The 261,127-nt window shown below is 33.9% G+C and overlaps 1 protein-coding gene across 2 annotated transcripts; it reads left to right on the plus strand.

The window, feature by feature from the left end:
* Positions 1–39,613: 39,613 nt before the first annotated feature.
* Positions 39,614–238,076, plus strand: LOC145277561 (synaptic vesicle 2-related protein-like). Of its 2 annotated transcripts, none has more exons than XM_080129039.1 (16): positions 39,614–40,220; positions 145,068–145,153; positions 160,703–160,801; positions 166,690–166,761; positions 176,289–176,413; positions 193,891–193,954; positions 198,246–198,371; positions 203,423–203,554; positions 203,958–204,040; positions 210,013–210,089; positions 212,392–212,505; positions 224,352–224,463; positions 227,522–227,603; positions 231,584–231,673; positions 233,588–233,701; positions 237,837–238,076. In XM_080129039.1, exons 1-16 carry the CDS (start codon positions 40,070–40,072, stop codon positions 237,870–237,872), a joined length of 1,563 nt encoding a protein of 520 aa, XP_079985165.1. In that variant the 5' UTR covers positions 39,614–40,069; the 3' UTR covers positions 237,873–238,076. The 2 variants fall into 2 exon arrangements, with proteins under 2 accessions (XP_079985165.1, XP_079985174.1); XM_080129048.1 differs by lacking the exon at positions 39,614–40,220 and adding an exon at positions 126,985–127,244.
* The last annotated feature ends 23,051 nt before the right edge of the window (positions 238,077–261,127 follow it).

A 261,127-nucleotide genomic window follows, 5' to 3' on the forward strand; every position in this document is an offset into this window, starting at 1 on the left:
TGGATAACAGAAAGAATGTTTCAAGGCGAAATATTTTTTAAGATAAAAATATTTATGTTAGAAATTAACAGGAATGTTAGTTTTCATAACTAACACAAACTTACAAGAAGTGAAGTGGTTATAAAAAAAAAAGTTTCTGCATTTATGCATATTTTACGACCGGGCAAAACCGGGTTGCCTGCTAGTCAAAGAAAAATCTGTTTTTGAAGAATTGTATAATATATTGATTGGTCCTTTAAAATATGTTTTGTACCTCTGCATCGCAGAGAATGTGTGGACAGAAGAATGCGAAAGAAGAGAAGAGAATAGAAAGAAAACAGAAGAAAAGAAGACTAGACAGAGTCAGTGGAGTGAGTTTTTTTTTTCTTATATATGGTCAACACTTATCAAGGCTAAGAGACTACTCGAGGACAAGGGTTAAAGGGTATATAGTAGTCAATGGGAAGACAAATGTAATCGTTAGTAGCGGAGATTTGGTAAATTGGATCACTTAAGGGGAACGGTTCATCAAGAACTTGTTGAACTCAGATGGTACGTTCAATGCCGTATCCAAAACCTGCCTCGGAATTAATCCTTAAAAATCCCTAAAATAACAGTCGTTCAAAGAAAAAAAACAGAATTTGAAGCTGCCCTGACGAAACCCGCTCAAAAACGATGCCGTAGCAATCGAAAAAGAAAGCAAATAAAAGGAAAGAATTAAAATAAAACTAACCCCATCTTGATGCCACTTTGCTGCCAACGAGTTGATGAGTTCGTGATATATTGTTTTTTTCATTTAATATTTTTATTCTTTCTTTTTAATGTCGGCTCTGTTTTAATAAAGTGTTGCCACACGGTTGACATAATTTTCAACACAACCATTTTTACAAAAATCAAACTTGTGTCTGTTATTCATTTTCTCTTTTGACACGTTTATAACTCTTGCCTGATGCCAGCAGAAAGACGTATCAACTCGTCACATAGAAACTTCTTATATCGACTACATGCTTAAATACTAAGAGAACCATCGTGTGTACAATTGTAAATAAAGACTTTGGTTTATGATAGCACATCCACTTGGTGGGTTCGCATACACTAGATGACTGATCACATATTTTCTTTCTGAACTCTTACTTCTTACCATCTTTTGTATCTTGGTGATATTTTGAGCACTCGTAAGTGTCCTAATTGGTTGCCGCGACCAGTACCACCTTGGGAAGAGGCTTTCGTCATTATAACCAGAGATCACGATCAGGAAACAATCGACGCAAGGAAATCTGACCATGGCAGAAAGAAACACAACAAAGTGGACCGGAACAACCAATCACACGTGATTCAGGTAGGTGACCGTTATTTTATTTAGTGACCTTTCTTTCGTTTAATTTTCGGTTATTGTAGGTGTTTTTTTTTTATCTGACCTATTTCCCAATTATATCAACCACTCACCATTCTGAGTATAGCACAAGAAAATACATCCGGTTGTGAGACCTCAATTTGTGAGCTTTCTGGGGTGATCTTTTAACTCGTACTACTAGATTCACTCTGGCTGAAACAAGTATCTGTACGGGCACCTATCTATGAGTTCGATTAGAAACCATCATTCACAGACTATATATTTATGAAATATATGCTTACAAATTAATCAATAAAGTAATCGTATAAAAATGCCATTAAACATAATCAGCAATAGCTTGATAAATGTTTAAAATATTAATCAAACTTTTAAAATGATTTACAAGTAATTTATAAAACTCGCTATGTCTGTCTGTCTGTCTGTCTGTCTGTCTGTCTCCATATTTTCAAACTCTATCGCTTCCGAAACTAAAAGTCGCGGATCAGCGTTGGGGGCTTCAAATGATTGGTGTTTTTTTTTAACGTTTTTTTATGGGTCTTTTGCTGGTTAAAATAGTTTTTAAGGGGTCAAAAGGTGTCAAAGTTGAAAAATAAATCGTTACACATTTTGTACATTCATCCTAGTTTATGTTTAATCAGTCCATATGCGTGTCACTTTGGTACAGTGGTAACGTCACCAGCTTTGAATGCTACAGTTTTGTTTTCGGTTTCGATTCTAACTGATGGCACCCATATTTTTTTTTCTTTTTTACTTTTGAAATCACGGCTCTATAATAATATATACGAAATTTGGACAAATTAAAATATCATATTTAAGCGTATTTTACGACCGGGAAAGCCGGTTTTATATATATATATATATATATATATATATATATATATATATATATATATATATATATATATGAGCAAACAGTTAATGAAACATGTTAAAAAACACTTTGAAAAAGAGTTAAAAACATATTTAATCTGAAAAGGAAACACTTGATAAGTGGATAGTCCTTAATCCGCGGAGTTTCGAAGAAATACTTTCCTTCTCATCAGAGGATAGGAATTAGCAAAATGCGGGATCGGATTTTGCATACAAAGTATTTGATGAAACTACAAGTAAGTCAAAGATCTTACTTGATAACAAAAAGTGAAGCAGAGGGAATATGGTGAAGAAAAAGGTGACTTCACGTGAATGGATAGTCTGGTGAAAGGTAAATAATCGAATGACGGTAAAATCCAAAAATATAACTCCAAGAAAGTTAATTGAATTTCCATTTGCACAAGCAAAATCCAAGGAAATCATGTAATTGGAAGATGGTGCAAAATAATCCAAAAGGCCGAAATCCATGGAATACTTCACAAATATGTACAAAGAAAAGAAAAGGGGAAAATTCCAATAATATTAATAAAAGAAAAATAAGATATGCTTTTCACACGACTGCCGAGACATAATAAGAAAGATCAGGGAAGAAGAAGAGAGAAAAAAATTAAATGGTGATAGAATTAAATATAAGATAGAAAAGCAAATGTCAAAATGACCCAAACAAAAAAGATGTTAAAAGGCGCGAAAAAAATATAGGGCAAAAAAATAGGTCAACTGAAATGTACAGGTTGTTACTTAAGAAAATATCAGCAAGAGTTGTTAAAAGACACTAAATGGAATAAATAAATAAATTAATTAATAAATTAATAAATAAATAAAAATAAATAATGAATAAATAAATAATAAAATATAAAAATAAAAATAGGTAATCCTCCCATAACAGACACTAATATTTCGTCTTCAAGTTATCCTTCTTCCCATCCCCCATCTGATATATTTACTAATCCAATATACCACTCGAGCAGCCCCTCCATTTACAACGAGCAATAATAATAATAATAATAATAATAATAATAATAATAATAATAATAATAATGAGAATAATAATATTTCTCCTAACAGCCATCTTAACACTAACAACACTCATTATCCCCTCCAAAATAGTCCTCATACAATCATTGTCCCACAATTTGTTGAACACTATGAACAAAATTCAAACTATTTAACTCATACTAATCAGCAAATTAATATTAATATCAGACCTCGGGCTTTTAATAAAGTGCATACATATATTGGCGCTACTTCAACATTAATTAAGAAAAGAATATCAAACCACATTTCTTCTTTTAACAACCATAATTCTAATAATAAACAAGGAACTTCTCTAACCAATTTAATTAAAAAACTTAATGCTGGTTTGGGCATACATACATACACACATACATACATACATACATACATACATACATACATACATACGTACACATATATATGGAAAAAATAAATTAATTAATAAATAAATAAAAAATAAATAATAAATCAATAAATAATAAAATATAAAAATATAAAAAATTTTAAGGGGAGAGGATGACCGGTATCTGCAAATTCAGGATAAAGCAAGTAAATGCATATAGTAAAATATAAGTAAATATACATGCAGGATATAGATGTGTGGGTAGATAGGAATATTTAAAGACTAAGACGGAAATTGTAGATCAAAAACCGGCCAATCAAAGAAGAAATAAAGAAATAAAATAAAGGATTATTAAGTTATAAAGTATTAAGAAAGTATGTAGAAAAAACGATAAAGTTAAAGAAGAATTATATATCTATCTGAAAGATTAAAGTATAACTATGTAATTTCAAAATTACCATAATTAAATGTGGACTTATGTTTACAAAAAGAGATCAGTTCGTTTTTAGAATTTATTATATTGTTACTTTGAGGGGAAGTAATTATAGTTATAGCTTCGGTTGTGCCGAGGCGACATGACGTAGAGCCTGGAGTATAAGACTTAACTTTTTTATGATAGTCCATTTGATTGAGAAGGAGGTAACGAGTTAAAAAAGAAGATCCATCCCGATATGACAGGAGAAGTGATTAAGGATCTATTTATCGACATAGTTATTGAGAAATACATCCTAAAAAAATACAAAAGAGTGACTCTAAAATTTTACGGTCCTGAGAATGAACTCGTTATTAGAGTTATTAACAAAAATAACTCTTTTCCATCTGTAAACCTCCCCCTCCTCTCTTTTCTCACCTTTCTCCACGTACAAATCCTATTGCCAATAAATCACGTCGTCACACGATTTCTGACAACAAATTCATAATGGAGGAAAATGCTAGGATGTTCTGAAAAAGCATGATAGAACCTTCGTTGTTTCTTTGGCGAGCTTGGGTTCTTGTGACCTCCAACGAAAATCACAAAAAAAGAATGGTCGTTGACTACAGTGATACCATAAATAGATTTACGGAACTGGATGCTTATCCTCTGCCTAACATCACTAAAATCGTTGACGACATAGCGCGGTATAGTATCTTTACTACACTCGAACTGAAATCTGCCTCTCACCAAATATCGATAATTCACATTGATCGGAAATACACAGCTTTTGAAATAAGTGGTAAACTTTGCCAATTCACTTGCCTCCCTTTTGGCGTTACTGATGGAATGTGTGCGTTCCAAAGATGTATCGATGATATTATAGATAAGGAAAACGCAACAGATACGTTAATTGTGTACGTAGACAACGTGGAAGACAATATGTGGAAGACACGAAAAAGAGCATGACCACAATCTTCAAAGATTCTATGATATAGCGAAAAGATATGACATTACCCTGAATGAAAGCCAGAGCATTATTTCAGCTAATACAATCACTCTACTTGGATACACTATACAAAACAACCAAATTGCTACCGACTATCAAAGACTGAAATCACTTCTCGAAATGCTACCACCTCTAAATTTCGCATCTCAAAAAGGAGTAGTCAGAATGTTTTCGTACTATATCAAGTTTATTCAAAACTTCTCCGACAAGATACTATTGCTCAATCATAACAAGGAATTTCCACTGCCTCTATCTGTTTTGAACTCTTTTCAAACTTTGAAAAAGAAACTTTAAAAACGCTACTCTAATAACAGTTGACCCAAATAAAGAATTTGAAGTAGAGACGGATGCAAGTAATTACTGCATAGCTGCTACATTAAACCAACAAGGTCGACCTGTTGCATTCTTTCACGGATGCTGAATCCGAAAGAAATCAAGCATCATGCTGTCGATCATTGAAGCTCTTCGAAAGTGGCACCACTTCTTGGCAGAAACTCCAAAGTCATTACGGATAAAAAAAAAATCCATTAGTTTTATGTTCAACAATAGTAGAAAATTGAAAACTAAAAATGACAAAATATGTCGATGGCGCGTTGAACTGTCACAGTTCAAATTCAGCATTGTCTACCATCCGGGAACGGAAAAATGCAGCTGCTGAAACATCTCAGCTCTCACTCACACTTTGCAAGACCTACGTGATTTGCATATTCGTTTATGCCATCCTGGTGTTACACAGCTCTGCCATTTTATCAGAACGAGGAATCTCCCGCTCTCTTTAGACCAGATAAAAAGCGTAACTACCTGCTCCTCCTGCCATTATCTGAAGCCCAAATTTGTCAGTAATAAAAAGGGAACACTCATAAAGGCCATATTGGCGATTGAACATCGATTTTAAAGGCTCATTACCAACTTCCTTACTAATAATCGATGAGTATTCTCGCTTTTCCTTATAAGGACACGGCAAGCAAAACAATCATCCATTGTCTAAACCAACTATTTTCTATTTTTGGGATGCCTGATATGATACATACTGACCAGGTTGCTGACTTCCTTGCGCGAGAAATTAGAGACTTTTTACATGGAAAAAGGATTGCTACCTCTAACTGATGAAGGCGCGATCGATGAGGAGGAGAAGAACCCTTTGCCCGCCCCTGAAGAAACCAGCACCTCCCAAGCAGTTAATGCAAAAGACCTTAATCCCTACGAATCAGTACGAAAATCGTCCAGAGTACAAAGACTCCCAAGTAAATTTAAGGATTTCATAACTTGATGCTGGACAGACAACCTTTACTGATCCCCTTCATACTCCCCCCCCCTTCCATAACAATTCTTGAAGGGGGAATGTTATGATTTTAAATTACCTTTGTCCACTTGCCGCTTTGGCTTTATCCCTTCCAAAGACCACTAGCGGTAATAAAATGACTTAGGTTATCCCTCTTGATCGGAGAAAGCCCTTCCGTCATTAAAACGCTGTATGAGAATCACAGCACATGTATTCTTTGTTAGTTAATTAATAAATAATATCAACGGTTTACCAGTTTCTTTTCAGTTCATCACATCAATTATCTACAAATTTTCCATTTCGTTTCTCGGTCAATAAAGTACGATATCCATCGTCTTTAAACGAATATCAGCGTCTGTCATTCTTCTTTGCTACCGCCGTTATCTTTTTGCCTTTGTGTTTACTTTGTCAATTGTGTTACGGCGGGTCGAGGGACGGTATGCAGATGAGCCAATCGACCGTACAACTATAAGGTAGACATATCCAAAAAGAGAACAGCAATAGCAAAAGAAGAACGCCAGACATTGAAATCTATTTAAAGACGACGGTTCGTCTTTTATTTACAACTAATGCCCGGATGTTTAGGGGTGTGTGTATAGGGGGGGGGGGAGAACTTCTTAAAAAATCGGAAAAACGCAAACAAAAAACAAAACAGCCAACGAACGTAAAACTTTTTTTTTTAAATCGGAAAAACAAACCCCCTCCCCCAAAAAAGGACGGCGTTGCCCGGGTTTTTTTGGAGGTCTGTATGTAAGGGGGGGGGGCAAAGAATAAGCGAATAATTAACACTGTTTAAACTTTTTTTTTTAAATCGGAAAAAACAAAACAAATAAAACAGTGAACGGACGTAAAACTTCTTTAAAACAATCGGATAAACAAAAACCAAAAAAAAAAAAAAAAAAAAAAACAGCTAAAAGCGAAAAAAATGGTATAAATAACCTCGTTTCAAAATTAAATGTTTAAAAATCGAGAGAAAAAAGTATATCTGATAACTAGGATAAAACCTGAAATCTTTAGATAACGACGCAGTCACTTAACCCATCGCGTAGATGAAAATATGTCGGTTTTTATAAGATTAAAAAACGAATTCAGTGTACAACGTCTTTTGCGCGTAACGACGCAGGCGTAAACCAATCTTGTCCTGAAGACACCATTTTTTTCACCCCTCCTTGTAAAAAAGAGAGCCGTTAAGGATGAAGGAATGAATGTTTTTGCACAATTTTTCGATATTTGTCGTCCAAGATGTGGAGCTTCAAAATGATACCGAACTCGTGAAAATCCGTGGCCAGTGTCGAAAGTTTTTGGCAGACGTACAAACACACATACACACACACACACACACACACACACATTTTTTCTTTTATATATTAGATAATAATAATAATAATAATAATAATAATAATAATAATAATAATAATAATAATAATAATAATAATAATGATAATAATAAATGTACGTGGAAAATTCGAAATGCCTGGAGATTGTGGTCAGTCCAAGTAAAACGATTAACCTCTGGAACGGGGCAGCTTGAGGTCAGTAGGCACTGGAGGAGGTAACCAAACTACAGTGGGTACTGGAACAGGTTTGCTGGACGTCAGTAGACACTGGGGGTAACCAGATGATAGTGGGTACTGAAACCAGACTGCTGGACGTCAGTAGGCACTAGAGGAGGTAACCAGATGAGAGTGGGTACTGGAACAGGACTGCTGGATGTCAGTAGACACTGGTATGGGTAGCCTGACGTCGACCGGCACTGGAACGAGTAGCCTAACGGGTAAAAGCAGTGGAACGCTGCTGAGGGCTGCGGGAGTTGCTGATGTTGCTGGATCAGGCTGCAGGAGGTGTTGGAAGGCTGCAGGAGGTGCTGGAAGGCTACAAGAGGCACTGAGGGCTGCAGGAGGCGCTAGAGATCGCAAGAGTGAGCCAGAGTCCGCTGGTTGTAGAAGGGAAGTTTCAGGAAGCAGGCAGGCAGTAAGTAGTTGTTTAGAAGTAGTTTGTTGTTCGCATAAGTAGTTTGTTGTTCGCATAAGTGGTGTGCAAAAAGGCTGGTTGAACTACTGTTACTGTTGAGACCCTTCGGCTGCTAGGCTCGTCGACTTGTCAAGGAGCGTCCAAGTCGCATTCGGGAGGCTTCCTACTCCTTAGCCGCGTTAAAGGTTTTTTTTTTTTTGCCGCAGATTTGCTGTATTCATGAAAGAGTGTTGTTACAGAAGACGTCGCTCTTAGTAAAAAAATTTTAAAAAAACGAAAAAAAAAAAATGAATAGAATTAATTCATTACCGAATCTGTCACAATCAAAAGAGTTTCAAATGTACATTGATTGTGTTTATGTTCGATTCGGTTTAGAATCAAAAGTCTAATCCGTGTTAAATAGAGAAGTAGTCAACCATCTCAGTAAAAACAACCTTCTTAGTAACGTGAATTATGGTTTCCGTTCTGCTAAATCTACATTAGACGTGCTTACAGTTTTAGGATTAACGAATCTCTCAACAGAGGCTTCTTCTCTAGGGCAATCGCTCTTGACATATCAAAGGCCTTTGATAAGGTATGACATAAAGGACTATTTCACAAGATTTCCAGCTATACCATAGCTGGAAATGTCTTCTCTATTATTAAATTATTTCTCTCTGATAGGTTCATAAGAGTAGTGTTTGATGGACAGAAATCAGAAGCTCTCAGTATTAATGCTGTAGTCCCTCAGGGGCTCATCCTGGGCCCAACTCTCTTCCTGATCTACATAAAATGATCTTCCAAATCACATCCTTACATCATTCGTAGACATTTATGCTGATGACGCTACAATATATGGTAGCACATCAAAAACTGTAAACGACCAAGTTCTCTCTGATTTTCTCTCCTCTGATCTTGAGCATGTGTGTGTGTGTGTGTGCAGTCAGCACCAACCCTATTCAGGGTATAACCAGCTTCCTCCGAAGGAGGAAGTTTCATGGGAGTATGAAATTCACAAGTGGTCCCCAGTCGCATGTATATCCCCGTTAGGGGAGATGACGATGTTAGGTTTTTGTAACTTTTTGCAGGAAGGTGTTGACATCCTCCTACATACAGCACCTGGTATTCTCAAATTGGTAACCCATTTTAGTAATGACCAGGCTCAACGTTGCTTAACTTCAGTGTTGTTTGCATAAGTGGTTTGTTGTTCGCATAATCATGAGGGTTTGTTGTTCGTATGATCTTGAGCATGTGGTACAATGGGGAAAGAAGTGGTTGGTTACTTTTAATGCATCTAAAACTAAGCTTCTATCTACATCATCTATGCTCTTATGCCAATCTGGCAACGGTTGAAATGAATGGCTCTCGTCTTGGGGAGACTTCATGTTTTGACAAGCTTGTGGGCTTGACCTTTACTCCTGACATGAAATGGAACACGTATATCAAATCCATTGCCAAGGTTGCTGGAAAAATCATGAGATCCTTCTACCGCTCCAGTGGATATTTCACTTCTGATGCAATTCTCTACGTACGGCTCAGGTACGGCCAACGATAAGAATACTGTTGCTACATCTGGGCAGGAGCTGCTAGAAGCAGCTTATCCTGCCTTGACAGAGTTCAAAATAGACTTTGTAGCTTAGTGGAGGATGCCCTTTTCTCTTCCCTGCAACCTCTTTCCCACAGAAGAGACGTTGCAAGCTTGTCTCTGCTTTATCATTATGTTCATGGCAAGTGCTCAGCTGAGTTTCAATCTATAGTACCCCCTCGCCAAACTTTCACGAAAAGCACTCGTCTAGCCAGAACCACTATCAATAATTTCCCACACTCTTTTTCTGTACCTAAACCTAAATGCAGATTCCATAAACAAAGCTTCTTTCTTAGAACTGCACGCCTGTGGAACTCTCTTCCGATTGCCTGCTTTCCAGCTGATTACAATCTGATTGTCTTCAAGTCCAATGTAAACAAGTTCTTGATGAACCGTCCCCCTAAGTAATCCAAGTTACAAAATTCCCACTACTTATGTTTACTACGCTATAATTACATTGACTAATGTATACCCATTAATCATTATTCTCGAGTGGCCTCCGGGCCTTGATAAGTAATGATTGCTGTGTAAAAAAAAAAAAATATTTGAAAAAAAAATTAAATTGTATGTTTTTTTTCCGTTTGCGGATAAAACGAAAAAAATCAACATAACAGACACCCACGCGAAAACGCCTACACGCATAGACGCACGTGAGTTGCACGTGCTAGTTGCTGACTTTTTGGTACGAGACGCCGCCATTATGTGTTTTCTTTATTCGAGTGAAAAATGCCGGTGTTCTGAAACACACCGCGACAGTTGTGTGGTTGACTGGCATCTTCACACCTTCGCAACCGTATTAATCACATACAGCTTAATTTTGTCTAAACTATGTTTTAGTAAAAATATATCTATATATCTATAAAAGTGAAAAATGTGTGTGTATGTGTGTGTGTATGTGTGTGTGTGTGTGCGTGCGTGCGTGTGTACATTTCCCTACCAAATAACTCTGTCAATTTTCGGTCTACAGACTCGAGATTTGACATAAGGAGTATTGAGATTTGGAGAAATATTTTTAATCGGTTTTCGGCCAGAAATTTGACTGTCAAAGGGTCAAACTTCAACGATTTGACCTTTGAAAACTCTACCTAACTCCTCCGCCAATTTTGGGTCTAAACACTTGAAATTTTAAATGTAGGTTACTTGGACATGGATCAAAAATGACCTTTGCGGTCTCTACCAAATTACTCAGCCAATTTTTGGTCTAAACATTTGAAATTTTACATAAAGTGTATTCAGACATAGGGCAAGCTTTTAAATCAGTTTTGGCCTGAAAATTTGTCTGCCAAGGGGTCGAACCTCAAAAGATTTTACCGTTGCGGTCACTAGCAAACTATTAATAACTAAATAAATATATATATATATCTATATCTATATATATATATATATATATTTGTCATCCACATACGGTACTGTTTCGTTGTATCACAACTCATCAGTGCAGCTAGATATACACCTTTCCCCAGCCGTGGATCGAACCTACAACCGTCGCATTGACAATTGACAGCTCTAACCATCGGACCACGAATCAGTGCCGTAAATATTTCTCCTCGAGTGTGTATTAAAATCAAAATCACGTCTGTCGCAGACAGTGCTTGAACCACCATTTGTTTACAAACAAATAAAGAGTGGGCTTCACTTAATTGCTCAAATATGGGTGTGGGGAAGCAGACAGAGGGAGACATACAGAGAGACATGGAAGGACATCCACACTCAGATGTTTCATCCTAGTACGACTCTTCAGTGTGGTCAGACAAAGCAAGTATATCCACTCTGAAACTCGAAAATCTATCGTCTGGTAACTTTCAACGTCTCATTCATTTTCGCATCTTTTTTTAATTATCTTCTTTCTTGTTTTTTTTTATTATCATTATTCCCTTTTTCCATCTTATTCCAAGTATCTTACAACCCTCGTTCACCTTCTCTTCTTCCTATCAATTTCTCATTACTTCTTTCCCTTTCACATTTTCATTCTACTTTTTTCTTTTATAATCCACATAAACTTCCTTCTTTTTTCAGAACGTTCTCCTTGTGGAAAGCTTTTGCTGATTGAGCCCGCAATTTCATTATCCAATAAAAATAGCAAATGCCACTGTGTGTTTATATTAAGGAATTCAACTTGATTATATGAAAACTATTGGCAAAAGGGAGATAATCCTCACTTTCGAGAACAGCAGGCTAATTACAGTGTCCTTGATGAAATTCTTGACATTATTAAATGTTTGTCTATTTTCAGACTGCAGACTTATCTTCTGCTGTAATTAAGATATACTGTATTCCAATTGGCCAAGTTCCAATCTTTAGACAATTTTTGCGGAAAGTACCGATGGAAATACAGGGTGGTCAAAAAGTCAGGTAACATGTTAAAGGTAGAAAAAACAATATCATCCATTATAATCTCTATTCGTTTAATATTATTTGTTTAAATATTTGAGTGTAATATATAAACTACCCCTCCTGATTTCTGGCTTTGGGGTTATGTAAAGGATAGCGTTTATGGCAAGAAGCCTGATACAATAGCGTCTTTAAAGTTATTTATTGAAGAGGAGATTGCGCGGATATCAGCTGACATGATTACACGTGTTACACAATCAGTGGTTAATCGCTTCCAGCGATTGATAGAGAGAAATGGACGACAATTAACAAAATAAACATATTTCATGTTTGTTTCATTTTATATTTCAATGTATGGTACTTAAATATACGTGTATTGCTAATATCGTTTTTCTTTAAAATGTTACCTGACTTTTTGACCACCCTGTAGTTTGGAAAATTCAATATAGTGAAGCTGTCTAGGATTCATAATCAAGGATCACAGGAACTTTCTTATAATGATTTTAAGAAGATTTTTTTTATTTCATATTTTTGGTGGTTCGTTTTTTATAAGATCTGTGTTTAATCTCGTCAAGGTCACCATTTATTAGTGCTTGTCTTCACAGAGAATATTAAAACCAACTTCTATATTATTTGTAAGTAATGAAAACGGTTGCATGAAATGAAAAACAAATCCTTTTTTATAATGAAAGGGTTTACTCAATTATTTACACCGATTGTCCGAGTGTGAAAAAGGAAAGTTAGAAATACCAAGCTATAAGCAGAATGACGTCACAGTAAGGAAAATGAAGACTATAAAAAGGAGAGAGCACATTCAAGAAGATGATCACGTGAGAGACGTCACAGCCGTAATGAGAAGTCATGTGTGGCAGGAGAAGGAGGAAGTAAATAAATGCTGTACAACAAAAAAAGCGAGTTTGTTCTTTTCTATTCTGTGAGACTGAGGCCACAATGTGTTGGGTGTACTACATCACAGAAAGTCCTTTGGATTGCTGAAAGTTTGTGAGTGAAGACAGTCAGTGCTTGGGCGTCCAATGAATAGGGTCAGAAGAGAGAAAGAAGACGTCGGTCCTCAAGGCTTCCAGAAATTACTTTGATGACTGAACGTGGTTCCCAAAGGGCTTGAAGAAGTCCTTCTTGGGACTCATGAATTAAATGAGCCATGCAAGATGATTGTATCCAAATCAGCTAATAGGGACATTTCTCCAAGAGAGAAAATAAGTCATTATATATGACTGCTGAAAGATTTATAACATTAGAAACACGGATAGGGTTTTTTATCCTCAGTCACCAAAATCGACACAGATTAGTCCATTCCTGTAATGATCCCATCCCTGATGATTTTGCGGTGGGAGTTTAGTTCTGTGCAGTTCTAGGAAGTCTACCCTCCCAGGCCTTGCCTTCTCCCTTTGAAAAGGAGCTAGTTTATTGGTAATTGCTTGAGTCGCCCTTACCGGGAAATGCCGACGGGGCTGTTCAGGCAAGCTAAAATGTGTAAGGAAGAGGTCTTAACACCATTTTACTTTTCTCAAATGCTGACTGACACTCGGTAGTTCATTCCCAACGTTAATCCTTTTGCAAAAGCTTGTTCAAAGATGCCCACAGTTCATATATTCTTGGAATGAAGCAGGTCAGAGTGCTCCTCCTCAGGGGCGCTGACTTCTCAATCACACTTTTTAACCCTGGTGTCTTTAGTTCTTGCAGTGGAAGAGAACGAAAAACCTCTATAGAATTGGAAACATCAGTCGATGTAAAAAATGCAGATATTCCTAACATGCACCGATTCACTCTGTGCATTTAACACTGGGAAATGGAAAATGCGGGTATTTTCAAGTGCAAATAACAAAAAATATATGAGACAACAAATATGCAACAAATGTTACAAAAACCTAGGTAGGTTGAGTTTTTGTCTGTTTTAACTTATTTTAAAACGTTTTATACTTTAATACACAGCTAATATCAACTCTGTTAACTTAGAACGAGAAAAAAAAACATGTCTGACATTCAACAATCACATGGAGTCTCGATAATCGCTCAAAAATCGAAAATCAAACAGAATCCCAACTAATAACTGTCATCAATCATGCAAAAAAATGCAATTGTTTAACCGAAGTGAATATTTCTATTATCCGTATTTTTGTTTAATTTTAGATTTTTAAGCGATTATCAAGACTGCATGTGATTGTCTAATGACAACTATTTTTTTTTTCATCCTAACGTAACAAAGTTGACACTAGCAGTATATGAGACTACATGGTATAGCCCTGTTAAAGGGTTACAAAAAAAACAGAACACCAAAATAAAATAACATGTATTGCAAAGCATACAATAGGTAGGTTGTTCGTCGTAGGTGACAAACGACTTAGGTTGGTCCATCAGACATCAACTGACACCTTAGAGCCTTCTGGTATTTATTGAGATTGGGGTAAGCCTATAGGTCAGTCGTTGGCGTGAGACCGACCCACGTGTTACAGTAAATGTCTTGGAAATGGTGACATACTGTGACAATTAGCCAGCCAATAGTATCTGTCGGTTAGACGTCTTTTTGTCTAGGTGAAGATTAAAGGCATACCTGGGATGTTGAGTGTGGCTGGCTCCTTCACTCAGGACTATTTCTTTGCTTTAGCGGCATTCTAGCTGGAATCATCTTCGTCTTCGGGCCCGTTTCGTTAATTAAGGTAGACACAGGTTGCAATATATATGAGAAATCATCTTACCTATTTATTTTACAAACAAAATATTACAATATATTACAAAACAATTTACAGATCTTACAATTAACTTAACACAATAAGCTCCTTAAAATTAACTAACCTTACCTAGTGCTGAGAGAGGTGTTGCCCCTCTCCTCTCATTTACAGAGGGGCAGAAAACACATGCTCACCTCATGGCTATCCGGACAAAAGAGATCGAGAAAAGGGAGGGAATCGTGGGATTGCCTTCTGGCTGCTTATTTCGGTGTATCCCTCCACTTACAGCCAAATAACCCCCTAAGCAGAAATAGTGCCACATTGGAATAGTCTATTAGTAGGTAACATAGGTTAGTTCTGCCACAACACCCCCCCCTCACACACCTCCAACTGATAATTCCTGGGGTGGACCATGAATAGCCTGGTGGTTTTCCTTTTCCTTCCCAAACGTTGTGGTTCTGGTGTGATTTGGGGAGGCTCAATATGAAACATGTCGTAGACGGTTTCAGTAGGCTCTAGTTCTTCATGAGGCAACTATTCTAGGTCCTCAGTCAAACATGTACGTATTTGATTCACATGCCTTTTGTGTATGAATTTTGGTCCCTGGATTATGTAGATTACATTTTCGATCCTTTGTATTACCTTTCCCAGTTCCCAAAATCAAACATTATTTTTCAAATGCTTGAAGTACACTTCATCTCCAAGATTGTATTCTTTTAGTGGTGCCCTAAAGGTTCTCCTATGTGTGGTTTGTCTTGGTAGCAACTTCTCAAATATTGATCTGATTTTTATGGCCAAACTTCAACTCTACTGGTGATTTGCCTGCTGGAGTGTTAGGGTTTGCTGTAATCCTCTATACTTGAAGAAACTGCTGTAAAACTTTTTTCTGTGGTTGATCCATAAGCCTTCCTTAAAGTGCTTGTAAGGCTTGGCCTTACTTCGGATGATATTGTGGACTTGTAAAATGTTTTACCTGATATTTCTTGCAAAATTTTTAGAACTCTGAAAAAGTGAATTACTAACCAATCAACAACACCAAAACGAGCAAAAAGCTCATGTAAGAAATTAATGGTTGCCGCTGTGGTGGTTTTCCTGCATCTTAGCACCTCTGTCCATTCAGAAAAATTATCCACCACCATCACGTAATAGAATTCACTCAGTAGTCCCGCAAAGTCTATATGTATCCTGGATCACGGTTGTTCAGACTTTGGCCAGGGTTTGTGGATAATCGGTGGTGCCTTTGCAGCCATGGCACAACCTTTACATGTTTTAACCATATTAGTTATATCTTGGCCCATGAAATGCCAGTAAACAATGCTATGCATCAGGTATTTCATTCTGCTGATGCAAAGATGATCCATATGGAAATTTTTTAATATTCTCTTTTGCAGCACTTTTGGATTGATGACTCTCTTACTAGTAATTAGTAGAACGTTGTCACAGACAGGGTTCATGTTAAAAGTAAATTCTTCTTGTTCCAATATGCACTGTGTGCTTTTTATAAATTCATCATTTACCGTTTCAGTCTTAATTTCTTGAAAAGTCACTGGTAATTCCCAAATTGTATTACGAATCATCATCTTTATCTCACTATTTATCTGCAATGCAATGATTAATGAGTCCTCAAGAGATTCCTTTTGAGTTAGGATTAGCTTACACAGCCCATCTGCATGCACAATATGCTTTGACACTAAGAATTTCAGTTTAAAATCATAATTTAATAAACTGATTCCCCATCTTAATAAACAGTTAGCCGTAAATGTGGATAGCCCTTTTTTTTACCCAAAAACTGTTAGAAGAGGCCTATGGTCTGTTTGCAGAATTCGCATTTGTTTTTCTTGATTTTGAATCGAAAATCCTGTATCTTTACTGCTGGCTATAATAATATCGTCCAGATATGCAATGGCAAAGTCAAGGCCGCCTAGCATTGTGTCTATAACCTGTTGAAAAATGGCAGGTGCGACTTTGACTCCAAACGCTAATCCTTCATATCTGTAAAGACCTCGATGGATATTTATGCAGAGTAATTTTGCACTCTCATTTTCAACTGGAATCTGTAGATATGTGGAATCTGTAGATATGTGGAATCTGTAGATATGTGGAATCTGTAGATATGTGGAATTTGTAGATATGTGGAATTTGTAGATATGTGGAATTTGTAGATATGTGGAATCTGTAGATATGTGGAATATGTAGATATGTGGAATCTGTAGATATGTGGAATCTGTAGATATGTGGAATATGTAGATATGTGGAATATGTAGATATGTGGAATCTGTAGATATGTGGAATTTGTAGATATGTGGAATCTGTAGATATGTGGAATCTGTAGATATGTGGAATCTGTAGATATGTGGAATCTGTAGATATATGGAATCTGTAGATATGTGGAATATGTAGATACGTGGAATATGTAGATACGTGGAATCTGTAGATATGTGGAATCTGTAGATATGTGGAATCTGTAGATATGTGGAATATGTAGATATGTTGAATCTGTAGATATGTGGAATCTGTAGATATGTGGAATCTGTAGATATGTGGAATATGTAGATATGTGGAATATGTAGATATGTGGAATCTGTAGATATGTGGAATCTGTAGATATGTGGAATCTGTAGATATGTGGAATATGTAGATATGTGGAATATGTAGATATGTGGAATCTGTAGATATGTGGAATATGTAGATATGTGGAATCTGTAGATATGTGGAATCTGTAGATATGTGGAATATGTAGATATGTGAAATCTGTAGATATGTGGAATATGTAGATATGTGGAATCTGTAGATATGTGGAATATGTAGATATGTGGAATCTGTAGATATGTGGAATATGTAGATATGTGGAATCTGTAGATATGTGGAATATGTAGATATGTGGAATCTGTAGATATGTGGAATTTGTAGATATGTGGAATATGTAGATATGTGGAATCTGTAGATATGTGGAATTTGTAGATATGTGGAATCTGTAGATATGTGGAATCTGTAGATATGTGGAATCTGTAGATATGTGTCGCTTAAATTGAATTTTGAGAAAATCTGACCACCGTTTAGTCTTATAAAACTTCCTCCGGAAAAGTGGCTGGTTACTTTTAATGCATCTAAAACCAAGCTTCTATCTTTACATCATCAACGCTCTGTTGTCCAGCTGCCATCAATCGAAATGAATGGCTCTCGTCTTGGAGAGGCTTCATGTTTTGACAAGCTTCTGAGCTTGACCTTTACTCCCAATCTGAAAGGGAACACATATATATCAAATCCATTGCCAAATTCGCTGGAAAAATAGTGGGATCCTTCTACCAGTCCAGTAGATATCTCACTCCTGATGCAATTCTCTACCTATATAAAAGCCAGATTCGGCCAACGATGGAATACTGTTGCCACATCTGGGCAGGAGCTATTAGAAGCAGCTTATCCTGTCTTGAAAGAGTTTAAAATAGACTTCGTAGCTTAGTGAGGGATGCCCTTTTCTCTTCCCTTCAACATCTTTCCCACAGAAGAGACGTAGCGAGCCTGTCTCTGCTTTATCATTATTTTCATGGCAGGTGATCATCTGAACTTCAATCTATGGTCCCCCCTCGCCAGACTTTCACAAAAAAACACTCGTCTAGCCAGAACCACTATCAATAATTTCCCACATTCTTTATCTGTGCCTAAACCTAAATGTAGATTCCATGAAAAAAACTTCTTTCTTAGAAATGCACGCCAGTGAAATTCTCTTCCAATTGCCTGCTTTCAAGCTGACTACAATCTGATTGTCTTCAAGTCCAATGTGAACAAGTTCTTATTGAACCGTCCCCCCTAAGTAATCCAAGTTACAAAATTCCCACAAATGTTTACTATGCTAAAATCACAATTACTAATGTATACCCATTAACCTTTATCCTCGAGTGGCCTCTGGGCCTTGATAAGTGGTGACCCCCCTCCCACCATGTAAAAAAAAAATTTTTTAAACTAAGCAGGGGATAGTGGAAGCCCTCCAAAGACGCATTCAGCCCCATCGAAAAATCTGCCGTAACATGGATTTTCACATAGACCATGGGGCCAACCCACTGACTTTATTCTATTTTCAATAGAATTCCCACATTTTCTAATCTGTCGAGCGCCTGGTCAATTATTTCCAGCGATGCAAATGGCACGTTGCGTTTTCTTTTGAAAACTAGTTGTACAGTCTGCTTTAATTTTAATTCGGTGGCCATTTTTGTACATTTTCCAAGACCCTGTACGAATACTTCCATAAATTCATTTTTCAAATTTGCAATTAACGTCTCCGTTTCTGCTGGCATTAATTCTGCTTTTCTGCAGAATTTAGATATTGGCAGATCCCCAAAATTAAATTCATGCATCCAGTCCGACTCGAGTAGGTTAATGGTATTCCTTAATACATAAAATTTATTTTGTCTTTCCCAATAATGTGACGTTCGCTAAAAATTCACCTTGAAAGTTAATTTGCATACCATTAACGGCCTTTGCTCTTTTGTGTGTTCTCAGCGTTGTGAGTTTATTCAACTTCTTCCTGGCATTTAAATTTACTATGGAAAGGTCTAGAACCTGAATCAAGTTGTATTTTTATTTGCTCATCATGAATTTTATTGTCACATATTTTCACAATCCTTCTTTGTTATTTTCAGTCTCTGCCAAACACACTCGGGTTTTGTATTTAATTTTATTTCTGCAATAAGTATGTTTGTGTCCTATTTTTTATACATATTAAACATTTTCTTGATAAATATGGGCAGTCCTTAACCCAATGCAAATTACAACATCAATTACACAGAGTCGGGCTTTTCTTTCTTCAAATTCTGTTTTTAGCTATGTGTGTCATTTTTCCCTTACTTGTGTTTGATTTTTACGTGTTTTTAAAAATTGCCTTTCTGCTTTTTTATTAGCCGACTGCAGCTTCAATATCCATGGAATCATTTTTAATAATTTCTATTTTCTGGCAGTCTTCTGTTAACTTTTGTAGGATTAGGTTTGGTTCATTTTCTAATTTTGTTAGGACACGTCTCCTAATTTTCACATCTCGATCAGAAGTCAATCTGTCGTTTGCGTGACACTGCTGTCCGAACTTTCACTTTCTGGTCACCACTTGACGCGTCTTCTCTCCACTCCAAAACGAACTTCTGCAACTTTAGCTTTTCTCTCTCCGAATCCGACTTTTCTCTTCTACAAATACAACTTCTCTGCTCGCAATCTAACTTCAGAATGCCTTCCTTCCCCAAATCACTCCTCTTTTATCTCCAATCAGGAGCATCTCATTTGCATACCTCATGGTCACCCTGTAGGCATATAAAGAAACAGGGCAGCCATTTTTGTTTCTTTCTTCTTCATTATGAACACGAGGTAAGCCACACAAAAACGCGGTCGGTCGTTCTTGTTTCTTTTTTCTTCATTTACACCACACAATCCTTGTGCAAATACTAAATATTTAAAATTGTCTGCATTAAAGCCTGCAAGTTAGGATCTATCGCAATGCTTATTTACCATGGCTGAGTACATTGCGAAATCATCTTTGTTATTCTTCTGCAAATTCAAAGTTTTGTAAGAAGTTCAACCGTCTCAGCAAAAGATAATTCCGACGTTTTACATGGTAAAATAAAATCCACAAACTTATCATGCTTGGCCATCTCTAGTTTCCGTAATAATAAACAAACCTTTTTCTGGTCCGACCACTAGTTGCAGTTGATACTAAAAAAAACCTTTATACCGACGGAAATGAGCTTCAAATTTACCTTCTTTAGGTTCATAGCAAAACGTGTCAATCGCATTCCATATAAAATCTTGTGACAATGCGGTAATATTATCGGTGGACGTATTATTTTTTATGACTTGAGAAAGCAGCTCTTTTATGTGCTATTGATTTTCATATTGTTTGGCCTCTAACCTCATTAGTTGTTCATGCTGTCTTTCATCTGAACGCTTCTGGAGTTCAAATAATTGTTGTTGATGTTTTCTTTCATCTGAACGCTTCTGGGGTTCAAATAATTGTTGTTGATTTTGTCTTTAATCTGAACGCTTCTGGAGTTCAAATAATTGTTGTTGATGTTGTCTTTCATCTGAACGCTTCTGGAGTTCAAATAATTGTTGTTGATGTTGTCTTTTATCTGGACGCTTCTGGAGTTCAAATAATTGCTGTTGATGTTGTCTTTCATCTGAACGCTTCTGGAGTTCAAATAATTATTGTTGATGTTGTCTTCCATCTGTACGCTTCTGGAGTTCAAATAATTGTTGTTGATGTTGTCTTTCATCTGAACGCTTCTGGAGTTCAAATAATTATTGTTGATGTTGTCTTTCATCTGGACGCTTCTGGAGTTCAAATAATTATTGTTGATGTTGTCTTTCATTTGAACGCTTCTGGAGTTCAAATAATTGTTGTTGTTGTTGTTGTTGTTGTTGTTGTTGTTGTTGTTGTTGCCTTTCTCTGTGCACTGTTGTTGTTCAATCTGGAGTTTTAATAATTGTTTCGATGTACTTTGTAAGAAGTCCATTTTTGTATGATGGATGAAATACCGAATTTACGGGAATTGAAAAAACCGCGTTCACATTAACCAGGTTTTAGTATTTTAGCACAACTGGGGGAAATAGAACAGTATTTAGTTTCCTTTAATAACTTTTCAAATGACCGTTGAACATACAGTTTTAAATTCCTTGGAAAGAATATTTCTTCCAAAAAGAATGTCCTTTTCATTGACGAGGAAAAATATATATGTTAACAGAAATATTCAATATTTTTTCAAAGTAATGTCTTTTCCAATAGAACAGAAAAAATGTTGATCGTGACGAAAAAGTCGAAAACCATATGTATTTTTTTTTTTTAGTAAGCCAAGAAAAGTTTGCTGACACACTTATTTAATGACGTGATAAAAAGAAACCATAAATAATTCCTATTTCTCTTTATTTCGTATTTATGGGTGCGTCAAGATGTCGTGATAGTCCCGAGCAAAGAGAATGAAAAAAAAATGAAAATATTCTTACTTTCTACGAGTTTGCAATTCAAACTTTTCAACTTTCAATGGTTTCCACAAGTTCTTATCTTTCTTCTTTCTTGAGTGTTTTCTAAACACTTGCTTAGTTTGAGTCAGCTTTCTGCCGTGAGTTCTTTTGAATTCTGGGGGTATTTTAAATTCGAGTGACCTCTGTGAGTTCTAAATCCGACGTCGCCACTGTTATAGCTCTGTTAAAGGGTTACAAAGAAAAACAGAACGCTCGAATTACGTAACAACATGTATTGCAAAGCACACAATAAGTGGTTGTACGTCTTGGGTGACGAACGACCTAGGTTGGTCCATCAGATATCGACTGGCTATTTATTTGTTTCCCAGGAAACAAAATGTGACACAAGGTCGGTTTAATGCGAGATATAACCAGCTCCCCTCAAGAGGGGATTCTGCAAAAATAAAATTGCCTTGGTATAGAAAGGTTTCGCCCCTCCATTGACTGAAGACAATTAATTTGAACGCAGCATCTAAGCAGACACCACACTTCAACCACCCGTCCAGTACGAGTACTGGGTGTTGGCTGGTTATTTATTTGTTTCTTACGAAACAAAATGTGACACAAGGTCGGTTTAATGTGGGAGATAACCAGCTTCCCTCAAAAGGGGATTCTGCAAAAATAGAATTGTCTCAGTATAAAAAGGTTTCCCCCTCCATTAACTGAGGACAATTAATTTGAGTGCAGCATCTGCGCAGACACCACACTTCAGTGACCATCCCATTACAAGTACCGGATGTCGACTGACATCTTACAGCTTAATCTTCCAGCATTTATTGAGATTGGAATAGTCTATTAGTAGGTAAAATAGCTTAGTTCTGCCACGACACTACAAGACGCTTTAAAATAATAACTTAGAATACAAAAAAACATCTAGGTAGAAGAGTAACTCACCTTGCCTTTGGTAACATTTATTTGTTGCATATTTGTCTTTTTATCCATTTATTGTTCTTTTAAACATACCCGAAAATGCTATTTAAAACTTTAGAAAAAAAGACTAACAGACGAATGGACCAATTTAATGACAAACTAATCAAGATGTGTGGAACAGTGACAAACAATTTAGAAACTATTTCTTTGTGTGGAGAGTTATTACACTGGGCTAATTTTGATCATATATTGAACAATCAGGTGACACAGCATAGTAACACTCTAGCAAACCTTTTACAACTTTTTGCTGACAGCAGGGGACAGATTCTTTATTGCCAGCGATGAGAGAATATTTCCCTTCTTCCACTTGGTAGCCTACAAGCAAGGGGATAGCCAAAAAGTGAGCAAGGAGCGAAATTCAAACTTTCGTAGCAAAACTTTAAAAAAATATGTTTCATTCGTTTCGTTTCGTTTTTATATTACAATTACGGCAATTTAAAAATTGCAATTAATGCTCACTGAATGTTCTTATGACGTAAAATTTAAATATTTTGATTGATTTATGAAAATTTTTTATATAATTACTTTGTCAAATTACTCAACCTGATTAATGAATGCAATTTTTGGGTTGCCTTAATTATAACTTTTCATGTTTCATAGTTTCTGTTAAGCTTTGGTACCTTTTGCCACATTCTGGTTGTAATTAAATTATTATAGACGTATGAAGCAAAACAAAAAATGAACTCAAAACGTTTTATTTCGTTTTTTAACAAAACAAAAAAAATGAAAATATATTAGTAAATATTTTGAATGGAAAAAACCAAAACGAATCCAACCCTGCAAAGTTCTCCTATAGGTAGGTAAACTTTAAGGTGTCATTGTGAAATGGTAGGCAAAATCGATTTGCAAGTGGTAAATAATTTCCACATCAGCAGGCAAATTATTTACGGAAAGGCAAATGCCTGCCTATCTCTGGCTGCCCTACTGGCACTTTAAATTAGGGAAATCAATTTTGTTCGACTTCTCCAAGAGGAAGGTCCAAAAAGTATGGTTGCCTACAATCACTCACATGGTGAAGAAAAGAGAAAGGGAAGGCTGTTCTGTGTGATTTTTCTTGTTTCCGATCCGTATTTTAATGCAACTTTACAATTTTAACACTTTACGCAGATGATTCTCTCGTGGTTTCTATGATCCTTTTATAGTGATTGCTGGCAGTTCTGAAGCCGACTTTAGTTTCAAAACATCTATTATGTTGAAAGCAATTGAAGTAGTAGTTTCTGAGTGCAATGGCGGCAGTACATTCAGGGGTGTCCCGGTGATGTGAAAATGAAAACTGTAAGGGAGTATAGTGGGGTTCCTGACCATGTAACTGATGAAAATACTCTGCACATTTTGATTGAAAAAATGATAGAACAACAAACACAAACTTTAAAATGTAATTTCTATATTAGAACTAATATTGTCATTTCTATTATTAGTGCAAGATGAGTCATTTAAATATTGCAATTATATTCATATATGAACTAATAAACATAATAACACTGAATAAGGTTAATTATTAGCTAGCCACGATTAGACAGTGTCACTCACGTGATAAAGAGAAGAGAAAGAGAAGACAAAGACCCACATAGGCTGTTTCGCATGATCTTTCTCGTTTCCAATACTTCTAATGCAACTTGACAGTTTTAACACTTTATGCAGACGATCTTTCTACTCTATGGCAGCATCAGTACTCTAATGAATAATAAAAAAAAAGATTGAATTAATAAACAATCATGTTGTGACAGTCAGGTCAAATCCGAGGTCAGCTGATTGAATTGCTATTAAGCATCAAATTAGAATAAAGAATAGAAAAATATTTTTCTAAACCAAAAATAATTCTTCAATGTTAAGCAAAGCAAAGGCAAGAAGCTAAAATTGCGTTTCTCGTTTCAACATTGGCATCATGACTGAAGGTCGGATCAGGAAGCTTTCAAGTCATCCTTTGAGGTTGTAGGAATCTCAAAATTAAATATTTCTTAAGTAAAACAATGGCTTTCTTCTTCTCTTAACATGCATTGCTGTATAAATAGTTTCATAAATAACATTATTAACTTTGATCCAAATTATAATTTTAAATATTTATTTAAAACTATAATTTTAAATATTTATTAAAAATTATAATTTAAAATATTTATTCAAAATTATAATTTTAAATATTTATTTAAAATCAATTTATAATTTCTTTAACTTTTAACAATGTCTTTTGTTTCGTTTCCATTGAAATGCCCACATCTGTTAAGAAGTATTCGACCAGCAAGCATCTTTTCTATGCAGATATTATAATCTATAACTATATGATGTATAGCTATATAATCTATGGATTTATAATCCATGGATTTATAATCTATGGCTATAGAGACGTTGGCAACCTTCATGTGGTTCCTCTTCTAATTACCCAATATCCTACTAAAAAGAAATCTTAACAGAAAGATATCAGTTAAATGAATGCCAAATAAAATGGTCATGCCTGATGTTTAGCGGCAGCAACAAAAACAACAACAACAATGACGACAACGATGACTACCACCACCACTACCACCACCACCACCACCACCACCACCACCACCACCACAACAACAACAGCAACTGCTGTGACAACTCAGTTTTCAATTTTGACTCTGAACTTAATTTCTAAGCTTGGCGCTGATTAGTACAGGCAATCAACTTCTATTTTGGCTAAACAAAGATTCTACATATATGAATACTTTTCCTTTCCTTATAAACAAGAAATTCATCTTCCTTTTTCATATATTAAATCTTTTTCTTCTTTACTAATCGTTCACCTTCACCTTCCCATGATGGTTGCCGTTGGGACGCTACAGATGACCTGTCAATCAGTCCTCTCTATCCTTCCCTATCCTTTGTACATTTGACAGCCTTGCTCAGTTCCAATCCTGTCCATTCTGTAATGTTGCCATCCCATCTCTTCTACTTTCCTCTTTTTTTCCTCCTCTGACTGTTCCTTGGAGCACTGTCTTGGCAAGCCTCTCTCCTCTTGTTACGTTGCTGAACATTTTAGTTTGCGCCTCCTGATTATGGTGAGAAGATCTTCATAGGGACCAATGGTTTGCCTTATTCTGTTTTTGACTTCCTCATTGGTTGTGTGGTCTTTGTAAGAAATGCCAAGCAGTCTTCTGAAGCATCTCATTTCTAAGTCCAGAATCCTCTTCTCTAATTTTGCAGTAAGGGTTCATGTTTCGCAATACAATAATGGTGCCTAAACAAGTGTCCTGCTATCATAACTAAAAAAGGCAGACTGATCATTATTGGCATTGCTAGATACTATTGACTTTATTCCTAAACAAAACTATTTGTTACATTAAAATCCAAGCAATTTTTTTAATTAAAAAAAAAAAAAACAAAAAAAAAAAAAACGAAGAATAGTTAATAGTGATGAGACGATTCCAATATTTTTACCGATTCCGTACTAAATTACTGATTCCGATTCTTTATAACTATCTAAATATTTAACTGTAGAGTTGTTATTTTTTTCCTGGTTACCAATAATTCTCTTCTTTAATTTTGCTACTCGTGATTGTGTTCTTTAACTTAGGCTCTTCTCTTTTATTTCTCCTTTTTATTTATACAGGATGAGTCACGGGAAACGGACTTTTTTTTTTTAAAGAAAAGCAATTCAAAATCAATGACTAAAACAAAATTTAAGGTAAAATGATAAAAAAATAAAAACAAACTAAACGGCATCTTAAGCAGGTTTAAAGACTAGCTTCCTCACTCCCTATCCCTTACTCAAGGGGAGCAAGGAGCGGTCTAAAAACATTCATTTCCTGTGACTCAACCTTTTCCTGTGACTCACCTGTATGTTAATAAAGGCGACTGAAGAGGTCTCTAGTTGCTAAACACTAGAAGACCAAAACATGTTCATGACTGTGTAGCAACAGATTACTGCTTATGTAAAGACTTTTATGGCTAAACAAAGATTCTACATATATGAACACTTTTCCTTTCCTTATAAACAGGAAATTCATCTTGAAAATGTAACTTGCTCTGCTTCCATATTGATCACTCTTGTATTAACCTCGTTATATTTCACTGGTTAACCTACCTTTGAAAAACAGCTACCTCAAACAATATATATATATATATATATATATTAGTGTTGGGCGATTAATCGGAATCGGGAATCGGAAAGATCGTAGCTTTTTGGGGTATCGGAATCGGTGTCTGAATCGACAAAAATTTGAACCTATTTTCCGATGCCAAAACCGATTCCTTAAATTATCTGTTTTTTTATTTGATTTTGGTTTAAGAAACATCTTCCACTGCTTGTATTAATCATAAAATAATAAATATTTATTGATTTAAACTTCCAGTAAGACTAAGATCTCCCCCTCACAAGTGTGTTTTTACGTTTGAGAAAATATAAGCACATTTAAGATGGTAATCGGGACGAAATAGCAATTTTATAGTTAAATATTTTGACATTTATAAAGAATCGGAATCGGAATCGGTAATTGTATCGGAATCTGGAAAAATATTGGAATCGTCCCATCACTGATATATATATGTATATACGTAAAATATGTAGTAAAAAAAAAGGAATTACATTATTAGTTAAATAAATCAAGAGCGAAAATAGTGCACAATATCTTGTTGTTTGAGTCATTGATACTCCTGTGTTTGGTATCCAATAAAGGCATGCATTGATCAATCAATGGCTGACATTGGACGCTGAATAGATGATCTAAAAACAACTTTGGATGAGAAGAATGTCTGGTGAGAGTAAATCAAAATGGTCCATCTTAGAACAAAAAGAATAATAAAAAAAAAAGAATGTATTACTCATCAAACATAATATCTTCTTTAATATGTTATTATTAGGGCTGTGACAACAGCATATTCTTTTCATTGTTTTGACTCTTCAGTATATATCCATTAATATATGTTTTTATATAGACGGATGTGGTTCTCGGTTGATTAAGTGTGTCTAACTGTGTCGAATATATATCCGAGAGTCAAAAGAATGAAAAGAATATTCTGTCATCGCAGCCCTAATTGTTATGTAAGTAAATTATGAATATATGCTTGCCGCAATCTTTCATTTTCTATCATCGTGAGCTGCAGACTATAATTTGCATCTTACTAAGTAATATATTTGAAGAAGAAATAATAACGACAGATAAAATACTAACATTAGTGACTTTGCGAATAATTTGAACCACACTTAAATCTTAAAACTTACTTTAGATCAAGATTTAAAAAGTGTATGCGTGTATGTGTCTGTATACTTACTTATATCTATATATCTATAAAAGTGAACGTGTCTGTGTGTGTGTCTGTGTGCATTTCCCTAGCAATAACTCTGTCAATTTTCAAGTCTACAGACTCGAAATTTGATATACATGTTACTGAGATTTGGGAGAATCTATGTGATCGGTTTTCTGCCAGAAATTTGGCTGTTAAGGGGTCAAAGTTCAACGATTTGACATTTGAGAACTCTACCAAACTCCTTCGACAATTTGGGGTCTAGACACTTGAAATTTTAGATATAGGTTCCCTGGACATGGATCTAACTTAATAACTTGATTTGAGACGAAAACAATAAATTTTAAGGGGTCATAATAGGGGTAAAAAAATTTTTAATTTACCGCTTTTCTTTTTTTCTTTTTTTGCTTAACATACATCTCCAAACACTCAGGCAACGCCGGGCTGAAATGCTAGTATATATATATATATATATATATATATATATATATATAAACTAGCAGGGAGACCTAGCATTGCCCAGGATTGAATAATGATCAAAGAATGTTTTACACTTCCATATTTTTATTGTCATCGAAATTTCTGAAATCGCCCATTTTTCAATCAAATGAATTGATTGCTTGTTCTAGTTGCTGACTCATCGTGGTGCGTCAGGAGGAAGCTTCACATGCCTCCCCACAGTGACTTAGTCCACAATAGATTGTAGTCTACATTGCACTGTAGAGAACCTACTGTTGATTTTATAAAAGATTTTTTTAATATATATAACGGCTTTAATTAAACTTTAAAATGTAAAAGTCAAGTATCATGCTTCAGTTGTGTTCCAAATAAAAACATTCATTTTAAACGCGCCCTTGTTACATCAAAGAACCTACTGTTGATTTTATATGCCTGACCTTAGTGCTTGTGCAATGATAATGGCCTGAATTTAAGTTTAAGGTAAAAAGTTCAAGTATCATTAATTCAAACGTGCCCCTGTCATATCAAAGAACCTACTGTTAATTTTATATATCGAGACTTTTGGCTTGTGTGGTAATAAAACTTCTGAAATGTACTTGTGATGTTAGGCTGTGTAAGGTGTTAACTTTGTTCAAAATGACCTGTACTTCTTCTATCAGATTGTTTCGATTATTGATTACCGATACTTCTTGAATACATTTCAATGCAAAACCTAATTTAAGAACACTGCCAAGCACATAAAGTACCTTCGTATGAAATTTCATTAAAATCGCCCAGCCGTTTTGGAGTCCATAGGGAACTCCCTCCAATACACACACACACACACACACACACACACACACACACACACACACACAAGATTCCTTTTATATAATAGTAGAGACATTTGACATTTTTTATATATACATAAACAAATCTAAATCTTGTACTCTATGAATAAAATCTCTAGCCACCTAAGATTCATATTTAACTTCTTCATTTCTAATATCTCTAGGATATCATCTAAGAAACACATACCCAACCAAAATGAGAACTACTATCAGAATGCACTGAAAAATTTGGGATAAACTGATAAAATTCGATCCCAAAATAATACCAACTTCTCTACTACTACTACTACTACTACTACTACTGCTGCTGCTGCTGCTGCTAATAATAATAATAATAATAATAATAATAATAATAAATTGTACAACCATAAGCCGGCAACAGTACTTGAAAACGAGAATCACAAAATCACATGGGACATGGACATACAAACTGATAAACCCATCCAAGCAAGAAGACCGGATGTGATAATAATTAACAAGAAAGAAAAGTCCTGTCAAATCGTAGACTTTGCTGTCCCAGCCGACCACTGGGTGAATATCAAAGAAAAGGAGAAACGGAGCAAATACACAGAGCTAGCCAGAGAGCTGAAAGGGATATGGAAGATGAAGAAAATCAAAATAATACCTATAATAGTAGGATCACTAGGAACAATTCCGAAAAACTTTGAAAAAAGAATGGGAGAAATTGGAATCAGAGGAATGACTGGGAAAATACAACGAACAACAATAATGAAAACAGCTGAAATATTAAGGAATACCCTTGAATGTGGAGACCAACGCACATATGCAACAAGCGCAGACCAGACGAGCTGCTTCAGAGGATGCCACATGGAACTAAGAACACTGAAGCCGCATATCTATAAATTCTTTAACCTCCTCCCCATTACCACATAACTGACCCCCCCCCCCAAAAAAAAAGTGAGAACAAACAACCAAGTAGAGTCAAGGAGGAAAGAAAGACAGAGGAGAGGTACTGACCAGATCTCTGCTGAATAAGTGATAAAAGAACTGGGACCTTGGGAGGCTTATTGTCACTCAAATTCTAGTGAAGACCAATAGCCGCTGCCAACGAGAAATCAATAGCAAGTAGCTGTTGCGATAATGCAAATTTATTTGCAAATGTTATCGAAAGAGGTGGAGAATGCTGGAAATCTGGGGAGACTTGTTGTTACTCAACTTCCAGGGAACACCACAGGCTGGTTTCAAGGAATCATCTTTTATAACCTGTGTGAAAGCTTCTTGTGAGCCAATAATAATAATAATTATGACATCAGAAATAAACTTAATACAATACCCATAAAATGGTACTGATGATTAACTCAAACAAACAAACCACAACTGCAACAATTAAACCATGATACTTGACTTTTGAATTTTAAACTTTAATTGAAGCCATTATATATACAAAATAATTGTATAAAATCAACATTAGGTTCTCTACAGTGCAATGTAGACTACAATATATTTTAGACTAAGTCACTGTGGGGAGGCATGTGAAGCATTGAGTCCCCAACCAACCAATCAATCAACCAATCAACCAATAAATCAACCAATCAACCAATCAATCAACCAATCAACCAATCAATCAACCAATCAATCAATCAATCAATCTCAATCAATCAATCAACCAATCAATCAACCAATCAATCGATCAATCAATCAACCAATCAACCAATCAATCAACCAATCAATCAATCAATCAATCAATTTGATTGAAAAACGGGCGATTTCACCGATTTCAATGACCATACAAATATTAGAGAGTGAAACATTCGTTCATCATCACTCAATCCCGGGCAACGTCGGGTCTTGCTGATAGTTTTGTAATAAAAACCATACAAAAAGACAAATAAAGCTATTAGGTTGATGCAAAAATAATGTTGTTTTTTTTTTTACTTGAAGCTGAACGTCAAAAAAGCGACATAATTTTTGCACCAACCTAATATATAAATTTCAATTAAACAGGTCTTGATAACCATATTTAAAAATTCCAGATCCCAACCTTATACTATTGAATTACTTGCTGCTTATGGGTGTCTGGCGTGAACACAAACCTAATGTAACGTAAAACAGTTAGAAAGGGGTACTTGACACCTAGACTTATGGGGGATGTTTAATTGCTGACCCAGACTCAAGGAGCGATTTCCACACACACACACACAAAAAAAAAAAAAAAGCTTGAGAAGCCGCCAGCAAGAATAATAGAACTAAAGTGTGATCTACGTTTTCTACCTGTACCAAGCATATATATTTGAGGGAAATAAGACTGTTAAAAGTCAATTTCAACCAAATGAAGCATTCGTAAAGCAAATTAATATATATCTTTTTTTTTTAATCCTTACTTTTTTGATTATCGTGAAGCTATTGGTCTTCACTAGAATTTGAGTGACAATAAGCCTCCCAAGGTCCCAGTTCTCTTCGCATTTATCCAGCAATTTGGACACCTCTGATAGAGAGAGAGAAAACCTTGAATAACAACATAGGTTTAACATTAACAAAAACCAACTAAGAATTATCCTAGTGACATATGGCCGAGTGGTCCTAGACGTTGTATCAAAGTTTACAGTTACCCAAAGGTGCTAAGTTAAATTCTGAACGAAGGCAGTAAAAAGTAACATTCAAAACAGAGAATCAGCAACTATGTCCCAGAGCCTAGCTGGAGTCCGAACACGGTACCCCCGTAATAATAATAAAGGGTTGGGTTCGAGACTCCAAACAAACGGTTCCCCAGTTCGATACAAAACACCTGATGAAGGCCGGAGGGCAAAACGGCCGAAACATTGTGACAATAACAACCAAGATGAGGAAGTCAGTCCGACAATCTCAATCAATGAAAACACCTCATCTCAAAAAAATAAAATACAGACAATTACTATCGTGAGTACTATTTTCATTTTGGCTGTTATATTCACACCGTTTTGGTCGATGCAACCGTCAAGCGTTTTAGGTGTGTTGTTTCCGAATTGTGGAATATTCTGTTCAAACATAAATACTGCAGTGACATCATCAGACACGTTGTCAAATGAAAACTGAAAACGAGAAGTATAAAAGATCAATAATTATTAAAACGATTTCGAAACTTGTTTTTATTTATTTATTTATTAAAGAATATACCTCAATGCTGAAAAGTAAATAAAAGAAAAAACTGTATGTTTTACGGGAATGTTTCTATAAAAGTACACTTTGTAATGATCAATCAAATGTATGTATCACTAAACTTAAAACAAATTCTTTGAAAAGTTTACCCGAATAGGCATCTGTTGAATATTTGTGTAATCGAAGTGGCCTAAGTAGCTGACAATAAATTATCATATAAAGATCTTTTGATTGAAAGCTATAATGATCAATGAAATAGGGTGAAAATTGAATTTACTTTATTATATAGAACACATAGGGCACTTGAATTTTTTTTTTCTGTGTATTTCACCAAATAACATCCACACTTTTCACACTTTAATTATATAAGAAATCATTGTTCTCGGAATTTGTAGGAGATTATTGTTTGGACATTTCCTATTTTGCTAACTTCCTTAGCGCTTTGAAAATATAAACTCTTGAATTCATAAACATACCTCAATCCATAATTCACATTTACCCTGTTAGATATGTAGGGGACTAGGATATATAAATACCCCAATCCCGTTACAAAAGAATAATGAAACGAATGAGGAATTGAAGGAAACAAAGACTCAATTAATGGATAAGATAAACGTCGTTTATTTGCTGTTGAAAGAAATGAACGTTTTAGTTATAACATGTCCACGCGTATGTAACCAATGTTCGTTGCAGGACTGGTGTTGTAGCAAGAAAAGGAAATGTGTTTTCATCTCAAGTTCTAGTCACTATTGTTTGTTCGCGCGTGGGAAGAGAAATAAATGTTGTAGGAAAATTGAGAATGGTAGTCCAGCGTGTGTATGCATTGATAAGGAATGAACTTTTGTAGGGTAGTATAATTAAACAAAGCGTACTTATCTTTTCAGACGACGGGGTGGTAAGTGGGCGGCCGGTCGTGCTACTTCGGTGATATGTGTCCAGGCTTTTAACTTGAGAGCGGCGACTACATTTATCAACAACTAGCAGCGCGGCGTCTTCGCCTCCTGTGTTTTTCTTCTTCTTCTTTTTCTTTGGTTTGTGTGAAATAGGCATTATTAAAATTGAAGGCGTCTTGGCCCATAACGTGAGGGCGGAGTTGGCTTCAGTTCACTGGTGCCTTATTTCTTCTTCTTCTTCTTCTTCTTCTTCTTCTTCTTCATCTCTTTAGGTCGGGTGGGAGAATCTCCCCGTGCATTCACTGACGCAGCCCGGCGAATCTCTTTTTTCTTTTCTTTTTCTTCTTCATTTCTTTAGGTCGGGTGGAAGAATGTCCGTGAGTATACTGACGCGGCTGGGCGAATCTCTCTCTCTTTTCTTTCTGGTTCCCTCATTTTATAGTCGTAAACCGGCTCCCAGCGGCTGTGATATTTTAGGCCTTTATTTTCAGCGGGGAGCTCTGCCATTGGTTGATAATTCTTTTATGGTTTCTTATTTTTCTTTTTCCAAACGGAAACGATGCGTGGAGCCATGTGCAAACGACGATTTTTTATTTTGTCTCTTATGCTGGAGACGTTAGCATCCGGTTGGCATGTTCCCACAGATATTTTATGTTTTGTTGTCCTCAATAAATTGAATAAGAATTAATTGCTTATTTGTTGGAATTTAACTTCTCATTTTTTTTTTTTTTTTTTTTTGCCTTCAATCTATTTATGTTAAATGTCATGCCACTAGGGTCATAACAATATTCTTCCAACTATATTAAATCCAATAGTATTTGAACCGGGCAGCCATTCCCATAGTCTGTGATAGTGTTGAATACTGACTCTTAGTGCAGTAAAGGGATTACATAAACTTAGTATAATGGAAATAAAATTTTTTATTACATTTTTAACGTCTGTCTTCATTAATCTGTGTCCAGAACACACGCACGGAGAGAGAGAAAGAGAGAGAGAGAGAGAGAGAGGGAGGGAGGGAGAGAGAGCAGATATCTATACCTGATCTAACCTTACGCTCAGAGAGAAAAGAAACCCATTCTATTTTCTTCTTTTTTTTTTAACATATACAACCTGATTGTCACTTGACATTCAAATATGTCTGTTTTGTCTCTTGGAAATCGTTTCAGACTAGACATGAAGCCACTTAATGTAAGAGCTAAACGATAATGCTTCAAGGTTGAAAACTAGCCATCAATAAGTGTTAGATGAATAGGTTCTATCCCAGAAAACATAATTCTTCCTTTTTGTCAGAAACGTTACTCGACAAAAAATGTGAGGACTAAAGGACAAAATAAGAGAAGCCAAAAGTAAATGTGTTTACTTTCCACTCTCCTTAAATTTGTGTGTTTGTGCACTCTGTGACTTTATGTTCATATCCTACTGTCAATAATTTTCCCCACTCTTTATCTGTGCCTAAATCCAAACGTAGATTCCATGAGCAAAGCTTCTTTCTTAGAACTGCACGCCAGTGGAACTCTCTGCCGCTTGCCTGTTTCCCACCTGACTACAACTTGGACGTCTTCAAGTCCAATATAAACAAACTCCTGACAAATCGCCCCCTTAAGTAAGACACTCTATCAAAACCCCCAATACTAATGATTACTACAATACTATCTCATTGATTACTGTACACACAATAACCCTTATCCCTGAGTGGCCTTCGGGCCTTGATAAGTGGTGACCCCGATGTAAAAAAAAAAAAATCCTGTCTTAAAAGTTAATTTGATCTAGGCTAGTTTGATACTTTGAGCGCTCACCTCAATGTATATGTTACATAACAACATTATTCAGTGTGTCAATCATGCACTGATATTTTTTTTCAATTTATTTTGTCATCAATTTTTTTTTATTTATTGTAAAAATTCAATTCCAAGTCAGCTTCAGTAAGCTCTTTACTATTTATGTGAAAGAGGTTGAAGATATATGAAATTGAATCATTTCCGCTCTAATGTTTTTTATATAACAACACTTCCCCATTGCACCAACCGAGAAGGATCAACATCAATCCCTAGGAGAGTATTTGATGTGATTTATGGATATATTCGTTACTGTAACATGGCAATTAAGTAGAAACCATTGATTTGCCTTGAAATTCAATATTAAACATTTCGAATTTCGCTCAGGTGCACAAAAAATAAATGCAATTTCTTGCCATATTTCAAGGAAGGTAATTTAGTATCATTTATTTAAAGATTGGTCTGCAGGAGTTAAATCATATGAAGAGGAAACTTCTCCTGTCGAGTTTGTAGAAAGGGAGTTGGAAGCAACTCATGTTTTGTGATACTCATACGTCTTGGGTACATACAAATTGCAATGAAATTACAGGTGATGATGATGATGATGATGAGGATGAGGATGAGGATGAGGAGGAGGAGGAGGGGGATGTCCAGAAGCTTTATTACAATGCTGTTGATGATGATGTTATGTTAGGTCATAAGCATCATTCATTCATTTTGTATGAGTCAGATGATTAGTATTGGCAGTCGTTTTCCCGGTATCTTTTTAGTTAGAATTCTTTCTAGAAAAGCATTAGATATTTACGGGAGGGGGGGGGGGGGTCACGTAAAAGTTGCTAGTATCTCTAAGTGAAAGTGTTTCTATGAGACAAACTGGATTCGAACTCAGCACACCCAGACTGTTATTCCATTGCATTCCTGTTGATGATTTTGTTTGTTTGTTTGTTTGTTTGCAGAGCATCCGTATTCACAGGTGGATAAGTTGTGTAATTCAAACCCCGCGAGGATATTAAATCCGTACATGACGCCATATTTGAATCAATAGTCAATTCATTTTAACATTACTTATCCTTTTCAATCCAAGGGGGGAAAAAAGAACTATATTTTTTTGTAAGAAATACATGTAAATCTGATAATTTGTTCGGTATATTTATGCCATTCAATGAAACACGTGGAAGATGCAGCAATAAAACAATATGAATATGAATTAAGTAAATACTTCTGTGACTTCAGAACGTTTAATAAAATTATATATATATATATATATATATATATATATATATATATATATATATATATATATATAGATAGATAGATAGATAGATAGATAGATAGATAGATAGATAGAGATATATTTCTGTGGAAATATACCTTATTTCCTTATAATATATACCAATCCTTATTTAAGAAGCTCAATGTAATTACAGAGCAATATAGTGAATTAATGACAAAAGTCTACATTCCAAAGTTCATAATGTTGACCATCTTATTATTTATTTCTTTTAATTCATCTTGTAGAATTAAAGGAATAAATTATATATATATATATATATATATATATATATATATATATATATATATATATATATATATATATATATATGCTCGCTGGCCGCTCAGTGTTGGCCAGTCGTACAATATGCTTAAACATAATATTTTACTTTATGCAGATTACGTATGTATTATTATATAATCCATCCTCTATTGATTATTATATATTACGAGAAATAATAAAATGGACTAACTTGGAAAAAAAAAAAAATAATAATAATAATAATGATAATGTCGTCCATCAAATTCCGTCCGTGTTTGTATATAATATCATGTCAGCTAATATTTGGGCTTGACGAAGAATGCCCTGGAAAAGTCAGTTCTGATTAATGCTTAGTTTTAAAATATGCAAACAAAGAAATGATTTGTGGCGATTTTAAATGGTACCTCTTCTTTTATTTTAAATTGAAATCATTAATAAAAAAAAAAAAAATAAATAAAAAGGTGAGGTACACCTGAGCTTGAACAGGGGTCATTCTACCATTGAGCTATATCTGTAGATGACAATAAATCTGGGGTTTTTTTTAAAGAAAAAATGATTTGCTGAGATTTTATTATTTCCCTTGTCCGGTGTAACATAAAATACTCCCCTGTAGAAATTCTTCTTTTTTATCTATCAGAGAGAAAGACTATTTTTAAGATCGGATTTTTTCGATTTTTAATACTTATCGGATGAATATCTGTACAAAACATATCTAAGAACACTGCCAGACATATAAATTTTCCTTGTGTGAAATTTGCAAACAACAGGCTCAGCTATTTTGGAACCTATGAGGAAAGAACACACACACACACAAAAGGACTTTTAGATTTATATATATATATATATATATATATATATATATATATATATATGAAATAAAATGGAGGTGGAAGGACTTGGATACTCAACGGCGCATAAATCGGGCGAAACGTTGAGTATCCAGGTCCTTCCACCGCCATTTTATTTCATATCGTCGGATTTAATCCAGCTCAACAATCATATATCTATATATATATATATATATATATATATATATATATATATATATATATATATATATATATATATGATTGTTGAGCTGGATTAAATTATATATATATAAAATCTCGCATTGTTCTTGGCTTTTAATTTTACCTTATAATTTTCTTCATCAATGCTTCAAGCAAACTACAATCTACTTATATATATATATATATATATATATATATATATATATATATATATATATATATATATTGTTTTTGAATACTTTTTTATTTATTAAATACATTTATTTTATTTTTTTTTTAATAATCAAAAAAAAATATTTTTATTTAGAAACAGTAATTTGTAATCTTTACTCATTTACTCATTGTCCCAAGGGTGGTAACTCTGTTCTACTAAAGTAGTTGAAAAAAAAAAAAAATTTTTCTTACAATTACTCAAATGTTTTGTTAAAGATCGTTACACTTTACATTTTTTTTTTTTTGTTATTAATGTTGTAAAACTTTGTTACATTAAATGAAGTAGTTGAACCAAAAAAAACAAAAACAGTTTTTCTAAACATTCTTAGTAAAATAGAATTTCCTCCCTTAGAACAATGAGTTAAGATTCTAAATTGCCAACATTACTTTAGTCCAGGAGGATTTCTGCTGTGGCTGTGGACAGAACAAGCATCGCACCTTAATCCTGGCGCAATAGCTTTTTAAAATGTAAATCATATAATTTCCCGATTTCTGTGTGTGTGTGTGTGTGTGTGTGTGTGTGTGTGTGTGTGTGTGAAAGTGCGTGTTGGTTGGTTGGTTGGTTGTTTTTGTTTTACGGCATATAAACCCTTTTCGGGTTATTTAATGCCGAATCCAAAGATTTTGAAGAAAATTCTTTTAATAGAATATATTTGTTGTTTTCAAGTCTGTTTCTATTTAACTAATAGTTGGGACCCTAACAGGTACTACCACTCCGGGTCAGAGTGGACCTGGGAGCAATGGTAATTAAAGGGTGGCTCCACACTCCCCAAAGCCCGCAAGCTGGGGCCTCACCACTGGATATAGTTTAAGGTCATATCCAGGACCATGAAAATGCGTGTGTGAGTATGTAAATGTGTGCGTGCGCGCACGCGCGTGTGTGTGTGTATGTGTGTGTTTCCGTAGGGGTTAATATCGGTATTTAATTGCTTCCTCACGAGAGTAATATGTGACACAAGGTCGTTTTTAATGTGATGTGGGGAAAACCAGCTCCCAAAAAAGGGGCACTCTGGCAAAAATAAAAAATTGCCTTAGTATATAGAAGAGTTGACTTTATATTGGCTAAGGACAAATTAACTTGAGTGTAGCATACTCGGATCGCAGGGGGTAATACTGGTATTTTTTTTTCGCTTCCTCACGAAAGCAAAATGTCACACAAGGTCGTTTTTAATATGGGAGAAAACCAGCTCACCAAAAAAGAGCACTCTGGAAAGTAGGCAAAAATAAGAATTCTCTTAATATAGAAGGGTTTATCCTACATTTATTAAGGACAAAATAAACTTTAGTGCAGCAACAGAATAGATACTACACTGTCCGAAGGCCAGGAGGTAGATATTTCAAATTACCCGCTCTGAGTTTCAATTTATAGATATCTCGTAATGAGCATGGATTAAAAATGTTAAGATTGAGTTATTTCCCTTCCGTAGTCTGCAGCAACAGGTGTAACGAAGAATAACAATACTAAAAAATGAAGTCGATGAATAAATAATCTATCCGGTGTGAAAACACACCAATGAAATATTGTACTTTTTTTTTCTTTTTAATATTACAACTTGAATAATTAATAAATAAAATGTCCTGAATGATGTTTAAAGCGACTGTAAATATGTTTTATTGCTTTAGCTTAAAAAATAACAAAAAAAAAAAAACAAATAAAAAACACGGCGTAAAAATACAACGAAACTAAGGAAAATATAATATCGATAAAAGTTAAGATCAGAGTGAATGAATTCATTTGTTTCTTTTGTTATCATTTCGGGGTCAATTGAATTCATACACACATTATTTTCTTCTTCTTCTTTTTAATGTTTGTTGTCGTTAAATGACTGGTTTTGTTGTTGTTGCTTATTGTGTAGGAGGAGGATTGCGACTCTGTGTGTCTGTGTGTTGGTCGTTCCTGCTCAACAACTTACGAGCACCTGTAAAAATACAATCACTAACATATCAACAGCCTTGCGTAAAAGCCAGTGTCGAACCGACGTTGGCTCTCACCTTCCTTCCTTTCGTCACACAGCTTATCAACCTGTGAATATGGAATGATTTTAATTCAATTAACTACTGATTTCTCTTTAATTTCCTTTAAAAGCTAATTCTTAGCTCACCTTATGGTGAGTGTTTAAAAAACAAACCCGGGTGGGTCTCTCCTACTCGCTTCAGTTTTATTCCTTCGTCGCGTGAGCTAAGTTTTAGCTATTTATCCGGCTGGACATCGTCATTGTTGTTGTCAGTGTCCACTCCACTACTTCCTCTGTCGGACTCCAATCCAACCTTCTTTCTTCCCAACTTTAACATTTATCAACAGCACAATGTTTTCCCGATTGCTTAAATTTCGAAAAGGCGACAATTACGAAGACTTGAGCGGAGATGTGAAAATTCCGATTGAAAAAAAGAGCGTGAAGGAATTACACACCGCGACATCACCGATTTCGAAGAATCTCGGCGATGACAGCTACACAGGTAAGGACACAATATACATTTCAGTTTGGAAGGGATCTTAAAAATAAAAGTAAATTTTGAACAAATAATTAACAGAAGAAAGGGGGGGGCAGAATGATAACCAACGCTGACATCGGGTTCTGCTTCAGCTTTTCATTCCAAAGACCAACATATGTTCAGATTTAGTTTGAGTATATCATTGGAATCTCTCGTCTTTCACATTTTTTAAAACTTAATCTGTGTTCTTTACATTTTAGTTTCGGTGCTTCTACAGAATTTGAACCGAACCAAACTAACTACTGCTGAACTAAATCTAAAACTTGGGTTAGAGTTAATGGGGAGGGGTATATATATATATATATATATATATATATATATATATATATATATATATATAACAGCTCGGTTCAAATTCTGTAGAAATAACCTAATTCTTTCTTTAGGCTTGTTTTACTTTAATCTATTTCAAGTAAAATTTTTAGTATTTTATAAAATCCACGGTCGTCAATTGGTGGCTTTATTTCTTACAGGTTCTATTTACCCGGGCAACGTCGGATAAATACGTATTACCGAGTAGAGAGCTTAAAGAGAGAGAAAATCAAAATGTAGCTATAAATTTACAATATATATATATATATATATATATATATATATATATATATATATATATATATATATATATATAAGATACTTATGCACTTATGTTGTTGTGCTGAAATAATTATTTAGAAAACCGTTCTTTACAGGGGGAGGGGAGGGTGTTTTGTAATTATGTACTTCCACCTAACAATTTAATAAAAAAGATATAGTAAAACTTGAATATAAGTTGAAAACGCTATTTAAAAAAAAAATAGTACGGTAACATAAATGCATAAGCACAGAAATGAAATAAGGTTAAAAGAAATTATTTTAGTTTTCTCCTATTTCGTTTTTTATGCCAATGTAAATATTTGACACTCATGGAGAATAGGGACCGTACTATTTATAGATGGGATTTTCAATTTAAATTCAATTTTTACGGTTTGGGCCAAGAACAAAGTGTAGTGTCTGTTCTGGTACTACACTTCACCTTTTCTGTCCTCGGTCAGTGGAAGAGAAATCCTTCATGATCGAGACAATTTTTTTATTTTTTTCCTATCAAGAGTGCCCCTTTTTGGGGGGAGCTGGATTTTTCCCACATCAAAAACCTACTTTATGTCTAACTCTGCCCTCGTGGGGAGGCAAGTAAATAAGAAATTGTTAGGTGAAAGTACAGAATAGTTTTTTTTAAGTCCCCACCCCCTCACCATGGTAAAAATGATTTCTAAATAATAACGTTATTATTTCATCACGGCCCGTATTTCTGCATAAGTATCAATCAAATATTTGATTAATAGTAAATAAAGTGTGTGTTTATCAAAGTTATATAGACAAGAATCACACACACACATAAATAGCCACGATCGTGTTTAATAATTTTATTGCTAGGGAGATCAAGTATGTGCAATGAAAACAAATTTAAAAGAAAAAAAAAGTAGAACTTCTTAAATAATAAGCGTTTTACAGCAGCAAGATATGGCTCGAAAAATGAGGGTAATGCCTGGGAGATAGCATCCTTGGACCAAACCGAACAATATGCCAATCTAAAAAAGTCCCTTGGCAGCCAGAATGATACGAAGGCTAGTTTGAAAAAGGCGACAATCTTTTTTTATTATTCGAATTAGGTTATTCAAACTATTTTTAAAAAAGAAAGAAAAAATTTCTGTTGAAATTGACATGGCCAGAAGTTTTATTATTATTTATTATTTTATTTTTTTGTTGTTTAACGTCTCTTTACGTTTTATTATCTGTGGGCTAGGTCAATAAGAACAATATAATTGCTATGCCTAACCAATTTATATGAACGAGTTATTAAAGCAAGGCAAAAAAAAAAATGGTTAAACATTTTTTTTTACATAAACTTTAAAAAGATTTAATTTGAAATTTATCAATTTTTAAAGTACACTTTTATTAAGTTTACAAAATAAAATTTCTTCAAATTTTAAATGGAATCTAAAAATTACTTGGATTTATTTTATGTTGTGTATATATTATTGCACTTTTTAAAATCAAATTTGTCTATTATTTAGCAGTTAATGATATATATATATATATATATATATATATATATATATATATATATATATATATATATATATATAGATATAATGTTCAGCTTTAATTTTTTATAAAAAGTACAACAAAATGCACATAAAAAAATAAATCCAAGGTAATTTTTAGATTCAATTTAAATTAAATTTTTATACTACTTTGTAAAGTGTATCAACGTTAACTTTGGGAAATTGATTTCAAATTAAATCTTGTATTTTATTTTTAAAGTTTATAAAAAAAAAACATTTCTTTTAACCATTTTCATGCCTTTCAAGAAATGTTTTTCTAACTTGTACCTCATTTTGTATGATTATATTTAAAGTTTTTAAATCTAAATTAAAATAAAATGAATATGCTTTTGCATGCCTGTAACAAACTGAAATTATTTGTAGTTTCAATTTTCTACTTGGGTGAAAAAGTATTTTTTTTTTGTAATAAAAAATGATATATCAAACAAAAGAAAAAAAAGCATATATAATGAAATAATTTTCTACTTGGGTGAAAAAGTTATTTTTTTTTGTGTAATAAAAAATAGTGAAAATTTTATATCAAACAAAAAAAAGAACGAAAATAATATATAATTTTATATTAAATAAAAAAAGAAAGAAAAGCATATATAATTTTATATCAAATAAAAAAATAAAAGCATATATAATTTTATATAAAAAAAATAAAAGCATATATAATTTTATATAAAAAAAAGGAAAGCATATATAATTTTATATCAAATAAAAAAAGAAATAAAAGCATATATAATTTTATATCAAACAAAAAAAAGAAAGAAAAGCATATATAATTTTATATCAAATAAAAACAGAAATAAAAGCATATATAATTTTATATCAAACAAAAAAGAAAGAAAAGCATATATAATTTTATATCAAACAAAAAAAGAAAGAAAAGCATATATAATTTTATATCAAACAAAAAAAGAAAGAAAAGCATATATAATTTTATATCAAATAAAAAAGAAAAGCATATATAATTTTATATCAAACAAAAAAGAAAGAAAAGCATATATAATTTTATATCAAATAAAAAAGAAAGAAAAGCATATATAATTTTATATCAAATAAAAAAGAAAAGCATATATAATTTTATATCAAATAAAAAAGAAAAGCATATATAATTTTATATAAAAAAAAAGAAAAGCATACATAATTTTATATAAAAAAAAAGAAAAGCATATAGAATTTTATATAAAAAAAGCATATATAATTTTATATCAAACAAAAAAGAAAGAAAAGCATATATAATTTTATATCAAATAAAAAAGAAAAGTATATATAATTTTATATCAAACAAAAAAAAAAGAAAAGCATATATAATTTTATATCAAACAAAAAAGAAAGAAAAGCATATATAATTTTATATCAAATAAAAAAAAGAAAAGCATATATAATTTTATATCAAATAAAAAAGAAAGAAAAGCATATATAATTTTATATCAAATAAAAAAGAAAAGCATATATAATTTTATATAAAAAGCATATATAATTTTATATCAAATAAAAAAGAAAGAAAAGCATATATAATTTTATATAAAAAAAAGCATATATAATTTTATATCAAATAAAAAAGAAAGAAAAGCATATATAATTTTATATCAAATAAAAAAGAAAAGCATATATAATTTTATATCAAATAAAAAAGAAAAGCATATATAATTTTATATCAAATAATAAAAAAAGAAAAGCATATATAATTTTATATCAAATAAAAAAGAAAAGCATATATAATTTTATATAAAAAAAAGAAAAGCATACATAATTTTATATAAAAAAAAGAAAAGCATATAGAATTTTATATAAAAAAAAGCATATATAATTTTATATCAAATAAAAAAGAAAGAAAAGCATATATAATTTTATATTAAATAAAAAAAGAAACAAAATAATATATAATTTTATATCAAACAAAAAAGAAAGAAAAGCATATATAATTTTATATCAAATAAAAAAGAAAAGTATATATAATTTTATATCAAACAAAAAAGAAAGAAAAGCATATATAATTTTATATCAAATAAAAAAGAAAAGCATATATAATTTCATATCAAATAAAAAAGAAAGAAAAGCATATATAATTTTATATCAAATAAAAAAGAAAAGCATATATAATTTTATATCAAATAAAAAAAAAGAAAAGCATATATAATTTTATATCAAATAAAAAAGAAAGAAAAGCATATATAATTTTATATCAAATAAAAAAGAAAAGCATATATAATTTTATATCAAATAAAAAAGAAAGAAAAGCATATATAATTTTATATCAAATAAAAAAGAAAAGCATATATAATTTTATATAAAAAAAGCATATATAATTTTATATCAAATAAAAAAGAAAGAAAAGCATATATAATTTTATATATAAAAAAAAAGCATATATAATTTTATATCAAATAAAAAAGAAAGAAAAGCATATATAATTTTATATCAAATAAAAAAGAAAAGCATATATAATTTTATATCAAATAAAAAAGAAAAGCATATATAATTTTATATCAAATAAAAAAAAGAAAAGCATATATAATTTTATATCAAATAAAAAAGAAAAGCATATATAATTTTATATCAAATAAAAAAAGAAAAGCATATATAATTTTATATCAAATAAAAAAAAGAAAAGCATATATAATTTTATATCAAATAAAAAAGAAAGAAAAGCATATATAATTTTATATCAAATAAAAAAGAAAAGCATATATAATTTTATATCAAATAAAAAAAAGAAAAGCATATATAATTTTATATCAAATAAAAAAGAAAGAAAAGCATATATAATTTTATATCAAATAAAAAAGAAAAGCATATATAATTTTATATAAAAAAAAGCATATATAATTTTATATCAAATAAAAAAGAAAGAAAAGCATATATAATTTTATATTAAATAAAAAAGAAACTAAATAATATATAATTTTATATCAAACAAAAAAGAAAGAAAAGCATATATAATTTTATATCAAATAAAAAAGAAAAGTATATATAATTTTATATCAAACAAAAAAGAAAGAAAAGCATATATAATTTTATATCAAATAAAAAAGAAAAGCATATATAATTTCATATCAAATAAAAAAGAAAGAAAAGCATATATAATTTTATATCAAATAAAAAAGAAAAGCATATATAATTTTATATCAAATAAAAAAGAAAGAAAAGCATATATAATTTTATATCAAATAAAAAAGAAAAGCATATATAATTTTATATCAAATAAAAAAAAAGAAAAGCATATATAATTTTATATCAAATAAAAAAGAAAAGTATATATAATTTTATATCAAATAAAAAAAAAGAAAAGCATATATAATTTTATATCAAATAAAAAAGAAAAGCATATATAATGTTATATCAAATAAAAAAGAAAGAAAAGCATATATAATTTTATATCAAATAAAAAAGAAAGAAAATAATGTATAATTTTATATCAAATAAAAAAGAAAAGCATATATAATTTTATATCAAATAAAAAAAAAGAAAAGCATATATAATTTTATATCAAATAAAAAAGAAAGAAAAGCATATATAATTTTATATCAAATAAAAAAGAAAGAAAAGTATATATAATTTTATATCAAATAAAAAAGAAAAGCATATATAATTTTATATCAAACAAAAAAGAAAAGCATATATAATTTTATATCAAATAAAAAAGAAAAGCATATATAATTTTATATCAAATAAAAAAGAAAGAAAAGCATATATAATTTTATATCAAATAAAAAAGAAAGAAAAGTATATATAATTTTATATCAAATAAAAAAGAAAAGCATATATAATTTTATATCAAATAAAAAAAAAGAAAAGCATATATAATTTTATATCAAATAAAAAAGAAAGAAAAGCATATATAATTTTATATCAAATAAAAAAAGAAAGAAAATAATGTATAATTTTATATCAAATAAAAAAGAAAAGCATATATAATTTTATATCAAATAAAAAAAAAGAAAAGCATATATAATTTTATATCAAATAAAAAAGAAAGAAAAGCATATATAATTTTATATTAAATAAAAAAAGAAAGAAAATAATATATAATTTTATTTCAAACAAAAGAAAAAAGAAAAGTTTATATAATTTTATATCAAATAAAAAAAGTATAATCAATAAAGCAAAAACAATTTCATAAATAAGTATAATCAATAAAGCAAAAACAATTTCATAAATAAGTATAATCAATAAAACAAAAAACAATTTCATAAATAAGTATAATCAATAAAACAAAACAAAAAAACAATTTCATAAATAAGTATAATCAATAAAACAAAAAAAAACAATTTCATAAGTAACCAATAAAAAAAAATAGATAGACAGGGGCTTCCAGAGTGATACTGAAAGTACTGAATTAAGGAGGCCTTCAAAGCACTACTAAAATCAAGTTTCTAACCCCTCCCCCGAACAGAAATTAATTTTTATGTGAGCACTGAAAAAAAGTAATATTCAAGAGCCATCCGGAGCATTACTGAAAGCACTTAATAAAAGTAGAAAGAGAACTAATAAAACCAAGCTTTTACACCCCTTCCCCCCCCACACACACACACTCCCGCAAAGAAAAAAATATTTTTTAAGTGAGCAGTGGAAAAAAAAAAAATAAAACTCAAGAGGCCTCCATAGTGCTACTAAAAGCACTAATTAAAATTAAGGAAGCCTTAAGAGAACTACTAGAAACAATTTTCTACCCCACCCCCAACAGAAATTATTTTTAAGTGAGCACTAAAAAGAAAATACTCAGGAAACCTCCAGAGCTCTACAGAAAGCACTAAATACAAGTAAGGAGGACTCCAGAGCACTATTAAAATCCTATTTTACCCCATCCTCCCACCCTAAGAAGAGAAATTATTATTATTTTTCTTTTTTTTTTTTATGAAACAAATATAAAACTCAAGAAGCACCCACAATGATATGTAATCACTCGGGCTATGACAACAGCATATTCTTTTCATTGTTTTGACTTGAGAGTATATATCCGACACAGTTAGAAACAGTTAATCAACCGAGAACCACATCACTCTATATAAAAACATATAAGATCTCAATGGATACACCAGAGAGTTAAAACAACGAAAAGAATATGCTGTTGTCATAGCCCTAGTAATCACTAATTAAAATTAAGCAAGCACCCAGTGCACTGCTAAAATTATTTTTTTAAGTACCTTATTTTTTATTTAAAAATAACAGATGCCACACCAAGCGAAATGAGCAAAATATTCCAACTGTCTCTATAGTATAATTGAATCCAAATTTGTTTTTCTGTACGAGTTTTTAAACACTGTTTTTTTTTTAGCCTTAAAAGAAAATAAAGAAAAAAAAACATTATTTTAGTTAGTATTATTAACATTTCAACAATTTAAGATGCATAACCAGCCAGCCATAAGGAAAAGCTCTGCTTATTTTTCATTTACTATTCTACATTTCTTTATACCTGATGTCATCAATCTAAAGAAGAAAAAAACTCTGAGAAATCTTATATATATATATATATATATATATATATATATATATATATATATATATATATATATATATATATATATATACACTTGTGCCCGATATTATTCATACCCCTCGGATCTTTGAGATTTCTATAAGAATATTGCTCAAACCAGAAGGTAGACAATATTAAAGGGATTTCAAACAATTAATCAAGCATAAGCATTTAATTTAAACTCAACAAATAAATAAATTATGCAAGTTTGAAACAGTATACAAAGAAAAACAATAATGGCACTAGTTCAAAATTATTCATACCTCTCTTACTAATAGTCAATAGCATGCCCTTTATTCTTAATAACTGCCTGTAACCGTTTTGGATATTTATCAACAAGGTTTTTACAAGCATCAACACTGATTTTTTTACCATTCTTCAATGCAGTAGTTCTCCAAATCCCTCAAATTTTTAGGTTTCCGCTTTTTAACATTAGTTTTCAATATGTGCCAGAGGTTTTCGATAGGGTTCAGGTCGGGACTCTGGCTAGGCCATTCCAAAATATTAATTTGATTATCCTCAAACCATTTCTTGACTATTTTGGCAGTATGTTTTGGATCATTATCCTGTTGAAGGACCCAGTTTGGTCCTAAATGGAGCTTCTCCGCATCCTGTCTAATGTTTTTCTGGAGTATCTCCAAATATTGCTCCTTCTTCATGGTTCAATCTATCTTGACCAAACTACCTGGACCACTAGCCGAAAAGGAGCCCCAAAACATTAGGCTACCACCACCATGTTTCACCGTGGGTATGGTGTTCTTTGGGTTGTAAGCTTCTCCTTTCTTCGTCCAAACGTAAGAAGCATCCATATGGCCAAACAATTCAATTTTTGTTTCGTCAGTCCACAAAATACTTGAGAAAACGGACTCTGAAGAATTCACATGGGTCCTAGCAAACTTTAGACGTGCTGCAAGGTGTTTTCCGGTGTGCAATGGAGTCCTTCTTGGTCTTCTTCCTTTCAGACCATTTTCATGCAGAGTCCTTTGCAATGTTTGCCTTGATATTTTTATGCCAGAAGACTCCAGATTTTCTAAAATGTCCTTAGTAGTGGTGGTTGGATTTGCATTAACACTGCTTACAATATCCCTGGTGGCTCTAGCAGACAGTTTCCTTTTCCTTCCTCTACCAATCAAGTTGTTTGTTGTGTGGTGGCTCTGGAATTTTTTGATGATGCTCTGTACTGTTGCTGTAGGGACCTCAAATTTCTTGGAAATTGACTTGTAACCTAAACCATCCTTATGTGAATTCACAATTTTAGTCCTAAGATCATTACTAAGCTCTTTTTTCTTCCCCATTCTAATAATTTTTATTCTTTTATTGGTTTTCAGTTGATATCATTTTAATTTCTGAAAAATGCAAAAAACGAAATGAAATTAATCAAAGGTTGTATAAAAGCATTCAAAATAAGAATCAAACAGGAAACAAACAGTCAGAAACTCGATTAATACTGAAAAAATAAGGGGGTATGATTATTTTTGAACATTGCAGATTTTATAAATAGCTGTATATTTCTTTTATTACAAGTATCCCGAGATTTTAAAATGACGAAAATGATCAGAAGAGGTTTATTAAGAATATGTATCAATATGGACGTAAACAATAAATTCTTACAAAGTTACACCTAATAAACTCAATTTTCAAGGAGGGGTATGAATAATATCGGGCACAAGTGTATATATATATATATACATACAGTATATAGGAAATTTATTACTGTGAGTCCAGAATGAGTTTACATATTGTTTCAGCTAGAGGAAGATCCTCAAAAAGAGGAAATATCCAACTAGCATTGACGATATATATATATATATATATATATATTATATATATATATATTGTCCCCTATTTCAATGTGCATTATAGCTTTCAAACTAAAACCTGCTTTTGAATTGAAAGCCATTTTTGATTTCAGAAGAAAAGAAAAAAATCTTTTTCCAAGCAAAATTGCAGTCGCCAGGCTTTGAATTTGTATCAGCCAAGATGAAGAATAGGGTTTTCCATTGGGTAGTCGATCTGTACAAGTGTCGGATTGTAAAAGTCTACAGACGACAAGCCAATTCCTTCTCATGTTGCACATGGAAAAATCATGTGCAGGAATTCTGAAAGATTCAATATTTTTATGGAGCAATTCTGGTTTCTGATTGGTTTCAAGTAGAACGTGGCTCCATTTGATTGGTCAGTTCCTATCGCCAGTGTCTATAATTAGAACCTTCTAACTTTCCGTAATCATATCATTATATTAGAAATATTGCAACACCTGCATATGCTAATCTGCCATAACTTTCCCATGTTGCTGAGGTGCCCTGACTGAGGAATGCTGATAGCACTGTCAAGGCAATTTTTGCTGGGCCAAAGTTTTCCTTCTTTAGAGATGCCAGCTTGATTCTCCTCACCTTCCAACCTTGTGTCACATCTTCCCATAGTGAGAAGGAAGTAACTGTCCTCTTCACATGCTGAAAATATTGATGCATAAACCATTGATGATAGACTTGAGGGTGCATTAAAAAATATTAATTTATTTACGAGGATAAATGGATGTTATGTTAATGAGGTTTAAATGACTTACGAAGACGCATGTTCATAAGTCATTTATTTTCTCATGTAGTGTCCTCAAACGCATGTAGTGTCCTCTTAAAACTGCAAGTGCTCTCTTCCAGTGTCCACTCCCTTTACCAATATTTGCTCAACCACTATATTACAGGGCGTTAAACAAATGTACGAGTTATTTTTTTTAAAATATTTTTAATTGCCTATTTTATGGATTTGAGTCGGAATGTATTATTAGATAGAAACATGATCTTTTGAAATTATCACAGATCTCATTTGGATATCTTTACAAGTATATGGAGGCATAATTTAGTATGAAGTCCTTGAAGCAGAAGGGGATCTGTCTTCGAGTAGTTCTTCTTGGACTTGTGTAAGCAACTCTGTATGATAGGGAGACATACTAGTTGAAAAATGGGATGCTTCAGCTATCTTGGGAATTGGTGTGTCATGTGTAATGTGTTTTTGTCTTGGTATCAGGTGACATATGTGTGTATGATGAATACAGTCTATTTTGCCATTTTTCATTTCTTACTTGCACTACCATGTTATTGGTCTTGAGGACCTCGAAATTACCAATCCAAGACAGGTGAGAGGAATGGGCAATACTTAATTAAGGATGAGGCAACGATACCCTATTTTGATTTCATCTTTATAGGCTATCTTATTGAGTCTTTTGTCAGTTTTGTGGTCTGCCTCATTATTGACAAGGGATACTCATTGATGCATATGATTTGCATTCCGTATGCCATAGAATTAGTGTTCACAATATTCTGGTCTTGGATCATTGGCAAACCTATCATTGGGTGTCGTCTGGTGATAACGTAATATGGAGATGATCCTGTCACCGTATTAACAGTTATGTTCATCGATTAAACTACTAATTCTAGTATGTTGGTCCATGTGCAGTTTTTGTCTTCACAAATCATGTATTTTTTAAGCATGATGTCACCTCTGTTTCCTGAGATAAGTGGCCTTCAGGGGCAATGAAGTTCCTGCTTAATCAATGTCATTTCACAGAATTTTGTCTACATTTTTGCCAGTGAAGTGAGTATTTTGGTCTGAGAACATTATGTGTGGTATTTCCCTATGCTGCAAAAAGATGATTTAGTCCCGAAACTGCATCAATGGCACAATTTCTTGTGCACGGTATTGCTGAAAGATGCCTGTTAAAGATGTCTAAGCAGTATAAAATGGGTAAAATATACTGCTTTCCTTTTGATATTGGCATTATGATAAAGTCAATATATACAACATCTGCCATAATTACCCCTTTTCTGTGTGCATGTTACACATGCCTTTGTATCATTGTTCTTAAACTCGCACCAATAACTTGACAAATGCTGTTGCATGTGACTGAAACCACAGCAGATAAAGCAGTAATGTACTTGATGTAGGTATTTAGTTCAAAGCACGTAATGTACCAACAGCTGCAGCAAATGATTTTTGTCTCTTCTCATGAGAACTAATGTGCTAGGTTTGAGGTAGAATTGGTGCAGTACTTTTGTGAATGTAGGAGTACTTTTGTACTACTTGTAGGAGTATGGTGGTCCATAGGGTCTAGGTTGAATTCCTTGTCGAGTGTGTCTGTTTGAAGAGCTTTGATGATTCTTTCTAGTAGTTTAGTAGAAGGCTGTCTTGTGACAATCACGCACGTCAATGGCAATATCCATTGCACAAATCTAGTGGCAAATAGCTATTTCCTTCACCAATTTTGTGGAAGATTTGGTTTATCTTAGGTATCCTGTATGAGTCAAGGTCAATTAACACCTTATTGAGACTTCTTGAAGTTGGTGACCACTCGTACTATCCCAGTCTTTTTCTGCATGGCAAACGCTGGGTTATTGAAGCTTTTGGGGTCATCACATGGTTCAATACTGCCTCCAGCCGCCATCGACATCAGTCTCCAATGCTTGAACTATTTGATATAGTTTTTGGTCCCGGGATTGGTCATTGGTTGATATGACAATGTTTCTGATAGACATGCTTTGTTTGGCAGCTATATACACGTAGTCACTAAAATTTTTGATTGGGATCGATGATGGTATGTGTCAACCATTTTCTTGTGTAGTTCAGGTTTTTGGTGAGTGATTGACATGGGATGTTAGTTGTAAGTTGTTTATTTTAGCAGCACACCAAGATGGGATTTATATTCAAAGGTTTGAGCATGGGAACCCCAACATTTTTCCCATAGGTTCACATCAGCTATTAGCCTATTTTCTTATTGGCCCTGGCTTCTGCTTGATATGTCAGCACAGACATTGGATTCACCTTTAATATATTCAAGGCTGAATTTATAACATGCTATTTCATCCTACCAGCATTGGATTTTTGCATTGTTAAAACTGTGTTGATTTAAGTATGTTAATGCCTTGCGATCTGTAAAAATGACAATGGTGCGATTGTTCAGGAAATAGTCAAATTTCTGTGTTGCCCATTTTATGGAATATGTCTCGTACTCTGGTTGACCACTTTTGTTCAGTAGGGCTGAATGTGTGGGAGTCTACTGCAATTATCTTTTTCAGTCCGTTTTCAGCCTCCTGTATCAGGATGGCTCCACACACTACGTTGCTGGCATTAGTTGTGAGTGTGAATGATCGCTCAAAGTCAGGTAAAGATATGATTGATAGTGACGATCACCGTTTTTTGATTTTCTCAAAGGCCTTGTAAGCCTGATTGATCCAATTAAAGAGCCTGTTATCTCTACTGAGTTCAAGGACGAGTGCCATTATATTGACAAAGGAGTGTGACCTGATGGGTTCAAATGGTTGTTTCCAAGAACTGACATATCCATACTAAACATTCAATGACTATGAAGTTCTTTTTTGGATGTTGGGGGTTCCATATCAAGCATTGTTGGGAGTTCCATATCAAGTATTGTTGGGGGTTCCATATCAAGTATTGTTGGGGGGTTCCATATCAAGTATTGTTGGGGGGTTTCATATCAAGTATTGTTGGAGGGGTTCATATCAAGTATTGTTGGGGGGTTTCATATCAAGTATTGTTGGGGGGTTTCATATCAAGTATTGTTGGGGGGTTTCATATCAAGTATTGTTGGGGGGTTTCATATCAAGTATTGTTGGGGGGTTTCATATCAAGTATTGTTGGGGGGTTTCATATCAAGTATTGTTGGGGGGTTTCATATCAAGTATTGTTGGGGGGTTTCATATCAAGTATTGTTGGGGGGTTTCATATCAAGTATTGTTGGGGGGTTTCATATCAAGTATTGTTGGGGGGTTTCATATCAAGTATTGTTGGGGGGTTTCATATCAAGTATTGTGCAGACATATTCAGGATCTGCCCTGAGACCGTTGCTAAAGCCTCTGCAATGCAATGGGAAAATATCTCACCTGTGAATGCAAAACCAAATGCAAGGTGTGTATACTGATAACATTTATCTCTCCATGTGAAGGCTGTCTTGTGACAATCACACACATCAATGGCAATATCCATTGCACAAATCTAGTGTGGCAAATAGCTATTTCCTTCACCAATTTTGTGGAAGATTTGGTTTATCTTAGGTATCCTGTATGAGTCAAGGTCAATTAACACCTTATTGAGACTTCTCGCAGTTGGCGACCACTCATACTATTCCATTCTTTTTCTGTATGGCAAATGCTGGTTTATTGAAGCTTTTGGGGTCATCAACTTTGGTGTTGATTTTCAAGCCGAATTCAAAGATGTGAGGTGGCATGATGTGGCCCACACTTGAAACCATACCAAAGACCATAACCGTGGCGGAAATTTTGAGTTGTGCCCTCAAGCATTGAACCGTCCAGATTTGCATTTTAAGAGTGCTGGCAATGGTCCTGTTGTCATAACTTGGATCAGTAGAGAGCATGAGTTGTACAGTGGCACATCACTGATCTTGCTCGCTGAACATTGTGTCACTTTCAGACATGATAGAAGGCTTCTATCACTCTTTGGATTTGTATACAACTGACCAAGTAGTAGATGGTCGGCAACAAAAAAAGAAAACCGGTTTTTATCAAACGGAAATGGAATCATATCGTTTTTTTTTCTATGGCAACAATTTTATTGTTACACCCTGTATATGCTTATGATTCTTTGTTTGTGATTCTTTATATGCTTACCGTTCTTTGTTTGTGATTCTTTCCATCTTTGTTCCACCCATAACAGGGACATGAATTCGCCGACAGCAACTCCATGCAGAATAGTAAAGAATGATTACATAAATTGTCATGTGATTTGCTTCCGTCCTTACTTCAACTTGACGGGCGAAATCATCATGCTCTAGTATCCATACTGCCTCCAGCCGCCATCGACATCAGTCTCCAATGCTTGAACTATTTGATATAGTTTTTGGCCCCGGGATTGGTCATTGGTTGATATGATAATGTTTCTGATAGACATGCTTTGTTCATCATCCTCTGTACCTAAAATGTCAACATATTCGATTGGTATATTAGTTAAGCTGTTCAACTTGTCTTGATTAGGTTGACAGGTGTAAGCTGTGTTGTGTAAGCCTTTGATTTCAGCCATTATAGCTTCTGTTCTAATGATCGACCATCAGCTGCCATGTAGTCAGTATTTTGTGTCTTATATGACGAGCTTTGGTCTCTAAGCTGAATAAGTAGGCAGCTCTGATTTTACATAGCTGGTTTAAGCCATATGCAGATCAGCAATGAACATATGTACATCATGTCTAGGTTTGTAGGATATTACAAGGTGGAGGGATAAATTTGTTGCCCTAACGGAAACAACACTACAATTTTATTTTAAAAGTTTTATTGAAAAAATCAATTCAGGTAATGTGATTATGTAATAGAGCTGATATCTATTCAATGTAGTCGCCTTCTGCCTCAATCATCGCCTTGATGTAGGTTCAGGACTGGAAGCATGCCTTTTCCACAAGCACAGCAGGAGCTTGGCGAACACTCGGCAAATAGTGGCGATCAGGCTGGCTTTAATGTTGTGGGAGGTAATGTTGGTGATGTTCTCAACGTATGACCAAAGGAAGTAGTCCAACGATTTCAGGTCAGGAGAAGAGGAGGGCTAGTGAGAGAAGGGTACAAAGGTGTAGCATTTCTTTTGAAGCCAAGCCTGGGTCTCTTTGGACTTATGGACCAGCGCCAAATCCTGCTGCCACACTCAGGGTCTGCCAGCGGCCACCTGATTGCACCAGATCACCACACTCTTCAGCACATCCAGGTAAACTTAGGTGTTGACTTTCAAGCTGACTTTGAAAATGTGAGGTGTCATGATGTGGTCCTCACTTGAAACCCTACCAAAGACCATAACCCTGGCCAGAAACTTCGCTGAACCATGCCGAACTGTCCGAATTTGCATTTTGAGGGAACTGGCAATGGTCCTGTTGTCATAACTGGGATCGGCAGAGAGCATGAGTTGTAGAGTGGTGCATTTCCGATCTCGCTCATTGAACATTGTGTCACTTTCAGAATTGATAGAAGGCTTCTATTGCTCTTGATATTTGTACACAACTTGCCAACTAGTAGATGATCTGCAACAAAAAAAGAAAACCGGTTTTCATCAAACGGAAATGGAATCATGTCGTTTTTGCTAGAGCGACAATTTTATCGTTACGCCCTGTATATGTTTATGATTCTTTGTGATTCTCTCTTTGTCACTCTCTATACTGTTCCACCCTGTATATCCATCACTGTACCACAAAATGCTTGCAGACGTATCATTAATTGGTAGTTGTTTTCTGGTACCATGGTATGTGGGTCTGTTGTTACTTAGATAGTTCGTAATAAGTTTGTTATATCTGCAGTTCATGTATTGTTTCGTCATCAGGTCAGGAGGGACTGGTTCTTCATTGTAGAAGAGCCGTCTTTTGTTGTTTTAACAAGTCCATGACATCTGCTCGTGCGAGACGCGAATAGTTTGCTTTCAGATCTTTCTTGCCACACGCACTGACACCAGTGTTATATTTTTTTGCATATGGAAGTAAGAATTGGAAAACATAGGTGAAATATATTTAAAATTATTTATTTTCAAGGATAAATGGGAAATCTTACAGGGGTATTCTCATATGACGAGCTTGTTCATAAGTCTTTTATTTCCTTGCTGCGTCAAATGCATGTGGTGTCCCCTTAAAACTGCAAGCGCTCTCTTCCGGTGTTCAAAAACCCACTTCCATTTACAGGCATTCACTCGACCACTATATTACAGGGCGTTACATGAATGTACCAGTTATTTTTTTTATTATTTTTTTTTTAATTCATTTTTTTGTGGATTGAGTCGAAACGTATTATTAGATAGACAAATATGATCTTTTGAAATTATCACATTTTCGTAATGAGTTTGAATAATTCTTTCACTCTGCATGTTGAGTTGCCATTCAACACGTTTTTATTTATTAAATGTTAAAAAGAAGTTGCTTCACACCTTTTCCAGCAGCATAGTAATGCAATGTCCCAGAGAGTTTCAATTTGATCCATTAATTCGGATCACATCATTTCATTAACTATGAAGACACTCATTCGCATATGTTGCACTAAATACAAAGCAAATATGTCATATAAATCATCTAATATGAAACGTATCTGGTTTACATTGATTTCCTACAAAAATTCGCCCATTTTTAAGTGTGTTATGTCGGTGCATATTGAACATATGGTGTAATTCCTATGTCCTATGACAAAACATTACTGACAACGATTTACACTTCAATGTAAAAATAAGTGTATTTTGATAAATGGCATGAAATGTTTTAACAACCGAAATCTAAATTAATTGAAAGATGTCCATTAGTAAAATGAATGCAGAAGCGCCATAAACCGCTGCTGTGAAATAACACCCCTTTATTTTTTATTGCTTTTCTTCATTAAGCTTACAAAAAAAAAAATAAATAAATAAATCTGATCATTTCTCATAATTTTTACTTTGTTGCTTTACAATTTTTTTTTTTTTTTTTCAGTTTTATTATTTTTTCTGTGATTTCTACAGGGTGGAACGATAAATTTGTCGCCCTAAAGAAAACAACACTACAGCTTTATTTTCAAACTTTAATCGAAAAAATCAATTCAATTAACTTGATTATGTAGTAGAGCTGACATCTATTCAATGTAGTCACCTTCTGCTTCAATTACCGCCTCAATATGGGTCCAAAACTGGGAGCATATCCTTTCTACAAGCGCTAGCAGGAGCTCAGCGAATAGTCGGCAAATGGTGGTGATCAGACTGGCTTTGGTGTTGAAGTATGTCATGTTGGTGATGTTCTCCACGTATGACCAAACGGGAGGAGGCTAATGGGTTCAGCCTCTATCCCATCGACGTAATGTAGCATCCCTCTGCCTGTTCTACAAGTATTTCAATGGTGAATGCTCTGACGAACTGCAAGCACTTGTGCCCCCTCGACGTAAATACCCGTGACAAACCCGACAAGCAGCAAAATCCCACTCCTTCACAGTTGATATCCCTAGATGTAAGAGAGCCTTCTACTCCAATAGTTTCTTCCCCAGAACCGCTGAACTTTGGAATTCCCTTCAGAGTTTCTACTTCCCCAACTGTACTGACATGCAGAAGTTCAAGTGTAACGTGAACCGACATCTTGCTGTCCAACTCCCCACATAGTACCCTTGTAGCTTATGTTCCCTAATAGTAGCCACCTACAGCAAAGTGGCAATGTGCCTTGTTTGGGGTGAAATTGCAATAAAAAATAAATAAATAAATAAATAAAAAAAGTAGTCAAGTGGGTTCAGGTCAGGAGAAGAGAAGTTCAGTAAGAAAAGGGTACAAAGTTGTAGCACTCCTTCTGAAGCAAAGTCTGGGTCTCTTTAGACTTGTGGGCCAGCACCGAGTCCTGCTGCCGCACCCAAGGTCTGCCAGCGACCACTTGATTGCACCAGGAGATCACCACATTCTTCAGCACATCCAGGTAAACTTTGGTGTTGATTTTCAAGCCGATTTCGAAGATGTGAGGTGGCATGATGTGGCCCACACTTGAAACCACACCAAAGACCATAACCATGGCGGAAATTTTGAGTTGTGCTCTCAAGCATTGAACCGTCCAGATTTGCATTTTAAGAGTGCTGTCAATGGTCCTGTTGTCATAACTTGGATCAGTAGAGAGCATGAGAGCATGAGTTGTACAGTGGCGCATCACTGATCTTGCTCGCTGAACATTGTGTCACTTTCAGACATGATAGAAGGCTTCTATCACTCTTTGGATTTGTATACAACTGACCAAGTAGTAGATGGTCGGCAACAAAAAAAAGAAAACCGGTTTTTATCAAACGGAAATGGAATCATATCGTTTTTTTTCTATGGCAACAATTTTATTGTTACACCCTGTATATGCTTATGATTCTTTGTTTGTGATTCTTTATATGCTTACCGTTCTTTGTTTGTGATTCTTTCCATCTTTGTCCCACCCATAACAGGGACATGAATTCGCCGACAGCAACTCCATGCAGAATAGTAAAGAATAATTACATAAATTGTCATGTGATTTGCTTCCGTCCTTACTTCAACTAGACGGGCAAAATCTGATCAATTCGCTGATCACATCATGCTCTAGTATCCATAAGTTTATTCTCAACCATATTATTTAACTTGATTCTTCTATAAATTAAAACCTTACTTCTTTTTGTTACCCCCCTCACCACCAAATTGATACTAGAAAGCAGTACTTAGGGCAACTGTGTTGAAAACGAAGATTACGATTGCTGAGTTTCTATACTTGCAGTTTGTGTTCTGGAAAAGAAATAGTAGAGTCTAATTCAGGCCTACTCAATGCAAGGACGAGGAGCGTTCCAAAAGTAATGCCTCCTATTTTTTTATTCCGCCTAAATGGATCAGAGGGTATTGCAAATTGCCTTATGATGACTGAACTTATGCATTCATGACCTGAAAGTTTCATCTCTCTGTTGTAGATATTAACGGTGTGATACGTGTGCCAGAAGCAGAGATACGCCATTTAATTCCTGGCAAAAGTGCACTGAGAATGACGGTGACTATGTAGAAAAGTAAATTCTAAAGCAGAAAATGACACTCATTTTAATAGCATGACTCCCGTCTTCGTAGCTCTTCCGCTTTTTTAATTAAAATAACGGAGGCTTTACTTTTGGAATGACCCTCGTATAAGGATCAAAGTATCCCTGTCTCAACGAGGTCATTTAGATGAGGTAAATTCTCAACTTCGTGATGGGTGGTGGAATTGTACTCTGTTATTACAATCAACATCAAACGTGACATATTGAACATCATGTGTGTGGCCACTTGTTGCACGATAGAGATTAATCTATTAGACGTTACACCTCTAATAGATTACGACAAGCAGGTGCACACTGCATGTGTCACATGTCACGTGTCACGAACCTATTTGAATGAAAGTAATTTTTATCTATTGATGTAATTGATATTTTGATATTGTATAAGAAATCCAGTTGTAAGATACGCGTAAATATGACCTTTAAATTGATACAGATTTCGTGTTTATTATTATAAAGCCAATTCTCTATTGATTATTATATTGTACCCAATATATAATAGTGGCCGCCTGGAATCAGGAATATAGGAAACCAAAAATAAACGGTAAATACAATAATAAAAAAAAATATTAGATTCTTCTGACAATGACGCAAACAATGGCTTTCTAAGATTTATTGTAATTGAATCTCTGTAGGATACACCTCTTGCTAAACTGTCGCCTTTCTTATTGGAAAGGTGATAAGCATCAAGACAAGTGCTACGAATGTAAAAAGCAATCAAAATGATAAACCTCTAGCGGGGTAAACGGGCAACAAATCTATTTGAATTAAATCCCTTCTACAATATCAAATGTAAGGCTTATGCCCATGAGAAATTGAATACGTCCAGAGGAATTATTCGAAGTTGGAACCTTAATCTGGCGACAGAAAAGAAGATCGATATGACACTGCATAAGCAGGGGGTCACTTATCAAAGAAGAATATTGATAAAAATTGGTGAAAAAAAATAATGAAGATAAATGCATCTTCCTTTAATTTCGCAACAATCTGAAATGAGGTGGAAATTGGTTATTGTGATGAAAGAGTTGACCTCTACGTACTAAACCTCTTAAATGCCAGAAATTTGGCTATAATATAGATGTATGTAGGAGATAGCAGGTATGTGGTGAAAAATTGTTGAAATGCTTGAAAAAGTGGGAGTTGAGCGGTCTGGATAGTATGGTAGATGAGGCAGTTTCATAGCCCAATTAGTTTAACTTTTGCAGGGTCGGTTTAGCAACGTGCAATTAGGAAATTGTGTGAATTTGTTTTTTTTTTTTCCATCTTGTATACAACTTTCTGAAAAGAAGACATAATTGTTTTAAAACGATTGTAATTTAAACGATTAGATAGAGAAGAAAAATCACTCTTTAAAATAATATATAAAGTAAGGATATTATAATGAAAATTTATTTAGAAAAATTTTGAAATCAAAATTAAAAATTCCACAAGAGCTTTCGCATCAACCTTCGGTTATCATATTCAGTGTGTCTTTTTGGGAGCTGGATTCTCCCACATTAAAAACCGACCTTGTATCTAACTTAGCCCTTGTAAGGCAAGTAAATAGGAACATTACACAAGACCAAGCTTCTCTACCAGTTTATCTGCCACCAGGTTGGATCACAGTTGAATCTGAGCTGAATAACGTAATAAAACAGCTTCCAAACCATTTATACTGTATGTGCAGTAAAAACACGAATAAAACGAAAATAGCCTCAAACAATAAAATCAACACATATCTGCAACAGGAACACATGATCTGACAATATTCATGCGCTACAACTGGAAGATACACAATAAGTTAGGACCTTGCAATTATTCTTGAAAATATAAGCTCTCAACTCGTAGAAAGAGTATCATGATGGAATTTGCAGAAACCCAGTTATGGGAGATTCCAAGCCTTATATCAAGAAAACTGACAACCAATTTCAATGAAAAAGCTTTTAGAAATTTTTTATTTTAAAGATCTCTAACAAAGACATTTCTAAAGAGTTGAACATTTAATTAATCTATAAATTGAGCCCGAAACAAACTCTGGTTTGTTAAAGTACATCGCAATCGTCTTTTCTCAAAATTCTGACTCCAAGTGTCAGGCTGAGAATTTTAATTTTTTTCATTAAAAAAAAAACAAGCTTAAGACGATAAACTAAATTTCTATTAAAAAAAAAAATGGCAGAAATCATCTCTTTACAAGACCAGAGCTTCATGAATCCCTTGCAAAAATTTCCAATATGGCAGTATGGTATCATACTTTTATTATTGTCATTTAAATCGATGAAATTGCCCAGTTTTCGATCAAATCAATTGCCTGTTTTAGTTGGGGATCCACTGCAGTGCATTGAGAGAAAACTCTTACATGACTTCCCACAGTGACTTCGTTCATAATACATTGTACATTGTAGTCTACATCGTGTTGTAGAGAACTAACTGTTGATTTTATCAAATTATTTTTATATAATGGCTTGAATTAAAGTTTAAAATTCAAAAGTCAAGTAACCTGGTTCAGTTTTGCCCTAAACAGAAACCTTCATTTCGAACGCACCCATCTTATCAAAGAACCAGCTGCTGATTTTATGTAATTGTGTTTATATAATGGCTTGACTTAAAGTTTAAAATTCAAAAGTCAAGTATCATGGTTCAATTGTGCCATAGACAGAAACCTCTATTTTGAATGTCTTATCAAAGAACTACTGTTTGTTTTTATGGCAGGCCCTTCTGCTTGTGTGATAAAACTTTTCAAATGTACTTGTGATATTAGACTGTATCAGGTTTTTTTTTTTTTTTTTTCAAAATCGAACTGTTCCTTCTTTAATCTGGTTTTATCGGATATCGAATATTGATTAATGATTTCCGATACTTACCAGATGCATTCTGGTATAAAACCTATCTAAGAACACTCTACGATGCATGAAGCATATTTGTGTAAAATTTCATAAAAATCGGCGCTGCTGTTTCAGAGTTCCTAGGGAATGAAATCCCACACCTCCACACACATTCAAAGTACCTTTTATATATAAGTAGATATCTTTGGCAAAATGCAGCACGGCAATTAACCTGTGGCTGCTTGTTTAATACATAATATAAAACGACGAGGGAGTTTTACTCCAAAATGTATGTTAAAAATAAACACTTGTTTATTTTAATAATTTCACATTGTAATTTGGCGTTAAACATATTCCATATGGATTTTATTTTAAAATTCAAAAACAACTACCCTGATAATATAAAACTCGGAGAGAAAAATGTGCCATTCGGCCTTTTAGTTATCATATCCAGGAATTAAAAAACAAGCCGGAATTGGACGTTAGTGCATACACCAATCAATAATTTCCAAAAATCCACCATAAAAATTAAAAGAACTATCTTTTATCTTTGATGTGAGAATAGTTTCAAAGAAAAAAAAAACAATCCAATTATATTTCAGAATGAATTTGAAAACATAAAAAACATCCAATTATAAGTACAGCTATACAGATGGATCTAAAGAATCAGATAGTTATGTGCTGTTATCCTTAATAGGGCAAAAATGCGGTAAAGTGTCAATTTTTAGTGCGGAAGCTGCAACCATATAATTGGCTCTAAAAATGATAGAAGATAATAGAATTGGTAAATTCATCATCTTTTTTGACTCCGTATAGACCATACAATGTGCATATTACATTTCCTATAGGAAACTAGCCTGGGTGCCCAGCGTTGTCTGGGTGTTTGGAGGTGTGTGTTGAGCAAAAAAAAAAATGGTAGTAGGGAGGCAGGCTCGAACTCGTAATGCAAAGAAGGAAAAGAATGTGAAAACAAAAACGCGACGTCTTTGCTGTTGCGCCCATCACCAAACCGGAAGTGGCGAAGGTTTAAATTAAGGCTAGACAATCGAAAAGAGGGGATGACTTCCGAAAATAGCGGCGAAAAAAGTGACTCCTCCTTGTAGAAAAGTGTCCAGTTGTGGGTGAAGGAATTAATGTTTTCAGCCAATTTTTCGGTATTTGTCGTCCGAAGGGTCGAGCTGCAAAACAATATCGATCTCATGAAAATCTGTCGCCTCTGTCAAAAGTTTTAGGCATACAAACAAACAAACAAACATACATACATTTAAACAGACAGGTGAGATTTATATTACAGAAGATGTCGAAAATCTTACACAGTCAAACATATTAACAGATTGTTAAGATCTAGAACAAAGTTGAAGGAAATACTGCAACTCAAAAAAATCTAAAGAATTTGTTGAAGTACATAACATTTTGGATTTCATTAAAGAAGGCGGACTCTTCAAAAACTTTTAATTTCAAAACCAATATATAGATTTCAAAACCAATATATAATAATTATACTAACTTAGATTTCACAAATTTGTTCAGCATTAAAAAATCCATAGATTGATTTGTTGTAAAGCAAATAGCTTTTTTCTTTTTTTACATGGTGGCCACCACTTATCAAGGGCCGGAGGCCACTCAGGGATAAGGATTATTGCGTGTACAGTAATCAATGAGATAGTATTGTAGTAATCATTAGTATTGGAGATTTGATAGTGTCTTATAGGCACTGCCAAAAATGGCCGCAAAATCAAGTTGTTGTTGTTTTTTAAAACTAAATTACATTTATTAAAATCCATTATTTCTGAGTAACTTTTTTTTTTCCAGAAAGATAAAACGCTGAATTTTATCATATAGAAAACAGAATAATGTAAAACTTTTTCTACTATTTTTAATTCAATTTTAAATGTTGAATTTTTCCAAAAAGTTAACAATTGACATTTTTTGTCTTGCACAAAAAACGTACTTAAATATTTAAAAAAAAAAAGGGGTTTTGAAATAATTAATTTATTTATTTATTGTCTAACTAAGATTTAGGATGATTTTCTAAGAGAATATGCAAAAATATTATAATATAAGTACCTGAATTTCAAATAATTCCACTTATTCATATAGGTAACCAGATATTTCGCGTTGACGTAGAGTTCAGATCGACTCTGTTTACGTTTTCGTTTGATAAGGAGAAAACTATGGAAGACCAAACAGGCCAAAAAAACTTATTTTTCAATGACGAAAATTTCAATGTATTATTAAGCTGAGGCTGGCCAGTACCAGATGGGTGACCATTTGTATAATTTTGGTTTTTAATGTGTATGTGTGTGGGGGCCAGGCTCCCCAAAATGGGGGGGGGGATTTAAAGCAGAATAAAAAAAAATTATTTCAGCGCGTTTGGTCCACCGTAGTCGAAAGGCGGCAAACGTTTTCAAACGGGATCGAAAAAAATGATGCTATTTTTAACACAAAGGGCACAATATTTATCGAATTTTTTTTTTGTATCGATTATTCAAAGCATGCCCTGTTTAATAATGGTCATGCATTATTCGGCTCGCTAAAAAGAAATAGTTAATTCTTTTATCAAAAATTTTAAAATGGCTTTTTTCGTATAAATATTAAAAAAAAATTTTTTTTGTTTTGCTTAACTTAAATTAATTATTTTACTTAACATATTCACCGAATTTCACACTTCAAAACTCAAAAGCGGGATAATTAAACACAATCGAAGTTCTGATATTCAGACGTCAAAATAAGGTATGCAAACAATTTTTTTTTTTTTTTTTTTTTAATCTATAATTCTGTCCCTTACAACAACACAATATGTTTTGTTCAGTTTCAGATGATTATTTTAAGCATATTTGTTACCACTTCAAAACAAGGGGGGGGGTTGTAAGCAAAAAAAATATATATATAAATATCGTTTATGAAAAATAAGTACACTGTTATAAAGTTCATTCTTCTCCTAATAATCGCTGAAAATTTCGTATTGATCGGATAATAACCTGATTTTTGGTAGATTTTTAAAAAGACGGTCCGTCAAAAAGTACTGACCTGCCCCCCCCCCCCAGTTTTGGCGGTGCCTAGTGTCTTACTTAAGGGTCGGTTTGTCAGGAATTTGTCATTCTTTTTACCTTTGTCATTCTGCCTATTGTTACTATTCATTGTATTTTTTCTACCGTAAATATTCTTTGCCATTCGTTTCACTGTTACTACTCTGTCATTTTTTTCGACCATTACCATTCCTTGTCATTTTTTTCGACCATTACTATTCCTTGTCATTTTTCGACCGTTACCATTCCTTGTCATTTTTTTCGACCGTTACCTTTCCTTGTCATTTTTTTCGACTGTTACCATTTCTTGTCATTTTTTCGACCGTTACCATTCCTTGTCATTTTTTTCGACTGTTACCATTCCTTGTTATTTTTTTCGACTGTTACCATTCCTTGTTATTTTTTTCGACCGTTACCATTCTTTGTCATTTTTTTCGACCGTTACCATTCTTTGTCATTTTTTTTTTACCGTTTCCATTCTTTGTCTATTTTTTTACCGTTACCATTCTTTGTCATTTTTTTTTTACCGTTACCATTCTTTGTCATTTTTTTTTACCGTTTCCATTCTTTGTCTATTTTTTTACCGTTACCATTCTTTGTCATTTTTTTTTACCGTTATCATTCTTTGTCATTTTTTTTTACCATTACACTTCTTTGTGATATTCTTTTTCGACCGTTACCATTCTTTGTCATTATTTTTATTCGACTGTTAACATTCTGTGTCATTTTTTTTGACGATTACCATTTTTGTGATTTTTTTTTTTTCGATTGTTACCATTCTTTATAATTTTTTTCCGACGATTACCATTCTTTTTTATTTTTTTTATTTCGACCATTAGCATTTTTTGTTATTTTTTTTCGATCGTTACCGTTCTTTGTAATTTTTATTTTCGACCGTTACCATTCTTTGTGATTTTTTTTCGACTGTTACCATTCTTTGTCATTTTTTTTCGACTATTACCATTCTTTGTCATTTTTTTCGACTATTACCATTCTTTATAATTTTTTTTCGACCGTTACCAGTCTTTGTCATTTTTTTTTTCGACCGTTACACTTCTTTATCATTTTTTTTTCGACCGTTACACTTCTTTATCATTTTTTTTCGACCGTTACCATTCTTTGCCATTTTCTTTTTCGACTGTTACCATTCTTTATAATTTTTTTTTTCGACCGTAATCTTTCTTTGTGATTTCTTTTCGACCGTTACCATTCTTTGTGATTTCTTTTCGACTATTACCATTCTTTGTGATTTCTTTTCGACCGTTACCATTCTTTGTGATTTCTTTTCGACCGTTACCATTCTTTGTGATTTCTTTTCGACCGTTACCATTCTTTGTGATTTCTTTTCGACTGTTACCATTCTTTGTGATTTCTTTTCGACCGTTACCATTCTTTGTGATTTCTTTTCGACCGTTACCATTCTTTGTGATTTCTTTTCGACTATTACCATTCTTTGTGATTTCTTTTCGACCACTACCATTCTTTGTGATTTCTTTTCGACCGTTACCATTCTTTGTGATTTCTTTTCGACCGTTACCATTCTTTGTAATTTTTTTTTTACCATTACCATTCTTTCTGATTTTTTTTACCATTACCATTCTTTGTGATTTTTTTTTAATCGACCATTACCATTCTTTGATGTTTTTTCGACCATTACCATTCTTTGATGTTTTTTCGACTATTACCATTCTTTGATTTTTTTTTTTCGACATTACGATTCTTTGATTTTTTTTTTGACCATTACCTTTCTTTGTTATTTTTTTTTTTACCATTACCATTCTTTGTCATTTTTTTTCGACCATTACCATTCTTTATGATTTTTTTTTTCGACCGTTACCATTCTTTGTCATTTTTATTTTTCGACCGTTACCATTCTTTTCATCTTTAGCATTCTTTGCCATTGTATATTCCGTTTCCATTCTCTTTCATTACATTTACGATTCCAAAGTCAGGAAGTAACAGCTGTAACAATTGCAGCTAAAGCTTAAAATATCTTATTAATGGGTCAAGAACCTTAAAAAAAAATCATATACGAACAACGGCTCCAAATAAACTGCATTCGTTTCCCAACCTGTTGGACAACGAACCTGTTGTTAAAGGATAAGTAAAACGTTACTATAAATAGTAATATAATCTAACATTATTTTGTGGAAACTTTCTAATATCATGAACAATGAAGCACAAAAATAGTATGAAGTGGTCGTCTGTTCTTTTTGACCTAAAAAAAAAATAAACTGAAAAATTGATTTCAAACAAACTGCATCTGCAATGTTTTGTATTGTTAACTATGAAGGTCAAAGAAGTATGATAGCTTTGAACTGAAAGCATAGAATAAGTTTTACTTTGTGATAACTACTAAAACAAGAGAAGCATGCATGGTCCCCCGTGAGAGCACAATGAACGAGGCATAAAAAGAAAATGACTAAGTTCAGCATTTGCCCCCCCCCCAACTTAGCTCCAGAAGTCCCCAGGGGACGTCAAATCCTGATGAAAATGAACAAGTGGTGCAGTTTTAGGCCTTAACATATGTAAATTTGAGTTCTAAACCATGCAAAAAAAGAAATGTCCATCATTTGCTCTACACCCCCTCCCCCGCCATTTAGCCCCCAAAGTCCCCAAGGTCTTAACTTATTTAAATTTTAGTTCAGCACCATGCAAAACTGCTAAATATACATACACAGAAAATTTTGGACAAACATGGTAAAATAGTCCCCAAAATGGAGTGCTTTAAAGCCTCAAAAGAGCCCCTGGGACACAGCCAAGAGTTATTGTGAAGTATAGACAAACAAAATTATATAGAAATTAGTTACAACTTTTTAGAAAGTTTTATAAAAATCTAAACCATCAATTTTTTTTTTTTTTAATAAGCACAACAGTTTAAAGTTTAGCCATTTTAACTTCAAAGGTACCCATGAGGGGAGGACAACCGGGGTTTTCCTGGCAAATCCGTTCTGTTACTTTTTTACTCATATCATGTTTAATGTTTGTGCAAAATTTTAAAAAATTCCAAGGCGTAGTTATTGAGAAAAGTGCAGACAGACGAACATACAAGGGTGAATTTACAGGCCCCCCCTCCTTTTGTCGGGGGTGGGGGGGGGCAATAAAATAATTAAAAAACGCATTTAAAATTAAATAAATGAAAAAAAAAAAAAAAAATGAATCGAAACTTTTAATAAATTTAAGAAAAAGGAGACTTTTAAGTCATAAGATACTAAAGAAACACGAAAGTGGAAACAAAAATAAGACACGGTTATAGTAAACAAATAAGTCATCGTTACCTTGCCGCGTTAGTGCAGTTAAACCTATTGTAAGAAGAGTCGGCTTTTGTTTGGCCAATCTAACTTTAGTTTTGCATGTTGTATTCTAAATAATTGATGTTGATTTTGTAACCTCTATCGTTTGATTGGTCATTTTAGATGTCGACACTTTGGCAGTCAAGATCAAATCACTAATCCTCTTTGCTTTTTTTTATCACACACACACACACGCACACACACACACACACACGCACGCACACACACGCGTACTTTAACATGTGTGAAAGAAAGGCATAAGATATCTTAAGATGAAAGGAAAAAACGCGGGAATAGTTTTACGAGGAAAAATGCCTAATTGTGCCCCATTTTTTTTTAGAATTTTGATTGGCTGATATGACTACGTTATCAGTTTCCATGTGACACTGCGTTTTTTTTTTTGTTTTTTTTTTTCACTCCTATCGCCTTTGTCTTATATTTTTACATCATTGCCTCCTCCAAACAACATTTACCATCGGGCATTAATTCACCCCCCTTTCAATTCTTATTTGAAAAGTGCAAAAAGAATTACCTTCTGTTTTCAGCGTAATTGCTTCTTAACTCAAAAGCTTTGCTCTCACCTTTCCACCAGCAGCCGGTTAATAACTACCAGAACTCCTTTCGCGTAGTCAATCTAATATGAATATAAAAGAATGCTTTCTAGAAAGCCATTAACAAAGGTCACTTTCACAATCAGTACCTGATCACTTTAAATTCTGCCAATCCTGACAGTATTTGTATAATGGTAGCATATATGTCAACAGTCTCACTGGCCCAACTCATCTTTCCTAGCCTTGCCCTTGCATATACATAAAAAATATTCCTTCTATAAACGCCATACCCCACCCCTGCGCGGTAGGACCTTTGTGGTCTTTGAGTCAAAGTGTAGTATCTGTTCCAGTCCGGCAGATGCTGCAATCAAAGACCATTGTCCTTGTGGCAATCTTTTGGTCCATGTAGGGGCAACCCTATATACCAAATGGCTCTCACTATCCAGCTCCCATTTCCCACCTCTCGGGGGCTGGTCCCCTTTTCCCTCCCCCCCCCCCTCCCTCCTCTCTCCACATTAAAAAACGTCCTTGTGCCTAATTTGTTCAGTGGGGAAGCAAATAAATACAGCCATGTTCAACTTTGCCTCTATCTTGTCTGTCTGCAGTTGATCCTTATTACTTGATCGGAAGTAAAAGGCCAAAGCGTTTCCTTCTATGAGCATGGATAAAACACTTGCAATCTCAGTGATACATTACAACTTTATGATCAGTTTCATCTTCGTTAACCAAAGCATCAGCCAAAAAAAAAATCTTGACTTTCCTTGCCTTGCTGTCAACAACTCTACTGGTCTTGTTTTTTTTTTTTTTCAAAGGAGTCACCACTTATCAAGGCCCGGAGGCCACTCGAGGATAAGGGTTAATGATTGTACAGTGGTCAAAGGGAACATATCGTAGTCATTGTTAGTAGTGTAAATTTGGTAAATTGAATTACTTAAGGGGATGGCTCATCAAGAATTTGTTCACATTGGACTTGAAGACAACCATGTTGTAGTCAGTTGGAAAGCAAGAAAAAGGTTTCCACAAAACTTCACATCTTCACTATGAATAACAAAATAATTTTAAAAAGATTAAACCCAAAACCGCCATGGTACTATGAGATCTCTTTCGCCAACATCAGGAGTCTACATTCTAACCTTGCAAAACATAGATAATTGTTAGCTTTCTAGATGTTTTTTTTTTTCTGACAACTCTGAACTGTGCTCATCCTCCATTCTGTCTCCGCTAGAATCTTCCACTTAGTCCATATGTTTTAGTTAAGATTAAAATAAAGTTTAACAAGACATCAGATATCCCTCTCCATTGTACAGTGTATTGCTACTCAATAGCTTACTGAGGCAGCTTATCAACGTTTATATCTGAAATACCCATATGCTGTATGTTCGAAAAGGACATGTCCTCTATAGCAGGGTTTCGTAAACTTCAGGATACCATGGATCCCCTGAGCAAGGCAAAGGTTTTTCATGGGCACTTCCAAGATAATTTCTAAAATAAATATGAAAAACAATTTCAAATTTTAACACTGGCTATTGATAATGTTTACAACCATTTTTGGTTTTTGGTTAATCAAAAATTGTTGCATTTTTGTTAGTTTATTTTTTATTATCTTTTTTCATAAATTATCCTGACAATCTTTACACCTGTAGTTATGTATCATTTCTATTTCCAGTAAAAAAGATAAATAATTAAATGTCTGCAGCCATTTAATTTTTCCATATAAAGCATTTGGTCTTGAAAGAGCTTCCGGAGTCCTTCAGCCTCACTCATGGAACCCCAGGGCCACCATGGAGTCAACTTTGGGAAATCCTGCTCTATAACATTCAATTTAACAGATTGACTGTCAGTATGAACGCTTACATATTCTAAAAAAAATTTCAACGGCAACTTAGGAGGCTTTTTCAAGACGAGAGCCGTTCATTTCAATTGAGGCCAAGAAGAGATGTTGTTAGTCTATCAACAATTTCCCTTGCTCTCTATCTGTGCCTAAAACTAAACCAAAATTCCACGAGCAAAGTTTATTTTCTAGAACTGCCCGTCTATTGAATACAATATTGTGGGGCTGCTTTTCAGCTGATTATAACATGATTATTTTCGAATCTAATGTAATTTTTTCATTTTTTATTTTTTTTACACAGGCATAACCACTTATCAAGGCCCAGAGACCACTCGAGAATAAGGGTTAAGAGTGTACAGTAGTCAATTGGACAATATAGTAATCGTTAGTAATGGAAATTCGGTAAATTTGTTAACTTAAGTTGAACGACTCATCAAGAACTTGTTTACGTTGGACTTGAAGGCAATCATATTGTAGTCAGCTGGAAAGCAGGAAAACGGAAGACAATTCTACAGGCGTGCAGTTCTAAGAAAGAAGCTTTGTTCATCGAATCTATGTTTAGGTTTAGGCACAGATAAAGAGTGGGGAGTATCTTGATAGTGTTTTCAGCTAGACGAGTGTTTCTTGTGAAAGTTTGGTGAGGGGAGACCATAGATTGAAGCTCAGTCGAACACTTTCCATGAAAATAACGATAAAGCAGAGACAAACTCGCAACATCTCTTCTGTGGGATAGAGGTTGTAGGGAAGAGAAAACGACATCTCCTACAAGGCTACGAAGTCTATTTTGAACTCTATCAAGACAGGACAGGTCTTTTCTAGCAGCTTCTGCCCAGATGTGGCAACAGTACTCTATCCTTGGGCGTACCTGGCTCTTATTGAGCTGTCTTCTTATTAAACCGTAATCATGTTCCATCATTACCAATCATCATAGTGTCCACCTGACGCTTATTAACCTTTATCCTTGAGTGGTCGTTTGGCCTTGATAAGCGCTGACACCCCACACTCTTAGTTAAAAAGAACAAAACTGTTTGCTGTTCAAACGAACTATTCTCTCTACCTTGTTAGAGTTTTCAAAGCCAAAGTAGCTTTTAATTTAATTTAACTCTAGCTTTGCTTGTTTACTTTGTGTTTACTGTTACTGTTGACTCAACAAAAAACGGATCATCCATTCTTTTAAACGCTCTTTTAAATCTTCAAAAAAAGTTGACACATACACGCTTGACTAAGTTCACACTCGCAGTTTGTTTGACCCACTTAAAAAAAAATCTTTTTACAAAATGGAGGGGAAAACTTTTTTATTGAAATTTATTGGAGTAGTGGAAATTGGAGCAGTCATTGGCTCTAATTGGTTTAATGTTGAAGTTGATACTGCTTCCCTATAAATAGAATTGTAGAACGTAAATCCATGCATTCAACCAGACAAATACCTTTCGGAATGAAACACAAACGTTTCTGTATCACTAACTTTCCATAATTATATACGAATAGCACTAATTTGCATCATAACTGAGTGAATCAACTTTGTTCCCTAAAGTGTTTTATCTATGTAATGGCACAAAATATGTTAGTGCTTGGATTGAGTTGTGTTTGAAGAAATTAGTTTTAATTCTTTTAATCAGCATTCATTCGTAATTAACTGAACATTACAAAATTGTATATTATATAACTAGCAGATGGGCCCGGTATTAAACGTAACATTAAATTTCTTGTGCAACAGCCTGATGATTGGCTAAGAGGAGATGCCTTCTGAGAAGTTGAGTTTACTATTTGGAAAAAGTAATTGTCTCTCAAATAGCTGACTGCTGTGAAAGTAGCTTACTTGAGATTCAGTGTAATCTATATTCACTCAATTTTATGAATCTCTCTGACAGTCAGTTTTTAATATCCTATGATTAACAGCTGATAAAACTCAAGTGAAATATATAATTATTACTATAATTATTTTAATACCTACAGACGCTAACGTTTCATTTTCTTAGGAATCATCAGTGCAGGGAGTTATGATTACAGCTGGTTGGGAGATTCAAACTCAGCCATCAGGCATCTCTGACCCCATTAGCAAGGAATAAACCACACGGCCAACCTTAACAATGAGAAATGCAGTTGAAATTAACATTTATATTAAAGCATAAATGTCAAAGCCGGGCAAGTAATCTTATGATTATGACATCATGATCTGTGCATGTAAGCTTAAGTGACCGACTTATTTCAACTTAGAGTGCTCAACAATAAGAACCAAGTTCTTAAAGGGGCTTACATACATACATACATACATACATACATACATACATATATATATATATATATATATATATATATATATATATAAAGTGAAAGATTAGGAATAATTGATGACTTTATTATATCATCTGAACAATAAGGAAAAGAGAAAAATTAAGAAAAAAGAAACCTCTTTAGACCATGGCATTTCGAAGATAAATGCTTCTCATCATCAGAAGAGAAGGGCCAGCATTGCACAAAATGCAAATATAGAAAAAACTGGCTGAATAACATTTCGATATGAAATTAGAATGAAGGAATAGGATAATATGGGAAAAGGTAATTAAAAGTGAGTTCAACATGTAGATTCCATGAACAAAGTTTCTTTCTCAGAACTGCACACCTGTGGAACTGTCTTCTGTTTGCTTGCTTTCCAGCTGACTACAATATGGTCGTCTTCAAGTCCAATGTAAACAAGTTTTTGATGAACCGTTCCCCTTAAGTAATCCAATTTACCAAATTTACACTACTATGATATTGTCCCATTGATTACCGTACACTCTTTAACCCTTATCCTCGAGTGGCCTCTGGGCCTTGATAAGTGGTGACTCCTATGTAAAAAGAAACCCCAGAAAAACATAAATGGAGTAAATCGGAAAGGTAGTGCATATGTGGGTCATAGTAAAAAGAAAAATATGGGTCACTATGAAATAATGGGGATCATTAAAGAAGAGCAAATAAAAGAAGAAAAGGAAAAGATAGAAAAGAAAGTGGAGAAAGAAGGAAAAGAAAAAAGGAAAAAAAAAAAAAGAAAGCAAATGAGAGACACGAAAATGCATACATAACTAAAACAACCTGAAAGTAAAAAAAAATGTAGGATCCAAAAACTTTTTAAAATCCAGATTAACCTTGTGTGCGTGCAGCACGGTCTCTACCAAACTACTCTATCAATTTTGGGCCGACAGATTTGAACCTGTCATATAAGGGATTCAAAACTGGAACAGATTCGATTCGGTTTTTTAGCTGGTAAAAATAGCTGCTAAGAGGTCACTATTGAAAAATTGGAACTTGGCAGGAATAAGTCGTCTTTATATGTATCCTGTACAAATATACATTTCTACATTTAACTGCATTCGGTTTTAAAGTTTTGATATCCATGTGTCCTTCGGTCAGATAGTAGGGCATACTGCTAGAGAGCTAAATGTTTTACTTTCGATTCTAGCTGATGGCACTCAAGTCATATTTTATTTTTAAACCTTTGAAATCACTACTATATATTGGGTACAATATAATAATCAATAAAGAATTGGCTATTTAATATTACATACGCAATGTACATAAGTTAAAATGTCATATTTAAGCATATTTTTCAACTGGGCAATGCCTGGCAGCATGATAGTTTCTAAATGAACAAGTGAAGCTTGCATGGTCCCCTGTGAGTGCACAGTGAACGAAGCATAAAGAAAATGACTAAGTTTAGCATTTTCCCCCCTCCCTTTAGCCCCAAACGTCCCCAGGAGACGTCAAATCCTGGTGAAAATGAACAAACGGTGCAGTTAGGCCTTAACATATTTACATTGGAGTTCTGCACCATGCAAAAAAAGAAATTACTTTAGCAATCATTTGCACCCCCCCCATTTAGCCCCAAAAGTCTCCAAGACCTAAACATATTTAAATTTGAGTTCAGCACCATATAAAACTGCTAAATAGACATACACAGAAAATTTTGGACAAGTATGGTAAAATAGTTCCAAAAATGGAGTGTTTTTAGCCCTGGAGCACACCCAAGAGTTATCGCGAAGTATAGACAAACAAAATTATATAGAAATCAGTTAGTTACAACTTTTCAGAAAGTTTTATAAAAATCTAAAGCAGCAATTCTTGTTAATAAGAACAAAAGTGTCAGTTTTAGCGATTTTAACCCGAAAAACACACCTAGGTGGGCAATTGGAGTTTTCTCAGAAAATCCGTTCTGTTATTATTTTTACTCATATCATGTTTAATGTTTGTACAAAATTTCAAAAAATTCCAATGCGTAGTTATTGAGAAAAGTACAAACAGACAAAAGTGAATTTACAGGTCCACTCTCCTTTTGTCGGGGGACCAACATGCATCAATAGTTTCGGAGTTTATTCTGTTGACTGTATTGTAGTCCAGGGGGACTGAAGGATCACTTTTCATTGATTACTAGAAATGTAGAGGATGGCGCTACTCCTTTATTTGGATTCCTCCTCTTACTCTTAATCGTCACCTTATAAAGTGTTTAACAAGAAGGCATTAGTAACTCCCTCCCCCCTTTTTTTTTTCTTGAGTCTTTGGAATCACTCGGCTGAAGATTAACCACCAGTCTCTCAACAATCGCAATGATGCTGGATCAAACAGAGCTGAGAGGAAAAAGATAACGAAATACTAAAGACTTATGTACAACATGAAAAGAAACTGGAATCTTAGGAAGATCTCCATCATTCCAGTAATTATAGGAGCAACTGGACTCGTGAAAACTAATTTCAAAAACTACCTGGCAAATATGCCCGGTGAACAAAGTGAAAGAGAAATTAAAATTTAAAGGGGCTGTTAGAATCTTTATAAAGATCTTTCGGTTGGAATGTATGAGATAGCGAGTGAATGTCTGGCATCTGATAGGATGCTCCATCCCCGACTAGAACAAATTAACAAGAAAATTATAAAATTTAAAAAAAAAAAAAGGGAAACATCATATTAAATGGGCCGGTTTATTATTGCTGCAATATTCATTTTTAAAAAATGGTTGTTTAAAGAAAAAAAAAATCAGCAATTATTGGTGGTGCAGAGGAATGGGCGACTAAAAGTCCGAAGCAAACAATGTCAGATCAAAAAATTCGCAAATTGATTTATTGTTTCATTGTTTGGAATTTGTTTTTAACATTATAAAAAAATATATGAAACGTCTATTGATTTCTTTATTTCTATTTATTTATTTATTTATTTTTTATTTTTTTTAGAAAAATAAAATATTTTTTATTTAACACTGCTGCGGACGTTGAGTCGCCTATTCTTGTGCATTGCCAAGTTATCTCCTTTCTTTCTTTCTTGTTTTTCGTGTCATTTACATCATAAAGAATCACAAGCAATTTCATTTTGTTTGAGAATCGATAGAAGCAAGATGTGACAAGTGACAATTCTTGTTTAGATATAAAAAAAAAAAGATAGCATTTATTTATTTTGTAAGATAAAAAAAAAAGCTTTTAAAATCTAAATGAAAATCATTAAAACTGGTGAAGCGGGCAAAAACTGCTTTTTTTTTTCCAATCTTTATCAATATTAATGAATATATGAGAATTTTGCATCTGTATTGCTACTTTTATGTCAAGTGGGGGAAAAATTGTTTGAGACGATACAAGTGGTTATACATAATCCTTATTATAAAACTCTGTGAACCGTTTGTGCGTGCTTGTTTGCTTGCTTAAATCTTCTCTTCAATGATCTGGCATTTCCATCTTCTAAAAAAGGGATAACAAATAAAATATATGGTGTCCCAATAAAATGTATACACTCTTTAAATGACCATGAAACCAACATTTATTATAACGAAGAAAAGTTTCATACATCAAAATACTGTGAACAAATATAGAAACCAGATAATTATCGAAAGTGTTCAAATTATAAGCCGTTGTGGTCTATGAACAGCTAACAACGCTCACTGATTGAATCCAAAACGTTCCTAATCAGTTCACTTGGTATGTTGACACATCTTCTTTCAATGGTTGCTTTCAACTCATTCATTGTAGCTCGTTGTGTTTAACATACCCGCACCACCCAACTACGCCCCTCAAAAAAGAGAAAAATCCAGGGGGAGGGTTCAAATCCAGTGAGTGTGGACAGTACTCGATACTTCCTCCGTAGGTGACTATCAAGATATGCTTTTACGTCATGACGATAGTGGAGAAGTGCTCCATCCTGCTGGAAGTGCCATTCTTTATACCTAAACATCTCTTGGGAACGTGGTATAGCATATTCATGTAGCAAGTTGAGATAATTTAAAGAGTGTATACATTTACCGGTAGTTTTGTATCAAAAGCTTTGGAAATGTTGGCAATACTGAGCTGCCGCATACTGTGAAATTTTTGTACTGTTTTCGCACAATGTAAACAACTTGCCATCGTAATTGCTGAATCCACGGTATTTGAGGTGTGTCGAATTATTAACAAGGCAGTTTGTTTCGTCAATAAAATGGGTTGTAAAGGTGGTTTGAGTAGTTCTGAAAAGAGTACTATTACAGAACAGATAGCAAAAAGTAAAATTACCCTCGAAATATTGAAAATGATAGGAAGGTACCATCAAACTGTGAAGAACTTTGTCAAGGACCCTACAAAAGTACGTAAGAGAGCTGATAAAGGTAAATTTAGAGTTGTTTCACGCCATTCTCTCCTCCAAATTAAATGTGAAGTTGTTAAAAATCCTGGGCAGACAAGTTGAGAAGTCTTTGACCAAGCCGGATTGAAGAATGTCTCAAAAAGTACTCAATGTCGCCTTCTGAAAGAAGTGGCAAAGTCTGTTAAGCCTGTAACAAAGCCTCCATTAAAGCAACATCACATACAAAACTGATTGAAATGGGCAGAGGACAGCATGAAAACAGATTTTTCCAAAGTTTTGTTCACGGAGGAAGTGCATGTCACTCTTGATGGCCAAGATGGCTGGAGCAAGGGATGGACGACATTGTCATCAACGTTTAAGGCGCCAACAAGGTGGTAGTGAGATAATGATTTGGGCTGGGATTATTATACATTAGTTGGCCCATGGAGAGTCCCAGAAGGTATAAAAATGACGTCAAATGCTTACATAGCTTTTCTGAAGGAGCACTTTGAACCATGGCTGAAGAAGCAAAGGTTGACGTTCATAAGAACCATTATTTTATGTAGGATAATGCTCCCTCGCATGCAGCGAACAAAAGCAAAGAGTATTTGCAACAACTGGGGTTCTCTGGGCTACGGAAGATGGAGTGGCCTGCAAATTCACCAGATTTAAACCCAATTGAGAACCCTTGGAGTATCATGAAGCGACGGCTCTATGCAAGTGGACGCCAATTTAAGAGCAAAGATGAGTTGTGGGATGCTCTCCAAGAAATAACTGTTGACGAAATCACAAAGTTGACTAATTCTGTGGACAAGTCATTCATAAAAAGGGATCGCATATCCCCTACTAATTATATCAACGTAGAAATTACTATGCAGTTATTGTGTTCTAAGCATTTTGCCTACTTCATTTAATGTTTGAAAATTATTTCAATAAAAAAGTTATGGGTACATTGACACTCTGAAATCAACATATATTTCTATCTTCTGCCATAGTTTTGCGAATACTGCTTTAAATATTTTTATTTTCTGATTGGAGTAGCTGAATAGTATTGTACGCACTTTTTCAAAGTTTCATGGAGTTTTATTCACTCATTCCTTAAATATTTTTAAAAAATGTAAACTCGTTAATAATTTGATACACCATGTATATATATAGACGCACAAACATGTATGGGTGTGGCTGAGAGGCTAGGGAATGAGGGTGGAGACTTGTATGTTTTGGTTTCGATTCTAGCTGATGGCACCGAAGTCATATATATATATATATATATATATATATATAGTTCTTTTTACAAAATTCAAACTTTAACTAGTGTAGAGATTTTTTTTTTTTAATAAATAAATATATTTATTCATTAAAACAAATTCAATATTTCGAATTATAACAAATTCTTCATCAGGAAAATCCAGGTGTTTTTTGTTTTTATCATTTATTTCTATTGCTTATGCTACATTGATGGTGATAATATATATATGTAACAGAGCAGACGGCTATATGTAAACACTGAGCCATGAGCGAAATGATGTCATAGTAAGGAAAAAGAAGACTATAAAAAAGAAGATAACATATTCGAGAAGACGATCACCTTAGATATGTGGATGACATTCGAGCGCACATTCGATACACGTGGGTGACGTCACAGCCATAATGAGAAGTCGAACATGGCGGGAGAATGAGGAAATAAAAATATTGTTCTTAAAGAAAAAAAATGGAGTTATTACTTGTCCTATGTTCCTTTGTGATGTAGACTGCATGCAACGTGCGGGTCTCATGTGTAAACGTAAGTAACGTTACATATGGACGTGTATGCATATGAAACATTGAGGAAGATTAGTTAGTAATCGTTAACGAAAAACAAAGTTTTGTAAATGAAGGATTAAGAAAACCGAAATTTTATGCCAAAACAGTTTAATATTTATAATGTAATCAGAATATAAAAGTTATTTGCAATCAGTAAATCTTATTGCTGTTGAAATATGCATAGGTTTTTCAGTCAATTTGAATGATGAAAGAGATGGCAGAATGTTCTGTCTCCTTCATATTGTCGTTTGTCTAGCCATATACATAAGATGACGTAGGTTATTGTAGGGTAGCGAGTTTGCTTTGAATTTTTTTTTTTTTTTTTAATTTTCTTCCTTTGAAGATTGTAACGTTGGGTATGGGCCAGCCAAACCAGCTGCCAACATTACCCTGCTTTTTATTGAAACCAACCGAGAGCTTTTTTTAGTATCCTCGTTGTTCCCTTAAATGCAATTGTCTGGATCTCTTTTGCACTTGGTTCAGTAGGAATATTAATTAGGTAGGACTTCAGGTTCTTCTTCATAAGCTTTGTGGCACCTATAATAACTGGTATGATTGATATCTCCCTAAGATTCCAGTTTGTTTTCATATCATACATGAGACCTTGAAATTTGGTCTGTTTCTCCCTTTCAGCTCTAATCGATCGTCACAATAGGAAATAAATGCTTAAACAATTCTGCTTTAGGATGATAAAGAGAAGGTCGAACACTGCTAAGTGTTTTAAAGCAATTCTTGGCTGTTCAGAAGATCACTAGTAAGGTTCGTATATTGTTTGGAGTGAGATGCTACGTACAGAGTTCATCCTTGATCCTTAAATTGTTTTGTGTAATTATGTCATACGTAATAATCACATTTGACACACCGATTCCTGTCAGATCACCGAAGTTAAGCAACAATGAGCCTGGCCAGTATCAGATATGTGACCATTTGGGACTTCCAGGTACTGTATGTGCTCTCTGCTTATCTCGGCATTGTTTCCAGTCGTCCTAGACTTCTCCTTGCCACTGGACTCAAACAGTGCTGATTCAGAAGAGGTGCGGTTGGAGATTGTGTAATCCTTGCCACACAATTCCATGCGTATCTGCCCTTACAGAGACCGAATAGAAGCATCAAGTTACATCAATGACTCCAAAAAGGGATGATCCATTCCCTATGCTACTTTCCGGCTGTTTTTTTTTTTTTTTCTATGTAAGAAAATTTTCATGGAATTATGCCTAGTAACCTAGTAATGAAGATGATTACTCTAGGACAGAATAGTTCTCCAGTAAGACTTTATATTCTCTCTAATTAAATAGCATGGTTTTCATGTAACGATTAGAATTATTTATTTTAGAGTCCGTGATTTGATGAGTTTGAATATCTTTAAGTAAAGTATTTTGTTGTTTTATTTACCAACTAGTAGGGAGCCACCCGACCTTGCTGGTCGTAAAATACACTTGAATATATTTTAATTCATGCAGATTTCATATTTATTATTACAGAGTTAATTCTTTATATATATATATATATATATATATATATATATATATATAGTAGTAAGTTATACAAATATATATGGCAATTAAGCTACACAGAATATTCCGTGTTTCATTCTTGTGAGAATTCTTCAGGCTTATGCAAAGAGTCGTGGTTACCTCGCATTTTTATATACAGACATGCTATTGAATTTTTAGTTAACCAATGAGCTTCCTAGTTTCCACCGTGCCCATCCTAATCAGCCAATGGGCGGGCACTTTCATGGCAAAGGTACAGTTGACCTTAGGTTCACCCTTTCCTTTGTGTGTGCGTTTCATGGGGAGTCGATATCTAGCTGACCTATTTTCAACCTAGGTGTAGTTAATATTTTTAATTTTTAAAAATTATATATTTAAATAACTTTTAAATAACATTTTCAATATATATGCTGATAAGCAAAATATTTGTTTTATTCATAGCTCAACATTTTGCTAATTGCATTTCATTTCCTCTGATGATATAGGCCATTATTGAAAATCCAGGGATTAAGGAAATAAATATAATTCTTCCCCATATATTCCTTGTTTCAAGCAATAAATTCTTAACTTGAATATATTTTTATATATATTTTAATCTACAGAATTTAACTTAATCATTACACTTATATATATATATTGTACTGATTTCAAAAGTTTAAAAAAATGACTTGGGTGTTATCAGCTAATATTGAACTCAAAACATTTAGTGCTTCAGCCATGTTTGCTAACCCGACAGATAGATAAGAAAGTTATGAAATTAAACCACTTTCAGCTATAATTAGTTTACGCATGTACAAACTAATAAAAATGTCAGCAAGTTGAAATGAACATTTTACATCTGTAGTGGAATGGGGACAAAAATGGATAGTCACATTCTATGCTGCCAAGATTAAACTTGTTTCCTTCAATAATTACAAGAAACCTTCTCAACCATCAGTAGCTATGGCTAAAGATACATTAACTGAAAGTACTTGATTCAAACTCCTCGGCTTAAGGTTCACAAGGAACATGAGTTGAAACAGATCCATTGACAGCATTGCGAGGACTGCTGCAAGGAAGATGGGCTCTCTCTACCATGCTAGAAAGTTACTTACACCTGAAAGTATCCTGTACTTCTACAAGGCTACAATTCGCCCATGTATCGAGTATTGTTATGTTTAGGCTGGTGCATCTGTAACTAGTCTTTCACTCCTAGACAGGCTTCAAAAGAGTCGCCAACCTGATAGGTCCTGAACTGTCATCTAGGCTTCAGCCTCTGTCCCATCAACGAAATGTTGCATCTCTCTGCCTATTCTACAATTATTTTAATGGCGGATGCTCTGATGAACTACAAGCCCTTGTACCCCCTCAATATAAATACCCCCAACAAACCCAACAAGCAGCAGAATCCCACCCTACACAATAGAGATCCCTTTTCAATAAATTAGTTTGTGGAACATGTTACAAGATTGCTTCCCTGAGTGTTACAACTTCAAATCTAATGTCAATAAACATTTGTCATAAAGTTTCATGAGTAATTAACCCTTATCCTCATGTTGCTCTTATCCTTAATAAGTGGTGATTTTTACAGTAACCCCCACCCAAACAACAAAAAAATCAATTTGCTATTTTCCCTACAGCTAAAGGGAGATTGTGAGTTCATACCTTTGCTGAGTGCATAAATAGCAACAATAGATCTGATGGGATTTGAATTCTGCATAATTCCATAGTCTACAATTGTATCCATTAAGACAGTCATACATCTTCTGCAATAAACGTTTACAGACACCATACATGATCAAATAACCGTAGGTGTGAGAAGTTCTTTCAGTGAAGATTTAATTTGAGATTTATTTTTCATCCTTTCGTGTGAGTTTATAGCAATGAATGTTTCATGAAAACTGGTTTTTGAATTTACAGACTTGCTGATTTTAAACTGGTTTTACAATTGTGCTCAAAATAAAAAATAAATAAACTCTAACTCTTCTATTAGAATAGCAGTATCTGCATTTGGCAGAAATAAGATAAAAAAAAAAATAAAGACACTTCTTCTTCTTAATCGTAATGCTGCTCGTATCCTAGCCTCGAACCACATCTTCCTCAGTCCACTATGCTCTCTTGTGTCTGGGATATCAAAGTGTATTATTAAGACAAAAAAATATATATACCATATGATTTTAAGATAAAATAAAAATGTTTACTCATTCTTGGGGGTCGATTCGATACAGGAAAGGATATAGGCGTAATATTTAACATATTTATTTATAACTAGCCGACCCATATCCCAGCGTTGCCCGGGAAATTAGATTAACTCAAGAAATTCCATGCCCCAACTTTGAACTATTAATATTATTACTATTAATAATAATAATAATAATAATAATAAAAAGATTAACAATAATAGGTTATAGCGACTGGGAAAAATAACGTACCTTGTTAATTTATGGTCTTAATTTTATGGATTGTACATTTAGACTTATGGTTGGTGGTAATGGTAAGGAAAAGTATGCTTGGTTATGTAATAAACTAGCCGACTGCCCGGCATTGCCCAGTCATAAAATACGCTTAAATATGATATTTTGATAAATGCAGATTTCGTATTTATTATTATATTATATTAAACCCAATATATAGTAATGATTTAAAGTTTTAAAAGAAATGACTTGTGCGCCACCACCGAGAATTGAAAGCAAAACGTTTAGCTTACGATTTACTTTTTCTTTTGACGTTAATTCCTGAGCTATGAAGACATGTTTGCTGCAAGGCTAAAAATTAAAACATGAATCAATAGCTATTACGTTATGTATGAATATTTATAATGCCGTCGTTTGACCTTCATCTGGCAAATTCGATTTTTTTAATTTTCACACTTTTGCACCGATTTTCTCCCGGCTAAAATCGAAATATATACTTTTGCATGGGTTCAAATACTCTGTATATTAACTTTTATTTCTACTGACCAAAAACAGACAGGAGTTTGGTAAGCAGAATTTTTTAAACAAATACACATACAGATACATAAATATATATATAGAAAGACGTTTGCCTTTTTATGCAAGTATAAATCATGTAAAATATCTGCATTAATTACACATGAAAGTCAACTAAAAATGATCGTCCCATAAGAAAACTGAAAAAACTAATAGGGAATTAATTAAAATAAATATTTAAAAGAATATGCAAATTAGCTAGATCATTTGCAGATGAATGCAATTCTACGACCCATATATAACAAAGTTGTATTTTCTTTTTAAATAAATAGAAAAAAGGGTTTTTAATATGAATATCAATACACAAAAATTATAGGAGTATAGATCAATAATAAAATGCAACAATTAAACTGTCATATTGTCGTTTACATGATGGAAGATTGGAATTACTACGACTATTAAAATTTTAAATCCAAAGTAGCTGATCAGCAGCTTGGTTCCCACCAGTTTGGGCAAATAACAAATAGGATCCTGAACAGAAGTGTGCGTTCTATCTCAACCATTATCAACGGACCAGATGTCATCTCGTCAGCTTCAGACAAGGCCAAACTATTCGCCAAGAACTTTGCAGCTAATTCTACCCTATGCAACAAAGGCCATCAACTCCCCATATTTCCTCCTATAACACAGAACACACTAGGTAACGTACAAATATCTGTGCATGAGGTCGCCAAGCTAATCAAAAACCTTGATTCCAGTAAAGCAACTGGCCCTGATGACATCCCAATTATAGTGTTAAAAAAGCTTCAACCAGAACTTGCTCACATACTTACAAAACTGTTTAAGCGTTGCCTTAAGGAGAAGTGCTTTCAAACACCATGGAAAACCTCGTCAGTATGCCCTGTATTTAAGAACTAATAAGTCTCCTGTGTGTCATGAGTAAGTTGCTGGAATCCACAATAAATAGAGAAATAGTCAACCACCTCAGCAGAAATAACCTTCTTAGTGACACGCAATATGGTTTTCGTTCTGCAAGATCTACCACAGATGTGCTAACAGTTATATCTCATAGGATTAGTGAATCTCTTGACAAAGGCTTCCTCTCTAGGGCAATTGCTCTTGACATATCAAAGGCCTTCGACAAGATATGGCATAAAGGCCTACTTCACAAGATTTCCAGCTACGGTATAACTGGAAATGTTTTCTCAATCATTAAATCATTTTTCTCTGATAGGCTCATAAGAGTAGTGGTTGATGGACAAAAATCAGAGGCCTGCAGTATTAATGCTGGAGTCCCTCAAGGGTCCATCCTGGGCCTAACTCTCTTCCTGATCTACATCAATGATCTCCCTAAACACATACTTAAATAATTCGTTGACATCTATGCTGATGACACAACCATCTATGGCAACATATCAAAGGCTGTAAATGACAAAGCTCTCTCTGATTCTCTCTCCTCTGATCTCGAATGAGTGCTTCAGTGGGGGAAGACGTGGCTGGTTACCTTTAATGCATCTAAAACCAAACACCTATCTTTACATCATCAACGCTCTGATCCCCATCTGGCATCAATTGAAATGGATGGCTCTTGTTTAGGAGAAGGCCCATGTTTTGACAAGCTTCTGGGCTTGACCTTCACTCCTGATCTGAAATGGAACACATACATCAAGTCTGTTGCCAAGGTTGCTGGAAAGATGGTGGGATCCTTCTACCGCTCCAGAAGATATCTCACTACTGATGCAATTCTTTATCATATAAAAGCCAAGTACGTCCAAGGATGGAATACTGCTGCCATATCTGGGCAGGAGCTGCTAAAAACAGCCTATCCTGCCTTGACAGAGTACAAAATAGACTTTGTGGCTTAGTGGGGGATGCCCTTTTCTCTTCCCTGCAACCTCTCTCCCACAGAAGAGACGTTGCGAGCCTATTTTTGTTTTGTCGTTATTTCCATGGCAAGTGCTCGTCCGAACTCCAATCTCTGGTTCCCCCTTGCCAATCTTTTACGAAAAACACCCGTCTAGCTGAATCCACTGTCAAAAACTTTGCCCACTCTTTATCTATGCCTAAATCAAAACGTAGATTCCATGAACAAAGCTTCTTTCTTAGAACTGCACGCCTGTGGAACTCTGTTCCGTCTGCCTGCTTCCCACCTGACTACAACCTGGATGTCTTCAAGTCAACGTAGACAAATTCCTGATGAACCGCCCTCTTAAGTAGACACGTTATTAAATCTCCACACTAACGTACTGTACTTACAATATCCCTTATCCCTGAGTGGCCACCGTGCCTTGATAAGTGGTGACCACCTTGTAAAAAAAAAAATACTACAAGTTATACAAAGAAGATGATGAAGAGCTGCAGTGGTCAAACGTTGAGATGAATGTTTTACATATTAAATCTGTTATAAAGATAAAAAGTTAAGGTTCTGACATAAATTATTTAAAAAGTGAACTGTAAAAAGAAACAAAAAAATGTAGATGTCTAAATGTAATCACTAAAACTGAAAGTTTTATTTTATTTGTATTTTTTTTACTGATTCTAAAATCATTTCATGAAATAGTATATAAAGTGACCTTAATTTTTTATATTTACCAAAAAAAAAAAAAATAGTAATAATAGAGGAAATGTCACAAAAACAAAATATAAAATACCATACACAGTACTGTGAAAATAAATGGTGTTCATATAATTTTTTTTTTTTTTTTTGCTTTTGTTTTTTTGTGACAATGAAAATGAATAAACCGAATCTATTACATGTTCGTTTCTGTATTTCTTGTTTGTTTCACTTTGTTTTAGTATTCTTAATCGAACTAAATCTAGGAAATGTTTTTGTGTTGCTTTTATTGTTCTAGTCCTCTCTTATTGTTTTGGTTCTAGTGAACCTGTCCAGTCTCAATATAAAGAGGCAAATACCAAAAATAGAAAAAGATTAGCTAGCTTGACATAGCTTGGGTCTAGTTCATTCCTCTTAATTACAACGTTATTTCTTAAATGCGAGAATGAAAAGTGATATGGTTAAGATTAAACTTAGAAAAGTAAAAGGAATAGCTGTTAAAACTAGAAAAGAAAAAGACAAGAAACTGTTTACGATATGTCCGTACTTATACTTAAAATTAAAGTTATCTTTAAATGAACTTAAACTAAACTTTTGTTAACTCTCTCTATATGATCCAAATAAGATGATATGCGAATGACATTACCGCTATGATTAATGAAGGTGTCGATGACGAAAAATAACTGCAAATCTTTGCCAAAAAAACATGTGTGCAGCTATAGAAAGTGACTGGGAGCTATGCAGCCAAATATTGAATCAATGTATCTAATACTTTTGCTTATGTTAATTTATATTTTTTCTTAAATCTAAACTTTCTAAACTTTAATTTTGTAATTACTACTCCAAATATAAGTTAGAATAGTAATAGGAATATACTGACCAAATTTTAGGTAAAATCTTGAAACCTAATTAAAGTTATGAAGAAAAATGTAATGTATCCAATACTTTTGCGTGGCACTGTATATGCAGCGGTCCCTCTACATATGAGATTAATTCGTTCCCAGATGAAGCTCGTATCTCGAACGAATTTCCCATAAGAAATTAACTGAAACAAATTCCTGATGAACCGCCCCCCTTAAGTAGACACTTTATTAAATCTCCACACTAACGTACTGTACTTACAATATCCCTTATCCCTGAGTGGCTTCCGGGCCTTGATAAGTGGTGACCACCTTGTAAAAAAAAAAATACTACAAGTTATACAAAGAAGATGATGAAGAGCTGTAGCATCGTACAGTGGTCAAACGTTGATAATGTTTTACATATTAAATCTGTTATAAAGATAAAAAGTTAAGGTTCTGACATAAATTATTTAAAACGTGAACTGTTAAAAGAAAGAAAAAAATGTAGATGTCTAAATGTAATCACTAAAACTTAAAGTTTTATTTTATTTATAAGGGTAGTTTTTTTTTTGTTTTTTTTTTTACTGATTCTAAAATCATTTCATTAAATAGTATATAAAGTGACCTTAATTTTTTATATTTACCGAAAAAAAAAAAAAAGTAATAATAAATGTCACCAAAACAAAATATAAAATACCATACACAGTACTGTGAAAATAAATGGTGTTCATATAATTTTTTTTTCTCTTCTTTTTTATGACAATGAAAATGAATAAACCGAATCCATTACATGTTCGTTTCTGTATTTCTTGTTTGTCTCACTTTGTTTTACTATTCTTAATCGAACTAAATCCCGGACATGTTTTTATGTTGCTTTCATTGTTCTAGTCATCTCTTATTGTTTTGGTTCTAGTGAACTTGTCCAGTCTCAATATAAAGAGGCAAATACCAAAAATAGAAAAAAGATTAGCTAGCTTGACATAGCTTGAGTCTAGTTCATTCCTCTTAATTACAACGTTATTTCTTAAATGCGAGAATGAAAAGTGATATGGTTAAGATTAAACTTAGAAAAGTAAAAGGACTAGCTGTTAAAACTGGAAAAGAAAAGGACAAGAAACTGTTTACGATATGTCCGTACTTACACTTAAAATTAAAGTTAACTTTAAATGAACTTAAACTAAACTTTTGTTAACTCTCTCTATATAATCCAAATAAGATGATATGCGAGTGACATTACCGTTATGATTAATGAAGGTGTCGATGACACAAAAATAACTGCAAATCTTTGCAAAAAAACATGTTTGCAGCTATATAAAGTGACTGAGAGCTATGCAACCAAATATTGAATCAATGTATCTAATACTTTTGCTTATGTTAATTCATATTTTTCCTTAAATCTAAACTTTCTAAACTTTGATTTTGTAATTACTACCCCAAATATAAGTTAGAATAGTAATAGGAATATACTGACCAAATTTTAGGTAAAATCTTGAATCCTAATTAGAGTTATGAAGAAAAATGTAATGTATCCAATACTTTTGCGTGGCACTGTACATGCAGTGCTCCCTCTACATACGAGATTAATTCGTTCTCAGATGAAGCTCGTATCTCGAACGAATTTCCCATAAGAAATTAACTGAAAACTAATTAATCTGTTCCCAGCTCCACAAAATCATCCAAATTAACCTTAATTAACTATAAATCTTCATGATTACTAAAAACACATTCAAATAATAATTAAACATAAAATACGGTAATAAATAAGATGACTCTGGGGAAATAAAATGCGAGTTTATTATGAGCACTTACAATGGAGGAAGACGGCGGCAGCTAACGGATGTGAATGCGTGCTGGTGGAGGAGTGGGGGGGGGAGTGTGAGGATGTGCAAGAAACTGTTTACGATATATCCGTACTTACACTTAAAATTAAAGTTAACTTTAAATGCACTTAAACTAAATTTTTTGACTGCACTAAATTTTTTTTGTTTCTTTTTTTTTGTTTTTTGTTTTTTTGTTTTTAACATTATCAGTTTTTACTTTTCTTCATTTTCTTTTGCCATTTTAGTTGAACTCAAAACACTTTAACTTTCTACAAGTCTTTTTTAAAAAAAATCTTTCTAAGGAGGTTTGTCTCGGCCTCTTTCAAAATGTTACGGAAATGGGAAATGCGTAAAGCAAGTCTCATTAAAAAGAGCTATAACACGACCAGTAGCCACTTTTTCTGGGTGTTTTTTGTTTTTTTTTAAGGAAAGCGACAATTTCCTCCCACTTAACCAACACCTCCCTAATCTCCTTTGTAGACGTCACCTTCTCCGGCTCGTTCTTTTCCTTGTTGTTGATTTCTTGCAACATCCCCGTCTGTTGCATCGCCTGTAGTTTCTTCAACTCTTCTGTTGTCAGTTCCTCTTCATGCTCCTACACAGGCGCGTTAATATTCTCCTCATCTACCTGCAGCCCCATGGACTTTCCGAGGGAAACAAACTTGTTCAACACCACGTCGGACACTTTCAGCATTGCAATTAGGCCACAATCCTTTCCAGGCAGAATTTAATGTGTATTTCCTAACGCCCTGCCATGCAGTATCAATTATTTTCAGAATTATGGCAATGTTGAAATGTTCATTCCAAAACTCACAAATGGTTATTTGAGTGTTGTCCGTGATTTCAAGGCATCGCTGGAACAAAACCTTAGTGTACAGTTTTTTAAAATTTGAGATCACCTGCTGATCCATGGGCTGAAGGATTGGGGTGGTATTGGGGAAGATGAAGAGCACCCGGATGAACTTGAAATCTTCCATTATGTCGTCTTCTAGGGCGGTAGGGGTGCACGGAAGCATTGTCCAAAACATTCTCCTGGTGATATTGCCTCACTGAAGTGCTTAAAACTAAATTCACCCATTCAGTGAAGAACTGCCGGGTCATCCACGCTTTTTCATTAGCCCTCTACACAGTAGTCTCTCTTTTAAGACTTAAATGCACGTGGGTTCTCTGCAAAACACACCAGCAGTGGCTTTATTTTGCAGTCACTACTAGCATTAGAACACAGTGCTAAGGTTAGATGATCTTTCATGGGCTTGTGGCCCGGCAGCTTTTTCTCCTCAGCGGTGCTGAATGTCCTGCATGGCATTTATTTACCAAAAAGGCCGGTCTCGTTGCAGTTAAACAATTGCTGCAGAACATAACCTTCTTAACCGAAATTCGTGAAACGAAGCGCTGCAAAAACTCATCCACAGCTTTGGCATCTGCACTCGCTGCATCGCCATGCCTTATCATAGAGTAGATGCCAGTCCTCTTTTTGAATTTATCAAACCAGCCATGGCTGGCCTAAAAATTCACTCCATGTGTACCTTATAATGTCTCTCCCTCTGTTAATGCTGCCTCAAGTTGTAGATCCTTGTAGATAGAGAGCACCTTTTCAGAGATGGTGCTCTCCATGATGGTATCTTCCGGCAGCTCCTTGTCACGTATCTACAACAACAGAAGTCTCTCCATCCCACCATGGGCGCCAGTCCTTCATCTGGAAATAATAGTAACACCCCTGATCGGATTTATAACTTTTATGGTCTTTTTCTGTTTCGATATCGTACAGATCATCTATAACAGCTGATCATACTGCTTCACGAGATCACTCACACAAACGACACGCTCATGGTTGTCGATTAGTTTTTGCTTCATTTTGATCAATATCGTCCGCTTTTTATCTCAGAGGCCACCTTTCCTGAAACAAAAATGTAGTAGGCAAAAAAAAAAAAATGAATGTTCTGTCAGCAACAGTACAACTTCAAAATAGTCAATATCGCCCACCTCCAGAAGAGAGGGAATTCCTGTCCGTGATAACCGTGGTAAAAGAAGACACACTCCAATCGCCAGAAACACCCACACACACAATTTGCAGGACACACTCCCGACTCGTCTCTAGTCTCCTGCTTTTATAGTGGCCGGGAATTATCCATTTGCATAATCACATGAGAAAGAAACGTGATTTTCCGATAGTTGCATGGGGTAAACGCTAATAAAAACCCCTGGACACCATCTTGGAATTCTCTTTCCCCCCCCAACCGGTGACACAACAGACGTACCCGAGGTAAGCTCTTTTTCCCCTCATTTTAGTTATTGCTACTTCTGCTACACTCCCCCCGATCTCATGATCACAAACGGGGCAGGGGGGCAGTCGTCTTTGTCTGGTACTTCTCCGAAGAACCGGAGGCAGCACTTCCTCCCTGCCATCCTCCTCATCGCCATTATTGCCACCAGTCTGCTCCATAGGCGGTGTTTCACAATCAGGGCAGGGGGGCAGTATTTGTCTCTGTCGGGTACTCCTTCATAGAGGCAAGACGGGTGGTCCTTCCTCCGCTTCTTCAGTATGTACATTATAAGGCTCAAAATCCTCTCCGTCGTCCTGCATCATACTCTCTGTCTTTTCAGAAGACATCATACTGTCTGAGTCTCCCTCTTCCTCCGATGTAACAACATAATGGCGAGGGCGCAAATCCTTCACGTGACGAGGCACACCGTCCACCAAAATCGACTGAGGGCTGATCACCTTGGTCACCTCACCCTTGCCGAACCTCGTGGTACATCGATTTTGTGGTCTTTTGACCCATACGCGATCTCCAACCTGGTAAAAGCTGTTCTTGGGACCTGGGGACGCAGTTGCAAGATTGGTCTCCTTTACTCGAACTTCGTATTGATAAATCCTGTTGGCAGGTGCAGTGGAGGGAGATGTGTCGTCTCTTGGTGTGATGTTATACCAGTAGACAGCCTCCTGTATGGGACAACACATTCTAGCCGCTATTCGTTTCACTGTACGGTGACATCGCTCCGCTATGCCATTCCCGGCTGGAGCGTATGCACAACAGAATCGCAAGTGAACTCCCCATTTACGTGCAAATGCTTGGAACATATTGCTGCAGAAAGCTGTGTCATTGTCTAAAAGGAGTTCATGCGGCGCGCCACGCTCGAGAAACACTGCCTCCAACTGATGAATCACGCTTGCCGAGTCCTGCCTTGCCAATTTCCTCCACACTTGACCAGCTAGCATCTGGAAACACATAACTTGGATTTTCGCTGGCATGTAGGGCAAGAATTTTGTTCTAAAGACATCTCTTATCTTGAATTTCTTGTAACTAGAGCAGCTCGTCTGTAGTGGGGCCACTGTGTGTGTATATATATATAGATATATATATATATATATGCTAGCTTTAAGCAAGGACATCTGACTGGTCCACAGAGTTTTATAATTATTAAGATTTTATTCTTTACTGTTTTAACTTCTATTTATTTCACTTAAATTATGTAACAAAAATGTCCAATGCTAATCATCATAATATTCATATTTATCTTGGTATAGAATTTAGTTTTTAATTCCAACCTTGCAAAGAAAAACCAACAGAAAGACATTATTTCATGGGTAAGTTGTTTGAACTGTGATTGTTAATCACCCCAGCAAAAACCGTTTACTCGGTGTCGAGGAATATGATTTACATCCGGAGAAATCAGCAGTTGATACGTTGACTGTAATATCACAAAGAATCAGTGAATCTATTAACTTAATTTCTAGAGTGATAGCTTTTGCTAAATTAAAGACCTTTGATAGGATTTGGGATAAACGTCTCCTTCATAAAATTCTTAATTATGGAATATTTGAAGATGTCTTCTCAACCTTTTTCCCTGAATAGGCTCATAAAATTAGTCATTCATGGACAGAAATCCGAGGCTCATAGTATCAATGCTGACGTGTCTTAAGGATCAATTTTGGGATCAACACTCTTCTTTATCTTCATCAATGATATCCCAAATCCCATTCTCAGATCATTTGTTGACATTTATGCAAATGATAAAACCATGTAGAACAACACTTCCAGCCATCCATCCATCTAGCACGGCCGCAGCCAAGATTGAACCAACTACATGAGTTTGTAGTGTAATTCAAATCTTGTCTGTAGCTGAATACTTGATGCTTTGCCAGGGCTATCAAGGGTACTTTTTATCATGACGCCATCACTAGATGAGGTGCCTATCACAGCTTAAGAGTATCCCATCTACGCTCAAGAGAAGGATAGGCCATGCCAGTTTCTTAACCTGGTATTTTACCTCGAAGAGTGGTAATGACCCAGACCTTTCTGATTCTCTATTTTCTGATTTTGAGCACGTAGTACACTAGGGAAAAAGTAGTTGGTTAACTATAATGCCTCCAAAACTAAGCCTCTTTCTTTTCACCACTAACGCTCCGATCACTACTTTGTCCCAATTGAAATGACTGGGCCTCATCTTGAAGAAGCCCCCTGTTTGACAAGCTTCTGGATTTGGCCGTTGCTCCAGACAAGAAATGAAAGACCTACGTCAAATGCATTGCCAAGATCATTGGTTTGATCACTCTACTACTTCAGGAGGTATGTCATGCCTGATGTAGTCCTCTACCTATATAAGAGCCAAATGCGTTCTAAGATGGCGTTTTATTGCTAAATCAGAGAAGGTGCTCAAAACATCCTATCCTGTCTTGACAAAGTATAAAACCGACTTTAAAATCTAGTGAGTGATGCCCTTTTCTCCTCCTTACTACCTCTCTCACTGTTACTAGTCTTTCTCTATTCTACCGTTATTTTCATGGCAGGTGCTAAACTAAGCTTCAGTCTATGGTTCACCTTGTAAAACATTTACTACAAAACTCGTCTAGCTACAACCATTTTCTCTCTCTCTCTCTCTCTCTCTCTCTCTCTCTCTCTCTCTCTCTCTCTCTCTCTCTCTATCTCTCTCTCTCTCTCTACCTAAAACTAAACAAACTTCCCTGAGCAAAGTTTCTTTCCTAGAACTGCCTGTCTATGGAATACAGCTGACTACAACATGGTCGCTTTCGCGTCCAATGTAAATGAATTCTTGTTGCATTATCTTAAATAATCAAATTCTGCCCAATCACCACCATCATTACCAATCATAATAATGTTGCTTGACTATTCACCTGACAGTTTTAACTCTTATCCTCAAATGGCCTTTGGGTTTTAATAAGTTGTTACACCTTGTTTTAAAAATTTGGGTTAGAATGTTATTTTATCTATTTTCAAATATAGTTGATTAAATTTCTTTAAAAAATCTCTAAAAATCAGAAATATTTAATATGTCCGTAGAATAGAAGGTACGAGAGAATCAAATCTAGCCCTAGAATTAATTGGTTTTACTTAAGGGAGATAACTCTATCCCCAGTAATACTAAACTAATATGGCTGTTATAGGATAAGCTTATTATTTTTTTTACCCAATTGGATTTAAACAAATATGTGAATAAGATATAAACTACTTTAAGTGAACAAAATAATTGGGCTTGCAAATTTAAAATAAACGGTGCCATTTGTTTTATACTTAAGTGTACAAAAATTGTTAAATCGATAGTTATGTCTGACACAATTCTTCTTGGGTATTTGTCTCCTATGAGAAGATTTACTTTTGAATTGTGTAAAAAAAATAAAAAATAGCATATCAGTCTTATTTATAAAAGTACCACTTTTAATCATTTATAATCTGCAAAATAAAAAAAAAACTTATGTTTACAAATACCATAGCTGTCAGGTGATGAATATACATTTTTTATTCAACGAAACTATTTCTGTGATAAATCAATAGTTATTTTAGCTAAAATGCAAGATATATGTATATATAAAAACTAAAACCAGGCCAAAACTCAAACAAAACCAACCTGCCTTCTCCCTTAAGGCTTGCATTTATGAACATCCGTTGGCTTAGAACTAATTTAAATGATGTTGAAGCATTTCTCATAACAAACACCCCAGATATCTTAGCACTAAGTGAGACTAACCTATACTCCTCTATCCCCTCTAACTACTTTAACATGCCTGGACATCTCCCACTCTGCCGTAAGGACTCTGACAGACATATGCACGGACTTGGAGTCTACATTCGAAATCCCCTCCCCTTCACTAGAGAAACTAATCTAGAATCAGACGATCAAGCCTTTATGTGCTTTAGACTTAACATGCAACATAACATTAGTTACTTTTATTTTCTCTACCATTCTCCCTCGTCCCAGGACTGTACCCTAATAAAGAAAGTCTCTGACAGCATATACAGCACTTTCCCTCGTCACTAGCATACAAGTGCATGTATTTGGTGACTTCAATGTCCACCACAGAAACTGGCTTGGATTTTCTGCATACACAGACACATAACTTCTCTATATCTCATTCCCTATCACAGATAGTTACGTTTCCAACCTGTTTCCCAGACCAGCAAGAACAACACGCATCACTTCTAGATCTGTTTCTGATCACAGTTCCCAATGACTATGTAACGAATGCCTTCAGCCCACTTGGGAACGCCGATCATGCAGTGGTAATGGTTGAAATCGCCCTAAACTCTAGAGCCAAAACTGAAGAGCCACTGCTCAAAACCACGAGATATTATAAAAAGGCTGACTGGGAAGCCATCAGGGATCTTAGCAGGGACGCCCCATGGCAAAATATCTTTTCACTTCCTGCTGAACAGTGCGCAAACGAGACCACTGAATGGTTCAAAATGGCAATCAAAGCACATGTTCCCATGCGCAAATTTTATAGCAAGCTCCACTCTCCCCAATGGTTTACTTCTACTTGTGTAGCTGCTATAATGCAAAGGCAGCATGCGTACCGCAAATTTAATCGACATAAGTCCAGTTCAACACAGGCAGAAGTATATAGAAGCCAGAAGTAACTGTAAGAAAGAAATAGTGACAGCTAAGAGAGAATTTATGGAAACCACCAAAAAATGCATCGAAGCACAGAAATTAGGAACCCGTGACTTCTGGAAAATCTACAACAGTGTAGTAAATAATGGGCAATCAACAATTCCCCCACTATCCAACAATCATGAAGTTGTTTGCTCTGCAACTGAGAAGGCTAACATGCTTGCCAGTCGGTTTGCCTCCAACTCCACACTGGACCCTGCTAACCACCACCTCCATGACTTTTCTTTGCAGACAGACACCACACTAGACGATCTGATAATCATGCCTTCTCAGGTGCATGCTATCATAAAAAACCTTAACACTGCAAAAGCATGTGGACCTGATCTCATCCCGGCTGTGCTATTAAAAAAGTGCGCCACCGAAATAGCTCCAGTTCTCTCCATACTTTACAACAAATGCCTTAACAAATCTTGCTTTCCTACCTGCTGGAAAACTGCTTCTGTAGTACCAGTTTTCAAGAATTCTGGCAAAAGAACTGACCCAGTAAATTATTGCCCCATTAGCCTCCTCCCACTTTTTGTCAAAATATTTGAGACCATAATTAACCAAGCTCTAGTTCATCACCTAACAGATGCTAAACTTTTGACTGACCATCAATATGGATTTAGGCAAGCCCGATCCACAGCAGACATCCTAACTGTAATCTCAGAACGTATATACCATTCACTGGACAAAGCAGGGGAGGGTAGAGCAGTAGCTCTAGATATATCTAAGGCTTTTGACAGGGTATGGCATGAAGGTCTTCTCAAGAAAATCAGATTATACGGTATCACTGAAAGAATACATAACATAATTCTTCTTAGGTAAGAGAAAAATCCAGGTTGTCCTTGACAGTCGTACATCTGAACAATATGATATAAATGCGGGAATGCCTCAGGAGTCTATCCTTGGACCTCTGTTATTTCTAATATTCATAAATGACCTCCCTGACAAAATTGTCTGTGAGATGGGTATATATGCTGATGACACCACGCTCTAAAACAGACACAACAGGAAAACAAATGAACACATATCTAAAGAAATGGCAAAAACACAAAAGGATGACCTCCGGTCTGTAGTGGAATGGGGACAAAAATAGATGGTCACATTCAATGCTTCCAAGACTAAACTGGTTTCCTTCAATAAATACAAGAAACCTTCTCTACCACCAATAGCAATGGCCACTGACTCTTTATCTGAAAGTACATCTTTTAAACTCCTCGGCCTAACGTTCACGGGAAGCATGAGTTGGAACAATTACATTGAGAGTATTGCCAAGACTGCTGCGAAAAAGGTAGGTTCTCTCTACCGTGCTAGAAAGCTACTAACGCCCAAAAGTATCCTATACCTCTATAAGGCCACCATTCGCCCATGTATGGAGTATTGCTGTCATATTTGGGCTGGTGCATCTGCTACTAGTCTAACTCCCAGACAAGGTTCAAAAGAGAGTCGTCAATCTGATAGGTCCTGAACTGTTATCTAAACTTCAGCCTCTGTCCCATCAACGAAATGTTGCATCCCTCTGCCTGTTCTACGAGTACTTTAACAGCGAATGCTCTGACGAACTGCAAGCACTTGTGCCCTCTCGATGTAAATACCCCTGACAAACCCGTCAAGCAGCAAAATCCCACCCCTTCACAGTAGAGATCCTTAGATGTAAAAAAGCCTTCTACTCCAGTAGTTTCTTCCCCAGAACAGCTAGACTTTGGAATTCCCTTCCAGGTCCCGGCTTCCCCAACTGTACTGACATGCAGAAGTTCAAGTGTAATGTGAACCGACATCTTGCTGCCAAACTCCCTACACAGTACCCCTGATGCTTATATCCCTGATAGTAGCCCCCTACAACAAAGTGGCAATGTGCCTTGTTTGAAGTGAAAATGTAATAAAAAAAGTATATATGTGTATATCTATATATCTAGAAAAGTGAACGTGTCCGTGTATCTGTGTGTGTACATTTCCCTATGCAATAACTCTGTCAATTTTTAGTCGACAGACTCGAAATTTGATATACAGGGTACTGAGATTTGGGAAAATCGATGTGATCGGTTTTCTGTCAGAAATTTGGCTGTTAAGAGGTCAAAGTTCAATGATTTGACCTTTGAGAATTCTGCCAAACTCCTCCGACAATTTTGGGTCTAAACACATGAAATTTTAGATATAGGTTCCTTGGACATGGATCTAACTTAATAACTTGATTTGAGCCCAAAACAATAAATGTTAAGAGGTCATAATAGGGGTCAAATTTTAAAAAATTGACCTTTTTCTTTTTGTTTGCTCAACATACACCTCCAAACACCCGGGCAACGCCGGGCTGAAATGCTAGTACATATATATATATATATATATATATATATATTTCACTGAAACAGTAACTTGTTTATTATCGTGACAATGTAATTTTTTTACTTAAAATTAAATAAAAATATATCTTGCTCTTTTTTTTAAAGACTATCAATAATTACATTAAATTCATTGGTTTTTACAATAATCTCATTAAATTCATTGGTTTTTACAATAATCTCATTAAATTCATTGGTTTTTACAATAATCTCATTAAATTCATTGATTTTTACAATAATCTCATTAAATTCATTGGTTTTTACAATAATCTCATTAAATTCATTGGTTTTTACAATAATCTCATTAAATTCATTGGTTTTTACAATAATCTCATTAAATTCATTGATTTTTACAATAATCTCATTAAATTCATTGGTTTTTACAATAATCTCATTAAATTCATTGGTTTTTACAATAATCTCATTAAATTCATTGATTTTTACAATAATCTCATTAAATTCATTGGTTTTTACAATAATCTCATTAAATTCATTGGTTTTTACAATAATCTCATTAAATTCATTGGTTTTTACAATAATCTCATTAAATTCATTGGTTTTTACAATAATCTCATTAAATTCATTGGTTTTTACGTTTGGATACATTTAACCTGAAAGGATTATGTATGTATTAATTTTTTTTACATAGAGGGCACCACTTATCAAGGCCCGGAAGCCACTCGAGGATAAGGGTTATTGCGTGTACAGTAATCAATGAGATAGTATCATAGTAATCGTTAGTATTGGAGATTTGATAAAGTGTCTTACTTAAGGGGGGGTTCATCAGGAATTTAATACAATGTTTTTTCCGGCCCCTGGTTACGGTATTTACTCCGCCTTATGGTGTTATTTATAATGTTAATATGTATTAATATATATATATATATATATATATATATAAATTATAAAACTCAAATGACCTTGTAACGAGTGTTGTAACCCAACATCCGGTTTACGACTTCCGGTTACGCATGTGTACATAAACATAAACCCATAACAGCGTAAACAAATAAGCACAAATCGCTAATTTTGCAGAATTTGACCTGGGCACTGAAATATTAACATTATTATTTAGAAATTATTATTTAATATGGGAAGGGTGAGGATGTTTTGCAACTATTCTTTATTACAACTATACTATCGCAATTTTCTTACAAATAAATCAACTTTGACCCGTTGACAACGTAATGTTTTACTGTGTACGTTTTCAGCGTCCCAATTGTTTTTTTGTTTTTTTCGCATTTAAGTTATCCAAATAAACAATTGTTAATACTTTCTGCGGTTTTTTACATCGTTCATTTCCGTATTCCGTTTAAGTTATTTTAACGCAATTTTCTTACAAATAAATCTACTTTAACCTTTGAAAACCATAAGAGCATTTTACAACGTATTGTTTTACTGTGTACGTTTGCAGCGTCCCAATTATTATTTTTTTTTGCGTTTAAATTAAACAATATATCAAAATTTGAATAGTGCAGATTTACCTATAAGTATGGCAAACCACTTATAATTCAATGGCTGTAAGTTTTTTCTTTTTTTCAAAAATAAACAATTATAAACAGAACGACTCGTAGAAATCTATATTCTTTTTTTCATTTTTAATATATTTTCATAGAAATGTTTCTGTTATGCCACAAAAACTATTTTTTTACGTCACAAGTGTCACACTCATACATTAATTCCATAGCTAATATAACATACTGACCCAACGTGTCATCTAGTATATATATATATATATATATATATATATATATATTAGCATGGAGATCCGTTATTGCTCAGGATTGAATGATAATCAACAAATGCTTTACACTCCTATATTTTTAATGTCATCGAAATCGCCCATTTTTCAATCAAATCGATTGATTGCTTGCTCTAGTTGGCGAACCACCAGGGTGCATTGGGAGGAAGCTTCACATGCCTCCCCACAGTAACTTACCAAGAAGATCTTATTTGAGCTGCAAATACTAAGTGATTTTTAATACTGTCAGGGTTTACTTGTCGGGAAAAGTATCCTTATGACAGGTTGTCATGAGAAACCCCTGTACAGAAAGACATCCGATGATAGTGTATAGTGTGTATTTAAGCTCTCTTCACACATTCAAGGGAGGTGCGTGTATCGCATGGGACTTCGTCACATCGAAAGAATGCATGTCAGTTTTTGAGTTAGAAGATTTAGTTGAGGTGGAAGAGGACGGTTAAGAAAATCATGAAAGGAAGTGATTGGAATGAACTTGAAACAAAGACTGCTAACGATCTATCTAGAGATGGATTAGTTTTGAAGTCAATTTCTAAAAACGGTCCAATGCTAACATGTAAAACTAGTGTTAAACCAGGTATGATAATTTTGACAGTGATGATAAAGAATATGGATGAAGAAAACAAAAAATTGGCTCGGCAGAATTTATTATCAATTCGGTCAAGGCAATGGCACGCTTTGAAAATCCGACAGGGATTTAATTTTATAGATTAGGATACTTATCGATTTTCTCTTTCTTTATTCATTAGCATAAAGGTATTTATTTCTTTCTTTGCGCTATTATATATTTATAAAATAATCAATTCGTTTTGGTAAATTTTGTGTGCAAAGGAATCAAATTTCATAGTCAGAAATGACATATGGACACCTGTTTGTGAATGACAAAATTATGAGTTGTATTGGAGAATTTAAGAACTTAACTATAAAGATTTTGTAACAACAGTTTTAAAAATAGTGGAACTCCTTTTCTGGCAACAAGCTTCATGGGGAAGTGGTCAGAAATTTTTCCTCGTTTTCTTTTACTATTCAATTATCCTTAGAACTCATTGCTATAAATCAACACTCAAATAATAATTTGTTGCTGTGCTCATCTTAGTCATTGAGTAGCGTGCATGCAGATATACCATGATCCCTTGTAAATAGAAACTGATTAAAAATAAAGATAAATATTTTACAATAACTTAAGTTTAAAAAAAAAACATTGAAATAGTCCGTATACTATTAAAAGGATATTGTTAATTTTTTTCCTTGATTTGGCTATCTCTACACCTTAGCATTTAATTGGCTGACAAGAACAGTATTAGGATTTGATTGGTTGACAGAAACAGTTTTAGCATTTGATTGGTGGACAGAAACAGTGTTAGCATTTGATTGGTTGAGGGGAAACAGTGATAAGATTTGATTGGTTTAAGGGAATCAGTGTTAGTATTTGATAGGTGGGCAGAAACCGTGTTAGGATTTGATTGGTTGAGGGGAAACAGTATTCTCACATTAGGCATTTGATTGAATTAACTTATTTGTAATAGTTAATATCTTTAATAATCGTAATATCCTGAGTTCAAATAAGATTTCATAAAACGTATAGAGCATTATTCAGTAGCTGATATTGTTTATATAAATATTTTCCAGGTGAATTTACTCAGAACTATATAGATAAGGTTCTATACACTGGCTCAATAGAGGATCGCTCCATAAAGATCAAGAAAGGATGATAATGGCTGCTCAAGATCAAGGCTTGATGACCAATGCTTTAAGAAGATGAGTGGTCTCAGCATAGGGTACAGGAAAGAGGGACATTGAGAAACTCAACCTCTCCATACCAATGCCAAGGCTTGTGCCCAGGAGAAACAACTTCAACTACACATCGTTGGTCTCAGCAATAACAATAAGTGCAGGGTCTGTCACGCAAAAGTAGAGTGTAAGCCACCTGACATCCAGTTGAATGGTTCTTCTGGAGGACAGCTACTATTCAATGCAACACAAGAGAGTGTATAAATATGTTATGACGTGGCTCATACCATATGACTTCCAGTCAGCCGAAGATATAAAAGAAGGTGGACAGAGCATGCGTATTCCTTTAACATAGTAGTTGGCATCCACTATTTGTAAATATGTCAGGTTCTTATATATTGTTTTATTGGTATCGTTTGAGATGAGTAATTTGTTTATTTATTTGCGGACTGTTATCTTCATCTTCATAATTGCTGTTTCAGCATGTTTCGGTCAATTATTCCTCTGGCCTTCTTCAGGTGGTTAAGCACGACGAGATAGGAATGCTGAGTCTCTTAACTGTATCCTCAGTAATTACTGCCTTCCATAGTTGTTGTTGTCTCACCACGTTTTTAAGCCACCTATTCCTCTGGCCTGCTTTGGGTAGGATTGAAACCGCTATCTTCAGGCAATGCTCACTTGGAACCGTAGAGAGTCAATAACTCTACCCACTATGCCACGGGCCCTGTCATGGTTAACTACCTGAGGAAGGCCAGAGGAATAGTTGGCCCAAACGTGAAACAACAACAACAACTATAAAGATGAGGATAACAGTCCACAAATAAATAAATATATCAGGGTCTTGTTCCACTACTTGGTAAAATAGTTATCAACATTTTCTCCGTCTTACCCTTTTTTGTGGACCATCCAGTGTAGCAGCAAGTCTTGGGAAGATATATCAAGAAAAAATGTTGAAAATAAGACCTACACCGTACACTATAACCATGCAATTCATAAAGCTACATACATAGAAAATGTAGCTGTTAAACCTGGCATAGTGATATGGGACAAGGGGAAGAAAGTAGCAACCCTAGTTGAAGTTGGATTGCCTAATGCTGGCTTAAACAGAGTTGGGAAGAAGATCACGAAATACAAAGGTCTTATGTATGACATAAAAAAAAATGGAATATTAGAAAGATCATAATCATGTAATATGGGAGGAAATCGGGCTTATGAAAAACGAATTTCAAAAACTGAATGAATATACCTGGTGAACCAAGTGCAAGAAATACAAAAGATTGCGCTTTAAGGGTCGATTGGAATATTAAAATGATCTCGTAATTCAAGTCTCTAAAATAGGGAATGAATGGCTGAATGGAAGGATACTCCATCTCCACCAAAAACGAAAGAAAATGAAACCCACTAACCCCAGACACACATCAGTTTTCCAAATGAAGATGTGATTTTTACCTCTATTGCAAAAATGAGGAATATTTTGGGGAGATATTTGTACGTCTTGAAAATATAATTGGATTTTTGGCAAAAATTTCACGATTATCAGACAGAATCGAAAACCAAAAGAATCCTGATATATGGATATGGCAACATCTGTTAACTTTGAATTTGCGACTAACTTCATTGATACTGAATGAAAATAGGGAATAAAAATCTAATATATAAACGGCTATATATCTGTCTGTCTGTCTGTTTCCATATTTTCAAACTCTACCTCCTCCGAAACTAAAAGTCGCAGAGCGGCACTAGGAACCTCAAATGATTGGATTTTTTACGAACCATTCTTTTATGGGTTTTTACCTGGTCAAAAAGGGATCAGAATTAAAAAAATCTTTATATATTTTGTATATTCATCTTAGCTTATTTTTAATTTTTGACCAGTTCATATGCGTGTCACGTTGGTACCGTGGTAACGTCACCAGCTTTTGAATGCTACAGTTTTGGTTTCAGTCTCGATTTTAGCTAGTTTTTGTTTTTTCTATATTACTTTTGAAATCGCAACTCTGTAATATATACGAAATCTGGACAAATTAAAATGTCGTATTTAAGTATATTTTACGTCCAGGCAAAGCCCCCACCCCACCCCAACCTTGTTAATATTTCTATAATTATCATCAATTATATATATATCTGATGTCTGCAGCACTGACTGAAGGAACCGAATATATGACCGTCCGGACATTCTTGCTGCTTCACAAACTATGACTGGCTAAAATTAAGTCACGTTATTATTTCACGTATTAAGATGTCGTTATCAATTAATTTAAATTAACCTTTTACTTTATTAATAAAGATATCACAATAGTATTTCTAGGGACGCATGGGATAATATTTCGTTTCATTTGGTTTTCGAGTTTCCGATGTTTGTTTATATACACAAACTATAAATGGATAAAATTACATCATGCTATTCTTACACATCTGAGGATGTCATTGAATTTTAATTTCACTTAATCACGTTATTTAACAAATAAAAAAAGGGGGTAAATATGAGGTTTCTTTCCACCTTCGACAAATCCTTTAAAATTACGACTAAATATGTTTTCCGAGGTGCTGAAAACAAAAATCATGTTTAAAATTCCGGCAAACAAGTAGTTTCACATATATGAAGAAATGTTACTTTCAAAAAAAAGGTTTTCGGGAGTGCTGAAAACGAAAATAATGTTTAAAATTCCGGAAAACAAAGTATTTTCACAAATATTAAATACTGTTAGTTTTTTAAAAAAAAGTAGGTGATCACTTGTATATAATAAGTTAATGTAAAATAAGCACCCACTTCATGACCACCTTTTGTTGAGGGGCTCAGCGTACAATGAACACAATTTACCGTAAATTGAGCACCCAACTTTTGGGGGAGGGGGTTAACAGGCATTAATAATTGATTTGACGTGCATCATCCGCCAAACAAAAAAAAAAGTGGGTGCTCATTTTACATTAAATTGAGTTCATTGTACGTTGACCCACCCACCCCCACCGAAAAAAAAATGTGGCCATAAAGTGAGTGCTCATTTCACGTTAAATTATTATAAAAAAAAAAATGATCCCCCCACTTTTCAGAAAATAACATTTATTCATATCTTGGAAACTACTCGTATACCGGATTTTCATACGTTATTTTTCGTTTTCAGCACACTGAAAACTTTTAAAAGTGATAATTTTAAAGGATTTTTCGAGGGTGGAAAGATTCTTTATATCTACCAAAAAAAAGAAATAATTCAAGATGAAGGTTTACACTAATTAAATGTCCGTCATTTTTTAATTTATAATTAAAAGCGTTGAACAATACAAAGTACAATTTTGGGTAAGTATTTTTTACATTGGGGAGGGGAGGACCTTTTGTATTCTTCCACCTTACGATTAAATAGAAAAAAAATACTGTGAAAGTTGAATTTAACCTGAAAACACTAATTATAAATAGCGTGGTACCAAAAATGCATAAGCACGAAATTTTAAAGTAGATATTGATCTCGATATGATGGCAGGAGCACGATACTATATGCCAGCATAACTTGGTACTTTTTTTTTTTTTTGGTACCAAACAATTTTGAATTCGTTTTTCAGGTAAAATTCACGTTTTACAATATTTTTTCTTACATTGTAAGGCTGAAGCACAGATTAGTTACTAAACACCCTCGCCATGTAAAGAATGGCTTTCAGAATAATATTATTTCAGCTTTTCGCATGATTACATTTTCAATAATAACGTAATTAAATTTAACCCATTTAAAGTTTAAGAAGCAGATTCACCATTGTTTTTTTTTTTTTTAAATAAACCGTTCTGTTTATAATGTTTACTTCTACAGCTTAATTTAAACGGTCACTTTCTTAAATAGCGTTTACATTTATATTTGGTAACGTACAGGTGACTACAGAAATGTAGTTCCCTTTAAGGGACACAGGGTTCGATAGTTTTTTGTCACCATAACTCAGTCTTGCCAACTAAAATACCATATCCTGAAAAATACCCTGAACCTTCCAGCAAATTTTGTGACAACCCCACCCCCAGGCACAAAATAGCCATTTTTAATATGAGGAGATTAAGGGTTGGCAAATGACAAAAACAGCTGTATTTTAAATTTTAGAGGATGTGGGGGGGGTGCATGCTACCACCAGGTAACGCCGGTTAACAGGTCCTGCTAGTATATATATTTATATTTGTGTCAGACTCAATATCTGCCCATCGAACGTTATTGATTTCCATGAAACACAGGGTGGGACTCGAAAAGGTTAAAAACTACGATTTTATTGTAATCTAATTCAATTAATATCACCTTTTACATTCCCTTCGACCAGAGTACATCCTCCGGCACTTTCCAAAATTGAATCTTCTACAAAGGTAAAATAAAATTAAGAATTAAAAAAAAAAAAAAAAAAAAAAGTATTGCTGTCCCTCATTCAGTCCAAGGTAATACCGAGTATACCTGCCAAATATATAAGATTGCACTTCCTCTCTGTTTGTTCGGTTGTGCACGAACTCTTCCTAGTATTTGAGGAATAGAATGGCATAACCATATAATATATATCTATAAAAGTGAACGTGTCTGTGTGTCTGTCTGTGTACATTTCCCTACGCAATAACTCTGTCAATTTTTAGTCTATAGACTCGAAATTTGAAATACCGGGTACTGAGATTTGGGAAAATCGATGTGACGGGTGTCAGCCAGAAATTTGGCTGTTAAGGGGTCAAATTTCAACGATTTGACCTTTAAGAACTCTACCAAACTCCTCCGACAATTTTGGGTCTAGACACTTGAAATTTTAGATATAGGTTCCTTGAACCTGGATCTAACTTAATAAAGTGATTTGAGCCCGAAACAATAAATTTTAAGGGGTCATAATAGGGGTCAAAGTTTTAAAAAATTAACCATTTTTTTTGTTTTTTTTTTCTTTTTTTGCACAGCATACACCTCCAAACACCCGAGCAACGCCGGGCACCCCTGCTAGTAATATATATTTTTAAAGTACATCTCTCAGAGTACATTTCGTTTTCAGCTAGTCATAAAAAGAAAATTCAACGTTTTATTGTATTTTTACTTATTTATTTAAAACTCGAAAATTAATATATATAATAATAAACAACTCGAAAATTAATTAATGACTTCTGACTCGAAAATTAATTAATATATATAATAATAATAAACAAAAATGAGATATTAATAAAGGGTTAAAGTTGCTGTGGAGGTTGTCATCATTAATTTCCAGAAAATGCAAGATATGCCTTGAGAGTAAAAAAATTATAAACCGAATTTATTTCAATGAAAGTCACTTTATTTACGACCACTTTTCACCAAATCAATATATCATTCGAAACCCACCCCAAAAATTGAATTTTATAAAATGTAAAAACTAAGAATACAAAGAAAAGAGTAATATGGTGTTATAGGTTTCTTTATTATGCTACCCTGGGAAACGGCAGATCTTCCGACTAGTATTTATATATGTATATTAAAGAAAAACTAATGCGTTGAATGTTAATAGTAATTAACTAGAATTTTTACCCCGTTAAACACTAGCAAAAGTTATAGCCTGTTGACTTAGAATGAGTGCTTTATGCCAAATTGACGGTTGAATACGTATAGTTAAATTTGTGCTAATTTTTGCATTAAATACTAATTCCTATTAATCCATAACTGTGCATCGAATGGATCACATAATATTTAGTTCGCTGCACTTTATCATAACTAAGATTCATACAAAATTTCACCCGGATCGGTCCAGTGGTTTCTGAAAAAAAGAGTGGAATGGACAGACAGTCTATGAGAAATATTATATAGTTACCAACATTTAGAGATAGAATCTGATTATCAAAAAGAATTGTGGGCATAATCGTTGAGTAACCTCGAATTAGTGGCAAATATATTAATATTAACTAGCAGGACCTGTGGAAATTCCACAGGGGACTCCTTCATATGTAATATATTAATGTTGGTATTCTGTAGATGTCCAATGTAAATGGAGACACTCTGATATTATTGCAGCTCTGTTGTTAAAACTGCAAAAGTATTTATCTAAGCTAGCAGGAACGCTTGGCGTAGCCTGGTCGTAAAGTATGCTTAAATATGATATTTTAATTCTTGCCGTTTTCATATATACAGGGTGTCCACAAAGTGGCTGCATAATCTACATGGTGGCCACAAAGTCTGGTTGCATAATCTACATTATTATAGAGTTACTGTTCTGTCGATTTTTATATATTATAAAGTTGCAATTTCAAAAGTAAAAAAATATATCCATATGACTTGAGCTTGAATCGAAACTGAAACCAAAACTTATGAAAAAAAAATATGCATATATATATGTATATAGCTTGAGTTCCTTCAGCTATAATCGAAACCAAAGCAAAACTTATAATTCTTGCTAAATTATTTATAAAAAATATAGATTACTGGAATGCTATCAGTTATAACCGAAACTAAAAATTATGAAGAATTCTTGGTAAAATTAATTATTACAAGAAATGGAAGTTCATAACAAACGACAGTCACTCAGATGTACGCATGACACAGAAATTAAATAACATGCACGCTATCGTATTAATATATAGATTATTTTAGTTTAAATTGTGAATTGTTATGGCTTTCAAATCTATAATAATACTATGCAGTTTTTCTAGCAAACGGTAATCATTTCTTAATTCGTCTATTTTCCAAATGGTATGAGTGTTTAACTGAAAACAAAAGATACGTTTGACATATCTGAAACCATAGTCAGCGGTAGTATCTATTAAGCCAGTCTTGCACCTCCAAACACTAACAGACTTTTGTCATATGAAACAATGGGTAATTATTATAATAAAAGTTTGCTAATAATGTTTTAACTTGAAAAACTTTTATTTCCAACATCTGGTGTTTTCGCATAAGTTTTTTTTTTAATCAAAAATAATTCTTTTGTAGAAGGTCTTATTCATTTTGTACTTTACACATACTAATCACCCACGTAACTTTTTTTTGTGTTTTATTTTTATTTAGTTTTAAGATTTTTAGTGTTTCAAAATAGAGACTTTAACATTTATTCTTGGGTTTTGATGAGAGGTAACACATTATTATGAAAGTTTTTTTTTTTTTTTTAATCCAACTTTATTTATATATACTTACTGATGCTTCCGTAACACGTGTTTCAACAATAAATTTTGGTATATAATTTTTTTTTTTAATTGATCGGCTAATTACCCTCGGCAATCATTCTTGTTTAGAATAACACAAGATTTTTCATACATCATCTGTAAAAAATTAAACATCCAGTGTAGCAGCAAGTCCTGGGAACATCAGCCTGAAAAAACAGTTGGAAATGATTTATATACCATACATTATGACCATGTAATCCCTACAGCCACCTACCTTGAAAATGCTGCTGTGAAACCTGACATAGTTATATGGAATAAGTCAGAGAGAGTTGCAACCTTGATTGAAGTGAGTGTTCCTAATGATGGCGGTCTTAACAGAGCTGAAAGAGAGAGACATACCAAATACCAAGGTCTCATGTATGATATGAAAAGAAACTGGAACCTAAAGGGGATATCGATCATACCAGTTATCATAGGTGCCACAGGACTTATGAAGAAGAACCTGAAGTCCTACCTAACTAATATTCCTGGTGAACCAAGTGCAAAAGAGATTCAGACAATTGCACTTAAGGGAACAGCGAGGATACTAAAAAGAGCTCTCGGTTGGTTTCAATAAAAAAGCGGGGCAATGTTGGCAGCTGGTTTGGCTGCCCCATACCCGGCATTACAATCTTCAAAGGAAGAAAAATAAAAAAAATAAATAAATAAAAAATTCAAACCCTTTCAAAAAAAACAAAACTTCAGTTTCACTAACATTTAAAATGAAATTTTTTAAAAATCCACCTTGAATGCCTACTGTTCCCGAGTTTCTAAGGTCTGTATATGGATTTGTCAGGACAACTGTGCATGAGGATACTTCCCCCTACACGTAAACCCTTACTAAATATTCAGAATCACATAGTATTCAAAGTCCAAATAAGACCCATCTTCATTAAATGAGGAATGACATACCTTCCCCCAAGTGATGTTGCCTATAGTAACAGCACTAAGGTAGGTACTCAGCCAGACTAGATGTTCTGGAATTTGGTAAAACGAAGAGACCACTAAAAAGATACGTTATAACGTAGTTAAGTGGTCAGTTAATATTCCTAACTATTTTCTTTTACTAATTCAACGTTTGAGAGGCAAAAAAGAACTTTAATAGAAAATTTGAATATCTCATATGGAGATCAAATCTATATCATCTCATATGGTGATCAAATCTATATCACATTTAGGTGCCATCGGCTGGAATTGAAACCGAAACTGTAGCTTTCAAAGCTGGTACGTTAACACTGTACCAACGTGACACATATAAACTGATTAAAAATTAAAAATAAATTCAGATGAATGTACAAAATGTTTAACGATTTTTTTCAATTTTGACCCATTTTTGACCCCTTAAAAACAGTACCGGCTAAAGACCCATAAAAGAATGGCCCATAGAAAAATTCAATCATTTGTGGTGCCTAGCACCGCTCTGCGACTTTTAGCTTCGGAGGAGATGGAGTTTGAAAATATGGAGACAGATAGACAGACATATAGCCTTTTATATATTAGAAAATGGAAATACAAAAAAAAATAATAATAAATCTAAGCTTCGTGAATAAATATTTATTTATTTATTTTTAAATTTTATTTGTAAAATAATGTGTAGCAACAAATGAAGACTTTTTTTGTTTGTTTTAAGGGGAAGAGGGTACGAAAAATATTTAATGACAAAATGTGTGTGTGTGTGTGTGTGTTTTTTTTTGTTGTTTTTTTTTATTATTTTTTTGTTGTTTTTTTTTTATTATTAAGGTTAGAAGGTAGGCTTTTATTTATTTATTTATTCATTTATTCATGTAATATTTTCGTTTATCTGCCGAGGATTCATAAGGAAGTATTTTCGCAAATATCTTTAAGGAACGTTTTCCAATTAATAACGGTGTGTTCCAAACCGATGACACATTCCCACTGTAAATTTCAAACAGTTGTAATGTACCTATTTACAATGCCTCCGCACGGGACAGAGTTAGACACCAGGGTCGTTTTTTAACGTGGAGAAAACGTACAAAAATAAAAATTGTCTAAGTCGTGAAGGATCTCTTCTCCATCGAAAGAGAATAAGAAATGGAAGGGCAGCACCCGAAGAACAGATGGTATTTATTTGCTCCCCCACCGAGCAAATTAGGCACAAGGCCAATTTTTAATGTGAGGAGTGAAGGGAGGGGGAATGGAAAAAGGGGACCAGCTCCCAAGAGGTGGGAAATGGGAGCTGGTTAAAGGTCAGGCATGTGGGGTTCCCCCCACATCTGGTCTTTGCTTGCAGTATCTGCCGGAACAGATGGTATTTATTTGCTCCCCCACCGAGCAAATTAGGCACAAGGCCGATTTTTAATGTGAGGAGTGAAGGGAGGGGAAGGGAAAAAGGGGACCAGCTCCCGAGAGGTGGGAAATGGGAGCTGGTTAAAGGTCAGGCATGTGGGGTTGCCCCCACATCTCGTCTTTGCTAGTCATAGCTAGTCATAGTTTGCAGTATCTGCCGGAACAGATGGTATTTATTTGCTCCCCCACTGAGCAAATTAGGCACAAGGCCGTTTTTAATGTGAGGTAAAAACCAGCTCCCCTAAAAGTAGGCAAAAAGGGGGCACTCTGGTTACCAAAAATAATAATTGTCCCAGTATAGAGGGTTTCCCCTCCATTGACTGGTACAAATTATCTTAAGTGCAGCATCTGCCGGAACAGATACTACACTTTGATCTTGACCAAAAGGCTAAGTAATAGGGCTTGCATGTATTTCTGATTAATTTCCATTCCTGGCAAAATGAAATAACTTTATTATGGCAATTGTAGCATAATCTGCAAACTTGCTAGATTAATCACGACAGATTTACTGCAGTTTCATGTGGTATCCAATTCTTAAAAATGTATTCACAAAGTCCTTAACCTTAGTACATCTGAACAGAAATTCACTCGGATAATAAACTTGTATTTGGATTCATCGGACTACTGCTCTGTGAAGTAAAAGGGTTCCGTTCGAAATTCCATCCAAATTCCTGAATTTGACAAACATTCGACAAGATACGTCTGAAGAAGGTCGCAGGTTACATCAACCGATACGTTGTGAAAATGACACTCAAGATGAGAACAGTAGCCCAATGAATCCAAACAATATGACGGCCCTGTTGGTGGGGCATTAGAATATGCTGACTGCCCCTCCCCCTGCAGAGGATAAAACTCCCTCAATGGGGGTCCTGGATATGACCTTAAACTATATCCGATGGTGAGGCCCCAGCTTGCGGGCTCTGGGGAGTGTGGAGTCACCCTTTAATTGCCATTGCTCCCAGGTCCACTATTACCCGGAGTGGTAGTACCTGTTAGGGTCCCAACTATGGGTTAAATAGAAACTGACTTGCAAAAAACAAATATATTCTATTAAAAAAAAAATTTTCTTCAAAATCACCGGATTCGGCATTAAATAATCTGAAAAGGGTTGATATGCCATAAGACAAAAACAACCAAACAAACAATATAAATAACCAATCCTCATTTCAAAAATTCAGAAACCTGATTCATTGGACTTTTTTTTCGCGTAAAATGTTTCAACATGTAGTTGTTACACTTTGTAGAAAATCAATGTTGCTACTACAGGCTGGAGAACGGTATCTTGAATCGGTTTCCTTCTCACTGATGAGTTCACTAGTGGCCGAAGAGGCAAATTCTCGATCTACACCACCATCCACTGATGTCACAAATGTGGGTGGCATCTCTCAATACAGGCTGATATTCTACTTTGTGTAAATGCAAAAAAAAAAAAAAAAAAAACATTCCATGTAGCACTTGAAGTCTCTCAACAGGTCATGACGTGATGTTTGTTTATTTATTTTTAGAGTGTAGATGATATTACCAATGTCATAGCCACCTACTGGTCTTGTTTCTGTAGTTAATTTGCTATGAAGGATTTTGTAGGACAATCTGCATCTACAGGAAAGAATCACCAATCCATAACCAAACAAAAGCTCATAATGGCATTCCAGGAATAGTTTTGAAAGTTGCATGAACAGGTACAAATACTTCACACACATCTTTGCGGAAATCATTGCTAAAAAAAATAAAAATAAAAAAAATAAAAAAAAATGATATCGGCTTCTCTTATTTTTATCCTTTTAACTATGAACGCATAATCTTATATCAATCGTTAGCTGTTCTCTACCTGGCATTGCTCACGAGTTTTTTCTTTTTCTTTTTTTTCTTTTTCTTTTGCTAAAATATTTTTATCAGATCCCATTCAATAACAAGTGTTTGATTAACGATTTTTTTTTTTTTTACACGGTGGTCACCACTTATTAAGGCCCGGAAGCCACTCAGGGATAAGGGTTATTGCAAGTACAGTACGTTAGTGTGGAGATTTGATGAAGTGTTTACTTAAGGGGGCGGTTCATTAGGAATTTGTTAACGTTGGACTTGAAGACATCCAGGTTGTAGTCAGGTGGGAAGCAGGCAGACGGAACAGAGTTCCACAGGCGTGCAGTTCTAACAAAGAAGCTTTGTTCATGGAATCTACGTTTTGATTAATTAATCCAAATACCTTCATATTGATGTTTATAAATCGTAGATCGTTTGTTGTGTATTTTTGTTTATTCGCCAGTGTAAAGGCTTTAAAATCCTTTTTGAAATAAAATGGCTATCATATTGATGTTAATAATACTATAAAATACGCATCAAGTGTGATTTGGTTTCAAGCACACTTGATGCGTATTTTATTTTATTCAAATTGAAACGGCGTTTCTATTGAACTCTCATTCTTGACGTTATTCTCGCGTTACCTACGCACAGTTCAAACATTTCAAAATACAACCGCCAGATACAACGCGCGGCTCTATAGAAACAGACTTCTTCCTCCAAATTTACAACATGGTAAGGAAGAAGAAAAGGAAGAAAAAAAAAGAAACAAAACAACACACTGAAGATGGAGGATACCTCTGAAATATATTTGTGATAAATTTCAAAAAGTAAAATATTTATTTATTTTCCTAATATTACGTTGTGATTTGGTTTCAAGCGCACTTGATGCATATTTTATTCAAATTAAAATGTTTCTATTGAACTCTCATTCTTGACATTAATAATATAATTACTTTAATATTTTAAAGCAACTAAAAGAAAAATATATAACTCAATTCTTAAAGTAATCCATCTTTATATTTTTTGTTGATATAAAAATGTTACAAAAAAAACTGAAGCAAAATCAGTTCACTTTCAATTTCTGATTTTCGTATAACTCTCTTTTTTCTTGGCCAATGTTCATTTTAATTACGGATATTTTTTCTTTTACATAAGTTATAGCAAGGTCTAATTTGTACATTGCCGTTTTTGTTAATTTCCATAATCTTCTCAGCATGCATTATAGAATATCTGCTTTATTCTACTATGATGTGGCATCTATTGTGGAAACAACCTATTCCTTGGAATCTGTTCATTTTTGGTATCAAATCTTCCTTCTTATCAATAACTGGGGAACAATTTTTTTACTTTTTCCATGTTGTAAGATTTCTACAACTGATTTAGGGTATTTTTACATTGCTGAATCAGGAAATGGTATCCATTTCTCTATATCAAGTCAGGTTTTTGTGTTTAGTTTAGTGTAACAAAATTGATTACATTTTTGTGGCATTATCAGCTGATTTTTTGTCAACGCATCATCCTAAATGTTTTTAAGAGAAAAAAATGTTTTGCCTAATAATTATTTGGACGAATATCTTATCCTTTATGTCTATTTTACTAACAGTATTGAAGGTAACCTCTTCAAATCTTAATTCTTCAAAGCTGGCTTCAAGATCAGAGATCTCATTCACAGAAGGCTTTGAATTTGGCTCTAGTTTGCTGCATTTCCAATGCTATGATATAGGTTTCTCTCTTTTCTATTACTGTTGTCTAATATCTTGCTTGCATATTTGAAATTGTCTCCCTTTGTGTTAAGATAAAAAGAATTTTGTTCTTGGTGTTAACTTCTTAGAGTGATCTCCCTTGCTTGTTGTTGTGGATTATTGACTGGAAAACAAAGATGGAGATTTTGATAAACGGCCGTGTGTCAATAATTGGAGTTATATGAATAGTAAATAACTTTTTCGATTGCTAATTTTTCCACATTTCCAGATAGCTATGTGAAAGAGGATGCGTCATACAATACCAGCATAGTTTGCTTTTTAAAACTGTATGTGTACCTATTATACCTTTTGTGTTCTTCTTGTAGCTGTGTCAGGTTACTTACTGTATTTTCAAAGATAAGCATTTCATCTCCCTTGCACTAGATGTATAACTGTTGACCCAATGATTAGTTGCTAGGTTAACCTCTCCTCTAACTTCTCTTTGAATCTGCATTTATCTTCTTACAGCTTAAGTTCAGTCATACATTAATCAACTGATTTTATCTGCATTGATAAGACTGAATGTAGAACCTTAGACCCTGAAATTACTGCATGTTTATGTAAGCTTGGAACTTCTAGAACAGATACAGGATTTTCTTTCCTTTTCTGCATGTGTTGGTGTATAAGCAGAGACATTTATCTCAAAGGAATAATGTTTTTGTTTTTTTTCTGACCTTAATATCTTTGATCAAAATGCTTAGTTGACATTTCTGTCTGAAAGTTGAAAATTGTTGGTGAGTGTTGAGCTGTCTTAATGCAATATTTGTGATGCTAGTGATTCCATTTTAGTTTTATTGGCGTGGTAGTTTAGGATTATGTGTGATACGAGTCTTAAAGACAGGATTAGAAGAAGATTAAATCGACAGTATAGGGAGATGTGGGTAAAAGTGGAGACTTTGCATGGTCGTGTTGAAAGAATGAGAGTATTTAGGCTGCTAGATGTAGAACAGTTGAGGTAGCATGGTTACATGTCAGGAAAAGTCCAAGGAGAACATGGAAAGAAGTGATAAGAATGGATGTGAGAGAAAGAGGAATAAATAAAGACCTGGACAGAGATAGGTTAGTTTGGAAGCTAAATTCTAAAAGCCAACCAACATATCCCAACATGTAAAACAGACATTAAACTGAATATGATGATGATGATGATGATGATATATGAATCCGAAGATTCTTTTGTTGGCATTGGTTTCCCTAATATTTTCTCATTATAATTTTTTCTAGAAAGATATCAGGAATTACAGGAGGGACCATGTGAAGGTTGCCAACATCCTAAGAGAAAGTGATTTTTGTGGAACGAACTGGATTCAAACTTGGGACACCACCGTCACCTCCCGATAATGATGATGATGCAGTATTTGTCTTTATTCTTTAATCTGTTTGGGTATTGGTTTATTCATTTTAAGGGGAGATAACTGATGGTAGCATACATTTGGTGGCCATTTTTTTATACTGTTGTATCGTTAGGCTATGTATGAAGAATTGGATAATAGTTTTGTATCATTTGGATTATTCAGTTTGGAACTCCCAAGGTTTATGCTTGAGTTGTCCACATTAACCCATGGTTCAGTGAATAATGGCATTGATCAACAATCAGTTCTGAATAATGGTCTTTTAGAGGTAGATAGTTCAATTCTTACTAGAGGTGATAATAACTAAAAATAGCAATCATTTAGCACTTCTACCAAGTCATGGCTGACAGAATGAGAACAATCCGCTCTATGGACTAAATAAGAGGTTCAATCGAAGGTTCTGTTTGATTTCCTGCATACAACATGTTGTGAAGGAACATAACTGGCTATACACCGGTTACAAACTGTATATATATATTGGACTGTTGGGCAGACAGCGGCAGACAAGCAGTCGCAGTAAGACGGATAGTCTTACGTGTTGATTATCAGACTTTCTTCCCCATACTTGTTACTATGTACTTCTATTTACCTTAGGCGAGCAGCCTTACGTTTCTGTATTATAAATAAACCCCATTACACATACCACTCGGTGTAACTCACGTTTGTCTTTATTTCCTAAGTATTTAGGAATATAACAATGGCGACGAAAGGATGTTCTTTCTCTTAACAGAGATAAATTACCGTACCAAGGACTGTGTACAATGCAAGGATTTTTTGTTTTACGAAAAAAACAAACTACACAAGGATTTTTGACCACGTGCGTCAATGAATTTAAAAATTTTTCCTACCTAAAGTAGCGAAAAGTACGGATTTTTCTTCGTAAAGAACTCACAAGAAATTATAGAAACATGTTCAAGGTAAAGTGGAATTTATATTTATTTTGACAAGTAAAAAAAAAAAAAAAAAAAAAAATGGTCGCAAGTTGAATTCGAAACTACACTAAAGGATTACGAGTTTCGAAAGAAAAAATATAAATACAACGACTATTGTACCATTTTATGCCACGTGGGAACGGCAGCCATATATTTTTTTTTTTTGGAAAATTAATTGTTTGTTATTGCCTTTATATAAATAATTGGAACTATTTGTCGTGGGAAGTAAGAAATATTTTGTGTATGAACTTACGTTGTTGAAAAAAAAAAAAAAAAAAAAAAGAATTATTTTACAAAGCCTGTTGAATTACTATGGATGAACTTTGTTGAAACGTGTTGTGTCTGCATATTGCTACTAATTTACGATATACGTAAATTTACGATTTTTCTTTGGAATTATTGTGTAGAATTCGAAAAGACATTTTTGTACTAGAAGCTAACATGGAACAATTAGCAGAGTTAACTAAGGCTCTAGCCCTTAGCATCCAGGAACAGACAAAAATGACTCAACAATTTTTAGCGCAACAACAACAACAACAACAAATTCAACAACAACAGCTACAGCAACAGCTGCAACAACAACAAGAAAGAACACAAAAAACTTTAGAGGCACAACAAGAACAAACAAACATACTACAACGACAAATGTCGACACAGCAAAAGAATTTAGAAAAGCTAATTTTTCTGCCGAGGGTATTTCAAATTCACTAACGGAATTTCGTTACTCCCCGGATACTGGTGTTACTTTCCCTGCATACTACAGAAGATACGAAACAATTTTTACGAAAAGATGTTTAGACTGGACCGATGAGGAAAAAGTTACCCTGCTACTACAAAAACTGGGTACTGATGAAAACACCAAGTATGCAAATCTAATTCTACCAAAAAAACCGGAGGAGGTTTCGTTCGAGGAAACAATTAGTACCTTGTCGAAAATATTTGATAAAAGGGATAGCCTATTTCACTCTAGATACAAATGTTTGAACATTCAGAAGGCAGAAGCTGAAGACTATCTAGAATATGCTTGCACTGTGAACTGTTTATGCGAATCATTTAAATTGAATGAAATTTCCGCAGACCAATTTAAATGTTTAATCTTTGTACAAGGTCTCACAGCACCAAGGGACAAAGATATACGTTCACGGATCCTAACAATTATGGAGGCGGATCCTAACATAACATTGCAAAAAGTCACTGAAGAGTGTCAACGTCTGATTAACATAAAGAAAGACAACACTCGCATTGAAGAGAAAAATATTTTTAAGGTGCAGCAAGTAAAAAGGCAAGGGACCACAAGAAAGTCCAGGTTCCAAGAACACAGGATCCTTAAAGGATACAAAGACCCAAAGCTAAAGTGTAAATGTTGTGGTAGTTTAAGACACAACAATAAGACCTGCTGGTTTAGGAACAAAATATGTTATGAATGTGGTCTCAGAGGTCACAAGGGAACATACTGTGCCCAGAAGAAAAGACAAGGGACCGATAATGTAAATACGCTTCGCATGAATAAAGAAAAAAGCTGCGAAAGACGGAAATATGTTGATGTTCGGATAAATGGACATCTGGTTACATTGCTTCTGGATAGCGGTGCAGATATTAGTATTATAAATGAAGATATATGGAAAAGGATAGGTCGACCTGAATTAACGAAAACCAGAAAGACGGCGAGAAGTGTGTGCGGCAAAAGATTAGAGTTCAAGGGAGAATTAAAATGCAAAGTGACATTCGCTAACCAGACTCATAAATCCAAAGTGTACGTCGTACCAGGAAAGAATACATGCCTGTTTGGGGTAGATTGGATTGTCCTGTTTAATTTATGGGAGAAACCCATAAATTCGTTTTGTAACGTTTTAACTGCAGAAAAAGCAAACCAAAGGGAAGACTTCCTGAAGGATTTGAAAACTGAATTTCCCAATGTTTTTGCCGAAGGACTAGGACTCTGTATTAAGACAGAGGCAAAATTTGAATTAAAGAAAAATGCCACTCCAGTATTCAAACCTAAAAGGAATGTGCCTTTTTCAGCGATGGACGCAATCGAAAAAGAGTTGGATAGACTTCAACAACTGGAAGTCATTGAAAAAGTTAACCACACAGATTGGGCAAGTCCAACCGTGTATGTAAAGAAAAAAAATAACAGAATAAGGGTCTGTGGAGATTTTTCAATGGGTTTAAATGACTGTCTATTGGACCATAATTATCCCCTTCCGTCCGCAGAAGATCTGTTCTCTAAGCTTAACGGAGGAAAAAATTTTTCTAAGATAGACCTCTCAGATGCTTACTTGCAAATTAAGATCAGCGATGAATGCTCCAAATACTTAGGCATAAATACTCATAAGGGCATTTTTAAGCTAAAGAGGCTTCCTTTTGGATTAAAGGTTGCTCCTGCTATTTTCCAGCAAATTATGGACACGATGCTGGCAGGGTTGGAATTTTCAATGGCCTACCTTGACGATATCCTAATTAAAAGTGAAAATTTGCAAGATCATAAGAAGCATGTAAAAGAAGTATTCAAAAGAATACAGGAATTTGGTTTTAAATTGAGCCCAGAAAAATGCGATTTTTTTATGAAAAAAATTAAATATCTAGGTCAAATAATCGACAAAGAGGGTCGAAGACCGGATCCACAAAGGACTGAAGCAATTGAAAAGATGCCTGCTCCAGATTCAGTGACAAAATTAAAATCGTTTTTGGGATTAGTTCAATACTATGCAATTTACATCCCTAACATACATAATTTAAGAGCTCCTCTTAACGAGTTACTGAAAAAGGGTGTTAAATGGAACTGGAATAAGGAATGTGAATCTGCTTTCCAAAATATCAAAAGATGTCTACTGTCAGACTTAGCATTGGCACATTTCAATCCAGAAAAGGAACTAATACTAGCAATGGACGCCAGTGATTACGGTGTTGGCGCTGTATTACTTCACAAGTATGAGGATGGTAGGACAAAAGCTATCGCCCATGCTTCAAGAACGTTGGTTGCAGCGGAGAAAAATTACAGCCAAATTGAAAAAGAGGCGCTGTCGATAATATTTGGAATTACAAAGTACAATCGATTTCTCCATGGACGATCTTTTATTTTGCAAACCGACCATAAACCCCTACTTACCATATTTGGATCAAAGAAAGGCATTCCCACACATACTGCGAATCGATTACAGCGATGGGCTGTAACCCTCTTAAACTATCAGTTTAAGATGGAACATGTATCCTCAAAAAAGTTAGGACACGCAGATGCATTATCACGGTTGATCCCTAAAAGAAGCGAAAGTTTCGAAGAAACGGTAATTGCTGCGCTTAAAGACGAAAGTGAATGTACAAGTTCAATGTGTAATATGATACGTGAACTTCCGGTAACTTTCGAAAAAATAAAAAAAGAGGCAGTAAATGACATTTTCATTAAGAAAATGAAAAATCAATTGGGATGGATAAAAAAAAAATAAAAAGGTGGATCAAACAACGCCTTTTTCCATCTGTGAAGATGTGCTCATGTATGGTGAGAGGATCGTAATTCCACTAACGTTACAGAGGAAAATTCTGAAGGAATTTCATACAGGTCATCCGGGCATTTCGAGAATGAAATCCCTTATGAGAGGATATGTGTACTGGCCTGGTATGGACAAGGAAGTTGAAAAATGTGTCAAGACATGCAGAGGATGTCAATTAGCAGCTCGAGATCCTCCAGTAAAAACGACGCCATGGCCAAAGACGGACCTACCCTGGTCACGTCTGCATATTGATTATGCGGGACCTATAAATGGTTATTTTTACTTGATTATTGTAGATTCTTTTTCAAAATGGCCAGAAATATTTAAGTTTAGACATCCAACAGCAAAAAACACTGTGAGTGCGCTTAATGAAATTTTTAGTCGTTTTGGAGTGCCAAAAACCTTAGTGAGCGATAATGGAACAGCATTTACTGCTCATGAATTCAAAGAATTCTGTGACTCACTAAATATTCTACATATGACAACACCTGTGTACCATCCACGATCGAATGGGTTGGCCGAAAAATTTGTAGATACGTTTAAAAGGGCACTTAAGAAAAATCTTACTACGGACACAGACGAACAATGTATTCAAACATTTTTAGCAATTTACAGGGTGACACCAAATCCTAATAATAATGTCAATTCTTCCCCGGCTGAGCTAATGTTTGCAAGAAAGATAAGATCTGTCTTCGATAGGCTGCTACCAGAGAAAAAGAAAGTTTTCAAAAAAGAAAACCTTAATACCAAGTGCTTCTCCCCAGGTGAAAATGTATATTTCAAAAATTTTCAAAATGGACGAAATCAGTGGGTTGAAGGTATTATCAAAAAAAGGATTGGGAGCATGGTCTATACCATCCAAGGATTAAGTTTTGTCTGCAAAAGACACAGAAATCAAATACGTCCCAGACTGTCTCCAAATGTGGAAGAGACACCAATGGAAACATTGTGCGATATTTTTGATATACCAAAACCAGCGTGTGTACCGCAAACAATGAATATTTCGCCTGAACCGACCATACGGGCTGGACAGAAACCTTTACCCCGGGTAACGCTGACCAGAAGGAAAAGCGCAAGAAAGAGAAAAGTTACCAGGAGATTAAGCCCTGACCCTAAAAGGAAGAGGTATTTAAGCTAAAATCAGGAAGATTTCAGCTTCAGGGGGAGGTGTTGTGAAGGAACATAACTGGCTATACACCGGTTACAAACTGTATATATATATTGGACTGTTGGGCAGACAGCGGCAGACAAGCAGTCGCAGTAAGACGGATAGTCTTACGTGTTGATTATCAGACTTTCTTCCCCATACTTGTTACTATGTACTTCTATTTACCTTAGGCGAGCAGCCTTACGTTTCTGTATTATAAATAAACCCCATTACACATACCACTCGGTGTAACTCACGTTTGTCTTTATTTCCTAAGTATTTAGGAATATAACACAACAAAATTCCCATGATTAAAAAAGATAAATAAATACATTTGACAAAAATCAAATATTGTAAAAACATTGTAAAAAACAAAACAAGAAAAAAAACAACCAAGATGAATACAATAATACAAATTTTCAATCCTCATCTAAAAAAAATTCCTCAATATAATAGTTTTAGAGTTTTTAGTTTTGTTTTATTGATTTGTATTGTTTTGATTTTCTTTTTCTTTGTGTGAGTCTTGAGCTTGTATGACTGATATCTTATTCATTTTAGCTTTGTTACCTTTGAAAATTAAACTCTTGTTGGAAGACAATCTCTCGTGTTTACTTTTTTTTTTGGTATTATTATACAAACACCGTGACAGCGTTAGGGTTAGGGTTAGGTTTAGGGTTAGGGTTAGGGTTAATTCGCTGTCACGGTGTTTGTATAGTTTTACCTTTTTTTTTATATATATATGCAAAACCAATCTGAGGTGGATTATTCAGAATCAATACAATAATATCACTTAATTTGTAACTGTTGAAATGATAATTCAATATTTTTTAAAACAGTATTTAAGAATTTAAATAATTTTTCTCCTATTTCTATCTTGTTTTGGGTGTAGATCAGTATTTGTTTATTTGCTTCGTTTAATTCTGATATTGTCCTCATTTATTAGTTCATATTAATCGCCCGCTATTAAAAGGTGACGATATGACAATGGTGCTATTTGTTGAAATATTGTTGAAGGTATCTATATCTGTTTAATATGTGCGTTATAAATATACACATACACACGCAATAAACATTATATAGACGACTATATAAGATGTACACAGTTTGGTCCCCTCGTTTATACATACTATTTTTATATACACTCGCCATACACCCCTCCATGTTATACAGACCACCCAACGAATATTACAAATAGGTTCTGGCGCCGTAATATATACTCCCCCTAGTATACAACAAGAATGGATAACGCTTCAAGCATGCTTAGAATTGGACGTGCTTATTCTGAGGACTATTTACCGTGTGCGGCTGAAGCAGCACAATTTTGAACCGTGATATACGTATAATATTGATGTTGTATGGTATCCAATTGGAATGTTGAGATCACCATTTGTTGCAGGTTAACCTGTATCGCAGGGTAAGGTATTTGTTTCTTATGCGCCGTATTCGGATGCAGGTTTACAAAATATCTTACAAAACAAGTTTATTTTTATTTCATATAGTCACTATTCATCAAGTCCTGGAGGCCACTCAAGGATAATGATTAATGGGCACCATAATGGAAATTTGATAAAAATCTTTTAGAGGACGGCTCTTCAAGAACCTGTTAATGTTGAACTTGAAAACGACCTTGTCATAGTCAGTTGGGAAGCAGCTCCGTAGTATTGTGTTCCACTGACGAGCAGCTCTAAGAAACAACTCTACTCATGGAATTTTCATTTAGATTTAGACACAGATAAAGATAGTTGATGTAGCTAGTAGAGTGTTTGTCATGAAAGACTTACTGGGGATGGAGAGCATCGAGTGAAGATCAGTCAAACACCTGCCATGAAAATAATGGAAGAGCAGAGAGAGACTGGCAACGTCTCCTCTAAGATACAAAGGCTGTAGAGAGGAGAAAAGGACATTGCCCACCAGCTGCTAAAGTCGGTTTTGTACCAGTATTTCAAAAAAGTGCAATATAAAATTAATAAGAGTAAATTATGAATGAAATGGACAATTTGTTAAAGAGAAAAAATTATGAATGCAATAGAACTCATTCAAAAAAATAAAAATGAATAAAGGATCATTTAAACAAATTTATTTATGTTGTAGTTTTCGTAAAAGTCTGTTATGTGATACACTAGGTTGGTGCCAAAAGAATGTTTTTTGACTTGAAGTTGAACATCAAAAAACATTATTTTTGCACCAACCTAATATATAGACGAGTGAAAAAGAAGAGTTTAATGTTTCTGTCGGTAAAGTTGTAGAAGTTTTCTAAAAAAAAAAAAAAAGGAAAGAAAGAAAAAGACAGGATTTTGTGTACTTTCATGTAAGTTCATAGAATAAGAAATATATTTTTTTATATTTTTTTCTTTTCTAGTGAAGAGAAAATTTAACAATTTAGCGATTTGCATGTTAAAATGTTGCAAACCAGTTTTAGTTTACTTTTCGCATGGATTTTTGTTTTTGTTGTTTATAATAAACAAAATATTTTACTTTGTTGTTAGTCTTTTTCTGAATGAGAGAATGGTTGTTATCTTCAAGTTGGGCATGTGGGGAAAAGGCTTATTCCGTCCGAAGTGGTGTGAATCTTTTTGTTGATCTGGCAACTGATGCATATGCATTTGCTTGTATTTGCGACAATAGAATTGCCTTGTATTGGAAATTTTTGTTTACTGTTGTTGAGCACATTGTTTGAGGTTGAGATTGTATCTTACTTTTTATTGGAGTTTGAGAATGTGCAAAAAATGTCTGACTGCCCAACATAGACTCTGGCAATATGCTCTATGCTACGCCCTGTCAAAATGATTAGACAGTTTTAATTCCTCCGCCGCCGCCAATAATAATATAAAAAAAATAATAATAATAATAATAATATAAAAAAATAATATAAAAAATAATGATATAAAAAATAATAATATATAAAAAAATAATAATATAAAAAAAATAATAATATAAAAAAATTTAAAAAAATTAAAAAAAAGAAAAATATAAAAAAGAAAAAATATATAAAAAAATAATAATAATATAAAAAAAATAATAATAATATAAAAAAAATAATAATAATATAAAAATAATAATAATAATATAAAAAAATAATAATAATATAAAAATAATAATAATAATAATATAAAAAATAATAATAATAATAATATAAATAATAATAATAATAATATAAAAAAATAATAATATAAAAAAAAATAATAATAATAAATAATTATAATATAATAACATATAGTATCTGATAATATATAATTCCAGATAATATTATAGAAGCTTTTAGCTTGGGCACAAAAAAATGTTGTTGTTTGAGTTGTGTATAGATGTTCTGCTCTATATATGCTTTAAATGCATTGGCGTGGTAATATCTAATTCATGATATGACAGTTTGATATACTGACTTTATCACCTTTGCTATTAAAATATTTCAAGTGACTTGAATTTAGGTTTTAGGGGTCTTTTATTTTCAGTAAATTGAGCATATTTTTAATTTAATATCATATATACTGATATAATCAGTGTGTTAAGGAGACAGGTGTGATATTCTTCACTCCTGAAGTTGCAAATAGTTTGTATCAATCAGGAAGGTTTTATCAGAAGCAAAAAAAAGATTTATGGATAATTCAGGAGGAAGTAGGGCCATTACATTTGGCATTCTGAAAGCGTTTGACAGAATGTGGCATTCTGGTATTCTATATAATCTTCAGGGCTTAGTAGTGAGGTTTTTGATATCATTACTTTTTTTTCTCTTCTTTCTGATCAAAGATTGCAAGTAGTTTTGGATGGTGTCTTTCCATTCTCTCTCCTATCAATGCTGGTGTTCTTCGGGTTTCCATTCTAGGCCCAACACTATTTTTTTAATATATCAATGATCTTCCAGCAAATATTTGGAAAATTAACATCTTCTGAACATGTTGATGATACAACTATCTATGCAGGGGTTGCTTCTTATCTATCTGCTTCAGATTAGTTGAAATATGTAACTAATTTAGAAATTGACTTGGGTTCAGTTGTAGATTAAGGTACAAGATGGTTTTGTTTAATCATATTAAGATCCATGGATGGCTCTGCTCTTGGGAGAAACCGACTCTAAAACTTGATTTTTCTAAGAGTTCATATATTAAATCCATTGCTCTTTCTGCGTCTTATAAAATCGGTTCTCTCTATCGCTCGAAACACTTTCTCACACCTGAGACTATTCTCTATCTCTACAAATCTAATATCAGACCATAGATGGAGTATTGTTGTCATATTTGGGCTGGTGAATCTCTGCCCCATTTGAGAGTTCCTGATGAGATGCAGAAATGTATCTGCAATTTTATTGACCCCCCCCCCTTATGTTCTTTGTAATCTTTCTCTCTCACAGACGTGATGTTTGTTAGTCTCAGTCTTTTCTATTAATACTATTATGGAATGTGTTCTTTAGAATTGTCTGATCTATTTAATGCTCCCTTGGTTACGGCTCGTTTGACTAATTGGTCTAGTAGTCTCCATCAATTCATTGTTTTGATATATCATTGTAATACTTATTCCTATTCCAGTAGCTTCTTTCCAAGGACTACAGGCTCATGGAACTCTCTTCCCACTGACTATTTTCCCCCTTTTCAAGACTAAGTTCAATACGCATCTTGTATCTTTGCAATAATCATCTTTTGTTCTTGTTAGTCCCTTGCATTAAGTAGCTCCATGAACTGTCTGGAACTATTTCCATTAAAAAATTCCCCAAACAGCAAACATACCACCAGATTCAGATGTAGACAAATTAATAAAATAATCAGGCCCAAACCATATTAGTTAATGGTCTACACACTTTACAGATTGACTTCAAAGCAGACTAAGGAACTGGTTCATCATTTGAGAGTGAATCAATGACTCGTTATTTATCTCTCTCCTACGGTGGGATGATGTGATACAAAGATCAGAAAGTGGGATTGAGGGGTCAAAGCCATAGAGGAAGAGCACTCTGGTCTGCAAAAAATTGCTTGGGCAGCCTCGTTGGCATTCATCGTCAGAGACGCCTCAATAAAGTAGCTCTTTCTTAAAGGAAGAAAGTAAAAATTGGGATTGTGGACCTCCTAGAACTGCACAAAACCAGAGGAATGTATCTATCAACAGGGAACAAACAATCTCAACAATGGCCTAGACTTCATTGGCTTTGCTGCTGGAATAAATCTGTTTATTTTTTTCAACAGGTTCTGGCGGTTCGTTGCAGAATCAGATTAGACTTGGGACAGTGAAGACCATTAAGTTGCAGACAGTAAAGTACTACAAAGTACCCGTTGGTAGCAGTTGCGATTTCTGTGCTACTTAGAAAATCAGGAGATCAAGCGGGAGTGTATAAATAATAATGACTATGTACATAAACATGCAACCACTTCTGATCTTTCAGTCTGTAAGATAACGAAAAAAATTTTTAGGGGACGGGAGAAATGTGATGCTTGCTGGTTTCTACCTCTTTCATCAATAAAAGACATATCATCGAAGAAGGAACAGTTTGAACTACTACATTTGTGTAGAAGTGTAACCTGCAAGCTAGTAACTTGCTTATACACGTATATCTCTTTGATTTATTGTCGGTGTTACAGTTGTGGCCTTCCCCGCCTGGATTATGTTCCGGCAGAGAAGCTACACCTACCCACAGCAACAGATGTTAACTCTAAATGATAGAGAGAAAATAAAAAAAAAAAGAACACAGAAAAGAAACCACGTTAATACATACTAGATCTTTGACATGAATTATTTACTGTATGTTTCTTTTGATCCGTCATATAAATTCAGCCCACTTTTACCTGGCCAAGAGTAAATGACTAGTCAAGCAGAACTAGGTAATGCAATTCATTATGGCGGATAGTAAACAAGGTAACAGTTGTCTCTATTCAAAAATTGCTTCAATCTTCTTTTCATCGCTAATTATATATATATATATATATATATATATATATATATATATATATATATATATATATATATATACCTTTTTGTTTTATCATTTCAAGATAATTCTTACTCTAGAATAATAATATGTAACACTAAAAAGCTGTTTAATATAAAACCTTCATCCTTTTTTGTTTCTTTGTGTATGAAATATAAACAAAAACGAACCACTGTACCGCCGGTGTATTATACGGTTCAATATGGAGATTTTTCTTGTTGCTTAGCAAAGCTATAATTTTAAATTATTTTAAAAGTATTTTGTTTAAGTTGCTATTTTTGTGGAGGAGAAAGAAGGTATATATTTCGGGTTTGTATTACTGTACACATAGATTCGAAAAAGTTGTCAAAAAACAAATATATAACAAATAAATGTTATCAAAAGCAAGTTAGTTTTCTACCAAACTGGATATATTTTTCGTGTTTTTATTCAATGTAACATGTTTATTCAGCTCGAAAACCATACAGTGTTTACCGATGTATTGGAACATTCAAGAAGGCGCTTGACTCTCTCTTTAACACGGTAAGTTTGAGAAAAGGTGTTATAAATAAAAAAAAACCGGTTAAAATACTGTTAAAACTCGCTCAATATATGTTACCGTGACATAGGTCGACATATATTTGGCGGGTTTTTAATAGTATTTTGTATAGTTTTTTATTTATAACACCTTTTCCCAAACTTACGGTGTTAAAGAGGGTGTGAGACGCCATCTTGAATTTTCCAATACATCGGTAAACACTGTATGGTTTTCGAGCTGAATTAATATGTTAGATTGAATAAAAACTATATATCCAGTTAGGTAGAAAAGTAACTTATCTTGCCTTTGATAACATTTATTTGTTATATATTTGTTTTTTGACAACTTTTTCGAATCTATGTGTACAGTAATACAAAGCCTATATTTCAAAGTGTCGCCGCAGCAAACCCCGAAGTCTCTAGCAAGTAGTGTTAGGCCAAAATTAGTTCCTGATATTAAAGACTTATGTAATCAAATCGGTGTAAAAACATAAAAAAGGGGGGGGGGGAAGTTTTTATACCAATCCTTTTTTTTTATTTTAAATAATTTCATTTACAAAAGCAATTATTAAATAGTTGGTTTGATTTATTTTAAGAAGATATTATAAAATGTTTTTGTTTTTTAATTTGTATTTGAAATAATTTCTTGTACAAAAATAACAATTAACGTATGTGATTTTTTTTTTTTTTTTAAATATAATAAAATGTTTTTTGCTTTCTGATATTTTGGAAATAATTAAATATGTGCTTTCATTTTCTTTGGGAAATGTTTTTGATTTTGTACTATACTATGCATAGTTTACTTCTTGTTAAATATAATTTGACCACTTGTTAGCAGGTAAGTATAGAAGAAATAAAGCTGTCAAATACAAAGAATCTGACACCGGAAGTTATATTAGAAATAAAGTTTAATGTCAAGAAACACTTTTGATCTAACAGTTTACTGCTGACTTCAAGTCGGAAATCCTTCTAGTTTGTCGTTGATGCTTTTTCTTTTCTTTTATTTATTTTATTTGTTTTTTTTTTGTTATTAATGCTAAAGAAATACGATAAATATGAACGGCCGATCCAGATATTTGTCTGAGGTGGGGAGGGTAGAATTTTTTTTTTTTTTTTTTTGTGACTATTTCCATAAGAGCAGTTTTCCCACGGATCATTATAAGTTATTACTAAAAGAAAGGTCATTTAGGAATATCTACCATGGAGCATTGACATGACATTTTAAATTTAAGGAAACCGATTAGAAAGCATATAAAAAGTTATTAAAATATATGACAAGTAAGCCACACAGAATCTATAATGTTCCATCCCATAGAAAATTATGTAGCTTAACTATCAGATATATTCATAACTTACTGCTTAGCTCTACTCACCTATTGAGCACTGTTGAAGTAAATACTGAAAATCGGTGCCTAGAATATTATATCACCTCCATAACATTTCATTTGGATGCATGAAATAATAGTGTGTATATATATATATATATATATATATATATATATATATATATATATATATATATATATATATGAAATTTATTTATACAAATATTGATGGCTACATATGTGCATACATGTTTCTGTAATCACTCGCATTGGGGGATTACGTCTTCAGGCCAAGAATTATCGTCGAGAACTGATATTTCAAAGGTTTGAAATGTTTGTATAAATAAATTTGATATACCTGCTCTGTTTACTCATTGAGCACTCTTTGGTAGACACATGTTGTTTCATTGGATGTACTTCTAGGAAACTAAACTCTACTGGCTAAATATATATATATATATATATATATATATATATATATATTCCTTATCAAATGAATGAATGAATTTATATGCATTATTATATATTTTTGTATTATCAATTTTTCCTTTTTTTTTATTTTGTATCTAAGCTCCCCTTACATGTTGAGCTTTTTATTATCTTGATAAGTTTTCATTTAAAGAATTCTTCTAATTCTTATTGGTTCCTCTTGTATATATATATATGAGAACAAGTAGTTTATAAAACATGTTAAAAAAACACGTTGAAAAAGAGTTAAAAACATATTTAATTTTAAAAAAGGAAGCACAAAATAAGTGAATAGTCCTTAATCCGCGGAGTTTCGAAGAAATACTGTCCTTCTCAACAGAGGGTAGGATTTAGCAAGAGGTAGGATCGGATTTTGCTTGCAAAAGTATTTAATGAAACTACAAGTATGTCATAGATCTTACTTGGTAACAAATAGTGAAGCAGAGGGAATAGGGCGAAGAAATACACACGAGAAGGGAACAGACCAAAAAAGAATCGATAGACAGCCAATATCGAATCTTTTTTGGTCTGATGAAGTGTTATCCTTGAATTGGGAATCCACTGAAACATGTATGCACATATGTAACTACTGTTTGTATAATTAACAAACTATATACCAGCTCTGTCCTCCTGTATTGAGCACTCTTTAATAATCATGCTAACGTTAACTTGATATCAGTAGAAAACAAAACACTTTTAATATAAATTAAATAATTTTAAATAACCCTAAATTTTGTAAGGGTGTCCTACCGATATAAAAGGAAATTAACAATTAAACAAGAAAAAAAAAAAATCTCATTAGAAAATAAAAATTACTCAACATCCTTTTATTTTTGGTTTTTCACTGCTGCAAAATGTTTTACAAATTATAAAATGTAGGAAATTTTCCAGTGGGTGGCGACATGTAGGTCTCCCTCTTGATTTCTACCTCGTATGTGAAACACATAATAGGTAAAAGAACAAAAGAACTTTAATGATTTTTAAAGTATTAATAATCTGACCTAGACTCTCTTTGCTCTCTATAAAATAATCGCTGTTTGCTGCTATTCAGGGTAGTAGGTTCTTGAAATCATAAGCCCATGAAAATTAGCTTGCTTGTCCTGTTTCTCGTCTGGCCTGTTTGTATCAGACTATAAAAACAATAAAATATTTAAGAGTAGAGCTTGTGTGTGTGTGTGTGTGTGTGTGTGTGTGTGTGTGTGTGTGTGTGTGTGTGTGTGTGTACGTTTTTATTTGTATAATTCACTTACAACCTTGCCCAATCTAAGTTGACAGAATGAAAAAAAAGAAAATGATTTTGCCCAAAAATCTTGTATATAAAATCCACTGTTTAAGAAGCACTGTTGATATTTAAACTTCCAAATTTAACAGTTTAAAAGACCAGACGAGTGCAAGATTATTTTTTAATAAACATTAAAATTAAATTCAAATTTTCGAATCGTAAAAGATTCTTCAGGAAAATCCAGATAGTATTTTTTTTTCTTTCTTTCACGCCATGCTGGTAGTAATGCCTGGCATGTTCTCAGAGGTTGAAGATCGAGGTTGAGGTTTTTAACATCTTATAAAGCATGAAGAAGCATTGGTCACACGCATGTGTCAAAATAACAGGAAATCCCCTGTTTAAGATATTCAAAATCCAAAGGTTTAAAAATCGAGACAAGTGCAAGATTTTTTTTTAATTTTCTGAGCATACTTATTTATTAAACTTAAAATTTTTGGGGGAAAAAAAAAATATATATATATATATATATATAAATATATTTGATTATTTTAATTGGAAGATGGTTCCAAATAATTCAGAGGCCGAAATCCATGGAATAGTTCACAAATATGTACAAGGGAAAAGGGGAAAATTTCCAATAATATTAATAAAAGAAAAATAAGATATGCTTTTCACACTGTTGCCGAGACATAAATATAAATAAGAAAGATCAAGGAAGAAGAAGAGGGAAAAAAATTAAATGGTGATAGAATTAAATATAAAATAGAAAAACAAATGTCAAAATGACCCAGACAGGAAATGTTAAAAGGCGCGAAAAAATATATAGGGCAAAATAATATAGGTCAACTGAAATGTACAGGTTATTACTTAAGAAAATGTCAGCAAGAGTTGTTAAAAGACTCTAAATGGAAAATAAATAAATAAATTAATTAATAAAAAGAAAATAAATAATAAATAAACAATAACTAAATAAAATATAAAATAAAAATAAAAATTATTTAAGGGGAGAGGATGGCCGGTATCTGCAAATTCAGGAAAAAGCAAGAAAGTAAGTAAGTAAATGCATGTAGTAAAATATAAGTAAATATACATACAAGATATGAAAGTGTGGGTAGATTGATATATTAGATAGATAGGAATATTTAAAGACTAAAACAGAAATTGCAGATAAAAACCGGCCAAGCAAAGAAGAAATAAAGAATTAAAATAAAGGATTATTAAATTATAAAGTATTGAGAAAGTATGTAGAAAAAACGATAAAGTTAAAGAAAAAATTATATATCTATCTGAAAGGTAAAAGTAATAACTATGTAATTTCAAAATTGCCATAATTAAATTTGGACTTATGTTTACAGAAAGAAATCAGTTAATTTTTAGACTTTATTATATTTTACTTTGAGGGGAAGTAATTATAGTTATAGCTTCGGTTGTGCAGAGACGACATAACTTAGAGCCTGGAGTATAAGACTTAACTTTTTTATGATAGTCCATTTGATTGAGAAGGTGGTATTATTAAAGTTAAGTTTTTTAATTAAAGTGGTTAGAGAAGTTCATTGGTTATTATTAGAATTATGGTTGTTAAAAGAAGAAATGGGGTTTGATATTCTTTTCTTAATTAATGTTGAAGTAGCGCCGATATATGCATGTACTTAATTAAAAGCTCGAGGTCTGGTATTAATATTAATTTGCTGATTTGTATTAGTTAAATGGTTTGAATTTTGTTCATAGTGTTCAACATTTATTTTATATATATATATATATATATATATATATATATATATATATATATATATATATATATATATATATATATATGGCAAAATGGACGCAAGCATTTGTGTATATCCATGAAAGGCTTTTTGTATTGGTTAGATTCTGCAAGAAGTTTTTGCATACTTCCCAGATCGTAATATCTCAGATTCGCAAATGGACATCGTTTCTCTCTCTCTCTCTCTCTCTCTCTCTCTCTCTCTCTCTCTCTCTCTCTCTCATATATATATATATATATATATATATATATATTTTTTTTTTTTTTTTTTTTTTTTTTTTTTTTTGATCGAGTTAAACAAAATTCCCACCATGCTATCGTTTCTGTTTGTCTTTTTCATGTAAATAAAGCGAAACTATTCAAACACAAACGTCTGACCGGGTAGTATCTGTTCTGTAATTGGTCCTGGGTCAATGTAGGGGAAACCCTGCATACTGAGACAATTACTATTTATTTGGATATGGCCAGAGTGCCCCCTTTTGGGGGAGCTGGTTTTCCCCCACATTAAAAACAACCTTGTGTCTAATTTGCTTTCGTGGGAGGTTTAAAAGCAATGCCATTTCTGCAAGTCATCTTTTGTTTTTAATTGACTATGTTAAATTTGAACGCTTTAGACTTCCGGTTGTGTCATGGAGTAGCGGTAAGACATCAGATTTTCTTTCACTTTCTTTTCCGCTTTCGCGTCACAGGTTCAAGCCTGCCTGCCTACTACCACTTTTTTTTTTTTTTTTTTTGCTCAACACACACCTCCAAACACCCGGGTAACGCCGGGCACCCAGGCCTGTGTATATATACAGGGCTCTACATGGGCTCTACATTGCGAGTAAATCACTCGCATTTGCGAGTGATTTTTTTCAGCTGGCGACTAAAAATGAAAAAACGCTTTTCTTTTTGGCAACTGTTTTTTTTTTCACCGACAATCTTCTATTACTGAATGAAAAATGTGTCTGTGAATCGAAAGAGTGACGACAAAGCAAGTACTATTTGAAAACAAAAAAGATTTAGAGAAACAAGCTATTGATTTGACAATTCAAATTGAGCAAATGTTAAAGTGTGACATCTTTGCCAATTTGTAATGATTTTTTTTTTAGATAGTTGTTGATTCCAGTTTGATAATATTGAAACTGATTGAAATTTCTGTATTTCCTCCTATAAATTTTGTCTGTATCATCTTAGAGAATTTGAAAATAAAACAAAACTTCACATAAAATTATTGGTTTATTCATAACATTAGAGTGAAATAACATTACATCTGTTTGGCTAGTAAATGAAAATATTTAGTTGTCAAAGGTCAACTAAAATCAAATTTGTCCGTAGAGCCCTGATATATATATATATTTACACAGTGATTACCACTTATCAAGGCCCGGACGCCACTCAGGGATAAGGGTTATTGCAAGTACATTACGTTAGTGTGGAGATTTGATGAAGTGTTTACTTAAGGGGGCGGTTCATTAGGAATTTGTTAACGTTGGACTTGAGGACATCCAAGTTGTAGTCCGGTGGGAAGCATATATATATATATATATATATATATATATATATGAACTCTTCTGTTGAATTCCAATATATGAGGTTGAAGTAACTAAGTTATCTGAAATCCACACGATTTGTTCATAGTGGTGAAGGCTTTCTGTAGGATCATCCATACCTTTTGGAGCCACTGCTAAACCCAATCAGTGCAATTAGTTGCCACAAGACAGAGCATACAGTAGACTTCAGGTTTTACATCAGTTTTCTTTCCTCTAGATGCACCCCCAGACTTAATGAAGACTGGGGGTGCATCTCTTCCACTGGTTTTAAGTGCGCCTCCAGATACTAATCTAGAAATTTTTACATCCCAGCATCTAGTATTCCCAAATGGTCACCAATCTCGTACTGTGAAGGCTCATCATTGCTTAAACTTAACTTTGGTACTTTAACAAGAACCGGTTTGTCAATGTGATATATATTAGTAGTGTGAAAATATATTTATGGCAATTAAGCTATACAGAAGCGTCCATGTTTCATCTTTACAAGACATCCTCAAACTATAGACAATATATCATATCACCTTATAATATGTGTATATACACGAAATAATAAAAAAAATTATGTGTGTATGTAATTTACTATTTCCAGAATATATATATATATATATATATATATATATATATATATATATATATATATATATACTAGCAGGCCGCCCAACATTGCCCAGTCGTAAAATATGCTTAAATATATTTTGCTTAATGCAGATTTCGTATTTATTATTATAATATACTAGACCCAATATATAGTAATAATTTAAAAAGTTAAAATATATATAAAAAAAATGACTCCTGCTCCACCACCACAATTAAAACCAAAACGTTTAGTTTACGATTTACTTTTTCCTTTGACATTAATGCCTGAGCTATGAAGACGCGTTTGCTGCGAGGCTAAAAATTAAAACATGACTCAATAGCTATTACGTTACGCATGCATATTCGTAATGCCGTTGTTCGACCTTCACCTGGCAAATTCCATTTTTTAAATTTCACACGTTCGCATTGGTTTGTTTCCTGCTAAAACCCAAATATAAAGTTTCACATGGGTTTGAATACACTGTATATGAAGTTTCATGTCTGTAGACCAAAAACTAACGGAGGAGTTTGGTAGGCAAAATTTTTTAAACAAATATATATACGCATACATAACTATATATAGAAAGAGGTTTGTGTTTACTTAACCTATTTACGCAAATATTACGCACGTATAAATCAAATAGAATATCTGCATGAATATAATTACACATAATAGTTAACTAAAGATGATTATCCCATAAGAACACCGAAAATAATAGGGAATTACCGTATATTTCGGCGTATAAAGCGACCGTCAGATAAGACGAGGTACAAAATTGGAGAAAATTTTAATAAATTTATCATATATCGGTTGTAGAAGACGACTGCTAAGTCACGAAACCATGTTTGTTAGAAATTGCCACACCCGGTATCTTATGAAATATTGGTTTTTAAAGATGATTTTTAAAGGTCGTCTTATACACGGAAATATACGGTAATTAAAATAAATGTTTAAAGAATTTGCAAATTAGCAACATCTTTTGCAGCTGAATGCAATTCCACGACCCATATATAACAAAGTTGTATTTTCTTTTCGAAATAAATAGAAAAAAAAAGAGTTTTTAATAAGAATGTAAATACACAAAAGAACCCATGTTTATAAGAGTGTGTATATATATATATATATATATATATATATATATATATATATATATATGTGTATGTATATATATGATGGCAGCAAATTCGCTTTTGAACATTGCCATCACTCGATATAGCACAAAAAAGGTATATAGAAACACGAAAACATTCAGTGATGGGCTGCACGTATGTGGCTTTTAAGCCCTGATAAACTCTGGCATTCATTAGCACACATTGTACAGACATGTGCACCACTAGCAGTACGTTCTTGCTGTTCTTTTCTATGCAGGATATATATATATATATATATATATATAATAAAAGTTTCATAATTGTTGCGTTCACGGGCGCTTCCGATTCGTCCACAAATCATCTTCAGGCGTTGAAGTAAAAGTGCGAAGGAGCGAAAATGAAAATTAAAAGTGAAAACTAAAATATACAGTATAGTATTCATGTTGTATCTAGTTTAGTTATTTTTGTTATTTTGTTTTTATTCAAGCTCTTTGTGTCTTCAATCGCTAGTTTGCAATGTTTAGTTTTGTTTTATAGTAGATTTTATCGTTTTTGTTCCCTGCCCTGCAGAACATGAATGAGTTTTGCAATGGGAGAGGGAAAAGGGTTACAGTATTAATGCTTGGTACATTTTAAGTTAGGGAAATAGTCAGGGAGTGGAGAAGATAGAAAGAGAAATGAGAAGAAGGAAAAGGTGGGTTGTTTTTGTTTTTAGTTTTGCAAAACATAATGAAGTTTTGCAAAAGGAAGTAGAAAAATAAAAAGCATCAATGTTAGATGCATTTCGTTTCAGGAAGCCAATTTCTTCAGACAGTCTGATCTGGTAGCACCAGACTAAACTATAGGATTATTGAGGAAAAGTTTATAAACCTAATGTCTAGCACACTCATTAGGCTTATATATTTTTATAGATTGTTTGTCTGCACATCTAGCCTGATAGATTAGTTAGAGATATAGTAAATTCTAATGAGACGAGCAGTCTACTCGAGTGACCCCTAGTGGATCAAGTGAAAGATGCAGTTCCAAACTAATTAAAACAAAATATACCACCATAATACGTATTTTTACCATTTAACACATATTTAGCAATAATTTTCGAAAATAACTTTTTTTTTTATCGTAAATAGTCAAAACAATTACACATGATGCATTCTTTATTTTATAGATTTTTTGTTTCGTTTTCCTTCAGTCGAATTCCTCAGAAATCCAGGGGCTCCCTTCCTTGGGCTAAAACTTGATCTCTATATGAGATACATACAGTCCTGGTCTCGAATGAAGCAGATTTCATTTTTTTCCATCATATTTTCCCTTTTGGCAATGGTTTCAACCATTTGTTGGATTAAAAATTTGATAATATGCGTAAACGCTTACTTTCTTAAGTGGTCTTATGATTTTGACCAGGACTGTAGATACTCAAATATTCCATTAATGTTCTCAATTATCTTTCAAAAACTGAGTCAGTAAAGAAATTTCCCTCTCCTCACTTGACCATTTAATTATGTTATACCTTTCATGCGGTCTTTGTGTCTTACTGGGTGTCAGGACAAGAATTCCTATAGTCTGGTGGAGTATCCGACTTAGTGCTGTTATTTGTTCAACACTATTTGAAGAAGGTGCATCATTCCTCATAAAAGCCAGTGTAGTTTATTGATACCGAAGAGATCTTATTTGAGCCGTGAATACTATGTGATTTTCAATATTTAATCAGGGTTTACTTCTAGGGAAAAGCCAGGTTGCTCTGACAAATCCTGTACAGAAATACATTAGGCACCCGAACATAGTGTCTAATAGGCATTCAAGTTCTCTCTTTATCTTATATCTTTATATTAGTTAGATCTTTATCTCTCAGCATGTGTAGCATGCGTAACCTATGATTCAAGAAAAAAAAAGTGAATCCTATCTGATCACCTTCTCTATTAAAGAAGCATTCTTGCCTGATCCTGTCATTTCCGTTATAATCATTATTCTGTCTGCAAGATTTGGAAATAAAATATTTATAGGTACAAAAACAAAGTGACAGCTAATGTACATTTTTGCAGAATCAAAATGAGACTTAACAGCCTCAGAGATCCAACTTGCATCCATTTACCAGAAAAATTCTTGCTGAAATGAAGCAATATTTATACATAAGATTATTCACTCATGGACTGGCAACGAATCAGAACCAAAAGAAATGACTGGCTCATTTAAACACAATAGAATATCCCAGCCTGCTTATATACCAACTGTTTGGCTTCTGAACCTTGGTATATGAATGGCATTTCAAAAGTAAACCTCTTATTTTTATTTTATTTTATTTTATTTTTTAACTCAATGAGCCACAAAGACTGTAGTGGTACCATTAAAAATGAGTGACCTTTTGTGCTCCAGAATTTATTTTTCTACATGGTCACCACTTGCTGCCCAACTTCCTACATAGTACCCCTGTAGCTTATGTCCCTTACATCAAAGGGGCAATGTGTCTTGTTTGGGGTGAAAATGTAATAAATAAAAAAAAAATTAAAAATTTTCCAGTCATCATAACAATGCAATTTGCAATTCGCTCTGATACATCGGCATGAATTAAAAAAAAAGATAGTAGGCATTACTTTTGGAACGCTGCTCATAGTTTTAGTTCAACTGATCAGACAGCGGCGAACTCGCTATTAAATCCATATAACTACAGGGTGGGCTAAAATAAGGGTCCTATCTTTAAATTTGAATAACTTCCACAAAATAAAAGTTAAACTCACCAAACTTTATGTGTGTGTAGACTGACCCTTCCGAGATTTTTTTGAAATAAACAAAACAAATTTTGGCCGAAAAACACTTCTCAAAACTTACACGAATTTATGAATTTTTAAAAATAGGACCCTTATTTTGGCCCACCCTGATAAAGTTAAGATTTAGAGGCCTACTTTTTCTATTTAAAAATTATTAAAACGAACTTAATATACTCAGTCATGAAAATGCAAGCAACTTCATGAATTTGCATATTCCTTTGAAAAGTGAGCATTAATTATGTATTCATTTTTTATGGTTTTTTATTAGATGGTTAGTTTCATTTAACTATTACACTGAATTCTATTTATGTATAGTTTCTCCATTCTGCATAACTGCATAGAATTGAAGATAAAAACGTTCTAGCAAACAGAAGTATATATATAGAGGGCGTAACGATAATATTGTCACCCTAGAAAAGACGACATGATTACATTTCCGTTTGATAAAAACTGATTTTATTTTGTTGCAGACTATCTACTAGTAGGTTAGTTGTGTACAAATTCGAAAAGCGATAGGGGTCTTCTATCATGTCTGAAAGTGACACAATGTTCAACGAGGGAGATCAAAGATGCGCTATTGTACAACTCCTGTTCATTACTGATCCAAGTTATGACAACAGGACCATTACCAGCATCCTCAAAATGCGTCTCTGGATTGCCACAAATAACAGGGATGTGCCAAGGGTGATGAAAACAAAGTTTCCGGCCACGGTTATGATCTTTGACATGGTTTCAAATGAAGGCCACATCATGCCAACTCACATCTTCAAGTCAACTTGAAAGTCAACATGAAAGTGTACCTGGATGTGCTGAAGAGTGTGGTGATCCCCTGATGCAATCAACTGGTTACTGGCAAACCCTGTGTATGGCAGTAGGACTCTGTGCGATCCCACAAGTTCAGAAGGAGTGCTACGACTTTGTACTCTTCGCTTACTCCCCTCCTCCCCCGACCTGAACCTATTGGACTACTTTTTTTCTTTTTTTTTTTTTACATAGTACGGCACCACTTATCAAGGCCGATAGGCCACTCAAGGATAAGGGTTAAAGAGTGTAGAGTAGTCAAAAGGGACAATATAGTAATCGATAGTAATGGAAGTTCGGTAAATTTGTTAACTTAGGTGGAACGGCTCATCAGAAACTTGTTCACGTTGGATTTGAAGGCAACCATATTATAGAAAGCTGGAAAGCAGGAAAACGGAAGACAATTCCACAGGCGTGCAGTTCTAAGAAAGAAGCTTTGATCATGGAATCTATGTTAGGTTTAGGTACAGATAAAGATACTTTGTTTGGTCATACATCGAGAACATCACCAACATGACCTCCCACAACACCAAAGCCAGCCTGATTGCCACCATCTGCTGTGTATTCACCGGCACTTGTGGAAAAGGCATGCTCCCAGTTTTGAACCTGTATCGAAGCTGTGATTGAGGCTGAAGACGGCTACATTGAATAGATATCAGCTCTACTACATAATCAAGTTACCTGAATGGATTTTTTCAATAAAAGTTTTAAAATAAAGCTGTAGTGTTGTTTTCTTTACGGCGACAACTTTATCGTTCCACCCTGTATGTAAGTGACCTTGTTGGTGTGGGTGCAAAAATTCTCTACCAAACTCCTCTCTGAATATTTAGTCTACAAAGTTGAAATTTAATACAGAAGGTATTTGGACTTGTAGCACATTTTCGACATTGTTTTTAGCCGGCAAAAGTTGTTGCTAGAGGTCAAAATTGGAAACAAAACAGTTGACCTTAAAAAGGTAAGTTGAATAAAACATTACTCTTGCTGTTACTTTTGCACATGCGCAAAATTAAAGATTCATGGCTTAAAGTCACTTAATTTTTAACCGTTTGTATCCATCTGTCGGTAGCTCAAATGGTAACAACGCTGGAGAGATAAATAACGATTAAGGTTGGAGCGCTAAAGGTTCTGGTTTTGATTCTAACGGATGGCGCTCAAGTCATATTTTTTATATAACTTTTAAAATCATTATTATATATTAGATAATGATCACTAGAGAATTGAATCTATAATAAGAAATAAGAAATCTGCATGAATTAAAATATAATATTTACACATATTTTATGACTGGCCAACACCAGGTGGCCTGCTAGTGTGTGTGTGTATACTTAAATACTTGGCCTTCGGGACAAGCCGGCAGATACTGCAGGCTATGACTAGCAAAGACCAGCTATGACTAGCAAAGACCAGATGTGGGGGCAACCCCACATGTCTGACCTTTAACCAGCTGCCATTTCCCACCTCTCGGGAGCTGGTCCCCTTTTTCCATTCCCCCTCCCTTCACTCCTCACATTAAAAATCGGCCTTGTGCCTAATTTGCTCGGTGGGGGAGCAAATAAATACCATCTGTTCTTCAGATGCTGCACTTCTATTTCTTGTTCTCTTTCGGTGGAGGAGAAATCCTTCACGACTGAGACAATTTTTATTTTTGTACCTTTTCTCCACGTTAAAAAACGACCCTGGTGTCTAACTCTGTCCCGTGGGGAGGCATAGTAAATAGGTATATATATATGACCTTTTCTGTATGCATACGAAATATCACTACCAAACTCCTCTCTAAATATTTAGTCTACAGGCTTGAAATTTGATATATAAGGTATTTGAACATCGGGAATACTTTTGATTTGGGTTTAAACCTGTAAAGATAGCTACTAAATAGTCAAAATAAAAAAAACGTTGACATTAGCAGGAGTGAATAGACTAACTCCTAGATGCATTTTTAGTTTAATTCTAAACCCTTTTCTATCCGAATTCTGAAGTGCTAAATAACAATTATGGCTGGAGCGCTGAATGGTTTGGTTTGGATTCCAGTTGATGGCAACGAAATCATTTTTTTAACTTTTGAAATCATTGCTATATATATATATATATATATATATATATATATATATATATATATATATATATATATATATATATATATATATATACTGGGTACAATATAATAATCAATAGAGAATTTGCTCTATAATAATAGTACGAAATCTGCATAAATTAAAAATATCATATTTAAGCATATTTTACGACCGGGCAACACCGAACAAACTGCGAGTTCAATATATTTAATTCTTTGTTTTTATGATTATGATCTTTGCTTGATATCTAATGGTTACATGATGCATACTTTTTTGCAGAAATTAAAGTTGTACGTCGATTTATACAACAAATAAAGACATGTTTTTAATTACAAAACGGCGTTTGATTGATTTACTTGGGGAAAAAAAACAGATGTAAACTAATGTATCCGGCATATCTAGGCCATATGTGCAGAAGACAATCTATTGTGGTATTTAAACAAAAAAAAAATAGGCAAATGAGTTTTTTAGACATTGGATTTATAATCTCTCACCTACAAGCATCTTATAGCCTAGTGCATAAAGAATACGAATAATATAAATAATGGTATGTCTTTTTACAAAAATGTTTTAATAATAACAAACTATACCTACTCTGCGTTGCCCGGGATACAGAAAATTCTTCTTTTTTTTTTTTTTTTAATGTGTTTTCACATCTTTTAAATCTATATATCTATAAAAGTGAATGTGTCTGTGTACATTTCCCTACGCAATAACTTTGTCAATTTTTAGTCTACAGACTCGAAATTTGATATATACAGAGTACTGAGATTTGTGAAAATCGATGTGTTCTGTTTTCGGACAGAAATTTGGCTGTTAAGGGGTCAAAGTTCAACTATTTGACCTTTGAGAACTCTACCAAACTCCTCCGACAATTTTGGGTCTAAACACTTGAAATTTTAGATATAGGTTCCTTGGACATGGATCTAACTTAATAACTTGATTTGAGCCAACAAAAAAAATAATTGCTCAGAATAATGTCTGAGGACATCGATATCAATGAACGTGTTGGGAAGCAAACAGGGCTGTCTCTGCTCATGAAAAGGAGTTTGCTGAGTGCATCAAGTTGATGTAGGATGAAGCTGGAGATTCACTTCTAAGATGGTCTCTTCACATCAAGTTTGCCTGAACTCATATAGAACCAATGGGAAAGAAAAATTTTCCCATGATGTCCTGCATAGCTAAATCGTCAAAGCAGGATTCAGTGGCACAAACATCTGTCCTTTCAGTCCCCAAATTGTCATTGTGAAAAGTCAACCAGACTCCTCCACATTTTCCTTCACACCAGCTTCTCCACTGTTTGCACTGCTTCCCACTCAAGGACCCTGATCTTACACCCCCTCTCCAAGACATTCATAGACATACCTGTTTCTTGCTGACTTCATCATCTGTGTTCGATTCTTGAAAGACTTCTTCCTTAAACATTTGACTCTCCAATTTCAATCTGCAGCAAGAAAAAAATCAGCTAGAATTCAATGATTCAGATATGGGGAGAGTTTTGCAGCAGATGAAAGTATCAAAAAACTAATGGAGATATTTGCCAAAAAATCAAGAGGGAAAAGAAAGAAGAAAAACAGGGGTAAGGAACACTAGGACAGGAGAGACCATCAGCATCATCATCACGATCAATAAGCCCACTCTTTACATCAAGGGGATCCTGACACTGATGAATGTTGCAGAGCTGGTAGAGGGGATGGCATTAAGTGTGATATTTGTGAGTTCTGGTATCACATACACTGTATCATCGTCAACATTTGTGATTTCTGCACCATCATCAACATTTCACTTAAAGAAATCCAAAATGAGAAATGACTGTGCGATAATTGCACACAGCATCCCTGTTGCTTAATGTCCCAAGAGATGCTGCCTATTGCTTCAGATCAATAAAAATTGTGAAAAGCCAGCCCGATTTTTTAAAATATTCAACAAAATATCTATTCTTCTCTGACAAACACAAATTTATTCTTATCTGTTTAAACAAGATACCACAAATATATTTTGCCCATGATAGATAAAAAAAAAAAACTTCTAAACTTTGAAGATGAAACATTGAATCAGTGAAAATGATGGTACTTTCTCTCGTTTTAGATTATTAATTTTGTGACTAATCCCTTGGACTTTTGCTTACCTGTTAGAAATGCTTATACCATCTTAAGTCATAGATATGTATATGACATAGAGAGCTATTATATAACACAAAGCTGCATCTGGTGGCATAAGCTATAAATTTATAGCATTTATAAGCAAACACCATGAATAAATGTTTGAAGATATCAAGAATTAGATAAAAACTTTAATAACCTGAAAAGGGTCATGCTGTAAAAGAAAATGACCAAACTAACAGAGCATAAACGCATCCTAAGATGGAGTACCGTTTCCTAATTTCGGGAGGAGCTGCAGAATGGCATATTGGTCGAAATGTGTAAATATCAAGTATGAACATTTTAAATTGACAATTGTAAGAACCCTGTTTGTTTGTCTTCACTTTCTGCTTGTCACAGAATCCAAAACCCGTTGAATCTTTGTAAACTCAACCAGCATGCATCAGAATCTATCCCATCTTGTTGTTGGCAACCGTCCGTCTCAAGAAACGATAGTGTAGCAATGGACCTACGTAGCCTGGGTGAGGTAATATGCCCATGCATATGCCATACGTAGCCTAGGCAGGGTAATATGGAAGGATAGCTGTCGTCTCAAGAAACGATAGTGTAGCAATGGACCTACGTAGCCTGGGTGAGGTAATATGCCCATGCATATGCCATACGTAGCCTAGGCAGTGTAATATGGAAGGATAGCTGTTGCCCATGCAGCAGTTACCCCCTCTCCGTGGATCCAGAAAATCCAAGGGAAAGACAATCAATACAGCTGCACGGTGATGACAGTATAAAGTCAGACCACCTTAGGGACTCCATCTCCAAACTTTTTGATAAGGTTTACTCTCTTAGCCTTTCTCTTGATGGAGTACTTCTGCAGGGTAGTGGAGGTTTTGAATCGTTGCCTTCTAGGTGAGCTACCATCCAAAGTTGATGAGCCCACCTGCCTGAAGTGACTGGTTTTAAGGTTCCAGTGGACTGCCTTTGCCCCTTCTCCCAGTTAGTATAAACAGTTTCACCGGGCTTACTAGCTAAACCACATGAGAAGGCCAGGACTGGGTTGTCAGAGGCTATTTAAGACGCACGCCATGAAGGCAGTTTTTAGGGAGAGGGAGCTTATCCTCACTACCACCTTCGATTCTGACAACTTTTGAAATCATTCTATCTAACACTTATCATTGGCAAGTTTTTGACCTTGAAGTACAGTAGAACCTCGGGATACGGTGGTCTTAGGATACGTTTTTTCCAGGTTACAATGTGGAATGCAATGTTATTCTGGCCCCTGGTTATGGTATTTGCCTCGCCTTACGGTGTTATATATAATCTTATTTAATTATATACATGTGTATTATATACTGCATTGTATTTTGTTACTAATTTTTAATGCCGTATCCCGGGGTTCTACTGTACTATTTTTCTTAGCTCCTTAGATCAAGTGGATTCATGCATCGTCTGGAGCAATTTCCATGAAATATATGCTTACTTTTAGACATGAAATTTATTCTGGCAATCTTTTCTTTCAGAAACCTATACAATTCAGCAAGCCATCGACCGTCTTGGTTTTGGCAAATTCCAGGTGAAACTTTCAATCCTCACTGGATTTGCTTGGGTGAGTATTCAAAATACAGACTTTTCTTAATTTTTTTTCTTCAAATCTTGTTGTATTATAGTTTTCTCATGTAAAAAGGCTGTCAGTTTAAAACGACATTAATTTAAAACGTGAGCCATATGCAGCACTTTTTTCTTTCGTGTGTTCTTATTTTGTTTTGTTTTTCATCACTGTACGACTACAACCGTTTTTAGTTTCAAATGTTTTTAACAAGAATATCCCTTAACCAACTCTTTTATCCATTGAGCTATTTAAGACAATTTGCTGAAATTTTAGAGGAAAGCCTCCAGTTTGTAGTCGAATGGAGACATAAATGGATTGTAACATTCAATGCTGCCAAGACTAAACTTCTTTCCTTCAATAATTACAAAAAACCTTTTCAACTACCGATTGCTATGACTAATAATATGCTACCCTAAAGCTTTTCGTCCAAACTCCTTAACTTAACATGCACAGGCAACATGAATTTGAACAAATTTCATTGAGGACATTGCCAAGGTTGCTGCAAAGAATGTAGGTTCTCTCTTTACGATACTAGAAAATTACTCCCTCCTGGGAGTATCCTATATCTCTGCAAAAGCACCATTCGCCCATGCATGGAGTATTGTTGCCACACTTGGGCTGATGCATCTGTCACTAGTCTTGCTCTTAGATCTATTAAGTCTGCCAAACTCCAACTTCTGTCTCATCGCTGAAATGTTGCATCCTAGTGCCTATTTTACAAATGTTTTAATTAGATGTGCGCCGACAAACTAGAAGCACTTGTGCCCCCATCGATGTAAATACCCCCAACTAAACTGACAAGCAGCGAAATTCCACTCCTACACTGTAGAGATCCCCAGATGCCAGAAAGCCTTCTACTGTAATAGTTTCTTCGCTCGAAATGCTAGATTTTGGAATTCCCTTCCGGGTCCCTACTTCTCTGACTGTACTGACATTCAGAAGTTCAAGTGTAATGTAAACAGACATCTCGCTGCTCAACTCCCTACATAGTGTCCTTGTAGATTTGGTTCCAAATAGTAGCCGCTTACGTCCAAGTGGTATTGTGCCTTGTTTAGGGTGAATAAAACGGTAACAATTTTTTTTTTTAATCTCACTCTCCTCTTTTAAATAATTTTAAAAAAAATTTTTTTAGTGTTCGTGCTATTATCTATATATTACAATACGATAGCGTGTGTGTTATTTTTTATGTCACGCTTACATCCGTGTAGTTTAATTGTTATATACTTTCATTTCTTGTCATAAATAATTTTACCAAGACTTCTTCATAAGTTTTGGTTTCAATTCAAGCTAATGCACCCAAGTCATATAGATATTTTTTTTTTTTTTTTTTTTGAAATCACAACTTTATAATACATAAAAATTGATAGAACATTAACTCTATAATAATAAATCTGCAATAATTAAAATATCATATTTAAGCGTACTTTATAACCGGGCTTTGCCGGGTGTTGGTGCTAGCTTAGATAAATACTTTTACAGTTTTAACAAAAAGCTACAATAATATCAGAGCGTCTCCATTTACACTTAACATCTACAGAATGCTAACATCAATATATTACATATGAAGAAGTCGCCTGTGAAATTTCCACAGGTCCTGCTAGTTATCATTATTGCTTATGATTTTTGGAATATGTTTTTTTTCTTTTATTAGTTACTGGATTCCATATTGTGTTCCTACGTTTAGCCAAACATATGTGCTGATTCTTTCGGTTTGCTAAACTTTTATTGTCACTTATCCATTAAAACGATGACATCAGTTTGAAAAATCTTATCATAATGGAGTTTATGAGTCTGTAACCGAATTTTCATGTCACTACATTATCTTAGGTTTTAGCTCTTATTTCAGATGACTTCATTTTCGAATTGTTAATCAATAAATCGATTTAGAAATAAGATAAGAAATAATGTCTTATATCGCTTGACTCATCTACTTTACTTTACAGTTGATGATATAGATAATTAATGTTTTAAAAAAATTTTAATGACAAAAAAAGCCAACAAAATCGATTTTTTAAATGTTTTTTTAGTAAATAAACGTAATGTTTGTTTAAATACAAATTTTTGGTTTACAAACGAACCCTCTTCAAGTATTAACATGTTTTTTTTTCTTTTTCTTCTTCATCGTCTTTGGTGTTTTTTTTTTTTATGTAAGTCTGAGAGGTGGCGCTGACACACGTTTTTTTTTTTTTTTTTTTTCTAACTCAAAAGCTTTCAACGAGGCAAATCAACATGATTTAAAAAAAAAAAAAAAAAAAAAAAAAACACGCACTTACGCCACCCCTCGAACTTACATAAAAAAATAGAAGTCTTCATTACATCAGAGACTTGTTGTCATAAAATAAAACACCCGGACGGGACGATGAAGAAAAAAACCCACTTTAATACTTCAATACCTGAAGAGGGTTTCTTTGTAAACCGAAAATTTTTATTTAAATAAACATTATATTTATCTACTGGGGTTTGTATTACTGTACACATAGATTCGAAAAAGTTGTCAAAAAACAAATATATAACAAATAAATGTTATCAAAGGCAAGATAAGTTACTTTTCTGCCAAACTGGATATATTTTTTGTGTTTTTATTCAATGTAACATATTTATTCAGCTCGAAAACCATACAGTGTTTACCGATGTATTCGAAAATTCAAGATGGCGTCTCACACCCTCTTTAACACCGTAAGTTTGGAAAAAGGTTTTATAAATAAAAAACTATACAAAATACTATTAAAAACCCGCCGAATATATGTCAACCTATGTCACGGTAACATATATTGAGCGAGTTTTTAACCGTATTTTATCCGGTTTTTTATTTATAACATCTTTTCCCACACTTACCATGTTAAAGAGAGAATCAGACGCCATCTTGAATGTTCCAATACATCGGTAAACACTGTATGGTTTTCGAGCTGAATAAACATGTTACATTGAATAAAAACACGAAAAATATATACAGTTTGGTAGAAAAGTAACTTATCTTGCCTTTGATAACATTTATTTGTTATATATTTGTTTTTTGACAACTTTTTCGAATCTATGTGTACAGTAATACAAACCCATCTACTGAAAAAAAAAATGTCATCTTGGTACCATTTTAAATTTTTAACTTTCAAATGCTTTTCATGAGGCAAAGCCACGTTTTTAATAATCTTAAGGATTATTAATTTTTAATTCTTGAATATTGTTGCGGGGCCGGTTGTCCGGAGACAATTGACCCAACAACTAACAAGGTAGACACGGGCACAAAGTAAACAGCAAAAAAGGCAAAGAAGAATAACAGACACCGGTTATTTAGTTAAAGACGAGGGTTCGTCTTTTATTTGTAGGAGAAGCAAAAAATTGTATGATCTGGTTGTCCGGAAGGTCGCACATCACCAGAGCCTGAGGTCTGGAACTGGTACTCTAGATGTAGTGTGGTTTAGGATTGATCGGCTGGACGTCAGGGCGATCCGGAATGGACGGTGGACACTGAGAACACGGGGGGGGGGTCAGTATTAAGGAACGGATGATACTGAGGATGTAGGATCAATGTTAAGGAATGGACGACACTGAGAACACAGGGTCAGTATTAAAGAACGGACGGTGAGTAGGGAGCCAGGTGCCGGCAAGGTTGCAGGCCGAAGGAGCAAGGTGCAAGCAAGGTTGCAGGCCGAAGGAGCAAGGTGCAAGCATGGTTACAGGCTGAAGGAGCAAGGTGCAAGCAAGGTTGCGGGCCAAAGGAGCGAGGTGCAAGTGAGGTTGTAAGCCAAAGTAGTAAGGTTTCAGGCTGGAGGAGCAAGGTTTCAGGCTGGAGGAGCAAGGTTGCAGGCCAGAGGAACGAGGTGCAGGCGAAGTTGACGGAAAGCTGCAGGAGGAGCTGGAGGCACTACGGGTTGGAAAGGCTGCAGGAGTGAGCTGGAAGGCGCTGGAGACTGGAAGTGAAGTTCGCTGCTGATGGGTTTCAGGAGGCAAGCAGTAGTAAATCGCATTAGTAGAAAAACTTATTATTCCTGATAAGGGCTGTTTGAACTGCTGCTGAGACGGCTGCTGCTACGGTTGGGAATCCTTCAGCTGGTGGATTCGGACGACATGACTGGTAGCATCAGTCGTCACTTCGGGAGCCTCTTCCTACTCCCCGGCTGAGCTGTATTCATTTGGAAGAAGTGATATTAGTGGTGTCGCTGCCCACGAGACAAACAAATGACTCTAATTAATTCTAGATCGAAATTTATGCAATCAAAAGTAGCTTGGGAGTTTGTTGATTCCATTTAAATTAAATTCGTCTAAAAGTAAAAAGTCAATTGTTTGAAATGTTGATGTCAAGTTTGATATATTTGTAATTCTGACATGTGTAGAGGAGTCGAGAACGGAAAGAAAGGAAAGGTGAATGTGTTCACTGAAACCGGATGTTGTTCATACGTTTAGCTTTGTGTTAGCCTACTGGATTCTTTTTTTTAAGGAAAGCGAAGGTGAAGAGAAACAGCGGGGGTTACGAATGAAAGAAATATAGAGCCGGTGATTTTGAAACCGCAACAATATATATATATATATATATATATATATATATATATATATATATATATATACCGTGGGGTCCCAATTTCGAATCTCGCTAGATTCAGCCACTCTGATGAGTCGTAGACGACGAAACACGTGTCAGTGGATAATTATATTTTAAAAATAATATATATACCGCTCTCCATGTGGGGGTACCAAATTGGTTAAAGGGAAAATTATCCCCAACTCGCATTTAGGTAAAAATGCACTTTCATAAATAATTGAATTCATTCAAAACATATCGCTAAAACCAAACTAAACATATATATATATATATATATATATATATATATATATATATATATATATATATATATATATGACAGACTTCTAAATCTCTACTACATATATATACATCGATCAGCTTCTAATTTAATTTTAAATTAAATGATAAAATGATAGTTATTCCTGTATTTTAAAAAAAATATTTTAAGATTCATTCATTCAATTAATTTGAATGCACACACACACACACACACACACACACACACACACACACACACACACATCTCTCTCTCTCTCTCTCTCTCTCATATATATATATCTCTCTCTCTCTCTCTCTCTCATATATCTCAGTAAAAATCTCAATCTTGTTTGCTTGTTTCCACATCTCCTTACTCCAGAATCTTGGAAAATGACGTTGGCACCAGTCCTGAGTTTTTCTGGAGGTGTGGGATGGTGCTCCATCTTGTTGGAAGGTGAAAGGCTGATCTTTGAAGTGTTTCTTCATCTCTTCAAATGCTGGAACCAAAATATCGTTAATGTAGCGATCTGTGTTGATCTAAACCCCCTGCTCCACGAAAATCAGAGGCGACTTCCAAGATTTGGAGACTGCAGCCCACACCATGAGGGAAGACGGCTTTTGTCGGCGGAAAACTATTCTCACGGAGTCATCAATGTCTGCTGAAGATTTTGCGTAAACTCTGTCGTTCTGATTGTTAACAGTCGCTTCAATTGTGAAGAGTTTTTCATCAGAAAAAAAGATCTCTCGCTCTGCCGTGCCAGCCTTCATTTCTCCAAGAAGAAGATTTGCTCTTTCAAGTCTCTTGTACTTTTGGGCAGGTGTGAGGTACTGTCTCTTTCTCATCTTTTAGGGCGACAACTGGAGATCGTTTTTTACGATGGTTCTCATCGAGGTCACGCTCACATTCATGTCTTTAGCCATTTGTCTTGCAGATCTCTTCGGGTTCCTCCTTACCCTCTCTCGGACAGCTTTAATCACCTACTTTGTTCGAGCAGTGCGAGGTCTTCCACTCCTAGGACGGTCTTCAGATGTACCAAGTTCCTTAAATCTGTTCACAACATGGTACACGGTGGATTTAGCCACTTTCAAGAGCTTAATAATCTCTGAGTTTGTCCTTTCCGCGCAATGAAGTTGAATTATGGCCTCTCGTTTGCTCATTTTTCTGAAAGTTTAAACAAAATTATTTTAATATTGTTGTTGAAAATAATTAGATCAATAGTTAGACTAAATACTTACTTTATTTGAAAAGAGAAAACGTGATTTTAACAATATTTAATTCTAAAACTAAAAATGGTCCAAGGACTTTCTGTTTACCCTGTATATGTACCTTTATGAACATTAGACGGCACGAAGAAACTTCACTATCTAAACAACTCATCATATACCCAACGCACTTTATATACAGCGCCTTATATATATATATATATATATAGAGAGAGAGAGAGAGAGAGAGAGAAAGAGAGAGAGACCTTATATCCCCCACAACATAATATTCATTCTGGCGCCATAATGTCATACAGAAGAATATAATAGTAATATTATATGCCCATACCATCATGACTTCTTATTTTACACAGCATATATTAATAATGATTGACATGTTGATTTATGAGGTTGCAGACGTCTTCATCGATATATGGATCATCTGAATATTAATGTCACTACCTACTTATGTATTATGTCTTGTGAAAATGATATGGATACAGCGGCAGCAATTTTATTTATAATAATAAAGATTAGAAAAGATCAATATTCTGTTTTGTAAAATTATATGAAAGCGTTTAAGGGATGCAATTTTTAAGATTATAATTATAGTCTCTCATCTGACATCGGTGGAATGAGTTTGTTGAAGATGACAACAACAAAGCTCTTCTGGCAGACTCTGAACTTTCCAAAAAGAGTGGGTAACAGTTAAGCAGGCCTGAGTGAAGGTTGCACAAACACGAGACAACCTACTCAAGTGGGGTTAAGTACAAGATGCTCGGTGTATCTGCGGTGCCAACATGCAGACCATCGCACACATCCTCACAGACTGTCCCCTGGGCTGGGCATGCTATAATGCAAACCTGAGGGATTCCTCAGACACTGATGATGGATCTCACAATTGAGTGCAACGCCATGATGATAATTTGGCATAACTTCCTGGATATGACCTTAAGTAAAATCCACTGATGACAACTACATTTAGAAGTTTTATGCAGTTACTCTTTACTTGCAGTTAATTCCTGATCCATTCCAATGCAGTGGTGAGTCTCACTTAGTGTTTAAATGCCTAGGGTAAATAAAGGTATCAGTTGCAACACTCCACTTTGGCCTTGTACTAGGCTAGACGGGCGGTCGGAGAGGCCCAATCCGATCAATCAGCTAGTCATGTCAAGTCCTAACACTTACACTGAAAATCTCAATTACAACATTTAAAAAAAAAAATAAACAAACAAATTTAATTTAAAGATAATGCAACATCTTATTACTACAAACATAGATAAACCAGGTAAGTGTTAGAAGGTGATGGCAAGGGTCAATCAATTGATGAGACAAAACCACACAACTGCTCCCTAACCAATGTTTCTATCAAACTGGGAAAGAAGAAACTAAAGGAGGAAACAGGAAATGATGGAACAAACTCAACCAATTGAGTATATCTTTTTTGTATCCCTGGGATGAAAGGGCGAATGGGTTCCTCCGCTAACATCTCCCAGTTTCGGGCTCTGAGGAGGGTGGGGATCAAAAGAGATGAAAATCTAAACAAACTTCCATGGATATAATAAACCCAAACAAAAAACCCAGAAACCAAAAACATAAAACAAAATCGAAAAGAACCCACTCTGACGTAACCAGCAAGAATATAACTATGAAATAATTGATAAAGAAAAATATCCAAGATTCATAGTAATCGAAACCATAGAAGGAAAAAAGATCAACGATCTGTCTCCATTCTTAATTGAAAAAATACTATCTCAAAACAACAACCCAAAACAGCAAAAAAAAAAAAGAAGAAAAATGTCGATCTACTTGTTACAGTAGACAACTATAAAGACGCAAAAAACCTCTTAGAGATGGAAAAATTCCATACCTATAAATGCAAAAGTTTTGCCCATGAAAGACTAAACACATCCAAAGATGTCATAAAAAGCCATGAATTAACCTTGGCTACAGCAGAAGAAATAGAAAATGCCCTAAGAAAACAGGGAGTAATCGATCACGTTCGAATAAACATAAAAAGGAATGGTCAAACCATACCTAAAAAACCTACGTACTAACATTCAATACACCAAAAATTCCCAAAGAAATAAAAATCGGATACACAATAGAAAAAGTAGAACAATATATACCAGCCCCTCTAAGATGTTTCAAGTGTCATAAATATGGACATAACAGAGAAACATTTGCATACACAGAAAATATGTGGAAAATGTGGCTTAAAAGAACCTAACCACACTGAAAGTGAATGCCCCAACGAAACAAAATGCCCAAATTGCCAAGAAAAACACCCAGCATACTCTAAAATATGCAAAATCTTCAAAAAAGAAATAGCTGAAATAAAATACAAACAAAACGTATCCTTTCCTGAAGCAAGAAAAAAATAAGCACTTACGCAGACATCACAAAAAATTTCAAACCAAACAAACCACTACCAAGACTTACTTAAACTAATCTCCGAACTCAAAAATCTAATCGAAACTTTAAAAACTAACCAAAACGAAAACAACAAGAAACAAATACCAGTATCTTCTAAAACTCAGTCAAATAATCTAAACCAAGTCCCAAAGAACAAAAAAGAACCCGAACAACAAAAACCTCAAATAAACCGTGAAAGATCCAAATCACGAACAAGGACAAAAGCAGAAGATAAACACACAATATCTGGAAAGATGAAAACAGAATGGGAAAACACAAATTTTCTTTCCAAAAATCAAAATAAACAAAAAACAGAAATAATATTAATCGAAAACAAAAATAAATTTGAATTGATTGAAACCGAGTGTCACAAAAATAAATCTAGCTCCAAAAATAGAACTGACCAGGAGAAGAAAATGGAGACTGAGGAACAAAGCAGTTCAAGTAAACACAAAACAAAAACCACTCAAAACACAACAAATCAATAGAATACTAGATATAAAAACCTAAACAAAAACCAAACAGAAAAAAAAGAAAGAAAAAACAGTTAAAAAAAAAAAAACGAACCTATTTATGCAAATGATTAAAAACATCATACAGTGGAACTGCAGAGGCATAAAACCAAACTACGAAGAAATCAAACATATAATAGCAAAATATGACCCCAGCATAATCGGCCTACAGGAAACTCTTCTAAAAGAAACAGACACCATCAACTTCAAAGGATACCACATTTACAGCCAAACAAATAGATCACAAATAGATAACCGACCAATAGATGGCACCTCAATTATAATAAAAAAAACAGATACCATATATAAAATTACAACTCTAAACAAACCTTCAAACAATAGCAATTAAAGCTACACTCCACCGACCAACAATCATTTGTTCAATCTACATTCCACCTAAACATAAACTAAATAAAACCGAAATTGAAGATCTGATAACACAACTCCCCACACCTTTTATATTAATGGGGGACTGCAACGCCCATAACAAAATGTGAGGATGTGAGAATATTAACCAAACTGGGAAAATCATTGAATCATTACTGGAATCACCCGAAATAGCCATATTTAACTACAAAGCACACACATACCTTCACCCAAGCACAGGAATGACATCAGCTATCGACCTAAGACTATGCTCCCCCACAATATTTATGGACTTCCAATGGGAGGTTCATAACGACCAGTGCGGCAGCAATCACTTCCCAATTTTTCTCAAAACTCAAGAACCTGCAACAGAAGAAACAAAACCAAAATGGCAAATCTATAAAGCTAACTGGAATGAATTTAGAAAATTTTGTACAAACTTAATTAACCAAGAAATAGTTAACAAACCAGATCCTATGTTAGCTTTCACCAATATGCTAAACAAAATTAGTTAGAATGTTACAACAGAATGTAAAGAAGCAATAACCAACAGGAAAAAAATGCTAAAACACTTCAAACAACATCCTACAAAACCCAACTTCCAAAAAATACCTACAAGCACGAGCAAAAGCACGATATATTATAAAAAAAAGCAAAAAAGAAACCTGGCAAAACTATATTTTCAAATTGAACAACAACACGCCATCAAAAAACATGGGAAATAATAAGGAAAATAACTGGAAAAAAACTTGGAACACCAATAAATAATATAAGTACACCAAATGATAGACAAACTATAGACAAAAAAGAAATAGCAAACATAATCGGAAATGAATTCAGCCAAAACTCATCATCCAACCAAATTCCAAAAATATAAAAACAATGCAGAAAAAGAAAAACTCAACTTCACATCCAATAACAAAGAATACTATAACACCTCTTTCACTATAACAAAACTAAAAAATACAATTCATAAAAGTAAAGATACAGCTACCGGTCTAGACGACATCCACTATCAATTTCTAAAACACATGCCAGACACATCTCTCAACATTCTCTTACAGATAATTAACAAAATATGGTGGATTAACAATTTCCCAAATCATCCCAATTCCTAAAGCAGGAAAAGATCACTCCAACCCTACCAATTATCGTCCCATCACCCTAACAAGCTGTATATGCAAAACAACAGAAAGGATGGTCAATACAAGACTAATGTGGCATTTAGAAAAATATAACCTCATCTCTATGCACCAAATCGGATTTAGACAAAATCAAGGTACTAACAACCAACTTATTCGACTAGAAACATATATTCGTAACGGTCTAATAAGGAACCATCACATGGTCTCAATCTTTTTTGATCTCGAAAAAGCGTATGACACCATGTGGAGGCACGGAATCTTGAAAAATATTCATAATATGGGAATCAGAGGAAACCTAGCAAAATTTATCCAAGAATTCCTATCCCACAGAACATTTAAAGTACGCTTAGGAAATATAACATCAGATCAATACACACAAGAAACAGGGGTACCACAGTGTAGTGTACTATCTGCCACCCTTTTTCTAATTAAAATCAATAGTATAATCAAAAACGTTAACATGGGATTCGAAAAAACATTATTTGTTGATGACTTTTCAATAACTTGCTCATCACCGAGTATGCCAACTATCGAAAGACAAATGCAACATTGCCTTAACAAAATAGATCTTTGGGTTAACGAAAATGGAGTCAAAATGTCCAAAAGAAAAACCACATGTATCCACTTTTATAAGAAATGAAAATACCACCTTGACCCACAACTCAAACTCGATGGGCAAATAATACCAGTATTACAACATACCAAATTTCTAGGGATCATTTTTGATAATAAACTAAACTTCAAGGAGTACATTAACAAATTAAAACAAAAATGCTTAAAAGCAATAAATATCTTAAAAATAGTATCAAAACTAGACTGGGGAGCAGATCAAGCTACAATGCTCAAAATATATCGCTCACATATCAGATCCAAACTGGACTATGGTTGTGCCATATACAGCTCTACTTACAAATCCTACAAAAACAAACTACTAACAATACAGAATCAAAGTTTAAGACTTATCCTGGGAGCCTATCGAACTTCACCAATGGAAAGCCTTCACGTAGAAGCCCAAGAACTACCCCTGAACTTAAGATGGAAAAAACTAGCGTTACAATATGCAACAAAGCAACCCCGAAAACCCAACATACAAAACTACCTTTAACCCACAATATACAAATTTCTATTCAGGGAAATCAGAAAGTATACCCTCCTTTGGACACAGAATTAAAGAAATAATACATCAAATCAATGAAAACCCCGACAATATAATTACTCAAAAAAATAAATGACAGACCACCATGGACATTACACAAACCAAAAACAGACCTAACACTTACTGCTTACAAGAAAAGCATTACAAATAATATAACAAACAGAAGCAACTTTGGAGAACTAAGAGAAAAATATGCAGAATACATAGAAATATACACCGATGGGTCTAAAAATATAAACGGAACAAGCGCAGCATGCACAGATGGACAAAATCAATATCAAATACGACTGCCCAACGAGGCTTCAATATATACAGCCGAGTGGTAGGCCATCAAAATAGCTCTCAAACACATCAAAGACATCAACGAACAAAAAGCCATAATATATACAGACTCCCTATCCTGTATCATGGCCCTTGAAGTAAAATCTAAACACCCTTTTATCACAGAAATTATACAAGAATACAACGAAATAACCGAAAAAAACAATAAAAAAATAATAATAGCCTGGATACCAAGCCATGTCGGCATTCCAGGAAATGAAAAGGCAGACAAACTGGCTAAAGAAGCCACAAACCACCAAATGAAAACAATTAAAATACCACACACAGACCTAAAAAGAAAAATTAATGAATATATAGAAAACAAGTGGCAAGTGGAATGGAACAATGCACTGCAAACAAATTACACGAACACCAACCAATAATTAAAAACGAAAAACAAAAAATTTTTAAGGGAAGAAGAGAAGAAATTGTACTAAACCTAATACGAATTGGACATACAAAATTAACTCATTTCTACCAAAGCAAAGTAGAGGAAACACCAAATTGCACACTCTGCAACCAACAACTAACACTCTGCAACCAACAACTAACAATTAAATTCTGACAGAATGTAGAAAACACACGCAAAAGAAATATTTTAAAACAACAAACATTTGAAAAGTGTTCCAAGAAGTGGAGCCCCAACAAATCATAAACTATTTAAAAGAAACAAATGTATTCAAACTCCTATAAAGTAAACAAGTAAAATTTATTTTAGAAAAACAAACGTCTTACAACTAAAACAATTTTTCGGAAAACCTAAAGCATCTTGCTTCAAAAGATAAACTTTTCAAGAAACTTAAAATATTTTTACAAGAAACTGAAAACCTATTACATCAACAAAACATTTTTGGCATTAAATGACCCTTAGAGGTTGAAATGCCGTTAAACAAACACATTCACTCACTCACTTAGTGTTTAAATACAAGGTGCCTTAAATAAGTTAACAGACTTTTTTCATATGGGCACTATTATTGATAGCACACACATGAAATTCTAGTCTCCTTTAAAGTAATCTCTTTCTGCTCTCGTCAAAGTTTCTTTCAGCCTCTAAGGAATAACCAAAAGTACCAGGGAGCAAAGGATGGTAAAGAACTGTCTTGATGTCCATCTTGGTCAAATAGTCTGTGATAAAGATGGAATTGTGTATTGGTGCATTTGCACAAATCCTCTGCATCTTCAGTTCTTCATGAATAATTGTGTACAGTTTCAACACTGACATCAAACTGTGCACTTATTGTCTCTATAGACACACAACGGTCTTATTCATAAAATTCTTTATTTCGTCAATCAACTCTGGTGTTCTGACTTCCTTATTCTTTCCACATCTCATTATTCCTCACAAATTCCTTGCTTTCCTTGAATCTCTTATGCGACTCAAAAACTGGTGCTTGATTCATGCAAGGTGGTCCAAAAGCAGTCTGAAGCATTCCATACGTTTCTGCGGCATTTTTTCTAAGTTTAAAACAGAATTTTATTGCATATAGTTTTTCTAAAGTATCTTCACGTCCAGATTGCATTTTTGAAATTCACCAGTTGTGACAATCAGGCTTTAGTAGGGTGTATTCCAATTCCTGCTGTAGCTGTTCATATGAACCTGAAATCGTAAAAATTTGTCAGTCATCTCATAAGATGTGTAGCAGTAACATACTGAATTTTCAAGAATCTACAACAATTTTAAATGCCTGTACAAAAAAAAAGTCTGGAAGCTTACTGAAGGCACCTGGTAGAATTGTTTAAGAACTTTTACCAAAATGACTGAATTCGGTATTAAATGTTTTTAATACTAATGATTCGCTATTTATCGAGACGAAAAGCCACTCGAGAATAAAGATATGCATAGATTTGCCAGTTGGGTGATGGTGAAAATTTTAAGAGGATTAAAAATGATGAATGAATTGAACAAAATTTTATTACATTTGAAGACGGTTTATAAAAAGTATTTAATAATCTGAAAGTCATGGTGTAGACCATTGCGTCAATTAGTCTAGTACATTAATAATCTAATAATCTCAGCAAATAAAACTCTTGATACATTAAACCATTTGTATGAACAAATCTCGGCAGTTGAGCATTCTTTATAGGAAAACTATTTTCATTAAATGAAAATTTAAATGTTTATTTTCTATATAGATATTTAATAAGTTTTGAGTATAAATATCGCAATTAAGCTATACAGAATTTTCCAATTTTCATCCTTGTCAGACTATAGCTTATGATGAAACGCAGAAAATTCTGTGTAGCTTAATTGCCATATGTTTTCAAAACTTCCCATCTAGCTCTTCTCGCATATTGAACACTGTTGGAGCAAATACTGAAAATAGATATATAAAATAAAATGCAGACTATCTAGTTGTGTACAAATCACAAGAGCGATAATAATCTTCTATCATGTTTGAAAGTGACACAATGTTCAACAAGCAACATCAGTGATGTGCCACTGTACAACTCGTGCTCTCTACCGATCCAAGTTATGACAAGACCATTGCCAGCACGCTCAAAATGCAAATTCGGACCGTTCAACGCTTGAGGGTGCAGCTCAATGAAGTTTCCGGCTACAATTATGGTTTTTGGTGGGATTTCAAGTGAGGGCCACATCATGCCACCTCACATCTTTGAAGTCGGCTTGAAAGTCAACACCAAAGTGTACCTGGATGTGCTGAAGACTGTGGTTATTCCCTAGTGCAATCAGGTGGCTGCTGGCAGACCATGGGTGTGGCAGCAGAGCTCGGAGCTGACCCATAAGTGGTTCTTTTGACATGTAGAGAATTGGGTGAAAAGATGAAGTGTGATTTTGCGACAATTTTATGCCAACTTCAGTCACACAAAAATTTGGAGCTTGGGCCCCGCGCAAACTTTATTTTGCTGTTAAAATTCATTTTCTTAAAAAAAACAACAAAAAAAACGCGGGAACTTATGCAACAACCTAATATTTCCACTGGACTATCTGTAAAAAAATTGAATATCGAGTGCATTAGCAAGTCCTGGGAACATATATCAGAAAAAAAAACAGTTGGAAATAAGTCATGTGCTATCCACTATGACTATGCAATTTCTACAGCTACATACCTAGAAAACGGAGCTATTAAACCTGACATAGTGACATGGAACAAGGAGAAAGAAGCAACCTTAGTAGAAGTTAGTGTTGCCAGTGATACTGGGTTAAATGGAGCTATATGAGAGAAAAGATAATGAAATATTAACGTCTGAAAAGAAATTGGAATCTTAGGAAGATTTCTATCATTCCAGTAATTATAAGAGCTACCAAACTAATGGAAAAAAATTTCATAAATTACCTGGCACATATACCTGGTAAATCAAATGCAAGAAATATACAAACAATTGCACTTTCAGGGATTGTTATAATCTTAATATCTCTTGGTTAGAATGTATTAGAGATTGGGTGAATGTCGGGCATTTGGTAGGATGCCCCATCCTCAGCTAGAACAAAATAAGAAAATTTAAAAACAAAAGCAAAATATTTAAAATTATAAAACACGTGTATATTTTATGTGTACGTTTTCAAAAAAAAATAATCATTTCGCATCTGTAATAATCAACTTTTATTCTTCATTATTCAAAAAAGTTATTAAAAAAATGGCGATCTTTACATATTTTGATTTTTATATCTTTTTTTTCTTTTTCTTTCAGATGGCTGATGCAATGGAGATGATGATTTTAAGTATTCTTGCCCCTGCTTTGCATTGTAGTTGGAATCTCAGTGGAATCAAACAAGCTTTGTTAACTACGGTAAATAATGTCGACGTTTTTTTTTTTTTTTTTAATTTATTTCTTACATCAAATAGAAACAAACCTTATAAGAAAATTCTGATTTTTTCTTTTCCTTTTTTAAATCTTTTCATGAATAAGTGTTCATAATGATTTTCTCTTCCTCTCCCCTTTTCTCTCTCCTTCTTCCCTTTTCTCTCTCCCTCTTTATCTACCTTGATCCCCTTTTATCTGCCTCCCCTTTTATCTCTCCCTTTTCCCTTTTTTGTCATTTCTCCCCTCTTTCTATCTCCCTATGTCTGATTGTGACCTTAAAGTAGATTTGATGATGAAACCCTAATTTGGGAAGTATGATTACCATTTAGCTACAATTACTCTCACGTATGCAGTGGTAATACCTCCCAGCCAATGCGTTAAATAAAATTTGTCTTAGGCATGACCCTAAATTGCCAAGGATATTTTATCCAAGATGTTTGCTTTTATCACACCTGATGGCCCTGAAATCCATCTTTCCCAGTCTTTCCTAGTTTTTTTTTTTTTACCTGATTTCCCAACCCTTTGAAATACTGAAGCCCATACCTCCTCCCCAAATGTATCAGAAATTACACAAAACTGCATACAGTGATATGGCCTCAAATTTGGAAAATTTGATGAGTGTGAAGTTGTTCTTCAGTTACCAGTACTCCTTGGTCCACCCTGACTCTGTAATGTTAAACAAAAACGTTTATAGATTATTTGCTTATTGTCTCTCTCTCTCTCTCTCTCTCTCTTTCTCTCTCTTTCTCAAGATCACTATTGATCGATTGCCTTTTCAATCAGTATTGTTAAACTGAAAAAAAAAAGAATTTCGCTAGCATTGTAACATGTTTAGTCATGACTTTAGAACATGAAAAATTATGAGTATTTCAGAACATCTAATTAAGGAGTATTTGGACATTTGCAAAATATATTGTTTAATAGTTATTTTAAATTGTATGCAAGTGACTTATTTTAATATACAATCAACATATACTAATAAAAACAATAAAAATGCTCCAAATGGAGAATAAATTTGATTTCAAAAGCAAGTAAAATGATCTAGAAAACACTGTTGTAGTGTAAAAATACATGACAACAAAATTATAATTTTCAAAGGATCAAACAATAGACAAAACACGATAAACAGCGGTTGTAAATATAACAAATATTTTTATTTAGAAAAAAAAAATGCTAAAAGCGTTTTCGTGCGAGTTTCATTGCGGCAATATGAGAATTTCTGTTTATATGAAAAGTATCTCTTGTGTTAGCTTCATGTAAAAGAAAATTTGTCAGATAGGTACAGCCGAACTCTGGGATACGGCATTAAATATTAGTAACAAAATACAGTACAGCATATAATACACATGTATATAACCAATTGATATTTTTATAAATAAAACCGTAATGCGGGGCAAATACCGTAACCAGAGGCCAATAAAAACATTGTATTCCACATCGTAACCTGAAAAACACGTATCCTAAGGCCACCGTAACTCGAGGTTCTACTACATGAACAGTAGTAAATAGTCATAGTGTTGTTAGTTTAATTGATGCTGCTAATATTCTGTTCTTTGTAGGCAAGTACTTGTTATTGTCAGATGTTTGTCTGCATGGAAAATGTATAGAACAGAAAGTACTCTTGCCATTGTGGGTTTGGACAATGACATGCCAAATAAGCAGATTCTATATCTCTCCACTAGATTCTGATTGGGACCCAAAGTGAGTAAATCTGTTGGTGGGGAATACGTATTTTGCTTTGACGTGGAGATTGCCAAACATTGTTTCATTGCCGATTGCAGCCTTCTTTCATGTAGACGATTATGACAATTGCCGCTGCCGTGGTTCGTCAATGCTGATAATTGTATAAGGTACTAGTATGATGACATATAGTAGTAATTTCCCTAATACATGCTTTGGTTTTGGTTGCTTTGGAAAAAGTACAATTTGTTTTGGTGTGGACATGTGATATCTTGTTGGTTTCTAGTAACCGTCTGTTTTTACACTACTTTGTCTTGGTCTTTTATAGCTGTGGTCATAGAAGACACTATAATATTTTTCCTACCATGCCTAACATGCTAATTGGCTAAGTGGAATATTATAATATGAGGGCGGTTTCAAAAATAAGGCCTCCTAATCTTTAACTCAAAATCCAAAAATTTGAAGAGCTACGAAGAGAGGTGTGGTACCATCAAAACGAGCGCACTTTTGTGCTCCAGAATTTTTTATTTTTTTATTTTATTTATTTATTTATTTTTTTCTGTGAATGTTGATCCGTTCAATATTTTTTTTCTGCATGGAGAAATTCAATGAAGCATCTCTTCTGATACACACCCATGGCAGGGTTTTCTTTCTTTGAGTATTACACCATCAATATCTGTAACAGAGATAAAACTTTCAGGTCACGAGTGCATAAGTTCAAGCATCATCTATATATCAATACGATAGCGTGTGTGTTATTTTCTATGTCACGCTTACATCCGGGTCGTTTAATTGTTATGTATTTCCATTTCTTGTCATAAATAATTTTACCAAGAATTCTTCATAAGTTTTGGTTTCGGTTTCGATTATGGCTGAAGGAACTCAAGTTATATACATATGTTTTTTTCATAAGTTTTTATTTCGGTTTTGATTCAAGCTAAAGCACCCAAGTCATATGGGTATACTTTTATTTTTGAAATCGCAACTTTAAAATATATAAAAACCGATAGTACATTAACTCTATAATAATATATACGAAATCTGCGAAAATTAAAATATCATATTTAAGCATACTTTACAGCCCGGGCGCCCCTGCTAGCTTAGATAAATACTTTTTCAGTTTTAACAAAAAAGCTGCAATAATATCAGAGCGTTTCCATTTACACTGAACATCTACAGAATGCCAACATCAATATATTACATATGAATGAGTTCCCTGTGGAATTTCCACAGGTCCCGCTAGTAATAATATAATTTCCTATCCTCTCTGATCCGTTCAAGTGGAATGAAAAATAGGAGGCATTAATATTGGAACGCCACTTGTAGTATTTCATTCCATACGGAAAACAAATTTGATGACAAAGATTTACTCCAATTCTCAGAGGAAGTTTGCTCATGATTATATGATCACCAACATCTGTGTATTTAATTTTCTCACATTATTTACTTACAATTTCAGGGGGGGGGGTCTGTTAAAAAAAAATACATTTTCTTCAGTAATTCAATTGTAGTAATCACTTCTTCATTTCTTAACAGCATTTTAAATGTTGAAAATTCATAAACAATCATTTATTTTAGTTGTATATATTTATATTGATAAGAATGTATATTTTTACCTTAAATGTGGCTATGAACCTTGAAAATAAAACAGATTTCCATGTGTAGAGAAAGGATGAATGTAAATATGATTGCAAAAAAAAAAAAAAAAAGAAAAAAAAACTCGCTGTAAAACAAAATAAAATATGGTTTAGAGTATGTCCTTCTTTAAGGTTAATTCATAAGATAAAGAGAAAAATGAATTTGGGTATTTGGAGGTCCTTTGGTGCAACAGTTAGGAATTGATGAGTTACACTAACTACAAAATGCACCCAAAATAGTTAATGAACAGTTTAGAGATGTTTCTGTTATCTATTCTATCTGCTAGATGACATATGGATGAATTTTCTGAAAATATATAGAGGCGTTGTTATTCAGTCGCTTCTCGTTAGAATATCTGGATCTCATTTGTAACAAGATGAAATCGAAAAATATGTGAAGCAGTCTATGTTTAAAATACCACAAGTTTAAACAGTAACTTGGTGGCAAAACGAAACTATTTTGTTGGTGCAAAATACGCAAAACCTTGAAACCCTTCTATTCTAAATTTAGTTTTGCCTGTGCTGTATCATCGAGTGAAAAACAATCTATAGATATAAATTATAAAATAGATTTATTCACGTTTTCGAGCCACGTCACAACAGTTTGTTCATTCTTAGATTACAATTCCACGTCACAACAGTTTGTTCATTCTTAGATTACGATTCCACGTCACAACAGGTTGTTCATTCTTAGATTACGATTCCACGTCACAACAGGTTGTTCATTCTTAGATTACGATTCCACGTCACAACAGTTTGTTCATTCTTAGATTACAATTCCACGTCACAACAGTTTGTTCATTCTTAGATTACGATTCCACGTCACAACAGGTTGTTCATTCTTAGATTACGATTCCACGTCACAACAGGTTGTTCATTCTTAGATTACGATTCCACGTCACAACAGTTTGTTCATTCTTAGATTACAATTCCACGTCACAACAGTTTGTTCATTCTTAGATTACGATTCCACGTCACAACAGGTTGTTCATTCTTAGATTACAATTCCACGTCACAACAGTTTGTTCATTCTTAGATTACGATTCCACGTCACAACAGTTTGTTCATTCTTAGATTACGATTCCACGTCACAACAGTTTGTTCATTCTTAGATTACGATTCCACGTCACAACAGGTTGTTCATTCTTAGATTACGATTCCACGTCACAACAGGTTGTTCATTCTTAGATTATCACCTCTATTTCTCACACTGTTAAATATACTCTACGAATGTACCAAAATTTGTATAAATGGGAGTTGATTCTGTGCTCACTTTGGTTCAGGTGGTAAGTGCACTCTTTCAATACAATTCGCTAAAATCAACTAACTTGTCCACGAAATTTCAATTATGACTATCCCACAGCCTTTGTTTTATCATTGTTCAATGATATAAGAAAACACTTTGGTAATGATCTCAGTATAAGGTGTGGTCTAGAATGGCCTTCACACTCACCCGATGTTAACCGCCCCCCACCCCCAAACTTTTATCTATGAGGTTATCTCAAAGATAATGTCTTTAAAAACAAACTTCCTGGACTGAAGAGGGCCACCAAAGCTAAAACTAAGGTGGTGTAAAGAGAGGAGTATGTCAGAGTTATTAACCCATTTCAGCTTAGCCGTACATATATGGCACAGTAAGAGCATGATACAATATTGCGTCATACATTTCTCCAGAGTGAAAAAAGCTGAACATAGTCATTGGGAACGCTTATCAGACGTCTTACAACATGTATGCATGTGTAATGCTCTTCAAAGCTAAAATCGGAATAGTGTAAAGAGAAGAATGTGCCAGAGTTATTGATAATTGCATACATTGTATGCAGGTTTGCTTATCGTTGAATAGCAATACTACAAAGACTGTTGGAAATTCATGATTAAAATTTGGTGGATAAGTCCATTAAGTATTTCAAAGTATACAAAAGAAAATTACCTTCAGGATCAATTTAAGGTCACATTCGCACAGGAATGGTGATGGTTGGACAATTTAAATTGATCCATTGTAAATGCCACAGCAATATAAGCTCAATATTTATCCATGTAAACCAATTTACTCATCCCTTAGGAAGAGGTGAGAACAAGCATAAGAGATAAGCATTGTAAAAGAAAAAGTTTATGCAGCTAACTATGAAGCTATGAAATCAGTCTGTTTTTCTGTTGTTATTTTTACTTTTATTTTATTTGGCATTTATATATATATATATATATATATATATATATATATATATATATATATATATATATATAATTAAGTTTGGGAAGGAATCTGTATTCTAAATTTTCTTTCTCGATTAATTTACTAAAACCACCTAACAATATATCAAGTGAGGTTGAACTCTGATTAGCTAACTACTTATCACCCCAACTGCAATATAAATTGGCTGTCAGTGCCACCTATCTTGATGTACTATAAACAGACTCTGCTCAAGAGTGACAATTTAAACCAAAAAAGTTACAGAAATTTAATCAACATTTTCTGTTATCTCTTATTTTTCTATTTTAATATAAATAATGTAATCTGACTTGTTTTAGTTTGAGTAATTTTCTTGTGTTCTTCAGGTTGTTTTTTGTGGAATGATGGCAAGTGCTGGACTCTGGGGAAGCATCTGTGACAAATATGGCCGAAAAGCAGTAAGTAACATTATTTTCTATGTTCTTTCAATTCTTGTTTGTGGTTCCGTTAGAGTCCTGAGGAAAAACAACTCTGAACTAAATATGTTGAACAGAAAAGCAAATACAACAAATAAAGAATGTAGGTATATGTCAGTCCGACTGCCACAAATACAAGACTCGAGCTAACCATGTCAAGTTATACCTGTTCACACACGTAACCACACATAGGCCAAACACGTTGTAGCAGAGTACATTGCAAGGAACATAGGACAAGTAATATCGCGGCTCCTTTTTTTAGTGTAACAACATTTATTTCCGGGTACTTTCCTGAATATACTCCTCTCTGACCTCTGTCCTCTCAAACGTCATCCACTTCTCTAACGTGTTCTCTCCCCTTTTTATAGCCTTTTTTTATCGTGACATTATTTTGTGCATGACTCTGTATTTGCATACACACAGCAACATTCTGTTACAACCAACGCTGAGAGACTTATTCTCATGATCTTTATAAGTGGAAGAATTCATTGTTATGCATAGGGTGGACACAACAGATTGTTTGCCATTTAAGTATAAAAATGAAAGGGACCAACAAATCCCATTGGAACTGAAATATGTATGCATGGCAACTGAACACAGTTTTCTACTGAGGTTCTATTTATTGGGTGTACACTTTCCAACAGAAACTTTTATTCCATTGTCCCATCCTTTATATAAATCTTACCTGTCTGTTTAAATGTATGCATGTATGTTTGTGTGTCTGCCTACAACTTTCGAAAGAGGCGACGGATTTTCACAAAATCGGTATCGTTTTGAATCTCAACCCTTGGGACGACAAATATCGAAAAATTGACTAAAAACATTAATTCCTTCACCCTTAACTGGACACTTTTCTTCAAGGAGGGGTCGCTTTTTTCGCCAATATTTTCGAAAGTCATCGCCACTTTTCGATTGACTAGCCTTAATTTTAAACCTTCTCCACTTCCGGTTTGGCGATATGGGTTCGAGCCTACCTGCCTACTACCACTTTTTTTTTGTTCAACACACACCTCCAAACACCCAGGCAACACCAGGTATCCAGGTTAATCCTTTATAACTGCCCAATCAAACAGTGGATAATGTGTCCATTCTGGATGATGCATGAAAATGCTTTTTCACCTGATAGTGTAGCTCTACCACAAATTGGCATACTATATCATGGTCACTCATTCTGCTGAGCAAACGTGATAATTTTTGTGGTTTATACTTTTTAATCCATGCAACCCCCAAAAAATAATATCTAAAATTTATTAAAAAAAAATTCATTCTTTGACCTTAAACTGATGCAAATTTTTTTAGGAGAGGTTTGCGTTTCAGCGATTTTATTTACTAATTAAAGGGAAATAACTCTGAGTTTATGACCACGTAATTATTTTCTTTATAACGACTCGTACCTCAAAGAATCTATAAAAAAGAAACTGTGTGTAAGTATAGAGAGAGGAATAGGCTGAACAGAGGAGAAAAAAGAGGATGGGTAGAAAATTGAGGAAAATGGGAGAAGGAAATAGACAGAGAAATGGATAGAAAGGGATAAAGAGATATATTTTTGCCTCTCTGTGTATGTGTGAGTCTGGTTAAAAGTCAGAAACCGCCAAAGATACACCAACAAACTCTAAATGTTCAGACTCGTATTACTCTAATATTCTTTTGCCTGTAATCACCAGGGAACAAATTAATGCATTGGAGATAAAAACAAAATTCCTTTCATTCTTGTTGGTAAATGTTCAAAAAATAGCACTGAAACTAGATTAACCTGTTGGTTTGTGTTACTTTATTTATGTTACATATTGGTACCCTATTCCAATAAGTAACCAGTACGAATTTCAAGAGGGTTACATTAAGTGCATTTCGGGACATTTTGGTGGCAAATGGAAATAAACCCAGTACATCTAACATGAGTGAGGCAAGATCAAAAGTTGTCTCCCTAGACAAAACATGCTAGAAGTCAGGTGTCTAATGATATTACATAAATGATAACGTTTTTGAAAGAGGGAGGACAGAGTTTTGAAACGGTTTGAGGTGAGGAAATGGCTAGACCAGATGTGCCTAGCAATGTAAAAATATGAGAGAATATTTCCTCGAGACTCTGTCCATTCGTCCACCATTTTTTAAGACTAGGTAAGAAAATTAAGTAAGAACGAATTAATTTTAGCATTTCTTTTATAAGGAAGTAGTTGGACGCCCGGCATTGCCCAGTCATACAATATGCTTAAACATGATATTTTAATTTATGCAGATTGTATATGTATTATTATAGAATCAATCCTCTATCGACTATTATATATTACGAGGAATAATTTGCCTGGTGGACTAATTTGCAAAAAAAAAATAATAATGATAATGTTGTACATCGAATACTGTTTGTGTTTGTTTACAATATCACGTCAGCTGATATTTGGGCTTGACGATGAATGCAATGAAAAAGTCACTTTTGATTAATGTTTAGTTTTAAAATATGCAAACGAAGAAATGATTTGTGGCGATTTTAAATGATACCTCTTCATTTATCGTAAACTGAATTCATTAACAAGAACAAAATAAAAGGGTGAGGTACACTTGGGCTTCAACAGGAAATCATTCGATCTGTAGTCAAATGTTCTACCACTGAGTTATATCTTCAGATGACAATATATCTGGGAGGGGGGGGTGTTAAGAAGAAATGATTTGCTGAGTTTATTATTTCCTTTGGCCAGTGTAACGTAAAATATTCCCTTGTAAAAATTCTTTTTTATCTATAAGAGAGAAAAGATTATTTTTAAGATCAGAATTTTCGATGTTCGGTACTTATAGGATGAATTTCTGTACAAAACATATCTAAGAACACTGCCAGACATATAAATTACCTTTGTGTGAAATTTGCAAAAGATAGGCTCAATCGTTTCAGAACCTATGAGAAAGGAGCTCACACATACAAAGTTACTTGTATATAAGAGTGAATAATAATGTTTGGTCTCTCCTCTCACGAACAAACTTCTCACCTTTATAAAACCTTTAAAACCGCAACAAGTCTCTATTGTTTCATGCATGAGTTATATTCGCCCAAGTTAAACAGCTGATTAAAAGCCACCAGATTATGCAACTAAAGAATGTAGACCAGACCGCTCACATATGTCAATAAAAAAGAAGACTTTTATTAATTGATTTGTGTTGCTTGATCGCGCACTAGCAATAACACACATGTGTACAAGTGCACATTTGTATGAAAAGACTGTGTACTTATCTTCGTTTGGTGTTGTTTGTTTTAATTATTGTTTATGAAAATGTTGCTTATTTTTCTTTTTTCTTTCTATTATATTGAACCACTTGTCAGAGAGAAACCCTGTTTTTTTGTTTTTTTGTTTTTGTAAATTTTCTATTTCCTTATCAGGCCTCTAGTACGCTATAGTAGTAGAATGCTGAAATAGCTTGAAAAAAAAAAGCTGCTGGTTGGCGTTTGCGAAATCCTGCTTATCTTATAGTTGCCCTAATCCCTTTCCAAGAGTTGAATAAATTGGTTTGCATGGATTAGCATCAAGTTTATATTGCTGTAGCATTTATAATGGACCACTTCAAATTGTCTGACAGCCAAACACCATCATTCCTATGCAAATATCACCGTAAATTGATCTGGAAGACATTTTTCTCTTCTATTCCTTGCAATACAGCACAATCACATCGACACACTGGTTCTTGCCAGATCACCAAAGTTAATCAACATTGAGCCTGACTAGTACCAGATGGGTACCATTTGGGAAGATGAGGTGCTGTATGTTCCATGAGGTAAAATACCAGATTGAGAAACTGGCAGGGTCTGTCCTTCTCTGAGGGTAGATGGGACTCTCTTAAGCCATGGTAGGCACCCCATCTAGTGATGGCGTCACAATAAAAAATACCCTTGATAGCCCTGGCGAAGCATCAAGTATTCAGCTACCGACAAGATTTGAATTACACTACAAACTTGTGTAGTGAGCGCTAGAAGGGAAGAATTCCTTGAAATATTCAATGTAAAATGTGACACAAAGTAAAATATAAAGTATTTGATGTGAGGACATTGCAAAGGCTGCTGCAAGGAAGATGGGTTCTCTTTATAATGTTAGAAGACTACTCACACCTGAGAGTATCCTGTATCTCTACAAGACTACCATTCGCCCACACATGGAGTATTGTTGCCTCATCTGGGCTGGTGCATCTACCACTAGTCTCTTCTTCTTGGATAGGGCCCAAAAAAGTCTTCAATCCCACTTTGTCAACTAAGCCTCAACCCCTGTCCCATCGCCACAATGTTGCATCTGTTTACTAATATTTTAATGAAATGCTTGTATTTCCTCAACTTGCATATCTCCAACAAACCTACGTAGCAACAAAATCACACCCTGAGGTTCTTAAATGCCAGAAAGCTTTCTACTCTAATAATTTCTTCCCTCGAACAGCTAGAGTTTGGAATTTCCTTCCCGCTACCTGCTTCCCTGACTGTACTGATATGCAGAAGTTTAAATGTAATGTAAACCAACATCTTAATATTTTCTAGGTATGGTCCCAAATAGTATCCCCTTATATCCAAGTGGCGATATGCCGTGTTAGGTGTGAACGTGAGTAAAAAAAAGTATCATGGCTTAGAATGTGTTCTTCATGAGATAAAAGGGGACAATGAATTTGGGTATTTGGAGGTCATTTGGTGCAACAGTTAGGAATTGAAAAGTTATACCAATTAAAGATAGTTTTAATGGATCTTGAAAGTATTTTTCTCTTCTATTAAAATACAGGGAGAGCCCCCACCTCAGCTATCTCTGAAAATGCCATCCATGTAATCATCAGTAAAATTCACAATCTTTCTGCAATTCAACTATATTTGGTACAACTAAACTCCAGTCTATACCTGACTTGTCCCCCAAATTCCAGTCATGAATTTCCAACAGTCTTTGTTGCATTGCTATTCGACGATAACCACATCTGGATACAATGTACAAAATTATTAACCCATTTCTGCACAAATTGATTTTTTGTAAAATAATTTCAATTTATAATTTTTTCTGATGTTGACTCAACATAATTGATTAGAAAAATGCATTAGTTTACATGTAACAGCGACACGTCTTTTTACAGTAGAAGCAGAGCACAGACTGGAAGGTTTGAAGGGCTGTACGCGTACATATGTGTAACATATCTGCTGAGTGTTTACAATGCCCTTGTTTACGCTTTTTTCACTCTGGAGAAATGTATGACGCAATATTGTATCATGCTCTTACTGTGCCATATATGTACCGCTAAGCTGAAATGGGTTAATAACTCTGACATACTCCTCTCTGATGGCTCCTTTCAGCCCAGGAAGTCTATCCTTCTCTTGAGGGTAGATGGGACTCTCTTAAGCTGCAGTAGGCACCCCGTCTAGTGATTGCATCACGATAAAAAAAAACCCATTGATAAAAATTGGGGTGGAGAGGTAACACCTTATACTGAGGGGATCATCACCAAAGTGTTTTCCCATATCATTGAACAATGATAAAAGATTGTAGGATACTTATAACTCTGACTTGGTTGACAAGTCAGACATAGATTGAAGTTTATTTGTACCAAATATTGTTGGATTGCAGAATTGATTATGAATATTACCAATGACTCCCATTTAGACAATCCATCCAGCATGGCAGTAGCCGAGATTATGGGTATTTTTTATTGTGACGCCATCACTAGACGGGGTTGCCTACTGTGGCTTAAGAGAGTTCCATCTACCCTCAAGAGAAGGATAGACCACGCCAGGTTCTAAACCTTGTATTTTATCTTGCAGCATTTATAGTTCATCCTGTACTGGCTTCATATTCGATGACAGTTTAATTAGCATTTTTTTTTTCAAATATCAAACTTGTACATGCAAATTAAAACCTTGAGAAATAAATTATATAATTTTCCTATTTTTGTTTACTGAGGACAGCTGTTCTATTTTTTTTTTAATTTTTTGTGACGACTTATCATTATTTACATCAATTTTCTTATCAACATTTATATCTATAGTAGATTTCGATTGATTTGCCATGCTGTCTCGCCCTGTTCTCTGAGGCTGCAAAATTCACAACTGCACTTCTGCAGATGTATAAACGCCCGCCCCCAGCTCTATAGGCGATCTTTTTTCCATGAGCGGCAACCTGTGATGTCTGATGACAGGATCCTGGTGACTGAGAAACCGATGACTGTAGAACTAAAAGGCTATTGATTGTAACACTCTGCTTTGGCTCTCACTAAACTAAATGAACAGTCAAAGAAGACTAATCTGACCCTAACCCACCACCCTAAAAAAAAATGTGTTTAAATAAAATTGTTCATATAATTTTTTATTTAAGTGGCCTTGCAAAAAAGTAAAACAAAATAATCAAACAAAATAATAAACCAAATCTAGACCAGTGTCAATCAATACTGGGGAAGAAAGATGCAGTATGATTGCATACACCTGAGGAGCATCCCTGGACTCGGCCAATGAAACCTTCAAAATGCAGGTTCTTGTGGATTCTCTTGATGAAAGGGCGAATGAGTTTTCCCCCTTGGCATCTGCCATGTAGTTGAGCTCCGTGGTAGTTGGAGAGAAGGAAGGATGAAATTGAAACAAAAATAAATATACAATCAATACATGCAAAAAAATCTACCAAGCGGCATCACTGCAGAAGCAAAGGTTGATATAATGTTTGTATATTTCTACTATATAAAAACAAAATGTGTGTATGTCTGCCAAAAACTTTTGACAGATGTGCCGGACCGTGACAAAATTGTTAACGTTTTAAAGCTCGATGTCTCGGACGACAAATATCGAAAAACTACAAACATTAATTCTTTCACTGTCAACTGGACTCTTTTTTACAAGGGGAGGTTACTTTTTTCTTCAACATTTTTGCAAGTCATTCAAACCTCGCGTCAACGACGTTGCATAAAACGCGTTATTTCAACCGCCTGTGACGTCACGATCACAGTGAGCACAGCGATAAGACCGTTTGATTTTTTTTTTTTTCAACTCCTTTTCCTCCTGCGTGTTACAGGTTAGAGCCTGCCTACTACTCTTTTTTTTTTGTGTGCTCGCAATTTTGCTTCCTTTTTGCTTTTTTTTTTTGTGCTCGCAATTTTGCTTCCTTTTTTTTTTTGTTTTTGCTCAACAACACCCTTACACACACCTCTACATACCCGGGCAATGCCGTGCACCCAGGTTAGTCTTTAATAAAACTGAAAAGCAGCCAAATACTGAAAAACTTGTGTCCAACAAGTGATATAACTTGTAATATTTAATCAGTTTATTTGTATAACTAGCGGGGGGAGGGGGGGCAGTCATAAAATACGCTTAAATATATTTCAGTTCATGAAATTTTCATATTTATTATTACAGAGCCAATTCTCTATTGAATATTATATAAATATATATATATATATATATATATATATATATATATATATATATATATATATAGTATTGATTTCAAAAGTTGTAAAAAAAAAATTAAAAATTAAAAAAATGACTTTGGTGCCATCAACTAGAATTGAAACCAAAATATTTAGCACTCCAGACACGTTCCCCATCGTTTGAGCTATCAATAGATAGATAAGAAAGAATTAAAATTGAACCACTTCAAGCTATGAATGAATTTGCACATGCGCAAGAGTAATAAAAATATATCAGCAAGTTGAAATGAACATTTTGCATTTCAGTTTGCCGACATGTTTCTGTATGCATTATTCACTCACCCAAACAAAGATTTTACTCATAAACCATTTTTCCTGTTAATTTCAGTGTTATGTGACCAGAAGTTTAAGAGTTTATCTGTAAAATATTTACAGACACACACACATACATCTACTGCTTTATTTATATAAATTTGTAAAAACATTGTCCATTCAATATTATTGTGCTGTAATTGCTGTTTTTTTACTGAGTAAACATGAAACGAAAATGATAATCATATACTAGTGGGACCTGTGGAAATTCCACAGGGGACTCATTCATATGTAATATATTGATGTTGGCATTCTGTAGATGTTCAGCGTAAATGGAGACGCTCTGATATTATTGTAGCTTTTTTTTGTTAAAACTGCAAAAGTATTTATCTAAGCTAGCAGGGACGCCCGGCAAAGCCCGGTCATAAAGTACGCTTAAATATTGCAGATTTCCTATATATTATTATAGAGTTAATGTTCTATCGATTTTTATATATTATAAATTTGCGATTTCAAAATAAAAAATATATATATCCACAGGACTTGGGTGCATTAGCTTGAATTGAAACCGAAATAAAAACTTGTAAAAAAAAATATGTATGTACGTGTATATATATACATACATACATACATACACAGGGTGACCCATAAAAAACGGGCCCCAGCTCTAATTAGGCCCCCGTTTCTTAGTGTTTTGTTCGAATGAAATGAAACTTTGGTTATTATATTCAAAACATGACATCTTTGGCCTTTTTTTCTTTTGTCCTCCATTCTACCACATAAGTTCTAGATGGCCTCTTTTGTTTTTTTTGGGGGTCACCCTGTATGTATGTATATATATATATATATATATATATATATATATATATATATATATATATATATATATATATATATATATATATATATAACTTGAATTCTTTCAGCCATATCCGAAACCAAAACTTATGAAAAACTCTTGACAAAATTATTTATAAAAAAATAGATGACTTAAGCTATCGTTGAAATCGAAACCAAAACTTATGAAGAATTCTTGGTAAAATTATTTATGACAAGAAATGGAAGTACATAACAATTAAACTACCTGGATATAAGCATGACACAGAAAATGACACACACGCTATTATGTTAATAGATTGTCTTATAGATTTAATCAAATGATCTTGTCCTAGCAATAATATCCATTGTCATACTAGATGTAGATGATAGCTAAAGTCTCAAAAGGTATATTTAACCCCCCCCCATTGATGATGGTGTATACCAGAATTATGCCTCTTTGCATCCTCTTTTCCTCAAGTGAGAACATATTTTTTGCAAAAAGTCCCAACCATTGAATAGCCTCCAGTTGCTTGTATTATTTTTGAAGATAAGGATTAGTTGCATACTTAAGAAGCCATGTCAGAATACTGGGATCTGCTGTTGGGTTAAGGATTGAGAATTTGTTCTCAGTACATTAATATCTCTCTCGGCAGTACTTCACAAACGAAGATTCTATGAAGGGGGTTTTCCACGTTGACTGCAGGTACATTAATATTGTAAGGACATTTTTAATTATTAATTTATTCAATCATTCAAAAGTTAGCTCCCAATAAAAAGAAAAAATTCCAGATGGCGACCCCCAGACCCGATCATCTGTGGTGTCCATATAAAATCACTTGAGAATTAGAAAAGAATATACAACAATACTATTATCTTTATTTTCCAAATGTGTTTAAATCTTTTATCCAAATCCATATTTTCATGTTTTTCGAAATTGCGAAGTCCAGAATTGATGAATTATTTACTTATTTATCGTTATTAGTATTTATTTATTTTATTATTTTCTTTTTTTGTCATTGCAGGAATTAATAATGTCCTCACTATTTACCTGCTATTTCGGCTTCCTTAGTGCTTTTTCTCCAACATTTATATGGATTTTAGTTCTTCGAGGTTTGGTTGGATTTGGTATTGGAGGCGCCCCACAATCGTAAGTAATAAAAGAAACAAAAACAAGTATCTCCTTTTTATATTTAAAACAAAACTAACTCTCATTTTAAAGGGCAAATCGTTGTCTTTTAATTTTATTAACCATTATTCATATATATATATATATCTTAATACGCTTGTAAATATGACAGTGACTAGTACTTGTGTATTGCAAATGTATCTGTTGAATATTTTGATATTAACATCAAATTTACTAACTCAAAATAGCCAGAAAATTTATTTGATGGATTTCAATAGGACATCATTCAAAGAGTCAACTCCCTTACTACTAGTAGTAATGGGCAATTTCATTTTTCTTCTAATATGAACTTTATATTTCATATCATTTAATATGATTTAGTCATTGTAAATAGTTTCCATGGTTCATTACACATTTAAAGTCGAAGGAATGTCAATTGCATAATAATTCATTTAATACTCAGTAGTGAATCTTTTTGCACAATTTTTCAAACCCTGAAAGCCTTGGTTCAACAAAGGAAGTTTAACATTTTTTAAATTTTCATTGATCTTTTGGATTATTTAAAAAGTTTATAGATGTAAATTATTGTTTATTTTTATTGTCCCACATTGATTTTCCGATTGTAGAGAATTCTTTAAGATTTTTTTTTTTTTTATTTCGATCCATTTTTAGATAACATAAATATACTTATATATGTTAATGCTTTTATTTTTGACTTGGTAAAATCATGTCTTTGTATTTTCATAATACGTATAAGATTCTCAGTTAGTAATAAGTTTAAATCTTTTTCATAAATTACAACTTTTTCATTTTTTTTCTTTTTCAATTTTACTGATCAATAACGTTGAAATTGTTACTTTGTCTAACCAAATTGTAATTTTCTGCAAAGTATTTTGTTCAGGTTATAGAAATGTGAATGCTTGGGAGACAGTGCTGTTAGGTAACAGATAACCAAAATTTATGGTGGGGGGGAGGGTTGCTTTGTTTCTTTGTAAGCTTTATACCAAAATTTGGATTTCCAGTTTTTTAAGTTTCATTGCATCTTTTTTTATCTTTAGTAAATTTAAAATAAATGATTTTAATATTTCAGAAAATTCAAATGATGGGCTTTGAGAAATTAGAAGCCTAAAGGCATAACATATGCTGAACTATAGGTCCTCAAAAACAAGCAAATTCAAATTTTTCGACACTTCAAATTGCTCATTTCTTCAAATACTCATAAAAGGGAGACCAAAATTTTCATGGATGACATAGATCCAAGCTGGTATTGAACATTTGAAAACAAATATACATTCTTAAGGACGCGTCTTTGTTGAACTTTGGTGGAATTGTCTTTCACCTGAGAAAGTATACAAAATCATTCAGGTTTTGTAAAATCGTCATCAATCTCGGAGAGCGTCATCTTGCTTTTGTTATGTACTGGGTGTTATTAAGATGACGTATGTATTATTCTTTGGTGTTGACTGTTCGTATTAGGATGTTCATGTTTGTAAAGATAGCATATTGGAGACATAAACAGGGTATATATAAAGAGAAAGACAGTTCTGTATATATAATGAGACAGGGCACAGGCAACTACAAGAGAACCAAGCCTGTAATTCAATTAGAGGAGATTTTTGAATATCTTGATAGATAGACTGAGAGTGCGTTTGACATTTACGTTTTGACAGTTGTACATTTTTATAAACACAAAGTTCATATTAATACAATTTCACTTTACCTTTGTTTCGGTAGAATGACTCAACACAAGATGGCAGTTATAAAAACACGTGATGATACGTTTATTTCTTCTTCGACCGGTCGGACATGATTTTGTATTTCAGGAATTCAAAGTTGTTACATGGTTATCTCTAAACCTCTCGCTCCCAGAGGGTGCCTTGACTCTAACGGAGAATCGGTCTGATCTCCTCTGCTTCTCTTCACTGACTGATCTGATCCCGCCTAACTAACTTCGAACTCTTTTCTATATTGAGAAATCACACGTACGTCTGGTCAACGTGACCACAACTCGCGTGTTTCCAACATGCACGATTCTCATGTTTTGAAACCATTTCTGACGACCAGGAAATTTCCCATTCTCTTTGTTGTTTTACAAAGGAATTAAACCTACTTGTCTAATTCTGTAACCCATATTTTATTATGCATTCTTTCTAAGAATGTGAATAGTTTCCTGCCAAATTCGTATTTATTAAATATTTTATCAGAATCAACAATTTACTGGACATTCCATTTATAATAAAATTCTGTGTTTATTTTAACTTATGATTGGAATTCTCAATTCCAAGTCTAGCTTCACAAGTTCGAATCTTTGACTATCCTATTTCATATTTACATTTAACTGATTCCTTATATTTTTACTTACATGAAATCCGTGACGCTTTCATTAGCGGCATCTCCTCCTTGTCTATTCGTCAGCACCTACTCGAAAAAAACATTCTCAACTCTTCAAGAGACCATTACAATGGCTAGGTCTCTATAACAAGCAGAGACGCATACGATAAGCTTCGATAACCACCCGAACGTAGCCGCTACCGTAATTAAACCAGAAGACACTCCCTTAGCCGCTATAAAAGGAAATGAATTTGTTTCTTCTGTGGGAACACACAACATTCATGGGCGATGTGTTCTGTGCGTAATGCCGAGTGTAGAAAAATGGCCATTGAGCGAAGGTATGTAAATCTTCCTCCTCCATTGTTGCTGCGTTATATGACCTGGACTCCCCCCACCCAATCTCTCCTGACTAGGAACGGGTGCCAAAGACATTACATACACGAAATGCAAAATAAATGGGCAAGTAGTGAACACTATGGTAGACTCCTGCAGTGTGGGAACGTTTATCAGCCCTTATCATGTAACACTTTTAATCTGAGCCACTTTTTCAAGACCAGAATTTAATTGCTTCTCTTATTATTTTATAGTGTATGTATGCATAGCTAAGCATTAAAAATAATCTGACATGAAATGTGTGCTGGTCTGATAACCTACTACCTTTCTTTTTCATTCTGTTCTGCTCTTTTCTTCCATTTTTTTTTTCTTTCGAGAAATAGAAGATATATAAAATTATATGATGGCTACGACAACTCACACAATCAAAGCGCTACTGAAATGCATAAAAAACATTTTCATAAAAGGCTTTAAATCTGTATTTTTATAGACGGAAAGATGGCAACAAGCAAGATATGGTCCTTTTCTGATTAATGGGTATCTTCCTCTCAGATAACATAAAAGTCCTCCCATGTATCCCATCTTCAGAAGGGTTTCCTTGCCCGTTTGGCCATATCTAATTATCCAGCCAAATGGACAACAGACAGAAACCGGAAGTAAAAAACGAGTAAATAATTTTGACTATAATAGGATGTCTTAATCAATAAAGAGTTTCTGCATGATTTGACAGATGATCTGAGATCCTCTGTGCGCTAGTTGATTCCTATATAAACACCACATCAATTCCCCAATGATGCTGTTCAGGCAGATATACCAATGTCGTTATACTATAAAATGCTGAATGCTCAAGAGCAAAAATTAACAAAAATAAAAAAGCTTCTACTACTACTACTACTACTATTACTACATACTAAGATAAGCACAAACACACATGCACACATATATTGGAACTCTAATAAAAACGGACACTTTATCATTTACAATAAAATTAGATGTATTAATGCAATACATGTGTTGTTCTTTTCCTGTAATGGATTTGCTGTCACAACAAAATAATATGATTAGAATTGCTAATGATGGCCCATCCTTCTCATCTCTCTTCCATCCATCATCGCGATCACATCGTAACTTTTCTGTTTCCTATTTCCTGCATTTTTCACATCTTTATTTATTTATTTATTTATTTATTAGCACTTGACAGAGATATTTTAACCCAAGAAACACTTGCTCACAATCCTGAATCCAATTTTAATCTCAAACAAGAAAATAAAGTAAAACTGTCTTTGTCCAATCCATATATTGCTTCTGTATACTTGGAAATCTATTTATGACTACTTTGGAGATTTTTTTTAAATCTTAAATTCAAATCAGCATTGTTGCTATTTACAATGAGTTAGATACCAGGGTCGTTTTTTAACGTGGAGAAAAGGAACAAAAATTACAAATTGTCTCAGTTGTGAAGGACTTCTCCTCCACTGACAGAGAACAAAAAATTGAAATGCAGCATCTGAAGAACAGATACTGCACTTTGATCTTGTTTATATATTTTATTGCTTTTAAAAATTTTGAAAATACAATTAAGTAAAAAACAAAAGATTTTTAAACAACAAAATTAGGCACAAGGCCCTACAAGAAATTGGGGAGGGGAAGGGTTCAGGGTCTTTGTGACTAAAGTGGTTAAAAGTAAGAAATGTAGACTTTGGAGTCTTACTCTTGACTGGCAACATTTACCAAAATGCCTCATTCACTCTATGGATCTTAATCTAACTAATAAATCCCCAGCGTTTAAGAATCAAAAACATATTTACAATTTATAAACGGTTGTCTGTGTGTTTGTGTATGCATTTTTTTTTTTTTAATTTAAATTTTGTGTGTGTGTGTGTGTGTGTGTGTGTGTGTGTGTGTGTGTGTGTGAAAAAATAAAATTCAATTTCATTAGAAAATAGTTTTTGAATAAAGAGAAAAATTGTTCGTGGAGTGGGGAAAACTAATCAAAAGTGTTCATATCAAAAACAAAAGATAAATCCTGCTGGGTTGTGAAATCCCCCCCCTGTACTAATCTAGGTGACTAGACCCCCCCCCCCCACTGTTTTCCGGGGAACCGAAAACAAGCAGGGCGATCCCTAATGGGGATTGGGGAAAATACCTTAATGGAAATAGGAGAAAACAAAGCAACGGGTGAAGGGGGGTTGGAAGGTGACCTCTGAGTAGGGGAGTGACCGGAGATGTTGAAAAAGCAAGGATGTGGCACAAAGGGGATGGGCAGACTCAGAGGTTCTCTAGTACAAAAAAAAAAAATCAGGAATAGGATCTCATTTATACCACCAGTCAAGAGTCTTCTTAAGTTTTTCTTAGCTAGAACCTAAGCGGGATGGGTTCTGAAAGCCCCAGCACCGCCCGTGCCATGCTTAAGGAGGGAACACGTATTGAAACTTGGCTCCTCGACAGATGCACAAACTAGTGCTGTGCACCCACCTCTTGTCAAATTCCACTTTTGGCAACCTCCTCCAATCGCATCTGATCTTTACTTTAAGCAAATGTTTAAAGTAAATGATCAGATCCCGATCCAGAACAGAATTCCCTTCGCGGACCAACTTGAGGCACGTGATCCAAATCACCATGCGTGCTACTGCCAGGATCGCCAGGAAAACCATTCTTTCCTCCCTGGGGAACGGCGGCTCCATGTTGTACACAAAATAACCTTCATCGAGATCGAGTGGACATTTGGCATCGATGTGAGGCGTTACCCCCCCCCAACGTACTCCAATAAGGGCTGGATCCGGCTGCAACTAAAAAACGCGTGCCCGATCGTTTCGAGCTCGCGTTCATCACAACACAGACAGAAGCCCCTCGTATGTTCTTTATACCGGCAGAGTTCGTCGAAAAGGGGCAGCGCGTTTTGGACCAGTCGCCAGGTGAGGGAAAATTCCGAGTTGTTCAGAATCTCCCGTCCTGGCGTCCAACTCCAATAAGAATGGACAACCTCCATCGACCATCCCATCCGCCTACAAAGTGGATCCTTCGCGGTCCCCTCCACTAGCTCCCAATAAAGTTTCTTTCTTGGCTGATCGAGGACACTGGTCCCCGGCAAAGCTCTAAGAGTGGTCCGGCATTTGGAGAAGAACTTAGACTCCCCCCTCGGTCTACGATGACCTTCTACCGAGGGGTTGGGTTTGAGATTGGGAAACGAGTTCTCAACCACAGGGACCCAAGGAGCGTCTTCTTCAAGCGAACGACCCAGAAAAGCCAATCTCTCGGCATTTCTATGACACAAGAGACTGGGCTGACCCAGGCTTCCCTCGCTCGGACTCTGGACACAGACCTCTCTGCAGACATAATGCTTATCATCATTCCACAATAGTGAATCAAGGCGCCCTTGCAAGCAGGTTAGTCGTTCTGCAGGGAGAGGAAGTACAGACAATCGGTAAAGGATGAGCGGAAAGACGTATGTAGCACACGCCTCTGCCTGAACCTTCAAGGACAATTTCCTTCCAATCCAAGTCTTCACCGACGATTTGACCTTGCCATATACTTCCAACCAATTCTTTTCCAGCTGAAGTCCCGGTCCAAATCAAACACCGAGAATATGGACCGGTCCATTGGTCCAGCTGAAAATACCTGGAAGCGTGTTTACCCCGGTCCAGGCCCCCAACCACAGGCCGACAGACTTGCTGCGGTTGAAGATGGCCCCTATGACTTCTTCGTATCGAGCGAGCGCCTCGACCACCGCTTGAATGTCTGTGTGGCAAAACACGAACACAGTGACGTCATCAGCGAACACGGAAACTCTGGCTCGTATGCCTCCAGGGAGAGCTATTCCGCACAGGACTGGTGTAGCCGCCTCGTCCCTTAACTTGCAAAGGAGGGGTTCCAACGCCAGGACGTACAACAGAGGCGACAGTGGACAACCCTGATGCACCGACCGAGAGACAGCGAATGACTCCAACAGCTTACCGTTGATCTGCACCGCTACCATTGGCCTATCATACAGGACAAAGATCCACTTGTGGAAGTCCGGATTAAATCCGGCGGCCTCTAGCACAGCTCCCAGGAACCGATGGTTGACCCTATCGAATGCCTTGGACTGATCTAAACTGATCAGCGCGGCTTTGGCATCGTCTTCTGTCCCCTCTATAATCGAGCGTATCAAATGCAAATTGTCTTGAATCGATCTCCCCTTCACAGCATAAGTCTGGTCCGGTTCGATCAAGTCAGTGATGACAACCTGCAAACGATTCGCAAGAATCTTTGCCAAAATCTTTAACTCTGTGTTTAGCAGAGTCAAGAGCCTAAAATCGTCGAAATTTTCCACCCCACCATGCCGTTGACCTTTACTCAGCAATGTGATCACTCCCTTGGTCACCTGTCCAGGGATAGAACCCTGAGCAAACCAATGGTTGAACATATCCTTCAGAATTGGGACCAACATGGGCGACAGCCTCAAGTAGAACTCATAGGGTAAACCATCAAGCCCCAGGGATTTGTTGTGGCCGACCTGCTTCAATGCAGTAATGACCTCATGTTCAGTAACAAGACCATCACAGCAAGCCGCCCTAGCCGCCGTGAGGCGGGGCGAGTCAGCCAAATAGCTGCCAAACTCCTCGACCCTGAGTCCGGGTAGTTGGGTGAAGCGCTCCGATAGATGCTCCCGAAACCCCTTGCAGATCTCCCGAGTCGAAACTAGGGCGTGTCCTTCCAGGTTATGTACTTTACGAATGTACCCATCCGAACCACGCCTTAAAGCAGCCTTACGCTCAACAGCGTCAACATTCACAGCCTCGTTGGAAACTTTCATTAATCTAGCCCTAACTACTTGACTTTCATACCACTCGCTAGCCAAGCGGCTGAGGTCTTGTTTAGCTATTGCTACCTCTAGGGGATCACCCCCTCCACCGCCCAGGTCAGCTTATCCTCTAAGCGCTTCTTTGCCTTAGTCTTATCTAACGCGAGGCGTTGGCTGTATTGGACAGAGAAGTGCCTAATTTTGGGCTTAAGACTAACCCACCACTTACTCCCTGTAACCGCCCCCACTAAAGCCCGCTGAATTAATTCGGTAACCTTCAACCGGTAGTCCTCCAACTCCAACAAGGTGCTGTTGAACTTCCAGTATCTGGCTCGTTTAGGCCTAGCACTTAAGTTCAAACGGGCTATAATGAGTTTATGGTCCGAGTGTCCTAACAAGTGGAACGTGGGCACGATAGAAAGTCTATGTCGCCTCTTCTAACTAGCATCCGATCCCAGTAAGTACTCGGATGGGAAGGCACTACAGGATACCATGTCCACATCTCCCGCCCTGCATTCCAATCATCCATTAAAACTAACCGTTCCGGATCCACTAAGAAGCCCTCCAACCGTCGAAAAAAGGTTGCCCTCTCTACAGCAGAATTGGGAGCATAAACAGAGACAATCCGAAAAACACTACTATTAACGGCAACATCAACAACAACTAGCCGCCCGTCCTCGCCTGCGTGAACAACATTCACCGACGCTGAGAGGGTGCGACTCACTAGCAAGGAGATTCCACGACTATAAGTATTGCCATATGCTGAGTAAACATCGTAATCGTTCACCAGCACCTGATAATCCTCGTCACAAATAAAGTGGGTCTCCTGGATAGCGGCAATATCTACCTTGAGGGACACCAAGTCTCTCACAACGCGCGAGGCCTTGCTTCGACACCTGATGCCCCTCACATTCAATGTAGCCAAGTTCAAAGCCATGTTCACTTACCACATTCAGTGTCACAGACGGGTCTGAAATCCTTGGCAGTGAGGACGTGGCAGGCCTGGCCGAGGCTGCCGGTAAATAGATCTGATGAGGGTACTCTGTCCTTGGCCACACACCCCACGTCCAGGGGAAAGGTTAGTTTAAGTGCCCTGTAGAAAGAGGGGTGGATGTACACGGGGATTCTGCCCTCACATTTGTAGAAAAAATTGTTCAATGAAGGATGGTCCCTGTCCACCAGCTGCTGGCCCAGGATCGCATCCTTCGCTGCATCTATCATAGCCCAGAGGGCTTGAGTCCTTGCGTCCTTGTTGACTCTAACAAAAGTGGTCAACAAGGGAGCGTCTTTAAATTTGGTCGGGTCTGCGATGCTGTCCCCGCCGATATAGGCGAGACTCCTCAGCTTGTTATACCGGACCTTTTGTTGTCCTTTAAGGTCCGGTATTGTTTGGTGTGGGTCTAGTTCGCAGATCCTACCTCCTGGCAGGAACAGGAGTTTTTTCGTTCGCTCATTGCGAACCACAGTTGTTGGGGGAGGGGCCTCTTTAGGTTGAGGGAGGGAGGAGGGAGTGGGGTGGGGATAGCTTTCAGCCTCTTGATGGGGTGATTTATCACAGGATTGGAGGCATATAGAGTTTTTGGGGGCCTTGGGGAGGGAGAGGGAGACTTGTTTGGGCTGCTGAGGTGGTGGGATGATGGCGGGATCAGCCTGTGTTTTGTTGGAAGTCTCTTCCTCAGTAGGGGTAGGGGGGCTAGCTCGCATCTTCCGGCTTTTCCTCCTCCTGGCCCTCCTGATCTCTGACGTGCTCAGTGTTGCTGTTGCTGGTGATTCCTCCTCTTCCTCTGATGCGACCTCCTCCTCAGACTCTTGTAACTTCCTCTTGTTTGAGGAGGAGGGTACCTGCGTGTCCATGTTTTCCGTGCCTTCTTGCTTGTTTTCTGGCTGGTCTCTGGTCACTGTTGGAGGGGGTGGTTTTTTAGCTGTCTTCCCTTTTAGTGACCGTCGACCAACCTTCCTGTGCTTCTGGGAGGCTTGTGGTGTAATTTTGACTGGCCCTGCAACTTTGCTTTGCGTTTTTGTTGGGTTCTTGTTCCCACTCTTTTTCGGGCAGTCTTTGGCCATGTGGCCTTGTAGCTGGCAATGCCAGCAATGGGGCTTCCTCTCCTCCACTATTAGGGAGAGCGTCCACTCCCCGAATTTCAAAGTGGCCGGAATGCCGTAGAATCCCGCTTTGTCCAAGACTATCTGGATTTTATAGTCCCCAGTCATGATGTTTCCTCCACGTCCCCGTATTGACTAAGGATGGCCCCCAGTTGTTGGACTTCCATATAGCAGGGGACGTTCAGAGCAGAAACATTTGCCCTCCTCCTGTTCATATAAATGGGCTGTAGCTTTATGTTTCTGCTCTGGTGACTGGTCCTGGACAGCTTGATCTGGTCCTGGACAGCTACGCGCAGTGGGATGTTCTGCTTCCCACTGTGCGTAGCTTCTTCTGCAGATGTAGTTGGCCGGGATATTCTGCTCCAGCAGCACATTTACCATCGTGTCTTTGTTGACACCCGTGAGGCTTCTCATCTTGACATCGAATGTAATCAGTGACAGGACCCTCTTCTGTAAGCCCTCGACCTGTCCTGGAAGAGGTTGGATGTCATTCCCCTTGGTGTACTCCTTGTACGTGGAGTCGAACAGCTTCCGATAGTCCTCGGGTGTCAACTTGCTCTGCTGCTCTTTGGGGCCCCATGCTGATCCACCGTCCTGTTGGGAGTCTGCTGGTCCAGGGACGGGGGGGGGCGTAGCTGGCACCTCTCTGCTAACTGCCGCTAAATTAAAAGTGTGATAAAAACACGTTCTAATGCCATCGTAAGAAAACAGATTTATCTCCTGATGTCTTTCACATCAGTGTCTACGATATGTTTGTAAGTCTTTAGAGAAAAATTAAACTTCATTTCTGCTTTTATTTTTAATATAAGTAAACCCCTCCCCCTCTACACAAAAATAATTTAGTAGTACTTATAATGTATACTTCTAGCCATCTGGACATGTACTATATGCTATAATAATAAGGAAAGTTTGTCTCTCACTAATCAACGCGTTAACTATTTTGGTCAGCTATTTATTGTTCTCTTAATTTTAAAGTGACCCGGCTTTGCGAAAGACGTATTCTTACTTTTTCTTAGTTTAAATGTATAAAAATCGTTGCTTATAAAATATATTTTGTTTATTATTTTTTTGTTTTTTTGTTTCACATTATGTAGCCGAATATAAAGCGTAGTTTTGGCTTAAGATATTAGCGTGAAAAGTAAAGGTAATATGTTCTTTTTCTATTAAAGAATTCTAATTACTTTCTTTGTAGTTGGATTTATCATAAGAATTCGAATTTAATAAGTACATAATGCGATAGACAAAAACGGCTGCTTCTGATATCTCATGAAAACAGCATTTTAAGAATGTAAAAAGTCAAATTAGTTTATATACTAAAAAGCAATTTCAAGAAATAAATACATTAAGCAATGATGAAATTATTTTTAATTTCGTAAGCAGTTGGATCTAGAATTCAACTGACTTTTTAAAATATAAAAGATATATATTCTAAAATATGAATAAATAAGTACAAGTTTTCAAAACCTATAAACTTTTTGTAACGTTTTGTAAAGAAAAACTGAAGAGATATATTGGAATTAAAAAGAAACTTTTTAAAATTCTTATCTTAGAAACGATTATATGTCTAATTGTTGGGTCCTGGATATGACCTTAAACCATATCCGATGATGAGGCCCCAGCTTGCCGGCTATGGGGAGTGCGGAGCCGCCCTTTAATTGCCATTGCTCTCAGGTTCACTCTAACTCGGAGTGGTAGTACCTGTTAGGGTCCTAACTATGGATTAAATAAAAACCGACTTGAAAAAAAAAACAAATATATATTCTATTAAAAAATTTTCTTCAAAATCACTGGATTTGGCATTAAATAACCTGAAAAGGGTTGATATGCCGTAAAACAACCAACCAACCAACCAACCAAAGCCAAATTGTTGATCTTGGATTATTATTTAAAATTGTAGCAATTTAATTCTTTTTTTTTTTTTTAACAATGAATAATCTGTCTTCTTACCGTAAAAATAATTGCCGGCTAAATATTCAATAAAACGAATTTCACTTTTCGAAATGGATTTATTTAAAATTCTAGTGTTTCAATCGATTGGGACGATATACTGTGAATCTAGAACGATTCGATTAAAATAGGGAAAGTCAGAATTTTTAACTTAGCGACATTATATTAATCATCATCTTCGCTTGGACGATCTCATTTATTTTAAACAAGCTGGGAGACTCGACGTTGGCCGGGATTGAATGATGATCAACGAATCTTTCACACTCCCATATTTTTATTGTCATCGAAATTGGTGAAATCGCCAATTTTTCGATCAAATCGATTGATTGCCTGCTCTAGTTGACCACCCACCACGATGCACTGAAAGGAAACTTTACATGCCTCTTGCAGTGACTTAGTCCACAATACATTGTAGTCTACATTGCACTGTAGAGAACCTACTTTTGATTTTATAAAATTATTTTATATGGTGGCTTCAATTAAAGTTTAAAATGCAAAAGTCAAATATCATGGTTCAATTATGCTTTAAACAAAAACATTCATTTCGAGCGCGCCCTTGTCATATTAAAGAACCTACTGTTGATTTTATATGCCGGGCCTTTGTGCTTGTGTGGTAACAAAACTTAAATGCACTTGTGATGTCAGGCAATATAAGGCGTTAACTTTAGTAAAAATCACCTGTTCCTTCTTTCATCGGATTTTTTCGATTATCATCGAAGACATTTCGATACAAAACCTGTCTGAGAACACTGCTCTGCACATAAAGTACATTTGCATGAAATTTAAAGAAAATCGGCTAAGCCGTTTAGAAGTTCATAGAGAACGAACTCGCACACACACACACACACAGAGTTCCTTTTCTAAAATAGTAGAGATGTGTGATAGGTGATACGTATGCATGCACATGAAATGTTTTGGTTTATTATTTAGATTAGACCAGCGTTTCTCAACTGTAATTCAAAATGCAGAAACTTGCAAAGTATAAATAAGGAGCCATGAACAAATGCCATTTATTTTTATATACAGCGGAACCTCTAGATACGAAATTAATTGGTTCATTGCTCTGCTTTCGTATCTGGAAAGGCGTTTCGCCGTTTCACACGTAAATCGCTTAATCCATTTCAAGCCCTATGAAAACACTCATTAAATTTTATAATAAGGGTGACACCAGAATGAAATAAGGGGTAAACAACATAAAACAAAATCTGCAATTTTTTATTTTATTTTATTTTTTATTTTTTGTTGAAGTGCAGAGAGTCCACATGTATTAAGATACTCGGTAAGGGGCATCAAAAGGTCGGGAGATACTGAATTAGACAAACATACAACGTTAACAAGTAAGATTTTTCTATTTACAAGAACCCAATTTTCTCAGCTGGGCAAACTTGAGTCCTTGTACTGGAAAAATATCCAGTAAATAAAACGTTGTTTAGTAAATCGTTATTTTTCTTTTTTAATTAATTTATTTTTCTTTTTTGCATTTCCATACACCAAACATGGATATAAATATCACTAAAACATCCGCTGGATCATAAACTTCATTTCAGTACCTAACTTGCCTGGGTGGGTTGCCTGTAGGCTGAGACAAACCGCGTCACACACACACACACACACACACACACACACACACACACACACACACAATTTATAATAGGATTTATTTGCAAACTGTTATCCTCATCTTCATAGTTGTTGTTTCACAACGTTTAAGCCAACTATTCCGTGGCCTTTGTCTGGTGGTTAATCACGATAGGATAGAAATGCCGAGTCTCTTAACTGTATCCTCAGCAATTACTGCCTTCCATAGTTGTTGTCATCTCACCACGTTTTGGGCCAACTAATCCTCTGACCGACTTTGGGTAGAATTGGAAACTGCTATCTTCAGACAATGCTCACCTGGAACCGTAAAGATTCAACGCCTCTATCCACTGCACCATTGAGCCATGGGTCTCAAAGTGACAACTATAAAAATGAGGATAACAGTCCACACATAAATAAATATACAAATTACTCATCTCAAAGGAATTCCAATAAAAAGATATTTCTGTTCTAAAGTCACGTAAATCATTCTAAACAGCTGTTGATTTTTAAGTAAAACGTGTACTTTAAAAAATTTGTGATGCTTATGGATTTTATATGTTCAAACATCTGATGATTCGGCAAATGAAAAACAATCATTCATTATCACTCAAAAATTTTTGCTTCACATATTTTATCATTTCAACTCTCTCGAGCCTTCATAAAATCAATAATGCACTCTCAATACAATACTAAATTCAATTAAAAAAAATATATATTATCAAGCCTCATCTTAAAAAATATATAAACATCATCAAAAAAAAAAATAAATACGAAATGGACTTGGATTTATTAAAAAAAAAAAAAAAAAGAAAAAGACTTGCTGCATTTTAAATTTCTAATGGCTATGTTCGTTGAGAAAGCAAAAAAAAACAACACATTTTTCACTATTCACCAACAACATCCAATGTTAATACACTTGAAGACGGTCAGGGGTTACGTTGGCCGAATCGTTGTGACAAAAAAAAACAAAAACAAGATGAGAATAATAGTCCAAACAATACAAAAAATAATTATCAATCCTCATCTCAAAAATATACACACATACTAAATTATTCAATTTAATATATTGTGACATTCATTTTTGTTCATTAATATTTTATAAAATTAAAACCAAACCTTAGAATGCACGCAACGTTCATCTGCTATGATCCTGTCTAGTTGAGAACCATCGTGACTACATGCGTCGTTGTTGATTTTCTTCCCGTGAACGAAGACCGTATTTTGTTGTGAATGTCAATTAACAAGTCGTTAAAGTGGCTGGAACGAAAGTTGTCAGAATACTTTCAGATATTAAAGAATTCAATTAACTTGATAATGACTCTGAGAAAATCAAGGATTTATTCAATCCCATGCTGATAATAACGTTACAATTAAGTCCCATTGCAGTAGGATCATATAGGTTTCTGTTATCGCTTCCCCATAGCTGAAAAGTCAAAGGGGAAAAGAGAGAGAGAGAGAGAGAGAGAGTTAATTACATTATAAGTGCATGGTTTAATTATATTATCGCTCTGTTATTTTTTATGTTTGATCGCTTAGTCGACTATATACTAGCTAATATCTGTGAGCAACCTACTGTAACATAGTGCATATTCAAACGCATGCGAAATGACGTCAGCGGTAGGTAAAAATAAAGAGTTTAAAAAGAAGATCACGTTAGGAACAAGATAAAATTCGAGATCATGTGAGCGGGTGGATGACGTTCGACATCACGTTAGAGAAGATGATTACGTGGGTGACATTGTTACAAAGAAAAAAAAGAGCTGAAGTTTTTTTGTTGTTGTTTTTTTTATCTATTCTTTGCCTACTTTGCAACTGAGACATACAACGTGTGTTAGTTCTCGGACAACGTTACACTACCCATTTTAATATTTCACAATATTAACAAAAATTTAGTCTTTGATATGGCAGGAACACTTGACAAACTTTTATTTTCATTTGGTTCCATAAATTAGTTATAATAGTTGACTTTTCTATTTAAACTTAAATTCAAGTCATAAGCTATTTTCTAATCAACAGTCCAAGGCAGTCATTCACAACGTGGGGCGCATATGGCAATATTTTGGTGGGGCATGGGCAGGACGTGCACCCTTGGGCTTACTATACCATATTATATATTAAATATCATAAAGGGGAGGCATCAGGATTTTAGAAATGCCTAGGTGGGGCATGGCCCAAAATAGGTTGGGAACCACCGGTCTAAAGGCTTCAAAATAATAGTAAACACAAGAGATAGTCGTATGTTTGTAGATACCAAGCCGTTTTATTTTAAATATTTTAATCATCTGTATTATACTTCTCTATGTCTGTCTGTCCGTTCTTATTTTTCTTGGGCCAATCTGATTAAAATTTTGTTTTGGCTACCTGAAAATATTTTTACTGTACAGGTTTATTTTTAAACAATTGTAAATCAAATGATTTTGGTTAGGGTATAAATTATTATAGAATGGTATTATTATAAAGTTTGAAATGAATGTAGATGTGCAAGCTCTATTTATTGTTAAATATTAAGTTTGATCGTTGTTATTGAAATTAGATTCCGTCCGACGTCATTTTGATTTAGATAAATTTAATTTATATTGAAACTAGCCTACCATTATCTTGGACGTGCGTCAGAAACAGATGTGTCATTGAATTCCTTCATGCAGAAAAGAATTGAATCCGTCAACATTCACCGGTGCCTGTTGAGCATTTATGAAGCTAATGCAGTTGACGTCAGCACATTTAGGGATGAGTTCATCGATTTCAGAGTGGTGACAGTGCACGGAGAATGGTGATGGCTATGTAGAAAAATAAATTCCGGAATACAAAAGGTCGCTCGTTTTAATGCTTTGTAGCTGTTTAACATTTTAGTTTCAGGTTAAAAAATTGGAGGCCTTACCTTTGGAACTCCCTCTCGTACTACAATTACAGAATTCAAAGTTATTATACATACAATTACTTTTTCACACTTTCTTTATTAATTGCGGCCACAACCAGTAAAAACGTAAATAACGCTCGTTAGAGTAAAGAAATTCCTACTTATATATAAAAGGCAGTTTATGTATGCGTGTATATGTGTGTGTGTGTTTGTTCCCTATGGACTCTGAAACGTCTGGCTGGATTTTTTTTTTTAAATTTGACACAAATCTGCTTTGTGTCTGGGAGTGTTCTTAGATAGGTTTTATATCGGAATGCCTCTGATAAGTATCGCAAACTGAGAATCGAAAAAAATCTTCACACACACTATCGTGGAGGAATTCAATAATGCATTTCTGCGTCTGGTGTACGTCATACTTGCCTTCCATTTTTCTTCACTATATTTCTTTTGCATCAATGTATCGTTATTTAATTTTCCTTCATTCACTGTGATCAGTAGCAATCAATTTACTTTCGCTTTTCGTTCAGTTTTCCGATTCTTCTTATATATATATATATATATATATATATATATATATATATATAGATTACCTCTGCATGATGATTAGTGTGTCAGTTTCGTTTTTCGTTTTCTTAGGCTTTTCTCTTTTAACATTACGTCTAGAAGCGAAAGTTTCAATTTAGCTTTTTGGTTCACTTACTACTTTAATTAATTGGTTTGTGTGAGGATCAGAAGACTGTACAAAGATTATATAGATAATTTTAAGAATAACAATCGATCACTTTTGTTTGAATAAAAGGTTTAGTTGAAATGCAGAAACATTTATTAAACATAGCACCTCTAAAAAAATCCCAGAATACATCAAACTATGGCAAACAAGATGACGATACCAATCTAAATTGTAAATGCGAGGATCGTTCCAAAATAAGGTTTCCTATTTTTTCACTCAAAAACTAAAACATGGAAAAGCTATGAAGACGGGAGTAGTACCATTAAAACGAGCGACCTCTTGTGCTCCAGAATTTATTTTTCTACATAGTCACCACCATTCTCTATGCATTTTTGTCAATCTCTTTTTATACATCGTTTGTACAAGTCCAGAACGCACTTTGTCACTCACATCACTATTGCCAATCTGAAATCGACAGACCCATCTCCTAACTGTGCTAACATGAACTGCATTGGCTTCGTAAATGTTTAACAGACACAGGTGAATGTTGATTGGTTCAATTTTATTTTATTTTTTCTGCGTGGAGGAATTTAATAATGCATTTCTGCGTCTGGTACATGTTTATGATGGGGGTTTCTTTTCTTAGAGTCTCACACTGTCAGTATCTGCAACAGAGAGATGAAACTTTCAGGCCATGAATGCATAAGTTCAGTCGTTATAACGATGGAATTTGTAATCCTCTGTGATTTATTCGGGCGGAATCAAAAAATAGGAGACATTACTTTTGGAACGTCTTTCATAATATAAAGATTTTGTTATTCTTTTTATAAATTTAATGAATGTTACTGTTTTGTATGAGCATTGAATGATTTATCTTTTCTCCTTCTCAACAGGGTGACTTTATATGCCGAGTTTCTTCCGAGCGCTAGTCGAGCCAAATGTGTTGTATTCATTGAAGTAAGTCTGTTTTTACTCTCAAACTAAATTCTGACATAAAATTATACCACCACATTATATATAAAATTATACAACCACATTATATATAAAATTATACCACCACATTATATATAAAATTATACCACCACATTATATATAAAATTATACCACCACATTATATATAAAATTATACAACCACATTATATATAAAATTATACCACCACTTTATATATAAAATTATACCACCACATTATATATAAAACTATATCACCACATTATATATAAAATTATACCACCACATTATATATAAAATTATACCACCACATTATATAGAATTATATATATAAAATATAAAATTATACCACCACATTATATATAAAATTATACCACCACTTTATATATAAAATTATACCACCACTTTATATATAAAATTATACCACCACATTATATATAAAATTATACCACCACATTATATATAAAATTATACAACCACATTATATATAAAATTATACCACCACTTTATATATAAAATTATACCACCACTTTATATATAAAATTATACCACCACATTATATATAAAATTATACCACCACATTATATATAAAATTATACAACCACATTATATATAAAATTATACCACCACATTATATATAAAATTATACCACCACATTATATATAAAATTATACAACCACATTATATATAAAATTATACCACCACTTTATATATAAAATTATACCACCACATTATATATAAAACTATATCACCACATTATATATAAAATTATACCACCACATTATATATAAAATTATACCACCACATTATATAGAATTATATATATAAAATATAAAATTATACCACCACATTATATATAAAATTATACCACCACTTTATATATAAAATTATACCACCACTTTATATATAAAATTATACCACCACATTATATATAAAATTATACAACCACATTATATATAAAATTATACCACCACTTTATATATAAAATTATACAACCACATTATATATAAAATTATACCACCACTTTATATATAAAATTATACCACCACTTTATATATAAAATTATACCACCACATTATATATAAAATTATACCACCACATTATATATAAAATTATACCACCACTCTATATATAAAATTATACCACCACTTTATATATAAAATCATACCACCACATTATATATAAAATTATACCACCACTTTATATATAAAATTATACCACCACATTATATATAAAATTATACAACCACATTATATATAAAATTATACAACCACATTATATATAAAATTATACAACCACATTATATATAAAATTATACCACCACATTATATATAAAATTATACCACCACATTATATATAAAATTATACCACCACATTATATATAAAATTATACCACCACATTATATATAAAATTATACAACCACATTATATATAAAATTATACCACCACTTTATATATAAAATTATACCACCACATTATATATAAAATTATACCACCACATTATATATAAAATTATACCACCACTTTATATATAAAATTATACCACCACATTATATATAAAATTATACCACCACTTTATATATAAAATTATACCACCACATTATATATAAAATTATACAACCACATTATATATAAAATTATACCACCACTTTATATATAAAATTATACCACCACATTATATATAAAACTATATCACCACATTATATATAAAACTATATCACCACATTATATATAAAATTATACAACCACCTTATATATAAAATTATACCACCACATTATATATAAAATTATACAACCGCAAACAAAAAGGTAGTTACGTGATCATTTACTAATCATTTCTTTAAGTATAATGTGACGGATTAAGAAGGTTTACCTTTTTTTTCTATCGGATCATCGCTTATCAAGGTGTAAAGGTCACACAAGGATAAGGGTTAATAAAATTGTCAGCCGCTGATGAACAAGACCTTGACGGGATTGGAAACGATTGGTAAAATGGTTAGAATTTGATTCTTTAAGTTGACACCGCAGTAAGAATTTGCTAACATTCGAAAACTATCATGTTTTTGTCAACTGGAAAGCAAATGCGATGTTTTTTTTTAATTGTTTTTTTTTTGTTTTGTTTTTTTGTTGTTGTTGTTTTTTTTTTTTGTTTTTTTTGTTGTTGTTTTTTGTTGTTTTTTTTGTTTTTTGTTTTTTTTTTTTTGTTTTTTATTGTTGTTTTTTTGTTTTTTGTTGTTTTTTTTGTTTTTTGTTGTTTTTCTTTTTTTCTTTTTTTTTTAGCATTTAAATAAGTTCTTGATACAACTGTTTTCGCTTAAAAGAGTAAGTTTAATGTCGTTTACAAATGTAATTCATCATCATATTGTATGAATCTGAAAATGCTGTTGTTGGCATTGGTTTCTCCGATATTTTTCTAGTCATAATTCTTTCTAGAAAGACATTGTGTACTTATGGGAAGGACCACAACATCCGTAAGTGAAAGTGTTTTATTGAACGAATTGGATTCGTACTTGAAACACCCAAGTTATCAGTCTGTGTCGTTAACTACTTTGACCACCGTCACCTTCCTACAAATGCAATTGATAAGATCTGGAAAGAGTAGCATCATATAATTGTTTGTGATGTCAAAACCACCAGGGACAAGTGTCCTCTTTCCAAGGTTGTATTTTTGAATTCTTCTCTGTCATGAATAAATAAGATTATAGAGTTAGTGGTTGTCTAAGAAAAAAAGAACAAAAATAAAGAAAAATCAGTATGATGTACGTACCTGTGACTGAAACGAAAATATCATATTCCCAAAATCACGTAAATTGATCAAGTAGTTTTATTTTTATAAAGAAAATCATTTTTAATCGAATTTGATTTTTTTTTAATGCTTTTCCATGTTAAGAATCGCTTTCTAAAATATTGCAAAAAGTTTGGATTATTTGGAGTTCTCTCCCTTGTTCCTTCAACCTATTTTCAAAATGGCATTGCAAGACAGTCGCTCTCCAGTTAGTCATAAAATTTGATTTTCTTATTTTAAAATAAAACTACTTTATCAATTTACGTGATATTTGGAATAAGATATTTTCTTTCCACCACGGGTACATACATCATGCATATTTTTCCGTATTTTTTTTTTTTTTTTTAATATAGGAGGCATTCTGAAGAAGCATCAAAGAATTTGTCAACATGGTAATTCTTTTTTTTTTGTCATTGTGAATGAAAAATAATTAATAATAAAAATAAAGAATTAAAAACTAAAAAACTGTCAGCATATAATGCGAGAGATAAGGTCTCCCTCTAAGATTTTAAAGAAAAGTTATGAATCATTACAGATGTAAATTATTAAAGATGATTGATATTAATTTTTACCTCAAGATAAACTCTGAGTAATTAAAATAAAGGATTGTAAGAGAGTTAATATAGTTTTAGAATGTCCTTTTCTGGTTTTGTACGTAACTTATTTAATAATTATATAGGGTCATCATCATCATCAATCATTACACCCAGTGGTGTGTTCCCCCCCCCACCTCCGCCTATCCTGAACCAGGTCTAGCCAGTGAACCCCAAGAATGGTGCATAGTTTTCCTCTCCCTTTCCACCGTTCTTCTCCAAGTTGCTCCTGCTGTTGATGTCCTCTCGACTTTGGCCACCAGCATTCATACTAGTTTCACTTGACTCAGAACCCCCCCCCCACACACACACACATACACATGCTGAAGTAGGGGTTCTCTTTATTACAGTTTCAGTACTTGTTTTACGAGAAAGGGTCCTTAGCTCTATGCTCGACCCCCAATCTGGAGGACCAGGGATCACTCTCTGTCTATCCATCGACCTTTCTGGCAAGAGTGGCCCTGACAGGAGCTTTTGCTCCAGCCAATATAGCTCTAGGAATCATTGAAACGTGTAAGAGGGAGACAACTACCAGGGATGCTTTTTTTTTATGACGAACAGAGTAAGAAGACGAATATTGAATTCACATGATTAATTTGAAGTAAATTACATATATATATATATATATATATATATATATGTATATATATATATATATATATATATGCATACAAATATAATTATATGACGAAATTCTGCTTAACATCCATTGCCCCCTTGATAAACTCTTACTGGGAGGTAAACCTATCGTCATTCTCTCCCATAGTAAAGCCAATTTGAACTTATATTAAGTACAATACCTTTACATATTGAATATTGTGCAAGACATTGCAATTGACTTAGAAGTATTTTCTTTATTATTATTATTATTATTATTATTATTTCATTTCATAATCCTGAAATATTTTGTTTTTCTTCCAGATATTCTGGGCTCTTGGTGCCTGCTTTGAAGTTGTTTTGGCATTACTGGTTATGCCTCATCTTGGTTGGCGCTGGCTTTTAGCATTGTCTGCTGTTCCACTCTTAATATTTTCTAGTTGCTGTGCTGTAAGAGAATACTGATTTCTTTCAAAATTGCTTTCTTCTTTCTATTAAAATTACTTTCAACTATTTTTTTTTCTATAAAAAAAAACATAAGGAATGTTAATAAGCAATGATCATGACATCTATTTTATATGTGTACAAAATAAAGGCTAATAAAAGTGAGAATGTGTGTGTGTAAGGACACTTCTCAACCTATATACTCAACCAGTTTTTTATCTACAAACTTGAAATTGGATATATAGGGTATTCAGGTGTGTGGACAACTTTTTAATCAGTTTTCATCTGAGGAAAAGGGCTGCTAAGGGGTCAGAATTGAAGAAATAGTATGTGGGGGGGGGTCGTTGGATTTTTACCTCTTTCTTAACTATTTCACGACTGTGCATGTGTGACTCGTTCATATGACAGATGACTTATGTTAAGAATAAGCAGGTTTTAAAACTCATCTTAAGTATTGTGTCAATGATTATAATACTTGACTCACTGCCTATAGGTTGTGGTTTCGACCTCGGCTCGAGCATTTTTTTTTTTTTTTAATTTACAAGAGGTGACCTGTTTAGAAAAAAACATAATGCTCACATGCACATGTTCAAGTTTCAGAATTAGTTAACATATAATATTTATTCGTATTTTACCACCGGGTAACGCCGGGCGGCCTGCTAGTTTTTATATATTCGTAAAACGTTGCATTTTTTCCTTCATTTGCATTTTCATCCGTCAGGATGGGGTTAGTGGAAGATGCATAGATTTCTGAGAGAATCGTGTAAACCACCATTAATCACATTTCCTTTTTTATTTGCTTTTTTTTTGGGGGGGGGGGAGAATATTTAATTTGTGTCATTTTAGATATTAGTAGGATGAGGAGCATTTCCAATTCTACTAGGAAAACGAGCCAGAGTTCTCTTATTCATTTTTTTTAAACGGACATTAATCCAAACATTTTTTTGTTTTGAGTTATAACTTGTGAAAGGAACTTATATATTATCCCAAAATCAAAAATCTGCAAAAGTGAGAACGGTTTTCTTAGAGAATTAGTCTTAGTTTATTTTTGCACATCTGGTTCTTTAAAAAATCCACGAATGCCTATAGTTTTGAGCATGGTGTAAATTCTGTCAAGGTGAAAACAATTCATATAATTTTTTTGGTTTTCTAAACCAGGAATATCATATGATTCGTATAGTATCAACTAAACTAAATATCGCTTTTAAAAACATAATTATTATTACCTAAGATCACAGCAATGGATTAATGTATATTATGCCATGAATATTTATGGATTGTGTATTTGATTGGTTGTTTATTTTTGTTTTACGGCATATCAACGCTTTTCAGGTTATTTAATGCCGAATCCAGTGATTTTTAATTAATTTTTTTAATAGAATATATTTGTTCTTTGTTTTTTTCAAGTCGGTTTCTATTTAACCCATAGTTGGGATCCTAACAGGTACTACGACACTAGGCCAGAGTGGACCTGGGAGCAATGGCAATTAAAGGTGGCTCCACACTCCCCAAAGCCCGGAAGCTGGGGACCTCACCATCGGATATAGTTTAAGTCATATCCAGGACCTTGTGTATTTGAGTATGAATTGTTAGAATTAATCTTGGAAGATCTGAGATTGTGTATGAAATGAAAGCTTCTCTCTGTGTGTTTTTTTTTTTCGTTTCGTGGATAAGTTTTTAAGTACCGTATATTTCGGCGTATAAGGCGAACGTCAAATAAGACGAGTTACAAAATTGGGAGCAAATTTTAATGAATTAATCATATATCCGTTGTATAAGATGACTGCTAAATCACGAAACTATGTTTGTTTAGCGTAGGCTAGAGATTGCAACACCCGATATTTTATGAAAAATTGGTTTTTAAAGATGATTTTTTAAAAACTTTAAGGTTCGTCTTATACGCCGCAATATACGATAATTAAAGTTCTCAATGGTATATGTAAAATTCTATTTGTAGAAATATATTATGCTGTGTTTATTATTTGACTGTTTCTTTCCATCATCTATTTTTAAGCTAAAGAGTCACGTTTATCTTATATATATACTAGTAGGCATCCTGGTGTTGCCTGGTCATAAAATACGCTTAAATATGATACTTTATGCAATTCTCTATTGATTATTATAATGTACCCAATATATAGTAGTAATTTCAAAAGTAAAAAAAAAAATATATGGCTTGGGTGCTGTCAGCTAGAATCGAAACCAAAATATATAGCTCACCAGCCTTATTCTTTATGCTCTGATCCATGTCACTACGCATATGAAAATGAAAAAGCGCCATTGTTTAACCTATAAATGCGTAGAAGAGAACTTTAAGTCAATTTATACCTTACAAGTTGCATTTCTTTTTAATTTTTGACCTCTTAGCAGCTATTTTTACCAGCTAAAGACCAAATCGAATTGTTCCAGTGGTCTATATCTCCTATATATCAAGTTTCAAGTCTCTAGACCAAAAATTGAAAGGAGTTTGATAAAGACCGTTCCGCAGACAGACAAGAGAGATCTCTCTGATTCTCTCTTCTCTGATCTTTATCACGTGGCGCAATGGGGAAAGAGGTGGCTGGTTAATTTTAATGCATCTAAAACCATACTTCTATCTTTCGATCATCAACGCTCTGATTCTCATCTAGCATCAATCAAAATGAATGGCTCTCGTCTTGGGGAGGCTCCATGTTTTGACAAGCTTCTGGGATTGATCTTTACTCCTAATCTGAGATGGAACACGTACATCAAATCTGTTGCCAAGGTCACTGGAAAAATGGTGGGATCGTTCTACCGCTCCAGTAGATATCTCACTACTGATGCAATTCTCTACCTCTATAGGAGCCAAGGTACATCCACGGATGGAGTACTGTTGCCGCATCTGGGCAGGAGCTGCCAAAAAGACCTTATCCTGCCTTGACAGAGTTCAAAATAGACTTTGTAGCTTAGTGGAGGAATCCCTTTTCTCTTCCCTGCAACCTCTTTCTTACAGAAGAGACGTTGTGAGCCTGACTCTGCTTTATCATTATTTTCATGACAAGTGCTCGTCTGAGCTCCACTCTACAGTCCCTCCATGTCCTGACTTTCAAGAAAAGCACTCATCTACCTGAAACCACTATCAATAATTTTCCCCACTCTTTATCTGTGTCTAAACATAAACATAGATTCCATAAACAAAGCTTCATTCTTAGAACTGCACGTCTGTGGAACTCTGTTCTGTTTTCCTGCTTTCCAACTGACTACAATGTGGTTGTCTTCAAGTCCAACGTGAACAAATTCTTGATGAGCCATCCCATTAAGTAATCCAATTTACCAAATTTTCACAACTAACGATTACTACGACATGTTCCCTTTGACCACTGTACATTCATTAACCCTAATCCTTGAGTGGCCTTCAGGCCTTGATAAGTGGTGACTCTTTTATAAAAATAAAAGAATAGGGCATAATCATGTTGAAACACTAGTTCTCATCATATCACCAAAATTAAGCAACGATGAGCCTGGCCAGTACCAGATGAGTTACTATTTGGGAATACTAGGCACTGTATGCGCTAGCCTCTGCATTGTTTCCAGTCGTTCTGAAATTTTACTTGCCACTGGAATTAAACAATGTCGATTCAGGAAGGGTGTGGTTGGAGATTGTGCAACTCTTGCTACAAAAATTTCACATGCAGGCGCCCTTTACAATGGATATCCATAGTCTGTTAGGACTGAATGGAGCCGTACACACACACACATATATATATATATATATATGGCTAACTAAAGAAAAACTGTAGAAATATGTATGTATTGGATTGTTACCAGCTTCCTTGGATTTTTTACAATACACGTTGGATCTTTTTACCTGCCGAATACCAAGAGCTTCCATTACAGGATTTAGCATACACTTTCGATTTGAAGTTCAATATCCATTTTTTTTTTTGGTGCATCAATATCCATTTTCCCTTATTCTGTGTAGCTAAAATGATTTAAAAACTTTAAAAATATTTAATTTAATTTTCTATGTTTATTACTTTTAGCAAATTAGGTACAAACCTTTTATAATATTTGCTAATATTTTTCCTCCGAAGAGATGTATAAACATCGAAAACTCATGGGTTAAGGAAATATATTTTACTATACTGTATTCTTTGTCTTGCATACAATAAAATTTCAAGATTTGAAATTTAACTTTTTCAAATCACAAATTTTAAATCCCTAAATTATGATATATATATATAAGAACCTTCAAAGAGCATAAAATCACCCTGACAAATGGACAATTAGGAAAGAATGACATTGGGACCTCTTCCCACCACCACCACAAAAAAAAAGTCTTTTGTGAGTTTGTTTTGGGATCTAACGGAAAAATATATCAACATATCAAAGTTAAAGTTAAAAGAACATGATTATAATAAACAGAATAGTACAACATAATACAATTGCAATTAAGCAAAGGAAAAATAAGTCCAAATCAAAGCACAAAAAAAAAGTATTGCTAAAAATATAGCAAAAAAGGATAGTTCTTTCTTTTTGTATATTTCAACAATGGTGAATAAATCCACACAAATAATAATAAATAGTAATAAAGTCATAAACATTGGTAAGTTTATTCAAAAAGTGTACTCACAACATTTACTGAAGAAAACATGTACAGTAGATCCTCGGGATACGGCATTAATCTGTTCTGAGGTTGGGATCGTAAGGTTAAATCGCCATATGACGGGGCCTAAGCAAAATTTTATACAGTACATATTAAATATTAGTAATAAAATACAGTACAGTATATAATACACATGTATATAATCAAATAACATACCGGCAAATACAATAATCAGGGGCTAGAAAAACATCATATTCCACATCGTAACCTTTTTAAACCGTATCCCGGGGGTCACCGCATCCCGGGATCTACTGTAATGTAATCTTTGTTCTGATTCTTTTATGACGAACATTAATCCCATAATGCAATCTGTGCATAAGTCTATAAGCATCCAACTGTCTAGAAAATTTTACAACGTTACGTTCTAAAAATTAAGGTTTAGAAAAAAAGATTTACATATCATTGAATATTGTTTTTAACCTTATCATAGTGGCTTCCTGAAAGTGCCAGATATGATGTCACTCGTGGCAATATAGAGAAAGCTCAAGCAACCATAGAAAGAATTGCTAAAGAAAATGGAAAACCCATGCTCTTAGGAAAACTACAGGAACCTAATGTACAGGTTAGTATTCTATTATTGTATTTAATTTTTAAAAAATCAATACCTGAATTTTTAATATTTCAGAATTTTGTAATGGTTGAGTAGATTAGAAGAAAAATCATCATGGATTTCTTCTTGCCATTGGACTTACACAATTCTGAATCCAATGTGTGGTTGGTGATTATGCAGGAGAGTGTGTTAGGGTTAGTGTGTATTCCATTAACATGAATTTATTACTAACACCAACTATTTGAAAATACGTCTTGTTTTTGTTCAACAAACCACCATATTACTTTTACTCGAATAGAATTTGAAGATTTATCTCAATTAAGATAGCGTCAACTGTAGAATATTTTTTTTATTATGTTTGTTGCTAAAAGGGTATTTATTTATTTTTTTAATGTTTTTTTTTTTTTTTTCACAGACAGAAAATGTGAATCGTGGAAGTTTGCTAGACACGTTAAAATCAGACTTTAGAATGACAACCATTTTTCTATGGATTATTTGGTAAGCAATTCTTTCTTTTTTTTTTTTTTTTTTTTTTTGTTATATTTTGCTTCATTCAAATCGAACCCCCAAACTTTTAATATTTAAAAAACTTAATATCTTCATTATATTTTCTTTTTAAATTATTGCTTTTAATTTTTATTTTTTATTCAGTACAACTATTGCATATTATTAGCAGTTTTTGTAAATATGATTTCATACGGTATGATTGGTAGACAATGACATTTGTAGTTCCCAACATAAAGACTAGATAGTTGAAACATAGTTGAACCATTTACTATTAAAGTCGATTTTTGCTAAGATTTTAGAGAAATTCAGACATCATGTAAAAAGAAGCGAGTGTGGTTGTGGTCCAGAAATAATCTCATTTAAAAAGAATTTGAATACGTGTGAATTTTTAACTTAGAAATCATTAATTTGAACCATTTTAAATTTTGCTCATCATCACATGCTTAATTGATTGACTTTTTTTTTCATTTATTTTGATAATGTTATCAATTAAGATTTAATTAAATGCACTTAAAAATATATATCTCCCTGCTTACTGTACTTGCTCAGGGGTAACATTTTCCCTTTTAATCACGTGTCCTTCAAGTTGTTTATCTACTAATACCAAAATCTGTGATATCAGCAGATAAACCAAACTTAGTGAACAGGTCTTGTGTTCATGGAGTTCAGGTTTAGACCAACTGTGCATGTGATTCAGAAGTGACGTTTAGTTAATAAAATAGTGACATGAGTCGATAAACATAACCTAAACCATAATCACCTCTAAAGTCGATAATATTTGCATCTTGTCTGTTGTCAAATCACCAATATGTGTACTCGATGCTACACTACCTTCTTGACCATCTCCGATGACATATCACCATTCTTACTTGCCCGTGAAGTAGCTGAGCATCATTCATTTATTTTGTATGACTCAGATAATTATTGTTGATATTCATTGATCCACCAACTTAGTCGGATTTGGACCTTAGAATTCATCCTTGTTTGTTCGTCCGTTCATTCTAAAAATTCTCAATAACTATTCATTACATTTTTTCTGAAATTTTGCATGAAGTTATAACTAGGCAAGGGAGGAAATGTAACATTCTCGGACTTTTGATAAAAATTTTGGTTGTGTTCCCAGGGGGTCAAAAGTGGTCAAAATGACTAAAAATAGCACTTTTCGAGACATAAAATATTTTCCGACCATTAGATATTGCTGAAAATTACCCCAAAGCAAAAATCATGTCAATATACATCTGGAAATGTAATATTTGATGCTAGGAAAGTTTTAGTTGTTATAAACATTCTAATTTCTTCAGATATTTTTTTAAACAGCCTTCATTAAATAAAAAGAGTATATTGTTCTATTAAACTTTTATTGTTTAAATAATTTAACTTTGTTCGTTTTATTAAAAAAAAAAAACGAGAAGATATTTTCCACTCAGTAGTGAGCTTTGGAAGATTGTCAGTGAAAGAAATACAATCGCCAAAAGATAAGCGTTTCATTATTTCTAGTCGCCATTTTGAAAAATCACTTGCAAATGCAGAGCTCTGTAATGCTAGTTGTTAATGTTGAGCATCATTCAGGATGATTTTGTTGGCATTCGTTTCTCTGATATCTTTCTATCAAGAATTCTTTCAATATCAGGTACTTACAAGAGGGACTACGTTAAGGTTGTAAACATCCCTACGTAAAAGTATTTCTGTGGAGCAAACTGGATTCGAATTTGGTACACCCAGGTTGTCAGTCCGCATCATTAACCACTGAGCCACCATTACCTCCATGATAATGCTGGTGACACATCCTTTCTTATAGTGGATGCTGCACTGACTATTATACAGAATCCTGTGATACACAAGCTTCTTCAACAGAAAACTATGCATAAATCCAACTCTCTATTCATGGATCATATTAGTTGGTGCCGATTGGAAGAAGGGGGCATCTATAATCATTCTGTTACTCACTGCACCAGATGTGGGTCAAAGGACTAACATTGCTTATATGCCTTGACCACATGTACCTTTGTTATTCAATGCCAGGATGTCCACTTTATTGATTTAATCTGCACATATTCACATCGCTCCATAGACACAGCACGGGGGGTTGTTTTTACTTGTTGAACCACCTCTGCAATACTTGAGTCAACCAGTTAGTAAAGTTGTACTCTGATATTACGGCATAATCGTGTTGATACACCGGTTCTCATCAGATCCCTGGAGTTAAGCAATGTTAAGCCTGATTGGTACCAAGTGGCATGTGCTCTCCGCTTATCTCGGCATTTGTTTCCAGTCATCATGTACATACACTTCACTTGCCACTGGTATTTAACAATGTCGACTCAGGAGAGATGTGGTTGGAGATTGCGCACCTCCTGCCACAAAATTTCATGCGCAGGCACCCCTTTGTGGGTTTCCATAGTCTGTCTAAGACTGAAGGAGCCTGTTGAAAAAACTCTGATACTACCAGCATTATATCCACTGATAGACTATACTCAGCCATAACATTTTAATGGTGCTCAGCCTTATTCTGATCAGCATCTTACCTTTTTTCTTTTTCTTTTTTCACTCTTATTCACCCCTATCAAAGCTATCCCCATTAAAACCCAAAAACCCACAATTAAAAATATTGCCAATGAAACCAGTATTAATAATAATTAATAATATTTTTAAAATACTTAACGTAATACAATGTTGCCATATGATGATAATTCTGGCGTCATGAAATTTAAATTGTTAATGTCTTTCCTGGAAAAGTGTGAAAACGTTCTCTTAGCATCTGACTTTATACACTCGTTTCACAGCTGCCATTTGAAATTCTCCTTTCTCCATTTTTTTTTTTTCCATTTGGTTTTTCACCTGACGATTCAATGATTCAAATTCTGACAATTAAATAATTGCAACACATATGCTAACAATAGTCAGTCAGTAAACCAACACCTGTAACTATTAGTAGTATTGTATGGGTTAAACCTCCATACCGCTACTTTTTAGCCAGTCTAAGAAATTGTCTTCAGATAGATGTGATGTCGCATAGCCTCCTTCCAGTCGGTTGATTGGACAGTGTAGGATCAGGTGGTCTGTGTGCTAGAGGGTTTCTTTGCATTTTGGGCAGATTGGAGAGTATATTTGTCTCCACTTGTGTTTGTTTACTGCAGTCTTGCAGTGCTTTGTTGTGATCCGGTTTGTGGCTACCCACTACTTCCTACTATTTGTAGCAAAACTTGGGAGGCGCAAAATTGGGCCCCCATTCCTCCTTCCATGTCTCAACTGGGTCGAAATTTTTTATTTTTAAGTTTCGGTACTTGAGTCTGGAGATATCTGGGGCATCTTTTAAAATTTGGTGGATTGATAAGTTCCTGGAGTTCTCCTCAACATTTTGAATCCAGTTTTGAGTTGCCTCTTCCCTCCTTATGTGGGGTGGTGCAATTGAGCTTGTTACTGGTAGCCATTGTACGTATGCTGACTTTAGATATCTTGAAGTTATACACATGATTTCTGAGAGTTTTTCTCAATTGATCTTGTCTGTTGGCTCCGAGAACATGCTAGGGCGCAGTATTTTGCAGCACTGTAGCAGAGTGTGACTGCTATTGTTCTGAGGACTCTTTGGGAAGCTCTTAAGCAGTCATTTAAAGAAACTCTTTCAGTGATACTTTTAACAGCATGTTCATGATCTAATGGATTCCACATTCACCTGCTAATCGAAATTAAGTTCACCACGATCGATAATCATTAATTGCTTGAGTCAAACTGAACACTAACTTATACATTTTCTTTTTTTTACTTTTAAAGTTGTCGTTGAACCGTCCTCATGGGAAGCACTGCATAGGGACAGCTAGTGTATATATATATATATATATATATATATATATGAGTACATAAAAATATATAGCATAATCATGTTGACACACCGGTTATCATTAGATCACTGAAGTAAAGCAACATTGAGCCTGAGCAGTACCAGATGGGTAACCATTTGGGAATAACTGATGCTGTATGTGAGAGTATGTCAATATTTCCCTGCAAGAGTTGCAAAAAACTAATGTCGTCATCTCTCCTGATGGAGTTATACATGCAACTGGGGATTGCTTGTGAATTTCTTACTCCCATGGAACTTCCTTCTTTCTGATTAAGATGGTTGAACCCGTCTAGGGTAGGTCCAGTTCAAGTCAGATAGATACATAAAAATTCTATATATACAGATATTATATATATATATATATATATATATATATATATATATATATATATATATATATATATATATAGGTTTGGTTATGCAGTTTTGATGTCTTTTTAAGATAATTTCATTTTTAAAAAATATATTTCTTCTCGAGTAACAAAAAAATAAGACAATTTCACATATGTTTCTGTTTTTCTTTGCTTGAAAAAACTTTGATAAGTATACATTTAATTATAATTGTTTTTATTTACTCAATTTACCCAAGTTCCACTATAACTGATTATCACGGTGGTGTCTTATACTCATTAACCTTTATCCAAGAGTGGTCTGCAGGCTTTCAAAAATGGTGAACCCTCTTCCTAAGAAAAAAATAGTAACTTTTTCTTGCTTTAATGTTTTTAAAACCTTTGCTATTCTTCATATTGGAAGTTGGGAACAAAACATCATCCTATACCATAGGCAACACTACATAGGGATAGCTGAGTTGGAACAGATACAGTGAGGGCATTGCTACAGCTGCTGCAAAGAAGGTGGGTTCTCTCTACCATGCTAAAAAGTTAATCACACCTGAAAGTATCCTGTACCTCTAAAAGGCCACCATTCGCCCATGTATGTAGTATTGTTGTCACATCTGCTACTACTCTCTCACTCAAGAGTCATCAACCTAATAAGTCCCAAACTGTCAACTAGGCTTTAACCTCTGTCCCCACAATGTAATATTGCATCCCTCTGCCTGTTTTACATACCCTCGACAAACCTGACAAGCATCAAAATTCCCCACCCCAACACAATAGAGATCTCCAGATGCCAGAAAGCCTTCTACTCTAAAAGTTTCTTCCTCAGAACTGCTATACTTTGGAATTTCCTTCCGGGTTCCTGCTTCCCCAACTATACTGATATGCAGAAGTTCAAGTGTAATGTAAAAAGATATCTCACTACTGATGCAATTCTCTATCTATATAAAAGCCAAGTACGTCCAAGGATGGAATACTGTTGCCATATCTGGGCAGGAGCTGCTAAAAACAGCCTATCCTGCCTTGACAGAGTACAAAATAGACTTCGTGGCTTAGTGGGGGATGCCCTTTTCTCTACCCTGCAACCTCTCTCCCACAGAAGAGACGTTGCAAGCCTATCCTTGTTTTATCGTTATTTCCATGGCAGATGCTCGTCTGAACTCCAATCTCTGGTCCCCCCCCCTCGCCAATCTTTCACGAAAAACACCCGTCTAGCTGAATCCACTGTGAAAAATTTTCCCCATTCTATATCTGTGCCTAAATCAAAACGTGAATTCCATGAACAAAGCTTCTTTCTTAGAACTGCACGCCTGTGGAACTCTGTTCCATCTGCCTGCTTTCCACCGGACTACAACTTGGATGTCTTCAAGTCCAACGTTAACAAATTCCTAATGAACTGCTCCCTTAAGTAAACACTTCATCAAATCTCCACACTAACGTAATGTACTTGCAATAACCCTTATCCCTGAGTGGCTTCCGGGCCTTGATAAGTGGTGATCACTGTGTAAAAAAACAAAAAAAACTCCAGATATAGTATCCTTAATAGTAGCCTTCTGCATCAAAGTTGCATTGTGCCTCGTTGTGGGTGAAAATGCAATAATCAAAAAAGTATATATGCATACACATATTATTATATGTGATCGGTATATAAAAATTCTATAGATCTTAGACTAATAGGTTTGTTCACGCAGTCTTAATATTTATTTTTTTAAATACTATATATATTTTTATTTTAAAGGACACTCTTATTTATTTTTTATAATAACATTTTCTTTTTTAATTTTCAGGTTGGCAAATGCTTTTTCTTATTATGGTATTGTTCTGATGACCACAGAACTTTTTCAATATGGCGGTATTTGCCCGTGTAAGTCCACAATATTGTAAAACAAAGTTGTGTAAATCAGGGTGAATTGATTGAAAGAAAATAATAAGCAAAAGTATTAGGTTGTTAGATATGAGATGTAGTGATGGGAAGATTCCAATATTTTTCCCAATTCTGATACAATTACCAATTCCGTACCAAATTCTCGATTCTGGCACAAGTACCGATTCAGATTCTTTATAAATCTCTAAATAATTAAATATTTGTTATTTTTCCTGTATATCATAAAAACACAAGTTAAATATGCAGACATTTTCTCAAACGTAATTGATTTTAGTTTTATTGGCAGTTTAAAATCAATAAATATGTATTATTTTATTGTTAGTGCCAGTAGTGGAAGATTTTGTTTTAAACAAAATCAAATAAAAAAGAGAAAATAATCGTTTTTTGGCATTGGAAAATAAGCACAAATTTTTCTGATAACGATTCCGATACCCCCAAAAGTTTCGATTCCGATTTTGATTAATTGCCCAAACACTAATAAAACGTTTTACATATCAACTAAAAAACAACTCTGAAAATGAGTTTCTGAATTTTTGACATGAGGATTGATTATTCATAGTTTTGGATTCTTCAAACTACTGTTCTCATCTTGAGTGATATTTTCATAACATTTCGGTCGATGTAATCTCTGACCTTCTTCAAGTCTTGTAGAACTCAGGAATCTTTCTGCCAAACCCAGGAATCTGCATGACAGAAAAATTTCTGAGTTCAACAAAGTACACTGACCGAAAGATTATGAAAATGACACTCAAGATGAGAACAGTAGTCTGAAAAATCCAGATAATCTGAAAATGAATTCTACAAAATACCTTAATATTAAGGTAAGGAATCGTATCAAGAACTTAAAGCCATAGCAAATGCAAGTTTAATAGCCACTCTGCCAAACAATGGGCAAATGGCAATTAATACAGTATATTAAAGCTGGAGGAAAGAAAAGTGAAAAAAATGTCCTAAACGTGCTTTCAGCAGCATCTGATTAGTTAAACATCAGCAAAAAACTCTTCAGTTTCACAAGTCAGGTATTCCAGAAAATACTTGGCCCATCCCTTAATTTATTGCAACTACTAATTTGTGTATTTATTTATTTGCAAACTGTTATCCCCATCTTTATAGTTGTTGTTTCACCACGTTTCGGCTAACTATTCCTCTGACCTTCTCCAGGTGAATGACTGCAACAAGATAGGAATGCTGAGTCTCTTTAACTGTATCCTTAGTAATTACTGCCTTCCATAGTTGTTGTTGTCTACCACATTTTGGCCAACTAATCCCCTGGCCTGCTTTGAGGAGGATTAAAACCGCTATCTTCAAACAATTCTCACCTGGAACCATAGAGATTCAACGTCTCTATCCACTGCGTCTTGGATCTCAAAGGATTTCAATAAAAAGTAGTATATAATAATTTGGGAATTAACAGTTTCATGGAAATATCACACTTACTCATGAAAGAAAGCAAGGCATGTCTCACAAAAGGAATATATTTGAAGTAGCTGGGCGGTCATGGCTACAGTAATTGAGTGATGCAATCTAATAAGTCACTCTAATGAGTGTGTGTTTGTTGTTGTGGCTGATGATATCCTTAAACTATTTTTGCAACTTTCCTCACATTACCAATGAAGTCCTTTATAAAAAGAATTTTATGGCGTTAATTTTGTTATATTAATTGTTACTTATCCAGAACCTGACCCACGGTTGTATTGGCATCTTCCAGTAATTTACAGTAAGCTGCTGAAAAAGTCAATGTGACTAACCAATCAGTAATAAGCTGTCAAATGTTTTCGTTAATAGAAAAAAGAAATCAGTTATCTGATACTATCCTTCAAAAATATTCGTAATCATAATTGTGGCAATGAAAACAAAATTGTTTTCATTGCTACAAAAAGAAAACAAATTTATCTTATTGAAACTTTCCTTACAAAAAAAAAAATACTTCTTAGATATTTTCCATGAAAAAAAAAAAAAAAAACTTAAATTTTTATTCATAGTTGTTTTCATGTTTTCATCTTTTAAAAAATTATTTCTTTGAAATATTTGTTGAAAAAAACATTCTAATATACTTTTTTTGAAAAAATAAAAAAACATATTTCTTTCATATAACTAAACTTTCGGTAAGTCTTAGCTTCTTGCGTTAAAGTTTTCTTTTGGCCATTTTGAATTTCTTTGCTTTTTCTGACAACTGTTTTAGCTGCTTACCATAAACCGCCGGAAGATGTCGATGTGATCTTTGGTCAAATTCTGAATCAGTATCCATTAATTTATGTTTTCTTCTCATTTCATTATCTAGCCTCAAAGAATAAAATGGTGTCAAATGCCAACCCCACGTGTCCTTTGGAATGCAAAATGCTCTCTACAAAGGATTATGTTGATCTTTTATGGACAACATGTGCAGAATTCCCAGGTAAGCCAGACCAGCCACATATTTCTTCATCAAAAGATATTTTTAATTATTTTCAAAAGAACACACTATATACAACAAAAAGATAACTAACATAGCATTCTCTATACACCTACTCACTACAAAAACACTGACACCACTCGCAAACCTAACTGCTAAATCTACTCCCTCCCACCTTAACATTATACCTCACTTTATCCACCTTTACTTTAGGCCTTTCTTTCTTTGGTCACCACTTCCACACTTTATATCTACTTCAAATTTATTCAATATATGCTATCTTTGACAAAGTTTCATAAATAAAATGAAACCTTGAATTAAAGTAAGTTTCTGATGTATTGATTTTCTATTATGAAATATTGATTTTCTATTTTGTTTGTTGTTTATTCACCTTATTTTTGTTATTCCAACACATTAACTATTTATCCATTAAATATGACTATCACATGTATCCATTAAATATGACTATCACATGTATCCATTAAATATGACTATCACATGTATCCATTAAATATGACTATCACATTTATCCATTAAATAATGAGGATTGTGATTATTTTAGATACAGGGTGGAATAATAAAATTGTCGCCCCAAAGAAAACAACACTACAGCTTTATTTTAAAACTTTTATTGAAAAAATCAATTCAGGTAACTTGATTATGTAGTAGAGCTGACATCTATTCAATGTAGTCGCCTTCAGCCTCAATCACCGTCTCAATACGGTGTTGACTTTCAACTGACTTTGAAGATGTGAGGTGGCATCATGTGGTCCTCATTTGAAACCACACCAAAGACCATAACCGTGACTGGAAACTTTGTTGCACTGTGCCCTCAGGCATTGAACCATCTGGATTTTCATTTTGAGGATGCTGGCAATGGTCCTGTTGTCATAACTTGGATCGGTAGAGAGCGCATGAGTTGTATAGCGGCATATCTCTGTTCATTGAACATTGTGTCACTTTCAGACATGATAGAAGGTTCCTATCGCTCTTGGGATTTGTACACAACTGGCCAACTAGTAGATGGTCTGCGACAAATAAAGGAAACCAGTTTTTATCAAACAGAAATGGAATCATGTCGTCTTTTCTAGGGCAACAATTTTATTGTTACATTCTGTAGAATCTCAGCTAAACTGGAACAAAACCAGAAGTTATTTAATTCATAAATGGGACGAGAACAATACTCTAAGCGATTTTTAACAGAATTCCCCTTTTTGTAATAATAAACAATAAAAAAAAGCTTCTTTTAACTTCAGAAATTGCAGATGTCTTAAATCTCTAAATGTTAATTTTCTGATATTTGATTGTATACAACATAATCACGTTGACACACCGATTCCTGTTAGATCACTAATGTTATTTCCATGGCAAGTGCTCGTCCGAGCTCCAATCTCTGGTCCCCCCTCGCTAATCTTTTACGAAAAACACCCGTCTAGCTGAAACTACTGTCATTAATTTTCCCCACTCTTTATCTGTGCCTAAATCCAAACGTAGATTCCATGAGCAGAGCTTCTTTCTTAGAAGTGCACAACTGTGGAACTCTCTTCCGTTTGCCTGTTTCCCACCTAACTACAACTTGGATGTCTTCAAGTCCAACATAAACAAATTCCTGCTCTCTTAAGTAAGACACTCTATCAAATCTCCAATACTAATGATTACTACAATACTATCTCAATGATTACTGCACACGCAATAACCCTTATCCCCGAGTGGCTCCGGGCCTTGATAAGTGGTGACCGTCATATAAAAAAAAATTAAAAAAAAAAAAAAAAAAGTTAAGCAGTGTTGAGCCTGGTCAGTACTAAAATGGGTGACCATTTGAGAATTCCAGGTGCTCTCTGCTTATCTCTGCATTATTTCCAGTCGTCCTGGACTTCTCCTTGCCATTAGACAACCAGTGTTAATTCAGAAGAGGTAGGATATTGTGTAACACTTGCCTCAAAATTACATGCACAGCTACACTTACAGCGGGTATCCGTTGTCTTTTGAAAGAAAAAGGGATGTTTTTTTACCAAATTATTAGAGCCTTACAATTGGATTTTATTTTTCTTTCTCTTGCTTTATTTTTAGTCTCTCATGGAAATTTTAATTTTGTTGTACTTTAAACAACTCATGATGCGGGTAGATTGAAAGACTTTTGTTTCAAAGAATGACTTCCTGTCTCATTCCCCTCTGCGTGTACATATGGTGTCTTTCTCTTAAGTTTGGCTTTGCTAATTCATACTGATGGCAGTTATTTAAGAAAATGCAGCAAAAATAATCGATTTGACTATACATTAAGCTAAATTGTGGCAAATAGATGTTTTGAACAACACATGAGATTAGTTTAAAAGAATATTCCTTGTGGTAATGGCAATCCCCCACCCTCAAGTGTGTGTGTGAGGAGGAGGGGGCTAATTGGGAAAATTGGACCCCCCCCCCAACTCACATCTAGATCTAAGAAATAAAAGTAATTATCAGAAAATGAACAACCCTTAAAATGACCTTCTAAACACCATCAATGATGTCTGGATAAACAAATTTCATGAATCTTAGAAATTAGTAGCTGTTAACCTGAACCAGGCAAGAACAGCTCAAGCATAGAAAACACCTTCCCAAATAACTTTCTAATATCATGTGACACAAGGTCGACAAAAGATTAGTTTGATGCCTTGAAATCAGCAACTTCATTACAAATAACTGATGCAGGTTCAGGAATCAAATATTTACAATAAACCATGTAGTCAGATTAGAAACCACGATAAGATATGCCAATGCACAAACCCAACACCTCATATCATTATCATTCAACTACCTGGAAGCATAGATTAATGAAGAATTTACACATACTATACATTTTTTATAAAGAAGTTTCTTTTAGGCCTAAAATTCCAAGTCTGAATTGACTTTAGTATCAGCTACAGATTCAAATATTTAACTGCAACAAAACGCCAACTCCAACAATGCAGGTCCTGGATATGACCTTAAACTATATCCGATGGTGAGGCCCCAGCTTGCGGGCCTTAGGGAGTGTGGAGCCACCCTTTAATTGCCATTGCTCCCAGGTCCACTCTGACCTTGAGTGGTAGTACCTGTTAGGGTCTCAACTATGGGTTAAATAGAAACCGACTTGAAAAAAACAAATATATTCTATTAAAAAAATTTTCTTCAAAATCACTGGATTTGGCATTAAATAACCTGAAAAGGGTTGACATGCCGTAAAACAAAAACAACCAAACCAAACAACCAACAATGCATCAAGAATATTAATCAAAAGGGTAATAACAAGCGTTTTTCAAATATTTAAAAATAAAACTCGGGGTATACATTTCTGCTAATATAAAACAAAAAAAAAGGTATACTCACCAGAGAGTATCCTGTATCTTTACAAAACCACAATTTATCCATGCATGGAGTATTGTTGCCACATCTGAGCTGGTGCATCTACCACTAGTCTCTTAATCTTATAAAGGGCCCACAAAAGAGTCTCAAGTCTAATAGGTCCAACACTGTCGTCCAAGCTCCAACCTCTGTCCCATCACCACAGCGTTACATCCCTGTTACAAGTACTTTAATGGAATGTGCTCTAATGGACTCAGCATTTGTGCCCCCTCGACGTACATACCCAAACTAACCCAGCAAGCAGCAAAATCCCACCCCTTCTCTGTAGGAATCCCTAGATGCCGGTAAGTCTTCTACTCTAATAGTTTCTTGCCACAATTTGTCCATGCATGGAGTATTATTGCTACATCTGAGCTGGTGCCACTAGTCTCTCACTCTTAGAAAGGGTCGCATTGCTGCAGTGTCACATCCCTGTTACATTAATGAAATGTGCTCTGTAGTGATCCCTAGATGCTGGAAAGCCCTTTACTCTAATAGTTTCTTCCCTAAGACTGCTACTTTTTCCTGCTTTCCTGACTGTACTAACCTGCAGAAGTTTAATTGTAACATGAACAAACATCTCGCTGCTGAACTCCGCACACTACTCTGCTAAGTAAGATCCCAAATTACGTTTCAAGTAGCAATATGCCCTGTTTGGAGTGAAAAAGAGTAAAAGAAAAACATTTTTTAAAAATAGTTAAATTAGAACTAATTTACCAGTTGCTGACCAGCACAAATTCTTTGCATAAAAATTAACTTCACCTCCCCTACCACCACATATAAACGTAACATGCAGCAAAGTAGTGCAACTATACTGTAATAACTCATACAGCATAGATAAACAAAACTTACTAAAACGGTATAGCACAGCAATTCACTCGAAAATCTATTATGCCTATTTCATATACAGATTAGACAAAAAAAATCATTCAACTCAATCCATCATGAAGGGCAAAAACTCATTTTAGGTGCCTTCATGATATTCCTTATACACAGAAGTCTATGAACCATAGCTGCAACTCTGATTCGAGATTAGAACTGCAATAAAATTACTATTAACTAATCCGGTCAACAACTGCATCTTTGATAGCAAAACAACATGATCATCTTTAATAGCAAAACAGCATACTCGTCTTTAATAGCAAAACAACATGATCATCTTATAATAGCAAAACAACATACTCATCTTTTAATAATAAAACAACATACTCGTCTTTTAATAACAAAACAACATACTCATCTTTTAATAACAAAACAACATACTCATCTTTTAATAATAAAACAACATACTCGTCTTTAATAGCAAAACAACATGATCATCTTTTGATTGCAAAACAACATACTCATCTTTTAATTGCAAAACAACATGAGCATCTTTTAATAGCAAAACAACATACTCATCTTTTAATAGCAAAACAACATACTCGTCTTTAATTGCAAAACAACATACTCGTCTTTTAATAACAAAACAACATACTCGTCTTTAATAGCAAAACAACATGATCATCTTTTGATTGCAAAACAACATACTCATCTTTTAATTGCAAAACAACATACTCATCTTTTAATTGCAAAACAACATACTCATCTTTTAATTGCAAAACAACATACTCATCTTTTAATTGCAAAACAGCATACTCATCTTTTAATAGCAAAACAACATACTCATCTTTTAATAATAAAACAACATACTCGTCTTTAATAGCAAAACAACATGATCATCTTTTGATTGCAAAACAACATACTCATCTTTTAATTGCAAAACAACATGAGCATCTTTTAATAGCAAAACAACATACTCATCTTTTAATAGCAAAACAACATACTCATCTTTTAATAGCAAAACAACATACTCATCTTTTAATAGCAAAACAACATACTCGTCTTTAATTGCAAAACAACATACTCGTCTTTAATAGCAAAACAACATACTCGTCTTTTAATAGCAAAACAACATACTTTTTTTTTTTTTTTTTTTTTTTTACAAAGGCATCACCACATTATCAAGGCCCAGAGGCCACTCAAGGATAAGGGTTAAAGAGTGTACAGTAGAAATTGGTCAATATAGTAATCATTAGTAATGAAAATTTGGTAAATTTAATAACTTATATGGAACGGCTCATCAAGAACTTATTTACTTTAGACTTGAACACAACCATATTGTAGTCAGCCGGAAAGCAGGAAAACGGAAGACAATTCCACAGGCGTGCAGTTCTAAGAAAGAAGCTTTGTTCATGGAATCTACGTTTAGGTTTAGGCACAGATAAAGAGTGGGGGAAATTATTGATAGTGTTTACAGCTAGACGAGTGTTTCTTGTGAAAGTTTGGCGAGGGGGGACCATAGATTGAAGCTCAGTTGAACACTTTCCATGAAAATAACGATACATTAGAGACAAACTCGCAACATCTCTTCTGTGAGATAGAGGTTGCAAGGAGGAGAAAAGGACATCTCCTACGAGGCTACGAAGTCTATTTTGAACTCTATCAAGGCAGGACAAGTCCTTTCTAGCAGCTCCTGCCCAGATGTGGCAACAGTATTCCATCCTTGGACGTACCTGGCTCTTATATAGGTAGAGAATAGCATCAGCAGTGAGATATCTACTGGATCGATAGAAAGAACCCACCATTTTTCCAGCGGCCTTGGCAACAGATTTGATATACGTGTTCCATTTAAGATCAGGAGTAATGGTCAAGCCCAGAAGCTTGTCAAAACTTGAGGTCTCCTGAAGACGAGAGCCATTCATTTCAATTGATGACAAATGTGAATTAGAATGTTGATGATGTAAAGAGAGAAGCTTGGTTTTAGATGCATTAAAAGTAACCAGCCACTCCTTACCCCATTGTACTACGTGCTCAAGATCAGAGGAGAGAGAATTGGAGAGAACTTGGTCGTTTACTGTCTTAGATGTGCTACCATAAATGGTAGTGTCGTCAGCATAAATGTCTACAAATGATGTAAGGATATGATTTGGAAGATCATTAATGTAGATCAGGAAAAGAGTTGGGCCCAGGATGGATCCCTGAGGGACACCGGCATTAATACTGTGAGCTTCTGATTTTTGCCCCTCAACTACTACTCTTATGAACCTATCAGAAAGAAATGATTTAATAATTGAGAAGACATACTCATCTTTTAATAGCAAAACAACATACTCATCTTTTAATAGCAAAACAACATACTCATCTTTTAATAGCAAAACAACATACTCGTCTTTAATTGCAAAACAACATACTCGTCTTTTAATAACAAAACAACATACTCGTCTTTAATAGCAAAACAACATGATCATCTTTTGATTGCAAAACAACATACTCATCTTTTAATTGCAAAACAACATACTCATCTTTTAATTGCAAAACAGCATACTCATCTTTTAATTGCAAAACAACATGAGCATCTTTTAATAGCAAAACAACATACTCGTCTTTTAATAACAAAACAACATACTCGACTTTAATAGCAAAACAACATGAGCATCTTTTAATTGCAAAACAAGATACTCGTCTTTTAATAACAAAACAACATACTCGTCTTTTAATTGCAAAACAACGTGAGCATCTTTTAATAGCAAAACAATATACTCATCTTTTAATAGCAAAACAGCATACTCGTCTTTAATAGCAAAACAACATACTCATCTTTTGATAGCAAAACAACATACTCATCTTTTGATAGCAAAACAATATACTCATCTTTTGATAGCAAAACAACATACTCATCTTTTAATAGCAAAACAACATACTCGTCTTTAATAGCAAAACAACATGATCATCTTATAATAACAAAACAACATACTCATCTTATAATAGCAAAACAACATACTCGTCTTTAATAGCAAAACAACATACTCATCTTTTGATAGCAAAACAACATGCTCATCTTTTAATAGCAAAACAACATACTCATCTTTTAAGAACAAAACAACATACTCGTCTTTAATAGCAAAACAAGATACTCATCTTTTGATAGCAAAACAACATACTCATCTTTTAATAGCAAAACAACATACTCGTCTTTTAATTGCAAAACAACATGAGCATCTTTTAATAGCAAAACAACATACTCGTCTTTTAATAACAAAACAACATATTCGTCTTTTAATAGCAAAACAACATACTCGTCTTTTAATAACAAAACAACATACTCATCTTTTAATAACAAAACAACATACTCGTCTTTTAATAACAAAACAACATACTCATCTTTTAATAACAAAACAACATACTCATCTTTTAATAGCAAAACAACATACTCGTCTTTTAATAGCAAAACAACATACTCATCTTTTAATAGCAAAACAACATACTCGTCTTTTAATAGCAAAACAACATACTCGTCTTTTAATAACAAAACAACATACTCGTCTTTTAATAACAAAACAACATACTCGTCTTTTAATAACAAAACAACATACTCATCTTTTAATAACAAAACAACATACTCATCTTTTAATAACAAAACAACATACTCATCTTTTAATAACAAAACAACATACTCATCTTTTAATAACAAAACAACATACTCGTCTTTAATAGCAAAACAACATGATCATCTTTTAATAACAAAACAACATACTCATCTTTTAATAACAAAACAACATACTCATCTTTTAATAACAAAACAACATACTCATCTTTTTATAACAAAACAACATACTCATCTTTTAATAACAAAACAACATACTCATCTTTTAATAACAAAACAACATACTCATCTTTTAATAACAAAACAACGTACTCATCTTTTAATAGCAAAACAACATACTCATCTTTTAATAACAAAACAACATACTCATCTTTTAATAACAAAACAACATACTCATCTTTTAATAACAAAACAACATACTCATCTTTTAATAACAAAACAACATACTCATCTTTTAATAACAAAACAACATACTCATCTTTTAATAACAAAACAACATACTCATCTTTTAATAACAAAACAACATACTCATCTTTTAATAACAAAACAACATACTCATCTTTTAATAACAAAACAACATACTCATCTTTTAATAGCAAAACAACATACTCATCTTTTAATAACAAAACAACATACTCATCTTTTAATAACAAAACAACATACTCATCTTTTAATAACAAAACAACATACTCATCTTTTAATAACAAAACAACATACTCATCTTTTAATAACAAAACAACATACTCATCTTTTAATAACAAAACAACATACTCATCTTTTAATAACAAAACAACATACTCATCTTTTAATAACAAAACAACATACTCATCTTTTAATAACAAAACAACATACTCATCTTTTAATAACAAAACAACATACTCATCTTTTAATAACAAAACAACATACTCATCTTTTAATAACAAAACAACATACTCATCTTTTAATAACAAAACAACATACTCATCTTTTAATAACAAAACAACATACTCATCTTTTAATAACAAAACAACATACTCGTCTTTTAATAACAAAACAACATACTCGTCTTTTAATAACAAAACAACATACTCGTCTTTTAATAACAAAACAACATACTCGTCTTTTAATAGCAAAACAACATACTCGTCTTTTAATAGCAAAACAACATACTCGTCTTTTAATAACAAAACAACATACTCATCTTTTAATAACAAAACAACATACTCGTCTTTTAATAACAAAACAACATACTCGTCTTTTAATAACAAAACAACATACTCGTCTTTTAATAGCAAAACAACATACTCGTCTTTTAATAACAAAACAACATACTCATCTTTTAATAACAAAACAACATACTCATCTTTTAATAACAAAACAACATACTCATCTTTTAATAACAAAACAACATACTCGTCTTTTAATAACAAAACAACATACTCATCTTTTAATAACAAAACAACATACTCGTCTTTTAATAACAAAACAACATACTCATCTTTTAATAACAAAACAACATACTCATCTTTTAATAACAAAACAACATACTCGTCTTTTAATAGCAAAACAACATACTCGTCTTTTAATAACAAAACAACATACTCATCTTTTAATAACAAAACAACATACTCATCTTTTAATAACAAAACAACATACTCGTCTTTTAATAACAAAACAACATACTCGTCTTTTAATAACAAAACAACATACTCGTCTTTTAATAGCAAAACAACATACTCGTCTTTTAATAACAAAACAACATACTCATCTTTTAATAACAAAACAACATACTCATCTTTTAATAACAAAACAACATACTCATCTTTTAATAACAAAACAACATACTCGTCTTTTAATAACAAAACAACATACTCATCTTTTAATAACAAAACAACATACTCGTCTTTTAATAACAAAACAACATACTCATCTTTTAATAACAAAACAACATACTCATCTTTTAATAACAAAACAACATACTCATCTTTTAATAACAAAACAACATACTCATCTTTTAATAACAAAACAACATACTCATCTTTTAATAACAAAACAACATACTCGTCTTTTAATAACAAAACAACATACTCATCTTTTAATAACAAAACAACATACTCATCTTTTAATAACAAAACAACACACCCATCTTTTAATAACAAAACAACATACTCATCTTTTAATAACAAAACAACATACCCATCTTTTAATAACAAAACAACATATGCATAAAGAAAAGACAAAAAAAAACTAATATTCTTTCAGAATTTTTTAGATGAGGATTGTTTATTTGTATTATTTGTACTGTTTTCATATTGGTTGTCATTTTCATTTTGGGTGTCATTTTCATATTGGGTGTCATTTTCATATTGGGTGTCATTTTCATATTGGTTGTCATTTTCATTTTGGGTGTCATTTTCATATTGGTTGTCATTTTCATATTGGGTGTCATTTTCATATTGGGTGTCATTTTCATATTGGGTGTCATTTTCATATTGGGTGTCATTTTCATTTTGGGTGTCATTTTCATATTGGGTGTCATTTTCATATTGGGTGTCATTTTCATTTTGGGTGTCATTTTCATATTGGGTGTCATTTTCATATTGGGTGTCATTTTCATATTGGTTGTCATTTTCATATTGGGTGTCATTTTCATATTGGGTGTCATTTTCATATTGGTTGTCATTTTCATTTTGGGTGTCATTTTCATATTGGTTGTCATTTTCATATTGGGTGTCATTTTCATATTGGTTGTCATTTTCATATTGGGTGTCATTTTCATATTGGGTGTCATTTTCATATTGGGTGTCATTTTCATATTGGTTGTCATTTTCATATTGGGTGTCATTTTCATATTGGATGTCATTTTCATATTGGTTGTCATTTTCATATTGGGTGTCATTTTCATTTTGGGTGTCATTTTCATATTGGGTGTCATTTTCATATTGGGTGTCATTTTCATTTTCGGTGTCATTTTCATATTGGGTGTCATTTTCATATTGGGTGTCATTTTCATATTGGGTGTCATTTTCATATTGGTTGTCATTTTCATATTGGGTGTCATTTTCATATTGGATGTCATTTTCATATTGGTTGTCATTTTCATTTTGGGTGTCATTTTCATATTGGTTGTCATTTTCATTTTGGGTGTCATTTTCATTTTGGGTGTCATTTTCATTTTGGGTGTCATTTTCATATTGGGTGTCATTTTCATATTGGGTGTCATTTTCATATTGGTTGTCATTTTCATATTGGGTGTCATTTTCATTTTCGGTGTCATTTTCATATTGGGTGTCATTTTCATATTGAGTGTCATTTTCATATTGGGTGTCATTTTCATATTGGGTGTCATTTTCATATTGGGTGTCATTTTCATATTGGGTGTCATTTTCATATTGGGTGTCATTTTCATATTGGTTGTCATTTTCATATTGGGTGTCATTTTCATATTGGTTGTCATTTTCATTTTGGGTGTCATTTTCATATTGGTTGTCATTTTCATTTTGGGTGTCATTTTCATTTTGGGTGTCATTTTCATATTGGGTGTCATTTTCATATTGGGTGTCATTTTCATATTGGTTGTCATTTTCATATTGGGTGTCATTTTCATATTGGGTGTCATTTTCATATTGGGTGTCATTTTCATATTGAGTGTCATTTTCATATTGGGTGTCATTTTCATATTGGGTGTCATTTTCATTTTGGGTGTCATTTTCATATTGGGTGTCATTTTCACAACGTTTTGGTCAATGTAACCTCTGACTTTCCTCAGGTGTATCTTGTCAAATTTGGAAATCTTTTCATCAAACTGAGGAATCTGCATGGAATTTCGAACGGGACCCTTTATTCAATCCACAGGGGTAGCATGTTCTTGTTCCATCAGCCATAATTGGATAGAGGTCCTAAGTAATTCATAATTGTGTTTTCAATCACCCACACTGAGGATTGAAACTTCAACCTTCAGAGGAATGTCAGTTTTACAACTAAACTTTTCCAAGTACTCTAACCACTGCACCATGGGTCCTTGCATGACATTTCACTCATATCCATTTAATTTAATTAAGTTTTTCTGTTTTTTGTTTTACAGGTTTAATTATTACAGTTTTGATTATTGACAAAATCGGAAGAAAATACACTATGGTCTTGGAATTTATAATCTTTTCATTGTTTACATTTTTCTTGAATATCTGTACGACAAGGTGAGTACGATTATATTAGTTTTAACAAAACTAGAAATTATATTCTCTTGCAAATTAAGTTCAAAGCCAAACATGCGTTGGCTTTATAATTATTATTGTTTAAAATAACTAGCTCAAGATTGGTTAATAATACAGAGATGTCATTGGTTCCTTTCATAATCTCTCTCTCTATCTCTCTCTCTCTCTCTCTCTCTCTCTCTCTCTCTCTCTCATTTTGTCATGGCTATCATCTAAAGTATATGTAAGTTAGTTAGCTGTGAGAGTTTCTTGGATTATTTCATGATAGAGATCTATCTGTTGCATAGGTGATAAACAATGCAGAGAAAATATCAGATGTACTGCATATACGTAATTATGGATCCGGGCAAAGCCAGATGTAAATCAGATTGCTGAGTGATGACGTCAACTCTACATTCAGATCAAAGAATCGAAATCATGAAATTGGATTAGAATTGCTAAAAGTGCAAAGCAATAAAATAATCAAAATTTTAAAAACGATGAAGTCAAATTCCAAGTGTATGGAATTTCAATATAAGGCATAAACAAAGACACGAATCAGACAGAGTGAGAGAGAAGGTTAGAGTGACATTTTTACCATCGCTGTACCAGTCAACCACACCAACCCACATACCAACCCAAAATCTCTCTCTTGTCATTCTATCCGTGTAATAGAAATACAACTTGATTTTGATTTAACAAGTATCTCTTTGCTTGATTTCAAAAACAATGGCTATCAACATGAATATATCATTGACACATATTTTGTTAAAAGTGCAAACCATAAATTATATAGGTTGTTTTTGTTTTACGGCATATCAACCCTTTTCAGGTTATTTAATGCCGAATCTTGTGATTTTAAAGAAAAATTTTTTAATAGAATATATTTGTTTTTTCCAAGTCAGTTTCTATTTAACCCATAGTTGAGGCTCTAACAGGTACTACCACTCAAGGTCAGAGTGGACCTGGGAGCAATAGCAATTAAAGGGTGGCTCCACACTCCCCAAACCCCACAAGTTGGGGCCTCAACATCGGATATAGTTTAAGGTCATATCCAAGACCATAAATTCTATAGACGACAATATTACACATCTAGTCATAGCAGCTTTAGTGGAATCACTAGAGGAACTACAATGAGTCAACTCGTTCTGAACTGACCATAGAATGCTTATGACTACAATGGTTGGTAAAGATTAATCTGGATTTTGACAATCACTGGCTGTCAGCCATTACAAAAGTCACCACCACCGATAGGCCAGAAGGACATTGGATTTTATGAGTGCAAGAGATTAGACCTTAAAATACTTCAAAGGAATCAAAAATATGCTGATCTAGTAAATACTTTGTGAAAATGAAGCTTACACAAAGTTATAAATTTATGTAATGCCTCCTATTTCTTATTCCGCCATAACAGATCAGAGGGGATTGTAAATTGTGTTGTTATGATGGCTGAACTTATGCATTCATTGGCTAAAAATTTCATCTCTCTCTTGTGGATATTGATAATGTGAGGCTCTAAGAAAGCAACCCTTGTAATGGACGTGCGTCAGAAGCAGAGATGCATCATTGAATTCATGGCAAAAGTGCAGTGAGAACGATGTGGTGTTTACGCATAAAAAATAATTATGGGGCACAAAACTCGCTCGTTTTAATGATATCACTTCCGTCTTCATAATTCAACTTTTTGAGTAAAAAGAAAATAAGTTGGTTCAAAAATAATGTCGTTTTTTGATGTTCAACTTCAAAAGATCATAATTTCTTTCATAATAAACTTTATTAATCGAAATAAAAACCATTACAATTGACACATTTTTGCCAACCAGAAACAAGTTTATTTTTTCCATTAGCATAGAAATCCAGAGTTCTGGACGCGATGAAGCCATTCAAGGCAGATTCAGCATGATCTCGGCTTTTGAAGTATTTTTCGCGCAGGAAGTTGTCGATATGCTTGAAAAAGTGATAATCGGTGGGCGAAAGGTCCAATGAATATGGCGGATGAGGCAATCTCGTAGCCCAATTCGTTCAGCTTTTGCAGAGTCAGTTGAGCAAAATGCATGTGAGCATTGTCATAAAGGAGAATTGGTCCCTTCATATTGACTAATCTCAGACAACTGCGTTGGACCTTCTGATGCAAATGCACAATTTGTCGGTAGAACTTCTCTGCCGTAATTGTTTCACCCAGTTTGGAGAAGTTGTGGTGGATGAAACCGACCGCAGACCACCATAACCTTTTTTTGGTGCAATTTCGGCTTTGTAAAGTGTTGTCCAACCACTGTGTGAAACGTCGCCGGTTTTCATAGAGGATCCACTTTTCATCATATGCCACAATCCGCTTGAAAAATGGGTCGTTTTTTGTTGTACAGAAGGGGTGTAGAAGTCATCTCAAAACGATAATTTTTTTGATCATCATTCAATTCATGCGGCACCCATTTATCCGACTGTTTTGACTTCCTTATTTGCTTTAAATGGCAAACGACTGTTGCGTGTTCGACCACAAGTTCAACAACAACTTCTCATGTGGTTTTGCGAGGATTGGCTTCAATTAAGGTTTTCAAATGTTTGTTATCAATCGCAATTGTCCGACAGCGACCGTCTTCATCTTCAAGGCTCTCATCACCATTGCAAAATTTCTTGAATCACTATTGTGCCACACGTTTATTAGTGGCTCCTGGGCCAAATGCATCATTGGTATCACAAGTTGTCTCAGCAGCTTTTTAGCCTAGTTTGAACTGGAACAAGAAAATCAAGCAGATTTTAATTTTGTCCATGCTGTCAAAAAGCCTGCAAAAAAAAAATGAATGAAGAGATTGAGAACAGTAGCAAATAACACAATTTGATAAAGCGAAAAACGCACTTCAAAATGATATATAACATGGCTATATATATCAATGAATTAATTCAGAAATCATATATAAAAGTAACATATGTGAGAAAACGATATTGTTTTTGCACCGACCTAATGCCTTTGAAAAAAATTGTTTTAAATGAACAAAAAATTAAATATTTCTATTTTTCTCATGTGATTCACTAATCATTAGAACATATGCTTCTTTTTTTTCAGACCTGTCCTTATAGTACTTCTGTTTATTTCTCGTGCTTTCATTTCTGGAGCTTTTCAAGGTGCCTATGTATATACACCAGAGGTAAGAAAAAGAAAAAATAATCTTTGAAGTGCATCAATAATTCACATAAACTAGTTAAATAACCGTCTATGTTGTTAATCTTAATAATGATAAAACATTTTGGATCATCCGGGCGTCCTTGCTTGTTTGCTTCCATCTTGTCCCTGTGTACGTACATGTATATACGTATGCGAATGTGTGTGTGGGACACACACACACACACACATATATATATATTTTTATATATACTGGTATATTTAGGCAGCATTTTTTCATTCAAGCAGACACACACACACACACACACACACACACACATATATTTTTATATATACTGGTATATTTAGGCAGCATTTTTTCATTCAAGCAGACACACACACACACACACACACACATATATATATATTTTTATATATACTGGTATATTTAGCCAGCATTTTTTCATTCAAGCAGACACACACACACACACACACACATATATATATTTTTATATATACTGGTATATTTAGGCAGCATTTTTTCATTCAAGCAGACACACACACACACACACACATATATATATATTTTTATATATACTGGTATATTTAGGCAGCATTTTTTCATTCAAGCAGACACACACACACACACACACATATATATATATTTTTATATATACTGGTATATTTAGGCAGCATTTTTTCATTCAAGCAGACACACACACACACACACATATATATATACATATATATATATATATTTTTATATATACTGGTATATTTAGGCAGCATTTTTTCATTCAAGCAGACACACACACACTCACTCACACACACACACACACACACACACACACACACATATATATTTTTATATATACTGGTATATTTAGGCAGCATTTTTTCATTCAAGCAGACACACACACACACACACACACATATATATATATTTTTATATATACTGGTATATTTAGGCAGCATTTTTTCATTCAAGCAGACACACACACACACACACACACACATATATATATATATTTTTATATATACTGGTATATTTAGGCAGCATTTTTTCATTCAAGCAGACACACACACACACACACACACACACGCACATATATATATTTTTATATATACTGGTATATTTAGGCAGCATTTTTTCATTCAAGCAGACACACCCACACACACACATATATATATTTTTATATATACTGGTATATTTAGGCAGCATTTTTTCATTCAAGCAGACACGCACACACACACACACACACATATATATATTTTTATATATACTGGTATATTTAGGCAGCATTTTTTCATTCAAGCAGACACACACACACACACACATATATATATATTTTTATATATACTGGTATATTTAGGCAGCATTTTTTCATTCAAGCAGAGACACACACACACACACACACACACACATATATTTTTATATATACTGGTATATTTAGGCAGCATTTTTTCATTCAAGCAGACACACACACACACGCACACACACACACACATATATATTTTTATATATACTGGTATATTTAGCCAGCATTTTTTCATTCAAGCAGACGTTATTTAATATAAGAGATACTTTGCTTTATGATTCTTTTTTTTTTTCGATTTTCTGTATAATCTTTTTTATATTTTGTAGTCATCCACATACAGTACTGTTTCGTTGTATCACAACTGATCAGTGCGGCTAGACTAGCACCTCTCCCAAGCCAGGGATTGAACCAAAGACCATCGTGTTGATAGTCGGCAGTTCTACCCATCGATCAACAGGAGCGGCACTCATAAATAACTTCCACAAATGTCTATTTCAAACAAACATTTGTCCACCAATTTTATTGTGCTCAAATCGTTTTGCTTATAAATAAACAGAGAACATCGCATTTTTCAGCCAACTAAGTAGCGGGTGGGATTATTTACGACAGTGCTCTACCCAAAGAGGGAGAGGCTTAAAATATATTTTGTAGTCATCCACATACAGTACTGTTTAGTTGTATCACAACTCATCAGTTCAGCTAGACTCGCACCTTATCCAAGCCGAGGATTGAACCTAGGACCATCGCGTTGATAGTCGGCAGTTCTACCCATCGACCCATGGAAGCGGCGCTCATATAAAATCGAAAATATTAATGAAAGTTTAATAGTTATCATGAGCGCTTTTGATTCAATTGTGAATCATCTTCATGGAGTTGATGAAGTGAAAGTGAATAGGAGCAAAAATGGAAAATAAACTGCACAAGTACTGAGAGGTGAAAAATATGTAAACATAAAATAGCTGCTAATGACTTAAAATGAAAAATTTGGAACTTGGCAGACATAGTTTGACATAATGTGTATGCTTTACACATGAGAAAATATACATTTATGCGTTTTACTCCATTATTTCTCAAGTTTTGATATGCATGTGTTATTAACCCAGATGGTAGTGGATACCACTAGAGAGCTAAATGTTTTGGTTTCGATTCTAGCTAATGGCGCCCAAGTCATATTTTTTTTTATTTACTTTTGAAATCACGACTATACATTGGGTACAATATAATGATCAATAGAGAATTGACTCTATAAATCTATTAATACGAAATCTGAATGAATTATTATATTTAAATATATATGACCGGGCAATGCCAAATGATCTGCTAATAAATAAATAAATAAATATATATATATATATATATATATATAAGTGAGCGTGTCTGTGTGTTTGTGTACATTTCCCTACACAATAACTCTGTCAATTTTAAGTTTACAGACTCGAAATTTGATATACAGGGTACTGAGATTTGGGGAAAATCTTTGTGATCGGTTTTCGGCCAGAAATTTGGCTGTTAAGGGGTCAAAGTTCAACGATTTGACCTTTGAGAACTCTACCAAACTCCTCTGACAATTTTTGGTCTAAACACTTGAAATTTTAGATATAGGTTCCTTGGACATGGATCTAACTTAATGATTTGAGGCCAAAACAATAAATATTAAGGGGTCATAATAATAGGGATCAAAGTTTTAAAAAGTTGACCTTTTTTTTTTTTTTTTTTTTTTTTGCTCAACATACACCTCCAAACTCTCGGGCAACATTCAACCGGGCTGAAATGCTAAATTTAAAATTTATGACGAGAAATGGTTAAATTTCAAATCAAAAGATTTTTATTATTCTATGTAAGACAAAGAATACATTTGAAATGTATTATAATATTTCAAATGTTATTTATTATTATTTATTGATCTTTTATCTTCAATTTGTGATATATAAAACTTTGGTATGTAAGTTAATTATTAAAATTTTAATAGACATTTCAAAATGGGGGGTGAATTTAAGAAAAAAAAACGTTTGTCAAAAATATTATATAAAATTTAACTAACAGAAAAATTTTGATAGATTTTTAAAGTTTAAAAATTGAAAAAAAATTAACTCGTAAGATGCAATTGATTTCATTACGTAAAGAAAATGAATGCATGAAGGCGCGCCGGCACTTTGTAAACACTTTTTTTTTTCTTGCTATTTTTATCAATAAAAAATAATATTTCTATTATTTTTTTTAACAACTTTAATAGTTTATTTTGGAAGTATATTCCATAAAGAAAATAAACAACCCACTTTTAAAAGAGAAATTACGAGTTTTTTTTTTTTTTTTTTTTTTTAATTTTAATCGCAGTGTCGTGTTAGGGGTGTCAAAAATTCCCAAAAAAAATCTGATACACTTAGCGATGCATGCACTGCAGGCTTTCTTGGCCCGAAGGCCAAGAACGTTCGCTTTTGAAATCATCTTCGTCATTTTTCTTTTCCATTCTGAAATGTTTAAATTATCTTTAAAATTGAGATGAATATTAGAAAGTATAGAACATGCAATATTTTCTTTATAAAACTTTAATAAACACCGTTTTTTTGTTTTTTGTTTTTGCATTGATTTTTTTCCTTCACATAGTTATCTCCCTTGTATTATTGACATTTTTTTTTTCCCGTTTGTTGTTGTTGTCCTAACCAGTAACCACTAATGCAATTGATTTTATATCTTTAATTTTCTACAGGTTTACCCAACTTCTATGCGAGCTGTTGGACTGGGAGCCTGTAATGCAGTTGCCCGTATTGGTGCAATAATTACACCCTTTATTGCTCAGGTAATTCTTATGTTTTGTTTTTTTTTGTTTTGTTTTAGTTTTGGGCAAACAGGGGCGAATAACTCGTACTTTAATTGAAAAATATTAAAGTAGTTGCCTCCCTTACAACTAAAATTTTATTTTTTATCCGTATAAATGTAAAATTATGCGAACAAAACTTAAGAACTGAAATGACTTCACTACATCCTGGGCAACATCGGATAGATTGAGCTAGTATTTAAAATCATTTGTTACATTTTCAGAATGTATGTTTTTTATGAATTTTTTTTTCAAAATATTTTTTTATAATGCCAAATATGTTTTATTCTATCAGGTTTGCAAAAAAGTTCTTGCAGATTTTAACTTTTAAATTCAGACGAACATATCTCGTCTCAAACAAAAATTATTGATCGCAATAAGCACCATCAGAATCAACACACTTTTGCCGATGCAAAACAAGTGTATTTATGTCAGTAACGTAAAAAATCTTGCGTTCTGGTGGCGATGAAGTTACAGAAGGCGTTTTTATATCATTTAGGTTTTTTGAAGCATTTCTCACGCAGAATGTTGTCAGGATGCTTGAAAAAGTGGTAGTCGATAGGTGAGTTTGGAGAGTATGGCAGATGAGGCAGTTTCATAGCCCAATTCATTCAACTTCTGCAGGTTCGGTTTATCAATGTGTTATCGGGCATTGTTGTGGAGGAAATTAGGCTTTTTCTGCTGACTAATGCTGCGTGTTGTTGTCGAAGTTTCTGATGCATTTCATCCATTTGTTGACAGTACTTTTCCACCGTGATAGAATAGTGTTTTTGTTTTTTTTTTGTTTTTTTTTTTTACACGGTGGTCACCACTTATCAAGGCCCGGAAGACACTCAGGAATAAGGGTTATTGCAAGTACATTACGTTAGTGTGAAGATTTGATGAAGTGTTTACTTAAGGGGGCGGTTCATTAGGAATTTGTTAACATTGGACTTGAAGACATCCAAGTTGTAGTCAGGTGGGAAGCAGGCAGACGGAACAGAGTTCCACAGGCGTGCAATTCTAAGAAAGAAGCTTTGTTCATGGAATCCACATTTTGATTTAGGCACAGATAAAGAGTGGGGGAAATTTTTCACAGTGGATTCAGCTAGACGGGTGTTTTTTGTGAAAGATTGTCTCCTGCATTCAAAAAACTGTAGTAGATTAGACAAGTCACAGACCACCAAACAGTCAGTGTGACCTTCTTTTGGTGCAACTCTGGCTTCAGAAAGTGTTAGGAGCTTCGTCAGCATCTAACCACTAAACTGGGCCTCGCTTGTTGTCATAAAGAACACACTTTCATCACAAGTAACAACCTGGCTGAGAAACGGGTCGTTCTTGTTGCATAAAAAATGTGAACATGACACTTCATAACGGTTTTTCTTTTGGTTGTCGTTCAATTTGTGAGGCACCCATTTATCAAGTTTTTTTGTCTTTCCAATTTCTCTCAAATGGTTGGAAATTATCATATACATGACGTCTAATTCAGAAGCAAGTTCTCGAGCAGTCATGCGTGAATTGGCTTTAAACTAAGTCTCTTAATTGATTGTTGTAGTGGTTCCTGGGCCAAACGTTTCATTGGTGTCGCAAGCTGTTTCAACAGCTTTTCGGCCTGGCTTGAATTGAAATAAGAAAATTGTGCAAATTTACTTTTTTTCATCTTGTATTCAACGTTCTGAAAAATTGTTTTAAAACGATTGTAATTTAAACGATTAGAGCACAAAAACAATCTATAAAATGATATATAAAGCAATGATATTATAACGGAAACTTGTTTGAAAACACATCATTTGAAATCAAAATTAAAAATTCCGCAAGAACTTTCTTCTCAACCTAATAATTCGCGACTTTGTCTTTATTCTTTGACTTCTGTCAAACTTTTATTTCATTATGACTTTTGTTTTCTATTTCTTACAGGTCCTCCTAAAAGTATCTGGCCATCTTGCTGTGAGCATCTATGGCATCGTTGGCTTTTTAGGAGGTTGTGCTGCTTTCTTTTTACCGATAGAAACCAAAGGAAGAGAAATGATGGTAAAAATAATTTCATAATTCATAAAGTGTTGTCTGCACAAGAAACTATTTTATTCTCTGCATGTCCATATGTTTTTTTTGTATTAGTGTTACAATGGATTAAAAACCGTCACTCATAACAATAACACTAAATGTTTATAATTAAATGCCAGCGTTGCAAATATAACGCCTACAGAACATAAAAGACAACGTGAAAACATGGATTTTCTGCTCTATAATAAAGAGTAATGTGTCTTTATTTGTATTTATATAATTACCCATTCCGTTATGCAAATGTTGGCAAGTAATGACAAAAAATGCTGGACGAAACCATTACAAGTCTTATGGGAAAGAAAACAAAGTAAATAGCAAGTCAGACAAATCACGCCATCTGAAATGAACTTGGAAAGAAATGTAGCACGATGATGAGACGTTTCATTTCTTTTTATCTCTATCGATTGATAGCTTTTTTTCTTTCTTTTTTTAAACTTTTCAGTTTGAAATGTTTCCTACCTTTTTTATAACTTTACTGATAGAGACGTTATTTCATATGAATATTAATAAGGTTTAGTTCTCTCCCACTGCAATAACTTAAACACCAGGGTCGGAAAGTGTGATTGAGAAGTCAGTGCCCCAGTGGGGGGGGGGCACTCTGACCTGCAGAAAGTGCCTGAGCAGCCCTGTTGACTTCCTTAGTGAAGGCGCCTCAGGCGATTAGCAATAAACTAACATCCCCCCCCTTTGTTAACATTTTCTGGTGAGGGTGCCTCAGGCGATTAGCAATAAAAACTAACCTCTTCTCAAAGAGAGAAGCCAAAGCCTAGGAGAGCGGACCTCCTAGAACTGCACAGAACTAAACTCCCACTGCAAAATCAACAGGAATCTGATCATTACAGGAAGTGTCTAATCTCTGTTGATTTTGGGGCCCAGGATAATACTTATTACCATATCATCATCATCATCATTGACATATTCAGTTTAGAATCCATTTTAGAAGCTGAAATGCAGTGGACAACTTTTAGAAATTGATTTCCAAACTAATCTGGTTTTTATTCATCCTCTTTCTCTCAAATGCATCCTTATCATATCCACCCATGTTTTCATTGGCTTTCCACTGTAAACTGAACCTGATACCTAAATTGCTCTGAATCTATTAAGCCAAGAACTCTCCTCTATTCTTTTCAATGTGCATTTGCACACATCGCCCAATATTGTCCAGATTTAATCTTTCTCTGAGATCATCAGAAGTAAGCTTTTCTTTAAACTCACATTACATAGCCATCATATCATTCTCGCACGTTCACATACAATATTAACATATCCATTGTATTGTTCTCATATCATTTCTTTTCATGCAATGCATGTCCTCAGCTCTCATTGGCAAAGTTTCACTTCCATACATCCTGACATTGCTAGCAACTGCTCCACCCTTGCTCCGATGATAACAGCAAGGTAACAATACGCTGACAAACATTTTTCATCATTTTTTGACAAAAGCTGTCCACTAGTCTATGAATAAAGAATGTAATTTCGACACGTATGAATCTTAAATATACACATCCGCATGCAATATTAAATGTACAGATTTTTAAAAGTGACAAAGGAAAACGCGTAATGCACTCAATGTAATACCCTTGCATATTTCTCAAATAGTTTATGAACAATAGTCGTTTTGAACCTTCGTTCATATCACCAAGTGCCGTTAACACAAAATCAGACTAAAAAAGAGATTCTTACAGACAGTTTGAACTAGTGATAGGACGATTCCAATAGTTTTGTTCATTCCAATACAAATTCTGTTTTGAATTTCCGATTCCAATACAATTACTGATTCTAATTTTTTTTTTTTTTATATCTAAATTTTTTTTATTCACACTAAACAAAATTGGCGTAATCTCCGACCTTCAAATGCGTCTTGTTTGCCTTGGGAATCTGTACAGCATTCTGAATTGAACCCTTTACTCAATCCATGGGGTACTTTGCTCTTGTCCTGTCACCTTAAGTAATTTGTAATTGTATTCTTAGTATCGCCTGCACTGAGGATTGCACCTTCAATCTTCAGAAGATTCTCACTTGGAACAGATTATACTTGGCACTTTTATCCGTTACACCAATGGTCCTTGTTACATGAGAAAAGTAATTTGAATTTGAATAATCCGAATAATACAATCTTTATCTTAAAAATTTCAAAACAAGGAAATTTATTAAACTAGCCTGGGTGCTCGGCGTTTCCCAGGTGTTTGGAGGTGTGTGTTGAGCAAAAAAAAAAAAAAGTAGTCGTAGGCAGGCAGGCTCAAACCTGTACCGCAAAGGAGGAAAAGAACATGAAAAAGTGACGTTTTTGCTGTTGCGCCCATCGCCAAACTGGAAGTGACGTAGGTTTAAATTAAGGCTAGACAATTAAAAAGAGGGGATGACTTTCAAAAATATCGGTGAAAAAAGCGACTCCTCCCTGTAGAAAAGTGCCCAGTGAGAATGAAGGAATTAATGTTTTTGGCCAATTTTTCGACATTTGTCATCCGGAGGGTTGAGCTTCAAAATTATATTGATCTTGTGAAAATCAGTCGCCTCTGTCGAAAGTTTTCGCAAAACATACATACATACATACATTTAAACAGACAGGTGAGGTTTATATTATAGATGAGATTTTCCTGTAACAGGAAAAAAATGTGGAACAGGTGATTATGATCAACAACATAGTTTGCAATTTGTGTTTCTGTGTGAGATGGTTAACTGATAGAATAGAAAAAAGAATGAGAGCATATGTGGCCCACCAGTCATGTGATCATGTGACCATATTATGGAATAGAGATTGAGGATTATATGGCAGAGAGAGAAGATGGGTTAAGTATGCTGGTCTTCATCATAGTCTGGGGAAAAAAAGATCTGTTATCAGTTGGATAAAGACAAACGAAGAAAGAAAAGGTAATGCCTGGGAATATGAATAATCCATTGAGTCAGATGTTTGGTAAAGCAGGTGATAAGTACTTCTACCACGACTGTGTTTGTTTTGTAACGTTAATTTTCGTTTTTTTTCAATTATTCCTTTTTCCTTTACTCCATCTACATTTTTTTTCATTCGAATGTGGAAAACAACAGATTTGTATCTTAGAGATTTGACAATAGTATACATAAAAAAAAACATTTTTTTTATGTATACAATGGTACTTAATTATTGAACTTATAAAAATCTAATTTAACAATATTCTTAATACAATCTTCTTTAGAAGTCACAAAATATTCGATTTCATTTTTTGTTTTGGATGCACAGTTAGATTAAAAACTTAATAAGCAAGTTTATCTTTTTATATTTATTTTGAATTAAGCAAAAAATGATTTTTAATACATATCGATTAAAAGAATAAAATATGGGAAAGAAAAAAGTGACTAAAAACAATGTTGAATTACTAAAGTGTAGTATCTGTTCTTCAGATGCTGCACTTCCATTTCTTGTTCTCTTTCGGTGGAGGAGCAGTCCTTCACGACTGAGACAATTTTTTTATTTTTGTACCTTTTCTCCACGTTAAAAAACGACCCTGGTGTCTAACTCTGTCCCGTGGGGAGGCATAGTAAATAGGTATTGTAGGCCAAGGGAGATAATTGCCTCTGACTGCAGAAAGCGTTGTAATTATGTGTTTAGTCCTTTCTTACCCCCATGTCATTGTAAATCGAAAACAACACTATCTTTTATTTTTACGATTTTTTTTTATTCATCCATCCAAACAAAGACTTTATTCGTTATAAATTATCCTTAGTGCATGATTACTACTTTTTGTTAATTTCAGTGTTATGTGACCAGTAGTTTAAGAGTTTATCAGTTAAATATTTTGACACAGACACATGCATATGCATACATCTGCTGGTTTATTTTTAGAGATTAGTTTGTTTTTTTTTTTGCTATTATTAGTTCTGTTATTTCTAATCATTAATTAATGATTCTCATATTTTGTTCAATTCTTGTAGAGTTGAATGTAACTTGACTTGCTTTCAATTACTGACTTATGACTGAAAAATAACTGAAAGTATAACAGGCAAAACATTGTGTAAATAGCAATAACCAAGACGGAGAAAATATTCCATTGTTGTATAAAATAGTTTCTTTTTTTTATGCTTGACCCTTGATTTGTACTGATTTTGTTATTTCTTTTAATTTCAGGACATCAGTATGTCACAGGCACAGTCTCTCCATTGATAACCCAGTGATTAAATTCAAATGTGATGTTCGGAAGAAGGCAAAAAATATTTCAAATTTAATATTGTCTGCTTGTTGGTATATTTTATGTAAAATACCATATCAAAACTTTCTGATCAAATCATCAAAATCCATCTTTTCATTCATTTTTTTGAATAATTCATTCTTCCATTTTGCAATATTGATTAAAAAGTAAAATACAGACATTTTTTTTTTTTTTAAATGTGTCCATTTAATCCGTGCATTTAGAAACGAAAATACGATTTCAAACTTAAGCATGACTAACAACTAGATCAAAAGAGCTTATTTTCACACATTTGAAAATGCTATTTCAAACTTGGCATTTCCATTTGTCATTTGAAACTTAATTATGATCAGCCTTAGAGAAATGCTTGGACACATCTGAAAATTCATTTTACAATGATTGTTATAGAGAGGTGTTATTATTTATGGATGATAAATTAAGGCACGACAAAGACATTACAAGGCATGGCAAATGGCTTCTGCTTATTCTTTGTTTGTGTGATATTTAGGCACATTATTCGAGCAACCTGGGATTCTTATGTCAATAATAACAATAATAATAATAATAATAATAATAATAATAATAATAAGTAATGAATTTTAATTTAGACTAACTGGCATGCTATTTTTTTTCTTTTATTGCTAAAAAAATCTTTGTAAAAACATAAGGAATATTTTTTTTTAGTCAAGTCAAATACAAGAAAAAAAATGATCCCTTAGATTTAAAAAAATATTTGGTAATCATTTACTATGAAAAAAATAAAAATAAAAAAACAAATACTTACTACAAGTTTGTTATAAAAATAAAGAAAAATTATAAAAACATTTTTTTCTTATGTTTGACTCATAGTTTTTAAATATTCACACTAAATTTAAAAAAAAAAAAAAATTTATTTTTTACCAAAAATTTTTTAGTGAAAAAAAAAAAAAAACACAGCATGGCAATTCGTCTGAATTAAAATCAGTTATTTCTTGTATTTAACATAAGAATCCCAGGTTGTTTTGAATGACGTGCCTAAATGTCACCCAAATAGAAAATCAGCAGTAGCAGTTGTCCTGCCTAAATTTGTCGTACATAAATAGTACAACCGGTTGCAGATATTTATATTTAAACAAACCAAAACATCACAAAAGGATTTGTAGAGATATGTCGACATATCTAAAAGGGCTATTTCAATCTTGGCATTTCCGTTACTGTCATGCTTAAGTTTGAGGTAAGCATGACAGACTAATGGAAATGCTAAGATCAGAATACCATTTTTAGATGTGTCCACAGATCTCTACAATTGCTCTTTTAATCTTTTGGTTTGTTTCACTATAAAAATCTGTTAGCATTTCGATTGGTCAGTTATGCTTATTCCAAACTTAAGCATCACTGACCGCATTTGGACACATCTGAAAATGAAGTGTGCAATTTTTCTATGTTTTTGAACCTTACATTTAAACAAACCTGAATAAGTAATCATTCTACTTTTACAAGTTCAACTGAATGAATCTCTTAGCAAAATGTTTATTTTTAAATTGGGAAGAGATGGTGTAATGGATACCAAACACAGACTATGCAATCATCCGAACCTGAGTTCAAATCCAGTCAGGTCTGTTGCATTCACTTCTACTGTGATACTATTAAGGCATGAACCCTCTGGGTCAGGTAGACAACTTGTGTTAAATGAATCGTTTATGATAGGTATTGATTTCGCATTAAAATAAAATGGTAAAGCGTTATACAGAGCGACCCAAATTAAATGCCACCCACTCATGGAATCATAAGCTTCAGTTTCTGCATGACTTGTCCACCAAATTTCAGTCAATAATATGCTCTCTATATATGTATCCCTGTGTGGATATAACTGATTTCGTCTGTTATTGACTCATTTCAGTCGAGGAATAATAAGGATCGCTTTGTTAGACATTTACCTTTAGGATAATCCCAGGGATAAAAATTGGAGGAAGATGGGAGAGTGAATATTTTTTTTCTTTTTTTTTTTGTGTAATTCAAATCTTGTCGGTAACTGAATACTTGATGCTTTGCCAGGGCTATCAAGGGTATTTTTTTTTTATTGTGACGCCATCACTAGATGGGGTGCCTACCACGGCATAAGAGAATCCCATTTACGCTCGAGAGACAGATAGATCACACCAGTTTCTCAACCTGGTATTTTACCTCGCAGTACACACAGTGCCTCGCCTTCCCAAATGGTGACCCATCTGGTACTGGCGAGGCTCAACATTGCTTAACTTACTGCACAATCACGTTGACACACTGGTTCTTGCCACATCACCGAAGTTAAGCAACGTTGAGCCTGGCCAATACCAGATGGATGACCATTTGGGAAGGCAAAATACCAGGTTGAGAAACTGGCGCGGTCTATCCTTCTCTCGAGGGTAGATGAGACTCTCATAAACCATGGTAGACACCCCATCTAGTGATGGCGTCATGATAAAAAATACCCTTGATAGCCCTGGCAAAGCTTCAAGTATTTAGCTACGGACAAGATTTATATTACACTACAAACTCGTGTAGTGAGTTTAATCTCGGCTGCGGCCACACTGGATGGATAGATGAGGGAGTTAAAGGTTTGATCCGTGTGAAGTGCATTCAGGATCACACCTCCTACTTATTTTGTTTTTACTCACGTTCGCCCCTAACAAGACATATCGCCACTTGGACATAACGGGCTACTATTTGGGACCATACCTAGGAAAGATTTACAAGATATTGGTTTACATTACATTTAAACTTCTGCATATTAGCACAGTCAGGGAAGCAGGTAGCAGGAAGGGAATTCCAAAGTGTAGCTGTTCAAGGGAAGAAACTATGAAAGTAGAAAGCTTTCTGGCATTTAGGGATCTCTACAGTGAAGGGGTGAGATTTTGTTGCTAAATGGGTTTGTCGGGATATGTACATCGAGGGGGCACAAGTGCAACAAGTTCATTCAGAGCACATTCTACTAAAATACATGTAAAACAGGCACATGGATGCAACGTTGTAGCGATGGGACAGAAGTTGGAGCTTAGTTGACAAAGTGGGACCTATTAGATTGGAAACTCTTTTTGGGGACCAAGATCCAAGAGGAAGAGGCTAGTGGTAGATGCATCAGCCCAGATGTGACAATAATACTCCATGCATGGGTGAATGGTGGCCTTGTAGAGGTGTAAGATACTCTCAGATGTGAATAGTCTTCTAGCATGATAGAGGGAACCCACCTTTTTTGCAGCAGCCTTTGCAATGTCCTCAATGTATTTGTTCCAGTTCATATTGCCTGTGAATGTTAAGCCGAGGAGTTTGAAGGAAGAATTTTTCAAGTAGGATATTATTTGTTATGGTGATTGGAAAGGTGACTTGTAATTGTTAAAGAAGAACAGTTTAGTCTTACAAGCATTAAATGTTATCCATCCATTTACAGACCAATTCCACTATGGTTTGGAGGTCATTTTCTAAGGATTCTGCCATTGTCTTAGATTTATGTTCACCCGTTCTTCCCTCGTGCATGTTATAGAGTGTTGTACCATCTTGGACAATCTTATCAGGGAGATCGTTAATGAACATCAGGAATAATAGTGGTCCAAGTACTGATGAGACGATCACCAAAGTATCCCAGTATACCACTGAATAGTGATAAAGACTGTTGAAAATTTATGATTGTAATTTAGTTGAAATGTCAGACGCTGACTGAAGTTTACTTATACCAACTATGGTTGGATTTCTGGAAGAATTGTGAATTTTATTAACGATTCCATGTGTAGCATTGGGGGAGGGGGGAATTCTGTATGTCATTAATCTGATGAATCAATTCCTTCTGGATCTGTTGTGTTCGTTTATACATAAAATAGCAACTTGTTTTAAATTAATCGTATACACTGAACTGATCAAAATGGATGATTGCTTTGGCATTATATTACCCCAAAAAAGAGTTGATATTTCATAGAACAAATAAAATGATGTGTGCACTAATACTGTCGGAAGAACGTCACCTTCCAGCTATGGTTAAAATAATTATTCATGTTCAATGAGTTGCGTTTCTCATAGGTGATGGTGTTTTGGCATTAAGTAACTCAAAATTCGTTGATAAGATTTGAATAGACAAAGCAAGCATTTGATATCATTGGTTTTTACTGTTGTAATAATTAACGTCTTTTTAAAATGTTATATTAAACAAAATTGTTTTTGTATTTTTTTTTTTTTTTCACTTGCGTGTACAGTCAATTAGATCTGAAACATTTTAACCAATAGCCATATCGAAATCTTCAGAAACGGGTCAATCTCTTTAGATTTCATTTAAAAAAATTTTTTTTTTTTTTTAATTTAATGAAATTTATTTAAGCACTAAACTGAAATTGTCTGACCTTTCTCGGTGGGTTTTTTTTTTGTTATCGTTTGGAAATGTGAACAAGCAAAGAAGTCAAAATACTTGTTCTGTGAAATTTTGTAATTTTAAAGACTACTTCATACAAATTTGCTGCAATTTGAATTCCATCACTAATCAAAGAATCTCTAATAAACTAACCTGGTACATAAAGATAGTTATGGTTCTGCTTAATTTTCTTTAAATTACCTACTACGTCCATTTCTTAAAGTTTGATTATGTAGGTTCATCTTTTTGTTATACTTGTTTCATATTAATGTTATATATTTATGTGGAAATATGTTTATTCAATTACATTTCACCTTTTCTTTATACCAATCCTTTATTAATTTATAAAGCTCGATGTAACTACAAAGCATATAAAAAATAATATAAATAAATATATATATATGTATATATATATATATATATATATATATATATATGTATATATATATATATATATATAGAGAGAGAGAGAGAGAGAGAGGGACTTTTGTCATTTATTTATTTTATTATATATATATATATATATATATATATATATATACTAGCAGTTCAGCCAAGCTTTGCTCGGGCCCTATGTACTGTTTATAACTTTATGTGCATATGTATATATATATATATATATATATATATTAAAGTTTGACTCATGTCCAGGTAACCCACTTCTAAAATTTCAAGTGTTTAGAGTCAACATTGGCGGAGGAGTTTGGTAGAGTCTGCAATAGTCAACTCTTTCAACTTTGGCCTTTTGGCAGCCAAATTTTTGCCCAAAAACTGATTAATAAGCTTGCCACGTGTCTGAATACCCGTTATGTGAAATTTCAAATGTTTAGACCCAAAATTGGCTGAATAGTCTGCTAGAGACCGTAAAGGTCAAATCTTTTTAATTTTGACCACTTGATAGCCAAATTTTCGGCCAAAAGCCGATTAAAAAGCTTTCCCTATGTCTGAATACACTTTATGTAAAAATTCAAATGTTTAGACCAAAAATTGGCTGAGAGGTCAAATTTTTTTAACTTTGACCCCAATTTTGACCCTTTAACATTTATTGTTTTGGGCTCAAATCAAGTTAAAAAGTTTGGTTCCTGTCCAAGTAACCTACATCTAAAATTTCAAGTATTTAGATCCAAAATTGGTGGAGGAGTTTGGTAGAGTTTCAAAGGTCAAATCATTGAGCATTAACCCCTTAACAACCAAATTTCTGGCCGAAAACCAATTAAAAAGATTTTCCCAAATCTCATTACCCTTTATGTCAAATCTCGAATCTGCAGACTAAAAATTGACAGAGTTATTGCGTAGGGAAATGTACACAGATACACAGATACACACACAGACACGTTCACTTTTATAGATATATAGATTTATTTATTTATTATAAATTTATTATTTTATTATTTATTATTATATTATTATTTAATTTATTATTATTATTATTTATTATTATTTATTATAAATTTATCTATTTAATATATATCTTTATTTTTGTACCTTTATGCATCAGAACTGTTATAAATGAGTTTTCTCATTTGATATTAATCCATCGATTTTGTTCAAGAAAAATACTATTTTATCAAAATAATAAAATATGGCAGTTAATTTTTCAATTAAACTTTAAACAAGAAATGTTTGGTTTTTAATATTTTGCACTGCAATCGATGATGACCTTGAAATTTTTATATAGTTGCGCAGAATTTGAACCAGACGTAAAAACTGGCCGCTTGACTTTACTTGGAACATGACGTCAACTGCTGACTTTCAAAGCCCAACAATGCTACCCAAGGAAATATGCTGAAGAAAACAATTAAATTTAATAAAATCACCAGACAAAATATATATGTATAACGAAAATAAAAAAGAAACGACGACTTACCGTAATAATTTGTTTTGTTCTTGTAACAATGTTTTTAGTGAAAAAAATAAAAAAGCTGTACTTTTTTTTTTTTTTTTTTTTTTGGTCAAAAAAAATTGAACAAAACTAATAAGAAAACCAAATTTTTTTTAACAAAGTTCTTTTTTATTTTTGCATTTTTTTATTTTTTTGTAACTAATGTAAAGTAAACTTTTTTGTTATTTTTTTTCTTTTCATTAACATTTTTTTTTTTTTTTCATATACAATGGGGCTGGGCAACCGATTTTTAAAAATTAAATAACCTTGGGATATTCCCTTAGAATTAGGTAGACTTTTCTACAGCCGCATCAGATGATGTCAAAGTGATGTGGGTTTGACGAAAGTGTTTCTATGGAATGAACTGGACTGAATATTTGGATGTGTCAGATCAGTTCGTGTCTTGATTACCTGTTATATTTTAACTGTCGTGAACTGTTTTGGAGACAATATTTGTAACCCAGAACAAGGACTGAACTTCCTACTTCAAGATAATAAAAAAAAATAATACCTTTTTTTAGATTAATCTGCTTGTTGAAATGGATTCAACACATTAAGATCAATACTCTCTCTCTTTCTCTCTCTCTCTCAAAATAGGAATTTCAATTGCCCTGTAAGTTTATACCAAACTACTTCAGAACTGCTTCCTTAAAAGAGTTTCAATTGACTAGAGAATACTTATCAAACCAAATTATAACACTTGTCTAATATTGTCTACAGAACACATCTTAATATTGGCTATCTAAGACTTTTACATATAAAGCTAGTGATTAAGAATAACAGCAAAAATAAGACAAAGGAAAAGACATAAAAAGAAAAAAAAATGGCGGTCCTCTCTCAAAGAAATTCAAACAATCTAAAACTATTATTTTGAGATGAATATTATTTATATTAATATATAATATTTAATATAAATAATACTCATCTCGATAATGATATAATAATATTTAATATTATTTATATTAATGATATAATATTATTTATATTATATTTATATGCGTATTAATGATATAATATTTAATATAAATAATACTCATCTCGATAATGATATAATAATATTTAATATTATTTATATTAATGATATAATATTATTTATATTATATTTATATGCGTATTAATGATATATATTTATATTATATTTATATGCGTATTAATGATATAATATTTAATATAAATAATACTCATCTCAATAATGAATTCCAATTAAAATAATAATATATATACTATTCGGTACGGACCCGACCATGGAAGATCAGATAATAAATAAAATTTTAAAAAAACGTGGATTTATAAGATAAAAAAGATCCAACCTTGGCACAGTTGATAGAGATGTTGAATCTCTACGGTTCCAGATGGTGATTGTCTGAAGATAGCAGTTTCAATCCTACCCAAAGCCGGCCAAAGGCGTACATAGCCAAAAACATGGTGAGACGATAACAACTACGGATGGCAGTGATTGCTGAGAATGCAGTTAGGAGATTCAAAGTTCCTATCCGTCGCGGTTACCACCTGACGAAGGCCAGAGAAATAGTTGGCCGAAATGTCGTGAAACAACAACTAATAAAGATGAGGATAATAGTCCGCAATAAATAAATTAATATAAATCTAAAACTCATATATCTAATTTAATTATTTATAATTTCAGGTTTTATAGTCCTTCACTTTTTCTTTTTCTAGAATTCGAATTTGAGAGAAATATGTTAAATGAATTACAGTGCAATATACACTTGATTAGGAAGGCGAGAGATAATTATATTCCTAACTTACCTATGAATAGACAGATAGTAAAACCGAAAAATTGGCTCTCAACGCCACAAGTGATTGTCACAGTTTTTATTTTTTAATGTTTTTAAATTTTAAGGCAGCTTATTAAGCAACTCTCTGTATCTAGGAGTCACATACAAATATATATATATATATATATATATATATATAGAGATGTATATATATAAAGTGAGAATCTGTGTGTGAGAACACTTCTCAACTTATACCCTAAACGAGTTTTTAATCTGCACTCTTGAAGTTTGGTATTTAGGATATTCAGACATATGAAAAACTTTTTAATCGGTTTTCATATGGAAAAAAAAAGGCGGCTAAAGGGTCCAAATAAGCAAATTGCTACGTGGGATTTTTATTTATTTGCCGACTGTTTAATGACTGCACATGCACGGTCAGGAAATATGACAGTTTCTTTATGGTAAGAATAAGATATTTTTAAAAACACTTTGTAATTGTCGTGTCGAGCTGGTGTAATGGTTAGCCTACTTGACTCAATACCTTTAGGTTTTGTTTTTGATCTCAGCTCGAGTATTTTTTCTTACTTACAAGAAGTGAAATGTTAAAAAAAAAAAAAAAAACTAATACTCGTATGCACATGTCTCGATTTCTGTATGAATTAAAATATAATATTTCTGTGTATTTTATGACCGGGCAACGCCAGGCGGCTTGCCAGTGTATTTATAAATCTGCTAATAATCATGCATATCTGTCTTTGAGAGTCTGCGATTATTGACAAAGAAGGAATCTGCTTGGGAGTTATTTAAACGAAAATTGATAATTTGTATTATTTTATTATTAGGATTACTCTTATCTTAGTTGTTATTTAAACAACGTTTCAACCGATGTAACCTCCAATCTTCTTTGGAATGAGAAAAAATCTACACCCATGGATTAAATAAAGGGTTCAGTTCAAAATCCAATACAGATTCCAAAGTTTTATAAGACGCATCTGAGGAAGGTCGGAGGTTACATTGTAACTTTGTCAGACCTCAATCATTACATCTTATAGTCATGCTAAATCTGCTCCTTTGAAAATACAACTATAATATATTGTGCTCAATCTGCACTTGATCCCAATTTTATATAATACATTCGTTTTTTTATACTAGGTTTTTAGCTTAAACTTCTTGCTGAGTTAATCATTCTTGATGAAAGATGCTACGCCCTTATGGGAAATACTTGTTGAATTGTTCATCTTAAGATTTTCGTCATCAATGATTAACAGGCAAAGATATTTGATAAGATATATAATATATATAAACAATATAGCATATATATAATAAATATAACAATAATAAAGATATAGAAATATAACAATATATATATATAAAGGAGATTAGAACAATAGTCTAAAGAGCAGAGTGTATTTTAATGTAATAGTAAAATTACTAGTTTAATTATCAATCACATTGATATATATATATATATATATATATATATTTGTTTCATTAAATACTTTAGCAAACAAAATCCGATCCCGCATTTTGCTAAATCCTACCCTCTGATGAGAAGGAAAGTATTTCTTCGAAACTCCGGATTAAGGACTATCCACTCATTCTGTGCTTCCTTTTTAAAATTAAATATGTTTTTAACTCTTTTTCAAAGTGTTTTTTAACATGTTTTATTAACTACTTGTTCTTATTATAAGCTCTATTTCCTATTTGGTTTTATCGAGTTTTTACATCTGGTTGAGATTACTTTATAAATATTAACTCTTCAATATTTATAATATACTTTAGTTTTGCCATCTTGGATTATTTTGGTAAACTTAACAGTAATTCTTATTTCATTTATATATATATATATATATATATATATATATATATATATATATATATATATATATATATATAAAATCAAAATTTAGGTATTTCAATTTATGATTTGAAAAAGTTAATCTTCAAATATTAGAAATTTTTATTGTTTGAAAACAAAGAATACAATTGAATAAATCTATTTCCTTAAGCCATGAGTTTTCGATGCTTACTCATCTCCTCAGAGGAAAAATATTAGCAAATATTTTTATTGGTTTGCACCTTATTTGCTAAAAGCAATAAACCTAGAAAATTAAAGTTTTTAAAGTTTTTAAAACATTTTAGATGCATAGAATAAGGGAAATGGACATTGACCCAGAAAAAAGATATTTGTACTTTTCGCATTCATTTTGGATTTAAAGTACAATATCCTAACACCTCAATCAACAGGGACCGGATCATTATAGGAATGCCCTAATCTGTTGATTTTGGGGCCCAAATCTTTATTGCCTGCCTAAGGTAAAAGTAAAACGATTAGATTATGTAATGCTATTAGGGATTTTCTTGTGATACTGCAGATGCATTTTTATCATCACGCTTTTGAAAAGAAACAGCATAAACTACCAGGATGTATCTTTCTCCAACTCCATCAGTTAAAACTTATGACTGTTACATTGTCTCATGTCCCACTGACCATCTCCTTAATACATGTTAATCGAAAACCCTCTACACACATGAGTCATTTAATAAATAAAGTCCTGTGTAGCTGTTCTTCTTCTTTTTTTTTTCCATTTTATTTTAAGAGAATAGGTGGACAGAAACTTTTCAATCATTCTGTATAATAAAAAATTACTCCTATGAACATGGAAATTCCCATCTATGACTCATGTTTTCACACATTGTAGCTTGATCTATCTGACCCTAACTAACAACTGTTTCCGATTCTGGTTATTTATTTCTGACTTGGTAAAGTTTGGGACAAGACCAGAGTGTACTATGATACAACAAAAACAAATTTTATACCGTAATATAAAATATAATTATGATTCTTGCTATCAGCCACAATAATTATTTCCAGTACATTTAAAGACTGGAAAGTTTGTTTTTTTGTTTTTGTTTTTTTGTTTTTGTTTTTTTGTTTTTTTCATTTTACTGTGATATTTGTTTGTGCCAGGTTAAATGTTATATTTTATCAAAATCCAACAATTTTTTTTTTTTTTTTGACAAACGCATAAACTTGTCATTCCATGTCTCAAATTTATTTGTTATTTTTTCAATTATATTTTTATCTTTTGCTTCTTTGTTATGCTTATTTTACTGATTTTAAAAGAAACATTTTTTTAATGTAAATATTTTAAAATGTCCAAATTTCTTATATTTGTGATTAAATGCTATTTTTCTCTCCAATACGGTTTTTGTCTATTTTTATTCTTTCTTTTAAATGATTTTATTTTGTTTGGATCCAGTGAAAATAAACAAGTATATTTTCTTGGTTCATCAATCTATGATTATTTCCATCGAGTCTATGCTTTCCTCCTGTGAGATATTCACAGCAAGAACTCGTCTTACTACCACTACTGCAAAGAACATTCCTTTCGTCCTTTTTGTACCTTGAACCAAATGGAATTTCCATAAACAGGGTTTCTTTCCTGGAACTTGCCACCTGTGAAATATATTACTACAAAACTGCTTCCTTGCAAACTACAACACGGTTGTCTTTAAATCCAATTTAAACAAATACTAATCATAAACCAGCCTCTTAATTAATCAAGTATAATCCATTCCATTCATCATTTTCAACTCTTTCATAATATTTTCCATAATTCAACCAAGAATAAATTCCATCTCTTATCTTTAAGTGGCTGTTGGCCTTGATAAGTGTTGTCTTATTATTAAAAATAAAATCATTAAGATTATTTAATGTTGTCTTTTAATTTGATGTGGCAAATATTAACATGATAAAAAATAGTAGAAAGAACACATACATATTGATAATGTATTGCTTTAATAAGTGCAAACAGACACTTGATTATTTATATATTGAAATTATCGAAATATGTATTAACATTTTATTTCAATGTCGTTTAATACTGAATGTTATTTGAATAAAAAGAAAACAGATATTTTTATGTACGCAGTAATACGTAATTATTAAAGTTGCAAAACAATTGTATTTAAGCGTGTACACTAGAACTTATATAATTAACACACCTGAACTTTCGTAATTCGCATTTGACATTTTGATATACTTAGAGTTACCTCCCTTAGACTCGGTTTTCGACTCGTTGCACGATTCTAGCTAAATCCACTGTGAAAAATTTCCCCCACTCTTTATCTGTGCCTAAATCAAAACGTAGATTCCATGAACAAAGCTTCTTTCTTAGAACTGCACGCCTGTGGAACTGTGTTCCGTCTGCCTGCTTCCCACCTGACTACAACTTGGATGTCTTCAAGTCCAACGTTAACAAGTTCCTGATGAACCTGAACCGCCCTCTTAAGTAACCACTTCATTAAATCTCCACACTAACGTACTGTACCTGCAAATAACCCTTATCCCTGAATGGCTTCCGGGCCTTGATAAGTGGTGACCACTGTGGAAAAAAAAAAAAAAACCTGGTAGATCAACAGCATAATTTTTTTAGAATATGGTGGTCTATAATATTTTTTCGTGTAAAGAACAATTAAACATATGCAGAAAATATTTAAGTTTATGGTACTCATGCAGAGAGTGATCCATGCTGAAATAATAACGTTATTATTTAAAAAGCCATTCTTAACATGGGAGGGGAGGGTGTTTTGTACCTATTCTGTACTTTAACCTTACAATTGAATAAAAAATTATATCATAAAACTTTAATTAAACGTGGAAATACGATTTTAAAAATAACGCTGATCATTCTCTGCATTAGCACCAAGTTTATATATATTTAGTTTGGTTGACTTCAATGATCCATTTCCCAAAGATTTTATAAAGAAATATTACTTTGCGGTAAGTTCATACCAACTTTTATTTATTTTATTTTTTATTTATTTATTTATTTTTTTTGACAAGTTAAATCCTATTTTACTGTATGTAATCAGAATATACGCAACCCTTTACATTAATTTATTTAGGATTTTTAGGTAAAATAGTATTTTGGGGTTGAAAAACTTTGAAAAATAAAAGTGCGATTGAAATAAAATAAAACTTCTTCTTTTTTTTTTTTTTTAATAATTACACAATACTTTAAATTTAAACCATTGTGAATTTATTCAAAATAAAAGCAATAAAAAATATTTGTTGATGTTCTTGGCCTTCGGGCCGGGATCAAAGTGTAGTATCTGATCCGACAGATACTGCAAGCAAAGACCATATGTGGGGGAACACCTACATATAAGACCTTGGTCAATGTAGGGGCAATCCTTCATATCAATTGTCACTATTCCAGCTCCCCTACTCCCCGGGGAGTTGGTCCCCATTTCCTCTTCACTCCTCACATTAAAAATCAGCCTTGTGCCTAATTTGCTCGGTGGGGGAGCAAATAAACACCCTGTTGTTCTTGGCCTTCAGACTGGGATCAAAGTGTAGTATCTGTTCTGCAGATGTTGCACTTAAGATAATTTGTACCAGTCAATGGAGGGAAAACCCTCTATACTGGGACAATTATTATTTTTGGTCACAATCAGTGCCCCCTTTTTACCCTATTTTTAGGCGAGCTGCCCCCCCCCACATTAAAAAAACGGCCTTGTGCCTAATTTGCTTTGGTGGGAAAGCAAATAAATACAATAAGAAATATTTGTATTCAAAATTGAGAATAACAGAATTTCTTTTATTTTATTTACTATTTTATTTCGTTTCATTTGTCAGTTCTGGTTCGCATTTTTGATGCGTTAATTTTTCTCGTCTTACACCGTCAACATGAAGACTAAACTATAAACAAGGAGATAAAAGGTTCACGAGAACCCATTTTTGTTCTGTTTTCTTTTTTAGTTTTATCAAACTATTATTTTTTAATGGAATTTTTTTTTTTTTTTTTTTTTTTTTTTACTAATGACCAAGTTCTCTCTGACTCTCTCCTCTGATCTTAAGCATTTGGTACAATGGGGGAGAGAGGTGACTGGTTAATTTTAATGCATCTAAAACCAATCTTTTATCTTTACATCATCAATGCTCTGATTCCCGTCTGACATCAATTGAAATAAATAGCTCTCATCTTGGGGAGGCTCCATGTTTTGATAAGCTTCTGGGTCTTACCTTTACTCCTGATCTAAAAAGGAACACGTACATAAAATCTGTTGCCAAGGTCACTGAAAAAATCGTGGGATCCTTCTACCGCTCCATTAGATATCTCGCTACTGATGCAGTTGTCCACCTGTATAAAAACCAAGTACATCCAAGGATGGTGTACTGTGGCCACATCTGAGCAGGAGCTGCTAGAAGGATCTTATCTTGCCTTGACAGAGTTCAAAATAGACTTCATAGCCTAGTGCAGGATGCCCTTTTCTCTCCCCTGCAACCTTTGTCTAACAAAAGAAACATTGTGAGTCTGTCTCTGTTTTATCGTTATTTTCATGGCAAGTGCTTATCTGAGCTCCAATCTATGATCCTCCCCCATTAAACTTTCATAAAAAACATTCGTCTAGCCAAAACTACTATCAATAATTTCCCCCACTCTTTATCTGTGCCTAAACCTAAACGTAGATCCCATAAACAAAGCTTTCTTAGAACTGCACACCTGTGAAACTCTCTTCTGTTTTCCTGCTTTCCAATGGTCGTCTTCAAGTCCAATGTTAACAAATTCTTGATGAGCAGTCCCCTTAAGTAATCTAATTTACCAAAATTTTCACTACTAACAAACACGACAATATTATCCCATTGACTACCATACACTCATTAACCTTTATCCTCAAGTGGCCTGGATAAGTGGTGATTCCTTTGTAAATAAAAATAAATAAAAAATAAAAATAATTGGAATTTTAAAAGTTAAATTTAATCATTACGGTACCGTTTGGCCATTAAATTATTAATTGAAAGTTACAACTTTAGGATGTGTGCCATTGAAATCACATTAAACCAAAACTTTTATAAAAAATTGTATAGCAATGTGGTTCAATTAATAAATTAATGCCCAAACAATACCGTAATAATTAGGTTATATTGATCATTAAATTATATAATTAGGTTATATTTGGTCATTAAATTATTAATCGAATCAAACTGGGCACTTATGCTTAATACGAACCGTGCTGAAATAATAACGTAATATTTAGAAACCTATTTTTAACATAGGCGAGAAGGACGTTTTGTAAGTATTCTGTGCATTCATGTAGTGTTAGGATGATTAATCGGAATCAGGAATCGGAAAAACTGGAACTTTTTTTTTTGGAATATCAGGACCGGAATTGGAAAATTTGTGTCTATTTGCCGATGCTACAAACGATTCTTTCAATTATCTTTTTTATTTGATTTTGTTTCAAAGAAAATCTTCCACTGCTGGTAATAATAATAAAATAATAAATATTTATTGATTTTTAAAAACTACCAGTAAAACTAAATCTATAGATCAGCCCCGACAACTGTTTTTATTTTTGAGAAAATCTATGCACATTTAACGTGTTTTTATGGTAATTGTGAAAAATTAATAACTCTATGATTAAATATTTAGAGATTTATAAAGAATCGGAATCGGTAATTGCATTGGAATCAGGAAAAATGTTGAAATGATCACATCACTACTTTCACCTTATCTCTTCTCTTCTCTTCTCTTCTCTTCTCTATATAAATAAAATGAACTCATTTTTTTCCGTGGGATTTTGACCTTAATAGGATTAAAAATCAAGATATTTCATGCAAATACATTATGCACGAACGGCAGAACAATATCTGAGGTTTGTTATAGGCTTATTAGTTCTCAAATTCCTCGATAATCTTAGATTTCTATACTTTTTCTGCTGAGAAGTCACGGCCAAAATCGGTTAAGATCAATGGAAGTGGTAAAATATTTTCTCTCTTAAAAATTCCTCCTCCCCCTGCCACCACTTAACACCGTTTGGAGATCGTTCACAAGGAACAGTTGAGAAGAGAACACCGGTTTGACTTCGTAGTTCTATCATGTCAAGTTATTTAAAATCACTAAACTAAGCTCCAGAGCTCTGTGGCGTAGTGGTTAGCCTGCTGGACAATTCACATTATATTTTCACGTTCGCGCCGACCTACCATAGTGTTTTTTTTTTTTTTTTTTTTCCTAAACAACTGGAATGGACTTTTCTTGGTGGCCGAACTGTTAACGTTGCAGATGTGTTTTTTTTTTTTTTTTTTTTTTTTTTTCACACTATTTTCCTACTTTTACTCATGACTCCGGGTTTGATCCTTCCTACTTACCTACCATAACATTTTTTTAACCCCCCCCCCGTCCCGGAAACAAACACTCGGGCAACGCCGGGTACCCCCGCTAGTAATTTAATAAACAAAAGATATCATAAAAATTTGAAATAAACTTGAAAATCCTATCTAAAAATAGCACAGTCCACATTCTGCATAATTACTTTAAATTGTTATAAAACTATAACTAATTTGATATTAACCGCAAATACATCTCAGGCGTGATTGCGTGATTGCGTGTTTGATATTAACTTTTTAAACAGCAGGAATTCAACAAATAAACTTTTCTATCAAAAACAAAACAGCACACGCACACATGTGATAGCACCAGCCTTAACTGGTAAAATGCAAAAAGGTTGTGAAGGGTCAAGAAGTATGTAAAGACTGTGAAAGGAGCCCACAAACCAAACTTTCACTGGAAGGTCATGGGGAGTACTGGAAGTACTTTAGGAGGTTAATTACAGCTCAAATTCCAGAGAAGACCAACAGTCATTGCCAGTGACAAATCAATGGCAAAAGGCTGTTGCAATTATGCAAAAAAGTTTGCAGCGTTTTTTAACAGAGTTGAAGAATACTGGTAATCTGGGGAGACTTGTCAGTGAAACTTCAGGGAACGTTGCCAGTGAACAATTACTGATAATGGTCCAGTGAGTAAATAATAAAAAGAAAAAATATGTTCCAAAACTAATGGTTAGAATTGCACCAAATGTTACATGAAGAGCCCTTGCGATGACAGATGATAATGAAATTAAGAAGACTAATTATGATTCTTCAATAAATAGCTCTCTGTAGGAACTAACCTCAAAATGGCTCTTCAGATGTTTTGTTTTGCTTTTTTTTCCCCCGTCAAGTAATTAATAAAAATAGTTGCTAGTAATCGATTTAAGTGAAGAACTTGCTGGAACATGAAAGATTTGTTCGGACATTTGCCTTTCAAGAAGATTTAATTATTTTGATATGAGAACAAAATCATTTTAGCAAGGTCATCCATTTATGTTAAATCAGAAAAGGAAAAACAACGCTGTTTTTTGTTTTGTGAATTCTTTGTATTCATTATTAGTTGCATTCACACACACACACTTGAATACCTACTGAAGAGAACTTGAATGCTTACTAGACACTATCCTCAAGTTTCTAAGGTCTCTTTGTACAAGAGTTTGTCAGAACAACCTGGCAGGAGGATACTTTTCCCTAGAAGTAAACCCTGACCAAATATTAAAAATCACAAAGTATTCGCTGCCCAAATAAGATCTTCTCACTATGGCTAACCCACGTCAGCTTTTATGAGGAATGGTCCACTTTCTCCAAGTGATGTTACCTCAAGTAACAACACGAAGCTGGATACTCCACCAGACTAGATAAATTCTTGTCTTGGAATCCAGTAAGACCAAGAGACCAAAACATAAGATATACTACAATGTATGAAAATGGTTAATTGGGGAGAGGAAAATTATGTTCTCAATTTTTTTACTAACTCCGTGTTTGAGAGATAAAAAAAACTTTAATGGAACATTCGAATATCGATTTATCTCATACAGAGTTCAAGTGTTAGCCCCCGGTAGCGGGCCCTTGATTTCTGAGAACTTCAACTGAAGTAAAATGAAACAAAAACAGTATAAGACCATTAAAAAGCCATTTCCTAACATGCTACATCTTTTCGTCAAAATAATCACGTTGACACCCTGGTTCCCAATGGATCACCAAAGTTAAGCAATGTTGAACCTGGTCAGTACTAAGTGGGTGATCATTTGGGACTTCCGGGTGCTGTATGTGCTATCCACTTATCTCAGTACTGTTTCCAGTCGTCCTGGACTTCTCCTTGCCACTGGACTCAAACAGTGCTGATTCAGGAGAGGTGTGGTTGGGGATTGCGCAACCCTTGCCTCACAATTACATGTGCAGCTGCCCTTATAGGGGAGCATCCTTTGTCTTTCGAGGCTGAATGGAGGCATTGCTTCAAAATTGACAAAAAGAAAACATAATAAGTAAAATTCTGTTGCTGCCGTGGACTGAAAAGTAACGTTTGTTTTATTTATTCCAAAATATTTTACTGACAAAACATTAGCATCGTTTGTTCAAAACAAACAAGGAATCAAATATGAAGCAAGTATAAATTCAGCAGATGGCCTTCTTCAATAACGAGAATGAGTGAACAGTGACGAAGCGTCGCATACTGAGACACCAGCAAGTGGCAGCCACTCACCACCAAAACCAAAATCCTTTTTTCCTGTGCTCTATCTGTGCAAAGCAGTGTAGATCACGCATTGAGCTTCACAGTCATCAATGAGTCATAGAGTTAATTAAAAAAAAAAAATGAAGCAAACGTCATCATCCACATGAATGGACTACCATAACTAATAAATTCAGTAACCCTAGTTTTGTTGTCATCTGAAAGAAACAGGTTTTGCATGACACCATACATTACTTTGACATGCCACATCTTTCCAAACAAAAACAAAACATAAGCACATATGTTCAAATTGAGTTATTTTTTTACCATTACAAAATCCAAATGGATTTGGTAGATGCGTGTCTATATTTTGTCTATATTATGTCTATATTTTGTTTATATTTTGTCTATATTATGTTTATATTTTGTTTATATTTTGTCTATATTATGTCTATATTTTGTTTATATTCTGTTTATATTATGTCTATATTTTGTCTATGTTTTGTTTATATTTTGTTTACATTTTGTTTATATTATGTCTATATTTTGTTTATTTTGTTAATATTATGTTTGTATTTTGCTTATATTTTGTTTATATTTTGTCTATATTTTGTTTATATTTTGTCCATATTTTGTTTATATTTTGTTTATATTTTGTTTATATTATGTCTATATTATGTCTATATTTTGTTTATATTATGTCTATATTATGTCTATATTTTGTTTATATTATGTCTATATTTTGTTTATATTATGTCTATATTATGTTTATATTTTGTCTATATTTTGTCTATATTATGCTTATATTTTGTCTATATTATGTTTATACTATGTTTATATTATGTTAATATTTTGTTTATATTTTGTTTATATTATGTCTATATTATGCTTATATTTTGTCTATATTATGTCTATATTATGTTAATATTTTGTTTATATTATGTTTATATTATGTCTAGATTTATATTATGTTACTATTATGTCTAGATTTTGTCTATATTATGTCTATATTATGTTAATATTTTGTTTATATTATGTTTATATTATGTCTAGATTTTGTCTATATTATGTCTATATTAGTTTTATATTTTGTTTATATTTTGTTTATATTATGTTTATATTTTGTTTATATTTTGTCTATATTATGTTTAGTTTTTTTTAATATTTTGTTTATATTATATCTATATTATGTCTATATTATGTTTATATTTTGTTTATATTTTGTCTATATTTTGTTTATATTGTCTATATTTTGTTCATATTATGTTAATATTTTGTTTATATTATGTCTATATTATGTCTATATTATGTTTATATTTTGTCTATATTATGTCTATATTATGTTAATATTTTGTCTATATTATGTCTATATTATGTTAATATTTTGTTTATATTTTGTCTATATTATGTTTATATTTTGTTTATATTTTGTCTATATTATGCTTATATTTTGTCTATATTATGTTTATACTATGTTTATATTATATTAATATTTTGTTTATATTTTGTTTATATTATGTCTATATTATGTCTATATTATGTTTATATGTTGTCTATATTATGTCTATATTATGTTAATATTTTGTTTATATTATGTTTATATTATGTCTAGATTTTGTCTATATTATGTCTATATTAGTTTTATATTTTGTTTATATTTTGTTTATATTATGTTTATATTTTGTTTATATTTTGTCTATATTATGTTTATATTTTGTTTATATTATGTTTATATTTTGCTTATATTTTGTCTATATTATGTTTATATTTTGTTTATGTTTTTTTTATATTATGTCTATATTTGGTTTATATTTTGTTTATAATTTGTCTATATTATGCTTATATTTTGTCTATATTTTGTCTATATTATGTCTATATTATGTTTATTTTTTGTTTATATTTTGTCTATATTATGTTTATATTTTGTTTATATTTTGTCTATATTATGTTTATATTTTGTTTATATTTTGTCTATATTATGTTTATATTTTGTCTATATTATGTCTATATTATGTTTATATTTTGTTTATATTTTGTCTATATTATGTTTATATTTTGTTTATATTTTGTCTATATTATGTTTATATTTTGTTTATATTTTGTTTATATTTTGTCTATATTATGTTTATATTTTGTCTATATTATGTCTATATTATGTCTATATTATGTTTATATTTTGTTTATATTTTGTTTATATTATGTCTATATTTTGTTTATATTTTGTTTATATTTTGTCTATATTATGTTTACATTTTGTGTATATTTTGTCTTTATTTTGTTTATATTGTGCTTATATTTTGTCTATAGTTTGTTTATAGTTTGTCCATATTTTGTCTATATTATGTCTATATTTTGTCTATATTATGTCTATATTATGTTTATATTTTGTTTATGTTTTGTTTATATTATGTCTATATTATGTTTATATTTTGCTCATATTTTGTCTATATTATGTTTATATTTTGTCTATATTTTGTCTATATTTTGTCTATATTATGTCTATATTATGTTTATATTTTGTTTATATTTTGTTTATATTATGTCTATATTATGTTTATATTTTGTTTATATTTTGTTTATATTTTGTCTATATTATGTTTATTATTTGTTTTATATTTTGTTTATATTTTGTCTATATTATGTCTATATTTTGTCTATATTATGTCTATATTATGATTATATTATGTTTATATTTTGTTTATATTATGGTTATATTTTGTCTATATTATCTATATTATGTTTATATTTTGTTTATATTTTGAAAGATCTGAAATGTTTTAGCGATGCTAGACAGTCTCATGCTACACTCGTTCTTCTCAGATGCCAAGAAAACTGGAGGTGGTGAATGTATACTTGGTTCATCTTTGATTACTTGTTTGCTTTTTGGGGACAAAGTAGGGAATAAGGACCCTGACTGTTTTCACTGCGCAAAAGGAAAAAAAAAAGAAGAACATCTTTCCCTCGACACCGGTTTGATCTTCACCTTAGCACACACTCTAACCAAATATCACAACAATAAAACTTTGTATTGATACATACATATATATATATATATATTAAATAATAACAAAATTGAGTCAAATAATTATATTGCAACAATAAAACTTTTTAAACCAAACTTTGGGGTTTGTTTTACAATCCACATAGATTCGAAAAAGTGGTTAAAAAATCAAACCATATATATATATATATATATATATATATATATATATATATATATATATATATTTATATATATAAACAGATAAATGTTACCAAAGGCAAGATAAGTTACTCTTCTACCTAGGTGGATAGATTGTTAGTGTTTTTGCTTAATGCAAATTGTTTATTCAGCTCGAAAAACAACTAATGTCAACCATTACATGCACACAAGAAAAAATGGCAGCATAACAAATACATTGTCGCCAGTTAATACAACGATCTCTAGCTTTTTGTCAAGTATCGTTATTTTCCGGAGTTGTTTATATTTTTATTTTATGTATGTGAGGATGTGATTTGGTGAAAACTTTCTGTTAATCGAAGATCTCGTTAAATTTACCTTTAATGGTCCCATGCATACTCTACTACTTGCGACTTCTAGATTCCTGCACCTGCAACCTCGGTCTTAAAAACTGATAGATGTCCAGTAGCAAAGGGAAGTCCAGGACGACTGGAAACAATGCCAAGATAAGCGGAGAGCACATATAGCACCCGGAAGTCCCAAATGGTCACCCACTTAGTACTGACCAGGTTCAACGTTGCTTAACTTCTGTGATCTAGCAGGAACCGGTGTGTCAACGTGATTATGAATTGGTGGACGCTGACTCACACTCCTACAAATAGTGACTCTCGGCCAGAGTCCTATAGCTACTTCATAAATGGAAACATCCACTCTGAACTAGCAAATCTATGTGGAAATGCTGGCATATGGTGAATGGCTTGGAGAAATCGACTTCCAATGTAATCTCTCTCTGGCCAGGTCTTAATTTATCTTTCTTTCTCAGGAGATCATTTTTATCCTGTCCTCCTATGTTTTCCTTGACCTTCCCCTGAGAACTGAACCTGCTACCGCAACTGTTCAACATCTACTAAACCAAGAATTCTTGTCCATTATTTTAATGTGACCATACCATCAAAGTCTCCTGTTCTGCAAACATCTTCCTCTGAGGTCATCAAAACTAAGCTTGTTCTTAAGACTCACATTGCCCATCCATTGTATCATTCTTCTATCATTTCTAACCATGCAATGCATGTCCTCAACACTCACTAACCAGATTTAACGCTCATACATCATCACACTATGTACCCCTGCCTGATAAACTTTTCCCTTGGTAGACAATGCGTTGTCCGTGAAATATTTTTGAATAAATAAAACAAACGTTACTTTTCAGTCTATGGCAGAATTTTACTTATGCTGCTTTCTTTTTGTTGATTTTGGAACAATGCCTCCATTCGGTCTCAAAAGACAAAGAATGCCCTCCTGTAGGGGCAGTTGTGCATGTAATTGTGATGCAAGGGTTGCACAATCTCCAACCACACTTCTCTTGAATCGGCACTGTTTGAGAAGTTCCAGGACGACTGGAAACAATGCCGAGATAAGCAGAGAGCACGTACAGCACCCGGAAGTCCCAAATGGTCACCCACCGACCAGGTTCAACGTTGCTTGACTTTGGTGATCCAGCGGGAACCAGTGTGTCAATGTGGTTATGCCGTATAAGATTTTGGAACAATTCATTTTTAAATCGATAAAATTTTAAGTTTTTGGACTCTGCTAGATGCGATAGTCAAGAACTACGTTTTTGTATCGTTTGCATCTTTTGCATTGGACAATCTCATTTTATTTTAATCAGTGAAAAGAGATAATGTACGTACCAATCAAGGTTCAAGCATATAGTTATGCAGATGAATGAACTCACACTTGTATAAAAATAAATAAAATATTAGATAATAA

This window comes from Euprymna scolopes, chromosome 1 (assembly GCF_053919585.1).
Source record: "Euprymna scolopes isolate OS-2025 chromosome 1, ASM5391958v1, whole genome shotgun sequence".
Lineage (NCBI taxonomy): Eukaryota > Metazoa > Mollusca > Cephalopoda > Sepiida > Sepiolidae > Euprymna > Euprymna scolopes.

Coding starts and splice junctions, on each gene's coding strand:
- LOC145277561 (XM_080129039.1), top strand. CDS start 40,070: ATGTTTTCCCGATTGCTTAAATTTCGAAAAGGCGACAATTACGAAGAC. Junction 160,802..166,689: donor AACAAGCTTTGTTAACTACG/GTAAATAATGTC, acceptor TGTGTTCTTCAG/GTTGTTTTTTGTGGAATGAT. Junction 166,762..176,288: donor ACAAATATGGCCGAAAAGCA/GTAAGTAACATT, acceptor TTGTCATTGCAG/GAATTAATAATGTCCTCACT.